The following is a 228,175-nucleotide window of genomic DNA, read 5'->3' on the forward strand; positions in this document are numbered from 1 at the left end:
CCTTATGTAACCATGTAATCAAAAAGGGCCAATTCTTCCAGTGTAATGTGGGATTTTCTTTTGTCGGGTAAAGGATGTCAGTTTAAAAATTACCTCAACTCAAATGAGTTATTTGTATGCAAATTTGTACCCCTTTTCATTTTTCTCTTGGAAGTATTTTATTTCATTTCCAGGCTGGATTCCAAAAGAATCATAAAACTCTACAAACGAATACTTGGGATTGAAATAACTAGTCCAATGCGTCCCAGGCTATCCCATACAGTCATAATTGATTACACCACATTCTTTTTTCATTATTTTACTTAGTAAGGTATCTCGAGAAAAAACACCTCGAAAATAAGGAATATGACCTAATTCATTCAATATATCAATATTTGTCAACGGTATCATGAGATTTTTTATTCTTTCTTACGTTCCCCGTTTTTTTGGAAGCGAGCATTCTTAGAATTGTGAAACCTCAGCTTCAGCAACTTTTCTGGATCTTCCACGCTGTTTAGGTACTTTAACCACTTCTACTTGTATTTTCTTAGGTCTACCACGTTTTTTGGGAGTTTCAACAACCACTTCCGAGCCAGATCGAACAATTTTGTGTTTACCTAGTAATTTTGAACCTCGATCTTTGGGTAAAGTTCCCGGTAATGTTAAACCTTCACCTTTAGCGTTTGAAGAATCAGTAATTTTATCAACAATTTTTTTTTCCAGCATATGTGCCCAGTACAGCTGCACCATTTGTTAGAGCAGCTTTACCTATCGCAGCTGCTAATTGTATTGGGGCCATGTTAGAAAAAAACCTCATGTAATTTAAACTGAATTTTAGAATATGACGTGAAATTAAAACAAGAACTATTAAAAAGGGCCAGTTCTTCCCCTGTGATGTGGGATTTTCTTTTGTCGGGGTAAAGGTGACATTTTAAAAATTACCTTAACTCAAATTGTATACAATTTGTATACAAATTTGTACCCCTTTTCTTTTCCTCTTGGAAGTATTATATTATCTACACTTTTTTAGTTAAGTATATGTATAAATGTATACATGGCTTATTTGAAGTCTTTAAGCAGTTGATGATTTCGTTTCCAGGCTGGATTCCAAAAGAATCATAAAATTCTACAAATGAGTACTTGGGATCATTGAAATAACAAGGCCAAGCTGAGAATATGTATAAATGTATGTATGGCATATGTAGATTAACTTAAAATATAAATTTCACAGAAAAAGAGCTCAGCCTTTTATTTATTTTTTTTTTTTTTTAATTTAACTTAATTAAACTTGATACAGCCATGTTGCTTTGTTTTTGCATATATTTTTTTCTTCAGTTTTGTTCTTAATTCTTGAAAGAGTTTCTTCTGTCTACGTTTGACGTTGCGTTTATTGTCCGATTTTTTATTAGTACTAATTTTGAAAGCACTGAGGTTGTAGTCTTTTGTGTATTTTATGTTTTTCTGTTTCTACTCTCAGCTAAGGCTTTAAAAATTTAAAATCGTTTTGAATTAAAGCTGTGCATCATTATATTCTTTTTAATGCTATTAAAAAAAAGGATTTTGATGCATAAACAAATAAGAAGGGATATGACTACCCTAAAAACAATTCAAGTAGCGAACTATCCAAAAGTCATCGCAAAGCTACTAAAGCTGTCTCTTGATTTGGCCTTTTCCCTCAAAATCGTTAAATTGACTTCCAGCTTCTTGAATGAATCTTTTTTTGCCCCCAGACGGCACTTAAGATTGGAAATGCAAAATAAGAGGTTTGACCACGCAGCAAATAAGTGTTTGGAAGAACAGAGAAATCACTAGAAAAAAATAACCTGGTAAAACTAGTAATGTATTGTACGTATAGAAATCCTTCAAGTAAGGCTTTTATTTTCAGTGAAGCCCAGGTTTTGTAAAAGAGGAATATCATAAATCAGTTTATTCTTTATTTTATTATTTACTTAATGCTGGTTTTTATAGTTCATAATTAATTCGGTATCATTATGCTGCATAAGCTGCAAAGCAATAATTTATTCGTTTAGGTTTCAAATTTGCTCTTTACTTTTATCAGAAAAACTTCGTTTTTGGATTCGTTTTGCTTATTTTTAGTTCTTCCCTGAAAACACACAATAAAACAGCTCAATGTTGGCCAGAGGAAAGTGTGTCAGTTTATTTTCTCAAGTAATAATCTAATATAATCTGTGCATTGAAAATAGAAGTTCAGTTCACTTAATGCGTCAAGATAGTAGTTAAAATCAGTTATTACAAAATACAATTAATTTGATAATTATTACTTTAATTTATTAACTTAGAATTTTAATTAGTCTAGATAATTAAAAATTCATTATTTGCCCTGACTATTTGTGCGGTATGTTGCCTTGGAATTTTACTGGAATATTCCCAATTAATTTTCTTTGCCATAATTACCCGACAACTCGTAGATTAGATTTTTCATGCGAAATCGGTCGAAAATTGAGAGCGTGTTTAGGTGTTCGTGATTCTGATCCAAAAATCTGGAACTCTGTCCAAGCCACAATCTTAGAGCATTATGATAAACGGGTGTTTCAGACTACTACTACTAACAACTCACCGCAGCACCAAGCTGCCTGTATGATTTTGCATGATTGAACCTTTCAATTACAATTCAGTTAGTAGACGAAAACTTTAAACTTCATATATTTATTCATCTATTCATTTATATCTTATATTCATTTTAATTCTTTAATATTGTTTTTGACTCCCACAATTCCAGGGCAGATAAATATATACATAGATAGTACATAGTTCGAAGTGTCGTAGCATACGTTAATAAGCAGTTAGCTATTTCATCAAAAGTCTTATGTTGGGAATCTCTAAGGAATTATTGAGCAAACACTTCGACTGTTAAAAAACAACTTTAAATCTTCTAGTTTCCCACTATCCAGATCCAAAATTCCTTTAATGCTTACCACAGAGACAAGTGGAACATTTAACGCTTTTTAGGCTTCTGATTTCCTGGGTCTGGTATTGAACTAAACAAAATTGAGTTTTTGACTTGAAAATTGAGTTGTTTCAGAGCTTGCTGAAAAACTCTGAAAGTTAAATCTGTTGAGGAAAGTTCCAATTTTATTATTATCATTATTATTATTTGATAAGTCAGTTAAGGTGGCTTTCGTTTTTCATTTTTGTTGGATTTGCTAGGCTTAAATATGCCACTAGGTATATGCGCTGTTTTTCAAGATTCTGTATATGTTTGTCTTTAAATAAAAAAAAAATCTAATCTACTAATCTACAGATCTAATCAGGCATATTTCCACGAAAATGCAAGCTGAATGGCAGGTATCCATAGACGTGAGCCTATGTTTTCGTGTTGGGTTGTTCAAGGAAAGCATGTTTTGCTTCCATTTTCCTCACATTCACCCCTTGTTAAACTTCACGAAGAGCTCTGGTCTTACTCCTCGTTGATACTTTTTTTGCTGAAGAAATTTTTGCTTTAACGAGAAGGGGAGATGAACAACTCCCATTTTCGAGGAAATGAATCAATGTTTAAACATTCTTGCGAAGAAAATGTTTTTGAACTCGATTCCCCGGAATTTATTTGCCCCGACCTTTGTCGGCCACCCTTATCTTAATAAGAGTTGCGCCGAGTAGCTAAGAACCAACTACGGGATTTCTAGAAGATCAGTAGTTTATTTGTAGGAAACTAAATTCTTTATTAGAGTATACCTTACACAGGGGTGCAAATTCACGAAAATAAAGCGTAAGCAAATGGTCTTTTTTTTTTTTTTTTTTTTTTTTTTTTTTTTTTTTTTTTTTTTTTTTTTTTTTAATGAAGATACGAAAATAAATATTTTTCAGAATTTAAGGCGGGTGTTTCTGTAGTTTCAACTTTTCCATTGAAAATTCCAAATAATTTATTTTTCAAAATCAAGGTGGTAATCGTCCCTCCCCCTTCAAACGAGCAAAATTATGACCCCAGTGAGTCTGTTATCTTAGCGGCAGTTATTGTTCCTAAGTAGTTTCCAAACTAACCTTGTCCTGCTTAGTGGAGACTGATTTGAATATTCGATGATTCTTGAAAACAAAAAATGTAGAATAATTCTCACTTATAAAGAAATTTCAGTTTTAATCCCATTGCATTATGTATTAGAATCCGACTTTCTTTCAAATTTTCTTCTTTTTTAATGTCACTGCAAAAAAATTTGTGTTAATGATGCCTAAAAGCTTTGCGTCCTTTTTTTAGATCTAAAAAAATCTTTATTGGTTTTCAGGAAAAATCAAATGTTTTTTAATCCAAAGTAGCACTGGCGGATCCACCCCCTCCCCAAGGGGGGATTTCAAGATTTCATTTCAAGTTCGGTTTCACAAACATTCTAATTTGTATTCCTTTTTAGCGTCTATTTTATTCTTCACTTTCCTTTTGAATTCTGTTTTCAGTGTAGTTCTTTGCATTTTTGTTGGAAAATGTTGCTTGTTTTCTAATTTTCACCATGAATCCCTAAGACAGGTAAACCCTAGTTTAACCTTTTGAACTCTAGTATTTCCTAGATTGTTACTGATGGCTTGACCAAAGCACAGAATACAAGCAATGACGTTTTCTAAGTATTTTTTGGAACTGTTGGCACATTTGGGCTTTCTTCGTAAACAACGCTACTGACATATGCCGTTCTAAATAAATGACACACTTTATTTATAAAACAAAATTTATTTTTAAGCAATTTATAAACATCAATATGCTAAAACGCGGAAATGAGATCATCAAAATATGGGTTAAATACACCAAAAGAAGCAAATTAAAATATATAACAGTGACATATAGACTAGTGTGAATACATTATTTATAAGTTATTTCTCATAAAAGTGGAGTGAAAAAAAGGAGGAGAGAGAGTGAAAGATGCTAAAACACGAATAGGCGAAAATAATCTTTGTTTACCAACTTTATTCCTCTCATACTTAGGCAAGCATATACGCATGTATTATTTTTTAGGGGGGGGGGTATTTTCAAAAAGTATTCAAAAATATGACGAGATTTCGTCAAAAACGTTTCATCGAACCGCAGGTCATTCAATCATAAATTTTAAACACAGCCAACATCAAGTTAAAAATGAATACATAATTCATATGTCCAAGCGGAAGATGGGAAGAAAAAATAATGTTGTAAAATTATACCCTTAATTATTTATCACCGCGAAGCTCCGGATAGACAGCTTCCTTTTCGAAATTTTGATTGCGCAAATGAATAGTCGTAACTTCCTTCTTCAGTTTTGCTTAATTTCAGGCTAAAATAGAGCCATTTCCTCAAGGGTCATGGATGTGTGATTCAAACTTTCTGGAGGAAGGGGCCCAATTTTCACTAATGAGATTTCATAATTAAGAAAGATGTTTCTTTTTGAAATATGATAATTTTAATGTTGCTAAAACATTCTCTAAAGATGGATTTTCAGACAATCATTGGGGGAGGGGAATTCATGCACCTAGATCAACTTCCATGTATCTTCTTTAGTATGTTTATAAATCAGGTTGGGACGTATTTTGATGCTTAAAATATTGTTAATGTTTCTGAGGATGTACTCAACATCCTGACTGCGGGAATTCGAAACATGGTTGCATTTCAAGTTTGACTGTTATAGATGTTTTTTTTTTTTTTTTTTTTTTTTTTTTTTTTTTTTTTTTTTTTTTTTTTAGCCAGCAAATTTTCCTAAGGTTTCCAAGATGGATGAAAAAAAACCTTTTTTGTTTGAAAAGATAAAAATTACATCTGTTTGTCCATTCGAGAAAAGGGTCCTTGTGAAAAAAAAATCAATTCAATTTATTTTGAGGATAGCGGGGTATCCAGAATTTTTTTTCGGGTAGAGGGTATTTTCGGCGGAATTTAAAAAAATTAAAAACCCACCAAAAATGTTTTTTAATACATGTTTATTACGTTTTTACGAGTCGGGCGAACATTGGGGGGGAGTCAAACCTTCTAACCCCTACCCTGAATTTGGCCTTACTTGAGGGCCAATGAAGACAAGGGACAAAGTTTTGTTTATTTTTCTCTTCCCTTTCAATATTTTCTTTTCTCCTCTATTCAGACTCGAGTCCCAAGACCGTATCCAGGATTTTGCATCTTGGGGGTACATACAAAATTTAAAAAAAAACATCAAAGATTGTTTTATATACTTTTTTACGAGCCAGATAACATGTCGGGGAGAAGAGACTCAAATCCAGTATCTCCCTTGGTCCCCTTTATCTCCCCTTATAATCTCAAGATTTCACCCGTGATACCAATATAAACTGTCTGTTTTGATGACTTGGCCCTCCTCTCCAGAAGAAATCGCACACGTTCATGTCAAAACTGATTTATTTGGAGTTTATCATCCACGGCCGCGTCCCGTATTTTTTAAAAGGGGGGGGGTTAAACACCCTGGACACGGTCTTGGTATCATCACATTAATTTCTGGCATTTCTTAAGTTTAAAAAAAACGAGACAAGGTTTTGACTCTTATCTTGCCAGACCAGAGCTCTATTTTCTTTTTCTTTTCCTTTAAGTATTTGCACTCCTGCATTACATATATAAACAAACACCACATTACACAATTGGGGATTTGGGAACATTTTTCATCGTTCCTTTGAGGCTTTGTATTAATACTGGGGTAGGTTTCTCCGTTGTTTTCAATGTTCTACCGATTATTTGACCTAGAGTTCTTATTGATGGGGCATCAGGTTCAGCATATACGGGGCTTGATGGTGCAGCATACTCATCCTCCTTAAGAGAGACTCTGGTGTTCAACGGTGGGAAATTATTGTGGATCAACATTATTGGAGGAGTTATTGAATCTTTTTTTGCATCTTTCTCTACTGTTCCACGTTTTACAGACTCTTTTCTTTTTACCAACACGCATTGATGAGGTTTAACAACTGTTTCATACATTATTGGCTGCCTTGGGGAGTTGCTTTCTGGAATTAACCGCCAACCCGTTGGGTATGATGGTAATTTAGAAACAGCTGTGTCCTCAGCAAATGCACAATTGACAATACCCGGTTTACGGACGACATCAGTACTCATGTAATGTATATCATTCGTGTCCGCCGCGGTATTTACAAAGGTAATTCCTTTATCAGGTGTTAGTGAGGTGTAGCCGACAGAGCCATAATCATAACCAGGGGGTTCTGTCTTTTTTTGTTCAATTGGTTGCACATGAGCGATTGTATAATGGTTTTCTTCCGTATGTTTCAGGCCGGCCCATAGCGCTCGTGTAGAACCCACTGGTAGTACGGGTATTGGTCCTGCAACACCGGGGTTATAGAAATCGGTAACCTTTTGCTTTGATTTTTCATTGTCGTCAGATTTTACTCTTCTCCTACAAAAAAAAAAGTTAGATTAAAGAGAAAACCAAGTCCTTAAAATACCTTACCTTTTTTAAATAACTCACCCGTAGAATGTCACTCATAGAAAAAGAAAAAAAAATCGGCACACTGAATTTTTACACCGTTGGATAACGCAGAAAGCGATAGCTTTTTCTATGCTACAAACATTGACTGGGAGTCCACTACTTCTAATATTTTCTACAGTCAGAAAATCATACCTCCAGAAAAGAAGTCCTTTTAGAGACTGGTGCGAAAATGCCTAGCAATGTGTGCAGAAGTATTTTTTTCCAAGCTCGTATATTTTTTAATATCCCATCCCTCAAATACGTCTTTGAGAATTGTTAGGTAACAATTTTTGGCGCCTAACATTTCGACTAGCTAAATTGTTAGAAATTTTTTTTTACGTCAGGAAAAACCTATAATTTGGCCCCCAGGAGCCCCATTTATTTATATAGAAAATACTCAGTCTGTATCTTCCTAATGAAGCTCCACTTTAATTTTAGATTAATAATCAAATTCCATTGAACTTAAATTTAATCTAATTCACTTTTATTCAAATGCCGAACTTGATCATAAAACTATAGTTTGTAACCCAAAGTAAGTGACAACTGTCTCTATTTGATTTTCGTTATTTTGTTGAATATAAAACCTAGTATTCAGTTCATGGTTTATTTGGAAAAGCTTTTTTCTATATAACAATACGGATATTTGACAATAGTGTTCAGCCTGTCTGATTTTAATTAATGCTGGTATCATTTAGTCTTCATTAAACTTGTTTCCCCATCTTACTACCCCTAATTAACCTTTGCTCTTTAAGTTGTTCAAAGCAAGGTCCAGAGGCTATTTTGACCAATAAAGGCATGCCCATAAAGGCAGGGTTGCCAACTTCTGACGTCTAAAAAGAGTGCAAATCAAGGCCAAAAAAGAGTGCAAGTTGTTAAAAAACCGTGCAAGTCAAAAAGAGTGCAGCCCCTTACACTGTTCTGACCACTCTTCACTTTAGTCAAGTCATGGACCGCACCCTAGCAGCGAAAAAAAAATGGTGAAAACATTCTTAGTCACACAAAATAACACTTCTTCTTCTACTGGACTTTCTCCTTATTTTCTTTTCTAGTGAATTTATGCACAAATTTTATATGAAATGAGTAGTTTTCTGGGATATTCCCAGAAAGTGAATACCTGCTTTTTCGATGAATGTACTGCTTTGTTTTGAGTACATTCGCTAATGAATATGAATAAATGCCAATGGGACAAGAGTTCTGCGAAAGGAGTATTTTAGATCATGTGAATCAGAGAAAAATGTGTTTCTGGGTTATTTATCCTAACAACACATAAGTGCAAATTTAAATTTTCTACTACAGAAAAATTACATAATAGCTTGCAAAGATGTTCAATGTTACAAGTGACATAAAATTTTATTTTGTTGCATTTGCTGTGTCGATCAAGGAAAAGTCGGAGCCCATCTTCGAGTCGGAAGAGTCGGGAGTCATGAGTCCGAGTCAAGGAAGAGTCGGAGCCCAACTACACAGGATTCCATAAAGTTAATAAACCCAATTCTTTATTATATCTTCAAGGAATAGTTACCAGCGCATAAACAACATAACAAACTGCCTTATCAATATGGCAGTTTTGCCTGCAAGCATAAACAACAATAAACTACCTTTTTATGTACAAGTTTGAGGAATGGACGTTCTCAAATTAAGTGTCAAAAACAGATATAAGCAGGATGAGAAAGCAGCAGCTCTAAATAGGCATCGAGTTTCAAATGGACACAGGATCAAACAGTTCGTAGTAACGAACAGTAAGTAAAACGCGACCCGGCTTAATAGTTACCGAAACTATAAAAAACGGAATTTTGACAATTTTGACTTAAGATGGTTATCAAACCTTATTTTACACCAAATTCTGCTGAACTCTGACAATCTAGTCTGTTAAGTGTGTTAACTACTGGAATTTAGGGCCCTTTTCGGGATTCCCACTAAGTAAGAATTACGAGTTGGTATCCACACTTAATTTCGAACGAATCCCAAAAAAGCTTGGGAGGAGGATAGGATGCGTCACTGGATTCGAAAGTCCAAATCTACGATGCTGTGCTTAAACATACATGTCTAGGCATGGAAGTCTTGGTGGACTTAAATGGGAACGCCGGTTCCCAAACATACATGTCTAGGCATGGAAGTCTTGGTGGACTTAAATGGGAACGCCGGTTCCCAAACATACATGTCTAGGCATGGAAGTCTTGCTGGACTTAAATGGGAACGCCGGTTTACTTCCCACTAAGCTTTGTAGAGATCCTACAGCCTCTTTCAGTAGGTGTCACCTTGAAAAGAATTTAGGGACCCTTTCCCTTGGTTCCTACGATGCTTTTTTCGGGAACCCATTATCCTTTCTGGAAGATGTCCACACAGCAAGAATTTCCTTAGTCCTTGATGAACTTGCATTCCTATGTCATTCGGGATGGTTTCAAGTCCTTGTGGCATCACTCATTTGCTTTGAGAGAGAGGATAAGTGGCTGACTTTGTAAGCTTATCCAGGGTCGACCAAGCTCCAAAACGGTACCTATAAGATTATGGGTAAGGCAAACGGAGTGCGGAAGTACAGGATAGCTTGCTCCAGCACCTCATTTCACTTCCTAGTTGAAGGGCCGTGAAACGGAGATCAGCATCGCCGGTATTGACCGTCAAGACTGATATTGCATCGTTACTTACTTTCTTCCGCATAAACGAAATCGGTCCAAGACTCCACGAAACTAGCACATCAAATAATATTTCTGCCGAACTTTGTTGAAATCTGACAACCCTTTCTAGTAGAAGTCACGATGACAAAGAGTTTAGGTATCTCATTCCCTAAAGAGGTTGGATCTTGCTCTAACACTCAAAATAAACAATTAAACGATTAGCTCTCTTTCCCTGTCAAGTCTGGTTAGGATCAACCGACCCCATAATAGTTATAGTATGTAACTACCAGTAACTCCCGTTATTGAGCTGCATACCATTGTTAACAAGGAGAAAATGCAACAAAAGCTGTTGCTCAGCAACAGAATTAATTAATCTGGAAGTTTACTTCCAGAGCTAGGATGCTCTTTTTCCCACTAAAAATACAGTGAGAACATAAATATTTTTTTGGAAAATCACTAGAAATGTTCAAACTCCTTAGCAAGCCTTAGCACAAGAACGAAAATGTAGAAAGAGCTGCTGCTCCGCAACAACATTAATTAAGAGAAGATGAATACAAGGTAGAATAAAATACAAAGATTTCCAAAATGTACTGAATTTATGTTCCACATGTTCGATCTTTGAAATTCATCCAACCAAATTGTAGGAAGATCTACCAGCTTTTCACTTTCACAATTTTCAAGAGAAATTGCCAATTTCTTAAAAAAATTCGTATTATGGTTTTTCACTTTTGTCGGTTGTAACATCTGTGGTTTTAAAATGACAATATCTAATTAAAACGTATTTATTGAGTGCATTGATTGTATTTTTGTACCGGAAGAACACAGAAACTTATGGAACTCTGTCAATTTTGTCTAGGCGCTAGGAGAGGTTAATTTTTCTGGGGGGAACGGCTGGATAAATTTCAATTTACAACATATTTTATGCAACGTTTAATAGTTTTGTCTGTAACAACTAGAAGTCAGGTAGGGAGAATAATGGTGTTTGTTTACTTGTATCAACATGTATCAGGTTCATCTGACTGTTATTTTCTTCTTCTTTTTTCTGAATAAGTTTTAATGTTAATGAAGGAAAGTCTGCTTGGTCGGAGTTTTTAGGAAATTCTTAGGAAAATCTATGAAATTTTCTAACAACTTTATGAAATAAAAACTACTCGAAAACAGCCAAAACTTGAAAAGTGTTAATGCACATAAATGTGGGGGGGAAGGGGGTAAACCCTATTTTCAAAATCTATGGGCAGGAGGGATTTGTTTTTTTTCTGTTTTCTAATAAAAAATACAGAAAAAAATTTTTCAATGAAAATGTCCCCACAAGAGATATTTTTCAAAATTCAGAGGGAAGAGAGGCAAAAAAGTTATAAGTAACAGTACTTTTGAATTAGAATACAAAAGAAAAGGGAGCATTGTATCCCGACTGAGAGCTGCTTTTTCATCTTTTCTAAGGCCGTATGTGGGATTTTTGTTCGAGGGAGGGGGCGGAACAAAAAAACTTAAAGCGCGTCGAAAAATTTGTATATGGAATTTTGTTTTGCGAGTAGGACAAGCATTTCACAGGGGGCAAAGTTTAGACTCCCTATCCCCCTCCCTGGATACGGTCTTCATTTTTTCCCACAGTCACTGATTTTAAGGTTAAAAGTTAATATGAAGACAAGCATTTCCATGCGTAATTAAAAATTCTCGTCAAAACATCAATAAACACCGCTTAGCCAAAACATCATCAAAACATGCGTTTAGCCAAAACTAACATCCAGAATATGTAAATCTTGAGCAAGAAACGTTTCAAGCTCAGAAAAAGCTTCATTTCTTCTGCTAAAGGAAACTTGCTGCGCCTACTAATGCAAATTTATCTATGACTTGATCAATCTGTCAATCATCTTTTATTCGTTTCGCGGTAGGCAATACAATTTATGCACCGTCCATCTTGACTTGACTAGAGCTTCGTACATGATTCTAAATCATTTTCTCATTCTTAGGCTCCTAGCCATTATTTAAAAGCTAAGAACTAACAGTTATTTGTGTGGTCGTTTTTTCGCTTCACTTTAAATATTTCAATTTTTGTTACTTTCCTCCTAGAACAGCGTTTTAAAGTATGTGCAACAAGTTTGTCATTGTACACAGCCAAAGAAAATATAAAAGGGACAATTGGAGTGTTTTCGGGGACATGAACGTTCTTCACAAGGATTAGGTGCTAGCCCAAGATCCCACTTCAAAGGGAATGCGATTCAATTATAGGGAGGGTTCAGCTAAGAACAATCTATCTACGCCACTATTTTATATTTTATCGTAAAAACTTCTTGCCCAAGAGTGTTATATGAACGAGGGGAAGGGCTACGGTCTATCCCTGATTTCGAAGATTTATAATCGTGCTAGACTTATTGCGATTTCCCTTTTCATTATTTACCCTTCAATTATTAGTTATTAACTATAATAGCAAATAATTCACGAACTCGGGCCTTCACCCTCCACCCTATAATCCGGAGAATTTAGGATTTGTTTTTACGATTAATATTAGAAACCTCATATTTTCAACAAAAATCAACTACACTTTTTTCAAGATTGTGACACCATCTTTCTTCCTCGGATGGTCTAAGTTCAGTAATATGATCAAAAAAGGACGAAACTTCCTGAAAAAGGGGCAGATATGAGATTTCCTTAATTTTCCCTAACAAAAACGCATAGGGATGTTACTTCCTCCGGAAATCATTTTTCTACTTTCATGTCCTCTAGACTAATCAAAAACTGGCATACGCAGACGAGGTTATGAAACTACATGGCCTAACACGCCTTCTCTAAGTAGGTATTACTAGACTAGTGTCATCAACTAAAGCCTTTCGGATAATCACAGTTATGGGGATGAAAGGTTATTTGGGTGTCAGGAGATCCTGCTTCAAGAACTGTACTGATAACAATTAAAGGAAAGCCGGATGAAAACGTCGAAATCTTCATCTACCGAGCTAGTCTCCAACTCCTAACAATGATCACTCAAAATTGATCTGGCAAAGACTTAACATAGCTACCTCTAGCTTGAAGGGCCTTCTATTAACCTGGAAAAGGAAGGCAGTGTTAACATCTTCAAGGATGTGACTCTAACTCTCTAATAACCCCTATAGATCTGTGCTCAAGTGAAACTTGGTCAATAAAGGCTGATGATGAGGGAAGAACCTCCACATTTGACATTAAATACCTCCGCCGCATAATGGAGATTTCCTGCGCTGACCGGACATCAAATGAATACCTTTGTAAACACATTTGCTGCTCCCGTCCTACCACGGACTGGACCACCGGTCAACAGCTCCACTGGCTAGGTCACGTTTAACAAATGACAGCCAACCAGCTGCCAAAACTCACCTTCGGAGGACGGTACACGGCACGCCCTCTCAAGGCCGACCTTGTAGGTGATACGCTGATAACTTCCAGACCTATAGTCTTCACCAGCTACTAGGTATAGCATCGAATCAATTAAAATATTACCTCCGTTTGCATCAGATTACCAGAAGAGAAGAAGAAATAATCGCCGGATGGGCAAACAAGTCAAGGCACCCGTCATTGAAATAAGGAGCTCCGCCAACCCATTTCTGAAAGTCACGTATTTCACCAAGCAACTGCTTATGAGTTAGCAGCTGGCTTTGGCTCCCCTTTCTATGAGAAGAGGTGAGTACTGGCATATAGGCATAAGAGAAGCTTCTGAAAAAAAGCAACATTTTATTCAACCATTATTCCACCCAAACTTGCCTATCATTAAGCGTTCTTCTTCAAGGGTTGGCGGCCCATGAGGAAAAGACGAACAAGAGACTGACAGCTTTCTATGGTTTTGTGTTGTGATAAGTTGCTAATAACCATAAACAACAATATTCAACCATGTATGAGGAAATGGAACCCCTCTTGTCACACTTTCTTCTCTTAGGGCCTGATAAATTCTACTATCAGGTACAATCCGTGACAGAAGTTACATCCTTTGGGTACTATATTTCTCCACCATCTTCTGCTTGATCCTCTACGCGTTCATACATCCTTCCGTACAAAGAGACACTCAAAAGTTGACCAAGGTTCTCTTCTCACGTTCAAGCTTTGGTCGTTGCTGTCTTTTAATCTTAGCAGTAGGAGACCAGGACAGTATATTGGCTATGGTGTTAAACAGAATATAATTTTTTCTCTTAAATTGAAAAATTTTCTGTTGTAATTTCCTTTCTTTTAATTTTTCAGCGTAAGAAATAAATTATAAACTTCTACACTTTCTACATACTTCAGTAAGTTCTACGCTTTCTGAAGCCCCTTCTTTAGCACGCTATTTTGTCGTAAAAAAATTACGTTTGAACATCTTAAAGTTCACTTGCCCCCTTCCCCAAGAAAAATCCTACCGAGGCTGTCCTAACTTGCCTTTTCTATTCCTATACCAATAGGCAGGTAACCGTGATATTTTGTGCTATATGGATAAAGATTTTCGCAATGGAAGGGGCACTGTTCTTGAAGAACATTTTAACAAATAAGTTCTAAACTTTTTAAAACCTCTTCTTTAGCGCATTATCTTATAGTAAAAATAAATACATTTTAACATCTTCGATTCAACGCTTATTGTTCCTAATCAAAAGTTTAACGCTTTCAATTAAATGTTCAGCGTTTTTAAATTAAATGTTTTAAACACTAAAGCCTGTTTTATTCGTATCGCAAGAAAAAAAAATGAGTAGAAATTTTGATTTGTAATAATTTGCTAAAACATGAAAATATTCCTCCTTGTTCATCCGCCAACAACAATTTAGAAAAATCATTTATGGAAGAATTTTCATAATTTATATTTCAGAAGTTAGAATCTCGATAGTTAGAAGCTTTTTCTTCCTTGCGAAACCCTGGCGATTTGCTTTTTGCTTTAAGGCCTAGCCAAAGTCCAAAAATTTAACTCCCTAGTCAATTCTTTTTCTTAGGCGGCACCTCGGTCAAATACAAAGGTATCAGTTTTCTTCATCGCTTCAACTAAACAAACATAAGAAGGTTGAACTTAAGAAGTTTATCACTCAAAATTACGATTAGGTGCAGGTTATCCTTAGCAATTCTTCTTGTAATACAATATAATTTTATATATGTATTTATTAACCAGCAGTTTGATGACTGCACGCTACTTATTCTCTAGACTCTGTTTAAACAGGTTACAACTAACTAATACATGGCTGAATCGCCCCCGAACAATCCGAGTGGTTAGTCCCTTGGTGTAATTTATGCATTCTCACACGATCCGATTACAGCTGGATCTAGTCTTTTGAGGGGAATTTTTGACTTCGGAACACAAATATTTTAAGTATTTGAAGGGACTGCAGCCAGGAAGTATATATTATAAAAATAAGTTTCTGATTGCTGAATAGAAAATTTTTCGCTCTATTTTTTGATACCCCACAACAACAGTGTCAAGTATAGCAATCTAGAATGCAAACCCGAAACAGTTTTTATAATTATTATGGAATTATAAAAAAAATAATTGTCGGCTTTAAGATTTGATTAGATCAAAATATTCACTAGATTTTTCCTATTTTTATTGACATAAAAACCGACGAAATCACTAATTCAGGAACGTCATGTAAACTCCAAATGTTTAACATGGGAGGTATAGGAAGATTCCTTGAGAGTGTGTTCTGCCTTAATCGTTAAAGATCTACACTATGTCGGGTGAAGCGAATTGGTAAGTTAAAGAAAGTGATTATGATTTTTTTTTTCTTTTTTTGTAAGTAGTCCTTCTTAGAAATCATTTACGTATCCAAAAATGATGATAAGCACTACTTTATTAAGTTAACTACAGTACAGAATGAATAGGGTATAGATTCGGTGAGAGGAATGGAAGGTCACCAGGGTTGCTGCTGGACTGAGACCCAGTGGCATCAATTCACAAAAACTTAGGAGGGGAAGGGAAATATATTTTTATATCTAGGCGGGGGGCAAATTTGTTGTTTTTCCGCTTCTTCAATGTGAATGTAAAAAAAAGGCATTTTCGGTGAATATTTACCAAAGATAGGCACTTTTCAAAATCTAGGGGGGCGGGGAAACAAATCTAGGGGACACGAAGTCATGTAGATAGGTTTGTGTTATTTGAAAAAGAGATTATTTGAGCTTTTAGCTTTAGTTTAAGATAAAGAACTTACCATCTTAGCCTCAAGCAAATTAATGTAAAGAGGGCTAAAGACAGGGCCAATAGGACGGATAGTACAAGAATTATGAAGAACCATGCATCTTCAGCTAGTGCGCCTGAAATGGAAAACGAATTTCATCCCCCGTGAATTAAAGCCAATTATACTAGTTGAGATTTTGGAAGATAATACCTGATCCAAACAGTAACAAGGGAAAGGTTCCTATTTTCTAGATATTTACCAGAAGAAATTGTCGGATCTTGACAAAACTTATATCTTGAAATAGATTCTTATCAACAGTTGGGGATGGATGTTGGTTAAACCGCAATTTTTCTTTTCGGTCGTAAACTTCATGTTTCGGTTACTCGGGTACCGTTTGGATCATAAACTATAATTCTTTCAAAATCCACCCAGGGTACAGAATATGGCTAGCACTAGATTAATTAACACAATAAAACTGAAGTTAGCAAGGCCATATCCCAGGGCGAGGGGTTACCGGAACCCCACCCCGCGAAATTTTGCCTGATTCGTAAAAACGCATATAAACAAATCTTTAATGGGTTTTCAAAAGTTTTTTGTAATACTTTTTGTAAAACTTTTAACAGTAATAGCTAACCCTTGTGAATTCGAAGTTCAATAATAGCTATAAAAGAATATTCCGATCAATTTTAATTACTTCACCAAACGGAAACCAAATTTATTAGCCTTTTGTTTTTTTCATCGATCTATTTATTGATTAAATAAAAAAAAGGTTTTTTTAACTCTAAGTAAGGAGCGACATTAAAACTTAAAACGAGCAGAAATTGTTCTGTATATGAAAAGGGTTGTCCCCTCCTTAACGCCTTGCACTTTACGCTAAAGTTCGACTCTTTGTCACAACTCTACTTTTTCAAACAGTAAAAAACTTTAGCGTAAAGAGCGAGGCGTTAAGGAGGGGACAACCCTTTTTAGAGTTTCGGTTACTGTTGAGCCGGGCCGCTCCTTACTACAGTTCGTTACCACGAACTGTTTGACTTTTAGGCTAACTTCATACATTCATAAGAAAATTCTGCAAAAAGGCTCCCAACACAAAAATATTTGATATCAATTACTGAGTGTGCACACAGTATTTTGCTTGTGATAGCGAAGGGGGTGGAGCTTCAATATGTATCAAGATAGCTTAAGTATATAGAAAATATAAGTAATGGTTGAAAACATCCTAAAAATCCCCGGAATTTTGAAGGGTCACGAGCCAAAAGCCACCACCCCTGCATGAGTGTGTGTCAAATACTACCATTATTATATTTTATTATATTTTACTTATATTTACCATTACCATTATTATATTTACCATTATTATATTTTACTACCACTCGTGGAAAGTTCTGTGCTAATAAATGAACTTAAACACGTTATGTTTCCTCAGAAAAATCCCTACCAAATGTCAAAAAATGTTTAATACACCCTAATCGAAACCTCCAATTCATCCTCCCTCAAATTTCTCCGTTCTCCCATATTTTCTCCCGCGGCCAACAGGGCCACCATTATAATAAAAATAGCAACATATCTCATAACTGATCCATTCATCAACAAAGAAATAAATCAAAGATGAAATGGACCATTTCACCACCACCTGAAACTGACTTCTCTCTGAGAACATGCCCTTTATATTCGTAAATACCAAAAGCTATACAATAGTAACTAATATCACATTTGTAAAAAAAATCCAAGTATAAGAGCACCATCAGTTCTGTTGGAACATTATGCCTTTTTTCGTGATATTACATTACCTTTATGCAGTTATAACAGCTTTCCCAACCATGACGAGTAAGAAAAATCCGACTGGTGTTTGGCTTTGATAAAAAAAGAAAAGCGAGGGATTGAAGAATTAATGGAAGAATTAATTGACAATTAAATGAAGAATTAATTGAAGATGAAGACTACAACCCCAATGACATAATTGAAGGTTGTTACATCTAGACTTAATTTTAAAGTTGAGTGACTTTATATTTATTTAGTTTTTAATCTCCATGTTTTATTGCATGAATTTTTTAGGGGTTTTTTAGTCCTTGTTTTTATTCTAGTTTTTCTTCACATTGGCGATGAGCCAATGTGAAACCGATTCAAAATTTCTACCAGTTTTTTTGCTATTATTTGCCATAATTCAATAGATAGCTTAGTTGTAAAAAAAATATACTGATTCAAAAACTTTTGCTTTTTCCTGAATAAATGTTCACACAAAAGAACCAATCCAGTTTTGTCTTATTTTCCCGGCTTAAAATAGTGTCAATCCTGACATAAGTTTATTTGATGCATGTAGGCGTCGTTTTAAAAAGGGAGGCTTATTTGTTTCTTCGGAACAAGGAAATAATTCTATTGGCTAACAAAAATATGTCACAGAAATTAGCCAGTAAAAACAAAGGAAACTTTTTACCGTAATATTATAGAACTGTAACACCTATTTTTCTCTTGGGTTAAGCCTAACTCTCTGGAGAGAACTAAATAGAACAAATACAAGGAATTAGCTATTTTTTATAAGTTTTAACAAGAGTTTCAAAGGGAGGTATAAACATTCCAGAATAAAAGTAATAGCCGCCGAAGCATATATATGTTTTCTTTGTTAACCTAAGTTTTGTCGGCGAAATTCCAGTTCTAGTCTTTTGATGCCTCTTCAATAGAACCATTTCAATATGGGCGGCGCTCATAATCAAACCACAATACACGAATTTCGCTGACCCGGCAATTTACAATGACAAGTATAAAAGGTCTACCCATGCATGGGGTCGGCTATTAATGACATGGATGGGGTATTCACGAACAATTTACGCTAGCCATTTTGAAGATTTATGCTTTTAGCGCTTGTTTGATCGCATTTTTCTTGGCATTCCTTTTTTAGATTTCTTAACAAACGAGTGGCGAATTGCGCTCACCAAGATCTTTGAAATTATTTAATTTTTGCGAAATATTTTTCTTTTTTCAAAAACTAATAAAAACATCTCTGAGATTACAATTAGCCCAAAGGAAAGAGCGAAGTGACTCCCCTGTTTTATTTTTATTATTATACAACTGTTTTATTTTTATTACTTATACAAACAAATTAAAATAAAAAAATTAATCGAGGGAACGCTGACTTCCCGCTATCTGGTGTACATCTCAGAATGCCGCGTGTGCCGAACAGTTCTGCCATGCTTGGAACACTCTCCAAAACACCTGCCACATTCCCGCCATGCTTGGCACGCGTCCCCTGGTGTATTGATTTCTGAGAGAGCCCCTCGCATCTGATGAAAATTTCCGTGTGCTTAAATAGTATGTTCCAACGTCACTACTCTATCCTATCCTTTCTTTTTATATTTCGTTTCCATTCCTTGACGTCAGTTATTCGCTTTGATGGTCAGACGCGTATTAGTATGTGTTACCCCTGGTTCCCACTGCTGTGTCAATCCCGACACGATTTTTTTCTGACGGAACAGACGTGCGACAGAATCGGATGGAGGTTCACAAAGCAACGCAGACTTCTGCGTCGCTGCGACAAACTCTAGAAGAATTCAAATTAGCTTTTCAATCGGCTCTATGACTTTGGTTATGATTTATTTTTTTTATTAAATCAGGACAACGTATGCGATTTGTGGTATGAGTTGAAATTATTCAACGCATCCGACATTGCAGCAAAACGGATGGTTTAGCGTCGTTTGTCGCACGATTTGTGTCATCTGTCGCATGTCGCAGGATTTGGCGCGAAATCGCAACAGTGGGAACCAGGGGTTAGGGGCTTTTCAGTTGCCAACAATCTAGCATCATCTATGGTTTAGGTGAATAGGAAGTCCCTTGGAGGTGTGCAATTATTGCAAAGGGCAAGGAAGTGAATCACGTAAAGCGCATTTGCACAAATGGTTTAAAAAGCAATTAAGAAAGATTTTTTTTTTGTTATTCTTTGAATTACAAAAAAAGTTTATTAGAAATGGTAAGAGAAACTTGAAGCGGTTGTAAGCGATACTAAGTAGTGTGATAAGGAAAATATTGACTTCGCAGAGCGGAGGAGCCATGGCCATTATTTAAAGCGAAAAAATTATGGTGAAAAAATAATAAAGTTTAATAATAATTTAATTTTAATTATTAACTAATTAATTATTAATTTTAATAATTTAATATTAAATTTAAATAAATTTAATAATAAAAAAATTGTATAGTGAAAAAATAATTATTATGTAGAACTGTGAGATTGACCCGGCCCACGGGTCGGACTGGAGACCGCTGATGTATCCAAATGCCGTTTTATACAATAGTAGTCAGCCACTCTGTTGTTTATATACAAATTAAATACAATTTTCCAGTATTCCCTAAAATCACATTTTTGTTGTTATAGAAGAAAATGAATATGACTTGAAACTCTTTGACACTTTTAGCACATACTTACACAAAGGGACATTTGAGTTTAAGCTTGTTGAAAGCTTAAATTTTACATTAAATGATAACATATACAGAACTCATGGATTTACTTCAAGGGAGTTACTTTTTGGAAACAACTTTGGCAAAGTGCTAAAACAACGCATTAACATAAAAGTTATGCACGGATTAACAGAAAATTAATTTACCCAGAGACGAGCCTCAAAACCATCCCCACCCCACTCCAAGCTAATTCAGATTTTGGCTGAAATAAATATTTGCTTTAAAGAGTTCAGAACTATATTGACACTCTCGGTGGAAACATTGCCTTAAACTAATTAGGTCTTTCTTTTTATTACCATTTTGTTTTGTACTTCTTGGTAGAGCATAAATCTTGTCAATAATAAACATAGGTTGTAGCAAATTCGGTCAAAACCTCATTACTTTTTACACGAGTTGATTATGTTGGCCAATTTACTCTCTCGCAAAGTATTTAATCGTTTTGACACATACTTTTGTAGACTAGTATATCACTTAAGCAGTTCGCATTTGCTAGAAGTTGAAGAGATACTCATATATATTAATTCTTCAGCCCTTAGGCAAACATAGTAAATATAAAAAGGATCCAGTGCTGGGGTCAGGGGCGGATCCAGGATTTTCATTAGGGGGGGGGGAGCGCATAATAGGTTGCTTCAATAAACTTGTGAACAAAGAAATACCCACAATTAAAAGAGAACCTCGGCAATTATGTGTCGTAGGTAGCTAGTGGAAATGGCCACACATTTAATCTAAAATCTGGCGAGGAGTTAAGTTCTAATAAACCTGTTGAAATTAAAATGGTATAAAGATATTGATACAAAAAAATAGTAAATTATAAAAACCACCCTGCCATATAAAAAAAGCTGTTCACCATCTATAAAAAAAAATATGGTACTTAATATTTTCTGCATAATTTTTTGCCTCTGCACTTCTGACCACAATAGCGAGTGAGTTAAGGTTTTTATTGTGAAAAACAACTTGCCTTGAACCATCTTTTGGGGCCATGCACTCTTTGTGACAATTTGTATAGGTCAAAACATCTAGTATGTCGCCTAGCTTTGTGGCATCGCTTAGTTACTATGATAATAATTAAGAGTGAGAAATGAGGAAAAAGACACAACTTGTATATTCGTAAAAGATATATTAAACATTAAATACTAGTTCTTTTAGGGGTGTAACAAGAAAAACAGAACGAAGAGATAGAAATGCATAGAAGAAATTTAAAACGAGGGTTTTAAGTATAGCGAATAAAGCATTAACTAATCACTGTTTCTTTAAAAAAAAACAGTGTTTTAATAAACAGTGTCAACTTCGACACAATCTTACAAATTTACTAATCAAAATTTTACTTTTCATAGCAACGTAGCGTATCTTTCCGGTGTCTAAAGTTCAATATATTTCGCTTAAATTACAGAATTCACAATTTTATAAGATAAAGTCTATTTCTCAATTTCCACTCCCGCTTTATCTATATGGCCACATCTATAATGGCCAGTCCTGTCAGTCTAGAGTCCTGTCAGTTTAGAGCTCTTCGTTAGTATTTCCTCTTCTATTCATCCTAAAATATTCGAATAAAAACCAAAATCGTAAGAAAAATAGGCACTCTATTAAAGATGCATGTAGGTATGTGCTTCAAACTAAGCATACGAGTCGAAATATAAACAATTATGTGTTTGTTATCTTTTTATTTGATAGGTATAGACTGGTGATTTAAACTCTCAGGGATTCAAGCTGTGAATATTTCTAGTTATTTTACAAATACAGAAGAGAGAATAATGAGGACTTTTTTCCCAAGACAGTGAACGAACAACACCTATTTGAATATTTCGGTTCTATACCTAAGGGCCGTCTTCAGCAAAGAAAAATAATAAATAATAACACACTTACAATGAAAGTTCTCGGTTAAAAATCCATTTTTAAAATAGCCTTGGCATCATTACTTCTTAACGAAAAGCTCAGCCAAGACTGTGTGATAAAAGCTAACATTTTACAAGCTAAATTGCATCACAGTTCAGCACAGTCTTGGAAGAGTTTTAAGGTGAATTTATTTGCATGGCTGAGTTATTAACTAATTAAACATGTATTTAGTTGTCGACTTTAATCAGTAAATTTAATCATTCTAATTAAATATTTAAAATAAAATATAGTTATAATTATATTTATATAAATAATTAAATAACCAATTATAATTAAATATATTTATTGAATCAGTTTTCTTTTGGGGGGAGTTGGAGAAATTAAGAAATTATTTATTATTTTTCTTTGCTGAAGACGGCCCTTAGATATAGGACCGAGATATTCAAATAGGTATTGTTTGTTCACTGTATTGTGAAAAAAGTCCTCATTATTCTCTCTTCTGTATTTGTATTATGGAAAGGCAGTGTGGTCTTCGTCATTATCTAATTTTTTTTTTTAATCTTGATATTTTCAGACATTCAATTCAAACATTTAAATCTCGGTATGTCTGTTGAGCGCAAAAATAAAAAAAAATTAAAATCTGACTCAGATTTAGCATTAAGTAAGAGAATTGTCCAACAAAAATTTTGATTTATAAACAACTAATCGTGGAAATATGATCGGATGGCATGTATCAAAATAAATATAAAAATCCTCAGCGGTGTATATATATATAGCAGTTTAGACAATTTTATGGACAAATATATACAACCCCTATACAAAAATATAACTATATTTTGTGACTGGTTGGTATTGAGAAGCTGAGAAATCCTTAAATAATGTTACAGTTGCATTCTGTTTCCGTGGTTAACTCGATATGTTTCGGTACATTTCATTATGATTACCCAAGCTTCACTACTTCAGTGGGGTATCTATAATAAACAAGTACCGAATTCACATTAACAGAATCCAAAAAATATAGCTGGTTGGTGACGAAGTGCTAAAAACCCTGGATACTGAAGCAAATAAACCAAAATAACAACATTGGAAAATATGTACTATTTTCGTCAAAGCACAAACCAAGTTTTAGCGTATTGAGTCTAGTGCTATTAGGAGTGCCAGCCCATTTATATTTAAGATAATTTCTGTTCGTTTTGATTTTCAAAGTTGATGCTTGCTTTCGTGTGAAGAAACTTGACTTTTTTTTATATGTAACTAAGCCCATCCCACGAAGTTCTAATTTCCTTTAAATTCTTCCCCAGACCTCTTTCCACCCCTTTCGAGACTATAATACTTTTAAATTACCTATAATACCTATAATATATAATATATAAACAATATAATAATATAATATATTATATATATACATTTATATAAATATATATATATATATATATTATTTTCAATATATAATACTGACAAAGCCAATGATAATATTGACAAAGCAATACTGACAAAGCTATAGATGCTTATATAAATTATTTATAATACTTTAAATTCTGACTGCTCTGGGGGATGCAGAGACAGACATGTACGCAAGGCAAATAACTTCAGATGCGTTTCCTCCTCCCAGAATCTATGACATTTTTAGGATTCCTCTCAACCTTTCTTGCATACTGCCAAATAATTCAGCCGATATACGGTTTCCAAATTTATAGCTTTTTCAAAATGTCCAACATCATTCGAAATAAATTTCTGTGTACAGCGTTGGACAGTACCCCCCTCCTCCCAACTTGAGATGACTTGGAATCTCTCTGAAATAAATTCAAGTTTCGTTTGTCGGCAACAAATTTCGTGAAATCGCTTTTAATTAAAATTGCTTTTGAACATATAGGTAAGAAAAAAATCGTTTATATTATTCTGACCCACCTCTGGTTTCAACTCTGATTAGGAAACAGAAACGAGGCGAATAATTGCCAAGACGTAGCCCTTTTTTTAAAGGGATGCGAAATCTTGCTGCCAAAGCCGGATTTGACTTTCATCACAACTTAGCTTTAATGCTTCCAGTTAATAATGCCATAAACTGATCAAGCTATGCTTAAGCCACATTACAGTCAATCTTATCAAAAAAAAGAAAAAAAAGTACGGCTACAGTGCCAATTATGGATCCCATTAACGATTTCTTGAGTTGAACAATACTGAGCTTCCAAACACAAAGTTCGTGATTGACCAATCAGACTTAAGATCTGAGGCATGACTTTTGGAAATCAGAGAAAATGGTATATAAGCACACCAGTTTTCCAATCTGTAAAATGAATTTCACGAAAGATTCAAAAACATAGCATTAGCAGACGAAATAGTTGAGAATAACTTAGTCTTAAACATGAACCGTAAAATAAGTTAAAATCAAGGGTAAACAGATGGCATGCATGAATCTTGACTTCTTTATTGTTCTATCGACAGGGGCCACTAATAATCCTGAAACTAGACCTTGAAACTTTCCTGAGTAAAGTTGAAAGAAACTGACCTTGAGCAGAAAGCTCAATAAAATTGACAGAGTCAGCTCCTGTAGACCAATCACATAAGTTACACGACTGATTGTCCTGGTCAATGTCTTTTAATGCTTCTTCTAAGAAATGGGGCAATGGGGGTGGAGGTATTGTCCATATAAGGTCTGGAGGTGGGCCAAGATCGTTCGCCCAGGAACAACCATCATCGCACAGATTTTCTTCGAGGTTAAATTCCATTTTCTTAGAACTCCTAAAAACAATGGACTAAGTTAATTCAGACTAATACAATTCAAATTTGTCACCTACAATAGGCTGCACGAGTACTAAGTACTAAGATCTAAGTGGAAAAGGAGTTACTCCTAGAAAAGGGATATGAAAAATTATCATTTTTTTCAAAGGTCAAATAGTTCCTTAAGCCTTTAGACTCCAATATAATTAAAATAAAACGAAACATATGATAACAGGCACAACTTTTAATTAACAGAGCAGCGAAAAATATCTTAATCAACAGTTTTACCAGTTATTATATATTTTAATTTTATTTTGGTTATTCAGTCAGGAATTGAAACAAGAGCAATCAATCAGGTCAAGGTTGATCAGCCTTTCCTGCTCACTTGCAAATTTTAAAGCTATTATGGAATATTCCATCATGAAAAGAAAACTATATGCTGAACAGGAACTGAACGTAGAAATTATAAAATGCAAAAATAAATATTTTACAGCCAAGAGTCAGTAAAAAAAAAATATCATAGAATGATATATTACCCTAGGAATGACGCATGGACGGATAATAGATAGACATATCTATTAACAAATGAACTAACATCCTTTTTATATAATCCTAGTAAGGGGAGGGGGTAATGCCAGAATTACCTCTCACTCAATTGGACTATCTGTCTTGGACTATCTGGCTTTTTCCACAATTAGCCATGACTTGATGCCCACAACTATTCGATTTTAATTCAAAAATCAACCCAAGTCCGTAGATTTTTGAATTAAAATCAAATAGTTGTGTGCATCAAGTCATGGCTAATTGTAGAAAGAGCCAAGAGAGATAGTCAACTTGAGTGAGAGGCAATTCTGGCATTCAATCCACCCCTCTTATTAGGATTATATAAGAATGACGTTAGTTATAAAACGTTATAAAAGCTATAAAACGTGTCTACATAAGATAGACACGTTTTATAGCTTTTTTACCCCCCCCCCCAAAAAAAAGAAGAAAATACTGGATACTGCCTTGATCAAAGTGTTCTTTCATTTTAAAATCTTATAAATTTTTCTAATGCAATTCAGCTTATTTCGTTTTTTTTGCAGTTTTGCCATGCTCTTCAAAAAGCTACAATTTATAGCCCCCCCCCCTACATGCTTACTCCGTTAAAATATGTTCCATAACAATGCCATGAAATTTGATTAGTGAAAGACCCACAAAAGGTCTTAATCTGGCCCTGCTAGGCACAAGTGATTAAAGCCACGAATAATAATTTGCTTTAGGACCGATCGAAGAAGAATGGAATTTTAAAGCATCCTATAAAAATCTATGTTCAGTAGCAGTAAAATGATTTTGATTTGATTCGTGACAAAGCACATATTGTTATCTCCAGAACATTGTTTCTTTAATGTACACACTTCAGATTTATATTTGTTCATAAATTTTATCCAAATGTAAATTAAAATTATCTGAAAAGAAACGGGCAAGAAATATGGACACAATGGCATATTGCAAGCACACTCCTTTTATAAACATGCTATAGAAGCAATTACTTAAGGTGAAAAGTGACCATAAAAAGAGCACAACTCTTCCTCGTAAATGGTTATGAGTACTTTCAATGGCATTCCAATTTACTTGGAAATTTCGGTCCCAGCATGAGGCACAGAACTTCTTGTGGTTTGAATTTTTCATGAGCATGAACTTATCGCTTCCGAAATAATTGATTTTGCTGCATCCATGAGAATCAAGCATCTGAACGACTAGCGACCCTATTAGTATTAAAAAAAAATTGGTCCTCCTAGATTCCGAAAAAAAGTGGTCCTCCTAGAATCAAAAAAAAAATGGTCCTCCTAGATTAAATTTTTTTTGTTAAACTCACCTCAGGGTCAGTTTAACCTCTCGGGATCCAAGTTTGCCACTCCAGACCTCAATTTGCAGCATCCCCCTCCAAGCTGAAATTTAGTTTTTACAAAAATATTTTTAAAATATCAAAGATGTTCAGAGAAACAGGTCAGTTTTCTCTAGTATATCTTTGCCTTTATGGTAATATATGGGTCATTTTAGGGGCAAACCTAATGTGGTTTTCTCCTTTCCTCAATGAACAACAAAATACCTCCTCCTTGTCTCACTGAGTAGCTATTGCAGTGTATTTAAACAATAGACTAGACAATATATCTAAGCGAACACAAGACTTCACAACACAAAACAAACACAAACTAAAAAACAAACACAACAACCCAATTTCATTATCAGAGTTTTATAGAAAACAAAGTGATCCTACTTGTCGGTTATTGGAAACACACCCAAAAAGAGAAGTTAGTATCCTAATGAAAAAAAAATTGATAAAATAATACTTTAGAAACAAAATTATGGAAACCCAACCTAACGTAACCTAACCCCAATCCTAATGTGCAAATATATAGCCCAAATTATACAAGTCCAACGCATTGTATCATCCATCACTCGTTTTGTAGCTAGAAAAACGGTTTTCTGAGCTGCAATCTAAGCATAATGCTTGAATGCGTTCTCATCAAACCGTTCGTGGTAACGATAGTAAGGAGCGACCCGGCTCAATAGTAAACGAAACTCTAAAAAACGAAACCTTGATGCTAAAAGATACATCAAAAGAATCGGATTTTCATGCTAATTTTAAATATATAAGTTTCATCAAATTTAGTCTTTGTCATCAAGAGTTACCAGCCTGAGAAAATTTCAAGCTCCTATCTACAAAAATGTGGAATTTCATATTTTTTGCCAGAAGACAGATCACGGGTGCGTGTTTAATATTTATTTTATTTTTTTTCCCAGGGGTCATCGTATCGACCAATTGGTCCTAGAATGTCGGAAGAGGGCTCATTCTAACGGAAACTAAAAGTTCTAGTGCCTTTTTTAAGTGACCAAAAAATTGGAGGACACCTAGGCCCCCTCCCACGCTGATTGTTTTCCTAAAGTCAACGAATCAAAATTTTGAGATAGCCATTTTGTTCCGCATAGTCGAAAACCATAATAAATAAGTCTTTGTGGATGACTAAATCCCCCACAGTCCCTGGGGGAGGGGCTATAAGTTACAAACTTTGACCAGTGTTTACATACAGTAATGGTTATTGGGAAGTGTACAGACGTTTTCAGGGGGATTTTTTTGGTTTGGGGGTGGGGTTGAGGGGAGGATCTTTCCTTGGAGGAACATGTCATGGGGGAAGAGAAATTCAATGAAAAGGGCGCGGGATTTTCTAGCATTACTATAAAAAAAATTAAAAAATAAACATGAAAAAGGTTTTTCAATTGAAAGTAAGGAGTAGAATTAAAACTTAAAACGAACAGAGATTATTACGCATATGAGGGGTTCTAAAAATACTTTAGCATAAAGAGTGAGGTATTTAGGAGGAGATAAATACCTCGCTTGTTATGCTAAAGCATTTTAGTAATTGCAACTATTTATTCTACGGCCTTTCTGATTCAGGGATCATTCTTAAAGGATTGGGATAAAACTTAAGATTTAGTGCAAAGAGCGAGGTATTAACGAGGGTACAAACCCCCTCATATACATAATAAAAATATAAGAATATAAAATTTTGTTACGTAAGTTAATTCTTAAGTTATGTCTATTTTTTACTAATAAAAACGTTCGTTAAAAATTAAAAGTTCTTGTTGCCTTTTTACGTAACCGAAAAATTGGGGGACAACTAGGCCTCCTTCCCTGCCCCTTATTTCTCAAAATTGTCTGATCAAAACTAAGAGAAACCCATTTAGCCAAAAAAAGTATTAATATGCAAATTTCATTTTAATAATTTATGTGCGGAGTGCTACATGCATTAATTCAAAAACGTTCAGAAATTAAATAAAAAAAACTAGTTTTTTTAACTGAAAGTAAGAAGCGACATTAAAACTTAAAACGAACAGAAATTAATCCGTATATTAAATCGGTTGTCCCCTCCGCAATCCCTTGCTCTTTACGCTAAAGTTTGACTCTTTTCTAACAATTAAGTTTGACTACTTTTTAAAACAATTAAAAAGATTAGCGTAAAGAGCGTAAAGAGAGTTTAGTAAAGATCAAACCACAGCCTATAATGACCGAAAGTTTAAAAAGAAGTTCAAAAAACTGTCTACAGAGAAGATTTTCTTATTTACAAGAGGATTTAGGAATGATAACTGTTATATAGGTTTAATTTAACAGTAAAGGCTTATTTAAAAAAAAACAATTCTCGGAAATTTTGAAAAAAAGCTTGGAATTCATCAGACAAGGCGGGAATTGAAATAAAAATTGGACCACTGGTGTTGCCACTGTCGACCCGAACTGGTGACTTACAGTCCCCCACGTTCAACAACAAGGAAAATCGTTGTTTTTTGCATTTGTAGTACCAATATGTTTCACCTGTCCCCTTTCTCCCAGGGATGGTCTTATCAAACCAACAGTTTTAGAATATTGGAAGAGGACTCCTTTGAATGAGAATCGCCATCTAATACCGTTTCAAGTAACATAAGAGATTATGCCACAGCAAAGTGCCATAATGGCACTTTGAAATGGAAGTGCCATTCCAAAAGGATGGAAATTCTAAGAAGGCCAATTGATTTTGTATGGTCTAAAACCCAAAAACAAAGGTTTTGATTCCCTTTCCCTCCTTGAAAAACTAGGAAAATCGCTTTTTTGCATAGTTAGCAAGCATCTCCTTATTTATTTTTATTCTCTTTTTCTCTCAGGGTTAGCAGGCTATCACAAATAGCTACTGTGCATGTCATAAGTGCCTCTTAAGAATTTTATTTAATAGCCACAAAGTGCCATATGACACCACAATGGCAGTTCGCTGCCATTTCTGGAGTGGAAAGATTGGGAAGAATGACAAGAATACCATCGTAATCTCTATCGACGGAATTCCAAGTTAGTACGATTGACTCATTGGAAAAAATTTGGGGTATTTAGAACTAAACTCGTGTTTAGAGCAGGTTACGGTACTTATCTGTTAGCCAGTACACACTCGAGAATTTGGATCTATAAAATCAGACAATAACCGGTTTATTGTTCTCAAACAGTTCATGGTAATAAACTGTAGTATGGAGCGACCCGGCTCAATAGTAACCGAAACTCTAAAAAATGAAATTTTGATACCAACAGTTACATCAAAAGAATCGCATTATTATGCTGATTCTAAATATATAAGTTTCATCAACTTTAATTTTACCCATCGAAAGTTATAAGCCTGAGAAAATTTGCCTTATTTTAGAAAATAGAGAAAACAACCCCTAAAAGTCATCCTAACGAAAATCACACCATCAAATTCAGCGTATCAGAGAACTCTACTGTAGAAGTTTCAAGCTCCTATCTAAAAAAAATGCTGAATTTTGTATTTTTTCCCCGAAGACAGATCACGGATGCGTATTTATTTATTTTTTTTCCCCAGGGGTGATCGTATCGACCCAGTGGTCCTAGAATGTCAGAGGAGGGGTCATTCTAGCGGAAATTAAAAGTTCTTGTGCCCTTTTTAAGTAACCCAAAAATTGGAGGGCACCTAGGCCCCTCCCACACTCATTTTTTCCCCAGAGTCACTGGATCAAAATTTTGAGATAGCCATTTTGTTCAGCATAGTCTAAAAACTAATAATTATGTCTTTTGGGACGACTTAATCCCCACAGTCCCGGGGGGAGGGGCTACAAGTTACAAGCCTTATCATTGTTTACATATAGAAATGGTTATTGGGAAGTGTACAGACTTTTCCACGTTAAGGGGGAGGGGGAGTTGGAGGAGGATGTTAGGTGGGAGGATCGTTCCATGGAGGAATTTATCATGAGGGGAGAAAATTTCCAAGAAGGGGGCGCAGGACTTTCTAGAATTATTAAAAAAAGTAATGAGAATAAAAAAAAAGTTGTTCAGCTAAAAGTAAGGAGCAGCATTAGAACCTAAAACAAACAGATATTATTACGTATATAAGAGGGTTCGTCTCCTCCACAATACCTCACTCTTTACGCTAAAGTATTTGTAGTAATTTCAACTATTTATTCTACGGCCTTTGTGATTCAGAGGTCATTCTTAAAGAATTGGGACAAAATTCAAGCTATAGTGTAAAGAGCGAGGTATTGAGAAGGGGGCGAACCCCTCAGATACGTAATAAAAATATAAAAATACAGAAGTTCATTTTGTAAGTTAATTCGTAAGTTACGTATATTTATTACTAATAAAAACGTTCTTTAAAAAATAAAATGTTCTAGTTGTCTTTTTAAGTAACCAAAAATTGGAGTGCAACTAGGCCTCGTCCCCTACCCCTTTTTTTTTTATCAAAATCGTTCGATCAAAACTACGAGAAAACCATTTAGCCAAAAAAAAATAATTTGCAAAATTTTGTTTTAATTATTCATGTGCGGTGAGCCAAAATCAAAACAGGCATTAATTAAAAAACGTTCAGAAATTAAATAAAAAACAAGTTTTTTTCACTGCAAGTAAGGAGCGACATTAAAATTTAAAACGAACAGACATTATTCTGTATATGAAAGGAGTTGTCCCCTCCTCAACACCTCGCTCTTTACGGCAAAGTTTTTTTTATTTTTTCAACAAGTAGATTTGTGAGAAAGAGTCAAACTTTAGCATAAAGAGCGAGACGTTGAGGAGGGGACAACCCCTTTCATATACAAAATAATTTCTGTTCGTTTTAAGTTTTAATGTCGCTCCTTACTTGCAGTTAAAAAAAAACTTGTTTTTTATTTAATTTGTATACGGATTAGCTTTAGCTCAGTGGAAAACTAAACTACATTGTAGCTATGTTTTAACAAATATTTAGTTGGTATTTTGGTTAAGTTACATTTTGCATGTAGCCCCGCTATATTTAACGCACAGCCCCCATGATGTGCAAATATACAGCACAAATTATATCCTATCTATCTCATGTCTCTCAGTTGTTCCAACCCCCTACCCGTAGGTTCCAAATTTTCTAGTGCATAAGCCTATTGGCTAACAGATAAATTAAATAAAAAAAACAAGTTTTTTCAACTGAAAGTAAGGAGTGACATCAAAACTTAAAACGCACAGAAATTACTTCGTATATGAAAGAGGCTGCTTCCTCATCTACGCCTCGCTCTTTACGCTAAAGTTTGACTCTTTCTCTCAATTCTTCTTTCTAAAACAGTAAAAAACTTTAGCGTAAAGAGCGGGGCTTTGATGAGGAAGCAGCCTCTTTCATATACGAAGTAATTTCTGTGCGTTTTAAGTTTTGATGTCACTCCTTACTTTCAGTTGAAAAAACTTGTTTTTTTTATTTAATTTCTGAACGTTTTTGAATCAATGCATGTTTTGATTTTGGCTCTCCGCAGAGGAATAATCAAAACGAAATTTGCATATTTTTTTTTTTTTTTGGCTCAATGGCTTTCTCATAATTTTGATCGAATCATTTTGAGAAAAAAGAGCGGGGGACGAAGCCTAGTTGCCCCCCGATTTTTTGGTTAATTAAAAAGGCAACTAGAACTTTTAATTTTTTACGAATCTTTTTATTGGTAAAAGATTTACGTAACTTATAAATTAGCTTACGTAAAGAACTTTTGTATTCTCATGTTTTTATTACATATATGAGGGGATTCGCCCCATCGTCAGTACCTCGCTCTTTACACTAAAGCTTAAATTTTATCCCAATTCATTAAGAATGACCCCCTGAATCACAAAAGCCGTAGAATAAGTAGTTGAAATTACCGAAAATACTTTAGCGTAAAGAGCGAGGTATTAGAAGGAGGTGAGCCCCTCATATGGGTAATAATTTCTGTTTGTTTTAAGTTTTATTGCTGTTCCTTACTTCCAGCTGAAAAAGCTTTTTCACTTTTATTTTTTAATTGTTTTTTTTAAAATAGTGCTAGTAAATCCTGCTCTCCCTTCATGGAAATTTTCTTCTCCCATTACAAATTCTCGAAGGAAAGTTCCCCCAGCATATCCCCCTCTTCTCAACCCCTCCCAAAAACCAAAAAAATCCTCCTGAAAACGCCTGTATACTTCCCAATAACCATTACTATATGTAAGCACAGGTCAAAGTTTGTAACTTGTTGCCCCTCCCACGGGGACTGTGGGGGAGTAAGTCGTCCCCAAAGACATAGTTATAAGGTTTTTCGACTACGCTGAATAAAATGGATATCTCAGAATTTTGATCCGTTGACTTTGGGAAAATAATTAGCGTGGGAGGGGGCCTAGGTGCCCTCCAATTTTTTTGGTCACTTAAAAAGGGCACTAGAACTTTTCATTTCCGTTAGAATGAGCCCTCTTGCAACATTCTAGGACAACTGGGTCGATACGATCACCCCTGGGAAAAAAAACAAAAAAACAAAAAAACAAATAAACACGCATCCGTGATCTGCCTTCTGGCAAAAAATGCAAAATTCCACATTTTTGTAGATAGGAGCTCGAAACTTATACAGTAGGGTTCTCTGATACGCTGAATCTGATGGTGTGATTTTCGTTAAGATTCTATGACTTTTAGGGGGCGTTTCCCCCTATTTTCTAAAATAACGCAAATTTTCTCAGGCTCGTAACTTTTGATGGGTAAGACTAAACTTGATGAACTTATATATTTAAAACCAGCATTAAAATGCGATTCTTTTGATGTAGCTATTGGTATCAAAATTCCATTTTTTAGAGTTTTGGTTACTATTGAGCCGGGTCGCTCCTTACTACAGTTCGTTACCACGAACTGTTTGATATCCAGAGTCCAGGACGGATACCCTTATATGTCTCATAAGACTTCAGCAAAATATTGATGCAAATAAGAAGGATAAAAAGACTTTTTCCACGTTAATGAACCCGGGAAAGGGAGTTAAGACAAGATCCAACGTTCTTTGCCAGAAAGGGATCAAGGTTATGCTCGAATACTACAATATTTTCCGTTTTTGTACATCTTTGCTATTACCACGGGGGAGGCTCCCATATGGACATTCTTGGATATTGCCAACAGGCTCTTAACTACAATAGCTTAGTTCAGTTTTTGTTATTTTATTGTTTGTTTTGATTCATCCTATTTACAGGCCCTATATACACCCTTATAATTAATTTGTTCAACTGTCCAGTAACCATTCAAATACCCTGGCTTTTGATTTATTGACGGTATGACAGAAAGGAGTTCCCTTCCCAATTTGAATTTTCGATAACCATCTTATCGTTTATGCAATCGAGCTCTGTAATAAACCCCTTGTCAGTGGGGTTATTCATCAAAGTTTTTCTAGTAGTTAAGCGATGGCATCCATGATAGTATGTCATGTTGAGTTTGACAAATTATCAAAACGTATTTTTTAATTGGGCTTGATTGAGTGACGGTCTGTATTATGATCTCATGCGTCGACCTGGATTTCAACACAGGCGTATAGCAGAGGCAGCAACAAAATCCGTGACATTGGGGCTCTAGTTTCAAACCCCTCTCCAGATTTGAAACCCCACTTTGAGTGCCGATAGGTGTGGGTAGGAATAGCACCGTAGTTCGTTTTGCTCTTTTATGTTTTGAAAAAAAAATATATTGAACACTTGCCCCCTCCTTTATTTTTGTAAACTGGCATCCATGAATCACGCCTTTTCTGATCAATGAATGGCTAAAAATAACTCGTTCCATAGATACCCCCCCCCCCCTATTTACGAGCTATTCATGGTTACTGGCCGGGATAGCAATTATACGACTCAATTGATTTTTGGACAGCGATCACACCCTCCTTGGAAAGTTTTGGATCAGCGGTCAGTAAAATTGGGTTTCAATTGATTCGCAAGCCTCGATAGCTGTATTATTACTTATTAGAAACACAGGGAGTGAATCTCAGGGTAGCAACTTCAATAGACATTTCTTCACTAGGGTGATGAACATGTTTCACCAATCTCATTTGCGTAACCCTCAGCAATACTAGTTTGGCCATCTGCTTGAGATCATCATTCTGTCTCAAATTTGAACCAACAGTAGCATAGAATTCGGATTTTACTTGAGAAATAGTGGTTTCCATTGGCAGTCAGTAACACTTTGACTAAAGGCATAAAATGCCACTTTCCCTTCTAATAACTTTATGTTGGTGCAAAACACCTCTTTCACCCAGACAAAGAGCATTGCTACTGATGGTTCAAATTTGACACAGATGGAGAGAAAAGCTGTCTAGTGAGCAAATACTTTATTTGAAGCTGACTCAGAAATGTTAACTAATATTATGATTAATCTTAATAGTAAACGTTTATTGCGAAAAGCGAAAACAAAACTGTGCGAATTAAAAAAAGAGCCTGAAACCCCTAGAAAATGGTATCGAATCCGAATGAAAAGTACACCACTGAAATCATCATGGTCGAGATGCCACGTTTTATTGTTTTCTTTTGCAATGGAAGGAATGACGGATCCCTTTTTGTTTTGTCTTAGCTTTTGCTTCCCAAAGGTGAGACGTGTTGAATGAACAAGTGGTCGTAGAATCTTGAAAGAGGGCTCATTTGAAACGAGACACGCTTTAGCGCTTAGTGTTAAGAGATGTATTAAGACCCCTTCCATGTTACTGAACACAAGTTTTATGAGTCGAAGTTTTCATTACAATCATTACCAACAAAGGTGTAGCTTGAGTTTTCAGAGCCAGGGAAAAAACTCAGTTTGACGCCCGCCCGGAAGAAGACCGTCTTCTTTCTCCCTCCCTAGCTACACCACTGATCACTGGGAGTATATTTTAACTATGAATTAGTTACCATATTACATCGGTGATGGCACCAGGGTTCAGATTCAGCCAACTCCATCGCAGCGAGTAGAGTTACACTGTTTGAACGATTACTTCATTATATTTTGCTTAAAATTTGGCAGTAGTGACACTTTTATATTAGAATTCATTTTTATATGAATGTCTTTTCCTGTTTCTGCACTTGTGTTCGTTCCTATTTTCTTATTCAGTTATGGTACTTTTTATTAACACAAATGCTATTATATAGTAATATTTAAATATACCCCACAACAATAAAAGACTTTGGCTTTTTTCCTTTTTTGGGACTCTAAGACTCTAAGAAAAACGCTATAGCGGTAAAGGTGCAGAGTAGCGGCTCTCTCTCTAGAAGGAAGAAGCCCAGATCAAAAAAAGAGATACTCTTGGATTTCTAAGTTTATGCTAATTTTCATGGTTTTGTTCACCTTTTTTACCATTCATTCCCCATCCCCCCACCTTATGTCATATATCCCTAGACTATATGAAAAACTAAAATAATAATTGGTGAATTCTTTTTTCTACAATTCATTGATACTTGCTGTATATTATAAAGTAAGAAAAATATCATTTTTTATGTTAGTTTTTTATATAGTCTAGGACTACATGAGACCATTGCGGGGTGGGGGGTTTAATGAATTGCCAAAAAGGTGAACAAAACCACAAAATATTTAGTCAGTTTGGGTTATAAATCTCAGAAATGGGTTAAAAATTAGGTTAGAATCTAAAAAATATAATATCAGAAATGCTTAAGATGCACCATTAGCGTATGGTGAATGTCAACAAACGCTTTGTTGCTTGGTGTATGTCCGAAATATAAATATCAGAAATGCTTAAGATGCACCATTAGCGTATGGTGAATGTCAACAAACGCATTGTTGCTTGGTGTATGTCCGAAATGTTTCTTAAATATCATTATTTCAGAATTTCACCAGTGAAGGTTGGCATTCATCACATTTCGGACTTTCAACGTAACACACACATTTTCGACGAATTCAGCTAAATTCCGATAGGAGTCAGATTTCGCTTAGGCGTACTTTCCGCCGCCCGACCAAAATGTTTTCCTTTTGACGAATATTTGGCTCACTTCGGTTTTAGAAAAGAGTTGAACAGTTCGTTTCTCCACCAGTAAAATTTGTCTTAAGAATAGTTTGAATAAAAATCGAAATATTTAGTACCCTTTTTAAGTAACAACAGAGATTGTACCGAAGCAAAGTGGAGTTTTCTGTCACCTCGGTTGCAGTGATAGCTGCTACCTAGTAAAGAGCGAAACACGACCCATAGTCTCCAAAAGTTTGAAAATAAATTTCTTAAAGAAACCTTCTAATGAGAAAAAATTTCCGTCTTTATTGGATTCAAGAAATGACAACTATTATTTCGGTTAGTCCTAATGGTAAATGTTATTTTGAATCAAATTTGCAGGGATTTTTAAAAGAGCCTAGAACCCCTCAAAAATGTCGTCGGATCGAAATAAAGAGTACACCATTGGAATTGCAATTGCCAAAAACCTGAGGCAGGACAATTACAGCCCCCTGCCTTGAACAACAAGGAAAATCACATTTTTTCCTTTGGTGGCACTGATGTTTTCTCTTTTTGCCCTATTCCGCCTTGACAAAAAACCTCTGGGTAATATTGTCTATAATTCAAAACTGAAAAATACAAAAAACATAATTAAAAAAACAAGTTTTTATAATTGCAGTAAACAGAGCTCTTCCAAAGGTGATACATTGTTCCTTGTTATTTCCCAGTAGGAAATAGTTGCCAAAAATCATGAAAACTACTTTAGAACAATCATAAATACTTACGTATCTCATATATATATATATATATATATATATATATATATATATTATATATATATATATGTATATATATATATATATATATATATATATATATATATATATATATATATATATATATATAATATATATAATATATATACGTATCTATATATATATATATATATATATATATATATATATATATATATATATATATATATATATATATATATATATATATATATATATATATATATATATATATATATATATATATATTCACAGGTGGGACACAGGGACACAACTACAATGGCGCGTAACCAATATGGCGCATAACGACTTACGCACGCGGGGGGAGGGGGCTTGGGGGGGGGGGCGCGAAGCACCCCCGCCAATTAGTAGGGAATATAAATGACGACCGGGACACTCAAAGAGAAAGCGACCGGGACACAAGGAATGTTTGATTAGCAATCACCATCAACAAAGCACCAGGACACAAATGACGACCGGGACACAGGGAATATAAATGACGACCAGGACACTCAAATAGAAATTACAGACCGGGACACCGGAACACAAATGACGACCGGGACAAAAATGACCACCGGGACACCGGGACACAGGGAATATAAATGACGACCGCGACACTCAAAGAGAAATTACAGACTGGGACACCGGGACACAAATGACGACCGGGACACAGGGAAACAACAACAACGGGGACGCCGGGGGCACAGGGGGATATATAAATGACGACAGGGACACAGGGAATGTTCGATTAGCAATCACCATCAACAAAACTCAAGGGCAATCATTAGAATAATGAGGTATAGATCTGAATACAGATTGTTTTTCCCATGGACAATTATATGTTGCATGTTCAAGAGTCGGTAAACCTGACAATCTATTTATATGCACCAACAATGGGACAGCCAAGAATGGACAGCCAAGAATGTTATATATTAATTTTATATATAATATAATATATATATATATATATATATATATATATATATATATTCGGTAAATATTTCTACTGACAGATGATTGCGAGCACAGTGTCATATTAAGAGTCCCTTTAGGGGCTCAAAATAGAATTTCCCCAGGATACAATTAGTATGTTTTTAGAAAGAGCATAAAAAGACATATGGAATCGTATGTTCCACCTTCCACTTAGCGAAGTGATCTAATACATTGTAAATGCAACAATAAAATAATCGCTTTTGCCAAAATAGCAAAACAGGTATATGTGTGCAATTCTTTTTAACTATACCTAAAAGAAAGAGAAATAGAAAGAGAGTGAAGTGAAAAAATATATACAAGGCAAGAGAGAGAAGAGAGAAAAGGAGGGATCTAAAAATAAGTAATTATGCAACACATTTCCTTAATAGCTTACCAAAAATAACTGGCGGCATTGGTAACGTTTAATGTGCCAGAGAAGTGTTAAAACTTGTTGAATAATTTCTTAAGACAACATTGTCTTTTCATTAACAGAAAAAATGAAAATATAGAAAAAAGAGTAGCCGATAGTATTTCAAATAAGAAAGTGAAAATTTTTTTTAATAATAATTAAGGTCGCAAATTATTATTAAAAGGTTGTTTGTTTGTTCTTTCGTTTTCCTTATCCACTGTTTTATTTGAAATGCTATACCCATTTTGACACTCCTGTATTATTCAAAACACACTTGAGAAGTGAAGTTAGGTCAAACCTAATGAAATATACCAAAATATGATGAAATATGATGAAACACACACTAGAGTGGGTGTGGGGGTAAAGTAACCTAAACCTAACTTTACTCCTCCCACCCCTATCCCCAATTTGCAAGTTATACAAGGCCAATGCATTCTGTCACCCGTTTTTTGTCTTTGTGGCTCTGAAATTGGCTTTCATAGATCTTACATTCAGCAAGCTTCTTGAGTGTGTTCTGAATAATATAGCAGCAACCCCGTTTTTCTATATTTTCATTTTTTATTTGAGAATTTGTTGACGGAACTGAAATTTGCGTTTAATCCCGAAAATTACCATCTATCAAGTATTACGATATGCAATTCACATTCACTATAATCGGGCTATTTAGGCCTAATGTACGAACATCCTGGATAAACCATTTAATCCTTATTTTGTCACGGTAGTCATAGCGTAAACTATTATTACCTTTCATGCTAGGTTCGTACTATGGGGGATTTAGTGAGCTGCATTTTGCTCTTCGATCAAAATATTGACAGCTTGAATGGAGAAATATTATAGAAGCACTGAGGGGGTTGTCCCATTCAACAATGCTTTAATCCCACATAATCATTATTTGTGTTTAGGATTCGGGAGAAATCTATATTAATCATGTTTGGTTTTTGAGACAGCTTTGAAGGTCTTGCTCGAATCCCCTAAAAATATACGGTGATTTCCCGTTCACAACAAATCAGGGCCAGGGGGCACGTTTTTTATTAAGGAATCATTCCAATGCACGATGAAAATTCGGTATTCGTTTTGCGACTTCTACTCGCTTCACAAGTCCTTTTCTAGATCTGCCAGTAACTGTGTATCCCATTAATAAATGGGGAGGGAATATTTTCATTCATTTATCGATACGATGTACTATATCGTTCTAAACGTTTGTTAGAAAAACATGGCACAGACGAAAGTTTTTTTTTTAATCCTAACAAATCTGTAGAAAGGCCCAATAGAGCTTGGATATAAATTAACATTGTGAATTGAAGGTATTTTGTTTCTCTATTAGTGATTTGTCAATAGTAAATAAAAAACTTTGTGGTTACTTGACGAACTTAACAGACCTGTGAAACGAATGTAAGTCACGAAACCAATACCGAATCTTCCTTCTATTCTGGCACGTACGCAGGGAGGGGGCTTCGGGCTTGCCCCCCCCCCGAAATTTTGTGAAATGTTTAATTTTCCCATGGTTTCTTCGGATTGCTGGCAAAAGTTGGACATTTATTAAGAATCTAGATACAAGTGTGAAGCCTTTTTGGGGGGATTTTACAGCATGCAATTATCCGGTCAAGTCACTGCCCAATTATTAACCATTTTCTGTCTAATTTTTTACCTCTCTTTGAAGTAATTAGCAATTGTACTATTATTTTTTTGTAAAGAGTTTGACTTCCACAGCAAAATAGAATCATCCTTGATATTAGGGCGTTTATCCCCCCTTTTCAGGATAAAGTACAGCTTTTAATGGATCAATTTTGGAATCAATCATTTTTCATTAAAATATATGTTTTGTAATAAAAGAACTACCGCCCACAGCACCCATATTGCACAGTTAACCCTAAAATGTCCCTTTCAGTGGGATATAGTAGATTAATCACTGGTTCTAAATCGCTATGAACATAACCTGACCCTAAAACGTACTTTTGAGGCTTCAGTCTTCTTCCCCCCATCCGCTACAATACTACAGATTAAAGTTATTCTGTGTTTTCCGATATACGTGCTTTTGGCATTACTAAATAAAAAAAAAATGCTACTTTATATCTGCTGTTTCGAAGGTTTGCCCCCCCCAGAAAACAATTCCTGCGTGCGTGCCTGCTTCTATTATTAAATGAAGAGAAAGAAAAACAAGAAAAAAGGAGACGTAAGTGCTATCCATGCAAAAAAGTGATTTTTCTTATCGGTTAAGGGGGGCTGTAACTTTCCAATGTAGGATTTTTCACAATGAAGGTTCCAAGGATGCAGTTTACAGTTTTTTCCAACGCAAGTTTTAGGGTTTTCAGCAAGGCCACGTCCGGAGGGAGGTCAGGGTTTGAACCCCCTCCCTTGAGACTTTTGTCTGACTCATAAAAACGTAACAAAAATTCATACAAAAAATGTTGATGTATTTTTGTAACCCTCCCCCGATCCGAAAAAAATATCTGTAAGCTAAACAATGTACCGAAAAAATGTTATCTGTAAGCGAGCCCACTTTACGCATTTTTAGTTTACCCATCGTAACCACCAAGTGGTCCTAGAATGTCGCAAGAGGGCTCATTCTAACGGAAATGAAAAGTTCTAGTGCCCTTTTTAAGTGACCAAAAAAATTGGAGGGCATCTAGGCCCCCTCCCACGCTCATTTTTTCCCAAAGTCAACGAATCAAAATTTTGAGATAGCCATTTTGTTCAGCATAGTCGAAAACCATAATAACTATGTCTTTGGGGATGACTTACTCCCCCACAATCCCTGGGGGTGGGGCTGCAATTTACAAACTTTGACCAGTGTTTACATATAGTAATGGTTATTGGGAAGTGCACAGACGTTTTCAGGGGGATTTTATTTTGTTTGGGGGTGGGGCTGAGGGGAGGGGGCTATGTTGGAGGATCTTTACTTGGAGGAATCTGTCATGGGGGAGGAAAAATTCAATGAAAAGGGCGCAGGATTTTCTAGCATTACTATAAGAAAACAATGAAAAATAAACATGAAAACGTTTTTTTTTTCAAATGAAAGGAAGGAGTAGCATTGAAACTTAAAACGAACAGAGATTATTACGCATATGAGGGGTTCTAAAAATACTTTAGCATAAAGAGCGAGGTATTTAGGAGGAGATAAATACCTCACTCTTTATGCTAAAGTATTTTTAGTAAATTCAACTATTTATTCTACGTCCTTTCTGATTCAGGGGTCATTCTTAAAGAATTGGGACAAAACTTACGATTTAATGTAAAGAGCGAGGTATTAACGAGGGTACAAACCCCCTAGTATACATAATAAAAATATAAGATTATGAAAGTTTGTTACGTAAGTTAATTCTTAAGTTACGTATATTTTTTACTAATAAAAACGTTCGTTAAAAATTAAAAGTTCTAATTGCCTTTTTAAGTAACCGAAAAATTGGAGGGCAACCAGGCCTCCTTCTCCACCCCTTATTTCTCAAAATCGTCTGATCAAAACTAAGAGAAAGCCATTTAGCCAAAAAAAGAATTAATATACAATCATTTTAATAATTTATGTGCGGAGAGCCAAAACCAAACATGCATTAATTCAAAAACGTTCAGAAATTAAATAAAAAAAAACTAATTTTTTAAGCTGAAAGTAAGGAGCGACATTAAAACTTAAAACGAACAGAAATTACTCCGTATATGAAATGGGTTGTCTCCTCCGCAATCCCTCGCTCTTTACGCTAAAGTTTGACTCTTTGCCACAATTCTACTTTTTAAAACAATTAAAAGCTTTAGCGTAAAGAGCGAGGGATTGCGGAGGGGACAACCCATTTCATATACGGAGTAATTTCTGTTCGTTTTAAGTTTTAATGTCACTCCGTACTTTCAGCTAAAAAATTTTTTTTTTTTTTATTTAATACTAACAAAGAAACCATATGAGATCATCAGAATCTTGCTATGTGCAGTAATAGGCACTTTAGAGCACTTGGAACGAAAGTAAACATTTACCAGGTTATTCTAAGTATTAAGGTTCTGTAAGTATTTAATATTATGCGTTCTGGGCGGCCTGGTTTCCATGATTCTTTCTTGTAGTTTCCATAATTTAGTTAATAAAGTATTGTATTTTCATCGTATTTTGGTATATTTCATTAGGATTAACCTAACTTCACTTCTTGAGTAGGGTCGCTATAAACATAAATACCAAGAATACAAACAATTCCATTACCGAAAAAGTTGAATTGGGACTTACTTATAACTGGGGTTATAATGTCATGGGACTGTCTGCTCCAGAAGAATCTTACAAACTATAAGAAGTATGGTTGCTGCGAATGCTTTAATTTATTGATGATAACCGGTTCTTTTACGATACTGATATATGATATCCTCGGCGGCTTGCCGTCGGGTTCAACTACAATTCCAATACTGACAATTTCCTATTTTGTAAAGCAAGATAACCCAACTTTTTGCTGGACAGAAACCCAGCCTTACGGCGTCGGGTATCAAAGCCCATGATTAAGCCATTCAAAGTTAATCTCAGTCTGTCATTCCAATGGTGGTATTTATGCAAAGCCGGTAATTTTCGTCAATAGATCAAATTTGGGCAATTATCGGTTTAGGAAGATGGAGCTCTTTTAAATGGAGTTTAAACCAGGACGAAGTAATAGCTTGTTATAGTAGAAAAATGATAAGGTTTGGTAACTCAATCTAGCTTACTAAATAATTAGTTTCAGCTTGACAGGCATGCAATGGTAAATTAGGCTCTTAGATATCCAGCTGAGCATGATAAAAACCAAAATAGTTAGCATAAACTGATATTATTAGGTAAATAATAAGTTTAATTTTTATTTCACTAGTTTTCAAAATTAATTAAAAGGCGAAAATAATTAGGGTTCGAACCTAAGTTACCATGGATGTATTCAAATGTTCTTACCGCTGCGCTATCAAGTGTCGTATAATAGTGTTTGTATATAATTTTCCTGTGACCAATCATCCGTTTATGTTGTTTTATTTATACAAGTAGAAGCATGCAAGACTTTTGGGGGTCACTGTTTTAAAAATTAGAGTTAAGAGAAAGAGTCAAACTTTAGCGTAAAGAGCGGGGCTTTGAGGAGGAAAAGCCCCTTTCATATACGGAGTAATTTCTGTTCGTTTTAAGTTTTAATGTTCCTCCTTACTTTCATTTTTAAAAAACTTTTTTTTTTAATTGCGCGAGAGAACGCGCCAAGACATTAATATGCACCAACAATAGTCACATGCAACTATTATATAGCAATATATTATGATTTTAGGGTCGAACTAAATAATATGTGATTAGTTCTTATAACATTCATATTGATCATGAAATGAGAGTTTTTCTCATAGTAACAGTGTTAACACAAAAAAAGGTAAAGAATACAGCATCGGACTTTACAGTCCCTACCGGCAGTGCTGATTTCTGTTTCTTGGCCCTTCAGCCTGGAAATGCAATGAGGGGGTTGGGGGGGGGGGCAACAATCCTTTACTTTCGCACACCATTCCTGCTTACCTTCCCCAGATATCTTCAGGTACCTATTTAGAGCTGGGTCAACTCTGGCTGAGGTTACTGAGCCATGCCACTGACCCCCGTCCCAAACCAAATAATTGAGTACACTAGTATTCGGACCCTCGGCCTGTTGGACAAAGGAACATAAAGCCAGTGCACCAATTCATTCAGCTAGGACGGATGTTAACACAGAACGCAGTGAATTTAAACATATTAGGAAAGTCTAATGATAATTCCCTGTAGAATTTATTTATGACGTCATAGAGGATAGGACAAGCTGACTATGCTCCCCTCACAAGGTTAAAACATTTATAGGGTTGGTATATGAAAGATGAAATGCTCACTGTTACAATTACTATTTTACTACTTCGCCTAAAAAATGTTGACTTTCTTATCCTTTGCACCTGAATTTGGTTAATTAAGCAAACTGACCAACAGGATTGACTACTACTACTAAAACTACTACTAACAGATCACTGAAACACCAAGCGGTACTTGTGTATTATTCAGAACACACTCAATAAGTGAAGTTAGGTTCTTTCGTGAAACAAACTACAATACAGGTACATTTTCATTAAATATTTGGTACTTGTTCATTATTCAATTGATTCAATTCAATTCAGAACACACTCAAGAATTTTGCCGGGAAAATCCGGTTTCATAGCCAGAAAGACAAAACTCAATTTAGTTTGCTACGCATAGTGATAGAAGATAGTGTCTGAACATGGATTTTGAAGTGAAGATTTGGGATTTGCCAAAGACTGAAAAAGAGGCAATTATTGAAGCCATGTTTGAAAAAAGTCAATTTGCGTGTAAATGCGTGGTTTGCTGACAGTAGATTACCATTTATTACTGCGGTTCGTTTCCTTTATTGCTAGGTTTATGAATTGAAAAATGTGGCCTGGTGTGAACGAGAGCTAGGCATTTCTAAGAAGACAGTTATCGGTTGGAATAACTACCTCCTTGAAGTGTGTATGTTTTCTATGCACCAGAAAAACTTAACTTATTGAGTGTGTTCTGAATAACACACAAGTATACCCACTGAGCCGTCTGGGGCCAAAAACAGCTACGAACAGTTCTCCTCTACCCCAACCTATTCAATGCCTGAGAAAATTTGCGTGATTTTCAAAAAATGAAAAAACACAGCCTTAAAAAGGAAGTGATCGTAATGAAAATCATACCGTTAGATTCAGCATGTTATAGAACCCTACTATAGAGGTTTCGAGTTCCTTTGTAGAAAAATGCGGAATCTTGGATTTTTTCTCGGAAAATCACGGATCAAGGATGTGTGTTTAATTTTTAAAAAAGGTATTTTAATAGCAATATCATATAAATCAGTCGGTAAAAATGATCAGCCATTCGATAAAACCCACTGCCCCCTCCATACATCTGGCTGGTGAAGCCTCCAGTCGGTGCCAGACCAAGTTAACGGGTGTAATGAATTGTACTTCTTTCTCCCAATCTGGTATCTCTAAGTACTTACATCGTTCGGCAACTCTGCTACAGAGGCTACAAATTCCATATCTTTTTAATTATTTACTTTAGCCTTCACCTTACCCTCTATGATAACTCAACCTCATAAACACAAAAAAAGAATAGACTTGAATAGAAACTTGAAAATAAATACTACAAAATGTTTTACACGATATATTCTGCTGCTATATATATGCTACTCCCAACCTGTTGCTTCTGTGTGCTTTAATCTTTCGGCAACTCAGCTAGAGAGGCTACAAATTCCGTATTTTTAAAATTATTGACTTTAGCCTTCACCTTACCCATTATGATAACTCAACCTCAAAAACACAAAAAAAAAGAATAGAAATGAATAGAAACTTGAAAATAAATAATTTAAAATATTCTACACGATATATTCTGTCTATTTCTGGAATACAGGTACAATATTTCAAAATTTCTTATTTTTTTCATTAGTTTTGCTTGTCTTACTTTCGTTTTGGCAGCTCAACTTTGTATACGTGGGAAATTTTCCACAGTTGAGAATCTTCAACGGTGGAAATTTTTTGAGGCGAATTTTCCACAAGGGAAAATTTTGGGGTATGTGTGAGGAAAATTTCAACGAGGGGATTTTCTAGGGGATATACGTAGCACCGATTTTCTCCCCTCCCTAGGTTCCACAGAAACATCCTTTTTGCAGTGTTTCCATTAAAAAACAACAAATGAGTTGTATAGAGGTTGAGTTGAAAGGGGCTGGGTTAAACAGGAGCTGTGTTAAACGGGGTTGAGCTAATCGGAAGATGGGCTGCACGTGGATTCAGTTAATGCACTGAGTTGCACGGGCCTCAGAAAAACGAGGGTTTAGTTGCACTTGTAATTTTCTTGTGGCGGGAGTCAGGCGTTTCCGCCTCGCCCGGCATCCAAGATCCTTGTAACCTCTTTGGACCAGGCTTACATCTGCTTTACTTATTGATCTGCGAAAGGGGGCCACTGGGCTGACCATCTATGTCCAAATTTCTTATAGCCACCATTGGGTTCAGGTCAGACTTGATTAGGGTCCACCCGTTCTTCCTTTGCCCTCCTTAATGCCTCTTCCAAGAGTCGTATGGCTCAACCAGAAGGATTCGACGGGGCAGGCATTCTGGTGGTATCCGCAGGACGCGACCGAGCCATTCTAAGCGGCGCTTTTTAACGGTGGTAGCGACATCTCTTCTAATCTTGCAGAGTTGGCGAATATCGGAGTTAGATATATGATCTTTCCGGCGAGTTCTAAGTATTTGGCCATGCCTCCATGTTCGAAGGCTGCTAGTGCTCTCGTTTTGAAGCTTTAAGGACCAAGTTTCACATCCATAGAGTAGGGATGGTTTTGGACCATGACCGTATAGATTCGACTTTTAGTCGGAATGAAGATTTCTCGGCGGTTCCAAAGGAGTTTTTGGAAGGGATGCGAAAGCAAACTGCGCTTTATGCATTCTTTGCTGGATATCTAAGTCTGAAGAGCCATCAGTTGAAAATATTGAGCCTAGGTAGGTAAAGCACTCAACCCTTTCTAGCTGAGTTAAATTTACGCTCAAAGATGTAAAATTAAAGTAAAAAGCGCTTAAAAGTAATTTTTACTTCAAAATTAAAGTAAAAAGCGCTTAAAGTAAGCGCAGAGTTTTCTCTGCGCTTACTTCAAGTCCAATCAGATTTGACCATTCGACAATATCATCCAGCATCTTTTGAGCATGTTTAGGGTGAGAAGGGAGTTCGACATCATCAGCGTAATCCAAGTCGGTCAAGAACAGATTTTTTCCAATTTGGACACCATTGTGTTGCATTAGGGCATTTTCTAGCACCCAGTCTATACAATAGTTAAACAGGATTGGAGAGAGAACACAGCCTTGCTTTATTCCACTTTCGACTAGGAATTCTTCAGTTTCCTCGCCATAGATTCTTTTCTGGCTTGTTTACTCTTGAGAAACATGCCTGAATAAGTTCAATAAACTTTACAGGTATGTCATCAATTTCTAGGATTTTCCAGAGCTTGTGACAAGCAACGGAGTCAAAGGCTGCGATGTAGTCAAGGAATATTAGACCTAGTGATAAGTTATACCTTTGGAACTGTTGGATAATAAGTCGGGTACCAAAAATATTATCAATGCAGCTTCTGGCTGGTCCGAAGCCAGCTTGATTTTCGCGGGTATTTTTCTCCTGGGCACTTTTGAAACGATTCAGGAGAATTATCCCGAATATTTTTACCAAAATATCTTTTTTTTTTTAATATCTTTTTTTAAGAAAATATCTTTTTTTCAGAAGGGGTATTTCTTGTATAGTTGAGAGGGAAGGCCATCTTCACCAGGGAATGTTTAGTTGCACGGGAACCATTGAAAGATGAACACTTAAGTCCATCATCATACGAACAAAACTTAAGACTTATTCCCCTATAATTTCCACATTCAGTCTTGTCTCCTTTTCTATGAAAAAGGAGTATAATTGAAGTTCTCCAGGCCTTTGGGAAGGAATTAGTTGTGTCTGCGTCTTGAAGGATACCATGGATCTGTTCAGCTGTTGCTTCGGGGTATTTCTTGTATAGTTCAGAAGGAAGGCCATCTTCGCCAGGGAATGTTTAGTTGCACGGGAACCATTGAAAGATGAACACTCAAGTCCATCATTATACGAACAAAAAGTAATGCAAAATAAAAACAGTAAGATAAAGCTGAGTAAAAAAAAAAAATGACTTGTGCTAGTTGGTCCAATATTGATGATCCTCAATCAAGAAAAAGAAATTCAACTTATTGGTTTAAAAAGCTCCTGGAGAAATTGTAGGCTGAGCTGTTATAACTGCCTATTCAAGCGTCAATTCCAAGTATGTCTGAGGTTTGACACAGAGAACATGAAAAATTGAAGAAACTTGAGTTTTATTGAGTCAAACTAAGTTTTATTGGTCGAAGGTTAAAGTTGGGGTTAAGGTTGAATAATTACTCTCGTTGCTCAAAAGGTGTCATTTTTTTTCGAATGCGACGAAAAATTGCCCTATTACTATTTCGGAGGGGAGAGGGGTCTGAAGTTCCCAGTCTCTTCTATAGGCACCTTTGATTATTGACTTATACAAACCACCCTAAATGAAGTAAGAGGACCTCTTGGAAAACTGTTTGCAATTAACGACTCTGACTTTCACTGACGGGAAGATTTTAATGCCCTGGGTTAAATGGAAGCAAAAAGGTGATCATTTACATAACATGTAAGCTAAAAAAAAATCTGTTTGGCAGGTTATTCCTCCTAAAGGAAATTGAAGTCGTTAGTTTGACAAGAGGCGTCTTATTCAGAACAAGCGAGTCAGATCTAATTGCGTTTACCTCCTGAATAAAGGTGATTTCTGCATAAGAGCTCTTGGGCAAAGTTCCACCGACAGAAAATACCACACCTATTTCCGGCAAGCTATTGTCCACTAAATGACAAACCCCACACTGTGATATGTGCATTATTACTCCTATGTGAACATAACGGAACAGAGGGGGATTAAGACCCAAACTCCCTCCAAGATATTTCTAACCTTCTCCAACCGAAGAATTTTAGTGAAAAAAAACCATTGAAATTTGCATAAACTAGTAAGTCTGAGCAAAAAAAGTGCTGTATCTCTATCATCTATGTTAAGGGTCAGGGGCGTAGCTCCAGCACTTTTATTGGAGGGCAAGAGGGGGAAGTTAAGAGTTAAGAGTCCTTTGGAATGGAATGAGACTTGAACAGTGTTTTATGCTATGAAATAAAACTCTTTGATTCTTCCGGACTGGCTGAAGAACTTTTGAATGTTCTTTAAATTTAATAGCAGAAATCGAACCACTACCCCAAACATTCTCATGCACTGGTGGATGCGTAGTAACAAAATATGTCAAAAACTCAAAAATCTTATATATATCTGCCCCAATCCTTATTTCTCTCTAACAAAATTTTCACCAACACCTTTTTCCGACTCTTTTTTTGCCCATGTAGTTGAAATGGGTAATCCATACTGTTAGCTCATCAGCAAAGTAATACAAAGCCACCATGTCAGACACTCTTGTAAAAAGTAAAAGCTGGACACCCTCCCTCTAAAATATTCTGTTTTTAAGATTATACTTTTAGCTCTCGTAAAAATCACCTAGCTCTACTGTTTAACAGGCTTGTGTACCTTCCTGAAACCTCCCCCACCCTCAGAATATATTATTTAATAATACCCTTCGTGTATTTCAGAGCCAGTAAAGCCATACCCAGAAACAGAAAAACTAATACAATTAAAGGTAAAACTTCCTATTTCCGAGAATCTAGCACTTTTAAATCAAGATTATCTATTGCCACTGTATATCTGGGATATTTAATTTAAGAATACCCTGCATCAGCTCACAATCACCACTCAAGGCTATATCAAGAGGATGATTGCCGGTTTGACCCCTCTCCCCGTTTCTTTGACTCATAAAACGTAAAAAAATATGCATAAACAGATCTTGATGTGTTCTTTGACTTGTGAATTTTATTTATATAATAAACAAAAATATAAACTATTACCGATATTAATCAGTACGCTAAGGAAAAATTTTAATTTTGCTAACGCGTAGCGATTAGCTACATAACCATTCCTAAAGACGTCCTAAATTAAAAATAATAATAAAAAAAACCTACAAAAATGTTCCTAGAAGCATCCTACACTAATTAAAATAATAATGAGAGGAAAGAAGAAAAAAGACAATCACCTTCTTTCAACCCCCCCCCCAAGTAACAACCCTCATCCAATTACAACCCCATCCACCCCATTGCCTTCAACCCGCCCCTTCTTCCAGCCCTATAGCCCACTCCAATCCCCCCAACTAAAAATAAAAAGTTTTATTTTTCTTTAAAGTTTGTTTGTACCCTCTTCTCAAAACGACATCTCCCCCCTGCCCGAACAAAAGTCCTGGATGCACCCTTATCCCTAATAAAGAAATATCTCTTAATTTCAAAAGATAATTAAGTCTAGAAATAAGAATTCCAAATTTATCCCCTAGTATGCCGCATAGAAACATGTTGGCAGTCTACTTGAAAAATCAAAATCCCTCTAATTTGTTCCCAGTGGTCAACAGCTGGACTGCCCCTGGAACCAAATCTTAAAGCCATCCAACCCATATATTGCAGCATCTCAGACTAAAATCACACAAGAGAAGTTAGTCACAGGCAAGAAAGAACGTGGGATCTTCCCCAGAGATGAGGAATCAATTCATGAAAGTATTAAATAAAAAAAACAAGTTTTTTCAACTGAAAGTAAGGAGTGACATCAAAACTTAAAACGCACAGAAATTACTTCGTATATGAAAGAGGCTGCTTCCTCATCAACGCCCCGCTCTTTACGCTAAAGTTTGACTCTTTCTCTCAATTCTTCTTTCTAAAACAGTAAAAAACTTTAGCGTAAAGAGCGGGGCGTTGATGAGGAAGCAGCCTCTTTCATATACGAAGTAATTTCTGTGCGTTTTAAGTTTTGATGTCACTCCTTACTTTCAGTTGAAAAAACTTGTTTTTTTTTATTTAATTTCTGAACGTTTTTGAATCAATGCATGTTTTGATTTTGGCTCTCCGCAGAGGAATAATCAAAACGAAATTTGCATATTTTTTTTTTGGCTCAATGGCTTTCTCATAATTTTGATCGAATGATTTTGAGAAAAAAAGAGCGGCGGACGAAGCCTAGTTGCCCCCCGATTTTTTGGTTAATTAAAAAGGCAACTAGAACTTTTAATTTTTTACGAATCTTTTTATTGGTAAAAGATTTACGTAACTTATAAATTAGCTTACGTAAAGAACTTTTGTATTCTCATGTTTTTATTACATATATGAGGGGATTCGCCCCATCGTCAGTACCTCGCTCTTTACACTAAAGCTTAAATTTTATCCCAATTCATTAAGAATGACCCCCTGAATCACAAAAGCCGTAGAATAAGTAGTTGAAATTACCGAAAATACTTTAGCGTAAAGAGCGAGGTATTAGAAGGAGGTGAGCCCCTCATATGGGTAATAATTTCTGTTTGTTTTAAGTTTTATTGCTGTTCCTTACTTCCAGCTGAAAAAGCTTATTCACTTTTATTTTTTAATTGTTTTTTTTTTTTAAATAATCCTAGTAAATCCTGCTCTCCCTTCATGGAAATTTTCTTCTCCCATTACAAATTCTCGAAGGAAAGTTCCCCCAGCATATCCCCCTCTTCTCAACCCCTCCCCCAAACCAAAAAAATCCTCCTGAAAACGCCTGTATACTTCCCAATAACCATTACTATATGTAAGCACAGGTCAAAGTTTGTAACTTGTTGCCCCTCCCACGGGGACTGTGGGGGAGTAAGTCGTCCCCAAAGACATAGTTATAAGGTTTTTCGACTACGCTGAATAAAATGGCTATCTCAGAATTTTGATCCGTTGACTTTGGGAAAATAATTAGCGTGGGAGGGGGCCTAGGTGCCCTCCAATTTTTTTGGTCACTTAAAAAGGGCACTAGAACTTTTCATGTCCGTTAGAATGAGTCCTCTTGCAACATTCTAGGACAACTGGGTCGATACGATCACCCCTGGGAAAAAAAAAAAAAAAACAAAAAAACAAATAAACACGCATCCGTGATCTGCCTTCTGGCAAAAAATGCAAAATTCCACATTTTTGTAGATAGGAGCTCGAAACTTCTACAGTAGGGTTCTCTGATACGCTGAATCTGATGGTGTGATTTTCGTTAAGATTCTATGACTTTTAGGGGGCATTTCCCCCTATTTTCTAAAATAACGCAAATTTTCTCAGGCTCGTAACTTTTGATGGGTAGGACTAAACTTGATGAAACTTATATATTTAAAACCAGCATTAAAATGCGATTCTTTTGATGTAGCTATTGGTATCAAAATTCCATTTTTTAGAGTTTTGGTTACTATTGAGCCGGGTCGCTCCTTACTACAGTTCGTTACCACGAACTGTTTGATAGAAGACGCAAAATGCGTTTTCTTCTAAATTTAGGAGCATTTTAAAAAAAATGAAAATACAAAAAAGGCATTTTCATTGACAAATTTCGAAAAGGAATTTTCAAAATATAAGGAGTAGACAAAACATCAGCAAATTTTATATAGAAATCTGAATTAAAAGGGCCAAAAAAGTTAAGGTTCTTTTTGGCATGGTGAGAAGAACAGACCTCGGGCCACCCCTTTATACTTCGCTTTTCACAAGTGTACCAAATTTGCCAAGCAGCTGATCCAGCCTTAGGATGTAGTTTCCCAGAACAAATACTAAGTTTCTTTTTCAATAAGTTCTTACGCAAGTTATGTCATTATGAGATAATTGTATGGTTTTCGCTGTGTCAGTATAAATTGCTGTAGTTATCACCTAATAACTAGTTGGCGTCCTAGTAATTCTGAATATGAAAATTTGTATACACACTGGTATTGAACAAGGAGGGTTTCTTTTTTCAAACAATTCGTGATAACTAACTGTAGTAAGGAGCGACCCAACTCAATAGTAACCGGAATTCTAAAAAACTGGATTTTGATACCAATAGTTACATGAAAAGAATTGCATTTTAATACTGATTTTAAGTATATAAGTTTCATCAAGTTCAGTCTTACCATCACAAATTTTATTCTTTTGGAAGGTTTCTTTTTTTGTGGAAATGTTTAATAATTGAGCCCTAGGGTACTGAACTATCTTATAGTTCAGTACGCACAGTAAGTGCGTAGAGTATTTTCATGCGCAATCAAAGGAAGTCAATTTGGTGAGACGATAATTCCTACATAATTTTTGAATTTAAGTCAGAAAAAAACGATTCCCATGACAAAAATAAAAATTTAATTATCTCTATTCTGTAAAGCTAAAGAGATATGAGATGCCTGAATAAAATAACAGATAATATAGAAAAAGCATTGCATACGCTAGCAAGTAGACAGTCACCAGACATTTCAGAAGCGTATTAGCCACAGCAGAAATATATTTTACGAATATATATTCTTTATATATATATATATATATATATATATATATATATATATATATATATATATATATATATATATATATGTTTCTGATGTACTAGTAGCTGTCATCAAGGTAATTGGGAAACCGTCATGAATAACCGATTTGCCAGCTTCAAACACCTTAGGAAGCCTTTACTAATAGCATAGGTGTAAAAGCCCAGGGGCCTTCCCTAAACCCGTGCACCTGTAGTCTGGTATAAAATTATCCATTTAGGGGACTAATCGGGAGGGGGTGGAGCACCTGCCTCCGCCCTTGATTTTGAAAAATATATTTTTTTAAATTTTTATTAGAAATATTGAAAAAAGCCGTTGCTCCCCCATATTTAATTGCCACCTCTGAATACGCCGACACTAAAAAGTCACCTGCAATTTTATTGTGTAATAGAACGTACTTCCAATATTTAGCAACACAGTAATTCTGTAGCTTTATCTTATTTAAACTGCCAGAAATTTTTCCACAAATTAGTTTTTTCTATCATTTAAGGTCTCAAGATAAAGTTGTTTGCACCCTTTGGTTCTAGACATCCTTACCAGTAGATATCTTTATTTTTCAAAGATTTTTTGTTTAATAATTATATTTGAGAATTGTACGTTTAATTTCTTCATTTTTTAGCTTATGTGATATTCACTATATTCGGGTGTTCACTATACCAAGTAGCAAAAACGAAAAAATAATAAGAAATAACAATAATGATAATAGCTATAATAATAAGCATAGACAGCGCATAGTGCTGTCTAAGTAAAGAGCGATGTTGGCACAATGTATAATTTTTATTTATTTTTTGTCTTAGACCAGGACACTTAGCATCGAAGGAGTTGTCGTAAAAACTTTGAAAATGGCTCATTCGATTGGAAATTGAAAGAACTAGTGCCTTTTTTAATATAGTGATTGGTTTTGAGTTTTGAGATAATCGAAGTTTTGAGATAGTCATTTGGTTCAACGTAGTTGAAAGGTCAGGAACTTATGTCTTTGAGGATGACGACAACTCCCCCCCCCCACAGCCCTCAGAGCAAGGGTTGTGAGTTATGTCCTGGGAGCATATAATGTTTATATAGAAAGGATGATCGTATAAACTTCAGAGGGAGGGCATTTTATTGGTAATCAGAAGTTCTAGTGCTCTTATTAAGATCAAGAATGATCGAAGGGTGGATACCCCGCCCCCTATACGTCATATTTTCCTGAAATGCATCTCATAGACATTTTGAGATGGGCATTTGCTGTTGTAGAAACTTAAAAAAGGGTCATTCGATTGGATATTGAAAGGACTAGTGCCCTTTTCAATAGTCAAAAGTGAAAGTAGGGGAAGAAACCCCCCCCCCCTCACGCCCATCGATTCCCAAAACACATCTAATCAAAATTTAGAGATAGACATATTGTTCAGTGTAGTTGTAAGGTCTGGAAATTACGTCTTTGAGGATAACACCCTCCCCCTTACAGTCCTCACCGCAAGGGTTGTAAGTTATACCCACAAGAAATATAAGGTTTATATGGAATGTATGGTCATAAAAACTCCAGGGGAAGGGGGGCTCGTTTGATTGGAATTCAGATGTTCTAGTGCCCTTTTCATGAGTCAAAGAGATCGGAGCAGTCTCTTCCTCCACGTCGTATTTTTCCCAAATCCATCTAATATAAACTTTGAGATAGCCATTTGCTCAAAAATAGTTCCAAGATCATATAATAAGGCCTTTGGGGCTGACAGAATCCCCCAGAGTCTTGGGATTAGGGTTGTGAGTTATGCCCCAGGGGCTCGTAAGGTTTTATGGAAGGCGTCATCGTCTGAACTTTAGGAGAAGCTCATTTGATTAAACTGTGTAATTCTAGTTCCTTTTTAATACTCAAACATGATGGAGAACAACTAGCTCCCCCCCATCCCTGACATCTTCTTTTCCGAAACGCATTCATTTGAAATTGTGAGATTGCCATTTTCTTACCAATAGTTCAAAAATCATATAACAATGTCCTTAGGGTGAACACATTCCCACAGAGTCCATGGGCAAGGTTGAAAGTTATGTCCTGGGGTATTTAAAGTTTTTATTGAACGAGTGGTTGTATAAATTTTTAATCACATTGAGCTCATTTGACAGGAAGTCGGAAGTTTTAATACCATTTTTATGAGTCAAAAATGAATGAAGGGCAATCAACACCCCCCTCCCCAAGCCCATTATTCCTCAAAATTTATCCAATTGAAAAGTGATCTTTAAAGTGATCTATTTTGTTCAGCCTTGTTGAGAGTCCAGTAATAATGCCTTTGGGGATGTCAACCTCCCACAGTCCTCAGGAAAAGGGTGGTAAGTTAGGCAATTCTTTCATTGTTTACACATAGTATATGTTACTGAGAAAGGTATGCTTGTTTGAAGTTTACTTTCCAAGAAGACGAAGAGTCTTCAGGAGAGTCTTTCAGAAAATGTTTTGGGGAGTGTTGAGCTAAATCAAAACACGTTGCATGGTTTGTCCGGAAAGTAATAGGGCTGATTCTCTTCTGCCGCGACTATACTTCAGAGCATGCACGTGCCGACTGGATTCGATTGAGGCCGTTCCTAGCTACAGAACGAGCGGCTGGACAGCAGGTTTGTCACCGTTCGTACCATTTTTATTACATTTTTAGTAAAACGTTTCTTTTTATTTACGGTCCAAAACGAATTTATATTTTTGTTTTACTTAAAAATTAACATAAAAGTTAAAATAATCAAGAAACAATATAACGATGACTGTAATAACAGGAGCATAATACAGGGGTGAAAGATTACTATCCATGTCCTTACTGTAAAACAAAAATTGAATAAACGAAATTTAATTGAATTTCCCAGAAAATAAAATTTAATTCAAAACTTTCTAAATAATGGACTGTTGTATTAATCCGAAGCGCCTCTGGGAGGCGCATCAGATGAAAAGCTAAAAATTATGGCTCCAACTCGTCAACAGGTCTTCAAAATATAAGCATAAAAACCTTCCACCTCCCGAACAAAAATTCTTTCAGTAAACTCCTCCCTCCAAGCAAAAATTCTTTTGGTACCCTTCCATCTCCCCAAACAGAATCGTGAATACTATCATGGTATTATTTAGCATAAGTGAAAACATATGTTGACAATTAAGAATGATGTTGTGCATCTTACAAGTGTTTTAATATCTGTCAGGGAAAGCTGTTTAAACCTTTCCTTTTTTAACTGGTTGATTTTGGACTCTTTGGGACTAACATTTAGTAATGAAACATTTGTCAGACTTACCTGTAGGGGATAACATATAACTTTAACAAAACGGCACAGCAGTCCCCTTTAATAATATTTGGTTCCTATCACTATACAATTGACGTGTTTTGCATCCAGAATCTCATCATGTCAGTTCACTGAAAGATGTGTCGCTGGGACGATCAAAACTGTCTCAGGGAGAATAATAATTTAAATGCTCACGACATCAAAACGAAGAATCGATCGCTGCTTAAGAACTTTCTCGTTTTCGATAGCGCAAACGCGGAGGAAACATCGATCTGCTATGAATCTTCACTTTATTCTCAGGAAGGATTACAAAATAATTTGCAGAATTTTCTTTTTTAATAAATTATTAATTAACAAATACTGTGACAATAGTTGCGACAAAATATTATGACACACACATTTATTTGTGTCACAAAGCGTTTTTCCCTTCATTATTAAACATTTTATTTGAAAACAGGTCTTCCAGTATTTGTTTTATGTGGCTTTCTTACCTGTTATTAAAGAATATGCCACTGTTCTTATCAAACACTTCGTGGTAAAGGAGCAACCCTGTTCAATGATAACCGAAATTTTGATGCCAACAGATATATCAAAAGAACTCAAGTTTCATTCTGTTTAGTCTTACCCATTAAAGGCTACGAGCCTGAGAAAATTTGTCTCATATTGAAAAAAGGAAAGCACAGCCCCTAAAATCAATAGAATGTTTATGAAAATCACACCATCAGATTTAGCGTATCAACAAATCCTACTGTAGAGGCTTCAAGCTCCTGTCTGCAAAAATATGGAATTTTTTGCTTGAAGAAAGATCACAGATGCGTGTTTATTTTTCCAGGGGTAATCGTATCAACCCAGTGGTCTTAGAATATCGCGAGAGGGCTCATTCAAAAGGAAATCAAAAGTTTTAGTGCCTTTTTTAAGCGACCGAAAAATTTGAGGGCAACTAGGCCACATTTTTTTTCCAAAATCGCCTGATTGAAATTTTGTGATTGTCATTTTTTTCATCATAGTTGAAAGGCTCAATAACTATGTCTTTGGATAGAACATAACCCCCCAAGGGCCCTAAGGGAAAGGTTTTTAAGATATAAAAATTTTGCTCAGTGTTTACGCATAGTATTAGTTATTGGGAAGTATGTATACATTTTCGGGTGGGCGGAGCATTTTGGGGGTTTTCCACGGGGGAAATTTTCACTTGGAGGGAAGTTTCCAGGGGTAGAACTTGTCAGGGAAAAATATACAATGGGAGAATTTGCCGTAACTTCTATACGAAATTCCTTTTTTGTCTTGCTTTCTCTTTTCCGTCTCAAGTTTACGTGCAGAGTTGTTAAGATTAATTGGCAGGTATAAATTTTTACCAGGATTGAAGTGTCTAGAAGAATTTCCCGTGGGAAGGGGGATTTTTCAGTGGAGGAGGGGCCAGAATTCCTGGCATTCTTTAAAAAATGATCAGAAATTAAATAAAAAAAAGTTTTCAGCTGAAAATAAGGAGCAACATTAAAACTTAAAAATAATAAAAACTATTATGTATATGAAGACTATTGCTCCCTCCTCAACACCTTGCTCTTTACGCTAAAGTTTGAATTTTATCCACATTCTTTAAGAATGACTCTTGAAACACAAGGGTCATTCAACTAGAGCAATAAGAGTTTTTTTTAAGTATTAAAATACTTTAGTTCAAAGAGCACGGTGTTGGGGAGGGGCAACTCCCTACGTAAATGTAATTTTTTTTTCCGTTTTGAGTTTAATTTTGCTTCTTACTTTCAATTTAAAAAACTTATTTTTTTTAATTTAATACACTAGCATAAATAACGTACTTATGTTGACTTAGGAAAGAGCAATGTATCTATTTTGTATTTTTTTTCAGCCACTGCGCATGTCAGGGGTGATCACAGAAGCTCAAGAGCGGGTTCATTTAACTGGCTAAGATATCTCTATATGTCGTTCATGACAGCCAAAAGTAATTGGAGGTCTAATATTCCCTCTCCCGCAAGTAAAATACATGTAATGAACTGCGTCACCCTTATACCCCTTTCACAGAAAGTGAGTAGCCCCTCAATAGCCAAGGTCATTCCTTAAGGCACATTAGGAGCAATTAACTCCTATCAAATTGATATCTCTAGCCTTGAATTACGTCGTAAGGTGCTTAGAGGAGCAATGAACTCTTGTGCAACTGGTTTCTCTAGCCTTGAGTGTTAGTTGGGCAGTAGATTGTCAGACTCACATCAGAAAAACCCTATTGCATAACCACTGAAGTCAATGAACTGCTACTTGTACTATTGCGCAACAGCTTCATGTTGATCAACTAGTTGTGCAACTGTTATTGCTTCTGATTGGGCGTGTTTTTTGTTTGTTTGCCAAGTTAGTTGTACAATCGATTTATCTATCCTTGAGTTACTTGTAGGTCGTTTCCTAAGGCACTTGGAGCAACAATGAACTCTTGCACAATCGATTTCTCTAGTTTTAAGTATCAGATTAACGACGCTTCTTGACTACTAAGGTCCCTACGTCGGCCCTGCAGTGCGTTGCTGCAGCATGATTCGATCTCTGGGTCCCGTATTACCAAGCTAAGGTCAAACCCACTGCGCCACCACAGGACTCTAGTCTTAAGTGTTATTTGTGCAATGATATAGCCCTAAGGCACTTGGAGGACCATTGGACTCTAAACACACCCGCTAATGACGATTTTCTTAAGCGTTCTTGAGGAATAAGAACCTCTGAAAACAACCTGGACAAGGTGGTTGTAATGGCTTACTGGAAGACAACGAAATCTGAATAGACCCGCTAAAGATGATTTCCTTAGGCGTTCTTGAGGAACAAACTCTGAACAAACCTGGACAAGGCGGTTTTAATGGCCTACTGGAAGACAATGAAACAATGAACAAATCCGGCAATGGAGATTTAATAAGGTGCTCTTAAGGAACCATGAACTCTGAACAAACCTGGAAGAGGCGGTTCTACCTTTCTTGATAACATTGCAAAACAGATTATGTAATGTTTAAAGATGATGGCTAGGCAGTTTTCGATGGTCTCAAAACTATTTTTCTGCTGTAGGAATTGAACATGAGACCCAACGTACCCTATGGTAAAAGAACGACGCGCTAGGAAAATGAACCAGCAAGTCAATAATATTATTATGTTCTTAGAAATACATTCTAAGTAAATTCTATTAATGCATTGTTTTTGGGCACTAGCCATCTGGTGATAAGCATCACTGTGTCGTGCCAAGTCAATTGGACAATCAATTTCTCTGTCCTTGAGTGAAGCCAATGTCTTTCTTGGTTCTATTTCAAAACAGAAAACGTAATGATTCGGTTACTAAGCAGTTTTGAGTTCTATAACAAGTGGTGATGAAAAAAGCCGTTGCTATAACTTGAGGTCTTTCTTTCCGGGTATTTATTGGCATTATTCTGACGACATGCATATGACAATGATTTGAAATGGTTACTAGGTAGACAAATTCTTTTTAGTAATGTAATAGTCCCGAGTCACTGATTTTCTATTACCGGCTTTCCCCTCTATGACCCAATACCCCAAGCGTTTTCATCCCCTCCTTTTTTAAAATGACAGTTTTTCAACCCTTTTTTGAAGTCTTTAAACGACAATGTAATTACTTATAACAAAAATATCATGCACGCCACAATGAGTTGAGAAGGTTGTTAAGCAGAAATGTTCTTTTTTGCAATGTAATGGTCCCCACCGCGCTGGTTTTCGATTATCCGGCTTCTTTCCTCCAGGGCCCCAAGTTTCCCCAAAAATTTTCACCTTCCTCCAACCCCATTTCTTAACATGAGAATTATTTAATTTTTTGAAGTATTTAAGTGACATTGCATATACTTATAACAAAAAAATTGGCTGATATTTTTTGGCCTATAAAATGATCGTAGAATCGTGTCTGGTATTATCAAAATCTTCTCAAGTATTTCAAGCGCACATTGATCGTTGAGACTGTCTTACAAAATTACTTAGTGGTGAAAATGTTTGCACAATGCATGCGCATTCGAGAGGCACCATCATGTAATCTTTGAGTGAACATGGTTTTTAGATTTTTTTATGCGCCTGTCCAGCTGTACCCTGTGGCTGGTCATCGAGAGTAGTTATTTTATTGCATGTTTTAAGTCAGTATTAACAGTATACTGATAGAGTAAAAACCTACATCATATTAAGTGAAGATCAAATATTTCGAGACAGTGAGTGTACATGATAGAGTTATTATAGCATTGAATGCTGACAAAGAAAATAGTTGAACTACAAAATAAATATTAATGGTAAAATCATAGGAGACGTAGGGCCAAATACGTTTGAGTACCAAAAACATTTAACACTACTGTTGGTGGATATCTGAGAGTGAGATCTCCAGATAATATACCACTCAAAGAAAATTCCAGCATAGAATCACTAGTTGATGACGAGGGCCAACTTTTTGCTTGATTTCCAGTTGATAAGTCCTATTGCCATTTCGAGTACTAGTATTCAACAGAAGTTAAAAAGAGGCGAGTGTACTCTTCTACCAATATCATAAACCATATCTCGTTTACGTGCTGGAACTGTTAACTATACAAAACTTACGTGGTAGTAGATAGTGAAATCGCAGGCAAAATGAAAAAGGGCACTGGTAGATAATATCATCAAGGAATATAACGACGAATCGACGAAAAACAAAGCGCCAGCAAACGTTACTAGTACCATCGATAGTTTACCAAGAGGTACAGTCAATGAATCAAATAATAGCCTACCGATGAAAAAAAGGAATATTGAAACTCTAGCTGAAATCAAGCTAGAAGTCGTGTATGACCTCGAAATGGAATAATTGGCATGTCAAGAGTTAACATGATGATATATTTCACGGAATGAGTTCAAAATATTTAATTTTTTGTGATGATATTAATGACGTATAATATAATACATGCCATTATTTCAGTAAAATATCTCATTGCATTACTTTGTTGTGTTTCCCTTGTTTTCTAGGATAAACTAGTAACTCTAACGTTTAGAATGCTTTTTCAGAATTGGGAGATGGACGAACAGGAACTTTAAGACATACCCACTACTACTCGGGTCATAGGCAGTGTACTAGAATCTGAGATTACTTAACAGGGTTTTTCCTAAAGTAAACATCTCAACAAACTAGCTTCAGACATGAGATATCCACAAAAAATCAAAGCCTAATTCTAAAGGTCCCATCAGGTAATGTCAAAGCACGAAATATCAAAATAAAACCCTCAAATATTTAGAAGGGCAGACAAAAAGACATACAGACAAACAGGGAGAGTGACAAGAAGACACAAAGACACAGAGAGCGATAGACAAAAAAGACAGACAGATAGAGAAAAGACATATAGATACACAGAAAGACAACCAAACAGACAGACAGACAAAAAGACGCAAAGACTCATAAACAGCCAGAGAGACAAAGGACAGAGTACCACACAGAAAGACAAAAAGATACAGAGACAAACAGACAAAAAGACGCACAGACAGACAAAATAAAAGACACTTTCCATACTCTCTCCCCTAATGGTCAGACCAGTGTACAACTTTATCGTTAAGAGGACGCTTGAGTGGTTTGTCCGGATATATAAGCTTCAGATTTAACGGGCAGGTCTGCATGTACTTACCTAAACAAACTCAAGTTTCAAATATAGACAAATAAATAATCAACTCCGATTTATTTCTTCACCAATTCAAAATTAACATATAACTAATAACCAATATTAAAGTTAAATTTCAGAAATCAAAAGTAGAGGCCAGATGTAGAACTTTCAGTCCCCTAACAATTACACTCTTCGACAAATCACAAGATACTGACCCTTTCTGCACAACGCACAAAAGTTTTAGCCAACATCGCCTCCTACAAAATAGTGTCCTACAATGCTACAACGCTGTGTCCTGGATAGACACAGCGACATACAGTGGCGCCAATTAAAAAAAAAAAAAATTTAGGGGGGAGGGCAAATGTGTTTTTTCAATATCTAGAGTGGGGTGGGCAAATTTTTCCCTTTTTTAACATGAAAATACCAAAAAGGATTGTTACATGAAAATACCAAAAACGGTATTTCTGAAAATCTAGGGGGAAGGGGGATCTAGGGAGGAAAAGGCCATTTGACGCCACTGACAACATTTACAAAAACACCATCACCAATTATTTGAGATATAGGTGTAACTATGGTGAAAACCTTCTGAAATCAGACCTTCTGGCTGAACATACCGAATTAACCTAGATTCATAGTTTAATGCAAAAAAAAGGAAAACAACCCTTTTTGCACGACGCACAAAAGTTTTAGCCAACATCGCCTCCTACAAAATAGTGTCCTACAATGCTACAACGCTGTGTCCTGGATAGACACAGTGACATACAGTGGCGCCAATTAAAAAAAAAACAAATTTAGGGGGGAGGGCAAAATGTGTTTTTTCAATATCTAGAGTGGGGTGGGCAAATTTTTCCCTTTTTTAACATGAAAATACCAAAAAGGATTGTTACATGAAAATACCAAAAACGGTATTTCTGAAAATCTAGGGGGAAGGGGGATCTAGGGAGGAAAAGGCCATTTGACGCCACTGACAACATTTACAAAAACACCATCACCAATTATTTGAGATATAGGTGTAACTATGGTGAAAACCTTCTGAAATCAGACCTTCTGGCTGAACATACCGAATTAACCTAGATTCATAGTTTAATGCAAAAAAAAAAGGAAAACAAGTTCTTGTTATTTTATACCTGAAAACCATGTAAGGGTGAACCTTCAGTCAAATGTACGGTTGTTACAGAATGATTAAAGAAGGCAGTTTAGAAAAGAAAGCCTATTCTGTCTTCATCTTTTATTAAAACATGGTTGGATGTCTTTACAATGCTTCAATTTCCTGCACCTACTGGGGCCTCTTCCCTACACTTTTTGTTTTTGAGTATTCTATTGAAAAACTTAAAGATCTGACCCCCCCCCCAAATTCAAAACAAACATTTTGTCCACATCCATTAAATTTTAATGAATTGATGTCACTGTACAACTATAAGTTGATCAAAAACTCAAATTATTTTTCAAAACTATTTGACGTCTATCAGTTGAAATTCCTACCTTTAAAATTGGCAAATTTTAAGTGGTCGACAACCAAAAAAGATTTTCAGGCAATGTGCTACACCATTATCTCAGTGCTCCCATGTACTATAACTGTTAACTATACAATTAACTACCACGGAATGCTTCTGAAAATGAAAACTCCAGAATATATTATACAATATAATATAGTATATATATATATATATATATATATATATATATATATATATATATATATATATATATATATATATATATATATATGAACACGCTAAATTCCAACATGAATTACTCAAATATTAACTGTTCGACCATTGTTCACCTTGCGCAAGTCTCGAAATCAACTTCATTACCCATTAACTCAAACGATTAGTACTAGAAAAAAAGATACTAATGTAACATTCCTACATAAAAGCTCGTCTCTCAGTTTTTCAAAACAGCCAATAGGCAGAGTAACAATGCAAAATGGGTCTTAGATTTTAAAACACATTTTCCTTTATACGGCTTCACTAAAAGTTAGCTGGGTTCAACAGGTATTGATAAAGAGGCTAAGAGCTCAATATCATTGAACATGTCTTCATCAGAAATCCATGTGTATGTTAAACTTCAGCTCAATCGAGCAACAGGAATCCGGTTAAATATTCACCCCAAGATTTGATTTTTACACTGCACACTTCTTTGGTACACACAGCTAGTGGCGTAATTTGGGGGGGGGGGCAGTTGCCCCTCAATAACTTGGAGAAAAAATTATTATACAGCCCATGAATCTCTGGATGTGGACCCCTGCCCCCCTCCCTCCCCCAATAAATATGCTGGAGCTACGCCCCTACACAGAGCCATGTTTATTTTAAAGATTGTAAGAATAGGTGGAAATTAACTGTACAGCTGAATAATGTGTTTTGAAGTTCGATTATTCCCGCTGTCATAATTAAGGATCGTATCTGACGTTTTTACGTTGTAATTACCAAAAATTGCTACTTGTAATTGACGATTGTCAATGCAGAATAATTTTAGATCATTTAACAGAAATTTATTTATTCTAATAAATTTCTTATTTTAATAAACTTATTTGTTATAATACATTTATAATTATTTACTAAATCCCAATTTTATTTATTATAAATTTATTTTATTTACAGATATAATGTATTGTAAATATATTCATTATTTATAATCAAATAAATTTACTTATTATAATAAATTAAATCTGACAAAAAATGTATTTATTCAAAAACTAATTTTTCCCCGAATACTACTTTAAAGACATAAACACTGAAAGACGTAAATGAGAAAACAGAAACAGTTGGCTTAAACTAAATTTATTATCAGTTTTTCGTGCTATCGCGGTTCTTTATATACGTTGATAAAACGTTTTTTAAGATTGACCTGAATTCCTGTTTCTATGAGTGAAATTAACACAGGACATAGGTGATTTACAGTTGCATTCTTAAATGTGCATAACGATTTTTTTTTTCTCGAACAGCTTACTTACTGCTGGACCAATGCTTAGACCAAACTGCTGGACCAAACTTATATCTGGCTGCAAGTTCGATTTCTTAAAAAAAAAAAAAAAAAAAAAAAAAAAAAAAAAAAAAAAAAAAAAAAAAAAAAAAAAAAAAAAAAAAAAAAAAAAAAAAAAAAAAAAAAAACTACCCCTCCCAAAGAGCACCATTTAAGGTCCTTTAAATCCCAAAAAAGGATCACTGGGCTTCAAATCAACTGAGGGTCCAGTGTCTTATACCATAAAAAATTGATATGACCAAAATGAAAAGAGAACAAAATGGAAAGAAAAGGAGGCTCGTTCCTCTTCTTTTCCAAAACAGTTCTCCCTTTCATGATTTATTTTAACAGTTCTTTATTTCTTTAAAAAATTTTATTAAAAAGAAAAAGAATGAAATGGGAAAAAAAACCACTCTCAGATCCAGAAAATATTTACTTCACCTAGTTTCAGTGATATATATACTATAAATAACAGACAAATAATATAGCCTATATACTACAAAAAAGGAAAGAAAAAAAGATAAGAACTGATAATAACAAAAATGCGTTATAACGGCGAAGAGTAAAAGTATTTTGTTGAACTTGGAAATCCCTCAGTCACCTTAATTTTTAGAATTAATCGAGCAAAATTTAAATTTAAACAAAATGAAAAAGGTAATTCATAGGCTTAACTAGGATAAACCTAAGGATGTTAAGGGAAATGTGGGCGGAATAGTAATGAGAAGAAGCATGGAAAAGTGATGGCTTTGTCTATATAAATAAAATCGAATAAATGCCTGTATGCGTGTCCTGTATGCATGACAGGGTTTAGGAAGAAAAAAACAGTTTTACCCCCCCCCTCAGGCCCTCTTAGTCTTTTGAATACTTTTTGCACTGACTGAAATTATATATTCCTGAGTACAAATACTTGGAGTAAATGACAATGCGGTGAGAAAGCGGAAGTTAATAATCCTTACCTAATTTTTCAAATACTTTTACATTCAAAAATACAATTGTTATTAATATGTTTAATGATCTTGGATTTATTGTAGATTAAAAATTTAGATTTTTTCATAATTAAGAAGCATTAATTCTTTTCAGTTTTAGTCGCTCTTTTTAAAGAAAATTGGCAAATTTTAAGTGGTCGACAACTAAAAAAGATTTTCAGGCCATGTGCTACACCATTATCTCAGTGCTCCCATGTACTATAACTGTTAACTATACAATTAACTACCACGGAATGCTTCTGAAAATGAAAACTCCAGAATATATTATACAATATAATATAGTATATATATATAGTATATATATATATATATATATATATATATATATATATATATATATATATATATATATATATATATATATATATATATAAATATATATATATATATATATATATATATATATATATATATATATATATATATATATATATATTATATATATTTTCTAAAAGATAATTGCCCACGGGGAATTTTTTCAAATACCTTTGAATTTAAGATTTGACCGTTACTATTGCGCAGAGGGGAGAGGGAGTCACAGGTGGAGGTATTTTCAAGAGGGAAGGGAAATGTTCCTTGAATTTTCTTCCTTCTGAGATAGAAGCAACGCGTGACTGGTCGGACGGTGTTCAATAAAAATCCCAAATTTGCAGATCAGATATTGTATCTTAAAAATGTGCTAAAGGTCCACAAATATTTTCGTTTTTTTTCAAATTCAAGACTGAGCTCGGTTAAAGGCGTAAGTGAAATAGAAAATAAATCATCATTTGGTAGATCATTTTCCAACGCATATCATTTTAATCTTTGGAAATCAGATTCAAGACTGAGCTCGGTTAAAGGTGTAAGTGAAACGGAAAATAAATCAATATTCTGTAGATGAGCATTTGAAAAGCCCTTTCAACATTTATAACCTTTCAGTCGGTTCATTAGCATCATAGCATACATAAAAACAGATAGCCCAATTACACTTCCTGGATGAAGGGCCTAGAGACGAAGGTCACCACTGCCAGTTTGGACTTTAAGAAGTCTCGTGTCGTATCCTTTACCTTTTTTTTACCTCAATAATAGAGAAACAACGCTATGTACATGTTGATAGGATACAGGGCGGCGGGAGGGGATGCAGTAAGGCACATTCCCTTTACATCCATATAACAGACCAACACCCAGTAGAATTACAAAAATTGGTAAAATCTATATACATCCGAACGTTTGGGCCAAAACCTCGGACCCTATCGACATGAAAAGGTACCAATCCTCCGCCAAATTGTCCTGTCCCCTTAAGATCTGGACAGTGTCCAAGAAATAGAAGTATACATAAAGCAAAGATAAATAAATATTAGGCTAACATCACGTTTTAACAATAAATGGTGCCTACAGTTAGAGAAAAACAACAAAAAGTATTATAAAAATTACAACAACAAAGAAACACTTGAATAATAGCCATCTATTACTAGACACTGAACGGAAGTATCTTAAAAGTTCTTGGTTACCAGCTTCAATGTTGCCGGCAGTTTCTTCAACATGCGCTTCGATCCTAAAAACAATAAACATTGTGTAAAACATATTTCAGCTGAATAATATACTAAAAAGAAAGAAATTATTCCCTTTATGAGGAGCACTGCCCCTTCCATAACTCTTCACGCTAAAGTCCAAAGTTCTTTTATTTATTACTTCACATGGCCTTTTACTATCCTTATACAAACAGCCTTTGTTTTTGAGCAGTCTTTCTTAAAGAATTGATACAAAAGTCTAAGGTTAGGGTAAAGAACGAGGGTTGAGGAAAGGGCAGAGAGTTTGACTTTTTGGGGTACTCCCTCCCCTTTTGAAAAACAGGCAAATATTCTATTAATGGGTAACATGCACATAATGAATTTTGTATTTGGAATCAGCATAAAAAGAAAATCTTTTGATATATCTAGTTTTATCAAAATTCCTTTTTTCGAGTTTCGGTTACTATTGGGCCGGGTTACTCCTTATTTACTGTTCTGTAGCAGGGACTTTTTGAAAAGATTAATAGACAAAAGGTCTTTTTGTCCGTTTTATGAGATGCGAATGATGATTTTGTGCATTACTTGAGCCGGTACCAGATATTCCCTACGTAAAGGGGAAGTATTTTTGGGAAAATTAAGCTGTTTTTTTTTCTAAATTTCTTAAAGACAGCGTCAATACCCTTTATTTGTGAAAGGCGTGTAAAACGTGTTTTTATTAAAAAAAACAACTTTAGTTTGTCATTTTAAAGATGTTATTTTATTTTAGGCATAATGACAATTGTAGATGTTTGTTCATTTGATTTTTGATGTTTTTGCGTCTATAGCCTCTATTTTCACTTTTACTGAACGTTGTCGTGTCATATAAACAGGGAACTTTTTTTTATTACAATGACAAAAGTTACGCTCAGCAATAGCAGCAATTTATTTCGACTGTCGGTGCGAAACACAGGTAGGATGCAATGAAGGGAGTGCAACAAAGAAAAGTAAAAGGAAAAACCATATTAAAAATATGTAATGATAGCTCGGTCTGCACAAATAATTCAAGTTATACTAATGACCTGGTTATATGATCGAGTCATATTGGCTACTCATCCTACTGCGTTTATCATGTTACTTCAGATCCTTGAGGGTTTTGCAGCGAATTATGATATTTTGTATAATTCGTTTAAGACTAAAGGTATGTGTTTTCGCCAACGGGACTCATTGATGCTTCTGATTCCATTTGATGTGAAAACTACCTAATGTTTGTGAAGAAGCTCCACTACCTAGGGTTCATCCTCAATAACCATCAACTTGATTATACTCACATTTGGTCACTGACCTCAGATAATGCTTGCTATTCCACAGGTTTTATAACTGCCTCAGTTGAGGTCAATAACTTTGTTTTTATTGCTTACTGCGCCAATATTTTCAGGTTGTCTCTTATTTGTTTTTACACTATCATGGCTTACGTGAGCTTAAAGTGGCTTATGATGATATCTTGCGGTTTCTGCGTAAACTGCCTCGTTATATTTGCACCATCGAGCAGTGTGCTCAGTGTGCATCTACCCAACTGCACGTATACACACATTTCACCTACTTAACTGCACGCATACACACGTTTCTCGTTGTGTGAGCGCCTATTAGCATCATGTAATTATATTTAAAATGATATTAAAATGCTTCATGAAAGTAAATTCAAAAAGATATTGGCAAAAGGACAAACCCTCTTAAAATTGCAATAGTTATTTGGTCTGTTTCTCAATTATTAGCTGAAGACAGAAAAATCTCCAGAATACAAGGTTTTTACGTAACGATTACGTCTCAAACACCAGCAATTTAATAATAAAAATCATTCAACATATCTCTTTAGCCACTCACCCCCTCCCCCGAGTATGGATTTGTTTGGAAGTGTTAGGGCTCTTGGGCAAATAAGTCACCATTATAATCTCAAATATAGTCTAAAAGAGAGTCTCATGGTTCACGCAAGCCTAATTTTCGATGTTTTTGCTTGGCCTTTAATTATTTTTGTGTGTGTTACATTGTCATTATTTTTAATTGTCAACAGAAATGGAATTATTGAATTGAAAATGCTAATTATATTATGTTTTAATTATAATTAAAGTCTTTGCTTAAGACTACACAATTAAGAGGAAAAGATTAAAATGTTTTTGGGCACTTACGAAATCTACCCAGGAGCTGCTCCGTTTCCAAAGAACACCATCTCAGAATACAATGCCAATATGTTTACCATGGCACCCAGTGTCCTACTTGGACCAATTAGGGAGGGAAACTTTTCCATAATTCTCCAAGGTCCCTCAACTCACTCTTCCAAGATTACTTTGCTTTGCACATACTAAATTAATCACAGTCTAAGATTTTAAGCAAAACAATTTTTAGGCATTACCTCTCCCTCCCCCTGAAAGAAGAAAGAAAAGGAGAAAGGAATAAAAGAAAAATCATCAGGGCAAGAAAAGAAGAACCTAGGCATGTAGTGAAGAATACTGGATTACACCATTCTAATTAAAAATTATTTAATTGAAGTATTGGAGGTATTGTCCTTAAGCTTAAGTTCGCATCTATTGAGTAAAAAAACTAGTAGTAACTCTTTCATAGTCTAAATATGATATTTTTAAACTGAGAGCATCGGTGTGCCCCAGGGTTTAATCCCAGGATCATCAGTGTTCCTTATTTTCGCTATTGACCTTCCTAATATTCTTACGAATTATGCATCACCAATTTCTGTGTGATGAAACTACCATTATTGATTATGCTTCAAATAGCTTTCTGCTGAGGGCAACAAATTTCTTTAACCCTAGAATACTAGGCTCCTTATGGAGTTTCGTTAACAATAGAGTCGGTCAATTTGATGGGATACGTCTATCTCCATAACCATTAGGGCTAGGAAGTAAAAGTTTTGCATTAAAGTATTTGTCTATTTGAGTACTAAAAAAACAGAAGTCTGCAAAGTGGTCTCCAAACAGGTCTGCAAACAGGGCACCTGTAAGCCTTACAAGCGGTCGACGATTTACGATCAATTCGAGAAGGGGACAGTCATTAGTTCACTTGTCTATGAAGTCAAGTGGCACTTCCGTTTAGAACGAAAATCACATGAATTATTTCACAGATGGCTTCACACATTTGGCGTGGTAAGCGTGGCCATTCTAAAGGTGCTTAAAATGGGGGGGGGGAGGGAGTAATTTATCAAGAACTGTCAATTTACAGGCTTTTCACCTAGGCGGCTCGTGTTCCTATAGTAGACGATGAAAGAGTTTACGAAAATCGCGTTCAGTATACCGTTCATGATGCAAATGGGCCACCTTCAGGTCCTTCCTGAACAGCTTAGTGTAATACATCTAAAAAAAAGTGTCCATACCGTACTTCGTGTGCTTCTACGTTTTAACGACTTCAAGTTTTTCAGACTCAGTAATGGAAGGTCCATAGAGAAACGTCGAGAGAAGCAGCACCAACATACCTTTCTCTGGAATATAGAATACCAATTCTTTTCTTTGTCTGAACAGAAAATTGGTAACCCAGTGTTCCTTCCTTTCGTTGCAAGGTCATTGGATATTTCCTTCTTATTCTTTTGACAGCCCCTCCCACAGTCAGCTTGAAGGGGGCTCAAGGAAGATCACTGCGAGATAAATACTAGTAAACCAATTATCAATTGTTACATTTCTGTTGCTGCCTGCCAAGGATCAGCAGAGCTTTTTCGCAGAACACTTCTCTCGTCGTTCCCCATTGATCGGAGTTCCTTTTACAAGGTAAGGTACAGCATATATGGTTGGGTAGGAGGATTTGCTTTGCCAATTAGAATAGCTTCATGCTCTTTTTCTCTTACAAAAAAAGACGCAAATCCACATTTTCCACAAATTCAAGGACGGCCCAAGAATTTCAGCTAACACTAAGCTCTTGTTACTTAGACCGAGAACCACCTCATATCTCCAATACATGCGATGATTTTGCAAATTTTCCTCCTTTTCTTTTGATGGCTTGGTGCTGACTGAATTACCACAATCGCTCCGACCAGTAGCGATTTTAGACCTCAACATTTGGAGGGGAGTCAAGGGGTACCATAGGAGTGTATAAAATATATAAAATTAATGTCCGATATAAAACAAACAGGCGGGGGGGGGGGGCTGCCTATCTGTATGTTCAGTATTTTCAGTGTATAAACCTATCTGAATGTTCAGTGCTTTGATTTTCTGTTATCACATAGATCGTCGATTGGTTTCGTTAGATAAAAGATTAGTCGCATTATATCTTGTTGCATAAACTTATTTATTATTCCCCTTTCAAAATTCCTTAAATGTGCCCTAATAATTGCGCAACTCGTGAGGTTTCTACTTAATGCATTCCGCACGAATAATTCCAACCAAAGTGTGGAATGGAGTGGAATTGCCTGTAGGAGTACTTCCTAGTGAGTATTTAGCCGAAAAAAAAAAGGATAAAAAAGTGACAAGACGGGCAATGCCCCGAAATAAGAGCATAAAAAGAAGAAAAGGAGGCTCATTCCTCATCTTTGCTAGAATTGCTCCGAAGAGTACTTCCTACAAGATTCTGAAGTCTGAAAGAAATATGACAGGAAAGAGCCTGATTCTTGGGAGGGAAGTAGAATCCACAATATAATCTATAAAACATAAATAAGAATTTAGCATAGTCTCCAGTAGGCCGATACTCTTGTAAAGAGTCCAGTACCTTCGACATCCAAACGGACATCAAGAGGAAGCGCTTTTGCAACTCACATCAAGCTTCTCCAAGTCCCGTAGCCAATACTATAGCGTTAATTTAGTAAAGAGCGGTATGTCCCTTATGTGGTCTTTATTTTTCAACCTCATTATATTGAACGGATGTCCAAAGCCCTTTTTAATGGGAAAAACCGATCTAAGGGCAACCAACTGTCCTCTATCCAACGTGCATTGGCCCCATTACCCCATGCAAAATCAGATCAAAATTTCAAGAAAGCTATTCCATTCAAAACAGCCCAAAAGCGCGAATGTGTTTTTATATACTGCTAAAAATAAAATTAGTAGGCTACCATTCCTTGTAAAATATGAATTGCAAAAAATCAGCAGTAAAAACAACAAAAGCAACATCCGCATATTCTTTTCAGAGCTTAACATAGCTTATTATCATCCTCGCTGCCCCCCCCCCCAAATTAAAGACGATTATCCAGCACTCTCTAATGGAAAATGGAATCGATGTGGATACCCATGTCATTACAAACCCATTTTTACTGTTAGTTTAGCAATAAGCTCGGTTTTGAAAAATTTCAAAGAATGAAAGTAAAAATAAAGAAATATGATGACACTAAAAAGCATGAAGGCACAAAATACTAAACAATAGTTTAAAATTCAACCGAAAATCAAGGAACTTGATCCGACTTTAAGAACATTAATTACTCACTGCATATTTTATATATATATAAATATATATATATATATATATATATATATATATATATATATATATATATATATATATATATATATATATATATATATATATATATATAAATTTTATACAATATATACATTCAAGTTAGTGTAGTAATTATGAAGTTACTACTGATTTATGAAGATGTATGAAGTTACTAACCGTTGCATCGTCTCTCCCTGTTCGTGAATCAGGCCAATCATCTGTTGTGTAATTTGTCCCATTTCCACAATAGTTCTTTCAATATTTCTAATCTCTTCAAGCCTTGTGGATAAATATTCCTCACTTTGATCAGCTTCCGCCATCATCTGCGTTTGATCATATCGACTGGAAAGCGCCGCATCCATATCAATTGCAACGTGATCAGAAGAAACAGAAGAAAATGATGACGTAGAAGCGGATTTGACTAAGGCAGCCTAAGAAAATTTAAATATAAAGGCTTTATTATTTTGGCTCTTGTGACCACAAATTTTTTGGCTATGCACCCATAAGTTCAAAATTATATGTTTTTAATTAACTACCAGCTCCAACACATTTTATGATATAAATATAACAGATTGGTCAAAATTTTGTATTCTTGGACGTTATTGAGGCCTAGGTACTGTTTGTCGTATACATCAATGAAAGAGCAAAATTGATAAGAAGAAACTCTGGTTCAGTAGCTGAAAAACAAAACAACAACCAAATATCTAACGGTTCTTGCAAAATCATTACATTGTTAATTTTTCCTAATATTTTTTGCTAACTATACTACAAACTGGCGTGAAGAGCAAAATATAGCTTTCCCCAAAGAGGCGCAACAGGTACTTAAACTAGTTAAAATTTAAATAGTTAAATTTTTAAACTAGTCTTTTCTCTGTATACTTATATCTGTCTGACTGTTCTACGGTATAAAAGAAATTCAAGGGGATTCGATACCTTAAAAGACAATCTTGTCTCGTCACTATAAACTTTTTTAGTTTGTGTGCCAAGCTATTTAAAATTAATTAGATTAAATTAATTTGATTATATTAGATTGATTAGATTAAAATTGACTAGTCTTGTGATAACTTGTATAGCTTGGATACGAGATGCAAATTAATGACAAAGACTAAAAGCGACCCCTACTTTCCTGGATATCTATGAAAAATAATTCTCCGTTTTGTGCCTGATATAGAGATACTCAGATTTAATGAAACTTACATCATTAGAGTTTTGATTTTTTTTTCGATGGAATGGACAGAAATTCCTTGTTAAAGTTCAGGAAAGGGCAGTCCCTAAAACAAATTATAGTGTACTTCCTAGGAAAACATTAAAAATCGGCGGAAAGGGAGAATTATTTAAGTAATTTGACAGCTTTGGGAATTCCCTCATGTGCTAGCGTTCTTGACTGAAATCCATTTCTGGCACAGGATGCATATTATTTATTTTATATGTACACTGAATAAATAGCGCTCTGATTAACTCTTAAGCACTAGAAGGACTAGTGTTCTAAAAACTCCAAGAATCTGAGTTTGATCAACCCCAAAAAATATTAATATCGGAAAAAATGTGTCCATATTAAGAAAAAATGCAAAGACGGCCAAACACTCAAACCATAGAAGAGCTAGTGTCCTAAGAAAATATACTAAAAACCTGAGTTTGATCGATCCAAAAAATACTAATATCGGAAGTGTTATTTTAAAGAAAAACGAAACATGGGCACTGCCATCTGTTCTGTTGTGATTGCAGATGGCAGGATTAGTGATTATTTAACTGATTATAGCCCATACAATTAATTACAATCAGTTAAAAATCACTAATGCTCGGTGTTTGACCGTCTTTTCATTTTTCTTTATTATAACACCTTTTTTCGACATTAATTTTTTTTTGGGGTTGATTAAACTCAGACAATCTCTTTTTGTTTTTTATTGTCTGTCCGTCTGTGCGTCTTTTTGTCTGTGTGTTTTTGTCTTTCTATTGTGTTCTGCCTGTCTGACTGTGTGTCTGTACGCATGTTTCCTGTCTGTCTGTATGTCTATTTGTGTAACTGCGTTCCTGTGTGTCTTTTTGTCTGTCTGTGGTTGTATCTGTGTGTTTGTTTGCGCGTCCATGTGCTAGTGTGTCTGGGGCTGGGTGTCTTTTTGTCTGTGAGTCTGTTGTCGTTTTTGTCTGTCTTTCTGTGTATCTTATTGTTTGTCTGTCTGTTTGCGTCTGTTTTTCTGTCTATCCGCTCTATAAACTCTGGAAGCGTTCGCTCATATCACCAACTTCTCTTATTGTAAAATTCTAAATGATATATGTGGAACTTCAATATGAACATCAATTCCCTGTTATTACCGTTTTGCTACCCTTTTTGAATACTTTCTTAGACATAGTGGCTTTGTAGGTTTTTTGACCCATGGACGATATTCTAAAATTCTTGGTCTAACAATAACTAAGACCAGTCGGTCCTGGTTTTTAAAAACAATACCGTCAGTTTTCAAGTGTTTTCAGTGAACTTTTGCATTATCTATCCGTTTTTTCTATTTTGAAACAATTTTATTTTCGAAATACAACAATAACAAGGTTATTACAGTATTTTCATATACTGGTTCGAATTATTGTCTTCAATATATTTCACAGTTGCATTTAAAGCACCTTAAAGTCTATGTATATCTGTAGTCGTAAGGTACACTTGTTCAAGATTATCCCTGATATAACTGTAAAATTCATTGTATCGAAGAGGAAAGGACAGATTAATGTTAGTGTAAAAAGGTATACCATATTCTAACCAAAATGGCAGAGGAGCCTCTTCCCTATGTTTCTATAAGAAAAAAATCACGACTAACATACGTATAAAAAACATACATACTAACATACATACGTACACTGATGGCAATTGGGAGATGACCCCTTATTGTGCAATGTCAAATAGACTTTAGAGAATTTTGTTTGCATAAAAAGTGATAAACGATACAGCATCAATTAAAATGACAAGATATCAATTTATAATACGAAAATAACTGAATTCAAAAATCAGTTTTCTTACAGTGCATACCTTTTCATCAGCGACTAGAACTGAACCTTGTGGAAAACCTCGCTGAGGATATCTTGGGCTTCCACGAGTGTCTCCCAATTCTTTTCTTCTATCGCTCTGAAACTTCATGTTCTAAAAAGGAAAAGCTAGCTATGAAAAATGTACATTTTTCTATTTAACGGGTAAGAGACCCGTTAATTCCCAGTCAAAAAATATAATAAAAGATCTACAACCAGGTATCAATTCTTGAGCGTCAGTTCTTTTCTGTTCCTTTCGAGTTTGCTGGCTTGGGATTCATATTTTTACACTGCTACATCAAAATCCACCAACAAACCACCCTAGGTTGACACAGTAAGGAGTAATTCCCTTCATCACTATGTAAACTTATAACGATTAAGTCCCCGAATATTCAAGGCAATTTCCCGAACATTCAAGGTCGCTTCCCGAACATTCACGAACAATTAAGTCCGATTAACTACCCAAATATTTCCAAATATTCATTATCATCTAATCCCCAATTTGTATAATTCCATATTTGCATCATATCAGTTCAAAAGATTTTTCCAGATTTTAGTAGCTGGTGTCTGTAGAAGAAAATTTAAGGTTGCTTATGAAGGGTTGTCACGGAAGGGGTGGCAACTGCCCTCCATCACCCTTGACACTTAAAAAGGAACTATAATTTCTATTTTTTAATCGAAGTATAAACTTTTAAATTTTATTCGAAGTATTTCGGGAAAACATGACTTTTTTTGGGGAAGGGGGGGGGGGTAACTGCCTTCTCATCACTTTGACTCTTAAAAAAGGCACTAAAAATTTAGATTACCGATCCAATGAGTCCCCTCCAAAGTATATACAATTACCCTTTCTATAAGAGCCTTATATGCCCCCCCGGCCATAACTGAAAACCCTTTCCCTGAAAACTGTAAGGGCGCGAGTGTTTTCCCAAAAGACATAATTTCCCGACTTTTCAACTGCAATGAAAAAATTTCTATTTGATTGGGAGTGTTTGGGCAAAGGGTTTCTATACTGTCGACTATAAAAAAGGACACAAGCCCTTTCAATTTCAAATCCAATGAGCCCCTTTTGAAGTTTATACGACAACGCTTTCTATAAAAATCTTATATGCCCCAAGTACACAACTTACAACCCTGGTCCTGAGGGCTGTGGGGGGGGGGTATCATCCCCAAAGACATTTCTACTACGTTAAACAAAGTGGCTCTGTCAAAATGCCAATCGGAAGTGTTTGGGGAAATGATGGATGTAGGGGGGGGGGGAGCATTCGCCTCCTAATCACCTTCGACCATTAATAAGGCACTAGCCTTTTCAATTTCTAATAAAAAGAGCCCTTTTTGAAGTTTCTACGAAAACACCTTCTATAAAAACTTATATATCCCCCAGGGCATAACTTACAGAGGGCTGTGGGGAGGATGGGTTGTCATCCTCAAAAAACCTTATTCCTGACCTTTTAACTACACTAAACAAAATGGCTTTATCAAAATATTGATCGGAAAAGTTCGGGGAAAAGATGGATGTGCCGGGGGGATTCGCCCTCCGATCACCTTCGACTATTAATAAGGGCACTAGCCCTCTCAAATTCCGATCAAATGAGCCCCTTTGAAATTTCTACGACAGCACTTTCTATAAAAAAAATTATATGCCTCCAGGGTATAGATTACAAACTTTGCCTTGAGACTGTGTGAGGGGGAGTGGTTGTCATCCTCAAAGACATAATTTCCGAACCCTTCAACTATGTGACCCGGCTCAATTGTAACCGAAACTTTAAAAAATAAAATTTTGATACCAATCAAAAAGAATACATCACAAAAAGAATACATCAAGTTACATCAAAAGAATTATATTTTTATGCTGATTTTAAATATATAAGTTTCTTCAAGTTTAGTCTTACTCATCAAAAGTTACGAGCCTGAGAAAATTATTTTATTTTCAACTGGAAGTAAAATGCATCATTAAAACTTAAAACGAACAGAAATTATTACGTATATAAGGGTGTCCATCTCCTCCACAATACCTCGATCTTTACGTAGATTATTTTTAGTAACTTCAACTATTTATTCTAGGGCCTTTGTGATTCAGGGGGTCATTCTGAAAGAATTGGGACAAAATTCAAGCTTTAGTGTAAAGAGCTAGGTATTGACGTGGAGGCGAACCCCCTCATATATGTAATAAAAACTTACAAATATAGAAGTTTGTTACGTAAGTTAATTCGTAAGTTACGTATATTTGTTACTAATAAAAACGTTCATAAAAAAAACAAAAAGCTCTAGTTACCTTTTAAGTAACCAAAAATTGGACGGTAACTAGGCCTACTCCCCCATTCGCTTTTTTTTTTATCAAAATCGTCCGATCAAAACTACGAGAAAGCCAATTAGTTAAAAAAAATTAACATGCAAATTTTGTTTTAGTTATTCATGAGCCGTGAGCCAAAATCAAAACATGCATCAATTCAGAGACGTTCAGAAATTAAACTGCTTTTTGAACTGCAAGTAAGGAGCGATATTAAAACTTAAAATGAACATAAATTATTCCGTATATGAAAGGGGTTGTCCCCTCCTCAACGCCTCGCTCTTTAAACTATAGTGTTTTATTGTTTTAAAACGTAGAGTTGTGAGAAAGAGTCAAACTTTAGCGTAAAGAGCGGGGCATCGAGGAGAGGCATGTGCCTGGCAGGTAAAGATTTCCCTAAGGGTTAGTCGAGAACCTCTCGGTTATCTGAGATCATGACGTATTTCATGGAATAAACAAGCTTTTGTTGAAACATAGCTCATAACTCAGGACAAGGAAACCACCAACGAGATTACGTTTCTCTATCTGACAAAGTCTCCCTAATTTGTGGAAAGCACAGGACCCTAAAATTAAATTGTCAGGTAAAATACTTCCGTCTCCTTCAAAACCGAGAAAAGTAATCAAGGTTCTCTGCCTAAATTTTCTCGTCTCTTACGCCCATCTCTGTTTTTTATGCCATTATTTTCTGGTGGGTTTTGCTTTTTCACCCGAGTACTTCATTCTCTTCTGAAAATGCAAATTGAGTTTTTTCTTGGAAGATAAGATAGTTTTTTTCCTTTTTGTAATATATTTTAGATCTTTATTTTAAGGGTCTGTGCTAGGTGAAGCTATGTACTAGAAAGATATGGGACATAGTCACCAGAGAAGGTTTATTCCCCCTGATACTTTGAATTAACAGGCAACTTAGTGATAATTTTACCCCCCAGAGTTACGTAATTTGCACATTATGATTAAAAACTAAATGTTGCTCTAAAATCAAATCAAAACGCACTATTTGTATCCTGGTTGCCAATAAGACATCTCTGCAATATACCAAGAACGACTGAGGGTATTAAGCTCAAACTTTCGGAACCGCTTCTATTACTACTTCCCCTCTTAATCTATATATATAAAAATAAGTTGTCTGTGTGTGGATCTGTGGATGGATCAGGTGACGTCATGTTTGTTCGCATATGACGTCTGAATTATTTCACACTAATACAAAAGAAGAAAAAAACTAAAAAAGGTAAAAACTACAAAAAAAACTAAAAAGAAAAAAAACTAAAAAAGCTAAAAAACTAAAAAAAACTAAAAAAAGGCAAAAACTACAAAAAAAATAAAAACTAATAAAAAAACTAAAAAAGCTAAAAAACTAAAAAAACTAAAAAAAACTAAAAAAAGGTAAAAAACTAAAAAAAACTAAAAACTAAAAAAGAAAAAAACTAAAAAAAAGGAAAAAACTGAAAAATAAAAGAGAAAAAGAAAACTAAAAAAATATGAATAAATATATATAAAAATAAGTTGTTTGTGGGTTATGTCTGTCTGTCTGTCTGTCGAGTGACGTCGTGTTTGTCCGCATATGACGTCTGAATTATTTCACACTAATACAAAAGAAGAAAAAAAACTAAAAAAGGTAAAAACTACAAAAAAAACTAAAAAGAAAAAAAACTAAAAAAGCTAAAAAACTAAAAAAAAACTAAAAAAAGGTAAAAAACTAAAAACTAAAAAAAACTGAAAAAACTAAAAAAAGGCAAAAACTAAAAAAAAAACTAAAAACTAATAAAAAAACTAAAAAAGCTAAAAAAATAAAAAAACTAAAAAAACTAAAAAAAGGTAAAAAACAAAAAAAAACTAAAAAAGAAAAAACTAAAAAAAAGGAAAAAACTGAAAAATAAGAGAAAAAGAAAACTAAAAAAATATTAATAAATATAAAAATATAAATATAAATATAATATAAATTAGCAATCAACAAAGCACCGAGACACAAATGACGACCGGGACACAGGGAGTATAAATGACGACCAGGACATAAGTAAAAAAAAAACTAAAAAAACTAAAAAAATGGTAAAAACTACAAAAAAACTAAAAACTAATAAAAAAACTAAAAAAATCTAAAAATCTAAATAAACTAAAAAAGAAAAAAAAGAAAAAAAAGGAAAAAAATAAAGGAGAAAAACAAAACTAAAAAACGAATGTATATACAGACCGGGACACCGGGATACAAATGACGACCGGGACACAGGGAATATAAATGACGACCGAGACACAGGGACACAACTACAATGGGGACGCCGGGGGGTACAGGGGGATATAAATGACGACCGGGACACCGGGACACAAGGAATATAAATGACGCCCGGGACACTCAAAGAGAAATCACAGACTGGAACACCGGGACACAAATGACGACCGGGACACAGGGAATATAAATGACGACCGGGACACAGGGACATAACTACAAAGGGGACGCCGGGGTGCACAGGGGGATATATAAATGACGATGGCGACTCAGGGAATGGTCGATTAGCAATCACCATCAACAAAGCTCAAGGGCAATCATTAGAATCATGAGGTATAGATCTGAATACGGATTGTTTTCCCATGGACCATTATATGTTGCATGTTCAAGAGTCGGTAAACCTGACAATCTATTTATATGCACAGACAATGGGACAGCAAAGAATGTTGTATATTCGCAAGTTTTACGTAGTTAAAAACATATATATATATATATATATATATATATATATATATATATATATATATATATATATATATATATATATATATATATCTATCTATATTCACAGGTGGGACATAGGGACACAACTACAATGGCGCGTAACTAATATGGCGCGTAACGACTTACGCGCGCGGGGGGGCTTGGGGGGGGCGCGAAGCGCCCCCACCAACTAGGTGTTGGGGTGGCGCGAAGCGCCACCCCAACAGCTAGTATTTTACTAAATCAAAAGAGTCTAAGTATATCCAGGCTGTGAAAGAGCATACATATAATTTTTTGGGAATAGTATTAAGTTTTATTTATCAGGTTAACTAGAGGATGTATATGACTCAATTAAACACTACTTATTTGTGTCATGATTTTCAAAGGATTTATTTTGTTAAAAATTGTTGAAAAAGTTTCCCCGGCATGCAAATAGCATGCCAAACTATAAATTCTTAAAGAAAAATCAGAAAGACTCAAACTATTATTTTATTTTTTCCTGAAAAAGACTATGTCAATATAGAACGAACAGAAATTAATTTTAAAAACTTTTTCCATAAAATAAGTTTTTCAAAAAAAAGTAAAGAACTCCGTTGAACCAAAAATGAATAAAAATAAAATCAAATAATCGACCAAGCATAACTTCCCCAAATCAGCATGAATAAACAAATGAAACTCAAAACGAACAGAAATTAACATGAGTAGGGTTCAAAACCCCCTATGCTTTCTAAAAGCCAGAATACAATTTCCACTTTACTGAAAAAATTCCTTTAAATGTTTTCACTTCTATAGCCTTAAGAAACCAAAAATTAATTAAGATTTTCAGGAATAAATATCAACATATGTATTAAACTGACAATGCACATTCATTTGAATTTTTTCAGTAAAGTACAAATTATATTCTGGATTTTAGAAAGCAAGGGGGTTTTGAACCCTACACATGTTAATTTCTGCTCATTTTGAGTTTGACTAGGTTATTTATTGTAATTTCTATTCGTTTTGGGTTTCATTTGTTTATTGATTCTGATTTGTGGTAGTTGTATGTTTGGCAGATTATTTTGTTCTTTTTGTTCATTTTTGGTTTAATGGAGTTCTTTACTTTAAAGAAGTAACTTATTTTGTAGAAAAAGTTTTTTTTTAATTAATACTAAAAGAACAATGCAAACCAAGCAAAGAGAAAGAAGAGTGTGTTTTCTTTATTTCTTATTCCTGCCCTCCTATTGAGTCTTCTACTAGGTCGTATTTAGATTTGAAAGTGCTTGTTTTGATGTTACAAGAAAATACCTTAAGACATCCAAACTATTTTGTCAATGTTGCCACAATGATAATTCACAACCTTTCTATTTTATGTAGTCGTTGGTTTCGAAACACGGCCTTGCAAGCATAGCTCTTGGTGTGCATGCTAGTTTAGTTTAATAGGCTAAATAAATCAGTTAAATAGGCTAGTTTCCTTCTTTTATCAATCTTTTCCCTTATAAAACATTACAATACTAATACTACAAATATTAAAAATATCCATATATAACGTATGAGAACTTAAACCTATAACAAGACTCTTGAAAAGTCCAAATAGAATACATTTCTATGAAATTTTGTGTCCACTTTTTATTTGAGCATACCAAAATTCAGCTACAGAAAAAGTTCCAAAAAACTGCCAGTAGCAGAATTCCAAAAGCTGCCAACACTTTAGCAGCGCAACTTGTGTTTTGACAGCTTTTCTTTGAGCAAAAAGTATTTTTTTTTATATGTAAAATGGTATTTTCAGACAAGATCTGCCTACAAATTTGAAAACTGCCAAATAGCATTACTACTTTGCTATCCTACTTTTTGCATGGTGGGTTTTATATGCTGCTGTTCATAAAAAAAAGTATTTATATGTAAAATGGTATTTTAATTGTATTTTTTATGGTATTAAAACTACCAAGTAGCATTGCTACTTTGAATTACGTAATACAATTACAAATATTTGAAAATAGTTATTTATGATCAAATGCCAAACACAGGCTATCTTATTTACTGGTATTTCTCCTTTATTTGTTCCAATTTTTATGGTAATATAAATAAATTACAATTTTTTTTTTAAATTTGCACATTACATTTTGACGACACATAAGGTAATGTACCAGCTAACAATGGGTAAAAACATGATTGAGACTTTAAGAAAGCACAGTTCAACTAATTACACAGTTCGTGGTAACGAACTGTAAGCAAGGCGTAGCTCGGCTCAATAGCAATCAAAACTCTAAAAACAAAATTGTGATATAAATAGAACTGATATCAGAAGAATTGGCTTTTAATGCTTATTGCAAATGTGTAAGATTATTTAGGTTTAATATTATCCATCAAAACCTAGGGATGTTAGAAAATTTGCCTGATTTTCAAAAAGGGGAGAAACGGCACAAAAAGTCAAGGAATCAATGAAAATCGCACCATCAGATTCAGTGTATCAGAAATGCATATTTACTATTTTTGTCCCCTGGTTTTTTACTTGATCGTATCCAATCGGGTTCTAGAATATGAGGAAAGGACTCATTCGAAGGAAAATTAATAGTTCTAGTACCCCTTCAAGTGACCAAACAGATTGGAGAACAACTAGCCCCCATGCTCCATGCCCCATACCCCAACTAGCTCCATGCCCCTTTCTCCCAAAATAGTCCAGTCAATATATTGAGATATCCAGTTTGTTCAGCATAGTTGAAAGGTAAAAAACTATGCCTTAGGGGATAACGCGGCCCCACATACCCCTGGGAAAATGGCTGTAAGTTATGAAATTTGCCCATTGTTTACGTGTAGTTTGTTATTGGGAAGTATACAGAAATTTTTTTTGGGGGGGATTTTCAACGGAGATAATTTTCTTTGGAGAGAGAGAGTTTCCGGGGGTGAGATTTCCAAGGGAGATTTAACGCTTCTACTCGAAATCCTTTTTATTTGTGTTACTTGCTAACTGCTGACTCAAATTTACATGTGAAGATGCTCTGTAAAATTACCCTGGAAAAATCTTCAGCAGAGTTGGAGTTTTCTGAAGGATTTTTCGTTGGGGCGGGGGGTGGGATCCGCAGGAAAAACCCTCCATAGGGAAATTTTCTGCGGGAGCAACTATCCATTAGGGGAGGGGAGGTGAGTTTTCGGGAAAATTTTTCCACAGATGGGGATATTTCCGGCACGATTTGAAAAACGTTCAGAAAAAAGGCTATCAGATGAAATTATGCTAAGGAGAATTTTTTAGGCAGAATCACCCGCAAAAAATTTTCCGAGTGGATTTTTCATCGAAGAGTTTCTTTTTTCTTGTTTTTTTTTTACACGGAAAAAACTTTACATGGAGAAATTTTTTATGGGGAGTGGGAATTTTCCATGAATGAAAGCTGGCATTCATTTGAAAATAATCAGAAATTGATATTTTAAAAACAGGCTTTTTCAACTGAAAGTAAAGAGCAAAAATTACAGCTGAAAACTCGCAGAAATTATTCTGTATACGAGGGGGGGGGGTATCCCCTCCTCAATACTTTAATCGACATGCTGAAGTTTGAATTTTTGTCCTAATTCTTTAAGAACAATTCCTGAAACACAAGGGCTGTTTAATTAGAAAAAGAACTTTTTTTAAAAGTGCTAAAAAACTTTAGCATCAAGAGCCAGGTATTGAGGAGGGGACAACTCCCTCATATACCGAATAATTTCTGTTCGTTTAAATTTTTGATGTTGCTCCTTACTTTTAGTTATAAAAGCTTATCTTTCTTTTTATAGTTTACTAAAAATCAAGAAGCATATACCATTGTAATATGCACACACAGGAGATTTTGTATTTTACAACTTTCCTATAAACGATATCATCACCTAACTTTTAATTGCGGCAATTTATTTTCACGGTGAACCATCAACTGGCACCCTTGAAAACCCGTAAAAACTTTAGTGCTTAAGAAAAAAATTAACTTTCTGGTTATGGCGGGGTGTAATTATACACTCTGGGTTGAGGCTCAAGCCTCAAAGACCTACTGCCTCCTAGTGATAGGCACCATCAAAGAGTACAGGGTAACTTATGAGGGGAGAAACTGGCGTTAGTGTCAAAAAAACAACCGACACCATTTAGCGTTGCGCCTAACGAACAGAGAAGCGGTTTAAATAGTAAACAGCTTGCTATTTAGAATAGAGTAGAATATGATTTATTGGCTAAAATAGCACACAAGCTAGCATAAGCACGTCAGAACAATTATAATTACAATGATAAATAAATGTTAAGGGATAAACATAGTTACAAAGTTAAATCAATTATTAAAATGCGAAACAAAATAGGGAACGAAAGAGTTTTTGTACCTCATTGTCAACATTTGGGGACACAAGTCAAGTTGAGTATTTGGAGCTCTACGAGCATTAAGTCTTGTATTGGGAAGGATTGGGGGGTTTTCTTTGAAGGGGGGAAGAAGACGTCGATGATAGTCAGAACTAAGGCACTTGTGCCCGAAGTTCATGGTAAGGAAGTGACGTCGTGATTCCAATGTAGTGAGTTCAAGTCTAGCCAAACCTTCATCATAAGTAGTATAGGACGTCCCCAGTATAATTTTGATAGCTCTTTTTTGAACGCTTTCAATTTTATAACATTGGGATTTGGTCAGTCCAGGGTGCCAGACAGGGCAAGCATATTCAAGACAAGGTCTTATATAAGAACAATAAATTATTTTAAGGTTCTGGATTGATATGGAGAACCGTTTAAGAAGGGAGAAAGATCTAAGGAGAAAACCACCTGTTTTAAATAAGTGAAAAGAGTGAGATTTCCATTTAAGGTCATTGTCCAAGTGCACACCAAGTAGCTTAACCATGTTTAAGTTTGGGATGCAAAGGTAATTATTGATTGGGGGTATATTTTTTAAAAAGGAGAATAGAATTAAACTGCTTTTCGGTATGCTCAGATTGAGTTTAACATTGGCAAGATCATTCTTTAAGTTGTTAATGAGTGAGTCAAGTTTAACGCCCAAAGTGTTTGAGGTTTGACAAAGGTTAAGTAATGTCAAATCATCCGCAAATTTAAAAGTGTTGTCAAAGTTTGGTAAAACATTGTTAAAAACAATTAAGAATGATAAAGGACCCAATTTAGTCCCTTGGGGTGCTCCATAGGAAATCGAGGTAAAACCTGATGAATCTCCGTTAGGGAGGACTACACATTGCTCACGACCAGATAAAAAACTGGCTACTATACGTAAAACAAAATCTCTGACACCCAAAGCCCTTGCATTATCAATAACTGTCTGATGATCCAAGTTGTCAAAGGCTTTACTAATATCAGCAAAAACAGCCTCAACGTAGGAACTACTTAACTCAAGATGTTTGAAAACAGTGTCAAGTATATAACATAAACAATGGGTGGCGCTATGATTCGGCCTAAAGCCAAACTGATTTGGGTTAATTTTATCTTGAATATCATCAAAGAGGAAATTCTAAATAAAACTTTCAAAAATTTTAGAGAAAATAGAGGTTTTTGATATTGGTCTTAAGTCAGAGGGGACATTTGGGGTCTTGATTTTCGGTATAGGTGATATAATAGCTCGTTTAAAACACACTGGAAAAATACCATCTACAAAACATTGGTTAAAAATTGCAGTTAGAGGTACACTTAAATAATGGGCACATTTCACAATCAATTTGGTAGGGATATCACCTGGGTAAACTGACTTATTTTTATCAAGATTTTCGAGTTTAAGCTGGGTCTGATGTATTCCAATCACAGGAATGTCACTCACTGCACTGTTGGCCGGCATATTTTGGAGTGGCGGGTGAGTTTTACAAGTTGAAGTAAAATAATCGTTTATGATGTCTGCACTCACTGGGTTGCCATTACTATCCAGTAAGAGAAATTTAGAAGAGACCTTTCCCATGAGATCTTGGATAAATTTGTGGAAATTCTTAGGGTTCAAATACAGTAACTTATTGAGCAAGTGAGCACCATGCTCTTTTCTTGCTTTACGAATTTCACTAATAACAATGTTTCGAAGTTTTCGAGAATCCTGGAAAAATCCTTCCTTAAAGAGTCTATCACGTTCATTTATTAGGCACAAATTTTTTTTATTTATCCATGGTTTACAATTGGATTTGTAATTGACTTTTTTCACTGGAAAGGTGTCACAGTATAACTGGAAAAGTTCAGCTGAAAACTTAGAAGCCATTTCATCACCATTGGTAAGACATAGGATATTGACCCAGTATTTGGAGCTAAGTTTTACTTTGAAATGGGCAATCTTCTCGTCAGTAATGGGTCTATATGAATAACTGATCAATGGTTTAGGGGGAAAGGATGATAAAGGAGTCCAAAAGATGCATAGATGGTCACTTGCCCCTAGTGGAGGGGCTATTTTCGGGGAACAGTAGTAATCTTCAACGTTGGTAAAAATCAAGTCTAGGGTTTTATCACTGCGTGTAGGTAACTTTACTACCTGGTCAAGACTAAGAGTAGCGCTAAGCCACTTTTGGTCTAGCTCATTAAAATCACCACATAATGTAATTGCAGCATAGGGGTACTTGTGGCGAATTCTGTCAGTATAAAGTTGCAGATATGCCGTCAGCTCCTTCTTAAATCCACTACGGGGAGGGTAATAAATAATACAAAAATCATGCAAGATACGTCTTTTGGGAGGTTTTTGGGTCTGGTCCAGAGCCATAAAACTTCAGTTTTGGAGTTGTTCTCTATTTCAGAAAATGATAGAATCCGATTTGGGAGGGTACACTTACAAAAAAAAAGCAACTCCTCCACCATGAGATAGAGGAATACCATATTTGTCCAATCTGGGCTTAAAATGGGAGTCATAATTAGGAATCGAGCAAGAATCTTCTGTAGCAGACCATGTTTCTGTAAGGCAAGCAATATCAATCTGGTTTTTGCCAAGAATAATTTGTAGTTCCTCCATTTTATTTACTAGTGACCTTACATTCGCAAGAAGGATTCTAGGAAATGAGTAGGAGTGACGTATCGTACCAGGGTTATTGGCACACACTTTCCTAGCCGGGTTTACCTTCCCTTTGTCAGCAATAGAGCTGCTACTCATGGTCTTATGCTCAATTAGTTTTTTCGTCCTCTTGAGAGAGGTTCACTAATACTACCAGCTGTTCTAAACCGTTTGGGTACATCATTGCGAAAGAATGTTTGTAGGCTTTTTCTTTTCACATAAGACATTTGCACAATCTGTCTTTTCAGAGCAATTTCTGATTCTGGCAGCTGAATTAGAAGGGGCTGGTATCTTGAAACTGAGTTCTGAGTGGTTGGTAATTTCTCCCCCAGCCTGGTTGCCTTTAATATTGTTGGCACTGGAAGTTGAAGCTGGTTTTGAATTATTTGCTTCACTTGAGTTACATCATCAACTCCTTCTTGTTCCGGTAAATTTTTTACAATAATATTCATTTTTCTCCGTTGTGCTTCATGATGGCAGAAGGTTTCTTCCCTTACAATTTCTCGTATCTCATCAGTCTGCTGGGAAGTCTGGGTGTCTTTTTCTTCAATCTTCTGCAACCGAGAGTTAAGGTCCAGAAATGCACCATCTACATATTTATGCATTTCTTCATAGCTAGGCTTCTGGGCAAGCTCAGTTCGTAGCAGAGCTATTTCAGATGAAATCTGTCGGACTGGAATATCAATTCTTGTAATCAAATCATACAGCACCTGGGACTCAGCAGAGAGTTTAGGTATCGGTCTACCAGGTGAAGTAGATGGGGGGTTTGGGTCCTTTATCGAATCAACTGGGTTCCCATCCACTGTCTGGTGTGATGGGGTGCTATTTGACGGATTTTTGCCCCTGTTTGTAGCACTGAAGGCTGGACTGTAAGAATTTGTTGCTTGCCTGATTCTGGTTGTTCGGGTCATTTTTATAATTTACTTCGTGAGAGTTTAACAAGAAAAAGGACAGTATAATGAGTACAGTAAACTAGCCTTTGTTTCTTGGTTTATAAAATAGACAAGACAAGACTTTCCTCTATCAGAGTAAAAACAATGCTGGTTGTAGATATGGATCTGATCAAGATAATCTTGACTTCTTCTTTACTTCTTAACACCTTTCTATTCACCTCTCACCTTTATCGTAATATAATTGTCAATAATATCCGAAATTATAATTATTTTCGCAACTGATAAATCCTGACCTATATGATATATAAGCCATGAAAATATCAATAAGAGAATTCACAGTTCCCAAGGGAATTTTTACTCAAGTTACAAAATAATCCGCTTATTTATAATTCATTTGGTCACTGAATTAATTATTATGAATATATTGGCTACGGGTCAGGTAGTGATTGATAATCCTTTACCAAATATTAGTTACAGGTTCAATCCAAAAATAGGTCCTCATACCTTGAACTCTGAATCAATACTTACGCCATCTAAGTTGAAATATATAAACAAAATAGGTAGCTCTTTAAATGGGAGTTGAAATTTTACAGGTATTTTTTTTTTTTTTATTTCGGCTTGGGGTGGTGAGTTATAGCATGAACGAAACAGAAAACCACCCACATCATTTAGCGTTGGGCGTTTCTACGAGTACTACTAAGACAAAATTGGTGCAGTAATAAGTGTCTGATCCCAGTTTCTGAGAATTTGCCAAGAAACACACAATGCTGGATGACCCTAATGATTCTTTCGACATTAGTGCCAAACTTCACTCTTTTAAGCTAGCCATAATTTTTGGGTAGCACATGGATAAGAGTGCTAGTGGAAGGGTAGCAAACCAGAAACAGATACATCACCTAAATCTTTACACTTACCTCTATTCTTTTCTTCAAAACATCCTCAAATTCTGTTGACATGTTACGTAAACATGACTCTAGACTGATAATGGCACTTCGAGGAACTTGATCTTTCCGTCCCGGATTCAATCCTTTCAATGCATTTAGATCCGTTATTTTCCTCTTAATAGCAGCTATTTCACTTTTCAACTGGGCAGACAGTGAATCTACTTCACTCGATTTGTTATCAAATAAAGACTTCTTTCGCACCACTGAAAAAATATACATACATATTTTACGGAGCAAAATAGATGGGGTTCTTATTTTGCTAATAGATGGGGCAAAATAAGAATATAAAAAAAATACCAAAATAAGAATATCGTCTTCATCTCAGTCCAAATCAATTAAAGTGGGTAGAGGAATTAGACAAGGAGGAATTATTTCTCCTTATATATTCAATTCATGTTTAGCTACTCCCCTTAATTCTGTTTCCTGCTCTTTTGTTTCATTATCTCGAAATCTGTCTTACATTGCATATGCTGATGACATTATCCTTCTAAGCCGGTCCAAGTCTAGTCTTGTTTCTAATTTTAATATTTTAATTAATTGTTTAAAAGGTTTGGGCCTTTCTATCAGTTTTGAAAAATGTCAATTTTTTGTTGTAAATTGTTTAGAGGATAATGTCAGGGCGACTCTCGATTACAGCAATGGTGTTATTTTTCAGTCGTCGCCAATAGTCACTTATTTGGGATTACCTTATGCTACTTCGAAAAGAGATTTTAAACCAGTCCTGGTTCAGCATGTTCAGATGAAACTACGCAAGGCATTTGGTCTTTAAATTCGTTTTCGGGGTCTTTACCGTCGAGTTGTCCTTGGTCGTATGTATAGCGCTGTTGCTCTGCCTCACCTATTGTTCCCGTCTCTCCTCTTCCGTAATTTCAGACCTTCTGATCTTTCGCCCATTAAAGTTTCTTATTTTAAATTTTGTAAATTTTTACTTGGTTTCCCCCTTTCTTTTAGTAACACTGAGATTGTTTTAAAGCTTAAAGTGAAGGATCCTGTTGTCTATATAAAGAAAAAATATAAAACATTTGAAGATAATGCGAAAATTAACCTTTTAGGCCACAATTTATTTCCGTTTTTTAGTAGCAGTTCTGACTCTTGATGATTTATAGGCTAAACTATTTAGCAAGTGTTTTTGTATCTTTTTTTCTTCTCTTTTTAAGTGTTTGATCTATATTTGATAGGTTTTGATTGTAAGTGTTATCATTTGTCTTTTCTCTATGTTATATTGTAGCGTACTCCTCATTTTTTGAGGGAAATAAAGAAAATAAATAAATAAATAATCCACAAAACATTTTTAATTGAGATAAATATCCTCCAATGTCAAATTTTAGTGCAGAAACTATCTTATTTCGACATTTACGTAAAACAGTAGACCTTCACCAAAAGATCGCGTCTGTAAACATGGTTTGCATAATATGTAAAAATCAAATAGGAGCCGTATAAGAAGGGAATCTTAGGTGTAGCTAAGGTTAAATAGGAACTAAACCCGCTAGTGCCAATGATAGTGCAGGGGTACCCAATAGAACTATGAACATTCAATACAAGCTGAATTTTAAGTTGTTAAAATTTCGATTTCAATTAAAGATCCAAGTTTATTGGAGCCAACTTCAAACTCTTTGAATTTGAAGTAGATATATATAAAAGAGTTCTGAAAAAAAAAATATCTTTACGCAAACAATTAAAAAAAAGGTAAGGCTCTTAATTGCTGCAGTTATTTAATTGCATGATGAAGATTGTAGAAGCGGCATTTTAAAAATGGTTTTCTCTTGACTCATTTGCTTTGCTGCTAATGGGTTTCAATATTTTGTCTAATTTTAATAAGATGCAAAAGTATCAATGATAGCGCAGGGGTACCCAATAGGACTACGAACATTCAAAATAAGCTGAATTTTAAGTTGTTAAAATTTCGATTTCTATTAAAGATCCAAGTTTATTTGGAGCCAACTTCAAACTCTTTGAATTCGAAGTAGATATATATAAAAGAGTCCTGAAAAAATGATCTTTACGCAAACAATTAAAAGAGGTAAGGCTCTTAATTGCTGCAGTTATTTAATTGCATGATGAAGACTCTAGAAGTGGCATTATAAAAATTGTTTTCTCTTGACTCATTTGCTTTGCTGCTAATTGGTTTCAATATTTTGTCTAATTTTAATAAGATGCAAAAGTATCAATGATAGTGCAGGGGTACCCAATAGGACTACGAACATTCAAAATAAGCTGAATTTTAAGTTGTTAAAACTTCGATTTCAATTAAAGATCCAAGTTTATTTGGAGCCAACTTCAAAATTTTTGAATTCGAAGTTGGTACTGACAGTGTTACCCAATAGAACTATTAAAATTCAGACCCAGCCAAATTCAAATTTATTAAAGCTTGGATTACGATCAAAGGTCTAAGTTTATTGGAATCCAACTCCAAATTTTCTGAGTTTCAAGTTGGTACCGACAACTGTACCCAAATTTGAAGTTAGCACCGACAGCAGTGACTAACAGAACTATGAAAATGATTTATAATATGGGTTGGATTTCAATTATAGGTCTTAGTTTTTTTTTATCCAACTTCAAATTTTCTGAATTTGAAGTTGATACCTATACCGATACCCAAGAGAACTCTAAAAATTCAAAACTAGCGAAATTTTGATCTATTAAGACTTGGATTACAATCAAACGTCTGAATTTCTTTGGATCCAAAATAAAACGTTCTCAACTTGAAGTTGGCATTGACAATGAGCAGAACTATAAAAGTCAAAGCCACCCAAATTTTAACTTATCCAAACTTTGATTTCAAACAAAGGTCCAATTTTCTTCCAATCCAATTTCAAATTTAATGTTGGTACTTGCAGAAAAAAATTACGGTTATTAAAAAGAGCTGGATTTTAGTTTTCTGCATTTTTTAAGATGAAATGAACTTGATTTCATTCCCACATCAGTTAACTATATCGATAAGTACTACAAAAAAACCTGGGGAGAGGGGGATAAAAAAAATGATTTGACAACCTGAATAAGAAGTGCCAAGAAATTCCTGAAAATTTTGCATTTCCAGTCAGTGCGAATTATAGGACGTTTACCCGTACAATTGCTATATTTAAGGGTTATGTACCTGTACAGTTTTTAGTGTGTTATGTTTTTAATGTCCTAAGGTTCAATTTATCGACGAACGACGACATATTTGATAACATTCCAATGCTGACATTCAGTCCTATCCATATGCGAATAACATTTACGAAATTGGGTGTACATGACTTCCATAAGGAACATACGTTGATAATAGTAGAAAAAATAACAAATTTCCTATTTTTTAAGCAAGTTTAGATCTTTCCCCAAGAAGAATTTTAAGTATGAGGCTAATGAATCCGACGATTTAAGCATTTTTACCTTTTGATGCAAGTTACAACAGCAGGCTTTTCGCAATATGGCTTGTTTTAGAGGGAACATATACCTTAACATTATCAAGTATACAAAAAAAAGAAAATCAAAACGAAGAAAACTAAAAAATAAATAAATAAAAAAAATATGGTCTACTTATTCTTATACTTAAATTTCTGAATTTTTTTACGGCAATGTACTCTCCTGAAACATGTAAATGCATATAAAATGTACTTAGGGAAGTAATTCTGATTCTAGACATGGTCACAGAATAGACCACACTATCACCCACATTTTCCCCGAGTTCCTTTTGTTTGCACAGATAAGTTGTTTTGTGAAGTTGTAAGTTATGTAAGTTGTTTTAACAGAAGCCGAACTGATTAAGTCATTTAAAAAAGTAAGAATGGAGAAAAAGAAGATGCATTTAGTTTGTGATCAACCATCAGCCGCAAATATATCCAAGATCTTTGTGCTTATGTAATAGGAGCTAATGAGTAAAAAAAAACAAAAAAAAGAGACAGAATCTTTAGAAGTTTCAGCAAAAGTATTTGGAAATATTTGGCAACAGAAAATACGTGCCGAATATAAAGCGTCTGTAAATATATTTTCTTGGTTAGCGAGACATTCCGAAAGTATAGGGAAGTGGACGGGTGAAAGTTTTTTTTTGTAGAATTTCTAGCTTGGGTCAATGCATTAAAACACATCTTCAAAAGCTGAACGTCAGAAAAGTTTTTCGAAAAAATGCATATTTAGTGCATCTAAAGAACATATTTTGGTTTGACTGAAGTTTTTTCCGGGAACCGAAGGGCAGGAAACAGTAATCTACAGAGGACTCCAATTACACGTGCTATTATAAAGAGATGTAGACTCAGTTATCCTAGCGGAGCCAAGTGGTTAGCACGCTAGAGCTGGAACCCTTTCTCTATAGGGACAGGGGTTCGAGTCCTGGTGTCGCTGGTTATTTGGTTTGGAAGAGGGGTCAGTGGTGTGATCGTAAGCTCAGCCTGAGTCACCCCAGCTCTAAATGGATACCTGGAGAAATCCAGGGAAGGTAAACAGGAAGGATGTGCAAAAGCACAGGACGGATGGCCTCCAAACCCCCATTACACTTCCTGGCTGAAGGGCCATGGAGACCAGCATCACTGCAAAGTCAAAAGCCGTACTTTTTTTTACATTCGATTATCACTTTTGAAATGTAAACCTCTCAAGCTGGTGATGAGGCTAGAGACATTTACCTCTTAATAGGCAAAGGAAGATTAAAAAGAGTGGCATATATTTGAAGGGGCGGCAAAAAACAAATCTAGACACAGCAAATTATTTAAATTCAATTTTAACAGGAAATGAAAAAAATGAACCTAAAACAAATTAAGATCAATTCGTACCACTGCAAAAATAATAATAACTGAAGTAAGGTTTAAACTGAGAAAACAAAATGTAGTTTATTTATCTTGTGAAAAAAAAGGATAGGAAGTCTCGCAAAGTCAGGATATCTCCGATAAACTGAAATAACATCTAGAAACTTCATCAAATCTGGACATTATAAAAACCCATCTTTCAATCACACTTCGATAAGAAAGACTCAGAACTAGACTTTAATTCCAGTTTTAGAAAAGGTTATTTTATATTATCATATTATTGTGTTATATTAGAAAAGGTTATTTTTAGTAATACATAAACAGTTCTTCAGTTTGAAATTATTATCAGTACAAGCAATATATCAAAAGACAACCCTAAGTAATATAAATTACTACTTACATTTGCTAAGTCTCTCCAATGTTACGTATGCATTTTGGATATCTTCCAATAAGATTTGTCTGGAGAAGAAATATACCATATAAGACAAAAAAAATGAAATAGTAGACTAAACCAAAAAGAATACATTTCAAATAATCACTTTACCTTTTGAGGGGGATAGGGTTTAGAAGTATAGATTTATAAGTGTTTCTAGTCTTCCCAGGGAGGAGGGTGGGGGTGGTGTCAACGAGTACAACCGTAGTTAATAGGCACTAAACTTTTAAGTTTACACAGCAGCGTTGGTGACACAGTAGCAAATGGGAAAACAAAAAATCGTCAATCCCCTTACATTTTCGGGAATTTACTCCACTAGTCTTGAGTCTCATACCTGTGCTAATTTATAATTTTTAACAATTAGCAAAATTATTTTCTAAATCAGGAAAAAAGTCTTGATACCCTGCTAAAGCTTAAAATTCCTCTGAAATCACCGGAATTTACAAACCTACAGCAAAAAAGGGACAAAACATTAAACTAAGGTTAAACTAAAGCTGAGCTAAAATCTTATATTTCCTTGAACAGATTCTGATTGAGAAGGAAATTAATTGCTTATTGTTCAAACTGAATTTTAGAAGACAAATATTATAATTTTTTTACTGTAATGTTCTTTTCTTTTCTGACAGTTGGGATAAAATATAGTTAAAAAGACTAAAATTGAACCGATATTTCATTGGTTATATTTTGATTGAGAAGAAAATTAATTGCTAATTGTGATAATTGCTTGTAAAGTAAAAAAAAAAAAAAATCTCAAATGCGACATGTGTAGAGATTAGAAACATTTTCTGTTAAAACGAAAAGGGTGTTTTAATTTATATTTTTAATTGTTTTTTTCACAGGCAGAAGTAAGAGGGGGTCAACGGTTACCACCATTATTGATAAGCATTTAAAGGATGGACAGCAGCGTGGGTGACATTGTTTGAGCAATGCATTACTGTAGCCCTATCGGCATTACTAGCTTTTTCATTAGCTCATTTATGTAATCTGTCTTTCTTGGCTTTCAATGCGATATAAATTAAAGTACAAAACTGACACCACTCTAATGGTGAGGTTATGCTAGCCAACAAAAGTACCAGTTTGCTTCTCCTGCTAATACCAATTATCAAATTAAATGAGAATTGAAGCCACTTTTGAACATCTCCATCTTAATGCTGGATTTTTAGCTAAGTAAGCTCAAAGCTCATTTTTTCGGTTGGTAAAATTTCCAATAAACTTAATAAAAGGTTCCTCTCTACGTATATTGAAAGAACAATCTCTTTCACTTCAGAAAAATTTGTTAAGTCAATATTTGTTTATTGTTTATTTAAGAAAGCTCCCTTTCTTCAAGCCATCTATGAGGTTAGGGTGCAGTCAATTTAGTTTGGTTTATTGAAAATCTAAACCATCGACTTCTCGGCATAAAAACCACAGTTAAAAACTTTAGGGGTAAATTTGTTGCTATTTAGAACACAGAATTGGGTCTCTAGAACACACCCGTGATTTCTAACAGCAGTAAAAAAAAAATTCAGATAGAAAGCCAGAAGCCAGATCATTGCCCCTCCATTTGGTCAAATACTGCCCTATGAAATAAATATTTTCATCTTAACGAATATTTCGTTCAAGTCTGATTTAGGTCATAGTAAAAAAAAAAAATCGTTTCTCCAAAGGGCAAGATCTGCACTGATAGGCCTTACTACGCTAGTAAAGGTGGTATTAGCAATATTTTTTAGACAGACATTCAATGGTTTCTTGTCTTTTCGATAAAATTTATGGCAAATTTCCAGAGCATTTCGCATTCAATCAGACCTACCAGCCAGAACTAACGTAGTGACGTCGCTTCGTAGTTTTCTTTATCATATATTAGTTTTTAAATATCTAAAACATAGTTTATACATATTTATAGTTTATACAAAAATATAGTTTATACATATTTATGGATTAGTTATAAAATAGTAAGGAGTAAGAGGGAGGGAGGGGGGGGGTATGAGAATTAATCACCATTTATCTGCTGACCTACTTTCCCAGTAATCTTGAAAAAGCAATTTAACTTCTCTCTTTGTGTACTGAAGATAAAAATATTCAGTTTTAACGAAATTTACATCATTAGAAAGTGTGAATTTAGTTTTTTTCTTTTATTAAATTCAGCAGAATTTTCGGCTTAGTTCAGGGAAGGGCGTTCCCTTCAAAATGGTCTAGCACACGTGCCAGGAACACAATTCAAAGAAAACATCATTTGAGTAATTTAGCAGCTTCGGGAGTTCCCGATGGTGCTAGCCACTTTAACTGAAAGCGTCACGACAGGGGACGTAAAACTTCACTGTTTTTTCAGCCAAATTTCATAGCCAAATCAGAGATTCTCAATAGTTCTCGATGGTAGCTAATCCCTTCTTAGAATTCGCTAATGGGCCCTTTGTCTTTGAGACGATCAGCCAACACAAAGGCTAACAAAATGACTCTATGGTATCAAATTCTCTTAAGCATCCATATCTGTGGAGTTATGTCCGTTTTAACTCTACAGGATATAAAGTCAATCAATACCAAAGTCAGATCGATTCTAATTTTGAAGCCAAGTAAAACAAAAGCAGATCAAATTTGAAGCCAAAGAAAGAATAAACACAAGAACAATTTTGATTCTGCATTAGTACAGCTAAATTCATCAGTTAAGCAAATAAAACCAGTCGTATTATCAGAGATACTCTTTTTTGTTTTTATTTCTTAAGGATGAGGTGAGGAGGAGGGGTAATAGTCAAAAATTCCCCAACAAGAAGCCAAGATTACAAACAAAACTTAGTCCATACCAAAAAACGGTATTCCATTCACGCATACATTATATAAATTATGAACTGCAGCGGAAAAGCCGTGGCCTTGGCTTAAAAGATCTCCTTACATATCCCTGCCCTTTGGAAACATACCTTGCTGAAACCATAAAATGAGAGTGCTGCTGGATTGGTTGAGGATTTTTACGAACATTTTGATAGAAATTCTTCTGACGAATGGTCTGAACTATGGTTTTGAATTCCCGAGACCTATTTCTCAGTGCTGATTCATTTGCCAGGCTAGCATAAGACGCTTCTGAAAATAGACAGAATTTCATCACAACTTATCTTTCACCAAAGAAATAAACATCTTGAAAAAGAATTACACATATTTTTTTTATCATTTGAGGGGCTGCCTACCCTCAGCCGCCTGGTGTATAACTTGGAGTGTCAAACCTTCCCCCGTGCATGGCACACTTCAACTCCTGCATACCTCTTCGGGCGAGACATGACAAATTTTTGCCAGTATGGCGCAACACCTGACTTACACAGATCTTTAATGTGGGCACCGTCATGGCACCTTTGACACCATCATGACAATATAGCAGCGTATCTGAAGATCTTAAAAATCTAGAAGTTTCGTCGAATCTCATTTCTGTTCTCCAAAAATGCATCAAATTAAATTTTACGCTCTGGAATGGTTCCGCCTTTAATTACTAACTGAACATTACTATTATTAACGTTATTTTTACTTTAACTAATAATTAATTCTAAGCATTGCTTTATTATAAGACCATCATCCACTTTATAGGTGTGAATCGATAAAACATCAGGAGACTAGTCAAAGGTGGCATATAAACAAGGTTTTATTTTTCTGAGGGGGATGGGGTAATTTATAAGAAAAATATAAATAGGGGATATAGTAAAATTCTAAGATTTATAAAAAAAAGGATAGAATAAGTGTGCATAAATACACAGAATGGAGACATCTGGTATTATTTTCTATAATTTTGCAAGAGATATGAGACAACCCTTTAATTTAGCGCAGATTTATTTTAAATAATAAGAACAGAGAAATAAACCTGCGATTACTCCTTACCTTATATAAAAATAATAATAATATAAAGTTCGTTAGGTACTCGACGTTTTTTATTTTTGAACTACACGGGTTATATTTACAGAAAATATAGCCAATTTTCAAAGTAATGATTCCAACAGTCAATTTAGTCAAAGAAGATGTTTAACTTCTTGACTACTAATATGATATCAGTTTTTAGGGCCTCTGCCGTCCAAAGCTAACAAGAGCTAAAAGCTCATATGGCACTTGTGACGAGGTCGGAAGAGCCAAGAGCCAAGAACTCATATGATATGAGCTCTAGCAAAAATCTAAGAATCAATAGATTGCTTTAAAAGGAAAATCAAAGGCTTAATCCCGGTCGGAATTTAAAATAAGAGCTCTGAGTCAAGGGGTCCTTCTAAATATCAAAATTAATTAAGATCCGATCACCCATTCATAAGATGTCTCGTTTTTAACGTTTTCCAAGAATTCCGGTTTCCCCACACCAAATCCCATGAATGTCACTGGATCTGGTCGGGATTTAAAATGAGAGCTCCAAAGCAAAAGATCCTTCTATATATCAAATTTCACTCAGATATGATCATCCATTCGTAAGTCACAAACACCTCATTTTTTTCTAATTTTTCCGAATTACTCCCCCCTTCAACTCCACCAAACAGAGCGAATCCGGTCCGGTTATGCCAGTCACCTATCTTGGACTTGTGCTTATTCTTTCCACCAAGTTTCATCCTGATCTCTCAGCTTTAAGTGTTTTCCAAGATTCCCTCCCCCCTAATGACACTGGATCCGGTCGGGATTTAAAATAAGAGATCTGAGTTTCGAGGTACTTCTAAAATATGAAATTTCATTAAGATACGATCTCTCTTTCGTAAGTTAAAAATACCTCATTTTTTCTATTTTTTAGAATTAACCCTCCCCCCAACTCCCCCAAAGAGAGCAGATCCGTTCTGGTTATGTCACTTCCGTATCTAGGACTTGGGCTTATTTTTCCTACCAAGTTTTATCCCGGTCCCTCCACTCTAAGCGTTTTCCAAGATTTTAGGTCCCCTCCCAACTTCCCCTTTACCAGATCCGGTCGGGATTTAAAATAAGAGATCTGAGTTTCGAGGTCCTTCTAAATATGAAATTTCATTAAGATCCGACCACTCCTTCGTAAGTTAAAAATACCTCATTTTTCTAATTTTTCAGAATTAACCTTCTCCCCCCCCTAACTCCCCCAAAGAGAGTTCCGGTTATGTCAATCATTTATCTAGGACTTATAATTATTTTTCCCATCAAGTTTCTTTCCGATCCCTCCACTCTAAGCGTTTTCCAAGATTTTAGATCCCCCTCAATTCCCCCCAATGTCACCGGATCTGGCCCGGTTATCAGGTCCCACTCCCTCTCTTGCATGTCCTTTCAGCCCGCTTTTTTCATTTGTTTCGTTTTTTTCATTTGTTTCGTTTTTTTGTCTTCTCGCGTTTTCAGGGCACACTCTAGTAGGGAAAATGTCTACAGAATCCTTTGCAGCCACCGCTCTCTGTAAGCAATCGGTGGCCTGTTTCAAGAGGGCATCACCGTTTCCTCGTTTTTCAGAGGCCTGCTTTTCTTGCAATGATTCCTCAATTCTGTCTAGCTCTCTTTTTTTTTTTAGTTAGAGATGTCAACTAGGTTCAGCTCCCTGTCTTTCTCTTGGTCTTGGGTGCTTTAAGCAGCAGCTTGTTCTTTTGCCTTACCCTCTACATAGTCTTGGTATTTTGACCAAGACGACCTAGCCAAAGTCGACATTTATTTGGGAATAGAAAAACTTTTAGGATTACCTCCTTATGTGTTCAATTCAACAATCATACATGTCTTCTCATCCAAAACTCTTTCTGACAAGGAGGCTCTGTCCAGCGTAAGAAGTCTTCTTGGGAGCAAAAAAACGTCTTTGTCAGCAATGCCATACAATAATGTCAATGCAGCTTTTTCAAGATTCGACAAAAGGGTATACTTTTGCCCACTAAAAGCATCCATTATAGAGAAGATTTGATGCCAGTAATGCTCGACGCGTGATGGCGTTGGCTCTACAGAGTTCTCGGCTGGCATCAATATCTACTCACTTCTAACATCGTCAACACTTACTCATACTGGGAACTCTTGAGCTAGCACAACTATATTTGATAGACTTCCAGCTCTTTTCCTTTTCGTGGGATTAAGGCATCTAAGCGCTTCGAGAAGGCTATTAGAAGAGATGAGGCACTTCTTGATCAAGTGTTCAAGCAGCTGCCTTGAAATGCCTTTAAGCCCTTCGACGGAACCCTTGTCTTTCTGCAAAGGTGAGTTTCTGAGCGTCTAACACAAAATCCACCTTCTCACCTACAATAGTGTCCTGCAAATAGTTGTCCAAGTTCCCAAGCAAACTGATAGAAATTTCATCAGCAGACATGAGAATGCCGGTTTCAGAAGTCTTACCAAAATAGTTAGAAGTAAGTCTTTCAGCTCGGCATGAAGAGCGTGCACCAGGGGTTCGTCTATCAAAAACGCTGCTGTGAATTTTGTAAAAACCTCAGACGATGAATGTACGAATTCGAGTTCTGCAAGCATTCTTTCTTTTTAAGGTATTTTACCACCTTGAGGTACTTTGCTGACGATACGACATTCTACAATTATTTCTCTGATAGTACATAATGCAAAAAGAAAGAAAGAAAAAACAGTCCAAGAGTGCCAGCCACTGATCAATCACTTGGCAAACAGCAGGACCCAACGTCAGCCACCTTGTTGGGACGTGCTGAAGCAAATTATTGTATGGAACGCCTTTCTTTTTTCGACATTTTTGAAAATCCTCACATCATGCAGGGCAGCCAAGGAAAAAATGCTTCAAGATGAAAACAAAGTTCGATGACTCCTCGCCAAATTCCTGGAGCCCTTTCTTGAATGCATTGTGCACAGCATGTGCGTTACACATTCCGATGTTTACAATCTCTTTCAAAGACTTTTCCTTCCTCAATGCAATCATTTGTGACCATACCTTTTTATTGACATTCGGCCCATTGATACCCATTATTATTATTCTTTCAAGAGGTAAATTATCGCTCCAAATGCATGACATCAGTTTTCTTACAATATCTCCACCAGTTGCATGTCCCATGAAATACGTCACCAAATTGCGGGGCACACCTTGATCTCTTAAAGAGGACCAAAAGTGCATTCTAATCTATAGCTCTTTTTTTCCTTCACTGTTTGTGGGTTCGTCTTATTCAAGAACAAAGTGAGCTTTACCTGTGTCCTTCATAAAAATCTGTTTATAGTGTAGGTGAAGTGCATCAGTTATCAAGTACATAGCTTTCATGGCATTCAGCGACATCCCCAGCGGTAGCTTACCAGGGAACAAGGCTTCAAAGACATCAATGATCCCACCACACAAAGTTGCATACATAGAAGGGTGCAAGGATTTGAGTACCCATATGATTTGTGCTTTGTATGTAGCATTTTTGTCATAAAGTATCTCAAGTGTTTCACATCAATTGCTAGCTGATGGCTCTTCCGATTGGAACTGTTGCCTAGCAGATCCATATAATCGAACCATTACGACAGCTATGGTTTTCCTGCATATTTTGCAGTAAATAGAAAACTCATCATCATCAGCCCTACATTAGTCGTTTATCTTTCTGCCACTCCTGTCTACTTTAGTTAACCAGGAGTAACAAAATTTGAGGTTGCCCATTGTCTTTCCTAAATACACTTGGGAGAACTTAAAGACAACTAGGTTTGAACAGAGCAGGAAAAGCACTGAGTACAAGATTTTTTGTCATCTCCATCAACCTGCAAATAGTTTATTAACTAACTTTAAGAGGGAGAGAATATGTAACTTTTACCAGTGGAATGCAAGTCAATTCAAACAAATTCATACTGGTATAGTTCATTTTATGAAGCTACAGGACATTATCTATCCTTGAACACTACCATGATATGACCAATCCATCCCATCCACCCTATAGGCAAACATACTCTCTATCTTTGAGCAGCAACACAATGTGACCCATCTATACAAACCCCCGTATAGGCCAATTTTTTGCCGTTATTTGCTGCCTATGCTTATGACAGTTAATAGACACTTTGACCAAAGACAAAGTTCCAATTGTTCCAACCATGCTCCCAAATAGGGAATTTTAGGGACTTTGGAGGAGTTAAGGGACTTTCCAAACAAAAGAGACTTTAGGGACTAATTCCGAGCCCTGTATACCACTGAATTCAGCTCAAAGAGGCAAACCGAATGGTGAATGCAAGAATGTCCTAATAAAATCTCTTGCAAGATTTTTCTAGCAAAAACAGTACTAGGCTATTAAAAAAGCTAGCTTATCCAGAAAGTCACATCTAGGATTCCAAAGAAAACTGAGAAAAGTTATTTTTTACCCAACAACGAATTCAGGTATACAGCAAAATAACAGTTTTTAGAAAAAAAAATAAATAAAAATGTAACTGCAGTTTGACTGTATTACATTCTCGAGATACTTAGATTTTCTCAAAATATTTCATGTCAGTCCTTTTAAATCCACCAAAGCAGGCTCATATACAGTAAACTTTGTTCAGGGAGGTAGGCAACCATAAATTCTGTTTATTGGAAACTTGAATGAGAAGTGCCAAGATTTTCAAATTTTTTTTTTCAAAATTATGGAAAAGGATTGGGGCCAAAGGCCCTCCCTTGAATTTGGCCTAGCTCCAAAGGGCTAAACTGGTTTGTATCTATGAAAAAAAAATCACGTCTCCTTTAGTGATTGGCAAAATACTTGTTAATTGAAGTTTTTAATGCCAATCATTTACAACACTTGGAAGGTATAAAAATATACCTAATTTAAAACAGGAAAACACATTAATAGCAAGACTCATAGATGCACACAGGTCTGACATTTATGATATAAGGGTTCCAAGGATTTCCTCAATGAGGGGGGGGAGGAGTGTTAAAATGTGCAAAAATTAAATTGTCAGACCAAAGTTTTCTAATTATTCTAGGAGGGACAAGAAGTCTATATGATCAATCTTCTGTTTTTTCATGTATTTTTTTTTGTAGCACTTTAAAATTTACGCAAGCAACAATAACAAAAGATATTCAAACTTGCTTCTCTCCATATCCTCGTCAGAGCTAGGGCTAAGTTCCTGTTCTGAGCTACTGAAGTCCTTCAGTTGACCAGGAAGCAGCTCGTCGGTCTTTTTGTGAGAATAAGAATTCTTAGCAGGTAAGAAACTGTTGACAATTGTTGGTAGCTGAGAAGTGTTACTTATGGCTCCAAGAAATGGGATGCTTATTATTATATCTCTATTCTGTGTTTGAGTTGAATCAGCAGAGTCTGAGTCAACTCTCCTTCTTCTGGTAGTCATTCAGTAGAACTAGAAAAAAGGAGAAAAAGTACAATGTATAAATCAATAATATATTTCCATGCTATTAAAACCATATAATTGCAGTATTAGAGCTCAAATCTTCAGAAAGTGTATCCAGAGCAAAATGTTGACACCAGGAATAGAATTTAATGGAAGGGAAAACCTTGGGCACAGTCACTGGGTTTAGGATAATCAAGGATGTAGAATGTACCAATTTTTATACACTTGATACTTTTACCTTCTTTAAGAGGAAGACAGAGGAGAGAGAGAGTGTGTGTGTGTGTGTGAGAGAGAGAGAGAGAGAGAGAGAGAAGAGAGAGAGAGAGAGAGAGAGAGAGAGAGAGAGAGAGAGAGAGAGAGAGAGAGAGAGAGAGAGAGAGAGAGCCTGCTAAATGTGGCCTAACCATCTTAACCTTACTTTTGTTACAGCCCTAGAAAGAGGGATAAAAATCCAAATTTTTTGTAAAGTCAATTGGTTGATACATGGCAAATCAAATGAGTACCTAAAACTAGCTTTAGACAACTTCTCTAGAGAGCATTAGCATGTCTTCCTCAACCTATCAAAGTGACCATGTTTCAGACCCATGCTTGACTACCATCATAATTGTATCCCAGCCACCCTCCCCCTCTCCCTAATGGATTCAGATATCAACATAGGCTACATAAAGTTTCCATTTTTTTCCAATCAGCCTCATTTGGAAATTGGACCAACTTTTGACAGGAGATAAGCATACAAACTAATGCAAACTTTTGTACATAGCTCAGAACTGTATCTTGCCCTATTATTATTATTATTATTTTTATTGAACTTCATACAAAAAGCAAATGACAGAGCACTACAAAGAAAAAAAGAAAAAACTAAACAAAAGTAAAATATCACTATACAACTATGACAACAGAACTAGAGTTGAAGAAGCCAGCCCTAAGCCCATCTTGAAATTTTTTATTGCGTTTTTTCGTAAGTTTAGCAACATCTATAGTAGATCTGCTATGCACAGACTATTGATGAGCTTTGAATTGCATGTCCAAATGGTCTATCTCAGTATGTATTTCGCAAAATGAAAGAAAGTGGAGCGATTTTCAATTTATCAAGAGTAGTGAGAATCTTTGAGAAGGGTGCAATATAGATGATTTGGGGGAGAGCATATGTGTTTTACAGCATTGCAAGATAACAGCAATAGAAAAGAAGCTTGGCAGAAACTATGGAAGCATATGAAGCTTATATGCAGTGTTTGATGCCTTCTGTTAGGAGATGACAAGTATGAGAAATGGTATGTCCAACGGGAATACCAAGATAAACGATTTGGTCAGAAGGGCAGATCTTTGAATTCCCAAGTACAATTTCCTTTCATGAGGAAGTGGGCCTTTCAAGTTGAAAACACTATGTTGGACTTTAAAGGGTTAAATTCAAGACCACATTTTAAGTATTCTGCTTGCAGTTTTTAGAAAGTTTCAAAAATTTTGTCCAGATTCTGGCTGATGTTAAAAATGTCATTAGCCTAAGTGACTAAGGATATATTAAGGCAAGAAAGAACACAAGACATCTTGCACTGGTCCTGAGCTTTGAAGACACAGTTATTGAAATAACAAGATAAGGCAATTGCACCTTGCCTGGCTCCTCTCAGAACTGGAACAGTTCAATCCAGTGGCCTTGCCATTTCTTCTTGCTTAGGAGGAATTTTACGACAGACTTGGGTGTGCAGAGTGTTAATTCCATCTACACCTTGTGAAAGCTTTGGCTTAAGACACATAATAGCATCAGTCATAGACATTACAGATACTGTAAAATCAGAGTCAGAGATGCATGCAAAAATTAGTGAAGCTCTTCAGCATATTTGTGTTCAAGTTGGGGGGTCTGGTGGAGGGAAACTGACCTCATAGTCTGGTGGAGAGAAATTGACCTGAAAGAAAGAATACCACTGAGATAGAGGAACATCTGCAGTGCAAAGGGGGGAGGTTTTTGGGATCCTTGGACAGAGTGTTGACCAAAGGAAATGGAGGTTATCTTTGATTTTTTTTAGCTGACTGTTCTGTGATTTTCTTGTGGTGGTTCTGAAGTTCCTTGCCAAACTTTTTCTTTGTTGCAATGCAGATGGAATTAACAAGTCCTGACTGATTGGTTGCATTCAATCCACTGATGTAGCCAAAACTTTGCTGAAACACAAGATTGGGAGATACTTTGATTTTCACACCACTTAGGAACTATTCCTGGATGACAACACTTCAATAGAACAGCACAAGGTTCTGCATATTGTAAAGCAAAGCATATCTCTGCACAATAAATATCAAGAAGAATGCATTTTTCCTCAGGAGGCAGCTGTGAGTGTTTGATTAGCAGGACAAACAGTAACTTAATCTTGGAGAGGATTGTAGAAACACTACCTCAATACACTTTTGGGCTGATTAATGCCATATTATGTATATATGATGAATTTGGTGTTTTTGGGTGACTAGTAGGTATCTGAGAATTTGTATTTGGTGAGAAAGAAAACAATACAGACAGGTCATCAGATATTAAATAATAACAAAAAAACCTTTGGTTGAGAGACAACTAAGGAGGGAGAGGTAACTACATGGTCTATGTTGGATGTGGACAAGGAATTGTAAATGCATGTGAAATCTTGGTCTTTATCAACAACATTCAAATGATTATTGAATATTTCACCAATCAGGGAAGAACAGGCAGATGCAGCAGTTAGGTTATGGTTGAAATCTGCAATAATTGGATATGCAAAATTACTAGAAATATTGCTTGAAATGCTTCCACAGAAGTTTTCAGAGACACATAATTGTGAAACAATAGACTGTTATATTGGATAAAACACTGATCAGGGATCAAATGTTTTATTAAACTCTGATCTCTGCTCTATACCAAATATTTATTCTTTTTATTATCTTGAAAAGTGATGTGGTCAGGTGAAAACTTCTGGGAATAAATCCAGAGCTCAAGTGATGCCCTCAAAGGTCTTTACATCACACACCTCTACTCTTTCACTATCCTGACTCAAAGATTTTGAATGATTGAGAAATGGGTCTCAAATTTGGAAAAAAAAGAAGAATTTAATATGGCTTAAATCCTATTCAATCTTTGGAACTGTATTTCACTTAAACCAGAATCAGAGAAAAACATATATTTTTAAAAGTTAAGACAGGCACAGACCTGTCTTATATATAATTTTCTAAGCCTCAGAAATAGAGATAAAATAAAGTTAAGATTTTGAAAACACTAGAAAAGTTATGAAGCTCAAAAACTTATGTTGACCCATGTATATCCTGTAGTTCTATATCCACTTACATAATGAAAAAACATGTTTTTTCAGCTAAAAGTAAGGAACAGCATTATATTTTCAAATGAACAGAAATGCTTCTATGCTCAGGGGGAGGGGGGCTGCCCCTTCCTCAACCCAAAAATATATATATGTATACATACATGTATATATATATATATATATATATATATATATATATATATATATATATATATATATATATATATATATATATATATATATATATATATATATATATTTGTAAGTTTGTCTGCATATGTGTGTTTGTTTGTCCACACATGACGTCTGAAAAATAAAGAAGAAAAGTAAACTAAAAAAATTAAAAAAAAGGTAAAAAACTAAAAAAAAAACTAAAAAAGAAAAACTAAAATAAGAGAAAAACTAAAAATAAAAAACAAAAAAAGAAAAAGACTAAAAAAGAAAAAACTACAAAAAAGAAAAACTAAAAAAGAAAAAAAAACAAAAAAAAAGAAAAAACCTAAAAAGAAAAAAATAAAGAAAAAGAAAAAAAATAAAAAAGGTAAAAAACTAAAAAGAAAAAAAACTAAAAAAGCTACAAAACTAAAAAAAGAAAAACTAGAAAAGAAAAAAAAAGAAAAAACTAAAAAAGAAAAAAAATAAAAAAGAAAAAACAAAAAAAGAAAAACTATACAAAAAAAAACTAAAAAAAGGAAGAAAAACTAAAGTAAACAAATTAATAAAAAGAAGAAACTAAAAAAGTAAATAAATTAATGAAAAGAAGAAAAAAAAAGAAAAACTAAAAAAGAAAAAAAAAGGAAAGAGAAAACTAAAAAAGAAACTATATCTATATATATAAAAATAAGTTGTATGTATGCATGTTTGTTTGTTTGTGGGTATGCATATGTTGTCATTATAACTATATAAGGCTTAGTATATGACAAGATTATAAGATGACACAACAGACCAGTACACAAATGACAACCAGGACACAGGGAATATAAATGACAACCAGGACACTCAAGGAGAAATTACAGACTGGGACACTGGGACACAAATGACAACTGAAAACAGGGAATATAAATGACGACCAGGACACAACTACAACAGGGACACCAGGGGGCACAGGGGGGATATATAAATGACAACTGACTAGCAATCATCATCAACAAAGCTCAAGGGCAATCATTAGAAAAATGCAGTATAGATCTGAATATGGTTTGTTTTTCCCAATGACAATTATATGTTGTATGTTCAAGAGTCAGTAAACCTGACAATATATTTATATGCACAGACAATGGGACAGCAAAGAATGTTGTATATTTGCAAGTTTTACATAGTTAAAAACATATATATATATATATATATATATATATATATATATATATATATATATATATATATATATATATATATATATATATATATATATATATATATATGGGACATAGTGACACAACTACAATGGTGCATAACAACTTACATGCGCAGGGGGGGGGGGGGGGGCTTGAGGGGCATGAAGTGCCCCCACCAACTAGGTGTTGGTGTGGCACAAAGCACCACACCAACAGCCAGTATATATATAAATATATATATATATATATATATATATATATATATATATATATATATATATATATATATATATATATATATATATATTATAAGGCATCCTAGCTGAGTGGGTTGGTGCACTGCTTTCTGGAGCCTTTGTCTGAGAGGGAGGGGTTTGAATCCTGGTGTACCCAATTATTTAGTTTGGAATGGGAGTCAGTGGTGTGACTGTATATATATACGCTGTTGCGATGGGGAGTAATGAGAAATTGGTTTGGAATGCGTTACTGAATTATGCTTTCCGTGCGATAAAAGCTGGTAATCGCTCGGAGGATATAGCGAAAAAAGCAGTCGAGTTTTTCTCAGAGGAAGCAATTGCAATGGCGAAGGAGTTATTGTGGCCCCTAGCAGGAATTACCACACGTGTTACTGCGCGATCGAAGAACACCGATGATATCCTGGACATATTAAAAGTATTTCGGGTTTGTGAAGATAAAAATATCTCGTTGCCGCGGTTTGTGATTTTCGAACCTGATGAAGTTCCGATAATCCCGGGAGAAGTGACGGCTACCCTAACCCGGAAAGTAAACGAATTGTGTGCTAAGTTCGATAGTTACGTGGATTCTAATCCCTCTCCTTCTGTCTCTGCTATGCCTGCGGCAGAAACCAACACGATCATGTCGAAACTGTCATATGCGGTTGTTTTGAAGAATCCCCCGAAAGATCTTTCGAACCCTTGCGCTCGGAAATCCTATTTGGACAGAGTATGTGGTGATACTAGTTCGAACATTGTGGAGCTGAAACCTAGGAAATCTGAATGGAGAGTAGTCTTGAACAACAAGAATGCTGCCGAGTCCCTGGCTGAGGCAGTGGGTAAAAGTGACTCAACTATAAGTGTTAAAGTAAAAACTCCCGCTTTCTTCGGAATAATCCGCCACGTTCCCACTGAAACTTCAGATGACGAACTGCGCTCAGTTGTACCGAACTGTGTTAAGGCCGTACAAATTGGTAGTACTCGGTCATTCAAATTACAGTTTGAAAGCAAAGCTCATCTCTTTAACGCAATGAACTCTCCGCCCATTTTTGGTTACGAGCGACTACCCATTACAGAATTTAAATTCTTACCGATGCAGTGCTACAACTGTCAGTCCTACGGACATGCAGCAAAATCTTGTGTAGATCCCCCGAAATGTTCAAAGTGCGGTGGAGATCATTCCAGCTCTCGGGACAATCCATGCCAAAATGCCCCCAAATGCGCTCTGTGTGGTTCTTCTCGACACCCGTGCTACAGCTTCCAATGTCCAGTAGCTCAGAAGCTAATTTCTAAACAATGATCGGTGATTCTATACGGGTTGTTTCATGGAACTTAAATGGTGGAGTGGTTGATAAAATGCCACTGTTAGAAGGATTGTTATGTTATAACGATGTACTCTGTGTGCAGGAACACTTCCTCTCGAATCAAGCCGTTAGTCTGCTTGAGCTAAACGATGGCGTCAAAGTATTTGCTACTCCTGCAAAGTCATCGGGCAGGGGAAGGCCGTCCGGTGGAATCGCCATTCTTGTTAGCAGCAGGTTAAATCCCATTCTGTATAAATCTTCAGACTTTTTTGTTGCTGTTAAGGTGCACAAAACTGTTATCCACTCTGTGTACATGCCAACAGACTACAGAGACAGTAAATCAGAAAAAAAATTTAGTGAAGCCTGCAGTAAGCTATCGAGTTCGGTGGGCAGCTGTTCTAGCCAGGGCCTTGAATGTATAGTCGCTGGTGACGTGAACTGTGACTTGACTGATGAGTCTAACGCTCGAGCACAGATCCTCCTATCTTCCTGTGACGGTCTTCGTCTTGCTAACAATGATCTGTGTTTTACTTATATCCATAACTCAGGCTCGACTTCATCTCTCGACTTCATGTTAAGTTCCATCCAATCTCCAGCTTGCGGCAATTCGCACGTAGATCTGAGCGTAAGCGCGTCTGATCACTTTCCAATTATAAACACTTTTCGAGTAATTCCTGCCTCTCCTAACCCCCCAACTAATGAAAAGAAGTGGAAAATCAAAACTAATTGGAGTAAAATTGACCTGGCTACTTATCATTACGTATTGGATGAGATTCTCACAAAGATTAAAGTGCCGTTCCAATTACTACAGCAGAGTGTATGTATTCAAGATGAAGAGAAACAGCTGCTACTAAACATCTACTGTAGTGAAATATCTCACGCACTGTTATCTGCCGAGGCCGCTGCGGTCCCCATTCGTAAAGTCCGAGTGGGAACGGAAATTCCAAAGTGGTCCGAAAACCCTGCTCTAAGTGAAGCATGTGGTCGTGCAAAATTTTGGCTTAGGCTCTGGAACGAGTGTGGTCGTCCGAAATCAGGTGTTGTAAATGAAGTTCGGCTGTTCAGCAAACGCAGATTTGCCAAGATTTTGTCTAAGCATAAATGTGAAGTGATCGATCAACATAGTCAATTGATAAGTAATGACCCAAATGCTGTGTGGAGATTTCTTAAACGTAATGGTGATCAGAATAGTGTTGAACCTGTGATCTCTGAGCAAGATTGGGTGTCCCACTTTACTTCTGAGTTCTCTCCACCCGAACAAGATCTTGAAGATAAATATGAAGTCGAACTTGATAAGTTCATGGAATTGCCTAGTTCTGGTGTTGGCTACATAGTAACTGTTCCTAATCTGATTCGTGCAATTTCAAAATTAAAAAAGAAACAATCGAAAGGTGTCGACAAGTTGTGTGGGTTGCATCTTGTACATGGTACTGCTGGTCTCCTGAGTCATTTAGAGCTTCTATTCCAAATTATCTTTAATTCTGGTCTCGTTCCCGACGTTTTTGGTACTGGAGTAATTACACCTATTTTGAAAAAAGGGAAAAATCCGTCTGAATGCGTATCTTACCGCCCTATAACTGTTTCGCCGGTTTTATGTAAGCTTATGGAATTGCTAGTTATAGATCATATTGCTTTTCAATGTTCTACCCCCGATAATCAGTTCGGATTTAAAAAAGGTGTTGGTCGCGAGCACGTCCATTATATTCTTGCTAATATATTAATAGAAGCTGATGAACTGAATGAATCCCTTATTCTAGCGAGTCACGATGTTAGACGTGCTTTTGATTCTGGGATACATCCCCAGTTATTAGTGTCTGCTCATAAACGTGGTGTGGACCGATCGGTTATTTTGCCTTTTCGGGATATGTATAAGAAGCTTCGAGTCCAAGTTAAAGTCCCGTCTCCTAACGGGCCGATTGTATTACCAAATGCTATTCCGGTTAGAAAGGGCATTAGGCAGGGTGCAATTTCGTCACCCCGGTTGTATAATAATAGTGTTCTCGAGGCCCAAAAGTTAGTGCAAATGAGCTGCATTTTCCGAGGTTTGGATGTAACATTACTTAATTACGCAGATGATATTTTTAATTTAAGTAGATGTTTGTCTCGTATTGAAGAAAATTTTCAGATTCTAGATGATGCTTATAGAGAGATAGGCCTATCTTTTAATGCAAGTAAAAGCGAGATTGTTGCTTTCAATAGGAGAAATGCAGATTGTATAGATCTTGCTTTCAAATTTGGTGCTCAAGAGGTTCCACTGTCTGACTCCATAATGTACTTAGGAATGCCTATAGGTCATAACATGGCATCTACACGTGCTCGCCAAATAAGTAATTTCGCAGAAAAGGCACGTAAGGCTTACGGGGCGCTATCTTCAACTAATGCGAAATATAATCGACAAATTCGAGCTAGGCTATATAATGCACTGGTGATCCCACACTTTCTGGCTTTATCACCGTTTTGGCATATATTTAGTGTTAGTGATAAAAGAAACCTTCGATCACTTTTTTACAAATATGCAAAGTTTCTTTTAAATACCCCACCGTGGGTTAAAAATTCCAAGATGTCTGCAAGGTTCGGTATCACAGATCCGATTGCTGCTGTGACGAAACGTCGTTCTGAATTTTTGGGGTCGCTTGGGCCTAGTAGTCTGGCAATTGCAATTCGTCCTTAGTGAGTTTTTGTAATAATGTTTTTATTTATTGGCGGTGTATCGTAACGTTTGTTTTTGTTTGTGCAGTTAAGTGTTTGTTTTTTTTTTTGTTTTTTTTTTTTTTCTTTTCTTCTTTGTACTCCATTCGTGCCATTTGTGGTTTTGTATCGAGTGGGTGAATAAAATTATCTATCTATCTATATATATATATATATATATATATATATATATATATATATATATATATATATATATTTATATATATTTATATATATATATATATATATATATATATATATATATATATATATATATATATATATATATATATATATATTTATATATATATATATATATATATATTCACAGGGCTAGGCATCAATGTAGAGTTGGGGCTGTTGAGAAGGAAACACTAGAAAAATTCAAATAAATCAGTAGCCCCAACCCCCACTAAAGAGCAAATATAGTCTAAATTATGTATCTTTTCTAGAAAGAAAGCTTAAGCAAATATAAAGTACCATTCTAGCTAGATATGGATTGGAGTGACTAGAACATTGGCAGGAATGATATTATCCAGGTCTTCATAAAAATAGGGTCTATGTCACTCTTTTGTTTCAACTTAATGCCTATAAGAACCAGCATTTAAGCTAACTTTAAATTAATCCAGAAACAGATATTGTATTAAAAATGTATAATTTGGGCTATGTATTTGTGCATCAGGGGAGGAGGGATAGTGGTATAGTTGAATAGAGCAAAGTGTTTCTAAGAATGATATGAGTAAGTATTTAAGGATTTAAGGATTTGGTAAATATATCACAGTTCATATTAGCCTTTTGACTCACCAATAAAGCAAACACAGCATACCACTCAATGTCTTTTTTATGCTCTTTAAGCACTTTTTGACCAAACTATAAATAATTTTGGCACTGAGAAAACACAGTAATAGGCTATTTTGTTGAAAACAATGGATAACTCATACTGTCATTAAAAATTCATCAATTTTAAAAGCTCAAAAAGTGCTTAAATTTAAATTTGTAATAGAAGCAATTATTTTATTTGTAAAGAGCATAAAAAAGGCATCAACTGATATGTTCACTTTATTGGTAAATCAATAATATGAACTGTAATATATTTACCAAGTATTTTTTGAAGTTTTTATTTCAGAATTTTATAGTGTTGCTTTCTTCACAGCAACCAAATGTACACTGGACACCATCAAAGGGAGAGAATGCATTATCAGCAAAGTGACAATGATATTTAGAAAAAAGCATCTACTACTCAATATAGGCAGAGGAGGTCAACTGCTTAATATATACCCTGAAAAGGTAAATGAAACTTATTTGAAATTAATAGCCTACATAGTCAACAAAGTTATGAACATGGCCTAGTTTAAAGCTGCATCTGGTTCCCAATACTGGTTGGAGGGCTAGGGCATATTTTAGTGGGTACTCATTAGTACGTTAAAAAAAATAAAAAGGAACATCAGTTAGACTGACCCTCTTTTAGCAAGCAAATTAAATTACAAATCAAAATTTACAACTGATTGATCCAGTAGGTCAGTTCAAGTACACAATTAGCTTAGGATAGGCATTTCCATCGAATTTTTCTTGAAATTTAAATTGAATTTCACAATAGCTCCATAACTTACAAGGAAAATACAGAGGAGATTTTTCTTTAAAGCTCAACAGGCAGATTCATTCTTCTTCTTATTCAGCAGACGGGCTTTTCAGTTGATACTGAGGGTGTTCCAGGTGAAAAATCAAGTAACTTTAAAGTAACTAAAGAAGTTACTTGAATTTTACACAGGAACGGCTTATGAAGTAACTAAGGTCTTATTCAGATAGAAAAAAATATTATGACCAAGATTTTGATAACATTTGTTTTAGACTCATTTAGTCTGAATTTAGAATAACTTCCTGTGCATAAGTACTTGTAAATATTGTAGCTGAGGCCACCGACCAGTAGAGGAAACTCTTAGAATATTTTGGAACGAATCTTGAAATCAACAAAATTAGATACACTCTAAGGGTGTATGAATAGGATATTCTAGGCTAGTTGCATGTTTAAACTTATTTGTCTTGTGTATAGTTTAAATAACGTAACCTCTTGCCAAGATTGCAAAAAGTAGCTAAACTAGAATTTTACCACAATGATTTTTTCTGCATTGTTTCCTGATTGATTAAGCTAGCCTAACCTATATCTTAAATTTAACCCACTGTATAAAATTGACCTACATTGTTCACAAAAAGAAAAGCAGAATGCTGCATAAATAATTTAATGCCAAATTCATTATGGAAAGGTATTAATTTTGCAATAAATCTGTGGGCATTAACCTAGATTTGGTTTAAATATCCTGTTTCTATATTAATTTTTTGTGCATTAGTGTCTGAGATAGCATACAGTACTGTTGGTTATTGAAACTCTTTGGCTTAGGCCTATCACTTTCTTAAATTCAGTTGAACTATTAAGGTTAGAATTTTAGACTAGGCTAGTTAAAATTTCCAAATGATGGCCTTTTCACTAGGCTATCTTGAAAAGTATTTGAGCTTACTAAATGATTTTTTAATGATGGATCTGCATCAAATGAGAGGGAGTTCCCCTAGATTTGGCAAAATAATTTGGGAATTTTCATTGAAATATATATATTTTGGTACATCCATCAAGGAACCCCCCTCCTCAGATTTTCAAAATAAATTCCCTTCCCCCTCCCATTTACAGTTTTGTAAATTAGTGCCATTTGTGAATTAGCATAGCAGAAAGACTGGTTTTGTCCTGGATTTTGTTTTATTTTATACTTGACTGATTTCAGCTTATTCATAGAAAATGTAAGGGTTTCATGTCTTCATTTTTATGGAATTCGTTTTTTTATTTATTTGCATAATTTTATAGTATTTGCTTATGAATAGGTTAAACTTGTATCAGATCAAAGGTATAAGCTATATAAAAAATGCCAATTTTTCATGATAATTAAAAATGTTTTCTTGGGCATTAATTTGTGAACACAGAACATTTTGTTGTTAGGGCAATATGATTTTCAGAAACTTGTTTAATAACCAAATCAGGCTCATACTTAGGCCCATGACCTAAACTTAACAAGAGAAAGAAACAGAAACTTGCAGTAAGTGGATGACATATATTTGAAATATTCAGTTCACCAAGTTTAACCTTTATAAAGCAGAGTAGTGACAACACAGTTTTCAGTTTACTGTATTTGCTTCTACTTAAATCTAGGCTTTCTTTGAGACCACGGTCCAAGATAAAAATGATTTATTCAAAGCCCAATATAGGAACAAAATTTTACAGCCTCCATCAAATATTCCAAAATTCATGAAAAATATAGCATAGAGATGGGTGCATAAAAATTCATGGCTGATTTAGGATTTTTCTGTGAAGGGAAATTTCTCTCTTCTGACGGCTGTTCAAAAACTGTTGTCTTTTGATAGGTAGAAAACAAAAATAACTGAACCTATAGACTTTGTATGCATTCCTTTCATCTCTAATACTTGATACTCTTCAGAACACTCACTAATATTGAAACAGATATCTTACAGAATCCTAAAATATCAAATAACTTCAAAAATTCAATAGATTATCTCAGCTAGAAACAATTTTAGATTTTACAATTTTACAGCTTTTTTCAAATCTTCATACAATGAACTCTGCCAGTGGTACATCAGAAATGACACAACATTATTTAGTTCTACAGTTGCTTATTGATGAAATAATGGATACTGATGTAGGAACAGATGAAAATGAAGAAAAATGGTGGTAAGTTGTAATATAATATTCAATTTAATCCTGCAAGTTATTATTTTTCTAGACACAATCTTGTATATTCAGGTATGGACAAAGTTCCAAAGCTGCCAATAGCACAATTAAATAGAATTCCAAAAGCTGCTGACACTTTAGCAACAACTGCCAAATAGCATTACTACTTAGCTACCCCATTTTCTCTATTGTGGGGTATATGTATAAATGAATGTTGGAGTGGAGACAAGTATTATGTTGACTAATAATTTGTATTTTTTTTTTATTTCATAGAAACAGTTTTTTAGGACCAAGAAAAAAGGATTATGATTTTATTTAAAATACATTATTTTGTTTTGCTACAAAGTCATTTATTGTTGTAACCTGCAATTATGATGTTATTCATCATCTTGTATATAAAGATGTCATCTTGTATACAATCATTGTGAGTCTTTATTTTGATGTGCATATTTGAAGAAAAAGTTTACCATATATATGGACCAACTAACCCAATAGGAACATTTTGACTAAATACCTGACAGCCTGTACAACTAACAAGTCTCTTTTTGCTTCCTGGCTTTTGGCTATGGTCTGTTTTATGCTTTCTATTTAGCTAATTTTGTTTTGCTGGTTAAATAGCAGAAATATTCTTTATTTGACTATATTTTTGAGTTTAGGCTATTTAATGGTTTTCATTTAGTTATTTTCTTTTTTCCCAAGAAAGAATGTCGGTTAAATAGCAGAAATAATCATATAGGCTACATCACCTATCACTGTCTTTGTAGAATAAACTTCTAATTTCTTGGAATTAATTTTTTCAGGTTTGGCATTAATAAATTTACTCATAGATAACATTGGCCTCCAAAATTACAGTTTTGAAAATTCTGTAAAGTGTTTTGCCAAGTTTCATGCTATTTGATATGTTAATTCCAAAAATGGTTCCCATCATTCCCATAATGTCAGGATTTTCTTGAAAAATACATATTATTTTAAACAAAACCCAATTTGGAAAAGAATGATGTTGCCCAATTTCTTGTGTACTATCTGGTAACATTAGTTTCACCCAAAGCCAATAATTTGTTATTTCTTTATATTACATAGAAACAGTTTTTTAGGACTTAAAAGTTTCTGATTTTATTTAAATGGCCCTTGTGTTTCAAGAGTTAAGACAAAAGGTCAAACTGTAGCATAAAGAGCAGAGTATTGTGGAGGGGAAATCAAATCACATAACTTTTCCTAGCTAGAATTTCCTCTTTGTGGAGAATTTTTCCTGCAGAAAATTCTCCCATCAAATATTTTTTTTTTCCTCAGAAATGCATTGATAAGCATCTTATCATTTTGGTTATGGATGCAGTTGTTGGCTTGTTGCAAAATTAAAAAATTTCTGATGGAATGTAAACATTAACTTGCTTTTCTGAATTTACAACAAATTAGTGCAAACATAAATGCTTAATTTGGTGGTGTCCATTGTAATTCTGAGTAACTTGCAATATCAAGGATAATAACATCTTTGTTTTATTATACTTGACATCTAAAGTTTGTGTTTCCAAGATTTGTCAGGGGCTAGTAGCTACAGTAAATTCTTAAATGATTCATAAATGAGGGTGGCTTCCCTGTCCTTAATAACTCATTTTTCACCCTGAAGTTTTTAATATCTTATAAAAGTTTCTTAGGGGCCATTTTTATAAGGATTCAAGTTCAACTAAAATCCTTGTGAAACCAACAAAAGATGGATAAAATTCATCTTTTGTTCAACTTAGAGATGGGCTTCATAATCCAGTTAAAAATGCGGCAAAAAACATAATCCATCTCAGTGATACCTTAACTCATATAGCAAATTTCAAGCAGAACTAGCTTAGCCTACTAGCAGTTGTCTTTCATTTTGGAGAGGCCAGGCCACCCAAGCAAAATGAGCTGGTGGAAAACTATTAGGAAAGTTACTGTTTAGAGATTAGGATGTCACAAAATTAAGCATTCAATATGCTTGTTTGTAAATCTTAAGTAAATACAAACCCTGTTGGAATTTTGTTGATATCCATCTCACAATTAGTGTGTCTAAAGAAAGTTTCCAAAGAGCATTCAGTTTTCAGCATGCATTTTATCTTTATTGATGGTTAAAGAAAGCAATAGATATACCTGCTGTAGCTGATTAGTAATAAATAACTTGCTGCCTTTCTGCATAAAAATGTGCATTTTTATGTATAATGTATAGCTTTTAAAGTCATTAATTCCTGAGAAGCCCCTTCTCCAGTTATGCCAGCTTTATGGGTAGTAAAACCTTTTAAAAATAATCTGAAATAATTCTTTGGGGGTCCTTACCAGTGGCTTTCCTTTCTACTGCAATTAGTAATGGGTGAAATATATTGCAGTCACTAAAAATTTACAATCTTACCTATTTTACCACTATTAAGTTGCAAAAGGGGTGAACTAAATATTTACCATTGAATTTGCCACAAAAGAAATTTCTAGCTTCAAGAAATTCAATCATGCCTTTAGAACAAGGGATCCTAAGTTAGGTCAAAGTCTTAAAAATGTGCTTCTAGTATAAGTAATTTGTAAATAAAATTTTTTATCTTTCTAAAAATGAGACAAAAAAAATCCTGCAGAAAAGAAACAAGGAAGATTAATAAAGGAAGAAATACCATGGATGCCCATGAAATGTAAGATAGAAATGAACAAAACTTCAATTATGCATCTGTTTTCTTTAAACAGACAGGAGGAATAAACCTCCAAGCTTTGACAAATTCAATCTCACTTTTGGAACCAGGTATAAGACTAATTTCCAGGGAATGAAAACAGTAAATCCCTGGCTTTTGTATTGAAACAGGCAGTGAAGGGAATAAAAACACATTTATTGTTCTGCCTATTTGTTCAACTTCTCTGTCTGTTCTACAAATTCTGTATTATATTTATTTGAAAAAAAAAGGCAAAATGTCATAGATAAGATTTATTTGCAAAAAAGCCTGCAGGCCATAGCAAACACATGCAACTTTATACAAGCACCTAATTCCAAACAACTTAAAAAAGCAAACAAACTTTCAAACACTTTATGAATTCAGAAACACCCATAAATAAACTCTTACCAAGCTAACTCCTCAAACATGATTCCCTATGCTTAATCCCTAAACAAAGATTAAATAAAAAAAAAACTAGTTTTTTAAACTGAAAGTAAGGAGCAATATTAAAACTTAAAATGAACAGAAATTACTCCGTATATGAAATAGGTTGTCCCCTCTGCAATCCCTCACTCTTTACACTAAAGTTTTTAATTGTTTTAAAAAGTAGAATTGTGGCAAAGAATCAAACTTTAGCATAAAGAGCAAGGAATTGCAGAGGGGACAACCCATTTCATATAAAGAGTAATTTCTGTTTGTTTTAAGTTTTAATATTGCTCCTTACTTTCAGTTTGAAAAACTATTTTTTTTATTTGATTTCTGAACATTTTTGAATTAATGCATTTTTGATTTTGGCTCTCCGCACATAAATTATTAAAATGAAATTTGCATATTAATTTTTTTTTGGCTAAATGGCTTTCTCTTAGTTTTGATCAGATGATTTTGAGAAATAAGGGGTGGGGAAGGAGGCCTAGTTGCCCTCCAATTTTTCGGTTACTTAAAAAGGCAACTAGAACCTTTAATTTTTAACAAACGTTTTTATTAGTAAAAAATATACATAACTTAAGAATTAACTTACATAACAAACTTTTATACTCTTATATTTTTTTTATTATCTATATGAGGGGTTTTGTCCCCTTATTAATACCTCACCTTTTATACTAAATCTTAAGTTTTGTCCCAATTCTTTAAGAATGACCCCTGAATCAGAAAGGCTGTGGAATAAATAGTTGAAATTACCACCACTACTACTATATCATCTACAAATAATATACATGATAGCCTGAACCAATCCAAAGATACAAATGGGGCTCCATTATTTTTTCATAAAACTGTCTAAATCATTAACAAACAAGGAGAAAAGCTTTGGGGATAAAGTACATCCTTGTTTACACCCAAATGAGACATAACTAGTCTAGAAAATTTTCCCATCACCTTTACATCAAACTTCACCCCCCTATACATAGCTGCTATTATTGCTACAAAACAAGACGGCAAGCCTATTTCTAACAGGCTTTCAATTAACAACCTCCTATTTACTGAATCAAAAGCACTTCTCAGGTCTAAAAAGATACAAATAGCCAACCATTTTTCCATCTCAATATTTCCAAAGTAAAAATATGGTCAATAGTGCTGAATGTCAATCTGAATCCCACTTGTACTGGACTCAGTATTTCCTCTTTATCTAACCAATCTCTTAGCCTAAATTCCAAAACCTTATTTGCACATTAGGGGAAGGGGGGTGGGGGGTGCATTATATCAAATACCTAACCTAACTATCTCTATATATAAATATTAATTTAAATGTAATTGCATCATAGTTTGTTTCACAAAAGAACCTAACTTTACTTATTGAGTGTGTTCTGAATAACACACAAGTAGGCTTATCCCTTGGCTTATAAATGCAAGTTCACTTGCATAAGAGTTGAAGCAGATTGCAGGAGGCCCTTGTAGGCCTTGAATTGGGCTCGTTATTTCCATTCATATTCATTTCTTTGGCGGGGTAATCAGTTGTAAATAGATTGCCAAATTTGTCAATATGCTGCTTCCCCCTTTCTGCAATTGTGAATTAACCTGAGAGAGAGCCTCCAACAGGTTGAACCCAACCCACCGTGAATTAGCATGAGAGGGTTGACTCTAGTTCAGCGTTGTCGAGTGATAGCCATGAGAGGAAAATTTTCAAGTAATTTAACCCGTAGTCAACCTGCATGTGTTCCCTAGCGAGAACCTCCAACAGGTATGACTCTAGTTTGGCATTTGTGAAGGGACACACATGCACGGAAAGGTGTAGCATAAATGGCAGACAGTAACAACGGCAATCAAAGGGATAAATTTAACCCTTGACTGGGCTGCCCACTTAATTCAACAATCTGTCTTGGCTTTTTTCTACAATTGGCCATGACTTCCACTTTTCCTACAACTATTCCCTCTTTTTTAAATTCAATATAACTGGCCTACTAACAACAATATTGATGCATAGCTTAGATTTTTTGTTATGCGTTGATGTATACAATTCTTCTCAATTCCTATTTTGATAGCAATACATAAGGGTTTGAGTTTCACATTATTTTGCATAATTGCATAGCCTACTGGTTTTGACCCTATTTTCTAATGTAGCAAGAAGTTAGGCCTACTTAAAAAAGAAAAAAATTATATGCTGACCAATGGTCAGCATTGCACAGCAAGTGATATCCTGATTCAATGTCTGTAGCTGGGAGTGTTACAAAACATTGATTCTTCATTTGAATTCATTTGAGTGCAAAAAACATTTGATTCTTCTTAAGTTTTTCCTCTAGATTTCTCCAGGTAGGCTAATCATTATAGCTAGGTGTACTGTGGCTAAGCTTACAGAGTCACACCATTGACCCTTATCCCAACCAAAATAACAGCAACACCAGGCCTTAAACTCCTAAGCTTAGGTTTTCAAGCCTGGAGTAGCCTACAAGAAATTTTGGTAGGAGGGCACAAATGTATCTATAAATTAATATTAAAAAGTTGTTACAGGCTACCAATAAACTGCAAAGTTTTTTGAAGCACTTCAATGAATTACAGGATTCAATCTAGCCAAGGCTAGCTTAAGTAATTATCATTGAATGTTTTAAATCAGCTTCCAGAGTGACACAGTGTTTCTTTCTGTCAAGTGAGATTGAACTAAGCTTTCTTTGAACTATATACATTTTTTTCTGGACAATTAGACCTATTACTCACTCTAGGCTATGCCACCTCTACAAAACAATTTACCACTGACTCTGGATAGGCTAGCAACTGTCCAAGGATTACAGGAATTTAATTAGAAACTTCCTAAAGCAAGACCTGAAGACTTCACCCCTACAAACTATTCAACAAGCTTCTCTAGATATGCCTAGATCACATTAATGCTTGAACTTAGCAATGAATTTTTTTGTAAAAATCATTTTAAGGTCAAAATAAGATTGTTTACCATCACTGGTTCTTTGAACAATTGCAGTTCCATTCTCTACCCTGCATAAAGGCTCATGGTCTTCAAACTTTTGTTAGCCACTATAAAAGTTTTATATATTATTCTGGTGATGATAATGATGTTAAGTTACTTAACTAAAGATGCTCGTTAACTATCTTTAGTAAAAGTTACTGAAAAAGTTACTTTGAAGTAACTTTTCTGTCGTTCCAGCTGCTAAATAGCATCAGCTGGAACGGAAAAAGTTACTTTTAGTAACTTTTCCGTAACTTTTAGTTACTTTTTGTCGCAGCTGGAACACGCTCACTATTTAGCCCTTTTCTTCTTCTTATTCAGCGGACGGGCTTTTCAGTTGATACTATTTAGCCCTTTTCCTTTTGGCTCACTCTGTGAGATCGACAGAGCTATGGAGCTGGTTTGTCTTGTATGATTTGTATCTGCTCAGATTTCTTGGAGTATATCTTTTGATACCAGCAGTTGAATTATAAGAGAGTATATATTGATCTCTGTGCTCTGCGGGAGAGTATGGTCAGCAAGACTCTTGGCTGTTAGTGGAATTTTGTGGTGTTTGAAGCATTCTACCATTTTACGTCGCAGGGTATACTGTGCAGACGTCAGCATATTACATTCAAATAGGCAGTGATCTATTGTTTCATTCTTAAGATTACATGACCTGCAAAGGGGGGACGAGGGAACTTCGCCACTTGAATTAGGAATCTGATATGAAAATGCCTGAAAATTTAGCCCATTTGAACCTGACCGAATCCTATGATAAATCTTGGAAAGGTGCTTACTTGGGAAAGGTGATGGGGTAGGATTCTTATTAATTATCAGTACCTCTGTAAATCTCCAGCGGTAAATATCTCTAATGGGGATTGGTCTCCCACTTGGCTGGTCAATATTTAAAGCATTTTTGGCTATTTCATCTGCCTTATGGTTACCTATTATACCTGAGTGGCTTGGAATATACTGTATATGAGTTAAAATACCTTTTGAAGCAAAAATATCAATAATCCTAAGACAAAGAAATGTGTCAATATCCATCTTATTTTGAGAAGCTGACGAAAGAAGTTCTAGGCTTGACAAAGAATCAGAATATATTATAATATTATTAATATTAACTTTCATATATTCATTAACCATGAGGAAATCTAGTGCCATGATTATGGCGTTTATCTCGGCAGACATTACAGATGAATTATCTTGTAATCTCTCTCCTAAAGCGATATTATGGGTTGGGAAGAAAGCTCCGCTTGCCACTTTCTCATTCATTTTGGACCCATCTACAAAAATTTGGAAATAGTTTTTATAAGCAACATTATTTAGTTCGGCAAATTTTTTCTGAATAAAAGAAATGGGGGTAAGTTCTTTGGTCCACTTTGAGAAGTCAGTCTTTATTATGGGGGTTGACCAACTCCAAGGGGGGGTTTGGGGGAATGTGGGTGAAATAGATTTTACTGGCACTGGGAACTTCTTGTGGATATTTGCATATTCATTTGCAACGCCTCTAAACATAGATGGATTTCTTAACCAGTTATGCAGGGTATGAGAATCATTGGCTTCAATTTTTGTAAGGTACTTAATTAGTAGAGATCTTCTTCTTTCATTTATTGGTGATAGTCCACTCTCAGTAAGCAGAAACTTAGTTTTTGTTGGTTTCCTAAGACCAAATATAAGACGAATTATATCATTTTGTGTCGTTTCGATTTTTTGCATGTGGGTCTTAGCACAAGCACCATACACTATGAGGCCATAATCAATATGGGGTCTTATATATGATTTATAAAATTGGATTAGTGTTTTCTCATTACAGCCCCAAGGTGTGGCTAGTAGCCTTTTAATTATTCTTGTTTTTCTATAGCACTTTTTTATTGTATTTGTGATGTGGAGGTGGAAATTTAGTTTTTGGTCAAGTATGAGCCCTAGGTAATTAATTTGATTGTCCTCTGGGATAAGTATTCCATTTAATGTTAGCCTAGCATCATAATGATTTCGCTTATGGTGGAATTGGATAATTTTTGACTTTGTGGGTGCAGTAGGTAAAATGGACTTTTGGGAGAACTTTTCAAATTGGAAAAGTGCATTTTGCAACTTTGAATGCGTAATCTCGAAGGTATTGCCAGTTGCCCATAATACCAGATCGTCAGCGTACTGTAGATTGGTATGTGGGAGGTTCATGTCCCACAGAAAAAGTGAAAATAGGAGGCAGCTCAGGACTGCACCCTGTGGAAGGCCTTTGGTTATTGAAGTTTTGGGTGAAGAGGCTGAACCTACACAAACAATGAAACTTCGGTTTTCTATAAAGGATTTTATGAAGGATACAAGTTTGGGGGGTAGTCCAAGGTTTGTAAGTTTAACTAATAGAATCTGGTGGTCAACATTATCATAAGCACCTTCAAAATCTAGGAATGCAGCAGTTAAGACATTATTTTTTGATAGGGATTCATTTATTGCATTTGTTAACACTATGAAAGCATCTGTTGATGAGTGGTGTTTCCTGAAGCCAGTTTGAGTATGAGGTATCAGATTATTCTTCTCAACAAACCAAAGCAGCCGATGGTAAATCATTTTCTCCATTAATTTTCCCAGCACTGGGGTAATCATTATGGGTCTATATGACTGAGGGTCATGTTTAGGTTTATTTTTCTTTAAAATTGGTATGAGAGATGAACATTTCCAGATGTTAGGGAATGTGGATGTAGCCCATGCATGGTTATAGCAATTTAGGAGCTCCTGTTTGTACAAAGGGGAAAGATTCTTTATCCATATAGGGTGTATATTATCATAGCTACTTGTAGCATTGGCCTTGATATGCTGAATTGCATTATTCAATTCATGTATCGAGAAGGGATGGTTTATATATTCTGAACCTGGTCGGGGCTGGTAAATAGGATTTGTCATGATTTGTGTGGTGATATTTTGGTTTTTTGATGTTAGCTTTTTTGAGAAAAGGGAGGCAAATAATTTTGCCTTATCAGTGTCGTTATCATAGAGGGAATTCTCATGTATTAGTTCATACATAAGGGGGTTGGAGGATGTTTTTTTCCCACAGATTTTGCTTATAAGTCTATGTATTCTTGGCTCAGATGTTTCTCTGGAAAGATTATTTGCAAAATTATTCCAATAATTATATTTGGCATTAGTTATTGTTCTCTTGAGGTTAGCCTCTGCTTGTAATTTACTTAAATATGTGTCAGGGGATGGTTTTCTTAGGTATGCTCTCCTAGTTGCACTTTTTATTCTCCACATAATTTGGCAATCTTTTGTCCACCATGCTTTAGGGGTGTGTTTAGGGATGGTTTTCCTAGGTGAAGTTCTGGGGATAGCTTGATTAGCTGCATTTGTTAATATTGATGTCATAGCTTCAGCACACGTGTCAGCAGTTACAACTGAGGTATGAGATTTCTGGGTTAAACTTAGGACTTCTTCATTAAGCTTATTTCTAAACATGGTCCAATTTGCTTTGGTGTTGACATATTTAGGGATATGTGGGAGAATGTTGGCTGGTTCATTTAAAGAGGATACTATTGCAAAATGGTCAGTGCATAGATTTTCAATTTTCTTAATATAAATTTTATTTAGTATATTTATTGAAACAATTTGTAGGTCAATAGTTGAAAATTTACCACTTTTGGGGTTAAAATATGTATTTAGATTAGGAGGGGTAGCAATTGCTAAATCGGCATTATTTGAAATCAATCTTTCAATGAGCTTACCAGCTTTATTTGCTGGCTTATCCCCCCACAGAAGACTGTGGGCATTAAAATCCCCGCAGATGATTATGTTTTTTAGCATATTAGAATTAGTAATATAAGTGAAAAAATCCATGGCATCTGTAGTCTGGCCATTGGGGTTATAAAGACTTAATATGTATGTTTTTGTATTATTTATCCAAACATTGATGCCAATAACATCAACATCATTTGAAAAATCTGGGAAATTAATACCGCAGAATTTAATATTATTATTTAAAATTATAGCTACGCCACCTCCTTTTCTCTGAGAAGACCTATCCTTTCTCAGGATAGTATATCCTGGAAACTTTGTTTGTTGGTTATTAGTCAAATGGGTTTCTTGAAGGCAAGCAATATCAATGGAATTTTTATTCATAAAAGATAAAAGTTCATTTAACTTATTTTCTGAAAGTGATCTTACATTCCACTGAAGTATTGAAATATGCTGCTTTGTTGTTTTAATTTTCATTTTGCTGTGTATCAATCTTTAGCTTTGCTAGGAGCAGAGCAAGATCTTTTTTTGCTTGGATATGCATGTGATTGGGTAGGTACAACTTTGCCAATTCGCTTATTATTTTTGCTTTTTGTGGTTGTTTTAGGTTCATTGACTGTACTGCATTAGAATTTAGTATAAATAGGCACATGTTAGGTGTTAATTCATTTGGATATTCATCTGGCTTTTTGTTGATAATTTGATTAATACCCGTTAATACTTCTGATTCATTTCTACTCGGGAGAGGTGGCCATTCTGTTATTCTATCATTACTTGTAGAGCCTGGAAGGTTTGTCCAGGGTGAACCTCTCTTATAGGAATGTGAGCTTGGTTGCTTTGAGGAAGGAGTTTTATTGGGGGTGCTTGATGCTTTTGGTAGAATGGTTGGTCTGTGGGTGAGAGGGTTGGGTGGTTTCATAAAGTTTTTGGTCAGGTGTGATTGAGCTGCATTTGCTTCCATTGCTGCAAAAGGGTAAGGTATGTTTTTTTCTGTTGCTATTTGGAGTGTTAGTGCTCGTTTTTTATATACAGGGCATAAAGTTTTATTAGTAGAATCGTGGGGACCATTGCAGTTGATACATTTTGGCTGATTGTTTTTACAATTTATCATTCCAGTGGGGTGGGAGTTTTTACAAGAATTGCATTCATGTAATGTTTCACTGCATGTGTTTTTTGTGTGTCCTAGTCTTAGACATTTTTGGCATTGGATAGGTTTTGGCTTGTAGGGCTTGTGGGGTTTCCTTTGTCCAAATAGGAATATCTGATCCAGGTTATTATTTTCTTCTCTTAGTGTGAATAAGAAAGACTTGCTTAACTTTTGGCCATTGGCATCTGGTTTACCCAATTGGGTTACATCAGCTACTGGGATTGGGTTACCAGTTCTGTCAGAGAGTCCTTCTTTTAGATCCTGAATAGGAATTTCTGGAGGGATGTTATACACTACTATTTTAGTTGGGTTTTGGTTTGGGGACCAGAGAACAGATTTTATTGGTATGTTAAGAAGAGATTTTGAATTCTGTAATATGTCTGCTGATTTAGAATCTTGAAGGGCTATTAGCAGAGATCCATCACGGTTAATGTTTAATGAAAACATTGATTTTAACATTTTAAAGATTGCAACCCTCAAAAGAGCTACCTTTTTTATCTCAAAGGGGGTATCTGGAGTGATTTTTAAGTAAATTCCAAGGTTTTGTGAGGGGAATGTTGGATTATGGGAAGGGGTATTATTTTTGATTGGTGAAATCTTTTTCCTTTTTTTTGAGTTTCTTGATAGGACCTCTTGAAATTCATTTTCAGTCTCATCCTGTATTGTGACATACGCCCCGACTTCCACCATTGTATTATTCAATGACCCCTCATGTGAGCTTTGAGAAAGTTGACTTGACCAGCCAAGGGGTTGAATGTTTTCAGTGGTACTTGGGGTAGGGTCAGGGGGGATTTTTTTAGGTGGTGTTCTATGCATTGCCTATTGGAATAAGCTTTAATACAATCAAAAAAAAGAAGGGAAAAATTGATAATATAAAACCAGACTGTCTGCCACTCTTTCAAAGGGAGGACTTCACCATCCACAAAAAAACACTATAGTGTTGTCTAGAAGATGGTTTGGTATAAGATTGGTTCAACTGACTGCTGATAAATCTGGGTAAATATCACAAGAACTTTTGTTATAAATTTCTTTAAGCGTTGCTGTTGAAGTTGTTTGTAGAAACAACTTCCTTTTCCTGTAGAAGTGAGCAAAAATATTCCTCTTCTTTCCAAAAACATATACTCATAAATTTAATTGGCAGCACTGGGAAAGTTAGCTTTTGAATGAAGAAATAACTCAAATAAAAATAATTTCCTCCAGAGGAAACATGTTGAAAATCTGATAATTGGCCACATTACTTAGAATCCCTGGGCAGATAGATACGTATCATAATAGATACGGCAGAATTCCTGGTCTTTGAGTTCGTAAGTGATCACCCCTGTTTTCAACAAGCTTAATGATTTTAATAATTTTATAGGCGAGGGTATTTGGTAACTTATAGGCTAGTCCTAGCCTGTTTTATTGTTTGCCCCCCTGAGAGGGAAACTATTAAATTCTGAAAACTTCTAAAAATTTGGGTAAAAGATAAAATTCTAGTTAAATGACTTCTTGCTATCTCAGAAAGGGTTTGGGCTAGGAAAATGAAACTTTCAGGGATGAATCTACGGACTAAAGCATGTCCTGGGAAGGTATTTTGAAGCAACTACCTCCACTCCTTCTCCCTCTAGAGGGTCATGACCTTTAAAAATATGTGTGTTATAAAAGTGAAACCTTGAAAATAGATCTTCTGCTTAATTGAAGTACAACAAAATTGTTTTCAGCTTCATAACTTTGCTCAGTTCCATTTTATAAGGTTTTAAAGATATGCAAATACATTTCCAAAATTTTGAAAAAAAAACAAACATTGATATGGCTCAAAATTCTACTCAAATAACTGGAATTACATTTTCAGAACTAAGTGCAGAGAAAAAGCAACTAGTAACTGAAAATTAAGGTAAAATGTTGTTTTGTCGAAAATTTCAGTAGGTATAGACCTGTCATGTAGGCAAATTTCAGGGCCCTCTAGAGAGAAAAGGAGTGGAGGTGGGTCCTTCAAAATACCTTCCCGGGACATACTTTAGCCTGTAGACCCATCCTGGAAAGTTTCATTTTCCTAACCTAAACCCTTTCCAAGATAGCAAAAAGTCAATTAACTAGAATTTTACCAGTTTCATATTTCTAACCTAAACCCTTTCCAAGATAGCAAGAAGTCAATTAACTAGAATTTTACCCAAAATTTTGCTACTATATGCAAGAATCTATAACTGCCATATGACAAGGCTAATATACTACTTGATTTGTTTTGTATGTTCTTTCCAAATACAATAGCCTAGGCCTGATCAGTTTGCTTGCAAATGTGCCCCCTTTCCCACTTGCTGGTCCTATATTGGCTAGCCTACATCCCTAAGAATGTATTCCTTCATTACATCAATGCACTCATACCTTCTAGTTTCCAAATAAACAGCCCAGTTGTGTTTTCAGGAACCAGGTTTGAAGTGTGTTTTGAGCAGGTTTGACAGTAATTGTCCTCAGGTTTTCTGTTTTCAATCCCTCATAACTTTAAGGCATTTTCCTGATATAAATTCCAAGCATGTTGCACATAGGTTCCTAAAAACTACCAGAATAGCATGGTTGAAAACAGGTTCTGTGAAGACATTTGCCTGTGTTGAACACAACATTCAAAACAATACTCTACATCATCTAAGTAAAACTCCATGTTGAATCTGGGTAGGCTTTCATTTATGACACAAATGAATGTTAGATTTGGATTCAGGATACAATTCTGACTATAAAGGTAAAAATGAACTCCCCCCTCCCCTGTAATGTGTAAATTTAAGTTGTAGGCAATTCAGAATTTAGAGTTTTTCTTTTGAGCAGCAAACCGCTAAATCTACTGACAGTATAAGCTTTGGTTAGGAGCTGTAGAGATACAAACATGTTAAGAAAACAGTTCAAACTTTGTAATAGGGTAAATATATGACAGTTCATATAACTGACTTACCAATAAAGTGAACATACCACTTGAAGCCTTTTTTATGTTATTTACATAATTGCTTCTATTGTAAATTCAAATTTAAGCACTTTTTAACCTAAACTAACCTTATCTATATATATAAAAATGAGTTGTATGTATGTCTGTTACACTATCTTCTACAAAAAAAATTAAAGAAAAGAAAAAAATAAAAAGAAAAAATAAAAAAGAAAAAAAGGAAAAAAAAGAAAAAACTGAAAAAAGGAAAAAAATGGGAAAACAAAGAAAAAACTAAGCTCGATGGCAATCATTAAAAAAAAAAACAGATTTCAGTTCTTTTCCATTTTCTCTACCACTCTATATTAATTAAGTATTCAATAAAACAAAACTTTATTAACACTTATGAGCAGTACATTGGCTTTGATCCTCTTTTTGGAATTTGAAGGATGTGAGTTCAAGTCACTTTGCAGTAATCTATATCCATCTGTATATGTCTGTCTGTATTCTACCAAACAAATCTATATATATGCTAGCTGTTGGGGTGGCGCTTTGCACCACCCCAACACCTAGTTGGTGGGGGCGCTTCACGCCCCCCAAGCCCCCCCACACACATAAGTTGTTACACGCCATATTAGTTGTGCGCCATTCTAGTTGTGTCCCTGTGTCCCACTTGTGAATATAGATAGATATATATATATATATATATATATATATATATATATATATATATATATATATATATATATATATATATTTTTAACTACATAAAACTTGCAAATATACAACATTCTTGGCTGTCCCATTGTCTGTGCATATAAATAGATTGTCAGTTTTACTGACTCTTGAACATGCAACATATAATTGTCCATGTGAAAAACAATCTGTATTCAGATCTATACCTCATTATTCTAATGATTGCCCTTGAGCTTTGTTGATGGTGATTGCTAATCAAACATTCCCTGTTTCCCCATTGTCATTTATATATCCCCTTGTGCCCCCTGGCGTCCCCATTGTAGTTGTTTCCCTGTGTCCCAGTCATCATTTGTGTCCTGGTGTCCCAGTCTGTAATTTCTCTTTGAGTGTCATGGTCATCATTTATATTCCCTGTGTCCCAGTGCCCCAGTCATCATTTTTGTCTCTGTTGTCATTTGTGTTCTTCTTTTTCTTCTTCTTTTCCTTCCAATGAATTATCATTTATTTATGAGACTTGTAAATTTTTGTTTTTAGGATCTTGTCTCATTTGATAGTCCAGGTTGTTGATTTTTACCCATTGTGAATTTATTTTGTTCAGGTTGTTTCTTTGGTCTTATCAAATTTGATAGTCTTCATTTAGATCTTGACCTGTCAAGACGTCTCTTTTTTAATAAATGACACCTGTGATTTTTAAGTGAAGACACAAGATCAGCCTTGTTGAACTTTTCTCTAGCAAGTACCAGTGCTAATCCTGGCTTAGGCAACCAGGTTTCAGTTGAAGATATAGTTTCTAATTCAAGGTCTGTGTCTCGTTTTTTGTTCCTTAGCCTAGAATGTCCCATCCTTGTAATGATTGCTACAGAAAATGTGGAACTGGGTCATTCCAGTGTTCTAAGTGCAATGCATGGTTGCACCCAGCTTGTGCTGGCATCACAAAAAGTAGTTGCCTAAAAAACCCTAAATGATTATGTGTACAGTGCTGATCAACAATGGTTGTAAATGACAAGATTATTACCAACAATAACCAACCTGAAGTGATCCAACCACCCAAGGTTAAAAAATCCCACCTTATTTCTATTGAAGAAAATTCAACTAATTCCAATGATAATCAACTGGAAGTGATCGTTCCAATTGGTATTGTTAATTCCCCATCCATACCTCATGTTTTGAATACTGATAAAAATAGTTCCCGTGGATTGATTGATTCTGCAAAAATTACCACCTACTATCAACCCAAAATTACTCCACAAATTTCTTGCTCCAGTAAAGATGAATTGACGTGCAATGCAAAAAAGGCTAGTGTGTTTGAGCCCCATACCTGTGAAGATTGCCTAAAAAAAGATGCAGAAATCATCAATCTCAAGAAATGGATTATTAATCTCGAATTTCTTTATGATAGCTTGTCTGATCTTTACAAGCTCCAGAATAGTGATCTCTTCAAGGACAAAGAAATCAAATTGTTAAAAGTCGGTTTTCAGCTTGCAATTGTTGAAGCTATACATACTTTAAATTCCCCTTCACTGCCCAGAATTCCTCATTTAGCTGATACTTCCACAAATATTCATTACCAAAATTCTTTGGTTCATCAAGCAAGTGCTAGTGTACTTCCTTCGTCAGAATTTTCTCAAGGGATTAAAAAGGTTATACAAACTAATCACACTGACCTCGTTTCAACCAAAGATAATTTATTGTTGAAATCCAGAGTTAATGACACTTCTTTAAAAAGTGATAATGCAGTTGAACTGACTTAAAGCAGACATTCTTACATAATGCAATCAAATATTCAAAAAAAATTAGCTTAATGATTTTACATGTAATAAACCTAATGTGTGTTTTAACTTCTTAGATAGTAGATGTATTTCTAGTAATTGTAAATATCTACACATTTGTAAATTTTATGTTTTTAGCCATTGTACAAATAATCTGTGTAAATACCCCCATGTTGATATTTGTAAAAAGTTTTCAAGTGGAAGGTGCTTTGGCTGTACAAAAGCTCATATTGAATCGCCCATTAAAGGTCGTAGTAGGCTCCACAAAACTGGGCTGCCCAGAAGCCACCTTAATCCTGCTAAATTTACTAAGCATTTTAAGTCATGTAATTTTGCTCATGTATCATCAGACGCAAATGGTAGTTTTAAAACCAATCTTTCTTAGGGCAGCGTCGAAAGCACTCACGACCCCCTCCTCCCCATGGTCAGGTTCCTGTCAAGTCCCATTCTCATCCCCCTGCATTTTCAGATCAACAATTAATAAACCCTTCCCAATTACATACTCCCCCCTACCCCTTGTTATCTCCTCCCCCTCTCCTTATACAGAAGTCCTATTTCTGTCCCCCTTACAGTATGCTGCCCCATACCCTCCCTACTCTGCCACAAACCAGCAATTTCTTGATGGACATGAATCACTATTCCCAACCAACCCCCCTTTCCCAGCACCTTACAGAACCCCACCCCCAGCCCATTCGTTTTATCCCTTGTGCCTACCCTGTCAACGTGACTCAGGTCTGAGACTTTTTGCATTCAATAATTGTCTTGTAATGAATCCTAATTGTTCTCCTCGTGCTTCATCCATATCATTGCCCGTCCCCCCACCCCCAAATCCCCAAGGCAAATCCTTCTCTTACTCTAATAATTCATCTATTGATGTTGACTCTAATAGTCATCCTATAAGAGTCAAATGTGCTCCCTCGGTCCCTTGTTCTGACTACATTAATCTGGCCCCCGCTAAGAATCCCACCACACCCCCTGTACCCATTTGTAATTTAAATAAAGTTAAGTGTAAAAATGGTACCTTTGCAGGTCGTTTTAAATTTTCCACACTTCTGTTAAGCAACGCTGAAAGTCTTAATTTTGAAAAACTTAATGAATTAGACTCCTTTTCCAAAATATATAGATCAGACATAATCGCTGTTATTGAAGTACACGCTCAAAATTCACACATGTTAAAAGTGAATAATTTCTCCCGGTTTATTAAACTCAGACCCAAAACCCACCCTCTGGGTAAGAAAGGGGGTGGAATTCTTTTCTTTGCCCATAATGATTTTTATCCTTCAGAAATATTAGTTCCTTGTCTTACTCCCTTTGATGAAATTTTGTGGGTTTGTGTTCAACCTAAGGTCTTACCACGTCCTTTCAACTTGATTGTCCTGTGTTGTTTTTACAACTCTCCTGGGCAGAGAGCAGCTGAAAGAATTAATTTTATTGAAAAATTGCATGGCACTGCTGACTATGTACTATCTAAATACCCAAATGCTGGAATTTTCCTCTTGGGTGATTGAGTCTTAGGTGATTGAGTGAAACTTGAGTCTACATGTAATACTTTTAGTCCGACTCCAAATATGGAGTCATTTTCGAGAAAAAATAAATACATACACAATTATTGCTCACTTATGAAGATAGCATAGTATATATATATATATATATATATATATATATATATATATATATATATACAATAATTTTGATAGCATAGTAATATATATGCAATAATTTTGGATTTTTTAACCTCAATTGAACTTGTATTGATTTAACAGGAATCAAAACAATGGATCAAGTGAGAGCTCAGCTGTTACTGGAACTTAAGAAGTCTCAAGAGAAGAAAAGTTCAATTTTGTGTAGGCATGATTACTTTCAGCAGTTAGTTCCCAGTGGTAGTATTTCTTCTGTTCCAACATCAGCTGAGGACCAAGCAGGTTTGGAAGTTAAATGCTCAGAAAAGGTAAGTCATAAATAGCAGACTAGATAAGGCAATTGCACCTTGCCTGGTTCCTCTCTTAACTGGAACAGTTCAATCCAGTGGCCTTGCCATTACTTCTTGCTTAGGAGAAATTTTAAGACAGACTTGGGTATGCAGAGTGTGAATTCCATCCCTTGTGAAAGCTTTGGCTTAAGACACATAATAGCATCAGCTTATAATAGCAATAGCATCAAATGATCACACTAGGGGAATCAGAGATATGATCCATTGGTCATCCATAAGTAGGCAGTCCATAGGTTTGGCTAGGCCATCTTGTCATTTAGATAGTTCAAATTAACAACGTTTACATTTTTGGCTCTTCGTACAAAATAAAAGCCTATGGATCTCTACAAGCAGAAATAATATTGTAGGTCTATTTATTAATATTATATAATAATATTGATTCAAATTGTATTTCAAGAATATTTGGAGTTCATGTCAATGCTGGTAGCTTCTTAAAATTCAGATATGATGTAATTGGTTGTTGTATTTTTTTTATCAAGTTGGACAAAAAAAAAATTTATGATCTTGGTTTCAACTGCTATTGAATCTGATATACGTTGGTTTTCAGAAAAAATTACTATTTTTTTCTTTTCTTAAAATAAAAGTCTTGTCCCCAAATATAAACCAAAGCATACTGGGTCCCTATGAGTATTTGCAAGGATTTACCTCTTCTTTTTTGAGAGCCAATAGGGTTTTTTGAATACAGTGATATTTTATAGGCCTATTCAAAATGTGGGCTCAAGCTCTGGTGCATTAAGCCTTCTAAATCTTTATTTGAAAAAACAAAATCTTTTTTGTCCTCTTCCTCTGCCTGCTATCTTGGATTTTGAAGCCAGTTTTATCACTTAAGTTTCAAAGAGTAAAATGGTGATTTCCTTTTCAATTTTTTTAACTGTTTTTTTGGCTAAATCTTAAAGTGTTTAGTTTTTTGGCAGTTTTCAGTGAATTTTGTCTCACTTTATGAGTCAATTTTTTTATGGTTTTGACACATGTTAAACTTTTCCCACTATATTTATGCTAAATTATTTTTACAATGACTTGCATGCAATTTATGACTGCATGCAATTTTGGGTGTGGTTTTGGGAGCACATCCCCTTAATGGCAAAGTTTGCAAAAAAAAAAAAAAATAATAATAACTATGTTGTTTTACTTTCTTGACTGTTGGGATAATAAATCTTAAACTACCATTTTGTGATAGATTTTAGTAAGGAAACACTGGCTGATACAGGGGACCAGAAGGGACCCAAGCCCTCACCCCCCGGATTCTTAATATATTTGTTAGTTAGTCAATTTTTGGCACCTTTGTTACATTCCTCCCCCCCTCCCCTTGATTTTGGTCATTGGCGCCCTTGTCATATTGGGCCTCCCCCAAGATTTTGCTCTAGATCTGCCCCTGTAAGAACATCTTCCTTCTAAAAAGAACTAAAAATAATTTCATTCAATTCTGAATTCAATGTTATTGCCTTCTTCTTGAAGACAGGTTAGGTGTCTTCAACTGTAATATAGAAGATCAATTTATATTAGATTTTAGCAAAAATGTTTCATTTTGCAAGTTCTGTTATTGCCTTCTTCTTGAAGACAGGTTAGGTGTCCTTAAGTCTTCGATTTACACAAAGAGATTGCAAAAACAAAAAATCAATTTTGTTAGGTTTCAGTGAAATATTTCATTTTTGCATTCAATGTGGCTGCCTTCTTCTTGAAGACAGGTTAGGGCTCTTCAAATCTTATTTTTTTATAAACAGATTACATAAACAAAAAATATATCATGTTAAGTTTCAGTGAAATTTTTCATTTTGACATTCAATGTTGCTGTCTTCTTCTTTAGGACAGGTTAGGAGATATTCCATTTTTGCATTCAACGTTATTGTCTTCTTTTCAAGATAGGTTAGATGTCTTCAAGTCTTCTAATTTTTACAAAGAAATTGCAGGAACAAAAAATCGATTTTGTTAGATTTCAGTGAAATATTTCATTTTTGCATTCAATGTTGCTGCCTTCTTCTTGAAGACAAGTTATGAATCTTCAAGTTTTCAATTTTTACGAAGAAATTGCAGAAACAAAAATCAACTTTGTTAGGCTTCAGTGAAATATTTCATTTTTCTATCCAATGTTATTCCTTCTTCTTGAAGACCGGTTAAATGCCTTCAATATTATTTTGAATGCAAAAATGAAATATTTTACTGAAATCTAACAAAATTGGTTTGTTTATTTCTGTAATTTCTTTGTAAAAGTTTTGAAGACTTGAAGACACCTAACCTGTCTTCAAGAAGAAGGCAATAACCTTAAATGCAAAAACGAAACATTTCACTGAAATCCAGCAGAGTTGATTTTGGTTTATAATATTTTTGTAAAAGTTTGAAGATTTGAAAACACCTAACCTGTCTTCAAGAAGAAGGCAATAACCTTAAATGCAAAAATGAAACATTTCACTGAAATCCAGCAGAGTTGATTTTGGTTTATAATTTTTTTGTAAAAGTTTGAAGATTTGAAAACACCTAACCTGTCTTCAAGAAGAAGGCAATAACCTTAAATGCAAAAATGAAACATTTTACTGAAATCCAGCAGAGTTGATTTTGGTTTATAATATTTTTGTAAAAGTTTGAAGATTTGAAAACACCTAACCTGTCTTCAAGAAGAAGGCAATAACCTTAAATGCAAAAATGAAACATTTTACTGAAATCCAGCAGAGTTGATTTTGGTTTATAATTTGTTTGTAAAAGTTTGAAGATTTGAAAACACCTAACCTGTCTTCAAGAAGAAGGCAATAACCTTAAATGCAAAAATGAAACATTTTAATGAAATCCAGCAGAGTTGATTTTGGTTTATAATTTGTTTGTAAAAGTTTGAAGATTTGAAAACACCTAACCTGTCTTCAAGAAGAAGGCAATAACCTTAAATGCAAAAATGAAACATTTTACTGAAATCCAGCAGAGTTGATTTTGGTTTATAATTTGTCTGTAAAAGTTTGAAGATTTGAAAACACCTAACCTGTCTTCAAGAAGAAGGCAATAACCTTAAATGCAAAAATGAAACATTTTACTGAAATCCAGCAGAGTTGATTTTGGTTTATAATTTTTTTTTGTAAAAGTTTGAAGATTTGAAAACACCTAACCTGTCTTCAAGAAGAAGGCATTAATGCTGAATGCAAAAATAAAATATTTTTTTCTGCAATCTCTTTGTGTAAATCGAAGACTTAAGGACACCTAACCTGTCTTCAAGAAAAAGGCAATAACAGGGATTGCAAAATGAAACATTTTTGCTAAAATCTAATATAAATTGATCTTCTATATTACAGTTTGAAGACACCTAACCTGTCTTCAAGAAGAAGGCAATAACATTGAATGCAGAAATGAAATCTTTCACCGAAATCCCACTAAGTTGATTTTTGGTTTAGTAATATCCTTTTAAAAGTTTGAAGACACCTAACCTGTCATCAAAAAAGTTAATAACAGTGAATTGAAAAAGTGAAGTATTTCAGTGCAACCTATTGAAGCTGATTTTTTTTTTGTCTTTGTAAACTTTTGTTAAATATAAACATCCTCTTTAACGATAAATAGCTTAATTATTTTTAGTTCTTTTTAGAAAGAAGATGTTCTTACAGGGGTGGATCTAGAGCAAAATCTTGGGGGAGGCTTAATGTGACAAGCGCCAATGAGCAAAATCTTGGGGAGGGGGCGAAATGTAACAAAGGTGCCAAAAATTGACCAACTGACAAATTTGTTTAACAAAAGAGTTAAAAAAAGGATAAGAGGGCACCAGAAAAATCCTGGGGGGCTTGGGGGCCCCCCTGGATCAGCCTATTGTCTTCTCCGTGAAGACAGGTTAGGTGTTTCATGTCTTTTAACTTTATAAAGAAATTGCTAAAACGAATTAACAATTTTATTAGATTTCAGCAAAATATTTCATTTTAACGATCAATGTTATTGCTTTCTTCTTGAAGACAGGTTAGGCGCCTTCATGTCTTCAAACTTTTATAAAGAAATTACAAAAGTAAAAATTAACTTTATTAGATTTTAGCGAAATATTTCATTTTTTTAATCAATGTTTTTGCCTTCTTCTTGAAGACAGGTTTGGTGTCTTCAGATCTTAAAACTTTTTCAAAGAATTTACAAAACCAAAAACTAACTTTTTATTAGATTTTAGTGAAAAATTCCATTTTTGCAATTAATGTTATTGCCTTCTTCTTTAAAACAGGTTAGGTGTTTTAAGTCTGTCAACTTTTAGAAAGAAATTGCTTAAACAAATTAACAACTTTATTAGATTTCAGCGAAGTATTTCGTTTTTGCAATCAATGTTATTGCCTTCTTTTTGAAGACAGGTTAGGCGCCTTCAAGTCTTCAAACTTTTATAAAGAAATTACAAAATCGAAAATTAATTTGATTTTAGCGAAATGTTTCATTTTTGTAATCAATGTTATTGCCTTCTTTTTGAGACAGGTTTGGTGTCTTCAGGTCTTCAAACTTTTACAAAGAATTTACAAAACCAAAAACTAACTTTTTATTAGATTTTAGTGAAAAATTCCATTTTTGCAATTAATGTTATTGCCTTCTTCTTGAAAACAGGTTAGGTGTTTTAAGTCTGTCAACTTTTAGAAAGAAATTGCTTAAACAAATTAACAACTTTATTAGATTTCAGCGAAGTATTTCGTTTTTGCAATCAATGTTATTGCCTTCTTTTTGAAGACAGGTTAGGCGCCTTCAAGTCTTCAAACTTTTATAAAGAAATCACAAAATCGAAAATTAATTTGATTAGATTTTAGCGAAATGTTTCATATTTGTAATCAATGTTATTGCCTTCTTTTTGAGACAGGTTTGGTGTCCTCTCAGTGAAATATTTCATCTTTACAATCAGTGTTATTGTCTTCTTCTTGAAAACAGGTTAGGCAGCTTCAAGTCTTTTAACTTTAAGAAATTTCTAAGACGAAACATAACACCTTTATTGGGTTTTAATGGAATGCTTTACTTATTCATTCATTCAATGTTATTGCCTTCTTCTTGAAGAAACTGGCTGAAAGAAGAGAACTTTTGAAACATTGAGAAAAAAAAATTTCTTTTTCAGGCTAGTCCATATAATTTGGAACAAGATGGTAGAAAATCATCAAGCATATTCTCAACTAAAAGCTCAAGTAAGAATTCAGATCTAAATATTGAAGACATGTTTCCAGTACCTGAAAAGGAATTGAAAAAAGATGAAGTACAGCCCTCAAATTGGAAGTGTACCCCTGGGAAATCGCTTAATAAAAAGAAGCACACTGAACAACAAACAATCCAGCTAAATATGGAGGCACAGCATTTTATTGATTTATTTGACCAACAGTTGGCTGCTGATTTTGCCACTGAATTAGGAATAATACCTAAAGATAATCAAATTATGGGAAACTTTCACACTCCTAAGATTAAATCTACCCATAAAGGGATTTCGATTAAGCCTGAAAATAAGCTTTTGAAACCTGATGTAGCTTTAAAGGGAGATAAGCCTAAAGAGCCCAATCAAAAACCGAAATTAGCAGGTGACAATGAGAAAAAGCGCAACATAACTTTAGTGGATATGTTTGGCAACACTGGAACTGAAATAAAAAAGAAAAAAGACGAATTGGTTAAGAACCGGGAAGAAAAGAAATACGTTTTGGCTCAAAAGCAAAAGGCTGTTCAGAAAACCAAAGACACCTCAAATTTGAACACAACCCACAAAAAGACACCCTCTGCTGTGGCTATTAAGAATCAAACTAGGATCCTTATGAAGAGTAGCTCTAAGACAGGAGAATCAGCAATGAAACAAGTAGATAATAATAGTGGAAAACTAGGAGTTGATAGACGTGTTAGTAAAAGTGAAGTTCCTCGTCCCACACCTTCCTTAGAAGCACAGAAAAGAAAAAGCATTCCAGACAGTAATTTGATAAGAACTGAAGGGGATCTTCCACCAGTTTTACTGCCAGAAACAGTTATGGAAGAAAAAGAAGAATCTACTGCTTCAGGTAAAAGTAGAACCAATGCTCCCAGTAGTTTACCCTCCAAAACTGAAGATGAAAGACATGTCGTAGTGTCACCAAGGCTTAGTAAGAACAGTCAATCTAGTGAAATGAGAAGTAGCAAAAAGCGTGGAAGACCTCCAAAACAGTCGCAGCAGACATCATCTGTTTCTAAAAACTTATCCTTTGAAAAATTGGAGGGAATTAGTACAGTTGTTGAAACCTGTGGTATGCCTTCTGTGTCCATTGTGAATAGTCAAACTGATTTTGTGGATGAACAGTATACTGATTTACCATCTCTAATTCCTATTCAAGCGATTGAGCCTTCCATATCAAAGAGCAATAGAAAGCATGGAAAATCCCCAAAACAGGTGCTTAGTCATTCTGCTGCCACTGAAAGTACGTCCCGAGAAAGCTTGAAAGATAGTGGAATAGCTGTTGCACCTGCAGGTTGCGACCCTAACTCTAGTGTTGATAATCCTATTGAAACACTAGGAGTAAAGAATACAAGTGAGAAAAGACTTAGAGTGCAACCACATGAAATGGAAGTGACTCCACTGAATAGAAGGAGCCTAAAAAAACAAAAGGTAAGTGCAATTCAGAAAAAAAATCTGAAGATTCTCTTTCCAAGGGATGTTGAGAAACAGAAAAGTTATACAAAACTTTCATAATTCATGAGGGGATATTTAATAATAATAATTATTTTTAAACTATGTTTTAAATAAAAATGATACTTGTGAAGTAAAACAAGGAAGGCAAGTGAATACAGTAGACTACAATTATACAACAATAAAATTAATAAAATGGATGGATTAAAAGATAATCGGGCGAAAATCGATAAAAAGCTGTATCTAGCAGCTCCTCATGCAGCATGGCCAGCTTTGCTCCCTATTTTCAGTTGATAAAACAAGTTTTTATAATTAATTTATGATCTTTTTCAAATAATCCAGGGAATTTTGGTTCTCCCTTCTATTTTTTCCCCAGAGACATAATTATCTGACCTTTCAACTATGCTGAACAAAATAACTATCTCAAAATTTCGGTCAGATATCTTTGGGGAAATAGAGGGATGAGTTACTATTGGGCCGAGTCACTCCTTATTTACAGTTTGTTACTGTGAACTGTTCGATATGTTCTTTTTATGATTTTTTTTTTTCAAAATTAGACCTCTCTGGTTTTTCAAGTATTTGACTAAAGAATTGAAATATCCAATTTTAATTTTTTTAGTTTTGACTAGTGTCTTTTGATGCATTTCAATATCCCCCCAACACTCGTTGAAAGTTTAAGCTAAATACTATTAACCATTCCTAAAATATTGCAGATACGCCCCTGTGACGCTCAGGATGCACATAGGGTCTTTTGACTGAGTTCAAAATTCCCATTAACATGCTCTGAAAGTTTTAACTCAATACTTTTAGCTGTTCCTGTTTCTTTTTATTAGTGTGTTAATTTTTTTTTCATTTTATTTTTCTTGCTCCACTATAATCTTTTTGTAAGTGGTGGGTAAATGGATCATTATTATTATTATTATTATAACATATTAACAAGCTGAATGTAAATAATATCTTTTCATTTAGTTCTATTCCCTAAGAGTTTCAGCTAAATACCATTACCTTATCCTTAGATATTTCACATATATCTTTTTGACATCCAGAATGCACATAGTAGCGTTTATTTAAGATCAACGCCCTGCTCAAGGTTCTCTGAAAGTTTCAGCTTAATACCCTTTACTATTCCAAAGATGTTGCACATATGTCCTTTTGAAAACCGGAAGGCATCTCATTTCTTATGATTCATTTCACCATGCTTCCTGAAATTTTCAGCTTAATAAATTTAAAATTAGCTATTCACAATATATTGCAGCTACGCCCATTGACAACTGGGATACACATAACTTTCTTTAAGTTCAGTATCCTCATCAACATTCTCCAAATGGTCTGGCTTGACACCCTTCCCTAATTCTTTTTGAAACATTGAATATGTGCTGTTTTGACATCATAGACGCATTTTGCGTCTTTTGATGATTGTTTAACATGCCCTCTAGCATTCCATGAATTTTTTAATTTAATATCCATAGCCATTGCTGTGATCAGTATAGATATTTCGACATACACCCTTTTGACAAATTTGATGTATCAAGTGTATTTTATTTTAGCATAACATTCGCATTATTATTCTCTGAAATTTTCAACTTTATAACCATAGTAATTTGTGATATGAAGCAGATAAGTCCTCTTGGCAACCTGAATGTATTATAATATTTTGATAAGCAGTATGCAGTTATACTCTTTTAATTTAGTTTAATAGTTCTATTTGTAAAAGTAGAAGCTGCAGTAGTGTTTACTAAAGATGTAGTCTTTCAAAAAAAAAGTGAAGTACTAATTTAGTTGAATAAATAAATCTTAGAACTAGCAAAAATTAAACTGAATATTGAAGTCAAACTTAAAATGAGCTAAACATTACTATAAACAGGAGTTTGGCTACTGCCCCTTCCCTGTCCTCTAACCGCAAAATGTCTAAGGCTTATTGCGTCATTTGCGCTTTACTGAAAAGGAAGTATGTTATAAACATTTTCTATATTCATAACTTTGAAAAGTAAAAAAATACTGTTTTGTATTCTCGTGCCCTGTTTTATTTTGAAAACAGTGAACAATATTGTAACTTGAAGACAAAGTGTTTTATCCCGAAGTGTTCAAATTTCCCGGAATCAATATCACGTATTAAATGTTGAATTTATTTTGCTTAGTTCTTCCCAGGCATATTGATTTTTACCGTATATTTATATTTGTTTTGTTTGTCATCCGTGTTTTGAAAAACTAAACCTCACTGTTGAAAATACACTAGTTTTCAACAAAAAGCAAATGAAGCAATAGGCTCCGAACTTCACCAGCTAAGGGATGGGAAAGAGGAATGGGTAGTAATTTTGTTTGTTTTAAGTTTGAGTTGAATGTTAATTTAGTTTTCACTTATTTTAAGTTTTGTCTAATTCTCTACGTTGGCATTTGTTATGTTTATGTTATCACAATAAAAAATCTTTTATGCCAAAAATAAGCAACTCCCAAACCTTACAGCCCTTGCCACAGGGTCTTCGGGGGGTTATGTCAACTCATGAGGCATAGTAATTTGGCCTTTGGATCATTTTAAACGAAATGGCTATTTATAAATTATGATTGAATATCTTTTGGGGAAAAAAGAACAGAAGAGCAGAGCTGGTTGTCCACCGGCCAATTTTGGCTCTTAAAAAGGGTGCTCAAACTCAATTTCCAATCAAATGAGCTCCTTCCAAATATTCTGCGACCACCTCTTCCATATGATGTGACTCGGACGGAAATTTTTTTTAGTAAGAACGTATAAAAGTCTTCTGGCTCTTAAATTTATCTCAAAATGTACATCCACCCCCAATAGAAAAAATCTGGATTCATCACTGATTCCATCTCGAAACAACTAGGCCTGTTCAAAATTATTACGTAACTTCTGATGCTAAAAAGTCTTGTAAGGTTCATTCCTTCGTGATTTTTGTTGATTTTTAACTTATATTCTCATAGTAGCTATTCTTGCTCGGTGATGTGTTTTAATATAGTTCAAATTAGTATACAAAAACAGAAGCTTGATCTTCCTCGTTTAATGTATGTTTGTTTGAACTTTTTCTTACCCTTTTGTATATTTATTAAACAAAGTGCTCTTTTATTGCGCTTTCCCCCCAAAATTCACAAAGTTTTCCAAGCTCTTTGATAAAGCTTGCTTAACTCCATAACATGTTGTAACTGGTGTTGAACAACGCCAAGTTCATCGTAGTTTTATATCATCCATTTGACACAAGGCCTGTTAACTGAAACGCTTGTCCGAAATTTAAATCATCCCGTTTTCAAACTCCACCTAATTAAGCTAATGGCGATCAATCTTGAGAGGCCCAAAAGCTAAAGCTCGAAGACGATTGCGCGAGGTTACAGTAAAAAAAAGAATGTTAAAAAAGGTCTTTCTTGGAGTAAAATCAAAATAAACCGTGTTGTCAAATTGTTTGGCTAAAAGCTCTTCACCAGCTCATATCAATTTAATTAAACTTGTATATATAGTTTTCTTGAATAGAACCAAGAGAGTTTTTTGATAAAGAAAAAAAATTAAAAAGAGACAAACGTAAGAAAAAAATGAACATTATTAAATAATAGCTTTTTTCGTGGCATTTCCGGTGAATTAGCTTGAATAATTGGCTATTTCAGAATAAAAATATATCTCTGTAAACCTTCCTCAGAAGGGAATTGATTGTTTTAAGTGGCAGTGCTACTTCAACAAAGACTAACATTTTCAGAAACGGATAGAGCTAGAAAGTTTTGATCATTAAATTTGGGCCAATCTCAAAACCCCTTATGTCTTGAATTTCATCCTATTGACCTCGTGATTGAAGGATATGCCGCCTGTACTTTTTTTCTATTAATGTCTTCATGTTGAAACATGTAGTGTTGGCTAAATACTAATTTATCAAATTCCAGTGTTTAGCAACATATTATTTTCCACTTTTTTTATTCAGTTTCTTCTAGTGCTGACGGAATAACTTTTTACCAGACCATCATAGTTTCAAAATAACTAATACAGAGTCGTACTACCAAAATGTTAGAAGGTTTCATAGAATGTTGATTTTCAGGGAAGGGTTTAGAATAAAGTTGGGTCTGTCACTTGACCCAGGGGAGGAGGTCACCTTGTACTGATGAAGGGATAGGGCTCCTTTGTATGTATAGGCTATTATGTATTTTGTGTATCACTCATCAATTTTATTTTAGGTTGAAAATAAGAAACTACAGTTGGATGATGAAGAAGAAGGTGAAAACGAAATCGCTTCTTCACCTCATAAAGTTTCTGAAAATGAAAGTGACTTCTGGAGCCCCAAAAGGGGAAAATCTGTTATAAAAAAATCAAAAAACAAAGAAAAATCAAAGGAAGAAAGGAAAGAAATCAAAGGAAGTGCAAAGAAAGCAAGAAACAAAGAAAAATTGAAGGAAGAAAATCTGGCTCCAGTTGAGTTCCCCAGTTTCATCGAATCCTCCAGTAAAATTTGCTGCAGCGTGTGTTTTGAAATCCTTTCTGGTTATTTGTTCCTCCCTCATGCTTACAGAGAACATAATTGTAGAGCATGGATAACAAATTTCAAAGGCCGAATTCCACACGCCAAGCAACTATATAAAATGCATCAGCTGGATTTGTATTCTTGTCGGATATGCGAAAAAAAATTTTACTTGGACGAATTTTTAAAGCATATAAGTGTTTGTTTTGAGCCTGGTGATGTTGAATGTGATGAATGTGGTTTAAAAATGAATGAGTCTGATTTTATTTTTCACAATTATCATCAACACGATCTGCTAGCCGGTATTAAAGACCAAGAAAAGATAGAAATTAAATCAAAAGAATGGAATAGTTTGGTTTCAATGGGGGTACCAATGCATTGCCCACGGTGTAGCAAAGACTTGAGCACAATACCTGGCTGTATTTACCACGTAAAGGTCTGTGGTGTAACAAAAATCCAGTGCGAGGTTTGTGGCAAATATGTCAAAGAAATGACAACTCATAAAAAATCTTGTGAAGCCAAGAATATTGTTGATTGTAGCTCTGTTGTTGGCAAAAGAAAATCTAGTCAAAAAGCTAGGCTTTCATTTAAGCCATTTGATGAGGAAATGGGTGTTTTTACGTGCAAAAATTGTGAGTTTACGTGTCTGAATACTGCTGATATTAATAAACATGTTGCTGAAGAGCATGAAAATATGGAAGAATCTATTGATGAAGATGTTGAGGAAGTTGTGCTGATTGATGATGAGCATGATGATGAAATTGACACACCCATGGGTACACCCAGAAGCCGTCCATCAACACAAGCTACTAAAGGAGAATCAGAAAGCTCTTTTGGAAGTTATGAACTTTCTCAAATCAAGTGGATTTCCGGTTCTAGTTTACCCTTAAATCTTTTGACGAGAGCTGAAAAAATTGTAAGAGAATTCGAGGAGAGTAATTATTCAAAAATCCCTCTATTCTCCAATATAATGCCTGACTTGCAAGAGTGGAAAAATTCAGAGCCATTAGATTGCTATAAACAGGAACCACTACCTGTTTACATAGCCGAAACAAGGGAACAGAAAATGATTGATTCTTTTACAAGTGATGGTTGTACTTTAAATTGTGTCGAGCCTGTTCTTAGTTTGGCTTGGTGCCCAAACAGTGATTATGTTAGTGTGGCAACTGAAAGCTTTTTACAACTATGGGACATGAAAGATTACATGTTTAAGTATGCTGTGATTGTGACATCAGATGTCATAAATGATACTACCTGGTGTCCGTCTGGAGGTGCTGATACATCACGCATTGGTATTCTAGCAATGGCGTCAGGATCTGCTGTAAATTTACTAGCACTGCCATCTCCAGACATGGTAGAATTAAATCGTGCGTTTCATGTAAGTCCAAATCGAACCCTAGCTGTACCTTGTGTATCTTCGGAGTGCCACTCTTTGTGTTGGTTCAAAGGTAAAGGACATAATAAAATTGCTGCTGGGTTTTCTGATGGATTAGTGGCTATTTGGAATATATCTTTGAACAAGACTCTAAATTTAGGTCCTAGGAAAACGGTTTTTCCTATACTGACGTTTTATGCTCATTCAACTTTAGTAAGTTCAGTTGAATTCTGTAGTGAGTTTAATGGTAATTTTTTAGCAACTTGTAGTCTTGATAAAACTACAAACGTATTTGACTTAGATGGAGTACGTTTAAACAATACACCATTAGTTACTCATAAAATGTCATTAAATACGAATATTGAGTGGCCAATTCAGTGGCCAAACTTAATAGTCAGTGGAGACCACTACTTAAACGACCGTCGTGGAACACACATACTTGATATTGGTGTTGGATTTCATCTTTCCCATATTTTGGTGCAAAATTCAAGTGTTTGTGCCTCTGCTTATAATCCCTGGTATGATCTTATTGCGCATGGAACAGAATCTGGGGAAATCATCTGTTCATTTAATATGAATCCAAGTAAAGATGAAAGATACTCTAGAGGAGCCACCGTCCGATTGAGTATGTTTAGTATTAATAACGGTTGTATTGTAATTAATGATAAGCTTAAGGGACCACGCTTTAAATCTGAAGAATGTATTTTATACCCATTTCACGAAGGAATTCAAGGATTGCAAGCTGTTACTGGAATTGTATGGTCTGGCAATGCTGAACACAGAGAAAGTTTGGCTATTAGTACGAATGGTGGGATTGTCCACTTTCTAAATATTAAACATGCTCTAAAAAAGATGAGGATAGTTAAAAGGGAATAATAAGCTTAGAAAGGAACACAAATTCCTAATCAGAAGGTGCAAATATGTAGAAGCACTTGTTTTGATAAGGAAATCGCAGAAAAAGGTTTGGTGTAGTTTGTTATATAAGGTGGGTTTGGGGGAGCTGGCAAGTCGCTAATATACCTTTTCACAAATTTTACTTTGTAATACAAACTTTGATCTTAAAAGAAACCCATAAATTTTATATTTTCATATATTGTAGTATGAAAATCCGGGAGAAAGATTTAGCGGAAAATATGCCTTAATCCACTTCTCGTCTTTTTTAAGATAATATCAAGCAATAGATAATACAAATTTTCGATTTCTTGTCAAAAGTTACCTTCTTTGAAGTATAAGCTAAAGTGAGAATTAAATGGAACAGGCTATCCAAAAGCTAGTCTAATGGACAAATGTAACTAGCAATTTTAAGTATCCAAAAAATTTACTCTTCATTTTATGGTTGATTTCAGAAATATTAGTAATAATTATCACTAAGCTTGTAAGAATGATTAGACAGCTCAGACCCTGTACTTACGTAGGGAGAGGAAGGCAGACCTTAGTTATTAAATATTATGTTATGTTATTCCCCCTTGAAAAAAGCATTTGTACATGCCAACTTTATAAGATTTACTGTTGCCAGTATTAACAAAAAAGAAATTTTTCAACGCCATCTAGCGTTTGGTGTTTTTAGGATTTTTATATTTAAGAAAAAGACAAAATTTTTGTTGTAATAACTGTCAGATCTCAATTTAAAAAAAAAAAAACAAGAAATGCCTAACGCTAGTTTGCGCTCGCGCTTCTTTTTTGACATTAGTGCCAGTTTTCTTAAGCGCACTTTTAACTTATATCTTGAAAAATAATGTTTTTCCGAAATTCTTTTTTTTTGCATTGGAATATTCTGAGACGCCACCTTTTATCAATTTTTGGCTCAAAACCAGATAAAAAGTACTACCGCCACACGAATTCGACATCCCCGTCGAGTGTAGCCTTTTTGTTGGGGGTCTTAGAAACAATTGCAATTCGTTAATTTTATGTTGTTTCGTTGATGAGTTTAAATGCAAGTTTTGTGAATTAAATCTGACTTTTAACTTGTAAGTTTGGCTTAAAAATGTTAAGACCGGTTATGAAGCTTGTGAATTGCACCTCGATTTTCCGTTTTATTTTCATTGTTTTTCATCTCTAAGAGTCAAGAAACTCAACTAAGTAATTTATTATTCAGTGATTGCGTTCTGGGTGATTTGTGTATTAAACCTTATTTTTATACTTTGTTTTTTTTTATTATTGCTTTTTAAATACATTATTTACCTTCTTTAAGATCGAGAACAAGTCAAACTTTCTCATTCCTATCAAGAAAACACATTTGTCCCTCTGAAAAGGGTTGTTAACGCGGAAGTTTCAACGCATCTGCTACTGTATTCATCTGGATGCAAAGAGATGGATAAGAATCCATGTAAAATATTAACCCTTTTCGTCTATTTAATGGTGAAAGTTAGGTATTTTGACTTTATTTTGTTGTAATTTTAGCTTTGACAAAAAACGAGGAACTATTTAAAAAAAAACCAAGAAAATCAGGGTGATTTTCAGCCAGTAGACAAAAAGAAGCGAAAAGACATTAGCAGTTATTGCTGACGATAATCACTGATGGTCAAAATATCAACAACTTTTGCATCTGTTTTTCACTGTCTAATAAAAGGATTTATCCCTATTTGAACTTTTATTTGTTTATGGTGAAAATTGGACCATAGGTTTCATCCCCCCTCCCCTCTACTATTGCGGTCTTGTTAGGCCTAAGGACCCATGAGGAGCTTTACCTATACTCTCTTTTCCCCAAAGGGATTAATTTATTTTTTAATATGTATTTCCAGTGCTTGGAAATTGTGGATATACAATTTTAGATTTTACATTAATGAAGTTTTGAATTCCTCACACAAAGTTAACTTTGGCTTTGTTTTACTGTCATTATATCTTTCATAAAAAAACGAGGAAATATGATTAAAAAGTAACTAAAAAAACGAGGGTTATTTTCAGCCTGTGGACAGAAAGAAGCGAAAAGACAGAAGCAGATATTTCAACAAAGATATCCGCCAAGCCGTCGTCAGTGATAAAAAAAAAGACTAACCTTTTGATGTCGACTCTAACCAGAAGAAACCCTTGTAATTATAGCTACTTTTATAATCGACCGGATCAACTACACCATATGTTTTGTTAGGGTTGGTTAGGGTATAATTCACCAAGGAATAATTCATAATCCACCAATGAATTTATGATCCGAAAAAAGAAAGTTTGTTTCGGAATATGTTTAATCAAAGAGTAAATTTAATAAGTATAACAATTGTCTTTTCCCAATGATTTTACTTTTATTTGTAATCAATAGGAATGATGTAAGTCCGTATGACCAGGGGAAGCAAATCCTTCCCTCTCCTCAGCCTTTTAAATGCGAACAGGCTGTACCTCTTTCGTCTTTTAAATTTCGGTTGTACCTCATTCAGGGGCCATTTAAGGAATGGATCAACATTGTCAATGGTTAATTAGTAAGAATAACCAAAATTGTACAACTGTACAAATTGACAACTCGTAAGGGTAAGAGTAGTACATATTTAACCAATAGTGTTTGTTTCACTTAAACATGGTATTTATGGATTTTGAAAGTGCTAATTAAAGAAAAGATTTTTTCAAGATCTTTTTTTTTATAAAGATTAAAATTTTTGCTGCAAGTGAAAAGATCCAGTACAGAATTTTGTGAAGGGAGGGATGGCTGCCAAAAATTTTGACCTTTTTGCCCGACATATTCGACGAAGTGGAATTTCATCTAATACTGTACTAACACCTCATTAAACAGTTTGTGCTAAAGAACTGTACGTAAGGATCTATGACTATTGTAATAAACAAAAGTTGCCCTGCGAAGAGACTGAAGGTATCATTCATTATTTCAGTGTTTTAATAAATACCAGTAATAAAATATAAACTAAACAATTTTTTATTATTAAAACAAATCCTAACATGATTCTTATTTATTTCCCGTTAAATATTTAATAATATTTTTTTTACTAAATTGAAATTTTCTTTTGTTGCTATCTAATTTCAATATATTACTTTTAAAACGTAAGTAAGTTCTACATGTGTTTTAATAAATACCAGTAATAAAATATAAACTAAACATAATTTGGTCTATATAATTAAACGAATTTGAATAATTGACCTCATTAAATGTCCATTTTAAATAAATGACCTAATTTAATTACTGAACAAAGGATTTACATGAATAATTAACTTATAAACACACAATTTTTTTTTATTAAAACAAATCCTATCAGGATTCTTATTTATTTCCCGTTAAATAATTTAATAATATTTATTTTACTAAATTGAAATTTTCTTTTGTTGCTATGTAATTTCAAGATATTACTTTTAAAACGTAAGTAAGTTCTACCTCTTCCCTAAACTAATAATCACTAAGCGACATGGCACATACCCCCAGTTCCGAAGTTTTTCAACAAACTAATATATTTCTTTTAACCAAAACTTATCCATGCATAATCAAATTAATTATAATTTTTCCAGTGTTGGTCTGTTAAATGAAAAACTGTTTGACGAAAGTTTTGTGCAACTTGATAAGGTCATGCTAACTTTTAGCATATAGATCAACTTATATCTGACTAGATTAAAAGCTAAACCACACACACGAAAAAAAAAATCCCATAGTCTTCAATTATCTTCTACTTCTTCCTCCAATTTATCTTCGTCACTGTACTGCATTGGATTAACAAACAATCTTGATATAAACTGAAAGAAGAAATTAAAATTGAACGTTTAAAGTACTAAGGACAGTGTAAATGAATTATTTTTGAGTTGTTTAAGCTGAAATGCATACAACGTTTTATATCTTAAAAATTAGGCAACATTCCACATTCAAGTTTTAATGATTAATATCATCTGCGATTATGTAGTTTTGATAGTAGCGAGCGCCAAATTAAAAACAAGAGCTAAGAGCTCATATGGCACTTGTGACGAGGCGAGAAGAGCTAAGAGCCAAGAGATCATATGGTATGAGCTCTAACAAAATTCTATGAATCAATACTACTACTACTACTAATAACTCACTGCAGCACCAAGCCGCCTGAGGCCAACACAGCTACGCACGCTCCTCCTCCAACCTAATCTATTTAAAGCCTCCCTCTTTACACCCTCCCAGGAAGTTCCCATTTCCTTTAAATCCTTATTTATGACATCCTCCCAACCCAGACAAGGACGACCTGCTTTCCGTGTAGCCCCAGACGGTTGGCCAAAAAGGACAATCTTCGGTAATCTGTCATCCTTCATCCGTAGAACGTGGCCTAGCCATCTCAACCTTTCTTTCATTATAGCCCCAGAAAGCGGGATTGAACCACACTTTTCGTACAACCTACTGTTTGAAATACGGTCAGTCAGCCGGGTACCCAGAACAATCCGTAGGCAATTTCTCTGGAAAACATCTAGTAAATTTTCATCTGCTTTTCGGAGTGTCCATGCTTCAGAGCCATATTTGACCACTGTCATCACTGTAGCTTCCAATATTCTAATCTTGGTTTGTAGGCTTATCTTTCTATTCTTCCAAACTTTTTTTAACTGTGAAAAAACACCCTGAGCTTTAGCTATTCTACTTTTAACATCTTCACTGCTCCCACCATCTTTACTAATAATACTACCAAGGTAACTGAAGCTCCCAACCTGATCAATCTTTTCGTTACCTAAGGTCACCTGTTCATCTTCACTTATTCCTAACCTTAGTGACAGTCTTCTTAACATTAATTTTCAAGCCTATTTTAGCACCCTGAACTCGTAAAACCTCTAAAAATTCATTCATTTTGCTCACACTTTCATCTAATATGCTTAAATCATCAGCATAATCTAAGTCCAGGAGCGTTCTTCCTCCCCATTTGATTCCATGGTCTCCAATTGCCTTTCCTGTGCTCCTTAAGACGAAGTCCATCAAAATGATCCATATAAAGGGGGATAGAACACAACCCTGCTTAACTCCTGATTTAATACAAAACCAGTTGCTAACCTCATTTCCTACCTTAACCGCAGCAGTATTATTCTCGTACATAGCGCAAATCACTTTAATGTATTTTTCTGGTATACCATATAACGATAAGACCTTTGTTAACGCTGTTCTATCAACAGAATGGAAAGCTTGCTCATAATCGATAAAACTAAGGACCAAAGGTGTTTGACAACGAAGGGACTTCTCAATTATTAACCTAAGAGTGAAAACATGGTCGACACATCCTCTACCTTTTCTAAAACCGCATTGTTCTTCCCTTAAAACTTTGTCTACAGCATGTCTCAGTCTAAAAAGTATCATATTACTCAGTAATTTGCTACCTACAGAGACCAGACTAATGCCTCGATAATTCCGACATTCACTCTTGTCACCTTTCTTATACAGTGGTTTAATTAAGGTTTTCCTAAAATCATTGGGTACTTCCCCTTTTTCAAAAATCATGTTCATAATCTTCAGTAGCTTATTCCTAACCTCAGAGCCACCATATTTAAGGAACTCATTAATCATACTATCAGCACCTGGGGCCTTATTATTTTTTAATCCTTCTAGTACTGTCGCTAATTCTTCCTCACTAAACAAATCTTCCTTCACATCCAAGGTATCACAAACTTTTTCATTTTCATCTATATCTTTTCCTGCAACTGTATCTCGGTTTAGCACATTCTCAAAATGTTCCACCCATCTTTCTTTAACTTTTTCCTTATCACTAATTGTGACCCCATTTCTATCTTTAACTGGGACTAGTCCGGATCGGCTACTCCCTTTCAATTTATTAACATGCCAGTATAATATTTTACTATTATGCCGTCTAGCCGCATCTTCCAGATCCTCAGCAATTTTATCCATTGCCTCCATTTCACATCTCCTTAGTTCATATTTTAATGCTTTCTCCACTTTCTTTACATTCCTTTTGTTTTCATACGACCTATCGCTCAGATAATTCTTATACAAACCCCTTCTACTCTCTATTAAACCTAAAGCTTTTTCACTAATATTCCTAGTTGCTGTCTTAGCACTATTCCCTAGGACACCATCAGCAACTTCACAAATTGTTTTTCTGAAATTATTCCATCCATCTTCCACATTGTCAAATTTTAAACCCTCAAGTTTAGTACTCAACTGTTCCTGGAATTTTTTTTCTCAAATTTTCATCCTGAAGTCTACCAACATCATAACTTCCCGGGAGGGAGTTACTCTTCCGAAATTTCAGCTTTAAATTAACCTTAGACACTACTAGATGGTGATCTTTACTTTTAACATCAATAACGGCACTCCTATACACCCTAGTATCTTGTATTGATCCTGCTAGTCTTCTGTTTACAATAACATAATCAATAAGGTTTGCTGTCTTACCATCACGTGAATACCATGTCAACTTATGGGCCATTTTGTGACCAAACACCGTATTGGTTATAACTAGGTTGTTATACCTACAAAATTGCAAAAGCCTATAGCCATTACTGTTTTCTTTTCCTACACCAAAATTACCTAGGCTAGGATACCATCTATCCCTATTTCTACCAACCTGGGCATTAAAAATTCCTAGCAAAAACACCATATTTCTACCTGGTACCCTGTCTATTTGCTCCTGTAACTGTAAGTAAAATTCATCTGAGTCACTAGTATCTCCATCAGTTGGTTCAATGGGGGCATATACTACTATAACTGATACCCTAAACTTTTTAGTCATAAAATGAGCAATTAGTATTCTATTATTAATACCTTCCCAGCCTAAACAAGACTTAGCAGCTTCCTTATTCATCATGAGCCCTACTCCCTGTCTATGTACCCCATCCTTCCTTCCTGAGTAAACAAATTCTATGTCACCTAATTTCATGCTTCCTACCCCTGGGATATGAGTTTCTGAAACTCCTAATAAATCCAGTTCAAACCGTCTGAATTCGTCAGTCAAAATGTCGATGCGATAGTCATTTTTTAACGTCGTAACATTCCAAGTTCCAATTTTCATGTTCTTTAAATCTTTGAAATTATTTTGGCCTCAAGAAAAGCAGTGATCCCGGATACCAGTGCAGGATGGGGACCAACATATCTTCTCAAGTCTACACCGAAGCGCTTAAGCCGGCTTAGAACCGGACAGCAAGAAGTCCCTGGGACCTCCAGTAAGTTGGAGGCTTTGTGCAATCCTGGGCCCATCTTGGTCACAACATGGTTTTCAGCACTTGGCGATGCTCTTCTATCAACAAGAGTCGAAATCCTGCACAGACAGTCCCAAGCCTATTACCTCCGACTCATTATATATTCATGCCTACAAATATTATGCTACTACGGGGAGGCAGCCCATAGTAGATAAATTAGCTAGGAAGAGGTTTTTCAGCCCGAAAACGCCCATCAAAACAAACCAAGCCCAGAAAATTATCCAATAATCAGAATCCCGTACGAGTGCTGTGTTGTTTACTAGGCTATAATTTCCTCGAGGGGCGCCACTCCTCAAGTGGGAAAAATTGACCGCAAGTTTCCCAGTCTTGCAGGTACCCCGAAAGGGTCGAGGCAGCCCTTTACAGAGGCCGTTGTCCATAAATCTGGATCTTACGCCCTGCCGCAGTTGTCCTCCTATAGAGGATCTTCCCACGATGGTGTTCTGCTTCACCATGCAATTTAACCCATTACTGGGAGAAGGTTTGTAACTCATCTGACGCGTGAACACGGCAGTTGGCCCTGCTGAGTGTACATTTGAGGGGCCTTCTTCCTCCTCCACCTGAAATTATGACCCCCAGGGGAGGGTTTCCCAGTTTCTATTATGGGCCCCACTGGGACAAGGTCCTACTTGGCCTAAGCCTCCTATGGAGCTACTCTACCTATCTATAGGGCTTACATATATACATATATATATATATATATATATATATATATATATATATATATATATCATACATATACACATACACACATATACACATACATACACATATACTCACTAACGTGCAAATATATACCCTGAATTGGTATAGGCTAGGTCTGTATATGGTGAATATTAATTTCCTTTCTGATGCAAATGCACAATAACTTTGGATTCAGGATGTAATTCTGACTATAGTGATAAGTATTTTTCTTACTTGAAGTGTATGTGCAGAATTAGAAATTCTGCTGGTACTACAAAAGTAGACCTAAGTAGCCAATTTAGCCTGTCTGAAACATCTCACAAGCCAACACCTTATAAAAAACACCTTTGATAATTTAAATGAATAAGAAAACTTATTAGAAATTCTGCTGATACTGCAAAAGTAGACCTAAGTAGCCAATTTAGCCTGTTTGAAACATCTCACAAGCCAACACCCTATAGAAAACACCTTTGAGAATTTAAATGAAGAAGAAAACTTATTAGAGACTCTGCTAATACTGCAAAAGTAGACCTAAGTATCCAATTTAGCCTGTTTGAAACATCTCACAAGCCAACACCCTATAGAAAACACCTTTGACAATTTAAATGAATAAGAAAACTAGTTAAAAACTCTGCTAATACTGCAAAAGTAGACCTAAGTATCCAATTTAGCCTGTTTGAAACATCTCACAAGCCAACACCCTATAGAAAACACCTTTGACAATTTAAATGAATAAGAAAACTAGTTAAAAACTCTGCTAATACTGCAAAAGTAGACCTAAGTATCCAATTTAGCCTGATTGAAACATCTCACAAGCCAACACCCTATAGAAAACACCTTTGACAATTTAAATGAATAAGAAAACTAGTTAAAAACTCTGCTAATACTGCAAAAGTAGACCTAAGTAGCCAACCAATTTTCATTGCCCTTGCACGTCCAGAAGCACCGAACTCGCCAAATCACTGAACCCCTCCCCCCAACTCCCCCAAAGAGAGCGAATCCAGTACGATTCTTTCAATCACGTATCAAGGACATTTGTTTATTCTATCCACCAAGCTTCATCCCGATTCCTACACTCCAAGTATTTTTCCAAGATTTCCCCCTCCAAATCCCCACAATGTCAAAAGATTTGGTCGGGATTTGAAATAAGAGCTCTGAGACATGAATTCCTTCTAAAAATCAAATTTCATTACGATCCGATCATCTATTCGTAAGATATAAATACTCCAATTTTCATGTTTTCCAAGAATTCCGGTTCCCCCCTTCAACTCCCCCGAATGTCACAGGATCTGGTCGGAATTTTAAATTAGAGCTTTAAAGCACAAGATCCTTCTAAATATCAAATTTCATTAAGATCTGGTCACCCTTTCGTAAGTTACAAATACCTCAATTTTCAATATTACCCCCCCCCCCCAATTCCACCAAAGAGAGCAGATCCGGTCCAGTTATGTCAGTCACGTATCTTAGACAGGCTTCTATTCTTCCCATCCAGTTTCATCCTGATCTCACCGCTTTAAGTATTTTCTAAGATTTCCGGTCCCCCCAACTGCCCCCCCCCCCAATTACGCTTGATCCGGTTGAGATTTAAAATAAGATATCGGAGTTACGAGGTCCTTCTAAATATGAAGTTTCATGAAGATCCGATCACTCCTTCGTAAGTTAAAAATACGTCATTTTTCTTATTTTTCAGAATTACCCCCCCCCCGCAATCGAGCGGATCCGTTCCAATTATGTAAATCACGTATGCAAGACTTCTGCTTATTTTTCCAACCAAGTTTCATTCCAATCCCTCCAATCTAAGCGTTTCCCATCCTTTTAGGTTTCCCCACCCCAAACTTCCCCCAATGTCACCAGATCCGGTCAGGATTTAAAATAAGAGCTTGGAGACAAGATATCCTTCTAAAAATCAAATTTCATGGAGATCCAATCAACCGTTCGTAAGTTAAAAATACCTCATTTTTTCTAATTTTCAGAATTAACCCCCCCCCCCCAAATACCCCAAAGAGAGCGGATCCGTTCTGGTTATGGCAATCATGTATCTAGGACTCGTGTTTTTTTCCACTAAGTTTCATCCCGATCCCTCCACTCTAAGTGTTTTCCAATTTTTATGTTTCTCCACTCCCAACTCCCCCCCCCCAATGTCACCAGATCCGGTCGGGTTTAAAATAAGAGCTCTGAGTCACGATATCCTTCTAAATATCAAATTTCATTGAGATCCGATCACCCGTTCGTAAGTTAAAAATACCTCATTTTTTTATTTTTCAGAAATACCCCCCCCCCCCCCCAACTACCCAAAAGAGAGCGGATCCGTTCCGTTTATGTCAATCATCTATCTAGGACTTGTGTTTATTTTTACCACCATGTTTCATCCCGATCCCTCCACTCTAAGTGTTTTCCAAGTTTTAGGTTTCCCCCTCCCAACTCCCCGACCCCATCACCAGATCCGGTCGGGATTTAAAATAAGAGCTATAAGAGACGATATCCTTCTAAACATCAAATTTCATTGAGATCCGATCACCCGTTCGTAAGTTGAAAATACCTCATTTTTCTAATTTTTAAGAATTACTCCCCCCCCCCAACTATCCCAAAGAGAGCAAATCAGTTCCGATTATGTCAATCATGTATCTGGGACTTGCGCTTATTTTTTCCATCAAGTTTCATCCCGAATCCCTCCACTCTAAGTGTTTTCCAAGATTTTAGGTTTCCCCCTCCAACTCCCCCCAATGTCATCAGACCCAGTCAGGATTTAAAATAAGAGCTCTGAGACACAATATCATTCCAAACATCAAATTTCATTAAGATCCAATCACCCGCTCATAAGTTAAAAATACTTCATTTTTTCTATTTTTTCCGAATTAACCGGCCCCCACTCCCCCCCCCCAGATGATCAAATCGGGAAAACGACTATTTCTAATTTAATCTGGTCGGGTCCCTGATACGCTTGCCAAATTTCATCGTCCTAGCTTACCTGGAAGTGCCTAAAGTAGCAAAACCGGGACTTTAGGTTTTCCCCCTCCAACTGCCCCCAATGTCATCAGATCCGGTCGGGATTTAAAATAAGAGCTCTGAGACACAATATCATTCCAAACATCAAATTTCATTAAGATCCAATCACCCGCTGATAAGTTAAAAATACTTCATTTTTTCTATTTTTTTGCGAATTAACCGGGCCCCCACTCCCCCCCAGATGGTCAAATCGGGAAAACGACTATTTCTAATTTAATCTGGTCCGGTCCCTGATACGCTTGCCAAACTTCATCGTCCTAGCTTACCTGGAAGTGCCTAAAGTAGCAAAACCGGGACCGACAGACAGACCGACAGAATTAGCGACTGCTATATGTCACTTGGTTAATACCAAGTGCCATATAAAGAAGATAGTAAATTACGCGGGTGAAAGATCAGCCAAAAATAAGCTATATGGCACCCATCAGCTTAACAAGTTACAGCGTTCATTTGAAGGCGTAGTGGTTTCTGGGAATCGACAGATTGTTATTAGGGAGATTTCTAAAATACCGTTATATGCTATTGGGCTTACCTTATTCTTTTACGGCAACTTAAATGATGATAGTTATGTAAAATAAGGCAAAAATCATCCGATCAAATTTCTTGTCTCTGATCTTTTGCGCTATTCTATGTGCTCACGATATATTGCTCAGCAGTAACTTAATACGTAAGGAGCTCAGCGCTCTTACATAATTTATGAAAGTGTAAGAGCTTCAGGATTCTAAAGATAATTTTATTTCCAAATAAAGCTATTAAGTTGAGCTAATTAATGGATTAGCAAGACTGTTCAGGATTTAAGTATACAATAGAACATTTTTCAAATAATCATGGTAATTATTTCAAGGCGGAGCTTAAATCACTTTTTAAGTTGATGAGGTTCGAAATCGCTGTTTAGCTAAAGATAGTAAAGCTTATCATGTAAAATTTGTTCACAGACAATTTTGCTATCACAGCCTAAACCTAAAACAAGTCCAAAGTCTTGCTCAAATAATTAAATCAAACATCAAGTATTTAAATTCCAAATCCTTCACTGTATCTTAGTTCTGAAACTAATGAACAAACAAAACAAGAAAGACCATGAAGTTAGTGGATCATTTTTTGCTGCTTTAAAAGGCGTAACCAGTGTTTCGTGTCAACTATAAGAAGTTATAAAAAAAAAAAAAAAAAAAAAAAAAAAAAACACGAACTAGATAACAGCACCAAGTAACAAATTTAAATTTAAAATACTTCCGATTTCGAACTTATTTTTTTAATCAAGATTGGAATAGCAATCTGCAAAATAAACAACCCAGACTAGGTACTAGGTTATTTCAGTAGGACCATGGTTGTCCAAGCCCTGACTAACCGAGTTCCGGTTTAACTGAGGTATTTTACTTACATAATTGCAATTCTTGATAAGGTAAAGTGCCAGGTATTTTAATGCTTTGACAATTATCAATAAATAAAAAACACACAGTACAGTATTTAAATAGAAATCTAATATACCGGGATGGTAAGGTTACTGCAAACAAAAATAAAACAAAACTCTCTTTGTCTAAGGCACTGTGCAGTGCGAGATAGCTACAACTGGTCATCATGTTATATTACGACAGTTTTTTATTTAAAATACAAAAATAGACGCTCATCTAACAGCTTTGGTCGAGTTTTAGTCATTTTACCCCAAATTTCCTTCTCAACTGTTAGAGTCCGTATTATCCGAGTTTCAGTTGATTCGAGGCAATCTCAGTCCACCTTACCTCGGAAAACCGCAGTTCTATTGTCGTTAAAAAGTGGCAAACTTTTGACTTTGACAAAATTAACTGACTAACTTAACTAACTTTAAAATTATTTGACTAGTTGATATTGGCAGAGTAAAACCAGGCGGAATTGGTGAATAGGGAAAACCTGATAGACACAAAAACTCTGAAAGCATATATATTTAGAGGCAGTCGTAGTATAAGATAAGAATTACTGTTAAAGACAACATTTTTAATATTAGATAGAGGAGCTTCCAATTTATTGCCCTAATTTTGCTAAGGAGTATTTACTTCATAGGAGGTTGTGGGGATTCGCTACGATAAGGTTTCACTTGAGACAGGGTCTCCACAAAAAAGAGACTGCTCTACATAATTTATTTGTACTATTACCAAACAAACACACCTTATAAAGTTTTGACAGGTCTTTCTTATTCAGATCGTCAAACAAAGAATCCCATGAAAAACACCCCGATTTTCGAAAAACAGTTCGCAATATACCTTATAATGGAATGTACCTTAATGAACATTCCTTGCCAAACATATCTTGCCGGTGAAAATATGACTTACCTTTGATTTTAAACAAAAGGAGCCGCCAAGTGAAACAACCAAATGTACAACCAGGTAACCAATTAGCGTAAAGTAAAACAAAGCTCCAAGAGCAATGGGTAGGAATATTGCTGGGTGGAATGGATAAGAGTCAAATATGCTGAAGACAACGAAATAAATGTTAATCGATATAACAGCAAATCCAAGGCACATAATAACAATTTTGTTGAATCTGGAAAATAAAAATAAATCTAAAATAATTTTGATAAGGCAATTTAGCAAGATTAGAGGCACTAATGAAATCTCATACTTATGTGCCATAAGAATTCCATTTGAGATTTTGTTATAGGAAGTGTCATAGCAATTGTTATAACATGTGCCACAGAAATTGTCCATTTGTCATAGAACTCTGATAGATATTCAAACCTATCTCATACAATGGTTGAAATTTCTCTTGAAGGATTTGACTGGAAATTTTATGGAATTTTTGAAAAGCTATCTCGACTGGGAGCTTCTTCGGTCTGAGCACTCATCATCGGATGAAATTTTCAGATAAATATTCCTTCTAAAATATGTAACAAAGCATGACAAAGCAACTGAATACATAGTTGATTATCAATCCAAGTTAGCCATTACTGTCCCGAAAATCATAAATTAAAGAATTTTTTTAATTTTTTAAAAAGCGCGACAATTTTTTAGTTTCTTTTGGCACTATTTGATTTATTAGACAAATGAAGCTTCAAATTAGCCTACAAATTAACTCTTTAAGCTATCAATTGCTTTATGTTATTGGTATTTCCAGTCCTCCCCCCAAAAAAACTAGTAATAAATCTTGCTCGGCAATATTGAAAAAATTTTGATAATGAAACTTCAAGGTTTCCTTGGCGTCTGTGACGCATAGCAGAGTTTTAGCGGGAACATAGATAAAAATAAAAAATGAACGTGATTCTGTTTACTAAATTAAATGCAAACACAGCTGACTAGCTCACTCTATCCCGATTGTTAAGCGTTTGAAAATTTAATCCCCCCACTTGAAGTTCTTACTTCCTCTAACTCCTTCTATGAACTCTTTTCAGTTCTGTCGAGGCCGTCCTACCTTTCGTTTGACTCCCAACTAGATTGTCAAAAGGTAGAATTTTCGGCAACCTATGATACTTCATTGGTAAGAACCTTAACCCTTCGTTCGCTATAGCACTAAAATATCTAAGTGATTTGTATACTTTTTATTCAGATCATACAGGGGAGCCAATAGTGGTAGGGGTAGGTAGGGGCTGTAGGTAGATACGGGTAGGTAGGTAGCGGTAAGGTCCGTTTTGTAAAACTTATATTTACAAACTTGTATTTTGAACTAAAAAAGTTCAACAGATAAAGTTTCAGCATAGCACTTTAAAACTTTAACGTAGATTCACTAATCAGAATGAAGGTAATTTTTTTCATTTAGGAAAGATGGAGGCCTGAACCTAATATCAAGCTGCCAGAGAAAGGAAAAATAGCATTATTCACCTATTAACGTGTTATGATATAGTTTACCATGGTTGCCACATTCCTAAAACATACTTTAGTTTGGTTAATTGTCAATGGTAAGAAGAAGGAGAAGATGAAAAGTTAAGTATTCACCGCAATTTATCTGAAGTCAAAAAAATATGATACAAAATCTATCAAAAAGGAGTTAATACTTGGGAATAAATTTGTGTCCGTATACTCTTTTCGAACCGAGTTCTCACTATTTAAATTGTCTTCTTAAGTAGCGAAAACATAGTACTGGAATCAATGAAGAAAACAGACATTCACAAATAATGGCTTTTTATCAACAATTGTGCTCTGTAGTTGACAAGAACAGACTATAGTTGTGCCCTGGCATAAATTATATCCTATCAAAACAAGTCATAATTATGTCGTATCAATAATTGGGCATTCGAAACAACTTGTTAAAAAGTCATAGGATATTTCAAATTTAAATTGGTGCTAGTGGACGTAATAACAGTGGACACTTGAGTGATATCTTACTCTCTGCGTAGTTACAACAGATGGCACTTTCAATGAAGAGGAAAAACAAATAGCTTGACGAAAGCCAAACGGTCCTTTGTCATGAACAGACACGGTTTTAGGGGAGGGACAGAATGGGTTCTTTTTACTTAGGAGCAGAAATATTAGGGGCAAAAAATTTGAAAAAAAATAATCTAACGGTTTTTATTAGAATAAAGTAGAGGGTGCATTTAATGCGTGAAAATAATTAAGGAATTATTTATTAATTAATAAAATAAAATTAAAAAATAAATAATAATAATTAAATAATTAATAATAGTTAAATAATTTGAATAATAAACTAAAAATGATCAAAACATAAATTATTAAACCGCTAATAAATTGAACACTATTCTGTAAATTAAGGAAAATTTCATTAAACTTTGGCCTGAAAATTTAGTGAGAGACAGGAGGGGGGGGGGTAATCAAGATTTGGCCCAGGGCACAATAGGCCAGAACCGCCACTGGTTGGGACTTTTTTTTTCTTTGGCTAGCCTTTGGCATGTAGCGACCACTAGATGAACCGGAACCAACCGCTTTATCTGAAGACAGGATCTGTTAACTTACCAGAAACGACACAGGTTTTGATTCAGATTCTAATTTGCTCAATTACCATTCTTTAAGGATCGACGCAATAACTCATCAACTTCCAATTTTTCAGAGCGCATTAATGAAGTTCAGTGCATGGCAACCAGATAATCTTTTCTTCTTTTTTTGCTATTATTTAGCAAGTTCTGCTTCTGAGTATATTTTCCTATAGCTAGCAGAAACACTGTTTTCTGTTCGTTCAGCTCCGCGTGATAGCCTACCGTTTATATTCGCGCGATGTTTTATGGTTTTTATCCATCATAATATTTTTGGTTTTCAGATAATACGTTCTTTTTCAAAATATACTACTACTACTTCTAACAACTCACCGCAGCACCAAGGCCCCTGAAGCCAATACAGCTACGCACGCTCCTCCTCCATCAAAGCCTATATAAAGCCTCCTTCTTCAAACCCTACCAGGAAACTCCCGTTCCCTTTAGATCTTCCTTTAAGACATCTTCCTACCCTAACCACGGATGACCTGCTTTCCGTTTAGCCCTAGACGGTTGGCCGAAAGGGACAATCTTCAAAAATCTGTCATCCTTCATCCGCAAAACGTGCCTTAGCTACCTCAACCTTTCTCTCATTATAGCCCTAGAAAGCAGGATTGAACAAGACTTTTCGTACAGCCTACGGTATAAAATACGGTCAGTCAGCCGGCTACCCAGAGCAATCCGTAGCCAATTTCTCTGGAAAACATCTAGCAAATCTTCATCCGCTTTTCGGAGCGCCCATACTTCGGAGCCATATTTGACCATTCTCATCACGGTAGCTTCCAATATTCTAATATTGGTTTGCAGACTTATCTTCCAAAGTTTTTTAACTGTGAAAAAACACCCTGAGCCTTGGCTATTCTAATTATAACATCTTCGCTGCTCCCACCGTCTTTACTAATAATACTACCAAGATAAGTGAAGCCATCCACCTGATCAATCTTTTAGTTACCCAGCGTCACCTTTTCATCTTCACTTATTCCTAGTCTTAGTGACTTAGTCTTATAAACATTAATTTTTAAACATGTTCTACCACCCTGAACTCGCAAAACCTCTAAAAGTTCATTCAATTTGCTCACAATTTCATCTAGGATACTTAGATCGTCAGCATAATCTAAGTCAAGGAAAGTTTTACCACCCCATTTGATTCCGTGGTCTCCCATTGGCTTTCCTGTGCTCCTTAAGACAAAGCCCATCAAAACGATCCTTATAAAGGGGGATAAAACACAACCCTGCTTAACTCCTGATTTAATACAAAACCAGCTGCTAACCTCATTTCTTGCCTTAATCGCAGCAGTATTATTCTCGCACATAGCACTAATCACTTTAATATATTTGTCTGGTATACCATACAAGGATAAGACCTTTGCTAAAGCTCTTCTGTCAACAGGATCAAATACTACTACTACTACTACTAATAACTCACTGCAGCACCAAACCGCATGAGGCCAACACAGCTACGCACGCTCCTCCTTCAACCTAATCTATTTAAAGCCTCCCTCTTTACACCCTCCCAGGAAGTTCCCATTTCCTTTAAATCTTTATTTATGACATCCTCCCGACCCAAACAAGGACGACCTGCTTTCCGTGTAGCCCCAGACGGTTGGCCAAAAAGGGTAATCTTCGGTAATCTGTCATCCTTCATCCGTAGAACGTGGCCTAGCCATCTCAACCTTTCTTTCAATATAGCCCCAGAAAGCGGGATTGAACCACACTTTTTGTACAACCTACTGTTTGAAATACGGTCAGTCAGCCGGGTACCCAGAACAGTCGGTAGGCAATTTCTCTGGAAAACATCTAGTAAATTTTCATCTGCTTTTCGGAGTGCTCATGCTTCAGAGCCATATTTGACCACTGTCATCACTGTAGCTTCCAATATTCTAATCTTGGTTTGTAGACTTATCTTTCTATTCTTCCAAACTTTTTTTAACTGTGAAAAAACACCCTGAGCCTTAGCTATTCTACTTTTAACATCTTCATTGCTCCCACCATCTTTACTAATAATACTACCAAGGTAACTGAACCTCCCAACCTCATCAATCTTTTCGTTACCTAATGTCACCTGTTCATCTTCACTTATTCCTAGCCTTAGTGACTTAGTCTTCTTAACATTAATTTTCAAGCCTATTTTAGCACCCTAAACTCGTAAAACCTCTAAAAATTCATTCATTTTGCTCACACTTTCATCTAATATGCTTAAATCATCAGCATAATCTAATTCCAGGAGCGTCAAATGCTTACGTAAGTCAAATGCTTACTCATAATCAATAAAACTGAGAACCAAAGGTGTTTGACAACTCAGGTACTTCTCAATTATTAACCTAAGAGTAAAAATTTGGTCAAAATATCCTCTACCTTTTCTAAACCAGGAAACTTTTCTAAAGCCGCACTGTCCTTCTCTTAAAACTTTGTTTGCAGCATCTTTCAGTCTAAAAAGTTTCAAATTACTAAGTAATTTGCTGCCTGCAGAGACCAGACTAATGCCTTGATAATTACCACACTCATTTTTATCACCTTTCTAATACAGTGGTTTAATTAAGGTTTTCCTAAAATTTTTATCTACTTCCTCTTTTTCAAAAACCGTATCCATAATCTTTAGTAACTTATTTCTAACCTCAAAGCCACCAAATTTAAGAAACTCATTTACTACACTATCTGCACCTACAGCCTTATTATTTTTAGTCCTTTTAGTACTGTCACTAATTCTTCTTCACAAAACAAGTTTTCCTTCACGTTCAAGGTATCACGAACTTTTTCATTTTCCTCCATATCTTTTCCCGCAGCTCCATCTCAGATTAGCACATTCTCAAAATTGTCTGCCCATCTTTCTTTAACTCTTCCCTTATCAGGAACTGTAGTCCCGTTCCTATCTTTAACTGTGACAAGTCTGGATTGACTACTCCCTCTCAATTTATTAAGATGCCAGTACAATATTTGTTACCATCTAGCTGCATCTTCCAGATCCTCGGCAATTTTATCCATGGTCTCCACCTCACACCTCCTTAGTTCATATGTTAATGTTTTCTCCACTTTGTTTACATTCTATGATCTACATGATTTCTATGATCTATCACACAGATAATTCTTATACAAGCCCCTTGTCTTCTCTATTAAACATAAAGCTTTTTCAATAATATTCCTAGCTGCGCTCCTAACTTTCTGCCCTAAGACACCATCAGCAACTTGTTTTCCTAAAATTATTCCATCCATCTTCCAAACTGTCAAATTTTAAACTCTCAAGTCAAGTATTAAACTGTTCCTGGAAAGTTTCTCTCAAATTCTCATCCTTGAGTCTATCAACATCATAACTTCTCGAGAGGTAGTTACCCTTCCGAAATTTCAGCTTTAAATTAACCGTAGACACTACTAGATAGTGATATTTACTTTTAACATCAATAAAAACACTCCTATACACTCAAGTATTTTGTATTAACCCTGCCAGTCTTCGATTTACAATAATATAATCAATAAGGTTTGTTGTCTTCCGATCATGTGAATACCATGTTAACTTATCGGCCATTTTATGTCCGTACATTGTATTGGTTAAAACAAGATTGTTATACCTAGAAAATTGCAGCAGTCTGTAGCCATTGCTGTTTTCTTTTCTTACACTAAATTTACCTAGGCTTCGATCCCTAGGATACCTTTGATCCCTACTACTACCGACTTAGGCGTTAAAATTCTCCTAGTAAAAAACACCATATTTCTGACTGGGACCCTGTCTATTTGCTCCTGTAACTCTAAGTAAAATTCATCCAAGTCACTAGTATCTTCGCCAGTCTGTTCTACAGGGGCGTATACTGCTATAATTAATACTCTAGACTTTTCATTCATAAAATGAGCGATTAGTATTCTATTATTAATACCTTCCCAGCCTAAACAAGACTTAACAGCTTCTTTATTCATCATCAGCCCTACTACCTGTCTATTTACCCAATCCTTCCTACCTGAGTAAATAAATTCTATATCACCTAATTTCATACTTCCTGCCCCTGGGATATGAGTTTCTAAGACTGCTAATAAGTCCAATTCAAATTGTCTGAATTCGTCAGTCAAAATGTCAAAACGCTGGTTATTTTTTAACGTCGTACCATTCCAAGTTCTAATTTTCATATTCTTTAAATCATTGAAATTTGTTTGGCCTCCGGAAAAGCAATGGTCCCAGATACCAGTGCAGGACGGGGACCAACATATTTTCTCAAATCTACACCAAAATGCTTAAGCATAATTAAAACCGGACAGCAAGAAGTCCCTGGGACCTCCAGTATGAATGGAGACTTCGTGCAATCCTGGGGTCATCTTGGTCACAACATGGTTATCAGAACTTGGCGACGCTCTTCTATCAACAACAGTCGAAATCCTGCACAGACAATCTCAAGCCTATTACCTCTTGACTCATTATATATTCATGCCTACAGATATTATGCTACTACGGAGAGGCAACCCATAGTAGATAAATTAGCGAGGAAGAAGTTTTTCAACCCGAAAACGCCCACCAAAACAGGTCAAGCACTCAAAAAATATTAATCAGAATCACGTGCGAATGCTGTGAACCCCAAAAGGGTCAAGGTAGCCCTTTGCAGAGGCAGTTGTCCATAGATCTGGATCTTAAGCCCTGCCGCAATTGTCCTCCTACAGAGGATCCTCCCACGATAGTATTCTGCGCCAAACTGCAATTTAACCCATTGCTGAGAGAATTTTTGTAACTCACGGTACGTGTGCACACACATCCGGGCCCTGTTGAGTATACAAAAATATAGCCCGAGAAACAGGCCTGTTCTATAAAAAAAAACAGCTAGTAGACATATCTTTCAAGAAGTAATGTTAAAAATATTCATATTTAACTGAAGTACCATCGCTTTCGTGCTGAGAGGTAAGTAGTGTTAATCTCTTCTTGAAATAAAAACCCGCTCAGCCCCTATTACTTCCCTGACCCATATCCTTTGTTAAGAAGAAATATTAGTTTCAAACGCAGAAGCATGAGTGTATGTTTTTTTTTTATTGTGTTTCGTCATTTAGATATTTTTTTTTCTAATCGTGATTTTTATACGAGTTTTTGAGTGATTTTTTTTTTTTTCAAAATTAAAATAGGGTCTAGAAATACTGACGTTTAGATAAGAAATAACATTCAACCTCCGAAATAGGGAAATTTCCAGCAACGGATTTCACGATACTTTTCATCAATTTCATCACTGAATGCCAATTTTCGTGATAAACTGGGCGTTGATACCATGAAAATACCAAGCGTAATCAGCAACGTAAATTGAAATCTTCAAGAGCCTAAGTAGCCAAACCAAGTTCTCCTTCAACCGACAAATTCGCTTTCGCTTTCCTTTTCTTTCGCTTCTTCATTCACTTTCCCATTTATCTCGTAGCACACTTTTCGCAAATTTTCCCGCAGCGTATTTTTTGTTCTTTTCTTTAGCTAATCTTACAGCACAAACGTAGGACTAGAATTTTTCCATCGAACATAAATAATATTGCATAATTCTAGGTCAACACAGATAAAATAGATTTGAGAATTGCAGCAATAGGCTATTTTATTTTCTTTATATTCAGATAGGATTTTCTTCTATGCTTATTGCAGCTTTTTAGAAACAAAAACTAAATAATATATAACAGTTTACACGTCAAGCGAGTTTTCGCTTAAAACAAGAGCTAAGAGCTCATACGGCACTTGTGACGAGGCCAGAAGAGCTAAGAGCTAAAAGCCAAGGGCTCATATGGTATGAGCTCTAACAAAAATTTAAGAATCAATAGATTGATTTAAAATGAAAATCAGAGGCTTAATGCCGGTCGGGATTTAAAATAAGAGCTCGAGTCAAGATGTCCTTCTAAATATCAAAATTCATTAAGATCTGATCACCCACTCGTAAGTTATAAATACCTCATTTCTTCTAATTTCTCTTCTCCCTTTAGCCCCACAGATGGTCGAAACTGGAAAAATGACTTTATCAAGTCAATTTGTGCAGCTCCCTGACACACCTACCAATTTTCATCGTCCTAGCACGTCCAGAAGCACCAAACTCCCCAAAGCACTGAGCCCCTCCCCCCAACTCCCCCAAAGAGAGCGAATCCAGTACGGTAACGTCAATCACGTATCTACGACATTTGCTTATTCTATCCACCATGCTTCATCCCGATTCCTCCACTCTAAGCGTTTTCCAAGATTTCTGATTTCCCCCTCCAACTCCCCCCAATGTCAACAGATCTGGTCGGAATTTCAAATAAGAGCTCATGAATTCCTTACAAATATCAAATTTCATTAAGATCCGGTCACCCGATCTTAAGTTAAAAATACCTCAATTTTATTAATTTTTCCAAATTAACACCCCCCAGCTCCTCCAAAGAGAACGGATCCGTTCCAATTATGTCAATCACGTATCTAGAACTTGTGTTAATTCTTCCCATGAAGTTTCATCCCGATCTCTCCACTCTAAGCGTTTTCAAGATTTCTGTTTCCCTCCTCCAGCCTCCTAAGTCCCCGGATCCAATTCGAGTCAAAAATAGAGCATATGAGACATAAGATCCTTCTATATATCAAGTTTCATTAAGATCCGATCACCTATTCGTAGATAAAAATACCCCAATTTTCCTGTTTTCCAAGAATTCCGGTTTCCCTCTCCAACTCCCCCCCCTCCAATGTCACAGGATCTGGTCGGAGTTTAAAATAAGAGCTTTAAAGCACAAGATCCTGCTAAATGTCAAATTTCATAAAGATCTGATCCCCCTTTTGTAAGTTACAAATACCTCATTTTTCCGAATTACCCCCCCCCCCCAACTCCACCAAAGAGAGCGGATCCGGTCCGGTTATGTCAGTCACGTATCTTAGACTCGTTTTTATTCTTCCCATAGAGTTTCATACTGATCTCTCCGCTTTAAATATTTTCTAAGATTCCCCCCCCCCCCCCCCAATGACGCTGGATCCGGTTGAGATTTATAATAAGAGTTTTTAGTTACGAGGTCCTTCTAAATACGAAGTTTCATGAAGATCCGATCACTCCTTCGTAAGTTAAAAATACGTCATTTTTTCCAATTTTTCAGAATTAACCCCCCCCCCCCAATTCCCCCAGATAGAGCGGATCCGTTCCAATTATGTCAATCACATATCTAAGACTTCTGCTTATTTTACCCACCATGTTTCATCCCGATTCCTCCACTCTGTAAGCGTTTCCATGATTTTCGGTTCTTCCCCCCAGTCCCCCCCCCCCCAAATTCACCAGATCCGGTCGGGATTTAAAATAAGAGCTTTGAGACACGATAACCTTCTAAATATCAAATTTCATTAAGATCTGATCAACCGTTCGTAAGTTAAAAATACTTCATTTTTTCCATATTAACCGGCCCCCACTCCCCCCCCAGGTGGTCAAATCTGGAAAACGACTATTTCTAATTTAATCTGGTCCGGTCCTTGATACTCCTGCCAAATTTCATCGTCATAGCTTACCTGGAAGGGCCTAAAGTAGCAAAACCGGGACCTACAGACAGATCGACAGAATTTGCGATTGCTATATGTCACTTGGTTAATACCAAGTACTATAAAAAAATTGCCACGACCCACGACGAGCAATAGATTTTGTGATTTTTTCTATAGTCATGATTTTTTGATTATTTGTTGAGTGATTATTTTTCTTGGGCCAGTGGCAACCCAAGTACAGGACGTATAACTAAAACACTTCACGCGGCTCTGGATAAATTTGTGATAGAAGTGAATCAGATGTTGATTTCTTTATAATACTAGCGAATATTGCTTTTTTCCGTGCGCAAAAAGAATTCAAAAATGTCTGATGGTTATAATGATCATGAAAAAAATCGTACACAGCGAAATGTTAGTTGGAACACTTGCATAACATACAAGTTTTGGATGACCCTTAGTATAAACAAAAGACGAAAGAAAAAGCTAAAGTACTTACAGCCCATTGACAAATTCCCCCATAATTTTTGGAGAGCAAGTAAAAATTAGAGTTGGAAGAAGCGCAAAAGGTAGCTGCAAACTCATAATAGCATTCAGTAGGTCATTCAAGGTTGTCAATTCTCTAATCTGAGCAAATATTGCAATAAGCAAAGCTGGCAGTACTGCAATAGAACGAGTCAGCAGAACTCGTTTCCATCGGGGCCACTGTAGATTCAAAAAACCCTAGAATTGACAAAGACTTACAACCGGCACCATGGTAAATCATACACTGGTAAAATGTTTTCTCCGCCTATAAACATCTAAAAATATTACCCGTACAAAAATTATATTTATACCCTTTAATACATGATAAATTGAAAATAAATGTGTTTTATTTTTATTTATTTAATATATAAATGTATATTGTTTAATTTATTTATAGTTCGCTAAATGTGTGTTTTTTATTATTAGTAGTATTCGCTGTTATTATACGATTTTTTTCTTTGCTGTTTTTTCGATGAGTTTATTAGTTTCTTGATCGTTTTATTTATTTCTTTTTCTTTGACTGTTTTTCATATTTTTTTTTCTCAGTATAATTGAAATAAAGGCTATGTGAGTGTTATAATTGTGACAATTTAGTGTCAGTACATGTTATGTCTTCTCACAGGCGGCTATATATCATAATAGTTGCAATATCTGTTTAATCAGTTTTACCAACTTCAAAATTAAAAATCATTATATGGATTACCAGGAGACATTCTGAAAATCAAATTCTTTAGCCAAACTTAGATACGAGCTTCTTTAGACAAACATACAAATACAACCTAGTGTTTGGGGCTGTTCAGAATCGGGGGGGGGGGCTAAGATGCCCCAGGTACCGTGGCTGGGGAAGGGCACCGCGGCTGTGGATTCTGGGGCTTTTTCGATTATATTTGAGTCAAGAGAGGGCGCCGTAAATGATTTCGTCCCAGGCGCCACCAACCTTAGTAACGGCCCTGCTGATGTTAACAAGGAAAACGCAGAAAAACTTAGAAGATGGAACAGTATTGTTAATCAAGTGAAAACCAAATTAAATAACTTCAATATTTTCTACTTTGCTGTGCATTTAATCTCGAATTTTCTATTAACAGAGCACTAGTATCAAGAAAGTATCAGTACCAAGAAACTCAAAAGAGGTTGAAACAGGGACTCTTGGTTCTAAACTGAAACTGGAAAAGATAGAGTAGAATCAGTCACTAGAATGGAATTTTGAGTCAATCAAGTGTTGAAAATATGCAGTAGGGTGTGCAAATATACCTTACCTATATACTTACCCTTACGTAAAACCTTACCTGCAATCAAACAAGTTAATAGAACCGACTCATTTCCTGAGTCATTTCCTCATTGGAAATAAGTCATGGCTCATTGGAAATGAGTCATTTCCGACTCATTTCCAACAGGGCCACTGCAGACTCAAAAACTATAGGAATGGAAAACAAAGACTTAAAAGGCAAATACACGAGAACAAAAAAGAAAGATGGAAAGAGAGAGATGATGGTGATGAAAGGGCTTGGCAATGGATGAAGACTTACTAAGCGACGCCAGAACATTTGCCGGAATGACACTCCTTATGCGGGTTCACTATACCGAATGTGGGCAATTTGAGTAACACAGCTAGCTACAGCACCAGTTCTCATAAGGCTGGAAGCTAGTCCCTGGCTTTACCATTTTTACGCTACATCACAGGATTTTATTAATTTTCCTTTTTACAGACCCTTCCCTGATTTTATAAGTAGTTGCTTTTCATCTATTACATGATTAGTAATGTCATGTTTTCCGTTTTAGTTTTCTTTTCTTCATATTCTTTTATTCTTCAAGTTATTGTAAGTATTATTGTCTATTTATTTTCCTTCTTGCAGACCCTTCCCTGGTTTTATAAGTAGTTACTTTTCATCTTTTACATGATTAGCAATGTCATGTTTTTTATTTTAGTCTTCTTTCCTTCATATTCTTTTATTCTTCAAGTTATTGTAGCGTTTTTATTCCACATCCCTGGCGGATTGGAGCGACAAGAGTTGTGTTTGTGTTGTTACCCAAAGCCTTCTAAACAATGTGATTCATACGAAATCACAATTCTCGTGAATATATTGCTGCATCACAAGCGTAGCATTACGAGTTTATCATTAATTTTATGATTAATGACAATACCGTACTAACTATTTATTGTTATAAATATTAATTATTTCAAACATTAAGTATAATTCAAGAATACTAGCAATGATAATACAAGAAATTATAAGTAATTACGATTTATTATAATTACTATATTAATATTTTACTTGAATAGATCACTCATCGACTTAATTAAAAAAAAAATAAGATAAATAAAGAAAGATTGAAGATTCTGCAAAACCTTTCCAAGTCACGTGTCACATGAAATAGCGCATACCAAAGTCATGTACGTCACATTCAATAAAATACAGTTTATCTGAACCAATACATATATGCATAATAACGTGTCACATGAATGTCAAGGTCATCTCAACGTTATTCGTCACATTAAATATATTACAGTTTACCTGAACCAAGAAAAAAAAAACACCTCAGAAACGACACGAGAACCAGCAAGGAAAAAAAACACAATAAAACATAATATCAATATAATACAGATACAAGACGAAAACAACAGGAATATCAAAACAACCCTCCTCCCAAAAGAGAAAAGAAAAAATATAGATAAAATGCTACTCATTAATAAACAGATACGTGTTAAAATTAGTTTGAACTTGTTTGCAAATTAGAACTGTCCTTATTACTCACTGCAAAAATGTCCTTATTACTCACTGTTATTGTTATCGTTACAGTGAACTATCCTTATCACTCACTGTTATTACTGCACTGGACTCATCCTTCATAGAAAAAAGTAGGCATTCTTTTGCTAGCCTATACAAAATTCGCAAAACGTTATAGACCCCTTGGACTCATCCTTCATACAAAAAAGTATGCATTCTTTAGCTATCTTCTGCAAAATTCACAAAATCGTTCTAGACCCCTTGGACTCATCCTTCATACAAAAAAGTATGCATTCTTTAGCTATCTTCTGCAAAATTCACAAAATCGTTCTAGACCCCTTGGACTCATCCTTCATAAAAAAAAGTATGCGTTCTTTAGCTATCTTCTGCAAAATTCACAAAATCGTTCTAGACCCCTTGGACTCATCCTTCATAAAAAAAAGTATGCGTTCTTTAGCTATCTTCTGCAAAATTCACAAAATCCTTCTAGACCCCTTGGACTCATCCTTCATAAAAAAAAGTATGCGTTCTTTAGCTATCTTCTGCAAAATTCACAAAATCGTTCTAGACCCCTTGGACTCATCCTTCATAAAAAAAAGTATGCGTTCTTTAGCTATCTTCTGCAAAATTCACAAAATCGTTCTAGACCCCTTGGACTCATCCTTCATAAAAAAAAGTAGGCATCTTTTGCAAAATTCGAAAATTTTTCTTTTTTTTCGAGGAAAAAAGAGGATGGTCGGTAATGAATCAGCTTGAACTAAAAATTTTGATCATATTATTACTTTTTTTCTATTTTTACATTAGGGAAAGAGATATCAAAACAATTTTAAATATTGTTGAACGTTTTTTTTTTAAATTTTTGATTTAAAAAGTTGCTAATAGAAAATTCCATAACATTTAAACTGTCCACAATAATAATTCAATTATCAAGGACAATAGAAAAAGCTTCCGAAACATACTTCAACATACTTAATTAATTTAACCTTAAACGGCACATAAAAGTGAAATTCTCAAAATTTTAGAGACTCGCTTGTTTTTGTTGCTTTGTTTTTTTCTAAGGACGATATTTTTCTTAAAAAAAAGCATTTGTATTTTTCGCTTCTTGAAATAAAGCCTAGAAACGTACGTTTGGTTCAAAGAGAACGCTTAAACTTTAAGATAGAAAAATTTCCAGCAGCCGATTTTACGGTACTTTTCATCAATGTCATCAATTTTCGTCATAAGCTATCAATTTTCAATTATTTATCGATTTTTATCATAAGCGGTGCCTTGACAGCATCGAAAATGCCAAGTGTGAGCAGCAGCATAAAGGAAAATCTCCTTATAGAGCCTAGAAGTTAGAAGAAATAGAAGGAGATGAAGAACCTAGAAGAGGTTAGAAGAAGTAGTAGAAGAAGAAGAAGAACCTAGAAGAAGATGCTTGAAGAAGTAGCAGAAGAAGAAGAACCTAGAATAAGTAGTAGAAGAAGAAGAACCGAAAAGAAGTCAGACGAAGTAGAAGAAGAACCGAGAAGAAGTTAGAAGAATTAGAAGAAGAAGAAAGAGAACAAATAAGAAGCAGCTTAAACTAAGATCTCCTTCCGTTACTGAATTGGCTTTCACTTCCCCATTTATCTAGTAGTACAGTTTTTAGCACTTTCTTCCGTGGTGTATTTTTTTTTTCTTAAAGTAATCTTATAGGACAAATGTAGGCCTGGAAGCTTTCCAAAACCCAAAACCATGAAGAGTTTACATAGTGTGTTTTGACTGTAAAAAAAACGAGCCAACAAATAACACATCATTCAATTTTCAGCCAAAAATTTTTCCAATTATTCTGGGACTTATACTTTTGTTTCACACCAGGAATAGACAACCCTTTTATGATTTTTGATACAAAATGTCTGAGTTAACAGTTAGTCTGTGATATTACAAAAAAATGGATAAATACCTCCATAACAAACTGTCCAGCATATGTACCAGTCATTGTACTTGATTGACCAGCGGCTAGAATGCCGATGCCCCAGATAATAGTTGCCACATATCCATACTTGCATCCAAGATAAATACCCCCACTGTATATACTGGCATCAACATAATCTTCTGGGAGCTAAAGAAATAGTTCAAATTTGTAATTTCAAGCTTAAAATTATAATTACTTCTTAAAGATAGTTAAAGCAACAAACATAGTCAAAAGGATAGCTAAAAAAACATGCGTTTTTGTTGCCTTTTTTTAACACGTTCTTTAGCAATTCTAAATATTGACTTTGACTTTCAGTAACAAATTTCTTAATTCGATTCAAATTCACTCCAGTCCCACGCACAATAGTTAAAATCGAACATGTAAACTAGATTTCGATGGGGATATGTTCTATACGAAAAGACATAAGAAACCAGTGAAATAAAACCTAAGTCAACGTATTTTTAAATTCTATTGTAAATAAGACGCTACATTATAGTTTATCAAATATTTAAAAAAGATCCGAGTTTTATTCCGAACAACACTTGGTTTCAAACGGTAGGTTCTAAATTATCAAATGATGCATATGATACATCTTTAAGTAGTGATTTTGTGGTTTTCATGATTTTGTGTTTTTGATGCTTTCTGTGCCTTTTGATGATTATTGGTTTCTTTTTATTTACACCAATTATTTAAAATAATAGGTAAAAAACGAAATTTTACAATAGTTCATTTTATAACATTAACTTTATATTTATAATAGTAAATAATAGTATAATCACAATAATATTACAGTTATTATCATAATAACCATAATAATATTTTTGATTATAATTAAAATCAAAAAATCAATTTCAGAATTCCGGATGCCAGTTTCACTTCTTTAGTCCAAAATTGTCGTTTCGTAGAATAAAAAATATAGTAGAAAATAGTACTTTGCCCTGGTCCTATCTGTTTCGTCCTTTAAAAAAGCATTCAGGGAAGCCAAACAGGAGGGAAGAAAAGTTAACATTATTATTATTATTTTATAATCATAATATTATAATTAATATTATGTTTATAATGGCAATTAATATTATAATCAGCTTAATTATAAAATTATTATTATTATCATTATTATTATTATTATTATTACAGTCAAAAAATCAATTTCAGAATTACCAATGCCACTCTCGCTTCTTTAGTGCAAAATCATCGTTTTAAAGCATAACAAAAATGTAATAGAAATTAGTACTTTGCTCGAATGAAAACAGTAATTTCCATTCGATTGAGCTATTCCCCAGCTTTCAGCAGAATATTGGTTCGATACATCTATATCTAGTAAAAATACGAAGAGGAAGGAATAAAATTTGAAATGGGAGCCATGGCACCCTTATTATTTGAAAGAAGTGGAGAATCGTGATCATAAGGTTTTTGGATGAAAGTTGGATATTTAAAATCAACTTAGTGCCAAGGACATCGACGTTTTTAGCCCCTTGTTCCCAAAGAGTATGGATAACTTTGAAAAGCAGAAACAGGCGCTAGTGTCAACAGAAAAAAGACTGTTAACGTCACCTACCATATGGCGACATTCGGAATTTTGTCAAGCACTTTAATCATTTTCCTGTCAGGAACTGAAATTAAATACTCATTACCACCCCAATTATGTTAATTATTCTTATTATTACATTGTTCAAAATACCAAGCGTCGCTAAACTCTAGATGGCATCGATAGTCTTTTACTGACGCTAGCGCCAGTCTCCAATCTTATAGTTACCCAAACACTTTGTCCTGTCCCTATCTTAGGTCTATTCATACCTGAAAACTATAATTTTCCAAGAATTTCCTTTACTTGTTTCAATGCTACAAAGTTTCTAAAATGGTAGCCTACTTCATTTTCGTCACTGCTGCCATTTTGAACCGCAAAAATTCAATTAGCAAAACTAATTAGCTAAATTTGAGAGCTTTTTTAGTCCGTAAAAACGATAACTATTTCCTGATCCCGAAAGAAAAACTACGCATTCAAAGAAAACCTTCTTAAGCTGTTTGATGTCACATGTAATTAGCTAATATTTTGTAGATTTTCACTCAAATTATTTTCATTTTTTACCTTGGCACTTGCTACTATCAAAAACTGCATAACTGCATATGGAAGGTTTTATCTTGATTATTTTTTAAGATATATATATATATATATATATATATATATATATATATATATATATATATTTGATTTTCCCTAATTAAATTTTTTTTGAAGATATATATAGCTTTGTTGGTTTCCAATTCATGAATTCAATTAATCACTGCCCTTGGCAGTTTCAAAAATAGAATATATCTGACTGTGCTTATTTCCCTCATTACCCAATAATGCAAGTTGACTTACTATGACACACACCCTAATCTCCCTGAGAGAGAGGGGGTCAAAATTTAAAAGATGATGAGTCGTAGCATATCAAAAAAATTAAAAAATTATACAAAACATATCTTTTATATGCTAATCAAGGACTAATCACTCACACGTATATACAAATGCAAAAATAAAAAAGCTGGGAAATTACTCAGTATACAACAATATTTAACGGAATGACTAGGATCTACTGATAAAACAGACAATTTTCGATTCTTAAATTAATAATGTGTGATCAGTTTTCCTTAAAGAATCGTGACATAAATTCAAACTTTAGCGTAAAGAGCGGAGAATGAGGAAGCAGTAGCCCTTGTCATATACGGAATAATTTCTGTTACTTTTAATGTTACTCCTTACTTTCAGTCGAAAAACTTGTTTTTTTCATTTAATTTCTGACCGTTTTTCAAATTATGAAAGGAAATCCTTTTATTTATTATTATTCATTGAATATTTTTTATACGTTTTTTAACAATCTCTTTCAAATATATTTTTGAATTGTATTCATTGTAAATCATCCATTGACTATGCTGAAATTATTATTCATTTCAAGGGCGTTACGGGGAGACTGATTATTTTTGTTTTGTTTTTTTTCTTGTGGGGGGAGGGGGGCTGCAGTGTTTAGACCAAATAACTTATATTGTTTGACTTCAGCAGTCTAAAAAGATAGAAAAATGCCCCAGCCGCAATACTGTCACACATGTGGATAGAATTAGAACCTGAGTACAACGCCAATAATGTATCCTGTTAGTAGTTTATTGAGTTGAGCTATGTTTAACTTTCAGATATAATATTAGGATTTACTAATCAGACTGAAGAATTGAGGAATACTTTTTAGAATATTTTTTAAATTTTAAATTTTTAATTAGATGATATATTAGAAAAGCAGTTTTTTTAACGCATGATGAAACTAGGAAAATATATAGTCTTAATAGGCAGTAATTAGGAGCACATTAGTGTTGATACAAGCAATTCAAATGAATTTCTTGGAATTTTAATTTTCTACTTCTATAGTACAAGTTTGACCCTAAAATCAATGTAAAACGTAAATTTAATAAATCTTGGCTTGTATCAACAGATGTGACTATGGTGTGGCCTGGGCAGGTGATTGAGATGATTTCGTACCCCCTCTAGTTCGTTGTGTTCTAAGATTTATCTATCCAAATAAGGTACATTCTACCCACATATACGACACACGGAGATCGTTTAAAAAAGCGTTATTTGATAGCTATAGAATTTGAAACTTTCTGATCTGAATAGAATAAGCTATATTTCTACTTACCAACCCATTTCCGAAAGCATCTTGGACATCATCCTCATTTATAGCGCCACCAGAATCGTTGCATAATTTGATCTGTCAAAATGAAACCATTAATCTTCGGAATTTGCAAGAATGACAGAAAATAGTTATAATCATGATCGTATTCCCTATTGTCTAATCCCTGTACAATGAGTACTGCAAAGTAACAAACATAAAGTCAAACAATTAATCCCCTTCTTCTCTTTTGAGTAACGATGTCAATAGTGATGTATATTGAAAAGAAGCAAATAAAGCAAAAGAAGAAATAAAGTAAAATAATAAAACAAATAAAAGCAAAGAATAAAGCAAAAGAATAAAACAAAAGAAGCAAAAACAAACTTGTCAATACGATTAAGTTTGATTTAAGGTTCATTTAGAATTCTAAATTATTTAGGGCTATGTTAGGGCACCGGTTCCACAAAACAATCACATGTAAGCCAACTTTGCCGTTTTGGTAAAAAGGACTTGCTTAGAACAAGATCCTTACTTAACACTCTTCAACCATGAGGATTGGAGGTCCTTGAATAACTTTGATTTCAGCTATGCGTAAAAACTCCATATTATTTATTTAAACGTAGCAACGAAGCTTCAACTTTACCTGGGTTACTTGCATAGCTTGTGCCCCTTGCTGCTGCTGCAGCACTTATCATGTTACCCCCAATTTTACTTTACCTTTCAACCGTTATGATAAATAGCTATCTTGAAATCTTTATTCGATCCTATATAGGTTGGGATGGGGAAGAGCGCCCGATGGGATATGGGTGTCAAAAATGTATCAGGCTGCCCTCTCAGGGATTTTGATCCTTAAAAAAGTTACTAAAGCTAAGCTGATTTTTGATCAAATAAGTCCTTCCTCAACCTTGTCAAGGCTATCTGCACAACACGATAACACACTGGAAAAGGCAGATACATCAGACACATGTTTCTCTTTACTAAATTAACGTTATTGCACCGGCCATGATTTTTTAACTCTTCAGCAACTACTGAAACAGCCCGCCCAATGCTTGCATCATAACTTATTTCATGACTGTACTGAAAGATATTGTGGTGTGGCTATGCAGGCCAAATTGTATTTTGAAACTTTAAATATAGGCATTGTTCACTACGAAACGCATACACCAAGAGGGTAGGGGAGTGAGGTCACTCCCAAGTTAGGAGTCCCAACCCTGTCATGCACCTCAAAGATTTTTGTTCGGCGTCTTAATTTCAAAGATTCATAATCGGGCATTTGTTTTATATGCATATTATATGCGTGACATGACTGTTTATAACCAAAACTTGCTTCTTTTCATTTATCTGATTATTTCAATTTTAACAAACAATTCCTTTATTGCTACTACTACCAACAACTCACTGCAGCATCAAGCCGCCTGAGGCCAACACAACTACGCATGCCCCACCTCCATCCCAATCTATTCAAAGCAAACCTCTTTACAACCTCCCAAGAAGGTCCCATTTCCCTTAAAACTTTCCCTACTACAACCTTCCATCACATTTGGGACGACCTTCTTTTCGGTTGGTCCTATATGGTTAGCAAACAAGGACGTTCTTTGGCAATCTGTCAACCTTCATCCACAAAAAATGTCCTAGTCATTTCAACCTTTCTCTCATTATACCCCTAGAAAGCGGATCTTGAGCAAATGTTCTTACAGCTTCTTGTTTGAGATACGGTCAGCAAACGGGTACCCAAAACATTCTGTAGGCAATTTCTCTGGAAAATTTCTAGCAAATCCTCCTCCGCTTTTCGGAGCACCCACGGTTCAGAGCCAAACTTGACCACTGTCATCACTGTAGCTTCTAGTATTCTAATCTTGGTTCGCAGACTTATATACCATTTCTTCGAACTTTTTTCAACATGGTAAAAAAAAATCCTAGGTCTCAGCTATTCTATTTTAACATCTCACTGCGCCCAATGTCCTTTCATAAAAATCCTTTATATTCGTAAGAATTCCACATAAACGTCATTTGGTATGAAAATTTTTTCTAGCCGTTCTAATTCTCTTCAGATAAAGCTCCTGTTAGTCAAAAAGATAAAATTCACAGGCCTGAAATAACAAGAGGACAATAAACACATATGATGATATAAGACAATACAAATTATGTAGGAAAATGGCTTTACAAAATCATTTAAAGAACGTTACATATTCAGTAAGTAATGGATTATAGTTGGTCAACAGAAGCAAATATACTCCAATCATTGATGTTAACAGGGGGAGAGGGCAACAACCCCGCTCAGGGATATGAAGACATTAGAAAAATGTATAAAATAAGAAAAATGAGAAATATACCCAATTAAATCTTAGTAAAAGACAAGGCTCCTGGTAGCACTTGCGTCCCCTCCCTGAAACATTTTCTGGCGGTACTCATAAAACCTATATATTGAATTGGTAACACTTGGTTTGCAGAGTCTTATATGGAAAGAATCAATACAAAAAAATAAGACACTACATATAATCAAGATTAGTTAAGAAAAGATAAATTTTCAGTTTTGTATACGGAAAAAGAAAAGTAAAATATTAGAATTTAAAAAAATAAGAAATTCAACTTAAATTTAGTAAGCAGTATAAATGTATAGGAAATAGTAAGAAAATAACAAAATTATAGAAATAAATACAAAAAATGAGAGAGGTAATAAAAAAAGCGATAGAATTAAAATACTAAATAAAAATACTGCGAAATACAGCACGACAAGAAAACATAGCAAAAGTATAAAAGAAAATACTCACAATATCAGCGTTTGTTTTCTGATATAGTCCAGCAGCAAAAACTGATACAACAAAAACGTTAATAACAAAGGAACAGAACAAGGCGATTCCCGATTCAAGGAAGAAATAGAAGTTTCCTTCTCTCACTGCTGATTTATTCTTTCGATCAATGTCCCGGGACTAAAAATAAGATAAATCGTAAGGAGCCACAAGCGTTTTTTTTTTTTTTTAGCAAAAGCTAATCGTGTATACTAAAGTAAATAGTAGTGATTACAAATTTTCGTATTTGTGCTTTGTGCATAAAGGCACCAGTATTGCTAAAAATTTGGGTAAGTTGGTAAGCAGCTTGTAATTGGGTTTATTGATTAGTTTTTTTTTTTGGCAAGAAGGGCGGACATTTTCTTCTCTCAGCCATGGCTGGTTTTCATGATCTCTTATGAAGTAAATATCCTTCTTCGAACACGACCAGTGTAGGTCCCCCAGAGGCATCTTTTACACAATCACAAATGACTGAAATATACCCTAGGGTATCGAAATCACGTTAATTACGCCTTTTTTTTAGTTTCATTTTGATATTTAGATAAAATCACGTTGGGTGGTGCAAGAAATGCTGAATTTATTTTGTATCAAACCAGGCTGTTTCTACTACTTTCTAAGAAGCACACATGTCTCTTCGAATGCAAACAGTAAATAAAAAAACTAGAGGTATTTTTTCACTTTCAAATAAATTTAAATACCCCATGCGATGTAAAATCACAACAGTAATATATTTTTTAGTTTCATTTTGTGTTTAAATCAAATCTATTGGGTATTTTAGCGATAAATGCTGAATAGAAGACACTTTCCTAACTTTCAAATGAGTGTAAACACGAGATAGTAGATGAAGTCGCAATAATAACATTTATTTATGTTTCATTTTGATAGTTAAACAAAAATATATTGGGTAGCTTTTAGCAAGAAATACTAGATTTATTTTGCCTCAAACAGGGTTGGTTTTCATTACTTTTTAAGATGCAAATGTGTATCTTGTTGTTGCTGTTATTTAGGTGACGTTTGAGCGAATCAACTGCTCATATACGTGCGATCCTCTACTAAATCTTGGGCTCTAAGCGGAGCCACGCCGCTTTGAATATCTATATATATATATATATATATATATATATATTTATATATATATATATATAAAAATATATTTATATATAATATATATATTTATGTATATTATATATATAATATAGCTATTTATATATATATAAATATATATATATATATATTTATATATATTTTATATATATATTTATATATATATTTGGCACAATTATATATATTATATATATTTGGTAATATATATTTGGCTATTTATATATATATTTGGCACAGGCCACGTCAACACTTAAAATATCAAGGGGTCGTATTAAGAAGTTTTAAAGAGTGTTCTTGCTTAAATAACTGACACTATTGTGCATATCACATCCTGCTATGGTCACATAGTATACCTAGAAATACATAAAATAAAAAATAAAAAAACTAAAATATATATAATAATAATAATAATAAAAAAATCATATAAATAAAAAAAAATCATACATATATACAATAAAGACACCAAAATTATAGAGCGTTATGCAGATTACATTTTTTATATACTTAGTCAATAAGAATATAGCCTTTCTACGGGCCCACTCAGGGGACTTTGCATGACTTAGGATTGCTCTCATTGTAAATACACCAAAATACTTTAAAATTAAGCTTCTAAATACATTTCTTTGTACATCATATTTCCTATATTTCATTAAGATATGGCTAACATCATCATACTCATTACTAATATCACTATCAATATCAGTAATATCAGTAATAATATCAGTAATTCATTAGACCTTAGACCTTAGATACTCCTGTGCCACCAGAGGCGCCCAGGACGTCCAAGAAGAGTCTCCAGTCGTCTCTGAAACTTACGGCTGCGACTATGTCTTCCCACTCTGGCTGTGTTGAGGCGTGAAGGTGCCACAGGTCGTTGTTGTAGGCACGACGGAGTGTATTTTTGGATCTTCCTCTGTGGCGGGTGCCTTCAGGTAACCAGAAAAAAGTAGACTTGGGAATTCTGGAATCGTCCATGCGCAGTAAATGTACGAGGTAGCTCCACCTGTGCTGTATGGTCTCGATGAGGGATGGTTGACCTGTGATGTTTCTAATGTGCTCGTTCGTTACCTTCTGAGCCCAATGGATGCCGAGAAGTCTACGTAGGCACATGTTTTCAAACGACTGAATTTTCCTCTCTTGTTCTTGGTTTAGATGCCATGTTTCAGATGCATAGAGGAGGACGGGCAGGACGTTGCCGTTGAACAGGCGGAGCTTAAGCCGGAGAGAGAAGGTACTCGATCTCCAAACTTTTTTGAGTCTGTTGAAGGTGCTTCTAGCCTGTCCAATTCGGGCGATGACTTCTTTGGCTGCGGATCCCGTGTTCTCAATGGTGCTGCCAAGATATTTGAAATGGACCATTTGCTCCACGTCGTTATTACCACATCTGATGTTCATAGATGAACCACTAGTTGCCATGCCTTTGGCTTTACTGGTGTTGATATTGAGTCCAAAACCTTCTGCTTTTTGTTTGACGCTAGAGAGCAGCGCTTGAAGCCGTGATGTGCAGGTTAATATTCATATTATAATATTAATGTCAATATAAATATCACTAATATCAGTAAGGAGAGCTAACTCTACCCATTTATGTAGAACTGAACGGGTTTTGGCATCACCTGTTCTCAATCTGAAAATAGTAGCAGCAACAGATTTAATATCATATACCAGTCCATCAGGTGGTGGCCCGTAATCATAAAGCTCCAAAATAGGGTTTGCAGAACTTCTAATGTAGCCTACTCATTACTCTTATGTGTATCTTCGAACGCAACAAGTGAATAATGATCCAAAAGAGCCATCTTTCTAACCTTAAGAGATGCACCCAAGGTGTAAAAAAAATATTAATAACATATTTTTTTCTTCATTTTGATGTTAAGTACACAAATCAGATAGTTTTTCAGCGAAAAGATTTCTTCGACGAATTTTCTCAGTTTCAGGTTAATAGCAATTTAAATTGAATAATTTCTGTCACAGTTAAACCCTTCTGTAAAATTTAAACAAAAATAAAAATACTCATATAGGTAAAAAAACCTCAAAAGTGAAAATACTCACAAAAACCTACAATACATCAGCATGTAGAACTAGACCTCAGGTCCCCAGGCCCGTCTGGATTGCTGCACAAACCCTAATTATTGATTATAATCATTAATTATAACTATCTCTCAATAACTTAAAAATAAACTCATTAGAGAAAACAAGATCCAACAGCTCATATGGCACTTGTGACGAGGTTAGAAGAGCCAAGAGCTCATATGGCACTTGTGACGAGGTCGGATTTTGCTGTTCTTTGTTTATTGGCAATTATCACAAAGATAAACTTGCAAATACAGTGTTCCTATAGTCTCTTCTTAGTCGGTATTGTAACGTTTGTCCCACCAAGTTCCATTCCGATCCCTCCATTCTAAGTGTTTTCCAAGATTTACAGTTTCTCCCTCCAACTCCCCCCAATGCACCGGATCCGATCGGAATTTAAAATAACAGCCCTGAGACACGAGGTCCTACTAAAAATCAGATTTCATTAAGATCCTATAGCCCGTTCGTAAGTTAAAAATACCTTATTTTTTCTAATTTTTCTGAATTAACCGTCCTTCCACCCCTCCCCCCCCCCAGATGGTCGAATAGAAGAAGTGACTATTTCTAATTTAATGTGGTCCAGTCCCTGATGCGCCTGCCAATTTTCAGCGATCGCTATATTGATCACGTACCTAGTTTCGGAACTTATTCATGTAAAAATTGGGGTAGTGATTCGAACCTGAGATCTCTCGCCCCTTAAGCGAGAATCGAACCACTAGACCAGCAACCACAGTTAAGAAGAACAATCTTTTTTTTATCGGAAATAAAATTCTTCTCAACTGTCTCGTTCGTTCGCTCTCCCCCTCAGATGGTCAAATCGGGGAAGTGACTATTTCTAATTTAATTTGGTCTGGTCCCTGATACGCCTTCCAACTTTCATCGTCCTAACTTATCTGGAAGTGCCCGAACTAGGAAAACCGGGACGGACAGACGGATGAATGGACAGAAATTGCGATTGCTATATGGCACTTGGTAATTACCAAGTGCCATAAAAAGTATAGCACAAAAGCAGTAATGCTTATTTCAATTATTTATATCTTTTATACTATCTTTTTATACTACTATTCTTTTTATACTTTTTATACTACGATCTTTTTTATACTACTACTACTAATAATAAGTCACATATACTACTACTAATAATAACAACTTGTAGAACAGCACATGCAACTATATTTAACGAAAAATAAATTGTATGCTCCTATATCACGTTTGTAGATGTACTATGGTTATTACAAGTTATTATTTGCAAGATAACCGTGTAATTAGAGAACTTCTGAAGCGAGTTCCGTGTGTACAAAGTAATCGTCCGACCCAGTATCCATATTGTTTTGTTTTTACTTTTTATTTTTAGCTTTTTTATTTTTTTTTTTTTTTACCTTTTTATTTTTATCCACGTTGAATTATTTTTAGACTTTCATTTTTAGACTGCGGTTAATAAACATCATTGAGTCGGTTCATTGTGTAGAATTTAATTCTTTTTAGTGCATAGTTCATTTTGAAACGTAGAAGAGTGCATGTTGTCTTGCTTCTTTTTTTGGCAATAAACGTATAAAATATAATTAAAATCAAAATCTGAAATTTTAGAAAAAATAAGAACTTCTGTGCTTATAGTATTATTTTCCCAAAATTTAAGAAGGATAAGAAAATAAGAAGATAAGATAAGAAGGATAAGAAGGATGAAATTTTATAATTTTATAGATAAGAAGGATAAGAAAAGTTTGCTTAGGTTTTCGGAGAGACCCAAAGCTGTTCTATCAGTATTCAGAGCTTTCAGTATCAGTATCAGAACTTTCAGTATCACTATCAGTATCAGTATTCAGTATCAGTATCAGCACTCAGTATTCATTTTGGATTAAAAAAAAATTAGCTTCGGAGCTTAGACATTTAATTAGGCAAAATGTAGGGAATTCACAAAATCAAAATTTCAAAATAGAAAAAGTCATTAGAAAAAAACGTCAAATTTGATATGGTGACAATTTTGGAAATTGCTTCTAAGTGAACTAAGCAATTTCATATATAAAAAAGTTCATGTCATATGGTGTACGTTTCATAATATTTTCATTTAAAATACAAGAGGCATCAAATCAAAAATTTCAGAAAACAACCCAAAAATTTGAATTGTCATTCGAATTTGACTTTTTCGAGGGTTATTTCTAAAAAAAAAAAAACTAGAAGATATGCAAAATTTTGTTTTCCAGCTATCGGAGAGATAATTTAATGTTATACAATATTACCACATAAAGTTCTAATGAAAAAGTTTACATTCCCAGCAAGGATTATTCTATTTTGGAACCATATTTCAACATGAGGAAAAAAACAGTTTTTTTTTTTGGAAAACTACTGGAAATTTTACAAACTTCACTGGAAGTTCCCAGCCCCGTTTCACGATTCCCAAACCAAGGAGAAATTTCGAGTTTACATCTCTACACTTCGGAGCCACAACCCACTGATCACAGTAATAATAACACAGTAATAAGCTAACCAGAGTTACATTCATAAGTTTAAGACAGCAAAAACACTTGATTATATACCTTTAAGGGTTTAAACCATAAAATTTAAAACTAACTATTGAAAACAGATACATTATTTTTTTTAACTAAAACCAAAAAGCAAGTCCCTAGTTATAAAAAAAAGGAATAGCCTTCTTTGCCCCAGCTCTCCCCTTTTTAAAACACTGGTAAAAACAAGGCCTATGATTGTCAAAGCTAGATAAAGAAAATAAAAGAAAACAAATAAAGAAAAGGAAAAATCAAAAACATATTTCTTTTCAGTTATAGTTCTTGCAACAGTGAAACCCTTGCTTTGCAGAGTAGTACGGTAAGTTACACCGTACGGTATGTTCAATAATCATAGTAACCATGTGTGATTATATGATCCTTGTGCTACCCTGTACAGAGCTCCTAGTTCTGTCACAAATTCATGATATTAAAAAAAAATAAATTAATATATATATATATATATATATATATATATATATATATATATATATATATATATATATATATATATATATATATATATATATATATATATATATATATATATATATACAAATTTTGTAGTCAATACCTCTGACTTTTTTTTGTACATAAAAAAAGGATTTTGAATATGATATTTTCTGCAACGTGACCATAAAAAAGATTAGTCAAGCAGTTTCTATTGATATTTAAGATGGCACTGTAGTAGAAGCTTAAGACAGCTTATATTGAGCATTCTAACTGTTTTCACGTACCTTAACAAGCGCAGAATGAAGATACAGATTGTGTGGCATGATAACAGCACCAATAATACCCACAGCTTGGATAAGTTCTTCACTGCCACAACCTTTGCAAGATGGTATGACAATGCCACTGAGAACTTTCAGCTGATCAGGAGCTGCCTTTACGTACTAATATTGACAAAAAAAAGAGATATTAGTGACAAACAAGCAAACAATTCTCGGTAGTCGATAGCTTGCAGTCTAAATTTTAAAAATTTTCCATTTTGTGTCTATTTTTGATTTTTCTCATTTACTATTAAAATTACGCAGGATTATCTTCTAGGACTATTAGTTCGATACGATCAGCCCTGGGAAAAAACAACAAAAAACAAATAAATATGCATCCATTATCTTTCTTCTGGCAAAAAATGCAAAATTCCACATTTTTTGTATTTAAGAGCTTAAAACTTCAACAGTTGGATTCCCTGATACCCTGAATCTGATCGTGTGATTCTCATCAAGATTTCTTGACTATTAGAGTATGTTCCCCTCTTTTTCGAAAGTTTTTTCAGGCTCGAAGCTTTTGATGGGTAACACTAAACTTGATGAGTCTCATATATGTGGAATCACCATAATAAGCCAATTCTTTTGATGCATCAATTGATATCAAGATTCCGTTTTTTAAAGTATCGTTTACTATTGAGCTGAGTCCCTCTTTACTTACAGTTCATTACCACGAACTGTTTGATAAATAACTACTAATATAATAATTATTATTATTCGTTTTATTACTTATTATCAAATATCCAAAATGATGTAAACGGAGCAGTATAAAACAAGAAAAGAAAAAGAAAGAACAACAAAATGCACAAACACAACTCAACTACACAATCAAAGCTATATAATAAGTGAATTCGACAAAAAGAACAATGGAAAGCAATAAGTTATTGCTGCATACAGTTAAGATTGGCTTGGGTCAAATGTCTTTGCAAACCGTACAGGGCGCTTTACCACATATTTACGGGTCGGCTAAGCCCTAATTATAAGATATTTTCCATTGAAGATAGTTCGTGTTCCAGATGGGATGGTGAAGCAGTACTTGCAGTATCTATAAAAAGTTGAAAAAAACTTTCGCAACCAGACGCAGTGAACATTATCCAAAACAGAGCTAGGGCTAATATATGGCAAAATATAAGCCTTATACACCTGAGCAAGTAAAAATCTTAAAAGTGGCACTTCATTGACAAAAGGATTCCATAAGTTCTATATTTTCTCATCGAACAGCAATACAGGGCAGTAATGTTTTTTTTGGGTTCCTTCACATTAACAAGTCAGAGGTACATAATCTTAGGCAAAGAATTAACAGTATGGGATCCGAAAATAACATAAACTGGTGCAATACCTTCGACGCAGCTATTAAATACAATTAAATCACTCTTCTGGGTTTAAGGATGAAAGTACATGGGGACGCAAAACTTAACAAAGTTAACTTAACAAAGTAAAACTTAACAAACTTAACAAAACAAAACTTAACTTTAAAAAAAAGCCTTTGAGTTTTTTCTTCCCCTAAGGTTAGCCTTTGGTAGCAATTTAGTTAAATATAAACTTTCTCAATAGTAGAATTTCCATTTCCTAAATTTGTATTTTTACTGACGCGACAACTGTTTACACTATCCTTAACTTACAATAAATTTATAATATTTTACAATAAATTTACAATAAATTACATAAATTCCTAAATTTACTAAATTTACAATATGTTGGATATGTAGAGCGCGGCCATAGCTACTGTACTCTTGACTCAACTCACAAAATTTATTTTTGATGCCTACTTGTATTCGAATAACGTTCAGAATATCGTCGGCATATTCATTCGGTGAAACATGGCATAATATTACCATTATTAAACAGTGGCGGAAATCCATGTTATTTTTACGTAAAAGACTTTTTACGTAAACTCAGGAATAATGGGATAATTTGTCTATTGCAAATTTGTAAGCTTATCCTGATTCATTTGGAAAGTAAACATTTGTTTGTATTTGGTGCAGTTACAAATAAAAACATTCTTTAAATCTTATAAATAATTTTGCTAATGTTCTTCACTACAAAAAGTGAGGACAAATTAGTATGTAGACCCGCTTAATTTTTTTTTCCATGAGAGGAAGTAATATTTTACTAACATGACATCTATTTATTAAATTAGCTTAAAACAGTTAGATGTCAGGACATGTATACGCTCTTCTAAATGTATAATATGTTGGATATATAGAGCGCAGCCTATTTTACTGTACTCCTGACTCAAGGCACAAAATTTATTTTTAAACGAAATTTACATAAAGAGAAGAAGTGTAAAATAAAACATAAACTTAATGAAAAGATAAAATTAATCTTCTTTTTTACTTCAAAAGGCTTGAATGATTATTTTCGAGCAATTCAAATTACCATTTGTTTTCAAATACATGGTTCAAACTTACCTTTTCTTAAAGACAATCTGCTTACAATCTAGCTCTATTATTTTTATCTAAAGTTATTCCCAAAATATTTTCTAATTTTTATCCGTAAATATCGCAAGGTAAGTTCCCAGATGGATTTCCTGAGCAATAATCTGATATTACTACTACTACTACTAACAGCTCAACGCAGCACCAATCCGCCCGAGGCCAACATAGCTATGCAGTCTCCTCCTCCATCCTAATCTATTCAAAGCCTCTTCTTTACACCCTCCCAGGAAGTTCCCATGGTAGATCGTCCAAAACTGTCAAATTCAGGTATATTTGACAAATTTTTACAAAAATAAACAATGATTTTGTTTATACTTAACTTCTGTATTTGATTCAACTTTGTATTTTGACAAAAAGTAGAATAAATAAACAATTTTTTTTCATTTGAAGCTCTATTAAAGAAAAAAAACCTTTTAACCTTTAAACAAACAACCTAATTGAAACCATAACACGTTTAGAAACACATGAAACACATTTAGATTTTGGTTTCCACCGAAAAATACTACTACTGCCAACCCTGACAACTCACCGCGGCAAAATGCATATATTTTGCACAGTATAATACAATCCACGGATAAGAAACATTGAATACATATATTAGATCTCAGTTTTCACTAAAAAATACTATCTATCCTTACAACTCATTGCATCACATAGCAACCTGTTGCTATGTTGCATAGCAATCTGTTGCTATAGCAATCTGTTGCTATAGCAACCTGTTGCTAGGTCAGCAAAGCTGTTCACGCTACTGTTACGAATAATTCTGTTCAATTCTTACTCTTTATACCCTCAAATCAGCTCTTACATTTGTATACGTTGTTTAATGACCCCCCCCCCCAAACCAGTGACAAATCTCCAGAATTTTTATTGGGGGGAGAGGAAGTCATATCCGGATAGTCAAGGGTCGTGGGATGTATAATAATTTTGCTCCACGTTACTGGGGGTCAACTCCCCCTTCCCCATCTGAAAAACATCTAACTTTCTCAACCTTTCAAAGCACCCCCTGTTTCAGAACCCTACTTGACCACTAGGTAGGTAGGTAGGTTCTATTTTTATCCTCAATATAAACATAAATAAAAATGACAACACCAATAAATTATTGCAGCAAAAAGAAAGTCCTAAGGACTTGTGCTGCAAATTCATGTTATGATTTATCTATATATATATAAATAAGTTGTCTATGTGTGTGTGTGTGTCGAGTGACGTCATGTCTGTGTGTCGACTGACGTCATGTTTGTCGACTGACGAAATTACAGACCGGGATATCAGGACACAAATGACGACCGGGACACCGGGACATAGGGAATATAAATGACGACTGGGACACAAGGAACGTTCGATTAGCAATCACCATCAACAAAGCACCGGGGCACAAATGACGACCGGGACACAGGGAATATAAATGAAGACCAGGACATAAGCAAAAAAAACTAAAAAACTAAAAAAGGTAAAAACTACAAAAAAACTTAAAAGAAAAAAAAACTAAAAACTAATAAAAAAACTAAAAAAGCTAAAAAACTAAAAAAAAACTAAAAAAGAAAAAATAAATAAAAAAGAAAAAACTGAAAAATAAAGGAGAAAAACAAAACTAAAAAAATAAAAATAAAAAAACTAAAAAGGTAAAAACTGCAAAAAAAACTAAAAAGAAAAAAGAAAAAAACCCAAAAAAACTAAAAAAAACTAAAAAGAAAAAAAGGGGGAAAACACAAAAATTTATTTCATCATATGAAAAATCATATGAAAACGAATGTATATACAGACCGGGACACAAATGACGACCAGGACACAGGGAATATAAATGACGACCGGGACACAGGGACACAACTACAACGGGGACGCCGGGGGGCACAAGGGTATATATAAATGACGACGGGGACACAGGGAATGTTCGATTAGCAATCACCATCAACAAAGCTCAAGGGCAATCATTAGAATCATGAGGTATAACTAAAAAAAAACTAAAAAAGGTAAAAAACTAAAAACTAAAAAAAAGACCAATTCAAAAACGAATGTATATACAGACCGGGACACTGGGACACAAGGAATATAAATGACGACCGGGACACTCAAAGAGAAATTACAGACTGGGACACCGGGACACAAATGACGACCGAGACACAGAGAATATAAATGACGACCGAGACACAGGGAATATAAATGACAACCGGGACACAACTACAACGGGGACGCCGGGGGGCACAGGGGGATGTATAAATGACGACGGCGACACAGGGAATGGTCGATTAGTAATCACCATCAACAAAGCTCAAGGGCAATCATTAGAATCATGAGGTATAGATCTGATCTGAATACGGATTGTTTTCCCATGGACAATTATATGTTGCATGTTCAAGAGTCGGTAAACCTGACAATCTAATTATATCGCCGACAATGGGACAGCGAAGAATGTTGTATATTCGCAAGTTTTACGTAGTTAAAAACATATATATACATATATATACATATATATATATATATATATATATATATATATATATATATATATATATATATATATATATATATATATATATATATATATATATATATATATATATATATACATATATATATATATATATATATATATATATATATATATATATATATATATATATATATATATATATATATATATATATCTATATTCACAAGTGGGACACAGGGGCACAACTACAATGGCGCGTAACGACTGACGCGCACGGGGGGGCTTGGGGGGCGCGAAGCGCCTCCACCAACTAGGTGTTGGGGTGGCGCGAAGCGCCACCCCAACAGCTAGTATCTTATAAATAAATATCAAAACATAACATCTCATGATTATCCACCTAGCCTATCTTGTATATAAGAAAAAATAAAACATACACATGAAAACAATACAACAAAATAATCCTATTAAATATTATTTACCGGTATTTTCTCACTACTTAAAAAAACATCCGGATAGTCAAGGGGCGTGGGATGTATAATAATTTTTACTCCACATTATTGGGGGGTCCACCACCCATTGCCCCCAAACGACACTCCTGTCCCTTCCCCCCACGCCCCATTCAAGGAAGCACTACTTTTCGTTTGGTCATAACTGTATTTCCAAGAAGTGCAACTTTTGGCAATTTGTCATCCTTCATCGGTAAAGAACCTTCATCTGTAAAGCGCAAACTAAACATCTTCATCTTTTTTTCCATCAAACCATTTTCTTTGTACACATTTATGTTTCATTTACTGTCATTCATCAAACTCCCTCTGAAAAACATCTAACTTTCTCAACCTTTCAAAGCACCCATGTTTCAAACCCTACTTGACCACTCTCACTACAAAAAACATTTTTCTGCATGCTAACTATGGTCTGTGTTGTGCAGATATCGATTTCCTTAGTTAATGCCTTCGGCTGGGAGTGTAGCGCGTGGTTAGGAGCAAATCCTTCGATACTTCCTGTGTTTTTCCCCGTCTTTATACATTCCTAATCCAGTCCACTTTGTCTTCTTATACCTTCGCTTATGTGTTTTTTGTACATATTTACTGCATCAACCATTCGAAAGAATACTGTTACCTGTGAAGCAGCCCACTAGATCAATTTTCCCGCCATCTAACATCAACACTTCATCTTCACCCATTCTGTGACCCATTCTTCGTAATAATTTCGACGTATATAATAATTCAAGCGAATTAAATAAATTTATTTTCAAACACTGATTATCAGCAATTTTGAAGTATGAGTACTTTAAACAAAACAAAATATTGACTTTAATTTAATTACAAATCCACAATATTTTTGCAAAAAAAAGTTCACCAAAATTTCTGTTTAGTTTTAATTGATCTACCTGCTAATTAATATACACTACCCAAGGAAAGGGAAAAATCATTCGATAAGGTAAACTGAAAAAAAAAAATTAAGGGCATAAAAAGAATACCTCTTTTAGAACCAACACCTAGAATTTTTAGTTTCGGCCTCTAAGAAAATTTGTATCATCACAAATTACACTTTGTAAATTATACATCTAAAAATATTAAAAAAAAAAAAAAATGCAAGTACATTACAAACGGGATTTTTTTTCCCCACTTCTCAAACTAATCAGTCTCTTCGGTTAGGACATACATCAGAAACCAATTCGAAACGAAAGTTTTGAACATCCTATACTTACATAAAATTTGAATTAAAATTAAATACCTCGTATCCAAAGCTTATACCCATAACTGTTATGAGAAACCCAAAGAAAAACTCCAATTTCCTCAAGCCATATTTGTCCAGGAGAAGAAATGTGAATGTGTCAGCTATTGTGATAAGCACTCCAACCCAGATTGGAACTCTAAAAACATAATTAAAATACTATACTTAGGCTCGCAATGCGCAGTACCGATCAATGTCATCATTTTAACAATATATATATTCGTTTTTTCGGCAGTGCTTTTTTAAGTAGCTTCTATAGGTCTGTGTAGAAAGGATCACTGAAAAAATAAAGTTAAAGCTACTACTAAGGTGGGAGTAGGACTAAAGAAAAAGAAACTATATTTCGGGAGGGGAAGAGTTACAGTATTGTTTTTATTTGTGATATAATTTTATATTAAATCTTTGAAATAGTTCCAAACAAACCAGATAAAGCAAAACAGACACATACCCAGAATTTGTTTTAATGTATAAGGACTGGCTAAATTAAAAAAAAAAAACAAAGAGACATGGAAATAATAAGCAGAACATAGAAAATTTTTAGCTAGCAAAAAAGTGGCCGTGACAGGCGATATTCGTCTACTGTACTCCAACAGCATTTTACGTCGGCTTTGTCCGATTTAACATCCATGATTAGCATTTTAATAAAAAAAACTTACTTTCTATGGCTGTAGCTGTATTTTCGGAAAATTGTCTGAGAAATTGCGAAGTTGACATGCGAAGTTGCCAATTTTCACCTTATATAAACTGTTTGACAACGACATCAAAATACCAACAGTTGGAAACTAAAATATCATGCCAATCGAATAGGCCTAAGGTTTTTTCTCTTCATTCTCAGGATACGTGCCTCCCATTATAGTATCAAGTCTCTAGTTGTTGGACAAAAAGACTAAATAATTTTTCATTTATCAAACCAAAATTGTGTGTTTCACTGTGTATCTGTGTTTCGAATTTCACGTGTTTTTCAAATAGATTTCATACTGGGTCATTCTCAGGATACGTGTGGCACCCCACTGTGTGTGTACCTGTTGTTGATTCAACCCGTTCCAGGTTTTCTATAGCTTATAGAGGCTGTTGAGGATGAAATGTCTTAAGAAAACCTTCATAATATAGAAACGTTCATAATATTACTTCATAACATGCATACGAAAGTAAAACAGTTCAAAATAGGGATGAAACCTTTTTATTGATAGTGAATAGATATAAAATTATTTAACTGGATATTTCGAACACATGTACAGTGTTCATCATCAGCAGTAAAAACAGTAATTTTTACTGCTGATGATGAATCGGACATGGCTATAAGGGAAACAAATTATATCACCATGAGTAGTAAAAATAGTTTGAATCAAAGGACATGAAGTACCTGACCTGGAAAAAATCTGTAGACTAGATTCAGCTAGATTTAGTGCAAGGCGATTTGCATCGACCCAGGCAAATGTTCTTTCTGGAACGGAACACACTTTCTAGATAACGGAAGAATCCTCAGTTTTTGAACACCCAAGAGTACTATCATCTGCAAATGCAAATAGCACTGGGTCTTGAGATGCCTCACCAGGTGGAACAAAATTGTGATCATAAATACTACAGCAACTTAGCTTGGTTTGTTCAGATACAGCAACAAAAAGATCATTGATGAACATAGGGAACAAAACAGGCCCTAGAATAGACTATTGAAGGACACCAAAATTAACACAGAATTGATCTCGAAGCTTAGGGTCAATACTGACAGACCTTTCAGATAAATAAGTTTTAAACCAATGATAACTACTTCCCCGTATTCCTATGTATTCTATTTTGGAGAGTAGTATAGTATGTGATAGGCTGTCAAACGCTTTGCTGATATCAAGGAAAATTGCAGCTGAGCTGGAATTCTACCCTCATCAAATGCCTTGCGAATGAACTTTAGCCGGGCCACGCAAACATGTTTTGTTGCCTCTTAGGGCGAAAACCAAACTGATTGTAATGGGAAAATAGAGTTCAGTAAATTTCTATATTTTTTATATTTTTCATAATGATGATGAGAGTTAGAGGACTTGAATACTTTCCAAAATAAGTCTTTCTTTTTGTACTCTTGTGCGCTTTTTGTACGCTTGGAACTTTTAGCAGCTGAGGTTACACAGCAACTATCAACAAAGACCTCTTTGACCAGATCATAGAATTAAGATTGAAAAGACTATCAACAGACCGACTTAAATCGGTGATAAACACCTTGAATCGGTTATAAACAGACGGACTTGAACCGTTGAGGTATTAGACAAGCGAAATTTAAACTATTCAGTTTTATACTGTTGGTAACGGACTGGTAAATTACATGGAGGGGAAGGAGGGATAAACAGACCGACTTGAATCGGTGAATCGTAATCAATAGACAACCGAAATTTAAATTATTCAGTTTGATGCTGTTATTGCTGTTAGTAACGGACTGGTAAATTACAAGGAGGGGAAGGAACTGAAGATAGACCAGAGATTGAATAATTTGTAATACATGGAAAACGTTCAGAGATGTCAGACATGATAACAAAGTTCGAATTAGGCATTAGAGTAGAAAAAATATTGTCGATTAACGTGGCAGATATGTCAGTAGCGCTAGTAGGAATAATGATACAAGGAAACCCATTAAAGGACAAAGTAGAGGATAAAAAGTCATAAGAAGTTTTTAACAGGTCACTATTGAAGTTTCGTGAAAGGATAATTTAATAATTACTTCAGCATATTTCAGGCAAAACCTATTCGAAAATTCCTAGGAAAGAAGGTAACGACCCACTTGGTGGGCGGTATATTTCCCTAATGATAGTTTTCTTGTTGTCAATCAAAATTTCATAAGAAAATAGACCCACAAATTCCATCATAGGTGGGGTCCCAGATGAGTCGCCAATTAAATTTAGAACATTTAGAGGAGTCTTCGCATGCAATTTAAATTGAATGGGAATAGAGTTATCATAACATAGTGTTCATCATCATCAGCTGTCATTTATAAGAAATGGATATAATAAAAATCTGGTTATAATTAAAGAGAAATGTGCAAATAAAGGGGAATGAATAGATAATCAATAGAAAAACGATTTATGCAATGATCTAAGAGCAAAATCGTGGTATTTCAGAAAAACAGAAAAATCATTAACAATGTCAAAACAGTGAGGTAGCACATAGCTATCAAACCCAGAAGTTTGGAAGAAAAACATAAAAACTGTAATGATAAAAAGAAAGAGAGAGAATTTACAAAAGTTGATCCATTGTATAAAGAAAAAGAAGAAATAAAGTGGCCCAGCCTAAAAAACAATAAGAATAGGGGATAAAAAGGAAACCAAGTATGAAAGATTAAGAACAAAAAGAATAATAATAAATATGGGATGGTTGAAGAAAAAATAACAGCAAAATGCAAACTAATATCAGATGCAAGGATAAATAGCAATAATGAGAAATGAGGACACAAAGATTACTAGACGGATCAGCGGTTAATATCATAGTAAGGGAGAGAGGAAGGTGGTAAAAATCACATTCGTCTTCGTCAACATGAACGACAGAACAGGGAGCAACGGTGGAGCAGATACAATGGTCAATATTGGTCATAGTACCACTATTATGAATACAACTGTAATTAAGAGCTTTAGGTGCTATACAGTAACCAATTGGCAACGAATCCAAAACTAAGTTGGCAAGAGTAGAGGAGCTATGAACATCACTATTGAAGTCACCTATCACTAGCCACCGATACCCATGCTTTTCAATATTGCATAACAGAGTTTTGAGGAATTAGCAGGCGTTAGAAAATTTAGTAAGTGAAGCTAGACGTTTCTGATCACAGGGAAGATATATATTTATAAATACAAGGTGACCAAGTTGTATTGCCATAATATTATCAGACGGATGAAATAATACAGGTGACAAAGGTGCAGCTAATGGTTTAATAACACGTGCAAGGCCCCCGGAGGGTCGGACTTTTGTTGTGCGGGTGGTACACACAATATGCTGACTGCTTCTTCGTAGAGAGATAACGGAGATGGCAGGAAGTAAATGTCCTTACAAGAACAAAATGTCAAAATCATTCATTTTTTGGTTTATTGAGTCATATTTACCATTGATATTAAACGAGCAGATTGAGACGGACAATTCGACAATAATTTCCGAATCATACGCTTGCTCAGGATATCAAACAGAAGACGACATTTTAGGCTTATAAGATGCGTGACTACCTCACAATTAGTGCATTTTGGATTAAAAACACAGGGGAAATGACGGGATGAATGATAGGGCCACAGTGGCTGCATTTTATTGGCTTATCACATTTGGTTTTCAAAATGGTGAGAGATTGACGGTTATGGCAGCAACGGGGGGGGGGGGGCAGGAACTAAGAGACCCAAAAAGATTCATAACCAACCTTGAGCCCGATTCTTATGCTATTACCCAGGTCTACAGCGTCAGCAAAGGTAATTTTTACCGCTAGGAATTTCCTGAAACGTTCAGCGTCGATGACACCTTCACATTTCATAAAGATCTTCGCATCATAATTAGCGGACACCCCCTCAACAATGCCATGAAATTTTTTTTCGCGCGTCATGACGTCACAGCTATTCAACACGGTTGGAAACCCATCGCTAAAAATTTTAGCTGCAGATTGACGAATATGATATAACAGCTTATCGCCAGAAGGCTTTTATGCTGTGAATATTAAGTTTATCTATGAAGGTATGAAGGCCCCAGAACGCATTACAGCACAACAATCTGACAGACCTGTACAGTCTTGATACCCACATGCAACCAGAGGGGAGGAACATCGTGGCTGCAGTAAAATTGAGGGATGACTGTAGTGGCGTCGCTAGGGGGGCAGGGGGACGGTTTTTTGTCGATAAAATGATCTGCTTATAATATTGTTTTGACTGTGGGGAGGTGGTCCAACATTGTCCCTGGGTGCTGAAAACCCTAGCTACGCCTCTGAATAACTGAGGTATCTTCCTTGATTCCCTGGGTGCCTCTGGCAGTCCAAGCGGAAGGTAATTAAGTGTCATAATAAATTTGCTGTGTCTTTTTTTGTCGTTGTCCTATTTCTCTTACTTGGGGTTTTATAAGGCTGTTTTGTCTAGCCATAGGCTCCTCGCAAAACCTGACATTTTTATATTATGCTATATTTATGTTTTATCATATTTTTGGAACAAATTCAAACGAGAAATATGCATAAACTATCAATTGAACCTGTCTACAGGGGTGTATGAGTGTGTGTGGGGGGGGGACGGGTCGGGTCCATGCCTCCCATCAGAATATCCAGTAACCCAGTTATTAAACGAAAAGACTAAATAATTTCCATTCAGCCTACCAAAACGTGCAAATCCACACTCAACATTAAATGGCTTTGAATCCAATCCAATAAAACTGGCCAATTAGCAAAGACTTTCGCTTTTGATCTTACCTTACCTAACTAATGTCTGTTAAACTGAACACGAAACGTACGATTTCATAGCTTTCTGAAAGAACTCCATAAAAACGGCAAAACAGCGAAGCTTAAGGTTTTTGTCTTAACTTACTATATCAAAATATGTTAAGTGTAAGATTTGTAAAAGGTAAGATTTATCAGCTTTTGGAAACATTCAATAAAACTGGCAAATAAATAAACTTTTCCCCTTTTTTACTTACGTTCTGGAAGACAAAATATAGATGGCAATAGATGTTCCAATAACTTCTTGCATGTCTGAACCAATAATTGCAATTTCCGACATAAGCCAAATACAAATACGAGGAAGAAACGGGAAATTTCTGTACCCATGTTCAGCCAGATGTTTCCCGGTAACAACACCAAGTCGAACCGTAAGACGTTGAACCAAAAGACCAAGAACTGTGGCCCATAATAAGATCCATAACAGCTAAAAGGAGGCATTGTGATCGTTATACATGCTATACATACCACAAGTTAGGGTAAATAATCGATTCTCAGATAATACTTTTAAGAAATTAACCAACTTCATATAGCAAGCCAAAGAAAATGAATGGCAAAAAGAGGTACAAAGCCCCATTATTACTGTCTCTAATACTCACTAAGAAGGCGCAATTTTCACTGTCTCTTTTAAAAAACTAAGAACATATAAACGTTCAAATGGGGACAAGTTCACTTAAAACCGCCACTTTCATTAGAAAATCAACTTACATTTAGGCAACGTTAAAGGAGAAAATTTACAACTCAAGACTTTGGATGAACTTTGGATTGAAGTCCCTCAGACAAATCTAGCGAATGAACAGGAAGTAGTTATTTCGTTCTGTATAAATATGTTTAGTTTTAGTTTTAATATTCTAGTATATCTGCTGATGACGATTGCTATATATATGTGGTCGAAAGATTGAGATTTTTGTATCTGTTTTCACCTTCTAATAAATGGATTTATCCCCATTTGAACGTTTATCTGTTCATCATAGAAAGGCAGTGTGGTCTTGAAAAAAAAAATACCCAATGTAAGGTATTACGTCGAAATTAAGAAATTAAATATTTGTTTCTGTTTTTACATAACTTAGCTAGGAAAAAAGTGAATACATCACTTGATGCTAATTTGTGTGTTCTTTTCAATTATATTAATTGCTTCAGGGGGAAATTCCCTTTTGAGCCCTTAAAGGGGTCCTAAGAGCTAACTTATTTTTGTCAGATGGACCTGACAAAAATAATTGTCAGGATAAAATAATGAATAATAAATAAAAAAAATAATTATTTTTTTTTCGTCAGGTCAAAAAAATGACCATCACTGGAAACAGGTTTAAAAAGTGATTAACAATATACCATTCGTTTATAAATCATTTATTCAGTAATATTCCAAAGCCATTGATTTATAAAAATATATTTTCACGAAATTTGAATTTATAAACATTATTATAGAATGTAAAATGTTTTCCTGGTTTATGTAGGAAAGGATGCGTTTTCTCTGCGACAAACCTTGCAGTAACCTAACAACAGTGTTCGGATGGAGTAAGCAAAAATTACAGATTGCTTCCCTTCTACAAAAATGACCAGAAGCAAAATGATGTGAAAGAAAAATGACGGGAAACAAACACTATTGTTATGTTACGGCAAAGTTTGTTGCACAGAAAACGGCGCCCTTAAATAAAGACGCCAGGAAAACGTTTGGGATTTGAGAATAAATTTTATAAATGCAAATGCTTATTGAATTAGATAGTAAAAAACTTCGAATGAATCAATGCCCTTGGAATACACTACTTCAAAGTAATGGATTAAATAATTGAATTGAGAGTCTTTAATTAATTTTCTAACTTCAAATCATAGTCTAAAAACTATGGAAAAGGTAATAAATCACCTTTTAGGGCCGCACCGTAAGCGGCTCAATGGAAAACATTAAGGGAAAAGATCATTATATTTGGAAAAAGCTTGAAAAAAGGCACCAAAGGATGTGTTTACTTTTTTTCCTAACTAAATTATGTAAGAAAGAAAAAAAATACCATCACAGATTATTTTAGCAATACATGACATTTAATTCAGCTTCCCACCCAATTTAAAATTAAATCGCACCGACATTCGACATTGTCCGACATTCGTTCGGGGGGCCACTTTTATCAATGCAGCCGTGAAACCAATTTTAGACATTGTTCAAAACAGTCATATTTGTTTCCGGAATGCTGTCACATCCGAAGTGCAATCAGGCCATTTCAATTAATTCAACCGTAAAAACAATTTCTAGCACAGGCCAAAATGTTCCAAATCGTGTCCGGAGTTAGTACAACCAAACTTTTTCTACCAAGCTTTCAACCAAAGATCAAAGAGTACCACTGACTCTAAATAACGCTGCTTCAAGCAATATTCATGCATCATTTATTCGTGGTCAGGAAATATTTTACATACAAACCATAGAAAGGTGAAAAATCAACAAATAAAAAACTGAAATTGCAACTCTATAAATCATTGTGTCTTCAGCGATTTTAAATCACTTCCGAGTTTCCCAGTCTAGTTCTACCGCGGTTAAGAGTCTAGCAATATAAGGTATTTGTTTACAACCCATACAGAAAGAAGTAAAAAAACAAACAAAAAACTCTGAAATGCCATAAGTAACAAGTTACTATACACTGACCATATCCGTATTATCTTATAGCAGACTAAACACAGGATGGGGTTTTACGAGCTCCGTTTTTTCTTCCATAGTACACGTAAAAGTTTCTTCCCTAAAGCTGTCTAAGCTTTTTAAATTATGCTCTGCCTTACAATACTGCTTGTGGCCTTAGTATTACAGACATTCTAATTCTTCCGTTCAACTGGTAGCTCTGGCTGTTAACATGGTCGCGTGTAACAATGATTTTTATCTATTATCTTGCATATAGTTGAGTAGTAAATCTATGAATGAATTTTAGCATAGACTGACGGAGCTCCAAAGCTCAAAAGTTTACACCAAGTTAGAATAATTGGTGATCTGAATACAAATGTTATCGCTAGTTATTAATCTCCTTATTGATAATAAACACTATTTTCATAGTCGATAATTACGACACCTACTTAGTCACTAGTTCCATTTTAAGATATGCTTAATAATTTGTGTAATTCTGATGTGGCCAAAATTAATAGGTACGGCCATAATAAAAGAAAAGTGAAACAGTGTTTAAAATTTTGGAAAAAAATCAATCACCAAAATAAATTGCTACGTCCCGTATTCTCATTTGTATAGACTTTTAGAGAGTAAAGCAGTCAATACAAAATTTTTTCTATTTCAAAAGAAATGTTTCGTTGTTAGTGAACATGATTAAAAGTGGCTTCCAAAAAAGTTCTCTGTATCCAAGTCATTTTGTTTAGATTTTAATTCTTATGTTTAGGGAGCAAACCAAGCTACACAATAATTTACGTTTTAATATTTATTAATATATTAAATATTATTAATTTGATTTTATTAATTTGACATCTGAATAGTTCACATATCTAAGGAGTTAAAATGTTTGAGGCGCGAGAAGAAGATTTTTCCTAGAAGGTGAGGATCTAATGCTTAAAAAAAAATCTCTGAGTCCTATCAAACTTGGTAAATGTTTTATATACTCGACCAAAAGAACGAAGAAGGTTAAATTTAACTCCCATTGACTTTGTCTAAAGGTCTCAAATAATGTTTTTTTTACCAGTATATTCATGACCACTTTATGACTCGGGGAAATATTTTTACTTTTTAGGTTTTTTTTTAACCTGTTTTTTTTTTCAGCCCAGTCTATGAGTCAGAGAATTATTTCGAAAGGGGGGGGGGGGGTAAAACCAAGAACCCCCTCCAAATGTGAACAAACTCCACAAAATTAACGTATGTAGAAGTGTCCTAAGAAAGTTTCTAGGTGAAAAGCACAAGTCTATGCTGTTTCATCTTTGCAGTGGGGAGGTTTTTTTTTTTTTTTGCTTTGTCGTCAATATTAGAACAACCTTTTTTGAACAATCATTCTTTCTTCCAAAACTTTTTAATACTGTGTAACTGTATAACCATAATAATGTAGGTTAGCTTTAAAGTTAAAAGAGTTGATTTTGATCATACTAGCAGTTGAAAGTCTATTAGCCTCAATACACAACTTAACGATAACACAACATAAGCTTTATACAAAATAAAACCGAAACGGAAGAAAACAAAATATATCAAAATATTACAAAACTAGGGGACATCACAAAATGGGGTTAATTTATTAAATTTAATGATAAAACTAACATTACAAATGGTGACTATATACACTTTGATAACATTGAAGTAAGAAGAAATAGGCATAGATTATTGTTACAATGCCCAAATGAGTTCTACCTTAAATTTAAAAGCTGTTGACAAGTCGATAAAGGTCGTATTTGACACTTTCAACTTCTGAGATAATTGCCAGACCAGTTTGTTAAGCTGCTCTTAAAGGGGGAATCAACAGGATAAACGTCGGTGTGAAAACTTCAAATACAACGTGCAGGCATGACAGCGACGTTTTATCGTCGTAATTTCATTTAAAAAGGAATGAATACTTCACTTCTGGACCTGGCATTTTTTTTTCTTCTGGAACTTTCACCAAAGAACGGTTGACTATAATAACCATGCTAGTTTGTACTCCTATGCTCATAAGGGCAACAAAAGTTGGCTGTTGGTCATGAAAGCACGGGGTAATATTTCAAAAACAGCAAGAAGTGAAGACTAGAATGGACCACTTTATATTAAACCTTTTCTAATGACTTAGTTTCAAATCTGCTTTTGAAAACTTTGAGTATTTTTTTTTTCTGCAGTACAATACTGTATCTAGGGTCCTTTCAAACAAGCTGGTATCGTTGGGTCTAGAAGCCTAAATCAGAATTACAATCATTCTAAATAATAGTTCAGCGTGACCCGTATAATAATCATAGGCTATTACTAAAATACAATCTTCAATTTCGCATTGTCGTAATTGATATAAAAAAAAACGATAACCGTATATTTATGAACCCAGAATAAAAAAATAATAATTACCTTATATTCAGCAACAGCACCTGACCTTAAGTCAGATTCAATATTTCCAGGGTCAAGATACGCTATACTCATTAAGAAACCAGGTCCAGTGAAAGCCCATAACTTGGCAAAACTAAAACCACCCTGAAATATAAATAAATTCAAATAGGTTAAAATCATCACAGTTAAAGCAGAGATAGAAAAACCAAATTTCGTGTGATTTTGCACCCTTATATAAGGATTATAGCAAAGAATATGTGCAACTGATGTGAGAGGAAACTCACAAGCTTTAAAAGCCACTAGCACCACTGACAGTGAACAAAACAATTTTGTTACGCAACAAAATTTTGTTACGCAACAAATTTTTTACGCAACAAAATTAAAATTTTGTTGCTAATTTTGTAATTTTGTAATTAAAATTAATTTTGTTACGCAACAAAATTAGAAACATTCAAAACTATCTCAATATAATTTGAACTTCAATTAAAAGTGATAGTTTATCCGAATCTGACCTGAAATTTTCCTAAAGTAAACCGGTTATTTTGCTTAGAGACTCTCTTTTATTGATCGTTCAATAGATAGGATTAGGTTAGTCTTTAGAACATAGGCTAGTTTTATAAAATGTATACAAATGTAATCATTGTACCCTTTTAGTAAAAGTTACAAGATATTGGCTAGTTTTCTAAATTTTTTAGGAGTAAACAGATTGTTCTGCTTTTAAAATTTCATGGGGTGTAAAAAGTTAGGGCTAAGGTAGGTTGAAAACCATAGGCTATACATTTTAAAAATGTAGCAATTGTGCCATTTAAGGTATCCACGAATGAGGAACCCTATTGGAATCGAAACTGTAAACTGGAATTACAATCAACAAACTGTTTCAATCCCCCCATAACTACTAGAATTTTTTCACTTCCTGACTTAAGTTTGAAAAAAAAAGATATACCCTTTCATTTTGGGTTTGAAGATAGCCAAACAACTGATACACATATTTACCTCACCAGAGTTTGGAATGTCAATTCGTTGATCAGCAAAGTAGGTGTCAGAATCATGTTGAATTGGACTAGGCACGTTTCTAGAAGATGATATATTTTCTTTTCTCGTTTCATCAATTACTTCAACGTTATCCTCTTTGGAAACATTTTCGGGTTCCTTTTCACCAATACCCTGTAAAATTACAAAAAAAAACATAAAAATAAAAAAGTGTTTCTGTGCAGTCTGGGTTCCCATATCAAAAAATGTTCAAAGAGTGGTCTTATCACAAAAACAGAGGGAACACCAAAATTTGTCTTACATAAGGTTTGAGTGAGACTTGGATGTGGAAGAACATTAATATGGTATCAAATACTTTTTTTAATTCCTATATTCATGGAGCCAGGCACACAAAGCTATCTGATGTGCGGCTATTCATTTACCTTGTTTTAAAACCTCGAGGTTTTAAATGTCCGTTGAACCTTCTTATGAAGGAGTCAAAAGAGGAACCTGAGCGACGAATCAATACACCGCGTGACATTTGGCAATATTGGCCAGAGTAGCATTAATTTACAGCGTATAAGTTATAAAAAAAACTGCTAAAAGCAGATACACATTAAGACGATTAAAACAAGTGAATTTTAAATAGCCTATTTAGAGAAAACGCGGAGAAATCAATTTTTGCCTGTGCAAACTTTTTTTGAAAATTTATCATCTCTGAAAAATTTATTTCTGGCTTCATCCTCAAAATAAAAAAAAAAAAAAATTGGTGATCCTTGAGGTTCGCCAATGACCTGGGAACAAAAAAAAAGAAAAAAAAAGGATCACATAGTGCCTAAAAATCGCTAGGATAGATAAAAAGTAATTACAAACATAATTATACTAACCTTGCGTGGCTATTTTATCAACCATTAATAGGGTTTTAAACTTTGCTACAAACTAAAGAACAAAATTTTAAGTTATCAGTCAGTTCATTTCATGATCTCATCAAAGTAGGACTTAATATTATCTGTATGGTGTCAGTTTGTCTTTAGTAAAGTTTTTTTTTAATAGAGTTTTTTCTTTAATTGTTAAAAGGTTTTTTTTAATTGTACAAAAATGGGATAAGTTTCGGATATTACTTAAAAATATGGTCCTGAATTAAGACCTTTCCTTGCAATGTTACTGATCAAAATTATTGGTCTACGATATATACCGGTGAGACGTTGTGGATCAGCAATCGTATTCTAGTGACCAAAAAAGGTTCTGTTGATTAGTATTGTAGATTAAAACGACCATAAAATTTAAATTTTTGTTTGTCAAACTTGTTGATCAAAATAAGCAGGAATTTTCAATGTAGAGCAATCATAGTGAAATTTAGTTTGTTCTTATAATTTTAGACAAGAAAATATAGTGACTTTTCTATGAAAGTGGTAACACTTTTTATTAGTTTTTTTTTATCTTCTAACTAAAGTAAGACACAGGAAAGCACTTTTTTGAATTTTCCACCCCTATCCATTTCGTATGACATTGATCTTTGATGAACTTAGACAAATTGTCTTGTATAAAACCAATTTTACCCAAGAGTAAAAAAGATGCATAAACAGTGAAAAATCTCCACAATAAACACATTTCTAAGAGAAAGTAATAAAACAAATACATTTGAATTTGAAATATTGCTGCTAATTTCCAACAATAACAAAATTAAAAAGAAATGTAGTCAATAACTAAAAATTTACTAGTAAATGTAAATTAATAACAAAAATTACTAAACAACAATAACAATTACGAAAAATTCTTGTTCTTGCAGGAATTATTGTGAAGGTACAGTTGTTGATCAACAATCCGTTCTCCTCAACAATGCGTTTCACCAGAAAAGGTTAAATTATACTAATACTAATAATACTAATACTAATAATAATAATAATACTATATACTAATACTAATATACTAATAAATTATACTAATGCTCAACTTGCATTGTTTACTTAAAAGAGTAGAACATCAAAGCAAATGTGTAGATGCAGCTGTCAAGCTTCAGAATTTAAAATCATGGTTAAATGTTATTATGATGAACTAAGATACTAGAAAACAAAGAATTCTGACTTTCAAAAAAAATAATGTTAAGGGAAGGATAAAATATTGAAACGAAATTTACAATTTGGTATAAAGCATGTAAACATATTCAACAATACAGTAACTTTTTTACGAAAATATTTCGTGACAACATATAAATGCTAAGTACTGAGTTCAATGTACTAGAAAATAACCTTCGTCACAACTTTGTGAAATTGCAATGGGATAATAAAGAGTCAGAAATTTCACTAATAAAAAATATAAAAATTAAAAACAAGTGCTTTGCTACTAGTAGGAAAAACATATTTATTACAAATAAGGTGTTGACTGAAATTCTAAAGATTAAGAAATCATTCCAGTTGAAGCATGACAAGTTAAAAGATACTTGTTATATAAAAGCTTGGATTTTAACAGGACTTTGTCCACATTTGTTGTTCAGAAAAATGTATGATTTATGAAACATTTCTGGACAAACATTCAAATGGCATATTTTTTTGTGTTAGTAGAAGTTCTTCAAAACATGGTGACCTGGAAATTTAATTTTAAAAAAAGTATATTTACTCTGACCCTCGAAAGCTTTTTGAAGGAGTTTCCTTTAGTTGAGTAAGATTTGTTAGGATAAAAAGTGCTGACTTTATGTCAATAGATTCGATTTTTTTTTTTACATCGGTCTGAGCAGAAGAATCCACCTTGTGAGTTCATACTCCCCCCCCCACACATACACACAAAAAATGGGCGTGCACCTACACCATCCGCCAAATTTATGAGATCTTTTCTTGCCTCTAAATATTGAGATGCTTTTTGAGTTATACATTGTGAGAATTTCCCTTCTAATAATAAAATTCCCTGCTCATTGCTTTACTACCCACACTCTTTGAATCACACTGAATTTAGGAGTAATTTTGAAAACTTGGTATGCCAAAGAAGCCCCTTTGTGCTTATTGAACCTTTCAAGATAGATTTGTTAATTTTTTTTTCGTCCTTTTTTTAATAGTCAGCAAACATGCAATTGCAGTAATTTACAAGTTCTCAAAAAGGGCACTAGCTCAAAGCTAATTTCTGTTTTTTTTTGTGCTGTTTTTTTTTGGAATCAAGAAAAGCTGTTTTTGGAATCAATAAAAAATAATCTTTTTTTCTAGTTTCCAATACTGTCTATTACCCTTGATATTATGTCCAACAGCAAATTAATTATGTCTGAGTTTACTTTTGATACTGGGCCTAATTCTCATGATGATTGTCCATCGCACAGCAAGCAGTCAAAGTTAGACTTATCTAGGTCTAACAAAGGGATTGAAGGTGTTGATTAGAGTTTAGTATCACATAAAAAAGGGATAATTGCTTCTTTGCGTTTTGTAGAAAACCATTTTCGTTTTATCTTAATCATGTTGATAGACTTTGTCCATATAAGAGCTTCAGGCATAATCATAAAAATTGTAATAAAAAAAAATTAGCCATCTGGGATTCAATCAAATTGTCCGTTGCGGAAAAATCATAAGCTTTTGAACTTAGAACAATAATGAACTTAATAACAATTATGATAAATTATGATATAGGGAAATGAAGAATAATGAGTTTGGTCAAAGAATAATGCCAATGTATCGATTTTAACTTGGGAGGGGGCAGAAGTAAGTCAAGAGACACTATACACATCCATATTATCAAAATAGCATATCTACTATATCTTGAGAACAGCTTGAGAGATAGAGATGAAACTTTCAGAATGTTGGAAGGGGGCAGCGGGACTTTTTAAACATTGTATTTAGGGAAAGGGAATGAGGGGACAAATGTTTTTTTTTTTTGTCTATCTTAAAAGTTTTTGAATAGAAGCTCTTGTGAAAATATTCTCGTAGAAGCAGCTAGGTAAATCAAAATACACTTTCTATGGTTAGGTATTCAAAATAATGTACCTGTAATACCTCAAGGACAGTTTAGAATCTATTCCCGGCAAAGTAGCAAGAAAAATCAAAAGTGTTGGGGAGGGGGACAAGTGGACACCAAATTTTAAGTTCAGGGAAGGGATACACGGGAAGAGATTAAACTTATCTCAGTAATATCTCAAGACAGTTAGAGGGATTGAATTAAAAATTTTAAGGGCGTTGGAGGGGGGGGGGCAAAGTGGACCTCAAGTTTTTACTTAGGATAGGTGGCAGAGTGTTTACAATTATATTGCCAGCAAGAAAAGGCGGTGATGACCTCCCGTGGATTTCTCACTGGTGATGGTGTAATGACTTCAGTTGATTTTTGAGTCCCAATTGGGCTTCCAATCAACGTTGGCACAATCTTTGTCAACCCCAGCTTTGAAGGAATCTATAATGGCTGCCTTGACTGTCTTTTCCGTCACCCCATTCCACAATGGTACTACTCTAGCACTAAAAAAATTATGTTGCTCTCTTCTTCAAGACCAGGGGAGATGGATTCTTTTTTGCCGTGGCCTCTAGCACAGTTCTGGAAAGAAGAGGGAAGATATTTGGTTCATTATCCAGAGTTCATCCATTTCTGGGTTGTAATTGAATCATCCATGTTTCGTCGACAAGTCAAGGTGAGCGACTTTAAAGAATGTAGGCGTTATTCATACAGAGCACAATGCAAGGTGGGGACAAGTTTTGTTGCCCTTCTTCACACATTCCCTATGGCCCTAGCCTCTATTTTGTATTGCGGGGGCGCTACCACCACTCCAAAATCAAGGTGAGAGCGTTCGAGAGCTGTATACAGTTTATTTACCACCCTTGGTTTTCTTATGATGAACGTGCTCTTAATAGGCTCAATGGCAGTGTTTTCATTTTCTTTCAAATTTCCTTATTTTTGACATTTTATTGTATTATGGTATGGTATATGATCATCAGAACTAATTTTCCAATATTTGGTATTAAATTTCTTCCAGTTACCAAGCTCTGCTCACTGATGAGGAAAATATTCAATTCCTGCTTATTTTATGTTGTGTCTCTTTCTTTTACTTTTCTTTCAAGTCATTTTACTTTTTTCATAAGTTAATATCATGAAAAAAATATTAAAATCATTAAGTTTCATAAAGTTGATAAATTAAGTTTCATAAAGTTAAGTTGATAATTTACTAGAAAGTTATAAAGTTAAGTTTCATAATATATTTGTTTACTTTACTACAACTGGAATTATTACTTCTACTAATATTACTATTGCTACAACTGCTACAGAAACTATTAATTCGTTGCAGCACTAAAACACCCAAGACAAATGCAGCTGTTACATGTTATCCCTCCATCCACTTTATTTAGAGTTTCCTTCTTGTGTCCCTCATTTCCTCAATTCCTCATTTCAGGTGAAAATTGCAGGACAAAAGAAAAAAAATTTAAGTCTAACTAGACAGTGACAAAAAAAAAATCCCAGAAAATCACCAGAAATAAAAAAAAAATCACAAACAAGAAATGATTTACCACAAAGGACAAACCATGAGCAATCCTGCATTTGGGCAAATTCCTGCTCGTAACTGACATCATATGCAAAGTTATTTAACAATTTTTTTAAACATTAGTTTGCTGATTGTTTTAATTTTCACCGTTGTCGTTTTGGGGAAGTATGTCTGCACTTGAGACATTTTTTTCTTCTCCAACATCAGCATCTTTTGCATTAACTAAGAAAGTTATCCTCAAGTTTTAAACTGGGAGCTCATTCAGTTTTTAAGGAAAGGCCTTAATTTCACAACTCCCGTTTTGTCCTAATGGAATAATGCTCTATAGATGGGACAAATGGTAACCATACTTGGGACATACCCTAATATGTCTTTTTGACACAAAACTCAGCTACTTAATAGAGATAATAGGAAGAGAGAAGTACAAATGTGTAAGACAAGAATTAAGAAAAGCACTGTTCATATTTATTTATTAATACCAAATACGGTAAGCTTTCAAGCTTGTCACAATAAAAAAAATAAATAGAAATTATGACATTACTGACAACATAATACACACATACAAATCAATGAAAATAACAACTACAACAAACACTGACAAATAATACTATAAATTATTTAAAAATGATTTACTTTGAATATTTGTTTCTACTAGTTTTGTTTTGAATCTGTTTATGTCATCTGTTAGAAATGTTTTGGGTGGAAGGTCATTCCATGGCTTCCACACCCTGCTGTAAAATGAATGTTGGCCTATTTTCCTTTTTGAAAGTGAGGGGTACAATATATGTGGGTGATAACGGGTCCTGTTAGTGTCATTAAACGTGAAGAACTGTGATGTAATTATATTATCAATGCCTTTGATTACACGGAATGTGTTAATAATGTCTGCCCTATCCTTTCGGAATTGAATACTTGGCAATCCTAGCCTGTGCAGTCTATTTTCATACGGCAAATGTTTCAAATAAGGTACAAGCTTAGTTGCTCTTTGCTGTACTTTTTTCAACCCTTGTTCTGTCTTTTTTATTCAATGGATACCATACTGACGAACTGTGTCCGAGCATAGGTCGAACTGTTGATTTATAAATGGCACTGAATGAACGGAGATTAAACTTACGGAAATTCCGTCTAAGACATAATAGCTGATAGTTTACCATACGAGTTACTTCAGAGACAAGCCTGTCAAACCTAAGACTAGAATCAAAATGAACACCAAGGTCACGGACATTTTCAACAGGTAAGATTGAATGTCCAGCAAGATGGTATTGGTAACTTTGTTCTACTTTGCCGAAGTAATGGACGACCCTACAGTTATTTTCGTTGACAAACAATGAGTTAGCATCACACCAATTGTGCACTGCATCCAAGTCTTTTTGAAGCAACGAAGCTTCATCAGAATTTGTCAAGGAGCAGAAGAGCTTCACTACATCTGCGAACATTTTAACTGTGGAATGGTGGACAACAAGAGGCAAGTCATTGATGAAAAGGCAGAAAAATACTGGACCAAGGCAACTACCTTGTGGAACGCCACTTAAAACTATCTCAGCAGAGGACAAAGCATCACCTACAATCAATTTCTGCGTCCTGTCTGTTAAATAATCACCAATCCAATTCAATGTTCTGGCCCCAAGGTGATATACCTCACACTTTTGTAGCAAAAGCGGAATGGAAATTTTATCAAACGCCTTAGAAAAATCTATATAAATACAATAAAACCTGAGACCTTCATCTGCCATCCTATGGAAGTCAGTAATTACTTCCAAAAGCTGTGTATTACATGAACATTTTTTACAGAAACCGTGTTGAGATGAATGCCAAAGAAGATTTGATTCGAATTTGATACAGCACATAAAATTACGATAGATCAAGAGAAAATACGAAGTGTCCTGCTTGTCTTGAAGTCTGTCCTGATGGTTCAGGGTCAGACAAGAGAGTTGTGATATCAGTAAAATTATTCAACACACACTTCACAAGTGTTCACACAATTCAAGAATGGAACAGCTCTTCTTCTCTTTCAGCAAATGTGGACTTTTCAGCCGAGACTATTCAGGCCTTTTCCTTTTGACTCACTCTGTGACTTAAAATGAGCTACTGCATTGGTTGTTCCTTATTTATCTTCAATCTGCTTAGACATCTTGCAGTAAATCTTTTGATTCTAGGAATTGAAACATCAGAGGATATACATTAAGTTCCGTACTCTGTGTGCAGGTATGATCAGCTAGACTCTTAGCTGATAGTAGGATTTTGTGGTGTTTGAAGCACTTTAACAGTTTACATAGCAGGTATACTGTGCACCCATCACCATATTACATTCAAATAGGCAATGACTAATTGTTTCATTTTTTTAAATTATATTACCTGCAAAGAGGGGAAGAGAAATTTTTTGCTATTTGAACTAGGGAACTGATACAAAAACACCTGAAAATTTTGCTCGTTTGAGCCTGACCGAATTCTATGAAAAATTTTAGAAAGGTACTTACTGGGAAAGGGAGATAAATTTGGTTTTTTCTTATTTAACATTATCTTTGATAATTTCCAGCAAAATATGTCTCTAATAGGGATTAGCCTTCCACTTGGATGGTCAATATTTAGAGCATTTTTTTTACATATTCATCCACCTGATGGTTACCAGTTATACCTGAGTGGTTTGGAAGATACTGAAGGTATATTCTTATGCATCTTGATGCAAGAGTGTCAATAACGCTAAGACAAAATAACGTGTCTATATCCGTCTAGTACTGAGAAGCTGAATACAAAAGCTCTAGGCTTAACAGAGACTTGAAATAAACAACAATATTTTGTAAATTAGGAATGGAAGTTTGATTATTCATAAGGCACTCTAATGCCATGAATATGGCATTTAACTCAGCAGACATTGTAGACACATTATCATACATTCTCTCACCCATTGCAATATTAAGGGATGGGAAAAAAGTTTCACTTGCCACCATTTCATTCATTTTGGACCCATCAACAAAATTGAGAAATGGTTTTTATATATAATTGTATTAAATTCAGCAATTTTTTTCTGGATGAAAGCAATGCAGGTAAGTTCTTTAGTCTGTTTTGAGAAATTTGTGTTTATTATGGAGATAAACTCCATGGGGAGGGGAGGAGAATAGGGGGAAGGTAGGTGCAATTGACTTTTGATGACACTGGGAGTTTCTTCTGGGTGCTGGCAAATTCATTTGCAATGCCTATACATGGATGGATTTCTTCATAAGTTATGCAGGTAATGTGAGCTATTGGCTTCAATTTCTGTCAGATAATTTATTAAAAGAAATCTTCACCTTTCATTTATTGTTGATAATCCACTCTCAGTAAGCAGAAACTTAGAACTAGTTGGTCTCCTAAGACCAAATACGAGGCAGATTATATCATTGTGTGATGTTTCAATTTTTGTATCTGGGTCTTTGCACAAGTACCATAAACAGTGAGCCCATAATCAATATGGGGTGTTATATGGAGTTAAGTTTTCTTATTACACCCCCGGGGTGTGAAAAGTAGTATTTTTATTATTCTGGTTTTCTTATACCATTATTTTATTGTATTTGTGATGTGAAGGTGGAAATTAAGTTTTTAGTCAAGTATAAGACCTAGGCAATTTCATAAGCCCATTCGTAAGATAAACATACCTCACTTTTTTCACGACTTCCTCGCCCAGATGCCCCCGCTCAGATGGTCACTTTGGGGAAACGACTGTAATCAAGTTAATTTGTACAGGTCCCTGACATGCCTACCAATTTTTATTGTCCTAGCACGTCCAGAAGCGCCAAACTCGCCAAAGCATTGGAAATCCCCCCAATTCCCCCAAAGAGAGTTGATCGGGTCTGGTTATGTCAATCACGTAGCTAGGACTTGTGCTTATTCTTCCCACCAAGTTTCATCCTGATCTCTCCACTCTAAGCGTTTTCCATGATTTCTGGTTTCCTGCTCCAACCCCTCCAATGTCACCGGATCTGGTCAGGATTTAAACTAACGGCTCTGAGACACGAGATCCTTTTAAGTATCGAATTTCCTTAAAATCTGATCACCCATTCATAAGTTGAAATTACCTCATTTTTTCAAATTATTCCAAATTAACCATCCCTCTACTCCCCCCAGGTGGTCGAATCAGGGAAGTGACTATTTTTAACTTAATCTGGTCTGGTCCCTGATACGCCTGCCAACTTTTATCATCCTAGCTTATCTGGAAGTGCACAAACTAGCAAAACCAGGACCTGCAGACCAACTGACTGACAGACAGATATTGCAATAGCTATATGGCACTTGGCCAATGGGCAAGTTCCATAAGAAAAGAATCAAATTTCTATGCTACAAAAACATCAAAAAGAGTAAGATCATTAAAATCCTGGGCAGCCTTGGTCCAACACTAAATATCCTTTTATTGCCTCTTGCATTTGTTCTAAGAGTGTGATTCAAGGTTGCACTGTTTTAAAAAACGTTGAAAATGTATTTCAATATATTTCTTCCAAATTATAGAAAAACAAATTATACTAGTATTTCAAGCAAGGGGAAGAACTTGAACTAATTTTGGGACCCCTCACCTTTTTTTATTGTACTTAAATAATAACCAATATTTTAACCATAGGTATTTCATAGTTTTTAAATGATAGAAAACATTTTCTACTGTAAATGTCGTAAAGTAGAAAAAAAAACACTATACAAATAAAAATTTGACAGATCATTCATTTTCAAGTTCCTCTTCATAGAACTTGTCTGCTTAGTTTTCATTTTTGCAGATATCTGTTGGCAAATAGCCTATTCAGTAAAGTAATCATCAGTAATGCCTGGTAAGTAAAGCAATGTTGCATTTTTCTTATCCTTACAAAATACATCACACACACACTTCTCATATCAATAAATTTAGACAGGTGACTTACATAGCTTCTAGAGGAAGATGGCAGAAGACTTGAACCTTCATTAAGACTCATCATGTAATAAATGTTTGATATTTGTTATTTTCAGCACCCTGGCACTTTTGCCTAAAAGGAAAAGCAAGGAAATGAGTTTTGTTCAATAGCAAGGAATATTTTAAAAGGTTTTTTTTTGTAAAAAGATATATTTTCAGAGAACAAAAGAAGGAAAATTCACACTACATATACATGGTAAATTACTAAAAACAAGATTTCGATACTGAAATACAGTTTTAAAAGGGGACATGACAGCTCCCGCATTAAGTTGCCAGAAATCCTCAATGGTTAATCTTCTAACCTCTCATTAATCTATACAGTCAGAAGTCCTAAAATCAATCGATAAATGAAAACCAAATGCTCTCCTTAATTCAAAAACAAGAATCTGGTTCAAATCCAATTTAAGATAGATGTCTGCAAAGAAAATTCAAAAGAGATTGCATGAACAGCTCCAGCCAGTTGCATCAAATACAAAATCGTAGCTGTAAAACAAAGAGTATGGGAGACTAATAAAGAGAGAAAACTCAACTTGATTTTTGAGGAAAAAAGAAACCCGAAACAACTTGCACCATCCAACAAAATCAAACAGCTGCTTATCCATAAGTAAAAAAAGAATATTAGTTATTAGAATATTAGTTGCACATACATTTGGCCAAAAAACAAAAGAACCAGTTTACCAAAACAGTACAATTTTTGTTTACTAGCTTAGCACTTACTACTTAAAGTTAATTACAAAGAACAAAGTTTTTCAAGGAATAAACAGCAATTTGATTCTTCTGTACAAACAAAATGCTCTGACAAGGATAATATGGGTGCAAAAGACTGGAGTTTTTCTGAAGCTGTGGGTTTCCACTCTGTTATAGACTCCTTTTTCCATCCCTATCCTTGGAATGTCTGCATGACCTCATAGCAATATTGGGACTTCATGATTTTGCTTAACTATGACTGTGACCACAAACAGTTCTGTGGGGTAGGCCTTGATAAGTGGTAACTCTTGAGGAAATACTATCACAGTGAATAACAAAGAACTGTACTTGATACTACATGATGGATAGTACTTCTGGTATTTTATGAGCTACATAGCTTCCCCTTTTACATACCTTTAATTACATAGTTCCCAGCACATAGTGAATACAAAAAACCTCATTCTTGTGATGCTCTATGATGACTTCTAGGGCCTTGTTACAAATTCAGCTGCCTCCTAGTTGTAAAAGAACTCTATGTACCCAGCCTTTGTCAACTTCATTCTTATAGATGCTTGTTGATTCAGAGAAACCAGGCATGTATACATGATTCTATAGAGGGGAGGGGGGCTAAATTGTGAATAAGAACAATTAATTTGATGATTCAGAGAGGATTTGCAAAATATTATAAGTGGGGCCAACACTGGCACCACTATTACGCCACACCAGGGCTGCTGACGGTTTTGTTAGAGTATGGTAACGTGATCAAATGATCAAGAGTACGGAACTATGGGCCAAGGGTGCCACAGTCTGCATCACCACAAACATCACTAGCTATCTTTTTGGAGGGTGAATGGACCCCTTTGTTGATTTATTATAAACGATAGCTCTTTTCCTACCCTGCCTGGGTTTGGGAAAAATAATCTTGCACAGTTGAAGAAAATAACCGACTTCTAATCTCCCAAAGGTCAACTCCAACAATACACATATCTAAAAATTCTGAAAACAGGTAAAAAACAAAATCACTACTTTAATATAAAGAACTTGGCATAGGGGGGGGATCTTACACTGACCCTGGCTGATCCTATAAATGAAAGCTTCAAAATCAAAAACTTTTTGAATACCATTAATGGTATTAATGGCCAAGTTCAGACAGACAGAATTAGATTTTATCTCAAAAGTTCACTTATTGCATAATTATGGACTTGACAACAAGAATTTAACTTGTAATTGAAAATTGTATTATGAGCAAATCTAAGCAAATATAAATAAGAAAAGGAAAACAGGTCATTTAGCTGAAAAAAAAAGAAAAGAAGCAGGGAGCATCAACACCTCCCCCCATAAGATAAATGACCACCCACATGCCATGCTGGTCCACCCTTAAAAACATAAATACTGAACTTAATCTTTACAAAATTCATTTGCCTTCTTCCTTCCACCAGCGTCTGTGCTGCTGCTTCCATAGCTTTGTTCTGTGATCTGTCACCCAATACACGTCTCTGCTGAAGAACAACCAGAGTCTAGATAGTTTGGGCATCCACATGAAGTTTGGAAAATTTAAGTCAACAAGATTAGCAGCAAATAATCATGTCAATCTAATCAAGCAATCTTTTGGTCAAGCCAGAGTGAATTCCACCCCCCCCCCCCATCCAAAACATAGTGGAACCTAATCATGCTAAGCATGACTTGATTAAAATTTTTGCTCTAACAAATTGACCTTTGTGACAAGTATGAATCAGGTTCTAGCACATTTGATGATGCCAGCCATCAAGAAAAATTGGCTGAGCTAGCCAATTTAATTTAAATAAAACTGGTCATTTATATGAAAAAAGGGGCAAGGAGCCCCAACACCCCCCCCCCCCTTGTAAAATAAATAACCACTCACATGCCACGCTGGTCTACCCTTACAAACATACACACTGAACTTCAACTTTACAATATCCATTTGCCATCTTTCTTCCAATAGCGTTTGTGCTGCTGCTTCCACAGCTTGGATCCAGATCTACTGTAGAAACCAGAGTCTAGGTTGTATGGGCATCCGCAAGAGGTTTGGAAAATTGAAGTTCACAAGATTAGCAGCAAATAATTGTGCTAATCTAGTCAAGCAATCTTCTGGCCAAGCCAGAGTGAATTCTAACCCCCCAATCCATAAACATGGTGGAAGCTAATTGTGCTAAGCATGATTCAATTAAAATTTTCTCACTCCCACAAATTTACCTTTGTGAGAAGCATAGAATCATGTTCTGGCTCATTCAATGATGCCAGCCATCAAGAAAAATTGGCTGAACTGGCCTCTTAATATCAAGAGGTGAAAGCAACACTACATCTCAATTAAAACGCAAATTGCCCCTTGGCACAATTTGAAATAATCCATGGCCAAAAATACAAAGGCCTATGAAAACGATAGACATACAGGGAAAACAGCTACAAGTCCAAGCAAGTCATTAATCAGTTCATTCTTGGTCCCATCCCCTGGGATAATCAAATGAAGAATAGGTTTTGATACTAACTGAAGATGAATTTGGATATCTTACTCAATGAATAAGGTTTACAGGAAATAATTGTTGATTTCCATGAAGAGTTAAAACCATGAATAGGATTGCTGGACAAAGGTTTGGGTGAAATATGAAGTGATTGGTAGAGAATATCCCCCAAGGACTATGAATCAGAGAGACAAAATATTGGTAAAAGGGTCACAACAATTGGCCAACCAGTTGTCTTTTGAGCAAACCATCTATCATTCATGGCTCCTCAAAGGGACTCCCCCACAAAAAAAATAGACCCAGTCTCCCTTAGAGTTGATAGAAGTGATCTCAGATTCTTTCCCAAGCTTTTCCAATCCAACCCAAAATTAAATATCTCCAAACAGGTTCACTTATTGCAAAATTACTGGCTTGGCAACAAGACTTTAACTTGTAATTGAAAATTATATTATAAGAAAATCTAAGCAAACATAATTAAGAAAAGGAAAACAGAAACAGGGAAATTTTTAAGTTAATATCACATACATTCATTTTCATTGCCAGAAAAGGGCTAGCATTTCATGCACACAAACACTTTGTAATTCTATCAATTAACAAAGCTATTCGAAAACAGAGAAGGCAACTTCAGATCTTAATTAAAATTCCAGATTTAACCTGACAATACTAACTTGAAGGACCACCTGGAAAAATCAGGGATAACTGCAACTTACTCAAAACAAGATCATTACATTACTTAACAGCTATGCTTTGAAAAAAAAACTTGCAGAGAAAGGAAAAGAATCTTGGTGGTTTTCTGTACTTGTTGATAAAATGACAGATACACAAAATGATACAATACTCTGGCAAATAAATGACTTTCTGTGTTAGGTTTGTCAAAAATGAAGAAGTTCATGAAGAGTTCTTGCAATTCAATCTTGTTGCTGATATATATAGAAAGGGATTGGCAGATGTAATATGAAAAAACATAAATGATCTCATACTTCAACCACAATACATGGTAGGTCAAGGATATGATGGTGCAGAGGTGATGACTGGAAATATTAAGGGAATTCCAGCACTTATAAAGGAAAAGTATCCTAAAGGCATGTATGTGCATTACAGCTCACGCTGCTTATTTCTTTACATTTCTGAAAGATGCACTGTTCAGGGTGTGCAAAATTGAAAGTGTTTACAATTTATTGAACAACCCAAAAAGGAAAGCAATTCTTATTCTGCAATCTGAAAGAACAGAAAGTGACAACAGAAGAAAAAAACTAAAAAAAAAATGTGCCTCAATTGTTGGATTGAACACCACAACCCTGTGCAATCAGGTGTAGATTTGTTTCATTCCATAGAAATTTTAGATGCAATCAAATCTTGGATTGACAAGAAACCTACCATTAAGGCTCAGTTCCTTCAAAGTGTGAATGAAAACTTGGACTTTTTAGTGAGCCTCTTTGTAACTGAAAATATGTTTTCCCTGACCTTGCCACTAATTTTGTAATTAACAAGTAAAAAGGTAGATTTTTCTGATGCAGTAAAGCCTGCAATAACATAAAGTCAATAAAGTCAGTTATAAAGAAACTCTTTTTACACCTAATCTTTCTCAACTTTATGCATTTTCATTCAGGGGAACTAGACATGTATGCATGACATACTACCTGTGCCATATAAAGCCAAATTTGACATTTTTGGTCCCTGGAAAAAATTTTTTTCTATACATCAGTTAAGATACATACCATTTAAATATTCCTCTTACGTACTGTGAATTATATTATTCTTGTTTTTGCTGTAATGGGCCAATATGGAAATAGAAACATGTTTGGTCTGTATTTTTTAACTTCAAATTTATCCTTAAATTACCTTAAATTGTATTTGATAGCAAGATAAGGTGGTAGATCCTCCTGTAGTTCTCTTATCATAGTCATATAATTATGATTCTTTATTATTACCTGAATTGGTTTGGCCTATAGCTTAAATAAGGATTAACAGCTTCATAATTTAGGGAGGTAACAGTGGCAGGGACTTGCATAAATTCTAGTTCATCTACTTTTTGCTATCTTGGAAATGGGTTGTGTTGGGAAAATGAGACTTTCAGTAATGAGTTCAGGGCCAAAAATATACACTGGGAGACACCTACTGAAATTTTGAAAAAAAATAACATTTTGCCTTAGTTCTCACTTATGTTTTATTTTCTCTGGTTTAGTTCTGAAACTGCAATTCCTGCTATTTGAGCAGAATTTTATGCCATATTCATAGTTTTTTTATTAAGTAAATGTATTAGCAGATCTTTGTAGCTTCATAAATTGAGATGGAGCAAAGTTGTAAAGTAGAAAACAGTTTCCTTGTACTCCAATTAAACTGGTTTGCCAAGATCAATTAAGCAAGATCTGTTTTGCCAGGTTTTACTTTCATAACACAAAGAATTTTAAAGTTCAACAAAGGCCATTGCCCTTTAGAGGTATAAGGAGTGGAAATAAGTAGGCTAGGCCTATAGCCTACCCCTGGGACTGTGAGAATGGCATAGCCTAGCCTCCCATCTGGGGGCTTATACTCTGTTCCTAAAACTTAAAGCACAATTACTTGAATTACACCCTTTTAAAAATCAAGTTTAGCTCCACTCAAAATTAAAAAAGGGTAGCATATTAATCCAATTGTTCCTTGATCCACATAACTTAGACTCATACGCAGTGGTTCAAAAGCTTCGCTTCAAGCGTCCAGAGTTGCAATGTCTAAATTATTTTCTAAATTTCGAAGACTCTATTTGAAGACAACACTGCCTTTCAATGACGAAAATATAACGGTTCAAAATAGGGATGGAACTTTTTAATTGACAGTAAAAATTTTGAATTTTTAACTGTATGTTTCAGACGCATACACAGTCTCCATCATCAGCAGTAAAATTATAAGACATCAATACAAACAAACAAAATTTATATCCAATAAACTAATTACACATAGTTTATTGCTCTTATTTCTTTCAATGCAACAGCGGAAGCAAATCTCCTTGACCTTTTTGGTTCCAGTTCATTAGATCTATTTGATATATCAGCTGGACAGAGGTAAAAGCTCTTAGGTGATATAAGATTTACTTCATTTGATCTCAGTAACTTATTATAAATTAAATTCAATCCAAATTCAACTATATCTCTGTTTATAGAATTATCCTTGAATATTTTTTTTTTTAATTTCGATCATTTTCCTGAGAATCTGCTTTAAACCTTGGTCCTTAGAAATCAAAGAAACATTCTCAAACAAAATAAAATGATTCGGAAAATTAAAATATGTTCCGACAGAGTCGACATGAAATCTTCAGGTTTGGAATTTTTCTTTACGATGAAATGTAATTATGATATTGTAGCAATCTCATTTTCAAATTCAGGTTAGTACGTCCCACATAACAGCTTTCACAAGTAAATGGGACTATATAAACTCCACTTTGTTGCTCTACGGAAGTTCGATCCTTTCCAAAATATAAAAAACTGGCCAAAGTATTACTATCGCTTAAAGTTACCTTTAAACCATTATTTTGTAAAATTCACTCAGCCCTGGAACATATGGTGAAGAACAAAAGACATCTTTCTTTTCCGTTATTTCCAGGATATCGTTAGAAAATTTTAAAAATTTATTCCTTCTTTTCGAAAAAGTCTGGACAATTAATTAATCTGGGTAATGGTTACTTATTAAAATTTCTTTTAGCAACAATAATTCCTCCTCAATGAGTTTTGGAGAGCAAATTCTAAAAATGTGGTCAGTTACGGATATGATTAAACCAAATTTTAACTAGCAAGCGTGACCGGAGAAGAACAACAAACATCATAATTCTATTTCATTGTATTTAAAGCAAAATTCCAAACCTGAAGATTTCACGTCGGCTCTATTGTATTATATTTCTAACAATCCAAATAATTTTATTTTGTTTGAGAATGTTTCTTTGATTTCCAGGGATCAGCGTTTAGAGCAAATTTTAAGGGAAACAATCGGAAAATAAAAAAAAAATATTTAAAAATAATTCCATAAGCGGAGATAGAGGTGAATTTAGATTAAACTCAATTCAAAATAATTTACAGAGTTTAAGTAAAATAAATATCATTTCCCATAAGAACTTCGAACTCTGTCCACCTGATATGTCAGATAAATATAATGAACTGGAACCGAAAAGGTCAAGAAGATTTGCTTTTGCTGTTGTATTGAAAAAAATAAGAACAATAAATCATATGTAATTAGTTTATTGGGTATAAATTTTGTTTGTTTTTATTAATGTCTTTTAATTTTACTTTTGATGATGGACATTGTATATGTGTCCGAAATGTCCAGTTAAAAAATTTATATTTGTTTCACTATCATTTAAAAGGTTTCATCTTTATTTTGAACTGTTATATTATTTTCTGCTAATAATCTCACTAGGCTATCTTCGCCAAACATTTTTCACTTTGAAGCAGCAAAAGTGCTGCTTCAAAGTGAAAATTAAAATATGCTCGTATCAAAAGCTTCTTTTTATATTTTCATATGGCAGATGTTCTACATTCTAAGAATCCGAAGACAAAGATTATCCATTATTAACAAAATTTGAGTCGTAATTAACACAGTTTGTGCCCACATTTATCCAAAATGTGTTTAAAGTTGCATGAAACTAAATGTGTCGATGCACGGGGCTGTTGGAATAGCTCATCGCTAACCTGTGATATTTAGCCCCCTTGGCTGGGCCAAGCCCTGCCCAACTAGAGTTGGGGAAGAAGAAGAGGATACCCGCTATAACATTAGTGGCAAACCAGCTCCATAGCTCTGTCGATCTCACAGAGTGAGTCAAAAGGAAAAGGGCTGAATAGTATCGACTGAAAAGCCCCCGCCTGCTGAAGAAGAAGAAGAAGGCAAAGCTAGAAAAAAAAAACAGAAAAATCGAAACGACGCAAAATGATATAATTCGTCTATAGTTGGTCTTAGGAAACCAACAAAAACTACGTTTCTGCTTACTGAGAGTGGACTATCACCAATAAACGAAAGAAGAAGAGCTTTACTAATTAATTACCTTACAAAAATTGAAGCCAATGATTCTCATACCCTGCATAACTGGTTGAGAAATCCATCTATGTTTAGAGGCGTTGCAAATGAATATGCAAATATCCACAAGAAGTTCCCAGTGCCAGTAAAATCTATTTCACCCACATTCCCCCAACCCCCCCCCCCTTGGAGTTGGTCAATCCCCATAATAAAGACCGACTTCTCAAAGTGGACCAAAGAACTTACCCCCATTTCTTTTATTCAGAAAAAATTTGCCGAGCTAAATAATGTTGCTTATAAAAACCATTTCCAAATTTGTGTAGATGGGTCCAAAATGAATGAGAAAGTGGCAAGCGGAGCATTCTTCCCAACCTATAATATCGCTTTAGGAGAGAGATTACACGATAATTCATCTGTAATGTCTGCCGAGCTAAATGCCATAATCATGGCATTAGATTTCCTCATGGTTAATGAATATATGAATGTTAATATTAAAAATATTATAATATATTCTGACTCTTTGTCAAGCCTTGAGCTTCTTTCTTTGGCTTGAGCAAAAAAATGCTTTAAATATTGACCAGCCAAGTGGGAGACCAATCCCCATTAGATATATTTACCGCTGGAGACTTACAGAGGTACTGCTAAATAATAAGAATCCTACCCTATCACCTTTCCCAAGTAAGCACCTTTCCAAGATTAATCATAGAATTCGGTCAGGTTCAAATAGGCTAAATTTTTCAGGCATTTTCATATCAGATCCCTAATTCAAGTGGCGAAGTTCCCTCGTCCCCCCTTTGCAGGTTCTGTATTCTTAAGAATGAAACAATAGATCATTGCCTATTTGAATGTAATATGCTGACGTCTGCACAGTATACCCTGCAATGTAAAATGTTAGAATGCTTCAAACACCACAAAATTCCACTAATAGCCAAGAGTCTTGCTGACCATGCTTTCTCGCAGAGCACAGAGCTCAATATATATTCTCTTGTAATTCAACTGCTGGTATCAAAAGATGTACTTCAAGAAATCTGAGCAGATACAAATCATATAAGAGAAACCAGCTCCATAGCTCTGTCGATCCTACAGAGTGAGCCAAAAGGAAAAGGGCTAAATAGTATCGACTGAAAAGCCCGTCTTCTGAATAAGAAGAAGAAGAAACGGAGTGAATACAAAATTCCCTTTCATCCATGCGAAAGCTTGTTTATACTTCACTACTGGGGTCTGTACCAATTCACTGCTGACAGCCTTATAAAGGCCAGGCACCATTGTCTACTTTTGTGTTTGTTTAATATGTGTACGTTGTTAATTATGTATTGTGAGGTGTGTTTTTTTTAAAGATTAACTGAGTAGCGCACTCTGTGAATAATAAGCCCTCACCCCGTACAATTGAAATGATAAGATAATGCTTAAACTGATTTGTTCATTATTTTAGGGCTTTTTCTACACATACTTTATACCATAATTTAATTGTCTTGAGAATGAGAAGACTTCGTAATAAATTGAAAGCACATACAATACGGAGCCGGACAACCTATGGGCAAAGAATGCCACCAATTTACATTTATTTGTCAAGCTTAAATTTTCTGGAATAAAAATCTTACAAAGATTTAAATTTGATTTCCTTATGTTATTTGATGTATCACTGGTCATTGCAAAAAAAATTGATTTGACCTCTTTTTCCAAGAAAGACGACTAACGTGGTCAATCAAAATTTTGCACCCTAATAATCTTATTTATGTAATACTTTTTGAAGTTTTGAAAAACTCAAGTGTGTACTGGTTTCTATAGTTAATTGAGGTTGCTGAGACATAGGAATGGAATATTGATTCAAATCAATAACTTCTTTTTGTCGCATCTTTCTGTTAGCTGTTTTTACACAGTTTATTTGATACAATAAGTGCAAGACGCAAAGAAAAAC

The 228,175-nt window shown here is 34.9% G+C and overlaps 4 protein-coding genes across 5 annotated transcripts; 1 reads left to right on the forward strand and 3 right to left on the reverse strand.

The window, feature by feature from the left end:
* Positions 1–5,629: 5,629 nt before the first annotated feature.
* On the reverse strand, positions 5,630–57,204 carry LOC136030381 (uncharacterized). Of its 2 annotated transcripts, none has more exons than XM_065709306.1 (4): positions 57,019–57,204; positions 24,845–25,077; positions 16,096–16,198; positions 5,630–7,289 (listed from the first exon to the last, which is right to left on the reverse strand). In XM_065709306.1, the coding sequence occupies exons 2-4, from the start codon at positions 25,062–25,064 to the stop codon at positions 6,518–6,520; spliced, it is 1,095 nt and encodes a 364-aa protein (XP_065565378.1). In that variant the 5' UTR covers positions 25,065–25,077; positions 57,019–57,204; the 3' UTR covers positions 5,630–6,517. The 2 variants fall into 2 exon arrangements, with proteins under 2 accessions (XP_065565378.1, XP_065565379.1); XM_065709307.1 differs by lacking the exon at positions 57,019–57,204 and adding an exon at positions 43,094–43,268.
* A 10,553-nt stretch (positions 57,205–67,757) lies between these two features.
* LOC136030380 (syntaxin-5-like) lies at positions 67,758–129,118 on the reverse strand. The gene is made up of 9 exons (XM_065709305.1): positions 129,029–129,118; positions 114,934–114,982; positions 104,237–104,504; positions 98,237–98,396; positions 95,313–95,371; positions 90,168–90,400; positions 76,448–76,558; positions 73,612–73,865; positions 67,758–68,078 (listed from the first exon to the last, which is right to left on the reverse strand). The coding sequence occupies exons 3-9, from the start codon at positions 104,493–104,495 to the stop codon at positions 67,922–67,924; spliced, it is 1,233 nt and encodes a 410-aa protein (XP_065565377.1). The 5' UTR covers positions 104,496–104,504; positions 114,934–114,982; positions 129,029–129,118; the 3' UTR covers positions 67,758–67,921.
* Positions 129,119–129,122: 4 nt separating this feature from the next.
* Positions 129,123–149,317, forward strand: LOC136030377 (uncharacterized). Its single transcript, XM_065709301.1, has 4 exons — positions 129,123–129,260; positions 135,072–135,256; positions 140,334–141,830; positions 146,019–149,317. The coding sequence occupies exons 2-4, from the start codon at positions 135,083–135,085 to the stop codon at positions 148,548–148,550; spliced, it is 4,203 nt and encodes a 1,400-aa protein (XP_065565373.1). The 5' UTR covers positions 129,123–129,260; positions 135,072–135,082; the 3' UTR covers positions 148,551–149,317.
* Positions 149,318–152,060: 2,743 nt separating this feature from the next.
* Positions 152,061–223,976, reverse strand: LOC136030379 (protein Malvolio-like). The gene is made up of 13 exons (XM_065709304.1): positions 223,840–223,976; positions 218,082–218,183; positions 207,786–207,956; positions 206,814–206,936; positions 202,024–202,250; positions 196,396–196,534; positions 189,763–189,918; positions 183,339–183,497; positions 180,595–180,666; positions 176,918–177,076; positions 172,239–172,462; positions 161,741–161,951; positions 152,061–152,333 (listed from the first exon to the last, which is right to left on the reverse strand). Exons 2-13 carry the CDS (start codon positions 218,133–218,135, stop codon positions 152,256–152,258), a joined length of 1,773 nt encoding a protein of 590 aa, XP_065565376.1. The 5' UTR covers positions 218,136–218,183; positions 223,840–223,976; the 3' UTR covers positions 152,061–152,255.
* Positions 223,977–228,175: the final 4,199 nt, after the last annotated feature.

The sequence above is a fragment of the Artemia franciscana genome, chromosome 8 (genome assembly GCF_032884065.1).
Source record: "Artemia franciscana chromosome 8, ASM3288406v1, whole genome shotgun sequence".
NCBI classification, from domain to species: domain Eukaryota; kingdom Metazoa; phylum Arthropoda; class Branchiopoda; order Anostraca; family Artemiidae; genus Artemia; species Artemia franciscana.

What these genes read in the sequence shown, in the direction of transcription:
- LOC136030379 (XM_065709304.1), bottom strand. Translation starts at nt 218,135, where the DNA reads ATGATGAGTCTTAATGAAGGTTCAAGTCTTCTGCCATCTTCCTCTAGA. An exon ending in AGAAAACAAACGCTGATATT is followed by an intron (nt 180,667 to 183,338) that starts GTGAGTATTTTC and finishes TCATTTTGACAG; the next exon opens with ATCAAATTATGCAACGATTC. An exon ending in GGGGAATTTGTCAATGGGCT is followed by an intron (nt 161,952 to 172,238) that starts GTAAGTACTTTA and finishes TTTATTTTCCAG; the next exon opens with ATTCAACAAAATTGTTATTA.
- LOC136030381 (XM_065709306.1), bottom strand. Translation starts at nt 25,064, where the DNA reads ATGGAATTTAACCTCGAAGAAAATCTGTGCGATGATGGTTGTTCCTGG. An exon ending in TATTGAGCTTTCTGCTCAAG is followed by an intron (nt 16,199 to 24,844) that starts GTCAGTTTCTTT and finishes TTTCCATTTCAG; the next exon opens with GCGCACTAGCTGAAGATGCA. An exon ending in ATTTGCTTGAGGCTAAGATG is followed by an intron (nt 7,290 to 16,095) that starts GTAAGTTCTTTA and finishes TTTTTTTTGTAG; the next exon opens with GAGAAGAGTAAAATCTGACG.
- LOC136030377 (XM_065709301.1), top strand. Translation starts at nt 135,083, where the DNA reads ATGGATCAAGTGAGAGCTCAGCTGTTACTGGAACTTAAGAAGTCTCAA. An exon ending in AAGTTAAATGCTCAGAAAAG is followed by an intron (nt 135,257 to 140,333) that starts GTAAGTCATAAA and finishes TTTCTTTTTCAG; the next exon opens with GCTAGTCCATATAATTTGGA. An exon ending in GGAGCCTAAAAAAACAAAAG is followed by an intron (nt 141,831 to 146,018) that starts GTAAGTGCAATT and finishes ATTTTATTTTAG; the next exon opens with GTTGAAAATAAGAAACTACA.
- LOC136030380 (XM_065709305.1), bottom strand. Translation starts at nt 104,495, where the DNA reads ATGACTACCAGAAGAAGGAGAGTTGACTCAGACTCTGCTGATTCAACT. An exon ending in TTTTGAAGAAAAGAATAGAG is followed by an intron (nt 76,559 to 90,167) that starts GTAAGTGTAAAG and finishes TTTCCTTTTTAG; the next exon opens with AACATGAAGTTTCAGAGCGA. An exon ending in TTCTAGTCGCTGATGAAAAG is followed by an intron (nt 73,866 to 76,447) that starts GTATGCACTGTA and finishes AAATTTTCTTAG; the next exon opens with GCTGCCTTAGTCAAATCCGC.